Source organism: Pan paniscus, chromosome 3 (assembly GCF_029289425.2).
Source record: "Pan paniscus chromosome 3, NHGRI_mPanPan1-v2.0_pri, whole genome shotgun sequence".
Lineage (NCBI taxonomy): Eukaryota > Metazoa > Chordata > Mammalia > Primates > Hominidae > Pan > Pan paniscus.
This window is the reverse complement of record NC_073252.2, coordinates 150,199,181-150,487,538: the sequence shown is the minus strand read 5'-3', so window position 1 is coordinate 150,487,538 and position 288,358 is coordinate 150,199,181. Positions and strand designations below refer to the sequence as shown.

At 36.8% G+C, this 288,358-nt stretch overlaps 2 protein-coding genes and 1 pseudogene across 4 annotated transcripts; 2 read left to right on the top strand and 1 right to left on the bottom strand.

The window, feature by feature from the left end:
- The first annotated feature begins 46,162 nt into the window (after window positions 1-46,162).
- Window positions 46,163-63,531, top strand: LOC134730195 (small ribosomal subunit protein eS1-like; annotated as a pseudogene).
- A 2,603-nt stretch (window positions 63,532-66,134) lies between these two features.
- LOC134730323 (uncharacterized) lies at window positions 66,135-66,690 on the bottom strand. Its single transcript, XM_063604066.1, has 2 exons — window positions 66,682-66,690; window positions 66,135-66,554 (listed from the first exon to the last, which is right to left on the bottom strand). The coding sequence occupies exons 1-2, from the start codon at window positions 66,688-66,690 to the stop codon at window positions 66,135-66,137; spliced, it is 429 nt and encodes a 142-aa protein (XP_063460136.1).
- Window positions 66,691-67,311: 621 nt separating this feature from the next.
- Window positions 67,312-281,320, top strand: FBXW7 (F-box and WD repeat domain containing 7). 3 transcript variants are annotated; one of them, XM_014344754.6, is made up of 14 exons: window positions 67,312-67,720; window positions 67,814-67,906; window positions 190,465-190,514; window positions 191,123-191,692; window positions 252,805-252,887; window positions 255,867-256,008; window positions 264,992-265,126; window positions 270,199-270,322; window positions 272,048-272,184; window positions 273,131-273,244; window positions 274,527-274,708; window positions 276,677-276,902; window positions 278,175-278,385; window positions 279,420-281,320. In XM_014344754.6, the coding sequence occupies exons 4-14, from the start codon at window positions 191,192-191,194 to the stop codon at window positions 279,686-279,688; spliced, it is 2,124 nt and encodes a 707-aa protein (XP_014200240.1). In that variant the 5' UTR covers window positions 67,312-67,720; window positions 67,814-67,906; window positions 190,465-190,514; window positions 191,123-191,191; the 3' UTR covers window positions 279,689-281,320. The 3 variants fall into 3 exon arrangements, with proteins under 3 accessions (XP_014200240.1, XP_034815161.1, XP_003815938.1); XM_034959270.3 differs by lacking the exon at window positions 190,465-190,514; XM_003815890.3 differs by lacking the exons at window positions 67,312-67,720; window positions 67,814-67,906; window positions 190,465-190,514; window positions 191,123-191,692 and adding an exon at window positions 250,033-250,461.
- Window positions 281,321-288,358: the final 7,038 nt, after the last annotated feature.

The following is a 288,358-nucleotide window of genomic DNA, read 5'->3' as shown; positions in this document are numbered from 1 at the left end:
AGGTTATCAACAGAGGGAAAAGCCAGATGCCTCCCCTCTGCTCCCTGACGTTCACCATCCCTTGAGACGGTCCCACTTGAGACTGAAGCTCACCCTCGTAACACACTGAACCTGGTGAAGACACACAACTCTACCTTTAATTCTTCACAGCACAACCGTAACTGAGCTGAAATCCTTAAAGCAAGACTGAATAGAAACTCAGAGTAACAACAGGTCACCACCTCCTCTGGCTCTCAGAGAGAGGTTCCCTGACATCTTGCTCCTGGGCTGCCTCTGCAATGGAGTCTGTCTTATTCCCTTCCCCAGAGGGATGGGGTCAAAAAAATTACTTCTAAATCCTGGCCTGAAGAGTAAGGGAAGGGTATGAGAAGAAGGGCTGCTGGTGCTGTTCGCCTGCCTGCCCTTGAATTTCTGGTCCTCTACTGAAGGCCAGCCTTTTCCCTGGGATGATCCCCCCAATACACACACACACACACACACACACACACACACACACACACACACACACACACCATTGAGAAAATTCCTCTCTCTGACCTCAAGAGTGTAGTCTCACCACATGCTCTCAACAGGAGCCCACATCGTGATCCAACACAATAAACCTGGCATCACCCCTGAGACCCTCAGGCCCATCCTTCCTATCTACCATGGAGGAAGCAGTCTCTTACCATCTCATCAGCAAGGTGGTGCTCATCACCTTTCATCCTGTTTTTTGTTTGTTTGTTTGTTTTTTGAGACAGAGTCTTGCTCTGTCACCCAGGCTGGAATGCAGTGGCATGATCTCGGCTCACTATAACCTCCACCTCCTGGGTTCAAGCCATTCTCCTGCCTCAGCCTCCTGAGTAGCTGGGATTACAGGCATGCTAATTACGCACCTGGCTAATTTTTGTATTTTTAGTAGAGACAAGGTTTCAACATGTTGTCCAGGCTGGTCTCAAACTCCTGACCTCTAGTGATCTGCCAACCTCAGCTTCCCAAAGTGCTGGGATTTACCAGGTTCAGTGTGTTAAGAGGCACGAGCCGCTGTGCCTGGCCCCGTTCATCCTCTTGTAGGGATTTGTCAGCGTAGGCTTGTTCATATCTCAATGAGCCATTTCCTCACTGCTATAATGAAAAAGATGTTTCTTTAAAAAGGTGACTAGAGAACAAAAGGAACTAAAATTATTGAGGAGTATTAGGAATGTCCAATTCTTTTTTCATGTATTCATTGCGGTGTGAAGACATAAGGCGTCAGTGGGCTCACGGTGCTATCCAATTAGCCCAAAACACTCAGAAAGTGAACTTGACAATGACACTGGCAGGAAAAAGCTAACACCTGGCTTCCAGGAAGCTGTCCTGAGCATACATGCTTTATTTTATCTTGTCTTCACAGCCAAAAATGTTAGGGCTTGGCGGCACTGCCTTCTAGTTCCTGCCAGTGCCAGTGGCTCCAACGGTTAATGCTAGGGTGTTGCGTGTCAAAATTATTTCAAATTTAGTTACATATCAGTGCTGGTCAAAGGCTGCACAAGCTGCAGAAGTGAAAGTATGTTTTTGTATTTGGGACAACCTGCAATTCACCTTCTTAAACCAGCGCCTATGAGCAACAGAAGTTTTCTGGGGTTTTTTATCCCCCCAGTAGAAACGTATTTCTAATTTTTATTTTCTTTATTTTTAATTTTAATTTTTATTTTTTTGGGGGGTCAGTCTTGCTCTGTTGCCCAAGCTGGAGCACAGTGATGCAATCTCAGCTGACTGCAGCCTCTGCCCCCAGGGTTCAAGTGATTCTTTTGCTTCAGCCTCCCAAGTTGCTGGGGCTACAGGCACACGCCACGACACCTGACTAATTTTTTAATTTTTAGTAGAGATGGAGTTTCACTATCTTGGCCAGGCTGTTCTCCAACTCCTGACTTCAAGTAATCCACCTGACTTAGCCTCCCATAGTGCTGGGATTACAGGTGTGAGCCACCTTGCTGGCCCTATTTCTGATTTTTAAAGTAAACACAAGTTATATGTTATGTGCTGAAAATAATTTTTTTTTTTTTTTTGAGACAGGGTCTTGTTCTGTCACTCAGGCTGGAGTGCGGTGGCACAAAAATGGCTCACTGCAGCCTCCACCTCCTGGGCTCAAGTGATCCTCCTGCCTCAGCCTCTCCAGTAGCTGGGACCACAGGAATACACCACCATACCTGGCTAATTTTTAAAACAATTTTTTGTTGAGATGGGGTCTCACCATGCTGTCCAGGCTGGCCTCAAACTCCTGGGCTCAAGCCATCCTCCCACCTTGGCCTCCAAAAAGTGCTGGGATTACAGATGTGAGCCACTGCACCTGGCACATTTATCTCTCTTAACCACTTCTGGTTAAAAACAGCAACTTGCTATAGTGATTATGATAGTGTTTTAGGATCGAGTTCTTCAAATGATAAATATGATATTCCCAAATATGATTACATTTAAATATTACATTAAAAACTCAATTTACCAACAGTTCATAGTCTGAGTTATTATGAAAGCAATTTTGTTAACTGTAAGGCAGCCTCTTGCAGACTCAAAAAAGATGCTTAGAAAATGAAGGTTATTGATCTTTTAAGTTAAGAAGCAGCAAGGAAACTTAGTGATTCTGGGCCATGCACTGGTGGCTCACACCTGTAATCCCAGCACTTTGGGAAACTGAGACAGGAGAAGCACTTGAGCCCAGGAGTTCGAGACCAGCCTGGGCAACATAATGAGACCCCCCCCACCACCACAACTCCATCTCATTTTTTAAAAAAAAAGGAAAAGAAACTTAGTAATTCAACTTCTTATATTATAAATGAGAGGACAAAAGAGGTTTGTTAAGTTTGGAACGATTCATCAAGCCACAGAAGGGACACTTTTTAGCCCTGTGAATAATTTACATCTGGCCTTGGAGCAACTCAGATTGCATCTAGAGCCATGGCTTATTTCTCGTGGCTGTTCTGAACTGAATGAATGACACAGTGAATCAGACAAGGGCCTCTTGGCCGTTTTTAACACCTCCCATCCAGTTCACTTAAGGTTAGAGATATTTAACGTTTTTTGCTTTTTTTTTTTTTTTGGAGGCAGAGTCTCTTACCCTGTCACTCTGTCCGGAGTGCAGTGGCATGATCTCAGCTCAGTGCAACCTCTGCCTCCCGGGTTCAAGTGATTCTCGTGCCTCAGCCTCCCTAGTAGCTGGAACTACAGGCATGTACCACCATGCCCGGTTAATTTTTGTATTTTTTGTGGAGACAGTTTTGTCATGTTGCCCAGGCTGGTCTTGAACTCCTGAACTCAGGCAATCTGTCCACCTTGGTCTCCCAAAGTGCTGGGATTACAGGCATGAGCCACTGCACCTGATCTGCAATATTTTTTAAAAACCTCAAGACTCAGTGGTTGCATTAACCATGGCAACCACACTCCTGCTCTGTCTAGCCAGTGATGCGGCAAGGCCAGTATTTACAGCATCAGTTCTTGTTTACTTGCTTCCTCTCCCTTTTTGCTGTTGATGTATTTTATTGCCAATTAAATTCCCCTTAACCTTCTGACTGGCTTTGTTTTGGCCTACGTACTATGCTAGGAACCAGGAGGCTTCGATTTGAGCTTAATCCTGCTGTAATATCACTTTTTGAACTTGGAGTTGGCATTTAAACGCCTTTGCACCTCATTTCCTCATTTGCAATATAGAAATCATGACCCAAGAATTTTTAATTTGGTAAGATCTTGGATGCTTTTTTGTACAGCAAAATATTTTCTGTCTGTCTCTCTTTTTTGAAGATGAAGAAATTGAAGATCAGTGAAGTTAAATGAATTACTCAAATCTACCACCTCCCAGGGTTGATAATGAAAATGAAGTAATAGGCAAACAATTATGTAATACTCTGAATTAAGTTGCCTTTGGCAAAATATTGAGGTAAATAAGGCCTGTTTTTTTATATCGCCTTTCAGCTCCCCACTCACCTCTGAATACTATTCAAATTTGCAGCCAGTTTGCCAGAAAGGAATGGAAATGCTATCTAGTGTGGCTTTTGACATTCTACTTCAGGACAGCTGTATTTGTACACCTTGGGAGATATGCACAAGAAGTATTGTTAGTTAAGCAACCTTTAGAAGTATGTAGGTTGCATGCTGGTATCTCCTCAGACTTAGTACTTTACTGCTACCATAGAATCGTAATCATAAAAAATCTGGTACACAGTAAGACGGTGCCTACAGAACAATGGACAAGATTTTGGCAGCTTAGAAGACAATCTCCAGGTGTGAAAGTAATTCTCTGTTCTTCCTAACAGCTTGATCATTTTGAAGACAACCCCATATGAAACAAAGTGAATTTAGAACGTGCATGTGAATAAAGTGCGATTAATTTTCAAATACTTTCACCTTGACTATTTTAGTTCAGAAATGCTGGCCTAAATTCTTCTTTTATATTTTAATTAATTAATTAATTTTGTATTTTTAGTAGAGATGAAGTTCCACCACGTTGGCCAGGCTGGTCTTGAACTCCTGACCTCAAGTGATCTGCTTGCCTCGGCCTCCCAAAGTGCTGGGATTACAGGCGTGAGCCACTGCAGCCGGGCATTTTCATTTTTTAATTTTAGATTCAGGAGGCACATGTGCAGGTTTGTTACATGGGGATGCTGAAGTTTGGGCTTCTAATGATCCCATTGCTCAAGTAGTGAATGTGGTAACCGATAGGTGGTTTTTTAACTCTTATGCCTCTCACTCCCTCCTGGCTTTTGGAATCTCCAGTGTTTATTGTTTCCATCTTCGTGTCCATGTTTAGCTCCCACTTATAAGCAAAAACATGGGGTATTTGGTTTTCTGTTTCTGCATTAATTCACTTAGGATAATTGGCCTAAGTTCTTAAAATAGACCTAGAACTACGTCTCAGGTCAGCGCTGCAACAAGAGTTGAAATGGCTGGGACTCATGTTAGACCTTCCCAGCATTAGAATCGCTGAGAAACATCTTTATAATGAAAATTTTCCAAGTCGTAGCACTAGATATTTTGAATCAATGGCAGTGGAAAGAGGCCTGAGCATCGGTATTATTTTGAAGTTCCAGATGTTTGTCAGGATCTACTGATGGGATGCATTGGCCATATACTCAGGTATATCTTGAGAGGTCTAAAGTGAAGACAGTTTACAGCAAAATTTCTGTGAAAGTCAGAATCCTGGCAGAGAATAGATGGCATACTCAAACTGGGTAATTTGAAGAAATTAATAGAGAAGACGTACAAAGTCATGGATAGGGTGTAGAGAAACCCACAAGGGATGATGCCATCTTCCAGGATTAGAAACAGTAGGGGGCCACCACCGCTTTAGGCCCAAAGGGCCAAGGAAAAGGAGCAGTTATTGGAACAAACACAGGGTAGCTGAATGGACAGGGCCACCTGGCAGGATTTCTGGCCTCGTAAAAGGATGCAGGCATTGTACATCAACATTTATAGCAGCATCATTCACAATAGCCAAAAGGTGGAAACAACCCAAATCCATCAATAGATGAATGGAGACACAAAATGTGGCATATATACATACAATAATATATTATTCGGCCTTAAAAAGGAAGGAAATCCTCCTGTATACGACAACATGGTTAAACCTTGAAAACATTATGCTAAATGAAATAAGCCAGATGTAAAAGGACAAATGTTATATGATTCCCCACTTATATGAGGTACACAGAAAACTCAAATTCATCGACACAGAAAATAGAATAAAGGTTACCGGGAGCTGGGAGGAGGATGGATAACGGGCAGTTATTGTTTGGTGGGTATGGATTTCTGTTGGGGATGATGAAAGGTTTGGGAAATGGGTAGTAGTGATGGTTGCTTGACATTGTGATTTGTACATCTAAAAACGGTTAAGATGTTAAATATCATGTATATTTCACGACACCAAAAAAATGCAGATAAGAAAAGCAAAAGATGCAGACAAGCCACAACAATTCTTCAGGGAGCACCTGAGGAATAGAGTCCCTTTTTCTTCATCCTCCCACCCTCCAATCCACAGCCAGAGTCTCCCGTTGGTTGAACCTGACTGAGATGCATCAGCAAAGGGAGCCCGTTAATGTATTTCACAAAGATCAGCATCCAGGGCACAGAACAGGGTAGAGATGAGAGGAAGAAGATCAGAAGGAACAAGAGGAAGCGGGACAGCATGGGTCCCTTCATCCCATCATCTCCCCTCTAGAGAAAGCATCAAACCAGCTACCTTAGTGTTAAGAAGAGTTGGTATGAGGAAAGCTGATGGCAGTGTTTTTTCTTACCCAGAAACAGCGGTATACAACCAGTAAGCCCAGCAGTGTGTTTTCCAATGAACCCAGAAAATCTTTGTTTAAATGCTACACTGTTTATTTATTTATTTACGTCTTTTGATCTAGAAATCCTACCTCCTGAAATATGCCTTAAAGAAATAATCAGAGATATAGACTAAACATTGCATAGAAGAATATTCACTGGAACATTATTTATAATCACAAAAAGGAGCAACTAAATGTCCAGCATGTACAAGATAATTTTACATAAGAAAGCAGAAGGGCAAACTGATTTCATGTTATAATGCCAATAGTGTAAAAAAAAATGGTACAAAGTACACTACAATGTTAGAATGGTTATCTGAATGACTGAATTAAGAATGATTTTTTTCAAGATTTCTTATTTTTCAGCATTTCTTTCTTGAACATGATTTACTTCAATAGTCAAGAAAAACCAACACATATGTTTTAAAATCTTATGGCTGCCTCACGTGATAAATATTCCTAATATAGAGATCTCCAGAATCTACTCTGCCGTCCTGTGTAAAATGCATTGATTTACCTGCTGGCTGCCTATTAATTAGAAGGGAAGCAGCCAGGGGAAGGGCAGCCAACTCCCCTGAAATAGACAGCGTGTGTGGCTGAGGGTGCAGCTTCCTTTGATGGAATATTGCTAAACGATGAAATTCTATCTCCCACAAGAAATTATTTCTGCTGGCTGTGCAAACGTCAGGCTGCAGCCTGCCCTTGGAGAGGCGGCTGCATTACTATGTATTTGTAAAATCAGCAAAGCCTATGCATGAACGGTCACAGTGGCTGACTTTACAAGCTACTCACGACAGGCATCTGCACATAGAAAACCACAGCTCAGAGTATATTCAACCTATTGTGATTCCTTCTTATTTCGTGTTTTTCCATTTTGAAAGGGTGTTGATTTACATAAGGGAGAATGATCTTTTTGTGTAAAATGGCTTTGTGGACATATGAAAATATCTGTTAACCTAAGCTTGGTACAGTCTTGCCTAGCTTTTGTGCCTTGTTTAACCATTTCTCACCCTTGCACAGCTCACACTCTAGGACAGTAACCTATCTCATCAGCAATGCTGGGTGTGTATGGAAATGTGCCTCCAGAAGGAATTGAGCACTGGTTGGGAATGACAGCTCTGGAAGGCCCTCTCCATTGATACTCAGTCCAATTCTTCCCAAGGCTTGGAGGTCCCACCCAGGAAAGGGAACATCTGCATGGCTCAGAGGCCATGCTGGGTCTCAGTGCTGGGCCACTGTGCTTAAAACTGCCTGTTAATGACAATGGCCAAGTCAATACATGGTGGCACAGAGGCACCTGTCTGCTGCTGGCTTGACACCAAGTCATTTCATCAAGTCAGCAGATGGTAAGAGGTTTTAACCCGCACACACTGTACTTCTTTCAAATTGAAACTTGGCGAAGTCCCCAAACTTTCTATCTTTTTCCCCAAGGATCATTTGCTGTCAATTTTACCCTTCAAATCATCTTCTGGAGTTATTATTGTTATTATTTTTTGAGACAGAGTCTCGATTTTTTGCCCAGGCTGGAGTGCAATGGCGGGATCTCGGCTCACTGCAACCTCTGCCTCCCAGGTTCAAGTGATTCTCCCGCCTCAGCCTCCCAAGTAGCTAGGACTACAGGTGCACACCACCATGCCCAGCTAATTTTTGTATTTTTAGTACAGACAGGGTTTCACCATGTTGGCCAGGATGGTCTTGATCTCTTGATGTCGTTATCTACCCGCCTTGGCTTCCCAAAGTGCTGGGATTACCGGCATGAGCCACCGTGCCTAGCCTGAAGTTGTGATGTTTTAACCAGGAAAATTAATTTTGGCATCAGTGGAATCAAGAAAACTTTACAAAAAGTTACAAAAATGCTTTAGGGTTTTTTTTTTTTTTTTAACTAGCATATCAAAGAATGAACCATTGAGAGCAGTTGTTCTTAGCCAATTAGGGTAGGCACAGCAGAAAACCTTTACACACACTGCTTGGTACACATCCCAATAGATTCTGACCTAGGTGGTCTTGGGTGGAGACTGAACATCTGTGTATTGAAAGTATTCCATTTACGGCAATTATATTAGAAAACTGCTGGAAGAAATGAGGCAATTCTAATAGCATTTATGGTCCATAGACTAAATTTTAAGGGACAGTATATATTTTCTTTTATACTTGGCTGCATCTACTTAAGAAGGCGTTTACTTGCTGCTCATTCCTGCCCCAGACTATGACATCAAGATTTGAGTGAGATCCAAGAAAATAGCCATCTGAACATAAAGCAGAATTCTCTTCCTTTGTTAATAATGTCTTTCATAAATGAGCAGCTCACTTTCCCCACAATAATGCCATACCTGTGAATTCTCTCTCGAGAATTCCTATTTCTTAATGACTGGAATGGCATTATTTCTAGAGAGAAATTAAGTGTAAGCATAAATAACTTGGCCAAGTTTACAAAAGACAAAGGCAGACATATCTGATGATGGCCAGAGATGTGAACATAATACTGTGGTTGCCATTTGACTGTCAATATAATGCATCTATTCACGCAGAGGAAGGGAGGATTTTTTAAAAATCAGTAATGGGCAAAAAATGTGATTATTTCCTTTTTTCCTTCTATCCTGCATAAATGTATCACACTATCAAAGTTATCAAAACACCATCAGACAAGGTCAGAAAGGGAGGCAAGTCTATGTCAATTTTCTCTTTTTTTTTTTTTTTTTGACGTGGAGTCTCGCTCTGTCCCCCAGGCTGGAGTTCAGTGGCACAATCTCAGCTCACTGCAAGCTCCGCCTCCCGAGTTCTCGCCATTCTCCTGCCTCAGCCTCCCGAGTAGCTGGGACTACAGGCGCCCACCACCACACTCAGCTAATTTTTTGTATTTATAGTAGAGACGGGGTTTCACCGTGTTAGCCAGGATGGCCTCAATCTCCTGACCTCGTGATCCGCCCGCCTCGGCCTCTCAAAGTGCTGGGATTACAGGCGTGAGCCACCGCAACCGGCCAATGTCGATTTGTTTATGCATGTGACTGAAGTTATAAAAAAGTTATTAAATGAGTAATATCTTCCTAGGATATTAGGAGATATTACTGCTAATATCACAATGGGTGTACACCTTGTAACATTATTCATAATATCCTAGGGAGATATTACCCCTACTATCACAGTGGGTGTACACTCTGTGTTATTATTCATAGTATCCCAGGGAGATGATATTACTCCTAATATCACAGTGAATGTACACCCTGTGATATTATTCGTAATATCCTAGGGAGATGATATTACTCCTAGGGAGATAATATCACAGTGGGTGTAGACCAGGTAAGTACACCCACTGTGATATTATTCGTTATATCTTAGGGAGATGATATTACTTCTAATATCACAGTTTGTGTGCACCCTGTGATATTATTTGTAATATCCTAGGGAGATGATATTACTACTACTATCACAGTGGGTATATACCATATGATATTATTCATAGTATCCTAGGGAGATATTACTCCTCATATCACAGTGGGTGTATACCCTGTGATATTATACGTAATATCCTAGGGAGATATTATTCATAATATCCTAGGAATATACTACTCCTAATATCACAGTGGGTGTATACCTTGTGATATCATTCATAATATACTAGGAATATATTACTCCTAATATCACAGTGGGTGTACACTCTGTGTTATTATTCATAATATTCTAGGGAGATATTCCTCCTAATATCACAGTGGCTGTACACCCCGTGATACAAGGAGTAATATCCTAGGGAGATAGTACTCGTAATATCATAGAGAGTGTACATCCTGTGATATTATTTATACTGTCCTAGGGAGGTATTACTCCTAATATCACAGTGGGTATACACCCTGTGATATTATTCTTACTATCCTAGGGAGATATTACTGCTAATATCACAGTTGGCGTACACCTCGTGATATTATTTGTAATATCCTAGGGAGATATTACTTCTAATATCACAGTGGGTGTACACCATGTGTGTATCACAGGTGTACACCCACTGTGATATTATCTATAATATTGTAGGGAGATATTATTCCTGATATCACAGTGGGTGTATACCATGTGTGTACACCCTGTGATATAATTCATAAAACTTTAGGAAGATATAACTCCTAATATCACAGTGGCTGTACACCCTGTGATACTATTTGTAATATCCTAGGGAGATAGTACCCCTAATATCACAGTGGGTGTACACCCTGTGATATTATTTGTAATATCCTAAGGAGATATTACTTCTAATATCACAGTGAGTGTATGATATCATAATATACTAGGGAGATATTACTCCTAATATTACAGTGGATGTACAGCCTGTGGTATTATTCATAATATCTTAGGGAGATATTACTCCTAATATCACCGTGGGTGTACGCCATGTGTAAGAGTTCAGTTAACACAAAGGAAAGTGTTGCAGTTGAAGAATTATTTATTTATTAACTTAAAAATACAGAGCAGTAATTGTAAGTTAGTATTACTTCATGGCCACTTACTCCATCTGTCTGGTTTGAGCCCTCAGAAAAGGTCTTGGTAGCGCCTGCTGCCAGGGAAAGGACACAGATTTATTTTCAAGAGGCAATGCTTTCAAAAACAATGACGCTTTGTGGGCTCTCTGCAAATACAAAGTGATCCATACAGAAGAAGTTGGAGATTTATACTCCAGAAAAAAAGAGATATTACCAACTTGCATGAGCCCTTCCAAATTTCTCAGGTGGTTTAAGTGTCCTATCCTCTGTCTTACTAGGGATTGATTAGAAGGACAGGCTTCCAAACAATATCCAGGGATGAAATAATAGTGATAGCGAAAACTCCCTTGAAGATGAGACTAACTGAGATTAATCGGAACTGCTGCAGCTCTGATTTTGAGGGCTTCCCAGTAAACCCACCTCTGCTCTCTGGAAGTCGATGTTTAAAGCTCTGCGGTGTCTGCCCTAGATCTTTCCAGAGAAAGGATTGCTAAGCAGGAGCAGAAAGATCACATCATTCGCACTTGAACTCAATGCGATGAGCACATTTGTTTGTCCTCATTAAGTGCGGTGTTGCAGGCGCTAACTGACGTGCAAAGGCAGCATGCTGGGGCGGGGCCAGGGAGCCAGAATCTGGTGGAGCGTCAGGGGAGCTGGACTTTGCCGGCAGCTCTGCCCCTGCTGAGCTCTGCAGCCTTGGGAACTCCTCGGGTAACTCATCAATAAGAAGAGACATTCAGGTGGAGGTTTCCCAGTTGTGATTTCCAGAAGCCTCTGGTGTCCGAGGAAATGCCCAAGGCCACCGCAGGGGTTCAGCAGGAAGGCCATACAGGCGCAATGCCTGCAGGTCCTTACCCCCATTTCAAACAAGACATCTCTGATCGGATCCTTTATATATACTGAGTTCCAAGTAAGACTGATTAAAGTTGTGAACGCCACAGGACCATCTAACTTTCACATCTTTACTTAGTAAAAGGCAAAGTAAAATGTCTGACCATCTTTCTTCATTGTGGAGCACGTAGAGTGGTTACAAGCATGGACTCTGGAGCCAGATTGCCTGGGTTCAACCCTCATCTCGTCTTCCTGGAGCTGTGTGACCCTGGGCAAATTTCTTAACTTCTCTGTGCCTCAGTTTCCTTATCTGTAACGTGGGATAATAACAGTACTGATCTCAAAGGATTGTCATGAGGATGAAATGAGTTAATATATATGAAACCCTTAGAACAGTACCTGGCACATAAACAAGTGTTTCTTATTATTATTGGCCCAAGCTAGCAGTGAGCTTCTGGGCCAGCAGGGTTTAATAAAGCCACAAAAGGCAAGGCAGAAGAGCTCACTCATTCTGTGTAAAGGTGCTTGGGGGCATAATTGGATTTGCTGAAAGTGCCTTTTTAAACAGTGCTGTTGGTTTCTGATTCACATTTGGGAAGAAAAGCAGAACAGAAGGTGATAAATTCCTTTATGGGAGAGCTTGGCAGGAAAGGCAGATGCAACTGTAAAGTTAATTGGTGAATGGGAGGTGGAACTCCTGGGCAAAGGCAGACTGACGGCATGAGCATGTTCTCCTGCTCCCGAGCTGGTTTATGATGATTAATTCATTAGGGATTCTTTAAGGCCATTCCTGGGTGGCTGCTGGTCCTGTCTATGCCCAGACAGGGATGATGTCAGCATATGGTTTATGGAGTTCTGCAGTCCTCTGGAGGATTCCAGGAGCTTATAGAGCTGTTTCCAGGCTGTTTGCCAGCACTCTGAAAACTGAATCCCACTTGAATCTTGTGTAACCCAACTTGTTTTTCTCTGGCATGATTTTTTTGTTGTTGTCTTCTGTACAAGCACCAGGGCATGAGAAGTAACCTCAAAAGTTTCTAAAGCAAAGCTCCCTTTTTCAGCTCCCCTTACTTGAGTCAGAATTCTGCTTCATTTCACAACGCTTCTCTGATGCATGAAGAGCATAGACTGAGATAACACACCAGGGATATACTGAGTTTAAGATACAGAATGGAAGATCGTAAAATATATCATTATTTTTTGTATCACTAAGAAAGGGAACAGATACCTGCTAATTAAACTCTAACATAAGCTTTTTTTCTTTATAATCAGTTTGAAAATGCTCCTTCAGACTTCTTTAAACAGATTATTTTTAGATTGCATATCACTCTTGTGCATACATTAACAGGAAAATATAAGGCCAGGGTATTCCTGAAATTCCTACACTTTGACATTGTGTAGAAAGTCAATGTCAAATCGTAGTATACAGTTTCTGAAGACATTGCCAGCGGCCTAGGAGCTCACATGGGTGGTAACAACCAGGCACACATCTCAATTAAAATGCCCTATGAAGAGCTACAATAGGCTCGTGCTCCTGTGAGCAATGGCAGCTCCTTGACTATCACCAGGCCAGCAGCAACTGCAAGATGCATCCCAATTTGAGGAACATTTATGTGTGAAAAACTGTGCATCTTAGAATGCATGAAATTGGTGATAAAGATTTATAGTTGTTTCTTAAAGAGGATGGGTTTACCTCTCGGGAAACTTTTCAAGAGTTATTTTTTTAAAAAACTCGCCCTCATCCTATTAGCGAGAAGGTACATAGTGAACTTTGGCCTTTTCCAAGAGCTTGACAATTTCTCCAAGCAGGGTATGCCGGAGGATTGGGAGGAGCAGAAGATGCCAGAAGCAAGAGTCAGCCTTAGGAGGGAACAACTGGTCCCATGATGTATTTCACATTTGCCCAAAGTGTCTTCCTATTAAATAAGAATCATTTATTTGTGTGATGTTGTTGTTATTCTCTGATAAATACAAATATCCTTTAAAAGGTCATTCAGTGTTCCTCCTCCCTGATTAATGATTTCTCCCTTCTGGGAAGGATTTTGCCAGAGGTTTATTTAAAGGACCCAACCTTTCAAAAAGAAAAATTTCTGAATGTTTCAATAGCTTAAAACTTAGATCATAAAAGACCACATCTTGTATGATTCTATTTATATGTCCAGTATAGGCAAATCTATAGAGACAGAAAGTAGATGAGTGGTTGTCAGGAGCTGGGTGATAGGTGGAAATGGAGAGTGACTACTAATGGGTACGGGGTTTCTTTTTGGAGAGACAAAGAGATTCTAAAATTGGATTGTGGTAATGGTTGCGCAACCCTGTGAATATACTAAAAACATTGAATTGTACACTTTACGTAGTGAATTCTTTGGTACGTAAATTATATCTCAGTAAAGGCATTTAAAAAACACTTAGAATATGTCGTGTGTGTATTCAATAACCTAACAGAAATTTTCTACACATATCCCAATGATATTTATTTAATAAAAACTTAGAATTATTTTGTTTGTCCAACAGATTCAACAAAGCAAAATGCTAGGGGCTGTGGCAAAGGAGATTTGACCCCTCCTTTGAGGAATCCATAATCAAGCAGGAGCAGGAGAAAGAGACATTGACATAAATCACCCTGGAGGACAGAGGAAAGATTCTGAGAGACTCTGGGGATGTTTCTTGGGGAAATCAGGATTTGACTTGGCCTGGAAGGCATTGGAATGATAGATAAGTAAGGGGGATTGGGAGAAGGGATGGAAGTAGAGAAATGTCTTAGATCCTTTGCAAGCTGACAGAGGCTTTCTTGGAAAGAGGCCCCAGCCCAGGTGAGCTTATGGGTCCCGCCCATGGAGAGCTTCTCCAGGCAGAGTTAAATAGAGTGGGAGTAGGCAGAGCCAAGCAAGAGAGGGCCCTGGGACTGATGAGGGGAGAGTGCTGTCAGCAGAACTAGACTATGAAATGACATGGAAAAAATCAGAAGACTTGAATAGGGTCATTCCAGCTAGTTGCTAGTACAGATCATGAACTCATATCTGTTTTTCTAAATCTCAGCTCACTCATCACTGCCTTGGAGTGAAGGTGATAACGCATTGCACACTATCCCCAGCAAGGGCTGCCAGTGGTCTTGGTAGATCGCAGCCTGGCTTTTAGGGACACATACAGGTGTTCCTTGATTTATGTATGATGGGGTTATATCCTGATAAACCCATCCTAAATTGAAAATATCTTGTCTGTTGACAGGATATGCATTGTTATGCATGTAATACACCTAACCTACTGAACAACATAGCTTAGTCTAACCTACCTTAAATGCACTCAGAACACTTACATTAGTCTGCAGTTGGGCAAAATAATCTAACAAAAAGTCTGTATCTTTCTTACCAGTGTAAACTAAAAAAAAAAAAAAAGTACGGTTTCTACTAAACACAGTTCCCTTTCACACCATCATAAAGCCAGAATATCGTACATCAAACCACTGTAAATTGAGGACCATCTATACTTTGAAAAGGTGAAAGACAAAAGTCAAAAAGATGACGTGTTAGTGCATTTTGCATTGCCATAAAGGAATACCTGAGGCTGGGCAATTGATAAAGAAAAAAGTATTTGGCTTACAGTTCTGCAGGCTGTAAAAGCATGGAGCCAGTATTGCTTGTGGCAAGAGCCTCATGGCAGAAGGCAAAGGGGGAGCAGGTGCATCATATGGCAAAAAGGAGCAACAGGAAGTAGAGTCTCTCTGGGAGGCTCTGCCTCTATGACAGGCTTCTGCTTGGGCACTCAGGCTTTCCCATATATGCTCTGAAATCTAGGTAGAAACTGCCGAGCCTCCTTCACTGTTACATTCTGTGCACCTGCTGGCTTAACACTGCATGGAAGTTGCCAAGTCTTACAGTGACTTGCGCTCTTCAAAGTAACAGCCCAAGCTGTGCCTGGGATCGTTTGAGCCCCAGTGGGGATGGGGGGAGCAGTGTCCCAAGGTTGCACAGGGCAAGGGACCATGGACCTGGCCCCTGGAGCCATTCTTTCCTCCTAGGCCTCCAGGTCTGTGATGGGAGGGACTACCTCAGAGATTTCCGAAATGCCTTCTAGGCCTCTTGGCTATAAGCACTTGACTCCCTTTTAATCATGCAAATCTCTCTAGCAAGTGGTTGCTCCTTACCCTACTTGTATTTCTGTCCTGAAATGCTTTTTCCTTCTCCACTATATGGCCAGGTTGTGATTTTTCCAAACATTATGCTCTGCTTCCCTTTTAAACATAAATTCCAACTTTAAGTCATTTCTTTGCTCCCATATCTGATGGTAGGTTGTTAGAAGCAGCCACTCAGCATGTTCAATGTTTTGCTGCTGAGAAATTTCCTGCACCAGATACCCTAGGTCATCACTCTCAAGTTCAACCTTCCACAGAGCCCTAGAACATAGGCACAATGCAGCCAAGTTCTTTGCTAGGGTGTAACAAGGGTGACCTTTGCTCCATTTCCCAATAACTTCCTCATTTCCATCTGAGACCTGCTCAGCCTGGCTTTCATTATCCGTGTTTCTATCAGTATTTTGGTCACAATCATTTAACTAGTCTCTAAGAAGTTCCAAACTTTCCTGTCTTCTTCTGAGCCCTCAAAAGTTTTCCAACCTCTGCCCATTACCCAGTTTCAAAGCTGCTTCCACATCTTCATATGTCTTTACAGCAACACCCCATTCCTCAGTACAAATGTTCTGTTAGTCCATTTTGCATTGCTATAAACGTATACCTGAGGCTGGGTAATTTGTAAAGAAAAGAGTTTTATTTGGCTATGGTTCAGCAGTCTGTACAAGCATGGTACCAGCATTGCTTCTGGTGAGGGCCTCAGGAAGCTTCCACTCATGGTGGAAGGTGAAGGGGGAGCAGGTGTGTCACATGGCAAAAGAAGGTAAGAAGTAGGAGGGACCCCAGACTCTTTAACAACATCACATGGCAAAAGGAGGCAAAAAGTAGGAGGGACCCCAGACTCTTTAACAATGTCACATGGCAAAAGGAGGCCAGAAGTAGGAGGGACCCCAGACTCTTTAACAATATCACATGGCAAAAGGAGGCAATAAGTAGGAGGGACCCTAGACTCTTTAACAATCAGATCTTGCAGGAACTCACTTATTACTGTGAGGAGGACACCAAGACATTCATGAGGGATCCTCCCCCATGCTCCAAAAACTTCCCTCTAGGCCCACCTTCAGCACTGGGGATCACATTTCAACTTGAGATCCAGAGCGGACAAACATCCAAACTATGGCAGATGGTAAAGTAAGAACCTTCTATTAGTCCTTTTCCTTATTTCTTCAACCTCTCACTGTACAATCAGAAGCTGTCACGTTCATTAACCTCAATTCTTATAAGTATGAAGTAAAACAAGTATGAGCAGGCAGGAATAAACCTCCTCACATCCCTGTTCCTGAAGAGGTGCTGCTTACCTGGTTTTACCACTCTCTAGGGTGGTCTGTCCACTCTGGAGTCTGGATTGCAGTTGGCAGTGGGGTTCATGAAGGACAGCTTTCTTTCTTTAACAAAGCCTCTAAATTTTTTTTAACTCAGAGCTTTATATACAGCTCAAAAATAAGTTCAGACTGATGGAATCCATACTCTGACAACTAACAATATAGAGTTAACCAAATAGTTAACCCAATCAAAATGTATATCTACTAAAAATATAAAAAATGTATAGAGCAGTTCTGGTGTTAACCTTTAATCTCTCCTCACTGAGGATTTAATTTGATTCTTAGCCAGATTTCACAGGGGTCACTGTGTCTGTGCTGGGCTCTCAGGGTCTACTTTCCCTAGACATTTTTCATTCAGAATCCTCTTCTAGGCTCCATGCTGTTCTTCATCCATGCCTGTCACCACCAAAATGGTCATTTCCTTGCATGAAGGCTCTTCATTAATTTTCTTTCCCCATCTGCAGTTGCCCAAAGCACTCCCTTTAAGAACAGAAACTTTGTCAACTGTGTTTCTGTCGTAAGCCAGATATGTATGAGTGTGGAGCAGAAGGCAAGTGTTCCCTCTGTCAATACACATGCAGCAAGTGCCTGCAGCGGCCACCTGTTACCCAGGAAATTCTTTCTCTCTCTCTCAGTTGATCCTTTGCTCTGTGTTGAGCTGTCCCCACAAGCTCTCATAGAAGTAGAGAGGATGTTTATAACATCTAGTTTTAGTACAATCTTAAAAAAAAATCTCCTATCTTGCCCGGAAGTCATGGCTGATATAAACACCCTGGTTTTGCTATTCAACCCTTCTCAGTGTCGGCTCTCCTCAGTTTCTGTTTCTAATACGGGCGTATTTGCTCCCTTGGGTTGGTAACTTTGCATCTTAACAAGTCCCTGTCTCCCCACCACCCCACACACTCAGGCAAAAATGCCACTTCTGATGTGGGGATTATTCCATTTAAAAGAAAAACTGAGGGCCTCTGGGAGGGCCTGCCTGGTCACTCAGCCCAGCTCTCCTTAGACCTGATTATATATTTGAGCTATTTCCTTTTTGATCAATTGAAACATGCTGATACAATGTGTGATGGTTAATACTAAGTGTCACCTTGATCGGATTGAGGATGCAAAGTATTGTTCCTGGTTATGTCTGTGAGGGTGTTGCCAAAGGAGATTAACATTTGAGTCAGTAGACTGGGAGAGGCAGACCCACCCTCAATGTGGGTGGGCACCATCCAATTAGCTGCCAGCACGGCTAGAATAAAGCAGGCAGAAGAAGGTGGGAGAGGTTGACTTACTGAGTCTTCCGGCTTTCATCTTTCTTCTGTACTGGGTGCTTCCTGCCCTTGAACATCAGACTCCAAGTTCTTCAGCTTTTGGACTCTTGGACTTAGACCAGTGGTTTGCCGGGGCTTTCTGAAGGCTGCACTGTTGGTATCCCTACAGTGAGGTTTTGGGATTCAGACTGGCTTCCTTACTCCTCAGCTTGCAGATGGTCTATTGTGGGACTTCACCTTGTGATCGTGTGAGTCAATACTCCTTAATAAACTCCCCTTCATATATACATCTATTCTATTAATTCTGTCCCTCTAGAGAACCCTTATACATAATGCTGCAGCCAAAGATACACATGTAATTACTTAAATCAATACATATTTCTAGGCCAGGCACAGTGGCTCACGCCTGTAATCCCAGCACTTTGGGAGGCCCAGGTGGGTGGATCACCTGAGGCCAGGAGTTCAAGACCAGCCTGGCCAACATGGTGGAATCCCATCTCTACTACAAATACAAAAATTAGCCAGGCATGGTGGCACACACCTGTAATCCCAGCTACTCAGGAGGCTGAGGCAGGAGAATTGCTGGAACCTGAGAGGTGGAAGTTGCAGTGAGCTGAGATTGTGCCACTGAACTTAAGCCTGGGCGACAGAGTGAGATTTTGGCTCAAAAAAAAAAAAAAGTCTGTTCATCTTTGCCATTAAGGTAGATAATAAAGAATTTGCATACGTTTTGTATAGTTAAATAAAGTAATAAATATCTAAAGGAATATTATAAAATTATCTTGCTTTCTAGTTCTATAATGTCACTCACTGCACACTCCTTCCCTTCTGAAACATTTGAATAGACTGGCTAATTCACACTATTTGATATTTTGAACCACCTACCAAATTAACAAAATGGAAGGAATTCAAGCCAGGTATTTTCTAAAAATGCATTTTTCATAAACCAGGAAGGGATATCCAACTCTGAGAGAATCCCAGATGTTTGAACATTTTATCAGAACCCGTTTCATGATGATAAATCCCTTTTGTCACTCATTTTGTCAGATCAAATGACTTCTTTATTTTTGCTGATAATTCAACAAGAGCAGCCTTGTTTAACACAGTTATTGACATTATCTCTTCCCATAAATACTGGCAGAGGAAAGTTCTGAATTCTTAAAGATGGCCTTGCTCTATGATGCTTCTGTGATTATTTCCACCAGCATCTTCCACCTTCAGTAAAACAAGGGAAATGGCAGGTAGGCAGTTTGATAAGTAGGGGTAGTGTGAATATGTGGGGTATATGAGCCTAGAGAGGAGGGTGGGGAAGTAATTAAAATGAGGAGAATAGATGAACTGCCCTAGGGAGAGGATATTGTGAGAGAATAAATGAGGGCCCTGGATTGGAGCCTGGAAAATCCCAACTTTTAAAGACCATGTTGCAGAGGAGAAGCCGGAAAAGAGCCTGAGAAGGAATGGCTGAAGAAGCAGGAAGGGCGCCAGGGGAACGTGAGGTCAGGAAAGCAGGCAGGAGAGTGTCTGGAGAAGGTGGAGAGGGATCGTCCCTCATCGCAAGAGGAGAAACTGTAATGGAGTGGTCAAAGCTGATGCCATATGAAAGCCAGGGAGAAACTGAAAGGCACTGTGGTTTTATTTATTATGTTTGTTTGTTCTTTCCAACTTTTGTTTACATTCGGGGTACATGTACAGGTTTGTTATATAGGTAACTTTGGTGTCACAGGGGTTTGGTGTACAGATTTTTTCATCTCCCAGGTCATAAGCATAGCACCCAACAGGTAGTTGTTCGATCCTCACCCTCCTCTCACCCTCCATCCTCAAGTAGATTCCAGTGTCTATTGTTCCTTTCTTTGTGTCCATGTGCACTCAGTGTTTAACTTCCACTGGCAGGTGAGAACATGTAGTATTTGGTTTTCTCTTCCCGCGTTAATTCACTTAGGTTAATGATCTCCAGCTCCATCCATGTTGCTGCAAAGGATATGATTTTGTTCTCTTTTCTGGCTGCGTAGTATTCCATGGTGTATATGTACCAAATTTTCTTTATCTACTCCACCCTTGATGGGCATTTAGCTTGATTCCATATCTTTGCTATTGTGAATTCACTGTGGTTGTAAATGCTCTGTTTGGTTCAATTGTGTATAAAGTTTAGTTTACAAGTAAAATCTCCCTGACAGCACAAGTCTGAAAGTTAAGCAAAATGTCTAATATCCTGTAGGAGCCTTCATTCCTGGAAAGAATAAGAATAAATGAACTTATGGAGAATTTGTAAATTAAAGGATCTGGCAATGTATATAGTAAATTTTAATAAACAGAAGTACAGATTTTTGTTCAAGTGGGTGGATTTATTTACTGTTAAATATTTCTGCACAAAATGTATGTACACTACAAATAAAACTATATTTGAACCATGCATGTGGGAGGTAACAAGCAAAAATGAAGAAATTTTGTTAGTTACACTATTTACATGTTTTTTTTTTAAATCATGATGTTTATGTTGCCACTGTATTATCTTTTTTGAAAAAGAATGCAAAGAAAAATTTATTTTACATGACATGGAAAAAAAGGAACTCGGGTTTTTGTAGTTTCTGCTTAACATATGTATATATATATTTTTGCCTATGTGAAATCACCAGACCAGATAGATAAGAAATGACCCCGGGTCAGAGTGAGTCAGTGTGGGAAGACCAGTAACAGGTCTCCCTCATTATGTTGTTTAATCCTTTTCCCACCATTCCTTAGCATTGCAAAATAATAAATTCCAGTAGCCCTAAAATCTATTTCTCACCTCGTTTCCCAACTGCTTCTTCATAGAAGATCAGAGTTGGCCACCAAAGGATCAATCACTATCTGCATAATTTCCCTCTTTGATTTTTACACCTAAACATGATTCCACGGGTTTGCTCCTCCTGGTGGCTGGACCACCATGTCATCCTCAACAGCTGTCCAAGCCCTAGTTGTGCTAGCTGGGAGAGGAAATTAAGGGGACCATTGCTTTAATGCTATCAGCTAATTCTTCATTAGTTATTGGCACCTTTCCATTGTGAACAAGCAGATAGAATGTCAGTATAGTTCCTAAGGTCAGAAGTGGGGTTGGACAGGGGAAGAGAAGGAGTGGAAGGGAAGTGGAAGAACCAACAGCCGACCTTCACTGATATTTAGGTATTGGCAAAGGCAGCTTTAGCCTGGTCCTTAAAGGTCTGTCTCAATATCCGATCTTTTTTTTTTTTTTAGATGGAGCCTCACTCTGTCACCCAGGCTGGAGTGCAGTGGTGTGATCTCAGCTCACTGCAATCTCAACCTCCCAGGTACAAGTGATTCTCCTGCCTCAGCCTCACGAGTGCTGGGACTACAGGCATGCGTCACCACACCTGGCTAATTTTTGCATTTTTAGTAGAGACAGGGTTTCACCATGTTGGCCAGGCTGGTCTCAAACTCCTGACCTCAAGTGATCCGCCTGCCTCGGCCTCCCAAAGTGCTGGGATTACAGGCGTGAGCCACTGCGCCAGAATAACTTGATTTTAAAGTCATTCCTCTCCATGCCATTTCTTAATGCTCCCTTTGCACAAAAATTCTCAGTAGAATAGGGAGAATTTTTTTTTTTTTTTTTTTTTAGGATAACAAGATATTTCAAAAAGGGCAGTATAAAGTCAAAATGGCATTGCCTTTAGAGATAGAGATTAAACCTTTCTGGGCCTCAATTTCCTCTTCTGCGAAATGGAGGATAATAATAGGACCCACTTCCTGGAGTTATTGTGAGGTTTGCAATAGATGGCAGCTATCATAATTAGAAAGTGACAATTGAAGCTTGGGTCCAATTGGGATTCTAAAGATAACCCAAACTTGTAGGCCCCTACATGCATTTTTAGATACAATGTCAAATCCACATTCATTATTCTAGCTTATAAGGCATGAAAGTTTAAAGCCTTTGTGGGGAAAAAAAATAGCTTACAGATGTCTTCTTAAAGGGAATTCTTTCTTCATTCCACAAATAATTATTGAAAACTACTGTGTACCAAGCAGTGTGCTAGTTGATGGGGAGTGAATGAAATAATCTCTGTTCTCATTGAACTCCTCTAGCAGAGGACACTGTGACTAATCAAATACCACAAATAAATAACACAATCTATCATAAAAGCTATGAAGACAAATTCTGACTTGGTTTTAATCTCAGATAATAGAATAGACATTGAAAAATATTATACTAGGGAAGTGTAATTTTGCCATTTCTCAATCTCAATCTTTTTCATAATTGATATGGTGTTAGTACTTGGGTCCCCTTGTTGTTTGTGGTGTTATTGGTTAAGATAAACTGTGCCAAATACATCTTGAATGTTCAAAATTGGATTAAAACATGGACTCATTAAAATGGCAAACTGTTGAGTCTCTGAAGCTACAATTTCATATCACAGCACACATACATTTCCACAGGGCAAGAAAGCCTGGGGTAAAGCCGGGGAGCAGAGGCCTAAGGACGGCAAGGATAAGGTTGGAAAGCCAGCATCCAGCCCCCTCTGTCACAGAACGCTTTGTCAAGTCATGGTCCTGACAAAAGGAGTGAGATAAGACCAGAGGACCAGGTCATGGCATGCAGGAAAGCGAGCTCACTTTAATAAAGCAGCTCACTTTAATAAGTTTTCATTTGTACAAATAATTTATCTCGTTCTTCTACATTTTCCCCATGGAGCAGTAATTTTCAAGCTGTAGGTCATGGCCCATCCACAGATCATGACATAAATTTAGTGAGTACCCACATGCATTTAAAAAGTAAAATAAAATAGAAAAAAAATAAACTAGAAAATGTCAGTGTGGCCAGGCACGGTGGCTCACACCTGTAATCCCGGCACTTTGGGAGGCTGAGGCAGGCAGATCACCTGAGATCAGGAGTTTGAGACCAGCCTGGCCAACATGGTGAAAATTCATCTCTACTAAAAATATAAAAATTAGCCTGGTGTGGTGGCACATGCCTGTAATCTTAGCTACTTACGAGGCTGAGGCAGGAAAATCGTTTGAGCCTGGGAGGCAGAGGTTGCAGTGACAGATTGCACCACCGCACTCCAGCCTGGGTGACAGAGACAGACTCTGTCTCCAAAAAGAAAAGAAAAGAAAATGTCAGTGTGCAGTATATAATAGGGGTGAGGGCATCTGCGCTTTGGTGTGTATATGTATACTAAGTGACCCTCTGGGCCCTGTTCAGTGCTGGGAATTCCCTAAAGAACATCCTGTCCCTACTTTTATCTGGATAGGATCCTTCTAAAGTTAAAACTCTCTCCCAAGCAGATTGCACAAGGACAGGGGCCAAAGAGCGGAGTATCTGCACAGGCTGAAGCTCAGGGGTCAATCTGAGCTAAGATGATGTCTGGATGTGGGGGTTGGCACTGCAAAGGGACAATCCACATGCAGACATGCAGTGTGCAGTGTGAATGAGGCAAAGCGACGGAGGCGGAGACCTAGTAAAATACAAAAGTGCACATCCCACCTCCTATCATGGGGAGGAAAGGTACAGATTGGTGTTCCTGATATTCAGCCGTTTTTGAGCTATAAAAATGTCAATCCATATATTGGGTTGGGGGGGGCCTTGAAGAGGCTGGATGCAGCCTCCTTCAGGGCTTCACCTATGAGTGAGAAAGGAGCTGATAAGAGATAATTGATAGTGAGATTAAGCCAAGGGTTTGCATCCATATTTTCTTTGCTGGGCTCTTTGCCCTTGAGCAACTGCTCTCAGCACCTGTCAGCTGTCTGTAACTGAAACCATTGTGTTTTAAAGAAGGTATGCTTGCAGGTAGCTTCCTTCTCAGCTTAGCATCCTGATGATTACGACTGCTTTCCAAATACCAGAGATGTTTTCACTTTTATTTCCTCACTTGATAAGATACTTCTTTTGGTCTAGTTATTTAAACAAACAAACAAACAACAACAACAACAAACACTTAGTGTATGTAAAAACTTCTTTTCTTGCAAGGATCGGAGGGTCAGTCATTTTATTTTCAGAAATAATTTCTAACTTCAGATCTCCCACATTGTTTTGGGATGACACAGAGATTTATCAAAGAAAAGGAAGGAATAGCTGGTTTTCCTCTGAGTTCTTAAGAGCATCCTAAAGGGGACTCCTTGATGATAAAAAGGGAGGGAAGATTGGGGGTGATGTTTTACCTTGACAAATAGCGTGGTCACTATCTGTTGAAAGTTAACAGTTGGTGGAGAGGGCAGTGAGAGGGCAGGCTCCTAGCTAGGTACATGAACAGATAAGTTGTCGGGGAGGAAAAAGCCACTTCAGGAAGGAAAGAAGCCAGCTTTTGCCCTGGCAGGAGTGGTGATCTGCAGAGGCGAGGAAGAGCCTCAATCCAGAGACCCTGGGAGCTGGCATCAGCTGTTAAGATGAGATGACAGATATCTAGGGCAGCCACTTATTTCTTTGAAATGACCCGCCCTGTAGTTACTTCTCCAGCCTAAGTCTCTGACTGACTCCTCAAGAATTTGAGTTCCTCCAAAAGCTTTTCTTGGTCAAGTCCAAAGGGCTCTTTATTTCCTATGTAGAGAGAGGGATGTTTCTTTAAAACTCTTACATAAAACTTTTATGTTGTAGAAAAAGCATGTGCTTAGAAAAGAGACAGACCTCCGTAGCGTTTTTTTAAATGCTCATCACAGTCTAGCTGTGAGCCCTTGAGTAATAGCAAGTTAGGAAACTCAAAGAACTGCAGTTTCTTAACCTGCAAATAGGGGACCTAATACATCTGTAGGGTTGTTGTGAGGATTACATAAGGTAAAGTTTATGAAGTGCAAGGCTATTGCCGGGCACTTAAGAAACAAAATTAGTATGTGTATTATTACCTTTCCTATAAGTGCCACCATTCCAATAAGCAGCTAAAGGGCAACCACAATGGACTTTACAACTCTTTTAGAACACCAGTGATGATCATAATATAAACATTTGGGACATATTTACAGAATTTATAATTCAAGATGGGGATTTTTTTAAAGGCTTTTATGAAAGTGTTCCATGAAGTTGCTTAGACAATTGCATGAAAATCCTATGTAAGGAAAAAGGTATTCAGTTTTAATTCTTTTTTCTTTTCTTTTTTTTTTTTTGAGATGGAATATTGCTCTGTCGCCCAGTCCACAGTGCAGTGGTGCGATCTTGGCTCACTGCAACCTCCGCCTCCTGGGCTCAAGTGATTCTCCCACCTCAGCCTCCTGAGTAGCTGGGACTACAGGCACACGCCACCATGCCTGGCTAATTTTTGTATTTTTAGTAGAGACCGTATTTCACTATGTTGCCCAGGTTGGGCTCAAACTCCTGACCTCAGGTGACCTGCCCAACTCGGCCTCCCAAAGTGCTGGGATTATAGGTGTGAGCTGCCATGCCTGGCCCAGTTTTAATTCTTGAGTGATTTTCAAGTCTAAGAATTTTCCAAGCACTTGGCTTTTCTTTCTTTCTACTTCTACTGTTTAACACTCATCTGTTTTATTTGATTATGGCTTCTCTAGTGAGATTAATTGAGTAAAGTTTGGAAGAAAGGCGTTAAAAATTATAGACACTTTAGACTTAAAGCTAAAATATACTTTAGGGATTAGCTTATCTAGTGTCTCCCAAATATCACTCATTAGAAAATAATGTGTCACTTTTTGTCATCCTTATATCATTTATTTAAAATTTTCCCTTAAAAACTAAATACCCACTTTACTACTAAACAATAATATTCAGAAATGTTGGGCCGGGCACAGTGGTGCATGCCTGTAATCCCAGCACTTTGGGAGGCCGAGGCAGGTGGGTCACCTGAGGTTGGGAGTTCGATACCAGCCTGGCCAACATGGTGAAACCCCGTGTCTACTAAAAATACAAAATTAGCCGGGCATGGTGACATATGCCTGTAATCCCAGCTACTCAGGAGGCTGAGGCAGGAGAATTGCTTGAACCTGGGAGGAGGAGGTTGTGGTGAGTGGAGATCACACCATTTCATTCCAGCCTGGGCAACAAGAGCAAAACTCCATCTCAAAAAAAAAAAACAAAACAAAACATATATATATGTGTGTGTGTGTGTATATATATATATATATACAAAAATTAGCCAGTGGGCTCCTGTAATCCTAGCTACTTGGGAGGCTGAGGCTGGAGAATCACTCGGAAGGTGGAGGTTGCAGTGAGCTGAGATTGGGCCACTGCACTCCAGTCTGGGAGACAGAGCAAGATTCTGGCTCAAAAAACCAAACAAAACAAACTGGAAATGTCACAGGTTTAATAGTAGTAAAATAAATACATAACTTAAAGCAATTGTCCATTATCACCTACAGTCATCTTCTATACTACCAGTGGCATGGTAACAGACTGGGATAGCACTGATCACATATACCCCTCATCATGTAAGTGAGGACACTGAGACCCAGGCAAGTGAAGTAATTAGCCCTGGTGGAGTCTATGTTTGCAACTCCAGTAAAAGGCTTGATGTATTGAAGAATTTGATAATTAAAAACCATCTAGGTATTTCAGTTGTACTAATCCTTCCTTTTCATATTAGCCATATACTCCCTAAGATACAAGGGAGTAATCAAAATAAGGACTGGCCTTAGAGAAAGAGAAGAAAGCACTGCTTATTATATACATAGGCCCCTAAAAAAAAAAACAAAAAATAAATAAAAAAAAACAAAAAAGCATTGAGATGGGTCAAAGGACAAAGAACTAGATTTGATAATTTGTTCTCTCTTTAAATAATTTTTATAATCATATGAACACATCTAAAAGCTAAAGCACATTTACTTTTACTTGTTTGCTTATCCAGTTTCTTGAGTTTGTTCATGCTGACCTGACTAAGGTCAGCAGTATTGGCCGTCTCCTGACCCTGAGTGCCTTGTGCATTGAAACCTGAGTGTTAGTTCCTGTTTGCACCATTGTACCTTGTTAGAGAAGGTATTTCTATTCTCCAGAGAGTGAACAATAAGCTACTGTATGTTTGGTCTCTAGAGTTCATTTCTTCATGTTTTCATTAGTTTTATTCATAAGATTCTATTAGAGTCAATTGTTAAATTGCTGGAAATGTCCCCAACAAAGGACAAAAAGGTTCTTCTATAAAACAACAGCCCATCCCCTGCCCAGACTTGAAGGACCATAAATTAGTGTAATAAATTGCAGAATGTAAGTGAGTAACTTTTCTTCCTACTCTCCTAGGGACCTGGAGTTTGCAAGTCCATGTCTGAAAGTAGGTCAGAAACATAGTAAAAAAAAAATCCTACTAAATACAAGTTGGAGTTCACTGCTTTGAAAAATCATAGTCTCATCTAGTTAATTCAGAGCCCAATTCATTCCTTTTAATAGATTCAAGTTACCATGCATAACCCGGGATAATTGAAATAATTGTTAAAATTGCTAATAACATCTCATTTGAGATATTCCTCTTTTAAAAGAATTCTTCCAATTCTGGAGTTTATGGTAAGAAGAACATTCTTGAGTTGGTCCTGGAGATTTCATTAGACACAATTCCATTACAGAGTCACATTTCCCTAGTGCTTTCAAGATCCTGGAATTCCTTTCTCTCTACTTTGAATTGAAGAAAGCATTTGACAATAAATCTATTTTGATTCATTATTACAAAAAGTGCATTAGCCATAATGGTACAAAATTTCAGAGTATGGCCAGTCATGCAGTTTCTAGCCAAGGACATGAAAGCAAATACATAACTTAGTATTTATTAAGAGCTAAGTACCCAGAGGGGGCTAGTCACTAACAAAGACAGAAGCACAGACAATTCTGCGTCAAATGAGAAATTTGACCATATTTATTAGAGTAATTCCTAATCTGTTATGAACTGTACAATTTTAAATAGAGCAACATGGAGGGACTTGCAATACAGTGAAGAAAAAAGCAATTTTTTAGAATTATAATGCATTGAAAACACATGCCAAATACTTCCCTCAATACTAACAAATGGGATAAAACCATAATCTATCTGAGTTTCACATCGTTTTTCAATACTACACTCTAATAAAGTCTGAAAACACCAATGTAAGGAGGTTGGAATGAAAATGCTGCAAAAAATGTTTGTTTGTTTGTTTGTTTACAGCACAATGAATGTTTATCTTATTTTAAATTAAATGTTCCTTAACAGACAGCTGCTTAATAGCCCTCATACATTTCCCCTCCCCCTCTTCTCTAATGTTTGCCCACAGCTATTCCCCTGAAACTGCTAGGGTGGCTTTTGTGTTTCTTTTAATTCTTTAAAATAAACGGCCAACCATCTCTAACACACTGGAATAGTGTTCCCAGAACAGTTATAAACCTCTCTATTACACAGTAATGCCTCGTTCATTCCATAAATGTCAAGACAATTTCCCGACTACTTATTTGCTCTTAGTACTTTTTCCTGCAAACTCAGAAACCAGCTGCCATTCCCTCTGTACCCTTAAAATTAGGTTGGGGTGTGTAAAACAGTGAATGATATAAGGAAAGGACTTCTTCATTGCCCATTATAACTGTGGAAATACTCAAATTTTAAGGGCCGTGTGACCCTCCAGAGGACATTGCAGTCCCAGACAATGGTACATGACAAGTTCTGTCTTGCTGTGGACAAAACCATGCCTGCCAGACTATGTCAGCCCTCTTCATTTGCATTTAAAAACAAGACAAAAGGATGAGACTTTGAACCAAGAGTCAGGCTCTTGGTGAATTGTCAATTACACAATTTTAGTAAAGCAACATGGAGACATTACAATAGAGTGAAGAAAAAGGTCAATTTTTTGGCACTGTAATGTATTGAAAACACTGTCAAATACTTCCCACAATATATGGGATCAAATCTTTTTGGCTATCTGTCTGGTCCATTGGCTGGACCAGGTTTATTTACCCTTTTGACCCCCCATTTGGACACCTGGACTCCATGCCTACTTTTGCCTCCTTGCCCAGTCAGGACCCTTAGTTTCAGTAGCTAGTTATCCTGCTCAGAGGCCATACTTTGTCATTTCCTCTAGGTTAGTTGGATGCCGCCCATCTTTTCAACTGGCTGTCATCTCACTTCCTATCTGCCTTCACGTGGCCTCTTTCAGGGTCTCCAACCCATGTCATCCTGGACAGCATTGACCTGGGAAATCATTGGACTTGCTTCTCTCTACTCTTCCTCCCACTTCCTGTGATCTTGTACTGACTCCTGTCCAATTCCCAAATTCATGAGCTAGGGAATCCCAGGGTAGATTAAAATTCTGGACCTGACTGAAAAAGAGCCATGTACTTTTGTGAAAAAAACGTAAAGTACTTAGGTGATCAATATTCTTGAAAGTTATCATTTACTCAGAGAAATTAATAGCTCATGCTGATGAGTATTTCTTAGTATTGTACTCTGAAGGGGACATTTTCAGATCCTCAGTCTGAGGGGAGAAATTAGAAAGAGGATGGCAAAGACCAGAAAAGTGCTTACAAGGATTGAAAAATGGGACCAATAAGAAAATGAGAGGATGTGGGTTATTTATTTGCGAGAAGAAATTAATCTGTGACTTATAATTCCCTTAAAGATGTGATGCTACTACATGAGCATTGGATTGGATTGCCCTCTCATTTCCTCTGTTCAACAAACATAACTGAGGGAACCAAAAAAAAAAAAAAATTTGAAGAACGCATATTCATTCTAGTACTTACTGAGACTGGAAGAGGCAGTGATTTAAAAGGTGAATCATGGAGATAAGGAAGAGTTTTCTGAGTTGCCAGACCAGTATTTCCTAACTTCCTTATTTCCTCTCATGTCATCAACACAGCCCGGCTGGCCTAGGGAGTAAGTCATGAAACTGTTCCAATTCTGAGACCCTGTAATTCCACCTCGATGAATGTACTCCAAGGACAAAGAAAAAAAGGTAGGTTTTGCAAATTCGTTTATAGTAACATAATTCAAAATATAGAGATATCTTTTAGGGGTCAGCCCAGCCCATTAGCCATCCTCTCTTCCCTAGAACTCCTCCCACTCCCATTCGAGAGGGTGAGTCCCTAGCAGCCATGTTTGTCTTGGGTAATCCCATCTCCTGATCTACAATTCAACCAGAAATCAGTCTAACACGAGCTGGAATGTGGAACTAGAACAGAGAATTGCAGGTTAGTCTTTGCATGTGGTCAGGGTGGTAAAATAATCTCAGGCTATGAGGTAACCCTACTGCCCTACAAAGAGGTAATTAGGGTAAAGGAAAGAAGAACAAAACAGATTTACCAAGAGAAACAAGTAAGAAACAAAGAAAAGGCCGACACCTTTCTGTCTCCTTCCAGATGCCCAACTGCTTTCCTATTCTTTGACCCCATGGCATACCCTTCTACCTTTACAATAAATCACCTTTTTCAAGTTAAAATAACTTAAATCACATGTTGTTGCTTATAACTGAGTCTTAACTAAGATATAATAATTAAAAATTGGAAGCAACTCAAATACCCCCAAATAATTAAATTATTGTACAGTGAATATTTTTATTGTATATTGAGTACTCTTTAAAGCAATATTTTAAATTGTCTACATGGAAAAATGCAGACCATTAGACTGCGTGAACATATTGCTTGCAACTGCTAAATTGCAGATTTAGTTAACAAAGACTGCAAGAGTAGACAAAGTAATATAAACAGTTACAAAGTATGTGGGATTTTTGGAAACAGTATTTGTACAATATATTTAAAATAAAATTAAGCCACTAGGATTTTGAAATAGGGATTTAATATTCCACTTCACATCTATCCCAGAAGAGTCATTATTCTGATAATGATAGGCTCCATCTGTCTTCCCCCAAAAACTTGAAAGTTGTCCTCAAGTTTTTCTATTCTTTCATTTCCCCACATCTAACCCAATAGCAAGTTCATTGGCCATGGCATGAATACATATTTCAAATCAGCCCATTTCACTCTAATTCCTTTGACAATAACTCAGTCCAGATTGCCATTGTCTCTCACTGGGGGTAACACACACTGCCTTCTAACCAGTTTCTCCAATTCCACTCAGTTCTCTTTTATCCCATTCTTCACATAAAAGCAAGGATTATTTTAAAATAACATCCAGAATTGTGACTTCTAAATACAATTTTCCAATAAAAGAAATTAGGGCAACTTGGAGAATAAGCTGACTACAGGTCTGGGGCAAGAAATGTGAAAGACTAGCCTGGAATATCTTGTCATACCAGTTAGCAGTGAAGCAATTCAAGGCTACTGAGGTCATGTCAAAAGGACTCAGGAGGCCACTTAAAGAGAATCCCACTGGCCCAAGAAAGGGTAATTTAAGTATTGATAAAAACAATAATTGTAAGAGATTGAACCAGATCAAAATGTTTAAATTCATGAGTTAATAATGATGTACTAAAAAAAAACTTTGAAGGATATTAAATGACTGTCTTGTAGAAAACCCCAAAGAATCATTAAAAAAGAAACTCATTAGTGATTACTGCAAAGTTGGACTTTGTTAGTGATTATAGCAAGGTTGCACGATAAGCAAAACTAAAAAACTCTGATAAAAGATATCAAGGATACAACTAAATGGAGAGGTAGAGATATTCAATATTCATAGATAGGAATATGCAACATTGTCAAGATGTCAGCTTTTCCCAACTTGATCTATAGATTCTGTAAAATTCCAATCAAAATCCCACCCAGTTATTTTATGGATATTCACAAACTCATTATAAAGTTTATATGGAAATGATCCTTAGGAACCCATTCATTTATTTTGAGAACTGATAAATAAAGGAAAAGAGTAAAACAAAACTAAAAGTAAATTATATATATTGTTTTTCAGATTAAAGCTTTTCCATTGCTTCAAATTGCACTTTAAATAAAAGCCAACCTCCTTACCAGGACCTATAAGGCCATGCTTGATCTGGCATCTTCCAACTACACTCATCTTTTTTCATGCTACTTAGCTCCTTGCTTATGATACTCCAGCTATATAAGCCTTCAAATAAGCTGTGGTTTTTCCTGCCCCAGGCTGTCCCTCCTCATGCTTCAGATCTCAGCTTACCTTTTCAGAGGAACTTCCCTAATCATCCTCACAGGCAATCCTATTTGTTTCCTTCCTGCAACTTGCCAAAATGTGTATTTCTTTGGTTTGTTCACTTGGTTTTCTTGGTTCTTCTAGTAAAACTACAGGCTCTAAGAAAAGAGGCATCCCTTGTTAATGGCTAGAATCTATGATACATAGGCACTCAGTAACTGTTTATAGAAAAAGTAAATGATGTTATCCATCAAGGTGAGACTAGGTAGTTGAAAAACATGTGAAACTCAAATAAGCCAGAGAGGGTGATTTTGGGATCTCTGAGAGGCTCAAGGTCCATGTGTATGACAGGGTTAGAAGAGGGCCTGGAAAGAGAGAAATGTGATTTCCAGGAAGTAGAAGATAACTATGGAGTTGAAGAAACAGATGTGAGCACCTTAGGCTGGGAAAACTTTTATGGACTGTCTTAGTTCATTCTTGATGCTATAACAAAGTAGCACAGACTGGGTAATGCATAAATAGTAGAAATTTATTTCTCACAGTTACGGAGGCTAAGTCCCAGAACAAGGCGCTGACAGATTCAGTGTCTGGTAAGCACTTGCTTTCCACCTCCAAGATGGCGCCTTGTTGCTGTGTCCTCAGGAGCAGATGAATGCTGTGTCTTCACATGGCAGACGAATGAGTAGAGATGAATTTACTCCCACAAGACCTTTTATATGGGCATGAATTCCATCCATGATGGTAGAGCCCTCATGGCCTAATCACTTTTCAAAGAACTCATCGCTTAATACTGCTACATTGGGGATTCAGATTCAACATAAATTTTTGAGACACACAAACCTTCAATCCATAGCATGGAGTGTTAAATTAAAAAAGTGAATACCACTGAAATTATAAAAATTGCAGAACATGTAGACCCTAGGCCTTTTATGCTCAATTAACTACTGGGCTGCAGACTCTGTTCATCATGCACTTGGCTGTGGCATTGGGCCAGATAATTCTTTTTTTTTTTTTTAAGACAGAGTCTCGCTCTATCGCTCAGGCTGGAGTGCAGTGGCCTGATCTCGGCTCACTGTAAACTCCGCCTCCCGGGTTCACGCCATTCTCCTGCCTCAGCCTCCCGAGTAGCTGGGACTACAGGCCCCCGCCACCACGCCTGGCTAATTTTTTTTTCTGTGTTTTTAGTAGAGACGGGGTTTCACCGTGTTAGCCAGGATGGTCTCGATCTCCTGACCTCAAGATCCGCCCACCTTGGCCTCCCAAAGTGCTGGGATTACAGGCGTGAGCCACCGCGCCCGGCCTGGGCCAGATAATTCTAAGAACTTTTATTGTTGTAGCTGATCTTTGATAGGTCTTGATGTGCGCTGATGTTTATGTATAGAAGCCCACCACAGTTACATTTTGTGCTTCGGGAGCTTTAACAAATGATCCAATGCGAATGTTATCCTTAGTGATTAGGAGCACTCTAATGAACCACCATACCAATGTTCCTTTTCAGTTCTTTTTTGCTTTATTCTGTTTTTTCCCCCTTCTTTTTTAACCAAGAGATTTTTGTGAGGGTGGTTGTTGGCAAAACCTGTTGCTACAGTTTCTGAAAATTAAGACTGAAATTCTTTACTAAAATGCCAGGAAGTTTAGTGGATTCTGAAAAGCATATGATTTTTTTCTATCTGTGTTTTAATTAATCACCAAGCAGTATAAACACATCACAGGAAATTTGGATAATAAAAAAAAAGATGAAGGGAATTAAGACACAATCCATCTGCATCACCCCAATGTTATAAATATATGTATTTTCTTTTAATCTTTTCTCAAATGCTTATTGTTCCCTTGCTATATTCTTCGTGTACATAGGAGTTTTTAATCCTAAATGTTTCCTTCATTCTAAAACAGAAGGCAGATAATAAACAAGCAAATAAGTAAGATAATTTATGATAGAAATAAGTAAGGGGAAATAAATAAAGGAGTGTAATGTGGAATGAGTAGTCAGGGGAGGCCTCACAGAAAGGTCATTTGAGAGGAGACCTGCTGGACAAGAAAGAATCTGTTGGGTGCAGTGGCTCACACCTGTAATCCCAGCACTTTGGGAGGCTGAGGCAGGAGGATCACCTGAGGTCAGGAGTTCAAGACCAGCCTGGCCCAACATGGCAAAACCCCATCTCTATAAAAATACAAAAATTAGCTGGGTATAGTGGCGGGCGCCTGTAGTCCCAGCTACTCAGGAGGCTGAGGCACAAGAATCGCTTGAACCTGGGAGGTGGAGGTTGCAGTGAGCCAAGATCACGTCACTGCACTCCAGCCTGGGTGAAAGAGTGATACTTCATCTAAAAAAAAAAAAAGTTAGCCAGGTGTGGTGGCACACACCTGTAGTCCCAGCTACTCAGGAGGCTGAGGCAGGAGAATTGCTGTACTCTAGCCTAGGCGACAGAGCAAGACTCCATTTCCACAAAAGAAAGAAAGAAAGGAAGAAAGAAAGAAAGAAAGAAAGAAAGAAAGAAAGAAAGAAAGAAAGAAAGAAAGAAAGAATGAATCAGACTTATGAAGGTTTGGGCCAGCATTTTTCACACTTGGGACAGCAAGTGCAGAGACCCAGGATAGGAATAAACTTTGTTTGAGGAACAGAAAAGTGGCCAATATAGACAGAGCAAATGAGCCAGAGGAGCGTGGAAGGAAAAGAGGGAGGGAGAGGGCTGTGTATGTGGGTGTGTGTTGGTGTGTGTGTGTGAGAGAGAGAGAGAGACAGTGAGAGAGAGAGAGAGAAGGGGACATCACTGGACACATTAAGGAGATTATCTCTTGGTCTAAGAGCAATGTGAAGCTATTGTAAGATTTTTAAACATGGCTATGACATGTCTGATCTAAATGTTTACGTGTACTCTGGTCACCAAAAATAGTGTACAGAAATTGTTTCTGCATGATTGTGTACACAAATATTAAAGACTGAATTCTAACTCATATCTGCTTACACATGTCAAGCCATGTGTCAGAAATGCTCATGTAAGTGGGAAATATACAGGCTTTAGGTAGGGCTATATCCAGAAGTCCAGAGAATGTCCTCAGATCTGTCTTTTTTCTTCATTAATTCTGCTTCTTTTTCTATGTTGCCTCCATCCTCTCCTCCAGCACTTCTGAACCTAACAAGCAGGGGGTACAGCCACCAATAGCCCGAGGTCATCCAAAAGGAAGAGAGAGCTTCTGTCTACCTTAGTTTGGAGAATTCTGGGAAAAGACTCAAATTGGTCAGTCACAGACAATGTATCCCTCCTTTGGCCAATTACCATGTACAGGGCAGCACTGTATTGTCACTAGTCAACCTGGGCCATAAGCTCACCTGTTGGGAGAGATGAGGGTAGGCCACAATGACCTACATCCCCACCAGGATTACACAAAATTGGAAATAAATTCTCCAACACAAGGGATGATGTTATCAGAAGGAGATTGGTAAGCATGCTGTGCAGTGGAGGAACCCCCCGACTTACCAAACAATAGCTACACTGTTTGGTCATTCAATGTACATACTAAATTCTTTTTCATGGAATAATATTCTATGATATGTCGGTTTCAATCATTCATTCTTTTGTTGTTGTTGTTCCAAATGACCATTTGTCTAGTTCTATGCTTTACTGAATTAATTCTCAATTGTTACGTAATTTTTTTTTCTTTTTATAAGGAGTCTCACTCTATTGCCCAGACTGGAGTGCAGTGACACAATCTCGGTTCACTGCAACCTCTGCCTCCTGGGTTCAAGCGATTCTCCTTCCTCAGCCTCCCAAGTGGCTAGGATTACGCACGAACCACAACACCCAGCTCATAATTTGATTGTTTCATAGTCATAAATAATATTCAATGACCGTCTTAGAGCATGTGGCTTTTTACATACCTTTTATTTTCTTCATTTCCAGAAAAAGAACCCCTGGATTGAAGGTATACCATTTATTTTTCTTTATTGACATATTTTGTCAAATTTATTGCTTTCTAAAATGTTGTTTACCTGTGAAATGCCACTAGAAACGCATAATATATCAATTTCTCCATACCTGCTATATTATTATCATCACTTTTTAATTCAGTCAATTTAATAGGTAAAAATGATGCATCTTTGTTTTATTTGTTGCTTTTTAAAATCACAGCTTCAGGTAATTTTTTTTTAAACTAGGGCACACGCCCTTTGCTCACTCATCTGTTAGAGTCTTAATCATTTTTTATCTATTTATCTGATTCATTTAGATTTCTTAGTCCCTTCCCATAAGTGACTGTATTTTCTAGTTTACTGTTTGCCTTTTTATTTTATTTATTTTTGTTGTTGTTATTTATTTATTTATTTTAAAAATTTTTTTAGAGGCAGGGTTTCGCTTTGTTGCCCAGGCTGGTCTCAAACTCCTGGCCTTAAGCGATCCTCCCGCCTGGGCTTCCCAAAGTGCTGGGATCACAGGCGACCTTTTCACTTTACCTTTGAAAATTATGTTGCTCTTACGTTGTCAAGTTTTTATATCTTCTATTGTTTCCAAACTTGGAAATTCATACTTTTCCAGAGGCTTGAAAAATATTTAATTATATTTTCTTTCAGTTCATCTAAAGCTTTTTTTCTTTTTCGTCTCTTTAAATATTCTAAAATTTAGTTTCTATTTATGGTGTGAAGTGAAGATATGAGTTGATTTTTTTTCCAATTGTTGGCTATTCAGCTCATTACAATTTATGGGATGATCTTTTCTTTCCAATTGATTTGTGATACAACTTTTAACTGTATTTTATACATACTAGAATTCATGTATAGGTTATTATGTTTCATTGAGAGCTTTGTCAACTCAATTCATATACCAGTGCCACCAAGTTTTAATTAGTATTGCTTTATATACAGGGGTGTCCAATCTTTTGGCTTCCCTGGGCCACATTGGAAGAAGAATTGTCTTGGGCCACACATAAAATATACTAACAATAGCTGATGAGCTAAAAGAAAAAAATGGCAAGAAAAACCTCATAATGTTTTAAGAAAGTTTACAAATTTGTGCTGGGCTGCATTCAAAGCCATCCTGAGCCACATGTGGCCCGCAGGCCATGGGTTAGACAAGCTTGCTTTATAATATGTTTTAGTGCCTGGTAGAGCTAGCTCCCTACTTTATTTCGCTCTTGAATGTTCGTGTTATTTTAATGTGTTTACTCTTCCAGATAAAGATTGGGATAACTTTCAAGTTAAAAAAAAATCCCTTTGAGTTGTTGATTGGAACTGCATATACTTTAGGAGCGAAAACTTCTGGAAAATGTCCAAATTTGTCTAGGCTCAAAGTTGCCCGCCCTCAAGTAGATGAGGCTCTGGTATCACAGTCTCCTCTTTTTGAGGGCAAAATTCATTTGCATGAGGAAGAAACTTTGTGTTATTTTCTCTTAGAACATTATTTAAAAATTGCATTTTAGGAGACACTTTCTGTTGTGGCTGATATCAGAATTGGAGGTAGGACTTAATATATTTTTAGCACTTTCTTTGCAGTAAAATAAGATTGGATACCTTTCCAAATAAGTGGGATTTTTTTTTTAGCTAAAATTCCTCCACTTTTTGTTGTCTTTTTAGTTTTAGTATTTGTATATATCTTTTATCACTTTAAAAAAAGGCTCAGTTGGCTGGGCGCGGTGGCTCATGCCTGTAATCCCAGCACTTTGGGAGACCGAGGCGGGTGGATCACCTGAGGTCAGGAGTTTGAAACCAGCCTGACCAACATGGTGAAACCTCGTCTCCACTAAAAATACAAAAATTAGCTGGGCATGGTGGTGGGCGCCTGTAATCCTAGCTACTCGGGAGGCTGAGGCACAAGAATTGCTTGAACCCGGGAGGCAGGGGTTGCAGTGAGCTGAGATTGCGCCACTGCACTCTAGCCTGGGTGACAGAGTGAGATTTTGTCTCAAATAAATAAATAAATAAATAAATAATAACAAGGGCTTAGTTTAATCTCCAGAATAGAGATCCTTTTTGTTCACTGAATTTTCTATACGTCTCAAGTTTATTTGAGGGCCATGTGCCAATTGTTTGGATAGCTAGCTATCTGGTTTGCTTAACCACTTATGCGTTTATTACAGAAAGCGGGATCTGAAATCTTCACCTACTAAACCTTAGTTTTCAGCTATGGGTCCTGAATTACATGAATGGTGTCCCCTGGAGCTGTGCAGTGCATAACCAGCATGTCGAAATGCTGCAGCTTTGGTGATAACAATCTGCTGCAATTGAAAGCAAACCTACATATTTCCAGTTTTTCAAGGTTTCACCAAGGGTTGAATTATACCCTAAAAATATGTAGGCACTTTCCTGGGTATCTCTTGGGGAATCTGTATTTTTCCAGGGAGAGAAGGAATAATGATCACAGTGATGATGATGATGATGATAGATACTTTTGCTTTATTTATCTCATTTTATCTTTGTTATAACTGTCTGTTGTAAAGCATAAGTGTTATTAAAACCCTTATATTAGAGATGATGGCAATGAGATTCAGACACTCTGTGTGACTTTCCTGGCTGGTAAGTAGCAGAACTGAGCCTTCAACTATAAAGCATTAACTCTATATTACTTCCTCATTAGGGATATTCAAAAAATGCCCCGAATCTATTATAATTCAACTCTTGAAGAAGGTTTTCCCAATGCTTGGAATCTTGGGGATTGTGTGTGGGTTGTTGGGTTTTGTGGGTTTTTTGTTATTGTTGTTGTTGTTTTGTTTTGTTTTAATCTATCTTGAGGGCTGGGTGTGTTGGTTCACACCTATAGTACCAGCACTTTGGGAGGTCAAAGCAGGAGGATCACCTGAGACAAGGTGTTTGGGACCAGCCTGGCCAACACAGCAAGACTTCTTTTCTAAAAAAAAATTTTTTTTTTAATTGGCTGGGCACGGTGGCTCGCACCTGTAATCCCAACACTTTGGGAGGCTGAGGCAGGTGGATCACTTGAGGCCAGGAGTTCGAGACTAGCCTGGCCAACATGGCTAAACCCCATCTCTACTAAAAATACAAAAAATTAGCCAGGCATGGTGGTGCACATCTGTAGTCTCAGCTACTCAGAGGCTAAGGTGGGAGGATTGCTTGAACCCGGGAGGTAGAGATCGCAGTGAGCCGAGATCACGCCACTGGACTCCAGCCTGGGTGACAGAGCGAGACTCTGTCAAAAACAAAAACAAAAACAAAACACCTCAGTTCAAGTTTGGCCTGTCCTTGTGTGGGGTGGGATTTAGGGAAATTGTATTGTTTTCATTTTGTCACCTTCTTTACCACTTGATGTATTGCAATTGGTGTAGAGATAAAACCAGCTTACATTATACACCCAGCCAGATTTGAAGAATAAAGGAAGTTACAAAAGGTCAGCCAAAGGAGTGGGTGTGGAACTAGGAAGAAACAGAACTACCTGTGCCTTTTATATGATGAGAAAGATGTCTTAATTGTATACACCTGTGTTTTGCTTTGTTTCATTTTAAACACCAGATGGGACATCTCCTTTTCCCATGCCAGTTTCCTCTGGTGGCTGCGTTGAACTGTCTATAACTTAGAGATCCTTAAAAACAATACAGTTTGTGTGTGTTTGTGTGTGCACATGTGTATGCATGCATGTATGTGTGCATGTGTATGTTGGAGGTGGGCCCAAGGCAAGCAGGCAAAGGGGTTGATTTTGTTCCATCCTTTGTCCAATTCCAGGTGATTATAGTGTGTCACAGATGACTTACAAAATCATACATACATAAACTTTCTGACTGTTTTAAGAGATCCTAATTCTGATATTCATTTATATGCACCTTCAGTTTTATTGAGATGCTTTCCCTGTCTTCTTACATTTAATCTTGAGCCTTTGTTTTTGACCCAATCACTTTTACTTAAATTCATACTAGTCATACTCCCTAAAGTGTTTATTTCTTCTTTGGCAGTAAATATTTTCCATCTTGAAGAATCTTGTGGTCAAGAGAATAAAACAGCTCTTTTATTTGTTTGAGAAAACAAATAAATAAATCTGAGAACAATTAGAAGTTCTCAGATAAGGAGCAGTTTATTTTCTTTCTATACCACACATTGACTAGCAGTCCTGTAGTTGGCACTCAATAGTTACTTACTCAAAAGAAAATAGATGCTAACGAGGGCCAGGCGTGGTGGCTCACGCCTGTAATCCCAGCACTTTGGGAAGCCGAGGCGGGCAGATCACGAGGTCAGGAGATTGAGACCATCCTGGATAATATGGTGAAATCCCGTTTCTACTAAAAACACAAAAAATTAGCTGGCGTGGCACGCGCCTGTAATCCCAGCTACTCGGGAGGCTGAGGCAGGAGAATCGCTTGAACCCAAGAGGCGGAGGTTGCAGTGAGCCAAGATCACAAGACTGCACTCCAGCCTGGGTGACAGAGCGAGATTCCATCTCAAAACAAAACACAACAAAAAACAAAATCGATGCTAATGAATATTACCTTGGATATTACATTCATTTGTTCACCCAGTTTCTGATAGCTCCTTTTATATCATCCTAGAATGAAAGTCAGGGGCACAAGGCCGGGCGCGGTGGCTCACGCCTGTAATCCCAGCACTTTGGGAGGCCAAGGTGGGCGGATCTCGAGGTCAGGAGCTTGAGACCATCCTGGCTAACACGGTGAAACCCCGTCTCTATTAAAAATACAAAAAAAATTAGCCAGGCGTGGTTATTTGCTAGGAAGGAAGATCTAATTATTCTTTAGGTTAAAAAACAAAACAAAACACAACATAACTAGAGACCACCTTTTTGGGGGCAGTTGGCTGTAGTCCCAGCTACTCGGGAGGCTGAGGCAGGAGAATGGCGTGAACCCAGGAGGCGGAGCTTGCAGTGAGCCGAAATCACACCACTGCACTCCAGCCTGGGCGACAGAGCGAGACTCCATCTCAAAAAAAAAAAAAAAAAAAAAAAAAAAGTCAGGGGCACAATAAAGCTTCATAGACTTTTTAAAAAAAATTAATAGGCTTTACTTTTTAGAACAGTTTTAGGTTTACAGAAAAATGAACAGGAAAGTACGGGGAGTTCCCATATACCTTCTTCCCCTACCACAGCTGCCCTTATTATTAATATCTTGCATTAGTGCAGTACATATGTTATTTATAACTGATGAGCCAATATTGATATATTATTATTAACTAAGTCCATAGTTTAGGACTCAAATTTGAACCTCATTAGGGTTCAATTTTGGTATTGTACATTTTATGGATTTTGACATATATATAATGACATGTATCTAATATTACAGATTATACAGAATTGTTTCATTGCCCTAAAAATCCCTTGCCCTGCTCTCCACCGATTTATCCTTCTTTCCCTCCCTGTGAACCCCTGGCAATCATTGATCTCTGTAGTTTTGCCTTTTCCAGAATGTATGTAGTTAGAATCATATGTATCTATTGCAAACTGGCTTCTTTCACTCAGTTATATGCTGTTGTTTCCTCCACATATCTTCATGATTATAGACTTTAAACACTTCGTCATCTCTATTAAACACCTACTATGTGCCATACATGGTGATGGGTGCTGAGTAGACAAGACAAACAAGATTACTGTTCTTGATCTAAGCTTTGAAATTGTCCAATATTCAGTGTCCAGCAACAATGAATTTTCCAAGGCAACAAGCACTGTTCCCGGTATGCTGAAGCTCTTCTCTTCATTCCCTGAGGAAATCACTTGCTTACATCATCATCTATGAGGAGATCAATGTTACCCATAATCCCATAACTGATTTACCATTTTCCAGACTAACTAGTACCAGCTCCTTCATGTAACAGGAATGAGCCCTCCTGGTTTAGTTTACAATGCAGATCCTCTTCTAATTTTTTTTTTTTTAAGAGACAGTGCCTTGCTCTGTCACCCAGGCTGGACTATAGTGGTATAATCATGACTCCCTGCAGCCTTGAACTCCTGGGCTCAAACCATCCTCCCACCTCAGCCTCCCAAGTAGCTGGGAGCACAGCTGCATGCCACCATGCCCAGCTAATTTTATTTATTTGTTTATTTTTTTGTGGAGACAGGGCCTTGCTATGTTGCCCAGGCTGGTCTTGAACTCCTGGCCTCAAGTGACCCTCCTGCCTCAGACTCCCAAAGCGTTGGGATTCGACACTGAGTCACGGCACCTGGCCCTATTCTAATTCTTGACTACAAAACTTGATGAAGGAAGAGAAAGGCAACTGCCCCCAAAAAGGTGGTCTCTAGCTGTGCTGTTGTTTTGTTTTTGTTTTTTAACCTAAAGAATAATTAGATCTTCCTCCCTAGCAAATAACTAACATACATCAATTCATTTCTGCCTATTGTCAGCAATAAAATCTAAAATTATAATTAAACTTTCAAAAGACAATTTATGAATCACCAATAATATTGATGAAAAAATACATAAGGCATCCTCCAAGTCTTTGGCTGGTTTTTCCCCCCAAGATAGGCAAGATACTCTTATATATGGTAGGTTTCATTGGATTAACAAATGGAGGAATCTAGTCCTAGGTTCTAATCAGTTTTGTTTCATTTAAAAACATTTCATGTTTCATGCTTCTTATCCTTGTTCATTACTGTTCACTCTTAAGATGGAACTAAATTGATGGATCTCCATGAGAGTTAATGGCAGTTTTAAGTTTTCAGTGAATGTGGGGCATAGTTTACCGTAATTTAAGGAGCAAGAATTTATCCTTTTACACGGAGAGTACTTAAGCCATTTGAATTCTGCTGTGTTTATCTCCTGATAAGACTAGATAATGTTAAAAATTGAATATATTACCAAACAAAGCAGTCTAATTGTACATATAATATTAGAAACAATAGTTCTAAGAACATGAAAATATACAGCAGACCAGTAAGTTATTTTAGTTTTGTTTCCCCTTTAAGCACTGAGGTTTTCTGTACTACCCGTGTATTACAGTTATGAGAACCAAACCGGTTTTAGCCAGATTAGAAAATAGACTACATAGGATGATATCATGATGCTCGAAGAGATGAATTAAATAATTAAATCTCTGATTAATACAGGAACACAATGGTGATACTGAGATACCCTATTTGTCATTGAATCTTTTCCTAGATTTTAAAGTCTTAGGCCTACAAAAGAGGACTGTCAAAATGGTTATTAAATCACAAAGAATGTGAACGCCCACAAACAGACAATTCTTTTCATCCCTGCTGCAAGAAAGAAATCTATAACTGAAAGATAAGAAAATCTGGAAATGGGGCTATATGTAATATATTAAATTTTATATCAAGAATTGTGCATCTGTTTATGACCAAAAAAAAATTTCTATACCAAAGATAAGAAGGGGATGTGATGATTTCAGTTATTCAGGATGATTACTATTGGTAATAAAAAAGAACATTTTAAAATGAAAAATATTTAGAATAATAGCTTTTTTCCCCTTGTGGTCTATCTTCACTTGTAGGATGTAGCTGAAATTCTTTGCCTTAGAGATAATTCTTATTTTCTTTGAATACAAGCCTGTTACATATTTTTTCCTTCATGAATCTGTCCTTAGATGACTTAATCACTGCTGCTGTTTTATTTGCTTCTTTTAATGAGGGAAGTAATATATGGAAGGAGCAGAAAATTGTTGTCAGACGAATGGGTGCCTGTGACTTGCCAGGCCCTAGGACAGGTGTGGCAGGGCATACAAGATGAGTGAGTCCTTGTATCCCAGTAGTTTGTAAAGGAGCCAATGCTGGCTGGAGCCATGTTGGAGCCCAAGGCTCAGGAAGAGTCAGTAATACTGATCCTGTCTTTATTTTAAATTCTGATATTTTGTTCAACATCAATTTCTTGCATTATTTTGATTTGCTAAAACATTTATTTAAAATACTATATTATACACAATTAGAAAATGGAGTTATTCAATATGTACTGAATATGGTACATTCTGCAAGATACATTTTATAAAGATGGGGGAATGTTCTAGATGAAAAGGGTCTAAAGAGACATAACTAAATGTAATGAGTGAAACTTGATTAGATACTAATTTGAAAATACTGGGTTACTGAGTTACTTGGCATCCCCTTAAAATTTGCAACTCAAGTAACTGCCTCACTTTGCCTCCCCCTGGTCCCAGCCCTGGAAAGAACACCAGGGGCAGGATGAACCGTGGGTGGAGGTGCCTGTGGGAATGAACACACATCTGGTTAGGGTGAGAGTAATCAGCAAAGCTTCCAGAAGAAGCTTTACAGGATGAGTAGGATTTCTGCCTGTCAGAGATAGCTGAAGGGAGAAGGAGGCCCATGTGGAAAGAGGGCCTCTCAAGCAGAAAGAACATGGATAAAGGCATCAGCAGCACAGGCTTCAGTCAATCTGGGATGGGATGTACATAAGGTAGTAATGGGAGAAAAGGCAGAAAAGAAAGTTTAGACCCTTCTGTGAGCTCCCTCTTTAATTCAGTGGGCAATTAATGAGCAGCCACTGAATTTTTTTTCTTTTGATTTTAAATGAAAGTGCATTTTAAAATGTTTTCTGAAATTGTTTTCAGGCACTTTCATAAAATGTAGTTTAAAACTTAAAGTGTATTGTTGCTATTGTTTAAGATAGATGCCTCTTCAAATCCCTTGTAAAGTGCGGTAAGTGGAAGTAGGATATCAGAAATTTAGAAGCAAGTACATTCTGTCCCCTCCAGCTTTTTAGAGTATTGAATTATAATTGATATGCAGTAAATTGCACATATTAAAAATGTACAACTTGGTAGTTTTGATGTATGTACAGAACTGTGGACCATCATCACAATCAAATAACGTACATATCACCCCAAAAATTTCCTCAGAGCAATCCACTTTTCCTTCCTTTCCCCACTCTACCTCTTCCCCAGATAACCATTGATCTGCTTTCTGTCACTATAGATTAATTTGCATTTTCCAAAGTGTTATATATATGGAATTATGCAATATGTACTGTCTATGCTACAGTCTAGAAGATGCTTATTTTTTCAAAAGGTGGAGGAATGTTCCAGATTAAAAGACTAAAGAAATAAAAGAAAAAAAAATACAATGGGCGCAACTTGATTGAATGCTGGTTTGAAAACACTGTAGATACCACTAGGGAAAATTTGAATAGGATTGAATACAAAATGACAATAAGGAATCATTGTTAATTTCCTTGCCTAATGTTGCATTTTGAAGCATTTAGGGGTAAAGTGTCACAGTTGCTATAATTTATGTTTAAATGGTTCTGGAAAATATCTAAATAAAGCAATATAGAAACACTTTAACAACTGTTGAATCTATATAGTAGGAATATGGGTTTCCTACATAGTAGGACTATTTCAACTTCTCTGTATGTTTGAACTATTTAATAATAAAAGTTGGGAGGAAAATAGGACAGAAAATTAAAAATTGGGACTGTCCTGGAAAATGTAGGCTGTAATCAATCACCAAGTCCTTTTCCTATCAGTGTCTAACTTCTCACTGGTATCTTCTCTACATTCAATCTCAGCACTTCACACCTGATTTAGAGTAAGCATATACCCTAAACAAAAGTAATAAACTTTGACTTTCACCTCACATCATATACAAAACGTAACTTAAATTTGATGATAGGGCCTACATGCAAAAGCTAAAAATACAAAAAATTAGCTGGGTATGGTGGCTCATGCCTGTAATCCCAGCTACTCATGAGGCTGAGGCGGGAGAATCCCTTGAACTTGAGAGGCAGAGGTTGCAGTGAGCTGACATCGCGCCTCTGCACTCCAGCGTGGGCAACAGAGCAAGACTCTGTCTCAAAACAAACACACAAACAAACAAAAAAACCTATAAAATTTCTAGAAGAAAACAGAGGGAAAAATCTCAGTGACTGTGGGTTTGGCAAAGATTTCTTAAATATAACACAAAAAGCTTGGACTATAAAAGAAAGAAAATCAATCAATTGGGCTTCATAAAATTAAAATGCAAATTAAAACCACAGGGAGATACCATCACACACCTGATAGAATGGATAATAGTAAAAAGACTGACCAAACTAAGCATTGATGAGAATGTGGAATTCTCATGTACTGCTGGTGGGCATGTAAAATGATACTCTGAAGAACGGTTGAACCATTTCTTTACAAATTACATACATACCTGCCAAATGTAAATGTATATGAATACTTATGCAGCCATTCAACCCTTAGGTTTTTCTCTCAAGAAAAACGAAAGCAAAAGTCGAAACAAACATGAGTCCACAAATGTTCCTAGTAGCTTTATTTGTAATAGCCCCAAACTGGAAACAACTCAAATATCCATCAACAGGTGAACAGAAAAACAAATTGTGATATACCCATACAATGGAACTCAGCAATTTAAAAAAAAAAACAATCGTTGATACAGGAGGGAAAGAAACCAACTCAAAATAATTATGCTAAGTGAAAAAATCCAGACCAAAAAGATTTGTCTAATTATTTCCTTGTGATGGTGTTTAACTTACACCTCTATGTTTTGGAAGTTAGGCCTAAAGGCTTGATTTATTTTTGGCAAGAATACTTCCTAGATCATGCTGGGTCCTTCATATTGTATCACATGAGGAGGTAAATAGGCTGTTTCACTGTGTGATGCTAAATTTGATCGTGTGTTTAAGGTGGTGATTGCTAGATCTCTTTTCTATGAAGGTATATTTTTTCCTTAGCAATTAGCAAGCAATCTGTGTGCTGTACTTTAACCACAAGTGAATATCTTGTTTGGCATTTACTTTTTCCTAACAGTTTTAGTGTCCATTGGTAATCCTTGCCTAAATTGATTATTCCATTGTTTGTTTGTTTGTTTGTTTTAAAAAAGGATTGATTTTAAACATTCTGTTATTTCTTCTCGATGCATTAGCTGTTTTCTTCTTAGGCAATTGAAACCGAAAAGTTTTTGAATGGAACAACTTTTTCATGTTTGATTCCCTTGACAAATTCATATTCGCTTCTTATGGCTCCACTCAATTAACCTCTCTTCTCAAACTCTAATAGTTTCCTTCTCCTTCCTAGTCACAGAGGCTGTTTTCAAACTATATTGCAAATATCACTTTTTTTCATTCACTCATTCGTTCTAAATTTTTTTTGTGTCCATACTATGTCTTAGGCACTGTTCTGGGTATAAGGATGTATTATAGTGGCAAATAAATCAGATGAAGTCCCTGGCCTATATTCTAGTGGAAGTGGAGAGACAGATAAGAAAATAAATATAAATATTGGCTAGGTGCGGTGGCTCATGCCTATAATCCCAGCTCTTTGGGAGGCTAAGGCAAGTGGATTACTTGAGGTCAGGAGTTTGAGACCAGCCTGGGCAACATGGTGAAACCTTGTCTCTACCAAAAATACAAAAAATTAGCCAGGCATGGTGGTGCGCACCTGTGGTTCCAGCTACTCAGGAGGCTGAGGTGGGAGGATTGCTTGAGCTCAGGAAGCAGAGGGTGCAGTGAGCCAAGATCACACCACTGCACTGCGCTCCAGCCTGGGCAACAGCGCCAGACCCTGTCTCAGAAAAAAAAAAAAAAAAAAAAAAAGAGAGAAAGAAAGACAAAGAAAAGAAATAGAAATATAATAGAATGTCAGGTAGAAGTAAAAGAAAGCAGCTGAAGAGGAAGGGCAATGATGAGGAAAGGTGATGAAGCTATTTTAGGCAGGAAGTCATTGGAACATGTATAGCTGACAGCCATCAGTGCCCTGCCCACATCCCCCAGGTCCTTTGGGATGATCTAGTATAAGCCAGTGTTACTGGAAGCATCTGTGACTCTCTGCCTGTGGCCCAAGGGCTTCTCTCTGTCTCTGTGGCAGGTCCATGCTGGGGGAACAGCTCTTACCCAAGGGCAAATGGGAGTTGAAAGACAAACACCCCAGCTTTCCTGCCCCCGCTGGGTGGGAAAATTTTGATGTGTATTCCACATCTCCCAGAGGTTTTTGGTGGGATTGAGCCCCAGTTGTTCTCAGTGGGTAACTTGGCGATTAAATATTCTGCTGGCCTCTTTCCTTTGCTGGCTCAAGTCTTCACTACTCTACTAGTTCTTCCTGGTACATTTTACACTTCAAACATACCACTTGTACTCAAATCCTTAGTTTTGGAGGAACCTAGCTTAAGTCAGGAAGTCTTAGGAATGGCCCAAGGCAGAAGACCCTCAGAATGAGATTCTAGCATTGGATCACTTGCTGGCCAACAAAGAGCAGGTCAACAAAAACCCCATCACTGTTAGTAAGTGGGGCAGTGATGATCTCTGGAGTGCTATAGCATCACTATTACTAAGAGTCTTGCCTGTGATTAACTGCGGTAGTGTGTAGGTGGCGGGGAAATGCACTGGCTGATAGAGTAGCTCTTGAACTGAAAGATACAGGGACAATGATAATTATGAGAACTGTGGAGCTGGTTGCTTGTTGTTAACTGCTAGAGAAGCCACAAAGGAAGGAAATAGCAGGCTCAGGTGAGGTAATCATTGACTTAGAGCACGGGTTAAAAGCCAGAAATCTTTCATGGCATCATTTAAAGGGAGTCTCATCTGTAGACAGAGGGTAGAATGAGCTGAAGAATAAGACCCCAGGTTTGATCTTAAATACAACAGAGCTAAAAAGGAGGCTGAGTTCACAGCCCACCAACTTTCTTTCTTTCTTTCTCTTTCTTTTCTTCTTTCTTTCTTTCTTTCTTTCTTCCTTCCTTTCTTTCTTTCTTTCTTTCTCTCTCTCTCTCTTTCTTTCTTTCTCTCTCTCTCTTTCTTTCTTTCTCTTTCTTTCTTTCTTTCTTTCTTTCTTTTCTTTCAGGGTCTCACTTTGCCACCTAGGCTGGAGAGCAGTGGTGCGAACATGCCTCACTGCAGCCTCAACCTCCTGGGCTCAAGTGATCTATCTACTCTCACCTCAGGCCTCCAAGTAGCTGGGACTATAGGCATGCACCACCATGCTCAGCTAATTTTTTTTTTTTTTTTTTTCATAGAGACGAGGTTTCACCATGTTTCCCAAGCTAGTCTCCAACTCCTGGCTCAAGCAGTCCACCCACCTCAGCCTCCTAAAGTGTTTGGATTATAGGTATGAGCCACTGTGCCCAGCCCCCAAATTTCTAATGCTAAAGCAAGGGACCTGAAAAAGGAGAGGGGCCCTGAGAGTTCCGATGGAGATATTTGGGTAGATGGGCTCAAGGACCTTAAAACCCCAGATTCCTCTTAAAACTGAGAGTGAGAATACTCTGGAGCCTTTCTCCTTGCTAGGAGAAATCAGACTTCTGGTGCTCGGAGACTATGCCAAGGCCTCACGTAGCAAGGGCAAATGCCTTGCAGGATGATGCTTGTCTCTAAGATCTATCCCTACCTCTCTTCATTTCTTCTAGACCAATAATGAGAAATCTTATTATGAGCCAAGCGAGGAAATACTGTTATGTGAAGAAAGGGGTTATTCACCAAAAGCACTGCAAAACCTGGCAAATAGGTACTAGCAGGAAGTGGGAGAACTCTCCTGGAAATGAATCTTAAAGTTGCCAAATCAGGGAGGGCAGAATATAAGACTGAATAGCGGACAGTTTGTTAATACAGGTGTATTATTCAGTGACACGGGACTCACTATCCTGGTAGAATGCCCAGAACTGTACCTAATACATTGCAGAAACAGCTCCTTGAAACTGAAAATAATGATCAGATGGAGATGCTGGAACTTCTTAGAAGAGAGATGAAGAAGAGGTCAGCAAGTTCAAAGAGATTAGAAGTAAGAATGCATTTTTTTTTTTTTTTGAGACAGGGTTTCACTCTGTCACCCAGGCTGGAGTGCAGTGGCACAATCTCAGCTCACTGCAGTCTTGACTTCCTGGGCTCAAGCGATCCTCCCACCTCAGCCCTCTGAGTAGTTGGGACTACAGGCATGCACTACCGTGCCCAGCTAAGTTTTGTATTTTTTGTAGAAATGGGGTTTTGCCATGTTGCTCAGACTGGTCTTGAACTTCTGGGCTCAAGCGATCTACCCACCTCACCCTCCCAAAGTGCTGGGATTACAGGTGTGAGCCACGGCACCTGGCCAAGAATGCATTTACTATGTAATACCAGAGAACCCACCAGCCAAAAATGTTCCCTGGGAGGTCCTAGAGGACACTCCCTTACTAAAGTGATAAGCAATATGCGAGTATATTCTGAGAAGCTCAGAACTGCTTGTCCTCTAGATCAAGATTGATGGTAAGAAATGCCCCAGAGTAAATGGGAATAACAGAATTCTAGCGGCCAGGTTGGTGGTACTAGACCATCAGAGGCCCTGGCGATATAATTATGGTTATGTGTATCAGCCTGAATAAGTTAGGAACCTAATATTGAGTAGGAAACAAGTGAATCCCAGCAGAACACATGAGTCATTCAGATTTTGAAAATATGCAAAATGCCTTTTGGCTCTCTGAGCAGAAAGAACAAGTGCCTCACGAAAGGCAGCAAAAGGGGAACCAAGAAGAAAGTGGTTGATCTATTTTCTTTTTTTTTATTTTTGAGACGCAGTCTTGCTCTGTCACCAGGCTGGAGTACAGTGGCGTGATCTTGGCACACTGCAACCTCTGCCCTCCGGGTTCAAGCGATTCTCCTGCCTCAGCCTCCCGAGTAGCTGAGACTACAGGTGAGCACCACCATGCGCAGCTAATTTTTGTATTTTTAGTAGAGACGGGGTTTCACCATGTTGGCCTAGATGGTCTCGATCTCTTGACCTCGTGATCCACCCACCTTGGCCTCCCAAAGTGCTGGGATTACAGGCATGAGCCACCGTGCCCGGCCTAGTTGATCTATTTTCTAAGAAAGACTGGTAGGATGTGAAAGCACCTGCTATGTTCAACATAAGAAATATTGGAAAGACACTAGTCACCAGCAATGAAGGAACCAAAATTGCATCAGATGGCCTCAAGGGTCATGTGTTTGAAATGAGTCTTGCTTATCTGCAAAATTATGAAGTTGCATTTTGAAAATTCAAGCTGATTACTTAAGGTGTCCAGGAAAAACTGCCTAACTTCCATAGCATGGATCTTACCTGTGGCAGAATGTGTTCCATGGTCAAAAAATGGCAGACATGATTGAAGCTCATGTTGATGTCAAGACTACTGACGGTTACTTGCTTTGTCTATTCTGTACTGCTTTTACTAAAAAACATAACAATCAGATATGGAAGACCTCTTACGCTCAGCACAAACAGGTCTGCCAAATCTGGAAGAAGATGATGGAAATCATGACCCGAGAGGTACAGAGAAATGACTTGAAAGAAGTGGTCAATAAATTGATTCCAGACAGCATTGGAAAAGACATAGATAAGGCTTACCAATCTATTTATTCTCTCAATGATGTCTTCATTAGAAAATAAAAATGCTGAAGAAGACCAAGTTTGAATTGGGAAATCTCATGGAGCTTCATGGCGAAGGTAGCAGTTCTGGAAAAGCTACTGGAGAAGAGACAGGTTCTAAAGTTGAATGAGCTGATGGATATGAACCACCAGTCCAAGAGTGTGTTTAACACTCAGACATTTAAAATGGCAAATAAAAAGTCCTATTTGTGAAAAAAAACATGGAAAATGAAAATTTGTGTGTGTGTGTGTGTGTGTGTGTGTGTATCACAGGTGGGTGAGCACAAAACTAGAATAATGGTTACTTCTGGGAAAAAAGGGAAGAAAATGGGGCTAGAGAGATGTATGCAGGGACTGCTACGGTAGTGGCAATATTCTCTTTCTCAAGCCAGCTGGTGAGTACACAGGTGTTCAGTTTATTATTATTCTCCATACACATGAATAATGGTTTTTTGAACATACTTAATATTTAACAAAAAATAATGTAAGAAATAGAGCCTAACCATAGTTCTCTATGTTTTTGACTCACAGTAGAGGGTAGTAAAAGGAACATGAGTTCCTTTGGCATTAAGTAGATCCAAATTCAAGCCACAAAGCTGTATAACTTCCGGGATGTTACAGTCTCTTAGTAATAGGTTTCTCACCAGTAAAATGGTTTTGGTAATAGTTACCCAGCAGGGTCATAGTAAGGATTAAATAAGACAATTTACATAAGTTTTATAGTCAGTGCCTGGCACCTATCAGGCGCTTAAAAATAATAGTTGCTATTCTATAACTTTGTCCATGCTTCCCATTTTTTCCCCCTTTTAGAAAGCTTTCATTTTCGTCATTTAACTTCGTTCAATTTAATGATTTCCTGCAAGCAAAGCATTATGTGGGTGGGCTATACTTTAATGTGTGGGGGTTTTTTTTGTTTTTTTTTTGGTATTTTAAGTCAGTTTTCAAAATGTCATTATCTCATCTGATTCTCAAGTTCAATCCTCAGTGCCTAGCACGGGTTGGAACATGGAAGGAGACCAATAAATCTAAGCAAATTAGTGAATGTAATAGGTAGGTGTTAGGGGCTGAATTGAATTCTCCTAAAATTAATATGTTGAAGTGCTAACCCCCAGTTGTTCGAAATGTAACTGTATATAGTGATAAGGTCTGTAAAGAGGTGATTAAGTTAAAATGAGGCCGTGGGGTGGGGCTAATCCAAGATGACTGATACCTTTATAAGGGGAAGAAACAGGAATGCACACACATATACACTAGGGGCCATTTCAAGACAGGGAGAAGGTGGACATCTGCAAGCCAAGGAGAGAGACCTCAGAGAAACCAAACCTGCCAGCACCTTGATCTTGGACTTCCAGCCTCCAGAACTGTAAGACAATAAATTTCTGTTGTTTTAAACCACTTAGCCCATGGTATTTTGTTACAGCAGCCCTGGGAAGCTAATATAGTAGGGCAAGTATAATTATCCCCAATTTACAAATGTCTAAACTGAATCTCAAGGGTTGTTGTACAGTTACATGAACAGTAAATGGGCAGAATTGGTATTTGAATCTAGGTGCCAAATTCTCGTTGTTTCCACTACAGCCTCCTTCTTGTCAAACTGTGCTATATCAAGATGCATCAATCTGTATGAACTTGATTTTTTAAATTATTTTTATCAAAGTAATACAGGGGAAAATAAGAGTTTCTTACAGTAAAGAAAACCAAGTATCACCTGTCTTTCCCCTCATGTGCCATGGCTTCCTTAAAGCAACCATTTTCCACTCTTTTAGGTGTTTTTTCCTTTAGTATTTGCATCTAACTAACATGCTTATACATATGTGTCATAATTTTCGAAATCAAGACATCACTTATTAATTTCCTAAAATTAAAGATGAGTCTTTAATGATCTTAAAACTCATGCATACCCCCATCGTCCCCCTCCCTTCATTTTAATATACTTTTATCACAATATTGATAACTTTTACTTCCATTTTGTCTTAGTTTTCTCCAGGTTAATTTTCTTTTTAACTTTTATGTTAGACTTTCCTCAAACATGTGGTGATCCTTAGTTGCTCATTCATGCTTAAGAGAAAGCCTGCTTTCTGCTTTACCCTGTGTCTTGAGAGGCAATTAGTGACTTCAATTTCTGACATTTTCTGGGGTTCTGCATCAAGGATCAGCCTGTTAGTGCTGGACACTGGTGCAGGAACACAGGTTTTAGCTTTTTTTTCTCTAAGTCAGTCATTCCTTGTCCAAGTACTTTCTATCTTCTAGAATTTCCTGACAATTCTTTTCTGCTGCCATCACCTCTTCTGTTCTCTTTGTATTTTTTTGTACCATTTTCATTCCTTTACTGTTATCTTAGGGGGTTTTAGGAAGAAGTGGAAATACAGGTTTATAGCCAAGAGTTTACATTTAAAATTTTGACTTCTCTTTTTATTATTAGTCAATAAATAATGGTTAGTATCAACTCAATTTAAATGAATAAAAATATCATTGGATAACTATTTTTCCAGTTGCCTCTGCCAAACTTTCTTTTACACTGAAAACCTCAGTTTGTATTATTAGTAATAAGAGTAATATAATAGTTCAAATGTAAGTGTGACTTAAATAAAATTTTTGTGCTTAAAGCGAGGTAAGGAGGGTGTCCATGGCATCACTTTAGTGATGTTCCTGCTAAATACAAACATACTGATATTGAGGGATATCCCACTGGGGAAGGATCTGGGTGGTGTGAGTTCCATAGCAGGACAAGGAGGGCTTATGAGTGGAGGACAGACTGCTGTGTGGTGGCAGAGCCTGAGCAGGGGAGTAGAGATCCATGCAGTAGGGTGACCTGACCCAGGGTACCAGATCTCAAGCAAGGTAAAGAGGACATCCACACTGTGGGGTGTCCTGGGTGAGCTACCAGAGCACAAGTCTAGTGAAGGGGGTGTCTACATGTGGGGATGGCCTGGCACAAGGGTCAGGGCACAGACTGAGGAGGACAGCGACACTGGGGAGGGAGCAGTGGCAGTAATGCGAGTTTGGTTAATGTACCAGGGGATGGATCAAACAAATAAATATATTAAGGCTCATGGGAGTCCAGTTTCTTACTTTGAAAGGAGTCATAAATATGGAAAGGGAGAAAGTTGGAATAATCCCTGAGGTATTGAATTAGAATTAGAATATCAGTGTGAACTCATAGAATGCAATGTTTCTGTATCCATATTACATCAACGTCAATGTTGTCATGTGTAGAGGTAAATGTGTATGTGAGTGTGTGTGTGTTCCCTAGTGCTGTCCACTGAGAGAGCCTGAGACCTGTCCACTGAGAGAGTCTGAGAGTCCACTGAGAGAGCCTGAGATACAAAAGTGGAATCAACAGACCTGCTCTGGTTGTGGTTTTTTTTTTTTGAGATAGAGTCTCACTCCCATCACCTAGGCTGGAGTGCAGTGACACGATCACGGCTCACTGCAGCCTCCATCTTCCGGGCTTAGGTGTTCTACCAACCTCAGCCTTCTGAGTAGCTGGGAATACAGGCACATGCCACCATGCCCAGCTGATCACTGTATTTTTTTGTAGAGATGGGGGTTTTGCCATGTTGTTCAGGCTGGTCTCGAACTCCTGGGCTCAAGCAATCCATCTGCCTTGGCCTCCCAAAGTGTTGGGATTACAGGCGTGAGCCATCACTCCTGGCCAGATTGTGGCATCTAAGTACCATTTACCACTTAAAGGAATCAGGGCTCCTTGGTAGGGTGCCAGATTTGGCAAATGAAAATACAGTAAATATTTAGCAAAGAAGATATTATTGCATGGGACATACATGCAATATATATTTGCCTGAAATTCAAATTTAACTGACTACCCTGTATTTTATTTAGCAACTTTACCCCTTGGAGAAATAACTGATTCCAATACTGGGTCAGGAAAGGTATAAGATGAGCCAGAACACTTTTTTGTGCAAGAAAAAAAGGAAATAATCAAGGAATGATGGGACAAAATGACACAGACACCAATTTAAAGGGACTCCCATTAGCCAAATATGGGAACAATTTAAGCATCAAAATAAATAAATAATAATAGTAAGAGGTTATAATCCATTTAACAAAATAGGAAGCCATGAGCCTAATAGAAATAAAACAATAAAATGGAAGTTTGATGAGGAATTGAATATTTATCTAGATCTTATCTCCACACAAAATACTTATTAATTCCATATGGACAAAATAGTAACTTCATTGTGGAGAAGCCTGGCAGATACCATTTTAATCAAGCGATTAAAGTGAATGTCATGAGTAACAGAAGGAATTAAAATTGAGCATCATCTGATGAGACGCAGTAAGAACATAAAGTGATGAATATCATCAATTTAGTGATGCTCCTGCTAAAAGCAAACATGTTGAAACTGAGTGATATTCCACAATAATTAGCTGTAATCTTCAAAAGTACTGAGGTCATGGAAATAAAAGAAAAGCTGAGGAAATGTTTCAGAGAAAGGACACCAAAGACATGTGACAATTAAATGCAACACATATTCTAAACTGGATCCATTATTTGCTATAAGGAATGTTACCAGGATAATTGATCAAATGATGGGATTTCAGGATTAGACATTATTAATTATCAAGGTGAACTGATAATTAAAAATGGATTAAAATTTAAATCAATTTAAATGGATTACAAAATCAATTTTTACTTTTTTTTTTTTTTTGAGACAGACTGTAGCTCTGTCTCCCAGGCTACAGTGCAGTGGCGTGATCTCAGCTCACTGCAACCTCTGCCTCCCAGGTTCAAGCGATTCTCCTGCCTCAGCCTCCTGAGTAGCTGGGATTATAGGCGTTTACCACCATGCCTGGCTAATTTTTGTATTTTTAGTAGGGATGGGGTTTTGTCATATTGGCAAGGCTGGTCTTGAACTCCTCGCATCAAATGGTCCTCCACCTTTGTCTCCCAAAGTGCTGGGATTACAGGCATGAGACACCATTCCCGGCCTAAAAAATCAATTTTAATTGTTGTACTGTGTTTCTGTTGGAGAATGTCCCACATACAGGGCATCAGGTTAGCAACTGACTCCCAAATGGCTCAATATAAAAGAGTGATTTGTAGTGGACTTGCAACTTTTCTGTAGGTTTCAGATTGTTTTAAAATAAATAAACATAATGTTTAGTTTTGGTTTTAAAAGGAAATGATAATCATTCTTAAATATGGGCCTAAAAAAGAGTTGAAAATACCACTAATAAAATGTGTTTTGGCCAGGCGCAGTGGTTCATGCCTGTAATCCCAGCACTTTGGGAGGCCGAGGCAGGCGGATCACCCATCAGGAATTCGACGCTAGCCTGGCCAACATGGTGAAACCCCATTTTTACTGAAAATACAAAAATTAGCCAGGCGTGGTGGCATGTGCCTGTAGTCCCAGCTACTTGGGAGGCTGAGGCAGGAGAATCGCTTGAACTTGGGAGGTGAAGGTTGCAGTGAGCTGAGGTAGCGCCACTGTACTCCAGCCTGGGTGACAGAGTGAGACTACATCACACACACACACACACACACACACACACACACACACACACACACATGCACGCACAACAAAATGTGTTTTGCAATTATGATGTACAGGACACAAAGCCAACTATCTGGAGACCACAAACTCATACATTAAAGAATGCTCCTGAAATTAAATTGCTAGAATTTTTAAACTATAAGAAGCCAAAAAGGAGACTCAACATATTGCTGATACTTGTATGCAAAGCATTGGGGGGGAAATTGCCATTTAAAAGAAAAACCAATGGCAGTTACTTCTGGGGTTTAGAAAGTGGCATTTCATCTCTGGGATAGATGGTCCTTTTGTTTAATAAAAACATCTTTAAGAGTGTGTCAGACACTGGTAATTTTCTACCCTATAACTATTCTTTCTGCTTTCCTTATTAACAGACCTCAAACCTCACTTTGGGCAACAATGCTCGGGGCCTTCTCAGCCTTCTTTAGAGCTGGGTATGGCCTTAAGACACCACTCTATCAAGGAGAGCTAAACAGAATTGTGCTGGGAATATTGGGAAAATAATCAGTGTGGATGTGACTCCGGAGGATCTGCAGCTTATTTGTGAGTCATCAGGTAACGGGTTTTATGATAAAACTCAACATGACGTAGAAGGCAATAAAGATGGCAAAGGAAGAGAAATAGCCTGGGCATATGATGGTATTATGAGCATTATGGTGTATTATATATTGCAATGTTCAATGTTTCTGTATTTTTTTTTTTTTGAGACAGGATCTCACTCTGTTGCCCAGGCTGGAGTGCAGTGGCACGATCACAGCTCACTGCAGCCTCAACCTCCCTGGGTCAGGTAATCCTCCTACCTCAGCCTCTTGAGTGGCTGGGACTACAGGTGTGTGCCACCACACCCAGCTAATTTTTGTATTTTTTGTAGAGATGGGGTTTCACCAATTTGCCCAGGCTGGTCTCGAATTCCTGGGCTCAATCAATCCACCTGCCTTGGCCTCCCAAAGTGCTGGGATTACAGGCGTGAGTCGCCATGCCAGGCCATGTTTCTGTATTTTTAAAAACTGCCATAATGAAAATTTGAAAAATGACAAATAGGATTGAAGGTTTCTAGAATACCATTTGTTTATCCTGAGAATGCAAGCAGTGACTCATTTATTTGTAGACCACATCCTCAGGAAATATAGATCAAATAATTTTATTTTAATTTTTTTGAGATGGAGTTTTGCTCTTGTTGCCCAGAGTGCAATGGCGTGATCTTGGCTCATTGCAACTTCCGCCTTCTGGGTTCAAGTGATTCTCCTCCATCAGCCTCCTGAGTAGCTGGGATTACAGGAATGCGCCACCACACCCAGCTAATTTTTGTATTTTTAGTAGAGAGGGGGTTTCGCTATGTTGGCCAGGCTGGTCTCGAACTCCTGAGGTCAAGTGATCCACCTGCCTTGCCTCCCAAAGTGCTGGGATTACAGGCGTGAGTCACCGTGGCCGGCCTAGATCAAATAATTTTAGATGGTAGTGGCTGGGGTCAAGCACTGAGTCTGGCACGTTCTAGGTATCAGACTGTACGCTCCATGAAGGGAGGGACAAGGTCTTTTTTTTCCTCTTCTCATCACTGTATGTTCAGCACTTTGCTCTAGTGCTAGAAAATAGTAAGTGACAGTAAAATTTTATTGACTCAATACTGCCTTTTGGAAGTTAAAACAAAAAAATACTAATAATATTTATAAAGCTGGTCCCTTTGGGAACTCCCTATTGTTAATTCAATAATTTAACTTTGAATTTCAAGCCAGAACATTTTAAAGCCTTTGCTCTACAAGTTTAGTTACATTTAAGCCTACCTTAATATTTTTATAAAGTTATTTTTAATCCTGTTTTACTCAATTTTTAATTTTAAAAATAGCTGGATTTTATTGATAAAATATTTCATGACTATTTATGACAAAACCAACTGGTTTGTATCCTGAAGGATTCCTCTAAAGCTAAAGGTTACATTTTCAATGATTATAAATGATTCATAGTTATTTTATTTTCTATTAAAACCAGTAGTCATCTATCATTAATCTTCAGAATTAATCTTTTTGCAAACCCAGATGATCAGAAAGGTAACGCAGGGGAAATCTCATCATTTGTCTGTAAGTTTTCCAGGTTGATTTGTATTTTAATTATTTTATTTTATTTATTTTATTATTTTATGACAAAGTCTCACTCTGTCACCCAGGCTGGAGTGCCCTGGCACCATCTTGGATCACTGCAAACTCTGCCTCCTGGGTTCAAGCAATTCTCATACCTTAGCCTCCCGAGTAGCTGGGATTACAGGCGCAAGCCACCACACCCACCTAATTTTTGTATTTTTAGTAGAGACAGGGTTTCACAATTTTGGCCAGGCTGGTTTCAAACTCCTGACCTCAAGTGATCTGCCTGCCTCGGCCTCCCAAAGTGCTGGGATTACAGGCATAAGCCACTGTGCCTGGCTTGTTCTTGTATTTTAAAATATCATTAAATTCTGAGCGCCTCCAACATTTTTACAGTACTATGAAATTATTAAGAAACTCATTACCAAATCCAATGGCATTCCTGCAACATTTGACACTTTTATTTGGTAAAACTCTTTTCTCAGTTATTAAGGAAGTATGGCGATTCTTTGAAGAAGCAATAGGGACCAGTGACAGATTGGCCATAAGGGATGAAGGGGAGAGTGGAGAAACTTTATTTTTTTTAAAGCAAGTTTTCTTCCATTTAATCCATTTTTAGTGCTACTATTTATATTAATCTTTATTTTATTTATTTATTTTTTTTGAGACAGAGTTTCGCTCTTGTTGCCCAGGCTGCAGTACAATGGCATGATCTCGGCTCACCGTAACCTCTGCCTTCCGGGTTCAAGCGATTCTCTTGCCTCCGCCTCTCGAGTAGCTAGGATTACAGGCATGCGCCACCATGCCCGGCAAATTTTGTATTTTTAGTAGAGAGAGGGTTTCTCCATTTTGGTCAGGCTGGTCTCGAACTCCTGACCTCAGGTGATCTACCTGCCTTGGCCTCCCAAAGTGCTGGGATTACAGACTTGAGCCACTGCGTCCAGCCTAATCTTTAATTTTTTAAAAAATTATTTCTATTAGTATCAATATTAATCTGATCCTAAAGCTGTTAGGCTTAAAATAAACCTTATTCAATTGTAGAATAAGAGGTCTGCCATGTGGAAATGAACAATATTCTACAGACCTTGGGAATTAATTTACCTTATTGTTCCAGAAGACAGAGTCAGTGTGATATAATGGCAAGCGTACTGTTATTTGAAGACTTGGGGTGGAGTCCAGGCTTCCCATTTACTTGCCCTCCTGACTCTGGCTAAGTCAATTTCTCTGGGTCTCACCTTCCTCCAGTTTTAAAATATCACTGATTCTAAACAAAGAACTGAGAGATAAGAAATTAATGAAAATAATAAAATGTAGTATGTTGGGAAAATATGCCAGGCAGTGACACCAATGTTGTGTATTTGATGTTTATGAGTGAAATTAAAAAAAAATCCATAAATTGTAGCAGGAATGTTAGGAGGAAAGAAAAAGCCACTGTGACTTTTAAAAACATCAATGAACCTGGGAAATGAAAAAAATATGTGCAGGGAAAACCACTTTTTACACGATTGTCTTGAGAAAAATACAAAGCAACAAAAACCAAGTTTAGTTACACAGATTCAAGAGAATTAAAATTGCCTTTATATTCTCAGAGGAAACTAAAATACAACAAAAATAAAAACCACCATGAGGGATTGCTGGCAATAGCCCAATAGTTGAAAAATTGCATGATTTTGGATAGTAAAGAAAAAAAAGCCCTATAGGCCTACTTTTAAGAAGTTTATTAGCTGGGTGTGGTGGTGCATCCCTGTGGCCTCAGGAAGCTGAGGCGGGAGAATCCACTGAGCCCAGGTTGAGGCTGCAGTGGGCTGTGTTCACATCAATGCACTCCACCCTGGGTGATAGAGTGAGACTTTGTCTCAAAAAAAAAAAAAAAAAAAAAAAAAAGAAAAAGAAAAAGAAAAAGAAAAAAGTAAAGAAAAAAAAGTTTATAGGGTGGGCATGGTGGCTCACACCTGAGGCTGAGGCTGGAGGATTGCTTGAGTCCTGGCGTTTGAGACCAGCCTGGGCAACACAGTGAGACCCCGTCTCTATAAACAATAAAAAAATTAGCCGGGTGGTGGCAAGTGCCTATAGTCCTAGCTGCTTGAGAAGCGGAGGCAAGAGGAACGCTTGAGTCCAGGAGTTCAAGACTTCAATGAGCTATGATTTAACCGCTGTACTCTAGCCTTTGTGACACAGTGAAACCCTGTCTAAAAAAAAAGTTTATAATCAAATTAATAAAAAAAAAAACTAGGTAACTTATAATTATTCTTATTTTGGAAGGAACTTGTCCCAAATATAACTCAAGTGGTGGCATTACTGATGGCAGTGGCAGGCTGTCCGGAGCAGCCACTGCCATCATGCTGGCTGCAGCGTGGATGTGTGAGCGGTGGTGGCAGGAGTGGCTGTGGGAGTGGCAGTGGCAGTTGTGGGACCTTTGTGCCCCGCATTCCCGAGGTGGACAACTGTGCTGCCTCCCGTACCCATCCTCATATGGCCAGGCAGGACCCGTTCCCAGTACTGGAGCCTCCACTGCTCCAGACCCTGACCCTGAATCACTGCGATCACCCACTGCCACTGTGGGGAGCACGTGGGGAGGAGGCGGACAGTCCCCAGAGCCCACTGCCCTGGGGGCTGCTGTGATGGGGCAGCGCTGAGCTGCTTGCCAGCAGGGGAGCAGCATGGTCGGGCACGGAGAGGTGGGCAGAGGAGGGCCCAGCAAGGACCTGGAGTCCCCGCGCTGGGTTGCAAACAGGCGCAGCTGGGGCTGCCTGCACACTCCATGCAGCAGGCGGCAGCCCTACCCTCCCAGGTGCAGGACCAGGGCATCTCCGCACTCTGCACCCTCTGGGGGACAGGAAGGCCCCCTTGCCCTTGCAGGCCCTGGGTGTCTGTTCCCACTGCTTGGCCTCTCCCTGCTCCTAGCACCTGCTCTGATCTCAGAATGGGGTTGGGGTCAAGCCCGGGCACTGTCACAGCCCGGCTGGGTATGTGCAGGCTTGGGGCAGTACTGACATGCTAGCCCACTGCTGCTTCCGCCCCCTCTAGATGTTGGGCGCTGACAAGCATGGGAGGGAGGCAAGGGTTGGCAGGGCTGAGGGCAGCTCTGTGCTGGCCCCACAGGCGCCCCTCTGCAGAAATAGCCTGGGTGCCATGAAAAGTGGTAGGAGGCAGACAGGCTTCAGTGTGGAAAGGAGCGGGTTCCCAGTGAAGTCCCACCTTTAGGCCGGGGAAGGCCTGAAGCCTGGGGATTGGACTGCCCATCCTGCACACCAGAGGGGGAACTTATGGTGCTTTTTCCTAGGCCTGCCCAAGGACCAATCAGCATGCACTTCCTCCCCTCTGAGGCCCGGGGCTCAGTCAGAACTGAGCAGGCGATGGATGACCAGCTGCAGAGAGGAGCTACCTTCTCTGCCGCTAGCTGAATACTTGTTAGGATGACCAAGTGCAGAGAGTAGCTACCCTCCCTGCTGAGAACTGAACACTTGTTGGGACAACCTTCCTGCATAGAGGAGCTCTCCTCTCTGCTGAGAGCTGAAAACTCATCAGGACAACCTGCCTAGCAGAAAGGAGCTGCCCTCTCTGCTAGCAGCCGAACACTCACTGGGACACCCTGGCTGCAGAAAGGAGCTATCCACTGTGGGTCTTCTCTCAGCTGTTCCATTACTCAATAACATCTTGCTCACCCTCCACTTGTCTGTGTACCTCATTCTTCCTGGTCACAGGACAAGAACTTGGGACCTGCCAAATGGCGAGGCTAAACGAGATATAACACAAATGGGGCTGAGACATCCCCATTGCTTGCCACGTTGCGGGTGAAGAAGAGAGAAGGGCTGTGGCCTTTTGGGGAGCCCAGACCTGGGAGCTCCCCAAGCCAACACTGTGACTCCCTCTTTGGGTCCCTGCAGTTCCTGGCGTCTCCAAGCTTCTGGGTGCCAATGTGTTCCCTGGTGCCAGCTGTGGAAGCTGCTTGCAGTATGCCTGGTCCAGCCACAGCCTTGCAGAGAGCTGGTGCATCTGGAGCTGCCCGCCCCACTGCAGCAGCTGGTGTGTCTGACTGCGCAGTAGCCAGACCTCACGCTCGCTCACACATGCCTTGCCACTCCACGCCGTACTTGCCCTTGGCAGGTGTGGGATCCAGGCCGGTAGCATAAGCTGAGCACAGCCTGCCAGGCCAAGTAGGTGGAATGAGCCCAGTGGGCCTGAGCAAGACTTGTGCAAAGGCGCCACAGGCCACAGAGGTTTCTGGCCAGAAAAGCGACACCCTAAACATCCCATAACATTACTTTACCTGTTCAAATGTGGACTATGAAAGGATATTGAAAAGTTGGGCATCTCAGAGACTTAGACATTGAAAAGATACTAACGCGCCACAAAAATGTAAATCCAAATAGCTAGTTGTATACAAGAAGGTCCTCAACAGCATCAGTAATCAGAGAAATGACAGTTAAAACCACAATGATATATTACCACACACCCACCAGACTGGCAAAACCGAAAAGACCAATAATGTCAAGTGTTGTGAAGGTGTGGAGCAATGGGACTCATATATACCTAGTGTGACTGTGTAACCCTCTAGAAAAGAACTTGGCATTATTTATTCAAGTTTATGATACATATTACACTCCCAGGTATATGTTATACAGAAACTGACGTAGATGTGATGGAATACATATATGAAGAATGTTCACATTAGCATTTATAACAATCCTAAACTGGAAACAACCCAGATGTCCATCAGCAATAGAATGGCTAAACATATTGTCACATACTGTTACAATGGGACACTGTAATATGCAGCAATGAAAATGCACAAATTACAGCTATAGGAACAACCTGAACAACATATGAATTAAAAACAATGTTGAGCAAAAGCAGCAAGAACAACAGATTACATATTATATTGTTCCAGTTACATAAAGTTCAAAAGAAAGAGTGAGACTAAACAATATATTGTTTAGGGATGCATGCTTGCGACAAAGCGACAAAGAAAAGCAGGGAAATGATTATCGCAAATGTTAGAATAATGACTACACTTAGGAGGGAGGGAAAGAGTTGTGTTCGGGAAGGTCATGGCAGGGAAGGGAACTTCTGAGTTGCTGGAAATATTCCATTTCTTGACCTGGTTGATTGGTTACATGGTGGTTTCCTTTATAATCACTTATACTATATAATTGCTTTATGTATTTAAACTATATTTCACAATAAAAATGTTAAAATTAATATAGATAGTATTTCTGGAAAGCAAAATTTTGCCAGATAATTTAGCTTACACAATCTTTGACAGTAAAAGCTACTGATGTGGAATAACAAAACACTGATTAGTTTCTTGTAAGAGCTCACTTTCAAGTGTAGAGGTCAAAAACCTTATAAGAGTCTCCGTTTTTCTATATTTTAACACAGTATTTAGATCCTTATCTTAAATTGATGAACCAGGGAAGTAACTATTAGCTAAAACTTCAGATTTTTTGGAATTTTTAATTAACTAGCTGTTTTCTCCTCTGGATTAATAAGCAATACAAGGAACTAAAGAGATGCAGACCAAGTTGGAAATGTATGAACTTCCTTCTCTCCAGTCTCCAGTTCCAGCTGTTTCCTCCTGTTATCAAGCTGGGTGCTGAGGTGGGTATCTAGCCCAGTAAGCTTAGTGTGCTGTTATTAAATACTTTCTAAGTAAGTGGCTCAGGCTCTCCTGAGTGCCCTTCTGTTCCTCAGCACTGAGGTTGTAAGGTGGAGCCACTGACAATGAAAACCAGAAGATCACGCTGCTGAAAAACCCTATGTGGTACACACTTAACTGGAGGTGTTCTCTGCTGGGCTGCAGAACTCTGATGTTTGCACTCTTTTCCTTCAAAGCCTACAAAGGTTAAACTCTCTGAGGTGTTTAGCTTCACAAAATCCCCTAAATCTGTGTGTTTTACTCCTTTAATTTCCACCATTCCCCTGTTGTAAGATAGGAAGAGGGGGAAAAACAAAAAATATTTATTTTGTAGCCATGTGAGACCATCACTTGTTGGTCTGATTAACTGTAAGTCTTATTTGGAAGGCTGTAGCAGGGGATTGGTCACGTAAAGACAGAAAAATCCAGGGTAATTTAAGCAGGATATTTAACCTGGCTCTTGGAACTTCAGGTCAAGGGCAGTAGGGTCAGGTGCTAGTCTGTGAGTCTCTCCTTGGTTTTGCCACATCCTCCTTTGCCCCTCTCACCACCTTTCCCGCAGCATTTTAATGAACACGAGCCCTTGGATTTACCCAGTTAAAAGTTTCCTTAGTTTACTGTTTGCAGATGGTAGTGGCAGTAGTGGGAGAAACCCAGAGCTTCCCACATTTGTCTATAATACACTTGCTCCTACCTTACCCCCTCCTCCAGGTGGAAAGACTTGTAAAATCCATTACTACTGCTTCCCAAGGAGGTAGAGTGTACTAGGGTCCAGGGACAGAATTGTGGAATCTGCTTTCATCATTGCTGCTGCTTTAATCTTTTTCTCATACTATTCACTGAAGACAGATTTCTGAGGATTCTGGTCCTTTTATCTTAAATTTGTTTTCCTAGAGAACTACACTTTAAACTTCATGAGTTTCTACTTATCTTTCCTTTCCAGGATAACATCTGTAGGAAAAGCTGCATAATAGTAATAACATTTATTTTAGAAAGAAAATCACCTTTGAGTCAGACCTGAAACAGGCCAACATTTCTTGATGACAACGTACACTGATGAACCAAGACCAGAAGCTCTCGAAAGCTCCAAACCATAAGAAAGAACCATTCGTAAAAGTGAGGGACTATTAAATTCTTCCCCTGACAGTCAAAAATCCTTCAGCAATCTCCCAGAGGATGGCTCCCTTCCAATCCTCCCTTCCCGCTGCCCTAACAATCTGCGCGAGGATGGGTCCCTTCCCTTGCTCGGCATTTCGTCTCCTTTTCCACTAAAGACTCAGGTTGTGACTCTGTACTCAAGCCGCACCCCTGTTTCCTTTCATGGCTAGGGGGAGGGGAGGAATGTATTACAACTCATTTTTACAATGCACTGCAGTTTACAAAGCGCTTGCACTTCAACCATATCCTCTGAGCTTCACGAGTGCCACGTGAGAGGCATTCATTCATTCATTCATTCATCAAACATTTGCTCGGCCCGACCACACGTTATCCAACGCTGGGTCTCACCCCACGCCACGGGAAGGGTGGGGCGCTCTCTCCCTGGAGCAGGTGCAGATCAGGCTGTAGGGTAACTCCTCGATCAGTCCGGCTTTTCGAGGGTCTGTTTGGGGCCAAATGCCTCACCTTCGGGTGGTGCGCGCAGCTGCCTGAAGACGCGGCCTGGGCCTCCTCCTTCCTCCCAAAGGAGCAGTCCCCACCTGCCCCGAAGGAAACCGCTACAGACCAAGCTCTCCAGGCCGCCCTCGGGTCAGGGGTAAGATCGGGCGGCAGCTTAGGCTCGACTCGGCTCCTCCCCTTCCTCTCTTCAGTTCTGACGCGGCCGTAGAGGCGGCAGCGGCGGCGGCGGCTGCGAGTCCCGCGGCCCGAGGCGCACCCACCCGCTCGCCGATCCCCACTTCCTCTTCCCTTGGAGCGTCATCAGAGCGCGCCAGAGGCGCCCAGGGCGGGGTGGCTGGAAGGGGGAAAAAGGCCAGCGGAGGAAGCCTCAGAGCGGAAAGAAGAGGGAGGGGGAAGAGAGCGGTTGCTAGGTGACTTGCGTCATCGGCAGGCGCCGCTCTCCTCCCGCCCCTCTCTCTGGAGTGAGGCGAGAGCCCCGCACAGAGCGAGGGAGACAGCGAGCTGAGCTCCGGGCGCTGCCGCTGCCGCTGCCGCTGCCGCCGCCGCTGAGAGTGAGAGCGAAGGAGCATCCGAGAGATCCAGTCCCCCTGCACTGGCCGCCGCCGAGACCTTCGCTCTCCCCTGGGCCAGCGGGAGCCGCGGCCGCACTCCTTTCCCCCCCTCACCTTCCCGGCCGGCAGCGGCGGCTGCACACGCCGGAGCCGGAGCCCGAGCCGGAGCCCGAGCCCGAGCCGGAGCCCGAGCCCGAGCCGGAGCCCGAGCCGGAGCCGGAGCCGGCGGCTTGGGGGGCAGGGAGGCGGCTACCACGGGCCGGGAGTGGGTAGCTGCTCCGCGGTGAGAGAACGCTGAGGAGGCGCCGGAGCTTCTGCCTCGTCCCGTGGGGCGTGGGGCGAGACCCCCAAGGTGTAGGGAGGGGGGTCCCAGCCGCAGCGACACATGCGGGAGCCGGGAGCGGGGGCGGCGCCGAGCGGAGCCGGCCGGGTCCCTCGCCTTGCCGCCGACTCGGCCACCCGCCCGGGGCCGTAGCATCTTGCCCCGGAGTGTATGAACCGGGGCCCCAACCAAGCTCGGCAACCACCCCCCGGCCGGGGGGGCGGGGACCCCGATGTGAAGCGGCGGCTGGGGCGGCGGAGAGAGCAGGACCGACGCCGCCGTCCTTTCCTCACCTTCCCCCTCCCCTCAGCCCCCTCCGGGGGTCTTCTCCCTTGGCCAGTCGCCGGCCCCCCGGCTCCTTGGCTGGACTCCGGGAGGAGTTCCTAGAGCCCCCCTCCCCCGCCCCAGTCCCGAGGGCGGCGGGGCCGGGGGGGACCCGGGGGGCCGGCCGCAGCCTCCACCCAGAGGAAACTTTATAAAAACAAAATCCGGAGTCTCCCAAACCTGACTGTCCCGGGAGAAGTGGCCCTGGACGGGCAGAAGCCGCAACCTGAAAAGACCCAGGAAGAGGAAAAGAGGAGGTAAGCGGGGCCGCCGCCTCCCCTCCCCTGGCAGCGCGGAAGAGACCCGGGTGGCCGCCTGGTTTAGCGATACGAGCACCGCTTCTTCCTCAGTACCGCGCCGGAGCCTTCCGCAGCTGCCGCCTCAGTCCGAAGGAGGAAGGGAACCAACCCACTTTCTCGGCGCCGCGGCTCTTCTCTAAAAGTGTGAGTGGCCCCGGGAGAGGGAATTGAGGGGGAGAAAGTGGGAGGATGCCGGCGCTTCCTCCTGGAGTTTTGCTGATGTTCTCCGGTAGTGTTGGGAGTCTATCAATGAGGGAGTCTAGCTTTATTCACGGAGGGGGGAAGGTGTTAGGGAGGCCTGTATTTTGTAACTTTTTAGCTCTTTGTACGAGTAATGCAAGTATGCAGGTTTCTGTCGGAGGAGTCTTTTCTCCAAAGTGAATACTCGCACCTTTCTGGCCAGCAATTGGCAAAGGGAAATTGAGGAAGCCAGAGCATATGTGCGCACAGAGGCCATCTGTATCTGTAACCTTTTCCTGGTACTGTGGGTGTGTGCGGTGTACTTTTTGTTTCGGGGGTACTCTCATATAGGTTTCCGAATGAGAACTACTTAACCTACGGACCCCTGAAAGTAAAATTCCTTTTTTAAAAAACAACAACAAACCTGTCTTGAGAGAGGTTTATTTCAGTACCTATTGGTACAGGAGTTAACCTTCTCAGTTAGTGGGTCCAATTCATGTGTGTCAGGAGGACACTGTAACAGATGTCAGTTACTCAGGAACTTGAGTTGTTAGGAATCACAACTTACTTGGGGAAGAGCATTTATCACATAAATCATTTTATAAAAGTTGTGATTTTTTTCCCTTCACCTCCCCCCCCCTTTTTTTTTAGAGTAACAAATTACAGCACTTTTTTATTGGGTTTGAGGCTTTGCTTTTTTGAATTATCTTTATTTCTGTATCAATTTAGGATACATCTTTGATATTTAAGTCAGGAATGATTTTTTCCTTCCATTATTTTAAAGCTGAAGTTTATAAAACCTTTGACTTGTATTTTAGGTATCTTGTCAGAGTACCAAATTAAAGGTTCATGCAAGTAATTAATATTTCATATACAGACCTTAAGGGTTAAACATAGAGCAGAATTTTATGTAAGAAGTCATAGACAGTACTATACTGAGAATTGTGGTCCATCTAGACAACTGTGGGCTCGTTCTGTCTGAAGCCACTGCTGAGAGATACTTTGTGGGAATGAATGTAAGCCTGGGGTTATCTCTCTTTTCGAAGTTCTCCATTCAGGATCTTGATTAGATTAATTTAAAACTTTCTCAAACTTAACAATGTTTGGTCCTTTTTTTTTAAAGTAATGAGTTCTGCAAGTTTATTAGCCTGTGTATTATGTGACAATTCATTTACATATTCCATACCTGTGTCCCTAAACTTTCAGGACACAGTCAGAGTTTGTGTTTCAAGAATTATCAGGACAAGCCTCAGTTCATCTTTTCTTAATTTTATAGACTTTCATTATTTCTACCATCAGTTTCTCCAACTGTTGTCTTAGAATAATGTCTTTCATTTGACCACTTTTCCCTTCTCTGGAACTTCTCCCACTGAATTGTTTTTCTTTAGTTGCCTTGTTATGCTTTGGTAAGGAACTTTAAATTCTGTCCTTTAAATGTGTACTGACATGAAAATACTGAATAGTGGATGTAATGTTAGAATCAGAGTCACGTATTCTGTTTTTCACTAAGATATTGCAAAGAGAAATGTAGTCATTTTCTAAAATACTGTACCCAAAATACAGTAGAAGCTGTATTTTGGGAAGGAGGGGAGGACAAACTAAGAAACAAACTATAGTTTGAATGTAGGTTGCACTCTGTCAAAGTTGCTTACTAACTTTAGGACCTACTTTTATTGCTTATGGATTGGTTAAAAATTACGGTATTTTTTTTTTTTTTTGAGACAGAGTCTTGCTCTGTCACCCAGGCTGGAGTGCAATGGAGCGATCTTGGCTCACTGCAACCTCCGCCTCCCAGGTTCAAGCGATTCTCATGCCTCAGCCTCCCGAATAGCTGGGACTACAGGCATGTGCTACCACGCCTGGCTAATTTTTTTTTGTATTTTTAGTAGAGATGGGGTTTCACCATGTGGGTCAGGCTGGTCTAGAACTCCTGACCTCAAATGATCTGCCCACCTCGGCCTCCCAAAGTGCTGGGATTACAGGCGTTGAGCCACCGCGTCCAGCCAAAAAATTATGGTAATGTTTTATTGCACGTTTGGGTAGAAATGACAAAGTTTTTGGGGTCCCTGCCTTTGAGATGCTTTTACTTGTAGGTGGTGGAGACAATCAAACACAAATTGCACAAAGCTATAGGAGAGGGGGGATAGACCAATATTTATCTAAGACCGCACTGGATGTTAGATATTGTCAACTTATAGATGTGAATATATTTTTACATTTTTCACTAGGGAAATGTTGCTTTTGGACGTGTACATATAGAACTAATTGAAGTATTGAAGCCAAATCTGGGAAGGTTTCTTTTAGGAAGAAAAGAGCAAGTGGAGACACAATATTTAAGACTTTTGGAATTGAAAGGCATAAGGGACAGATAAAATTACGAAGCTGGTTTGAAGGGAGTACAGATAGAGGTTGTTGAGTAGTGTTAGGGTCAGTTGTGTTTGTGTAGACACATGATTACACAAAGTTCAAAGAAGCAACTGAGAAGAGTGTTCCTGAGAGTAATTTCAGATGACTGGGGAGAAATTACATTTTAGGTAAAAGCTGTATGCCTGGATTAGGATTTTGTTTTTCTAGGGAACCAACATTTTTATTATATCGTGGCTATCCAGGGCTATACAGAAGGAGGAGTGAAAAAGAAGATGCTTAGTGTGTTGAAAGTGGCTTCTTACAAAAAAGAGTTTAGAAATGGGACAGTAGACTTTGCTTTGGATGTGAAATTTTAGGGCAACAATTGGATACTGGTGCAGTTTCAAAACAGCAAAATAGTTTAGCAGGTAATATACTGAAAATGTAAAGTTGGAATTATTTTCAAAGTATTTAGGTTTCCCAGAGTACTGATGGAAAGTGAAGAGCTGAAAAGTGGGTATTTTTAGTTAGGGGGAAAATCTGAATGAATGAGACACTACCTAAAATAGATGTTTTAGAAGTGGATAAGAGTTGAAGTTAAAAAGGAATGAGCAGGCTTTAAACATGGCCACCAGTTTAGTCCCAGGGTATATTATTCTGTATTTTTGAAACAAGCTAAAATTTTTTTTTTTTTAAATGGGGTATATAGGTCCCTTGAGATTAAGTTCAGAAGAGTATACTTAATAATAATTTCATTGTTAAGGAATTTATAAATAGAAGGACAGATTTGTTTCCCCAAATTCATGTTTTAAAGTTCGCTGTGCATTATTATCCTACGTTTGGTCTTGATATGACGAAGTGAGGCCAAAAATAGCTGACAGAGAAGGCTGCTTCCCTTGTTCACAGTTGGTGTGTGTCTTTGTGTCCCATACAATGGAGGGGATATCCCTGTGTAGGCACAGTAGTGCTGAACATGCTTTTTTTTTTTTTTTCCTTTTAAACTTTTTATTAAAAAAAAGCAACTTGGCATTTAAAAAAATGTAGACATTTTTGCGGCTTGCATTTAGTATTGACTTTAACAGGATTAAGGATTATGAGGAAGGAAATATATATTCACACTTTTTTGTGTTCCTTAGTTGGAATTCTGCACCTTCCTAGTAGCTTCTCTGACTTCTTAACAGTGATTATTCAAATGGCAGAAACTCTGGGGAAGAGATGTTTCAACAAGGAGATAGGTCTAAGGTGATTCTAGGGTGAAAATATAGGGATTGGATTATATGCCATATGGAGGCCTTCTCTTGTCATCCTCCACTTTCCACAACATTTTTTGTGCAGTCGAAGCCATGTTCAGATGAATTTTAGAAGGCAGCCACTTATAGTTAATGTTATTTACTAGTGAGGACGGTGGGAAGAGTGGTAACTTCATGTACTTCGCCTTGGCAACTTTTGGATTGATAGGGAATTAGAGAGCCTTGAGGGTATATGTTTGTGTGTGTGTGTGTTTTAGCACCCACCAGATGACCCCAAAGGCCATGCATAGGCTCATTTCATTGTACTTTGGAGATGGTTCTTGGAGAAGTCTTCTGGTGCTTCTGACATCTCATTGTGTAGAGAAAGAGTTGGCAAACTATTTTTGTAAAGGGCCAGTTAGTAAATATTTTAGGTTTTACAGGCCACATGATCTGTCACAACTTTCAATTCTGTTCTTATAGCGTGAAAGCAGCTGTAGACAACAAGGAAGTGAATGAATGTTGCCGTGCTCCAATTGGCCCATAGGCCGAAGTTTTTGGACTCCTGGTATAGACAACTGCCAAATCCACCAACAAACAGTATGAGCTTTATTACACTACAAAGCCAGGACTGGCTATTTTTGGTGGTCTTTGTTTTCTAGATGAGATGTTTTTCTCTGAGTTCATTTAAAATGATTCTGCATAAAGCACATACTCTACTGTACAAAATACTTTTGCCTTCATGGTGATGAAAACTATGGATTGAGGGTGGGGGTGATACCATCTTTAAAGGGATGCAGCTAAAAAGTAGGGACTACCTGCATTTCTTATCTAAAGATAACCACAGTTGGCATTTAGTGATATACTGGCTTTGTATCATGGTCAAAAGTATCTGTAAAGAAGCTTGTGGGCATACTTTTGAAACCTTCTGAAAATAAATGTAAAGCATTTACTTCGTGTGTAAAATTAGAAGTGTCTATGGTTGGTTTGAATAATATGAGTCAAATTATAAGAGCATTAAAGTTTGATACTGCTATCTATTAAAGTCTTAATCTCTTGCAGTGGCTAATTCAGTGTGTAGAATTACACACCGCAATTTTTGTTTTGTTAATTTCAAGTACTAGTGTATCTTAACAAATCACTTAAATCATTTAAATGTGTACTTTAAAAAGCTTTGATGTGTATACATATATATACGTATATATATGTACACGTATATATATACACGTGTGTGTGTGTGTATATATATTTTTTTTTGTGATGGGGTCTCATTCTGTCACCCAGGCTGGAGTGTTGTGGTGTGATCTCAGCTCACTGCAACCTCCACCTCCTGGGCTCAAGTCATCCTCCTACCTCAGCCTCTCGAGTAGCTGGGATCACAGGCATGCGCCACCATGCCCGACTAATTTTTTTGTATTTTTGATAGAGATGGGTAACAACTTTTGGATTGATAGGGAATTAGAGAGCCTCGAGGGTATATGTGTGTGTGTGTTTTAGCACCCACCAGGTAACCCCAAAGGCCATGCATCATGTTGCCCAGGCTGGTCTCTTAACTCCTGAGCTCAGGTAATCCATCCACCTCGACCTCCCTCAGTGCTGGGATTGCAGGCGTGAGCCACCACACCTGGCCAGCATTGCTATATTTTTAAGAGTGAATCTTTCTCACATGTGTTGTTCAGAAAGTGTAATTCACTTTGTGCAATTTTACATTACAGTTAATATTAAAATATTTGTTTCATATGTCAGCAGATATACCAACATTGGATGATGGTATATTTAGTTTCATAAATCCTATTTATTTTAGGATTCCCTTGTTTATGGCAGGGGTGGAGATTACTCTTGCAATAATGATCACTTTTTAGTTAGTTTGAAACCTGCTTTTAGTTTATATATAGTATTTCTACATATTGTTACTTAAATTGAACTAACAATTTACTTTTTAATTTTTCTTCTTCCTTTTAAAAAAAGAGTATATAATCTGACAATGTTAGTACATCTTTTAGAAGGTCATTATAAAGTTGCTTTCCCTATTTGTTTGGAAAGGATTATTTCCTTATTATTTTAAAAAATCTTTTAATTTTTGTCTTTTCAAGTAATTTTATCATTGTCCCAAGCCTAAGGATGAGTGGCAATTTAAAAGACACAAGGTGTGCATCTTCTATCTGCAAATACTCCAAACAGAAATATTCTAGTTTGTTGATACTTTGAGTGGACCAGGGAAAAATGTGTATGTTTTTAGTGTAACTGAATTGTCATTACAAAAAGATGAGTAAAGTTGCTATTAAATAATGAATTCTTGCTGTTAATTTGTCCTGTTTTTAGACTTTCCCCCATTAAGTATAATGGGGAAAATGTACACACACACACACACAAAGTATGTATGTGTAGATGTACCTAGCGTATTGTGCTAGATGTTCATTTCTGCATGACTGCTCTGGAATTTAGGCAATATTAAAAGACCTTCCAAAATATTTTTAATATCACTTAATATCCTGTTTTATGTCTTAATGTACTTTTATGTTTTGCTGCTCCTTGGTACTTCCTCATGATACCTTTCACAGTATATTTAAATGGAATGTATTTTCTCAAAGTACGTGACATTTTCTGAACACTATGGGATATATATCTTCTAGTAATTATATTTTTACATGCAAGTATCTTTAAAAATTTCTTCCTATTACAACTTAAGAATTGTGAAACATTTGAGGGAGCATCTGCAGTTTTCACTGAGCACTTGATCTGGATATTGGAATGACAAACTTAACATTTAACTAAATTTTTCTGAGGTGTTCCTTTACAATTTTTGAGTTAACACTTGATTTCTGTAAAGCAGAAGGCTTATAAGAAGAAAATATGAGAGCCAGTGTTCGTCTTGTATTATCCTGCCATGCACGTAGTTGAAAATCAGAAACAAACAGAAATGCACAAGAGACCTTATTGCTTGAGTATCTTCTGCTCTTCCCCCATCAGACCTAAGGGACAGCTAGTGGATCCGTCAGATACTGTGCAGTTTCTCTTGCTATGCTGTGTCACCTTTGCCCTTTCTTTCTATCTGGAAGGTAGCTACTGGAAATCTGGCTGTAAGAAAGAGATAGCATGTTTTTTTCCTCTCTCTCTGTGTGTGTGTGTGTCTGTCTGTGTACCTGTACCTAGTGTATTGTGTTAGATGTTTATTTCTGCATGACTGCTCTGGAATTTAGGAAATATTAAAAGACTACAAAATATTTTTAATATTATTTAGCCTTTTCTCTGAGAGGATCACATCCTCTGGCTTTGGCGTTTTCATCTCACAGCATCTTAAACGAACCCGTCAATGTTTATTATCAGTTCCAAATGTGAAGTCTCAAGGCAAATTGCTGGTTTGTTTTTGGAAGAATGTATGTGTGTGTGTATATATATATGTGTGTGTGTGTGTGTGTATATATATATAATTTTTAAATTTTTAACAAAAATTCCTGATCTAGTCAATGCTTATGAGAGTGTGTGTGGTTTGTATAAAATTATTTTTTTTAGAGACAGGGTTGCTTGTTGTCACCAGGCTGGAGGGCAGTGGTGTGATCCTTGCTCACTGCAGCCGCGACCCCCTGGGCTCAAGTGATCTTCCCACCTTAGCCTCCTGAGTAGCTGAGTAGCTGGGACTATAGGTGTGTACTGCCACACCCTGCAAATTAAAAAAAAAATTTCTGTAAAGACAGGGTCTCACTATATTGCCCAGGCTGGTTCTCAAACTCCAGGACTCAAGCAGTCCTCCTGAAATGGCCTCCCAAAGTGTTGGGATTACAGGCTGGGGCCACAGTGCCCGGTCAGAGTGTGTGTATTTTTTAACAGCCTTTTAGGATTGCATGCTTTTTAGGGGGGTGAATGAGGGGTAATATACCTTTGCATGACATTCTCCAGGTCTAAGAAGGAGTTGCTTCACTAAAAGTGTAATTTATAATTACCAAATGGTTGAAAACAGGTCTACCTGGAGTCAGCAACAGGCAGCTAGTTTACTTCTCATTTACGTAATAAAATACATTCATAATATGCATTCAGTAATTCATAATTCAATAATTTCTTGGCTTCATGGCCTTGGACAAGCTATTTATTATCCTTTTAATTTGGGTGGCATCACCTGTTGATGGAGGAAAACGTGTCCTTTACATGGTGGTTGTTAGGATTAAATGAGATAATATAAAGCATGCAAAGCTCTTAATCCAGTGCCTGGCATATAGCATTTGACCCATCAGTGTTAATTTATTAAGTTAAAGTTGTTTTAAAGTGTGTTGTAGATAGAAGATTTAAATCAGGCCTTATATTAAGCCCAACATTTAAATTCAACACTTGAGTTTGACAAATAATACTGAAGTAATTCTGTGTTTTCAGAAACATCTAAAACTTCATTAACATTTTATTAAAAACTGAAGAAATGACAGAACTGTTGGGCTTTTTTTTAATAGAAAAGAAAGACTGATTTGAACATAACTGGAATTTGAATTTAGTTTCAAAGATCTCAGTAGTGCATGGACCAGAAAAGAATCCTTTTTTGAATAGTTAGTGATTATGATAGTGACTGTGGTTTAAATTGCCCATTTAGAAATAGCAGGATCTAATTCAGTTATCAGCCTTTTTAATTGCCCATCCCTTTAACCCCTGGAAATAAAAAGCTTTAAAAAATCATTAAGAAGTTGAACGGAAATTTTATCTGTGTCATTTACATCTCAAATTCAGATCGAAATAATTTTGTTTACATGATTCTATTTTAACTACTTAATTTTAGTTTTTGTTTTTTCCTGAAATTATTAGTATGTGGGTTTTAAAAATTTCTTTTTTTGTGTGCTTAATATTTGTTAAATACAAGATTGGTTTTCAGAAATACCTTTTCTTCGAGTAGGGCATAATCAGTGTTTTATTGGCCAATACAATAAATAAATGCTTCTTGATTGTTTTTGTATTTGGAAAGAAATTCTGTGTTGAGAACAGTTTTGGTATGCTTTCCTTCATTGGCTGTTTATTGAATAGAACTGTGTATTTAAGGTATATGAAAAAAATCTAAGCTAGAAAAAAAGACTGAGATACATTCTTGGGAGAAAATACTTGCAAACTATGCATCTGACAAAGGTCTATTGTCCAACGTCTATAAGAACTTAAATTTACAAGAGAAAAACGACCCCATTAAAAAGTGGACAAAGGACGTGAATAGACACTTCTCAGAAGAAGACTTACATGTGGCCAACAAGCAAAGAAAGCTCAATATTACTCATTAGAGAAACGCAAATCAAAACCACAATGAGATACCATCTCAGACTATTCAGAGTGGCTACTATAAAAAGTCAAAAAATAACAGATGCTAGTGAAGTTGTGGAGAAAAGGGAACACTTATATACTGTTGGTGGGAGTGTAAATTAGTTCAACCATTGTGGAAATCAGTATCGCGATTCCTTAAAGAGCTAACAGCAGAACTACCATTCCACCCAGCAATCCCATTACTAATGGGTATATACCCAGAAGAATATAATTCATTCTACCGTAAAGACACATGCACACGCGTGTTCCTTACAGCACTAATCACAATAGCAAATATGTGGAATCAATCTAAATGCCCATCAGTGACAGATCGGATAAAGAAAATGTGGTACATACACACCATGGGATACTGTGCAGCCATAAAAAAGAAGGAGATCATGTCTTTTGTGGGAGTATGGATGAAGCTGGAGGCTATTATCCATAGCACACTAATGCAGGAACAGAAAACCAAGTACCGCGTGTTCTCACTTATAAGTGGGAGCTAAATGGTAAGAACTTATGAACAAAATGAATAGACACTGGGGTCTACTTGAGGGGGAGGGTTGGAGGAGGGAGAAGAGCAGAAAAGATAACTATTGGGTACTGGGTTTAATACCTGGTTGTTGAAATAATAAGTACAGCACACCCTCGTGATATGTGTTTACCTATGAAACCTTTACATGTACCCCGAAACCTAAAATAAAAGTTAAAAAAATATATTCTTTAGCACTGATTATCTTGCTAGCTGTGACTTCTCCTTTTAAGGAAAGTTTGCTTTAGATTTTGGTGTAAATGTAGAAATTAGATGGGTTTATCTGCTAGTGGCTCTCTAGTTAGATGATTAATGAATATTCTAGTTTAAAAAATTTCAGCATTTTAAATACTTTTCTTTGTTGGTAACGATTTGGATTATGCTTCTAGGGATCTTTACATTTCATAGTTTTTCAAAAAAGACTTTATAATGAGTTCCTGGATGGGAAGAAGAGCATGTTCTCTCTAGTTTATTTGATTTCTTCCTGATTATTATGTATGTAATACTGGAAGGTTGTGTAAATAAATATTTGGGTTGTAAGTTTTCTTTTGCATGATTGGTCTCTTAATTGACTGCTGTGTGAATTTGATAGTATAAACTAGAATGCTTATACAGTGAGTGGGGAAACCTTTTTCTACTGAGGGTTATGCAGGTGGATTTTTTCCCCCCTGCGGATAAATACTAAACTTTTATATTACCAGATTTAGACATTTAGACAGGAAACAAAATTTCCTTTTTTTTTAAATAAATGAGCGGGAGAAGAGAGTGGGGTTGTACAGAGGTGGGGAGAGAGGCAGTAAAGGAGGGAGGAAAGAAGAGGCAGATATCAGGGAGAGTGGCTCCGGAAGTTTTGAGTTCAGTCTTAGTCAGAGGTCACACCCTGTTATTTCTTTGGGTTGTGGACATGAGGTGTTACCACTTGTTATCTGTCACCCTTTGAAATGATGATTAGATTATTGGTTTTTATTCATAGCTTTTCAACATTTGGGTTCTTTAAACCATTGAAGGTTTAGTTTGTATGGGATAATCAGTGTTATTTTAGGGTGGGAAAATTTCCACCATACCTGCTAGGAGAAGGGGATGGCCAAAGAGTTTTTGACTTACAGAGGAGTTTTTTTTGTTCTGTTGTTTTTTCCTCATTGACTCTATTTCGCTAGCTTTGTCTGAGAGGGGTGCTTATAATTCTATATGTGACATAGCAGCTGAGAGGCAAGCTTTGGAGTTGATAGACCCAGGTTCCAGCTCTGCTGCTTTGTGATTTCAGGCAAGTTATTTATTCCATGTGTGTTTCTTTTAAAACTGGGATGATAATAATAGTACCTGTTTCCCTTATAGAGTAATTAAGAGGATTGAGTGAGATAATGCATGTAAGCCTTTAGCACAGTGTCTGCCTAAGTTAGCATCCAGTAAATGTTAGCTGCTGCAATAATAAGAAATATTATAGTATTAAGTTATTGTTATTTCTGTGAGGGTGCTGGTTTTCTGAATGCTGAGACATTGGTGATCTTTGCTCCTGAACGTGTTACTATTTGGAATACTGCCTTTATTCAGCAGCAGATTCAGTTCAGATTTACTGAACACCTACTATGCCAGGAATTGATCTAAATAAGCAAAACAAAAATTCTGCTCTCTTGAAACGTACTTTCTGGTTAGGAGAGACAAAATACACAAAACAAAATAGATGATGTGTCACTCAGGAAATTTGGTTGTTGGACTTTGTCTAAGCTTTCATTAACCAACCCTAGCAGTCTTAACCTTTACATACTTTTTGATTGTTCCTGTTCCTGTGCTTGAGAGTGTTTGGAGGTAGGGGCACCCTAAAAGCGTATCATAGACTAGCTTTATTGTCTCCAGCTTCAGCTTGATCCTAATTTTAAGGCAGCCTTAAATGATAGTTTTCATGATTTCCTTGACTTACTACTTAAATTGGCTATCTCAAAACTTTCAGTCCCCAAAACTTGTATTTCACATCATTCAGAGAGATGTTGCTCCTCCCCAGCTGCTCCTCTTTTGCTCTTCTATGCCATTTTCTTAAGAGGAGGGGATACTAGAAACATCTTTTTACATTTATTTTCTGACTAGTCTAACTGTATACTTTTCTTTCTCATATTTTGTGTTTTCTACCCTTTATTTATTGTTAACTGATATATTTAATTTGCTTATTTTCTTTAAAATGTGTGTTTTTTTTGGTCTCTCCAATTAAATTGTGAAAGTTTTTAGGTCAGGGACCACTTTTCTATTTTGACCTTGAGCTTACTCTCTTGAAAAAAAGATAATACCACCCAGGGATGTTGTGAGATCTCAAAGAGATAATGTGTGAAAGGGGTCCTGGAGCCAGATCCTTAATAAATGGTAGTTTCTTCTTTGAACCACTCTAGTTTCTAAAACTGCTGTGCATATAATCAATGCTTAAAAAATGCTTGTTAATTTATCTTGAATTGAGTTTGTGAACTTTCAATTGTCACTTGGTGGTAGTTTTAGTTTTTAGTGCTAGATAAGATTCAAAATACTACTTTTCAAGTGTCAGATGATAAATGCTGGGTCATTAGTGGTAGAGCTCAACAGTGATTAGGAGCAGGAACTTGAGCCATCATTGTTTGGGTTCAAGTACAGGCTACCACACTTACTGGTTGTATGACCTTTGGCAAGTTGTTTAACCTCCCTCGGTTTCTTTATCTGTAAGGAGGGGAAAATGATATCTACCCACCTCATGGTTACTTCTTTGTTAGTATTAAACGAAGTAAATGAGAAGCTCGAAACAGTGCTTAGTATATAACAATCTATAACAGGGTCCCCGGGGGACATTTGGCACTATTTGGTGATGTTTCTGATGGTCATTTGGGGGAGTGGGGAGAGGGAAGGGTGCTACTGGTATCTCGTGGGTAGAGGTTAGGTATAAACAAGGTATAGGACAGCATCCACAATAAAAAATTACCTGGTCCAGAATGCCAGCCCTGCCAAGCAACATTGGGAAACCCAGCTTAGTTCCTTTGTATAAGGTACTTTGCCAGTTAGATTCTGTATACATGCTGATTATTGATAAAGATGAGTCACTGACATGGATAGGCTTCATTTAACATTCATTTTAAAAGACAGACATGTAAGAAGGTTAGTAGGTTTCATTTTTTTTTAAGGTTACAGGGAAAGTACTCCAAAATTAATCTAAAAGTGCTTACACTTTTTTCAGAAACTGAGAAAAGGTTCCAGATGAATTTTACTAATTTAATTTTTTTATGACGAGCTATTCATGTAAAAGTGTACTATGAATAGAGGGCTTATGAGATATGAGTGCCATAGTGTGTATTCATAAAGTCAAACGTACACTTAAAAAACAAGTATCAAGGTAAATGGAATGATCTATTGGGGGAAACCTTGGAGCTCTCTCTCTTTCCATATGTTTTATTACTCACCAAGTCAAGGGCTCTTTAACTTAGGATCTTGTTTTTCTGTGTACACTTTTCCTCTTTACTGTTTAAAATTGGACCCTTACTAAAAATACAGAAAATTAGCTGGGCATGGTGGTGTGCACCTGTAATTTCAGCTACTGGGGAGGCTGAGGTAGGGAGAATCGCTTGAACCAGGGAGACGGAGGTTGCAGTGAGCTGAGATCACGCCATTGCACTCCAGCCTGGGTGACAGGGCGAGACTCAGTCTCAAAAAAAAAAAAAAAAAAAAAAAAAAAAAAAAAATTGGACCCTTACCATTCCTTGTCCATTTCAGGAGCCTCTTAATTGCCTTGCTTCTGTTCTTTCTCTGTATTCCCACTTGAATTGACTCTTCTTTGCTGGGATCCCTTCTAGTCCAGATCCATTCTACCCTTCAGAGCTGCTTCCACTGTCCCCTTATTTCTGGGAGAGAATTCAGCCTTAATACCCTGAGGCTGGAATTTGAATGTACTGACTTTTCTGCTATTTATAGGGTTGTGTATTATCTTTGGAAGAATTGGGAAGTCATATCATTTTCTGTGTGTTGTGGTTCAGGTGACTTGTTTCACTTGTATCCAAACACTGGTTGTGTGTCCATGTATATACAGCATGTATGTACTTTAATGTCTATTTGTATGTATGTGTACATGTATATTCTTTCATGTATATTTGTCTCTACACCTTGCTGTTTCCTCTGCTTGGAATATTCTTTTCTTTTCATCTGGGAAACATTTGTCTCTTCAGACCCTACTTAAATATTGGTCTCCTAGGAAGTGTGTCCTGATTAATATAGCTAGAGTTAGTTATTTTTTTCCACTGGTTACCCACAGTATCTCTGTGGCTTTTATAGCACTTAACATCCTTATTTGTATTTTTCTCTTCTACTGATCTCTCAGTTCTTTGAGGGCAAGAGTCTTGTCTTAGTCAACACCTGCTCCCCCAAGTACCTAACATTCCTGCCACATTGTAGACATATAGTATGTTAACAAATGAATGGGAGAGACAAAAAACTGGAAAGCTTTTAAATAAGTTCTATGGGGGTTGGCAGGAGGGGAGATCACACATTATCTTGTCACCTTTGTTTCCAAGTGCTTAGTGTTGTGCTTGCCCGTAGGTGTTCAGCAAATATTTGTTGAATGAATTAGAAGCAAATCCCAGGAGCTGATAAAATTTTCATGTGAACTTTTTTCTTCTGCATTTCTAGAAAGCATATCCTAGAAGTAAAGCAGCTTAGATATTTTGGAACATCTTATTCTTAAAGTCGACCTTCCTATTTTTGACTCAGTAGTGAAACTTTGATCCAATGGATACTTCCTGAATAGTGCTTTTGGCTGATTCCTTTTTCACAACATAGGTCCGTTCCGGTGTTGAGTTTGTTGGAAAGATGAATATGTAGTATCATTTTTACATCATGGAGGAGCCATCATTAAGTAAAAGTGTTAAATAAGGACTGATCCCCTTTGCACATTTGGGCCCAAATTAAGTGAGTATGTACTCTTAAGTATGGGTAATGATTGAGGCAATTGAGGTGTAGGAAAGAAAGAGGACAACTGGAGGTGAAGAAGTGACCTACTAGATCTCTTTTTCTTTTGGTAGTGATTGATTTTTTCCCCCAGTTATTTTTAAAGAATTGGCAAGGAAGGAGAGGGGTATGAATCTAGAAGATAAGAATGTAGATTTTGTAATTCATGATCATTATTATTACCATGTATTGAATGTTTACTGTATGTCAGGAACTGTCCTAAGGATTTTTACAACCGTTATTTAACTTACTCCTCACAGCGGTTCATATGAAATAGCTACTGATGTTTTATGGCAAAGGAAACAAATTCAGAGAAATTTCCAAGAACACATAGGAATTTTGACTTGCAGAACTGGGATTCAAATCTAGATCTGTCATACTCCATGGTCTATGCTTTTAATCATGCATGCTGTCTCTTAAGTTTTTATTGAAAATGGAAAGTTGTACTGACATAGGAGGGGAAAATGATAGAAAATCATCCTATTGGAAGGCAGATTAACAGACTCGTGAAGAAGCAATTCCCAGTTTTATGTCATTATACAAAATAATTGTGAAATTGAAGTCCATCATTTGAATTGATTTGCATTAACCCTCATTTTTTAGTCTTGCTCTTGGAATCATCATCAGGACAGGTGTCCCAGATATGTTAGCAGTAGAATAAATTTATCTAGGCAAAATCTGTCTAAGATTATGGAGAAAACTGATTTTATATGTGAAATGTGTTGTTGAGTGAGAGTTAAATCTTTTGAAGGAGATTATTCTTGGGTAGAGGATGAGCCTCAAATACATTATTTAGGATTTGAAAACCTATGGTTTAGCAGAAAATCTGAGAATCAACATTTGTTAGTCTCTTGGGTATAAATTGCTTAAGTCAGTGGGTATCTGATTATTCTTTCTTTCTTTCTTTCTTTCTTTCTTTCTTTCTTTCTTTCTTTTCTTTCTTTCTTTCTTTTCTTTCTTTCTTTCTTTCTTTCTTTTCTTTCTTTCTTTCTTTTCTTTCTTTCTTTTCTTTCTTTCTTTCTTTTCTTTCTTTCTTTCATTTATTTTTGAGACAGAGTCTCACTCTGTAGCCCAGGCTGGAGTGCACTGGTGTGATCTTGGCTCACTGCAAGCTCTGCCTCCCGGATTCACGCCATTCTCCTCCCTCAGCCTCCTGAGTAGCTGGGACTACAGGCGCCCACCACTACGCCCAGCTAATTTTTTGTATTTTTACTAGAGACGGGGTTTCACCGTGTTAGCCAGGATGGTCTCGATTTCCTGACCTCGTGATCCACCCGCCTTCGCCTCTCAAAGTGCTGGGATTACAGACGTGAGCCACCACGCCTGGCTTCCCTTATGTAATTTCTTAAACTATTTTTGTTTGCTGATTTGGTGTTTGTAATTTAAAAAAAATTTATTTTTTCTTCTTTTACATACTTTGTAGAACTATTCCCTACCCAGTGAGTTTATTTATAGATATTTCATATTTAATTAATACTGTGAGAACATAGTTTTTATGTCTGTATTTTTGTTTTTTCATTAGGATATTTAAAATAATTTTTGTAATTCTGTTACCTTAAAAAGAGCTAAACTTAGATGTTGGCCTTTAAAAATGTTTTGTGAAAGATTTTCTCTTGGTTCCATTTAAAATACTGTATTTGTAACTATAGTTAAATACATTTGAACTTTGCCCTTTCCAGAAATTTTAATTATATGCTTTTATAAAATTTTATCAAAAGTTACATGCAAATACTAAGTATAGAGTGCTGAAGCTGAGCGTGATGGCTTATGCCTATAATCCCAGTTACTCGAGAGGCTGAGGCAAAAGGATTGCTTTAGGCCGGGAGTTGGAGACCAGCCTGGGCATCATAGCAAAACCTTGTCTCTACAAAAATAAAATAAATTAGCTGGGTGTGGTGGTGTGCACCTGTAGTCCTAGTTACTTGGGAGGCTGAGGTGGGAGGATGGTTTTGAGCGTAGTAGTTCAAGACTGTAGTGAGCCAAGATCCTGCCACTATACTTTAGCCTGGGTGAGAGAGCAAGACCTTGTTTCAAATATATAAATAAATAAAATAGTAGGCTGGGTGCAGTGGCTCATGGCTGTAATCCCAGCACATTGGGAGTCCAAGGCGGGTGGATCACTTGAGGGCAGGAGTTCCAGACCAGCCTGGCTGGCATGGTGAAACCCTGTCTCTACTAAAAATAGAAAAATTAGCTGGGTGTGGTGGTGCGTGCCTGTAATCCCAGCTACTCTGGAGGCTGAGGCAGGAGAATTGCTTGAACCCGGGTGGTGGAGGTTGCATTGAGCTGAGATTGCACCATTGCACTCCAGCCTGGGTGACACAGCGAGACTTTGTCTTAAAGAAAAAAAGAAAAAAATAAGTATTGAGTGCTGAATGATGTTCTATAAAAGATTAAAAATGCCTAAGTGGAACTAAATTCTGGTAAATAGAATTTAGGGGTTGGGGTAGAAAGAATCAGATAAGTACTTCAAGATTTTCAGACTTTAAGTCTTAGGCTCATTAGTATCCTCTGACATAATCTACTACAGGTTTCCTTTCTTAGAAGTGAATGTTAATATGGCACCACTATACAAATAATATCGATATCGGTATTTGAGTGTTTATTATGTGACAAGCACTGTTCTGTGTCCTTCGTGTGTATTACCTCATCCAGTCCTCACGATAGCTCTATGAGGTAATTGTTGTTAATATCCCTATTTTATAGCTGAAAATTTGGCATAGAGAAGTTAAACATGGTCAAGGTCCCACCTTTAGTTAGTAGTGGAGCTGGGATTGTTTCCAGGCAGTCTGGCTCTAGAGCCTGGGACCTTAATCTTTATTCTATACTGTCTGTATCATCTGTAAATTTATTTCTTATATATTATTTATAGAACAGTGCCTGGCACACAATAAGAGCTATAGAAGTACTGGCTATTTTCATTGGCATTTAATTATATACTCTATGAGGTTGGCAGAACATGCATTATTATTCCATTTGTTTATTTATACTATTAATTAGATAGTAGACTTTATTCAGATTTCTGTGTTTCCTTTTTTTAAATAGTCAAGTTTACCGAAGTTCTTAGAAACTGGATGATTGCCTCCAATAATGTGGCCATGCTAGATCTCAAAATTAACTTTTTTAAAAAAACCACCCCTCCAACTTTATTTACACTTCCTTAGAAATGGATAAAGACCAAGATTGGGCTTCTGTTTTGATATGTCATTGGTTTAGAAAGGCAGAAACAGCCTGGCACGGTAGCTCACGCGTATAATCCTAGCACTTTGGGAGGCTGAGGCAAGTGGATCGCTTGAGCTCAGGAGTTCGAGACCAGCTGGACAACATGGCGAAACCATCTCTACTGAACATACAAAAATTAGCTGGGTGTAGTGGCACTTGCCTGTAGTCTCAGCTACTTGGGAGGCTGAGGCAGGAGGATTGCTTGAACCCAGGAGGTCGAGGCTGCAGTGAGCCAAGATGGTGCTACTGCAGTCCAGCCTGGGTGACAAAATAAGACCCTGTCTCAAAAACAAACAAACAAACAAAACGGAAACAACCATACTAAGTTTACAGTATTGTTTGTGTGCCTACTTGGTGGAAGAAATAAATTCTTAGAAGTTACAATTTTTTAAAAAAATTAAAAATTAAAAACTGTGCAGTGTTGAGATTAGTATTACCGCTTATCTTGCTGACTTGTGAAATTGAATTACATCACTTATAATAATGTGAAGTTTTAGAAATTGTTTTGATGATAAAGAGTAGCAGCCTTTAAGAGAAATAATGTAAACCATGTTTCCTCAAATCTAAACGGTCATCTGTATGGTATTAGTTTTCCATCGCTCTACAGAAGCAGTCCCCAGCCTTTTTGGCACCAGGGACCATTTTTGTGGAAGACAGTTTTTCCACGGATGCGGGGAAGGAGAGGCAGCGGGGAATGGTTTGGGATGAATCATCAGGCATTAGGTTCTCTTAAGGAGCACCTAACCTAGATGCCTTGCATGCACAGTTCACAATAGTGTTTGTGCTCCTATGAGACTCTAATGCCACAGCTGATCTGACAGGAGGCGGAGCTCAGGCGATAATACTCCACCTGCAGCTCACCTCCTGCTGTGCGGCCGGGTTTCTAACAGGCCACGGACCAGTACCAGTTGTGGACCCCTGCTCTACAGCAAATTAACACAAATTTAGCAGCTTATCTTACGGTTTCTATTGGTCAGGAATTTGGGTATGGTTTAGCTGGGTCTTTCCTCAGGTTCTCACTAGGCTGAAATTAAGGAATCAGCCGGGGCTCCTATCTCTTCTGAGGCTCTGGGTTCTCCTCCAGGCTCACCGGTTGTGGGAAGAGTTCAATTCCTTGTGCTTGTAGATCTGATGTCCCTGTTTGCTTGCTGGCTGTCAGCCAGGGACCACTTTGAGCTCCTTAGAGGCCCGCCCCCGCCACCATGTTCTTGCCATGTGGCCAAGTTATTATGTTGTGTATGACTAAGGAAGAAAAATGCTGGATTAAAATATAAGACAAAGTCTTACTTTATGTATGACTAAGGAAGAAAAAATGTTGAATTAAAACATGATACAACGCATTATTGCTTGGACAGTGCCTTGCAAAAAAAAAAAAAGAGTTGTGGTTATTCTTCCAGCCACAATATCTGCTTCAGAAATGTCAAATTTATTTTCTACTGTTGTGTTTGTGTTCTTTTTTGTAAACAACTTTTTTTGTTTCAATGCTGAATCATAGTATTTTACAGGACATTTAAAATTAAGAAGTAAGCGTGACTTCTTATTGTACTACTAAATGTACAGAATTTAGTAAGAATTATGGTGATATAAACTGCCATTACCAAATTTGCAAGTGTACAGGGAATGACAGCTATGTTGTGACTGCCACGGGCAAATGGTGATTTGTAAAGCATTGTTGCTTTTTTCCCCCCATTTTAAGTTGATTTTATTGAGATATAATTTATATACAGTAAACTACAAGACATTTCTATCACCCTCATAAGATTCCTCATGCCCCCTCACAGTTAAATCCTTCCCTGCACCCTCGCTCCAGGCAATCAATGATCTGCTTTTTTATTACTACAAATTAGTTTGCATTTTTTAGTATTTTAAACAGTGAGGAAAAAAGAGGAGATGGAGACAGGCTATTTTTAATTTTTATATTTTCTTCTTTGTTCTTAGAGAAATCCTAGTTTCTTTATTAGGCATTAGGTTTATTCCTTCAGTGTGGGGGTAAAGTGATTCTTCTTGAAGCTTTCTAAGTATGTTTCCTAGATGTTCTTGACCTCTGTTTTGCCTAAGATAACTTTTCTCCAGCATACCCAGAGTTGGCTCTCTTAAACCATACGTGCTTGTGTAGCTCCCTCATCCATATTTCTACTTACTGTCTTTTCAGGACCGTAAACAGAGGTATTTTTGACTTGACATTCTCAGCTCCTAAATAATCTTATAGTGTTACTGAGGCTTTTCACCTGTCACATACCCCCTGTCCTAGTCTGTTTTTGTGTTGCTGTAAATACCCGAGGCTGGGTAATTTATGAAGAGAAGAGGTTTATTTGGTTCATGGTTCCTGCAGGTTGTATAAGAAGCATGATGTCAGAACATCTGCTTTCTGGTGAGGGCTTCAGGAAGCTTCCACTCATGGCAGAGAGTGAAGGGGAGCAGGTATCACATGGTGAGGCAGGAAAGGAGAGAAAGAGGAGAGGGGGTGCCAAGCTCTTTTTATCAGTTCTCATGAGAATTTACAGAGGGGAAACTCATTCATTACCTTGAGGATAGCACAAGCTGTTTATGTGGAATCTGCTCCTATGACCCAAGCACCTCCCAGTGTGCCCCACCCTCAACATTGGGGATCAGATTTCAACCTGAGATTTGGAGGTGTCAAATATTCAAATTATATCATCCCCTAGAGAACATACCTCCCCACCCCTGAGAATCTCAAAATTTCTTGTTGAGAATTCATATTACAGTATGAGTTGTAGGAAACATGAAGGAAAGATTTCCCTTCTAGTCAGTTCTTATATTTATCGCTTGTTTCATGCTCCTTGGTGTGTATAGTGTTTTCAGGTGCAGGAAATGCTCTGGGAAGAATGTTGCTTCTTAGAAAGTAAGAGAAAGGGAACCCCAAGGGAAGACTCAAATGAAGTCCTTAAAAAGCCCACTTAGCTTCTTCTGAGACAGCATTGTCCAATGGAATGCAAGCAAGATAGTTAAATTTAAATTTTCTGGTAGCTATGTTAATAAAGCAAAAAAAGAACCAGCCAACATTCATTTTAATAATATATTTTATTTAACACAATATATCCCAAATGTTATTTTAACATGTAATCAATATGAAAAACATGAAGACTTCGATATTTAAAATTCTTATTTTAATACTAAATCTTTGAAATCAGTGTATATTTTATACTTACAAGACATCTGAATTTGGACTTAGTCACATTTCAAGTAAGTGCTCATTAGTTAGTGACTACCTTAGTGGACAGTGTAGATGTAGATTATGAACTTTTTAGGAAAAGACAATAGCATGTGGACTCCACAAGAAATTGTCTTTAACAACTGTTTGACTCTCATAGGTTAGGGCTTTAGTGTTTCAGAATGGTTTCTATGGTTGAGATGCAGTTTTTTATTTTTATAAAGGTAAGTACATTTTTATACATTTTCATTATACAAGTAATGTCATTGTTGAAGAGTTGGAAAAGTCTGGGTAAAAGACAACAAATTGTCCTCACTTCCTCAGTCCAGAGATAACCAATGGTAAACTTTATTGAATTTCCTCTTTGGGAATGTTGCTTTTTAAAATCAAAGAGAAAATAGATTTCTTTTTTGTCATAATTCCTTCCTGTTCACATTCAGACATACATTATTACTGACAATTCTTTTACCTCTTTGTTTAAATTTATGTATTCTTTTTCTGGGACTGTATCCTCCAATAGGGTCTCTGTGAGTGGAGTACTCTGGAGCACAGTAACCTGAATGGTGCTTCCCTAGATTAGGGTTAACAATAGAAACTTCAATGGCTTTTGTGTACTCATTGCTAAACCAGTGTAGTTGCTTTCTATTTTAACTATCTGCGATCTCTTTGCATATCCTGCAGCTTTTTTAGTTATTGAGGCATAATTTGCATACCAGAAAATTCACTCTATTAAATACTCAATCCAGGCCGGCATAATTTGCATACCAGAAAATTCACTCTATTAAATACTCAATTCAGGCCGGGCGCAATGGCTCATGCCTGTAATTCCAGTTTGGGAGGCTGAGGCGAGCGGATCACCTGAGGTCAAGGGTTCGAGACCAGCCTGGCCAATATGGTGAAACCCCGTCTCTACTAAAAATACAAAAATTAGCCGAGCATGGTGGTGTGTGCCTGTAGTCCCAGCTATTTGGGAGGCCGAGGCAGGAGAATTGCTGGAACCTGGGAGGTGGAGGTTGCGGTGAGCCGAGATGGTGCCATTTGCACTCCAGCCTGGGCAACAGGAGCAAAACTCCGTCTCAAATAAATAAATAAATAAATATTCAGTTGTTTTCATTGTATTCACACAGTTGTGCAGTAATTATCACTATTAATCCAGAACGTTTTCATTACCTCAAAAGAACCCTGATGCTCATTAAGGAGTCACTTCCCATTTCCTCTTTGCGCAGTCTCCTGGCAACCACTAATCTACTTCCTATCTCTATGGATTTGCCTATTTTAGACATTTCTTATAAATGGAGTCATACAGTACATGGCCTTTTGTGTTTGGCTTCTTTCACGTAACACGATGTTTTCAGTGTTCTTCTGTGTTGTAGCATGCATGAGAACTTCGTTCTTTTTAGGACTGAATAGTATTCAGTTGTATGGAGGGTACCACATTTTATTCATCAGTTGATGGACTTTGGGGTTGTTTCTGCTTTTTGAGATCACATTCATTCTTCAAGAACATTAATTTCTTAATATCATCCTCCATTCGTGTCAAAGCTTTCAGTGGTTTCCTGTGGTCTATAAACATAATAGAAAAATATTTAGTTTGCATTCAGTCTTACAAAGTGTAACTTCAAGTTACTTTGTTTTCCACTCTTATTTTCCATCTTGGTGTTGTTTACTGTGTCTAAAATATGTGCTACATATGAATTATAAAATTATGTAGACAATATAGATAACCTTGTCATCTGATCTAATTTTTAAAAAGTGAATTTGAATACTGACAAACTAAGGAGTATGTGTAGTATGGAGAATTTGAGAAAGACAAGTATCAGTAAAGAAGAAACAGTATAGTAAAACGAAATTTTTTTCTGCCTTGGTCCATTGAAAGAAATATTTAGTTTCATATAATGTGAACAAAAACCTTAATTTTGAATGAACATTTGATACATAGGAACTCATTCAAATCATTGATTTTCTGGTTAACTTTGTTAGTAGTTTGTTTTTTTCTGAGTCTTTTGTTTTGTTTTGTTTTAATCCAGATAGTCAGTCTTTTTCTCCTTTTTACATGCTTGAAATAGTAAAAATGAAATATTTTTACTTATTCTTAAAAATATTTCCAGAATGTCTTACACACACATACACTTAGAAACAAATACAAATATATAGTGATATTCTCTCACATTTTACAGAGAAAAGCATAGTATACATACTTTGTTTTTTAATTTCATAGTAGATCTTAGAGATCTTTTAATATTAGCATACTGAGAACTTTCTCATTTTTTCATAATAGTATTGTTTATTCCATTGTGATGAATATGCTATTGTTTTTGAAACTAGTCCCATATTGGTGGACATTTAGGTTGTTTCCAGGTCCACTATTACAGATAATACTACAGTGAATAAGTTTGTACATGTATCATTTCATATGTATGCCAATATTTCTGCAGGATAATTTCCCAAAAGTGAAATTGCTGAATCAAAAGATATATCCACCTGAAATTTGATTACCCATATTTTTAAGCATAAAGGAAGAGATAAAGGGAAATAAATAGAAAAAAAGAAACTATAGATTTTCAAAAACTTTGTTTATAGATGAAAAAATGGAGGATTAGAACTTTTAAGTAATTGTCCATGGTCATGCACTCCACAGAGGACTGGGCATGGTGGGGTTCGGTGGGGGGGCTGTGTCAGGATGCTAACCCAGGTGTTCCTGATTTTAAATAAGCTCCTATCCTTCCTGTTATATTCATACTGCATGTTATGAGCAAAAGGGGAGAGAAGTCGCCAACTTTTTGGAGAAAAAGAATAAAATCCCAGACTTTATTTTTGGGATCATCTGAGGTGGGAAGATGGCTTGGGCCCAGGAGTTTGAGACCAGCCTGGGCAACATGAAGAGACCCCCTGTCTCTACAAAAAAAAAAAAAAAAAAAAAAATTAACCGTGGTGTTTGAGGCTTCAGTGAGCTATGATCACTGCACTCTAGCCTGGGTGACAGAATGAGATTCTAGTATACGTAGGTATTTAATGTATATCGAAGGCAGCATTTCAGATTGGTGGGGGAGAAGATGGATTATTTGGTAATTTATATTGCAGCAACTTTCTTTTCATTTGGGGAAAAAGCCCTGTCCCTTGCTCTTACTCTTTACATAAAAAATAATTTAAAAATGAAAGCAAAAGGTAATATAGAAGGATGTCGTGAGGTTAGCCTTATTAAATAGACTGACCTCAGTGAGTACTGAACTCATGAAAGTTTCATTTTTTTCCCAGTCACTGTCTTTTGCATTTTCCTTAATTGATTTTTAACATCACCTTGGATTAATCTCATAGCTTTCCCAATATGTTTTTAGTTATGAAAAGTCTATTTCTGCTCTTGCCCCGTATTAGGCTTGACCTGTGGCTGGAGAGATCTGTGGTACTGTTTCATATGTACCGCCCTCCTCTTTCTCTCCTCCCTTTTTTACTTGTTCTGAAAACAATGAATAAGGTTAAAAATTATTTTTCACAAACATGAAAAAGGTTGATAATACGTAAGTTTTGAATATGGGGGAGAGTTACTCTCATACTGTTGTTGGGAGTATACATTTTTGTGGCCTTTTTGGAGAGCAGTTTGACAGTATTTATGAAAATAAAGTACACAGGCATCTTGAATCAGCAGTTGTTCTTCCAAAATTTAGTAGTACAGATATACTGACATAACTTTACTTGAAAGAAGAATCATTTTTATAACTTAGTGTTTATTGACAAGAGAATTAGCATTTATTTGAGTCATTTATTATTCTAACTTCTACCAAAATGGTGAGATGTGTTGTAATTTACTGGACGTTTAGGTTGTTCCCAATTTTTTTGTAAGTATGAAAAATGCTGCAGTGAACATCTTTGTCTGTGTGCTACCCATTCATCACTGTTGAGAATGTTTCTTAATGGCTATATTTAGGTAAGTGTTATTTCCCTTTATTTCCTCTCTTATACTTTAAGGAGCACAGGAGATCTCAGTTTTAATCACAGCTCAATTGCCTAAATGGGTGTGTGACTTAAAACAAGCTCTTTAACCTTACTGAGCAGGAGGTTCTGCAGATATGGGCCTCTCAGACTATTTTATAGCAGTAACAAATGGACTACCTATTGTCACATTCTTCATAATCCTGTAGGGAGTATGTGTCAATAGGACAACCCATTGGGTGACAGTCCTAACTTTCTTGGTTCCTCTCCCTCATTGTGAGGTCATTGTTTCACAATTGTATATACTTACTGATTCAAAAAACAACTCCAACACTTATTGAGGGGTAGTACTGTTCCCAGTTGAGAATTACTGTTGTAAAAATTTTGGCAGGAATTATATAAGATTATTCATGATTGTTATCAACTTATCTTTATTCCTTCATTTTTTTTAAAGCAGGAAGCAATAATAGTTTACGTTCGTTAACCTCAATATCTACTCTAAAACATGTTGTTTTTCTTGTTATCACCATGAAAGTCTGGGTTAACAGGAGACGAGACTAGCTTCTTCACAGATACATACATTAATTTGACATTATAGAAAAACGAGACTGTATCCTGACTTGCCAGTTTGGTTTTGATTGGTGGTTTCACCTTTTTTTTTTAGACTCAGGAAAATGGTGGCAAAAATAGTATAAAGGGTAAATTCTCATATGCCCTTCATTCAAGTTCCCAAAATTTAACATCTTATGCAGTGACAGAACAATTATCAAAATCAGGAAATTAACATTCATGTAATACTGATATATAGTCTACAGACTTTATTCAGATTTCACCCATTTTCTCACCAATGGCCTTTCTCTGGTCCAGGATCACAATATGAAATTATTCACGTGTTGTATTTTAATCATGTTTTCTTAGTTTTCTTTAACCTGAAACAATTCCAGTCTTTCTTTGCCTTTTGTGACTGTTATACTTTGGAAGAGTACTGGTCAGTAATTTTGTGGAATATTGCACAATTTGTGTTTGTATGTTTTCCTATGATTCAATTAATTTTAAGCATTTTTGATTAAGAATACTGCAAAAATGATTTTATGAATCTTATTTAGAGGCACATGATGCTGATTTCTCCAATTATCAGTGATACTAATTTTCAGTTCCTTTGGTTAAAGTGGTATCAGTCAGGTTTGTCCACTCCAGTTGCTTTTTTTCCTTTGTGATTCATAAGTAGTGTTGATTCAGATTCTAGGTTAAGAAAAGGAAAAAAAAAGTATCCTATAGGAAGGTACTTAAAAATAAGTACTTTGGGACCAGGTAATTAACATTTCTCATCATACTCTACCAATTTTTAACTTCCTTGCCTTTTTTTTTTCTTTTTTTTTTGCAGTGGCACGATCATGAGTCACTGCAAGCCTCGATCTCCTGGGCTCAGGTGATCCTCCTACCTCAGCCTGTTAAGTAGCTGGGACTGCAGGTGCACACCACCATGCCTGGCTAATTTTTCATATTTTTTGTAGAGGCGAGGTTTCATCATGTTGTCCAGGCTAGTCTTGAACTCCTGGACTCAAGCAATCCTGTGTTGGCCTCCCAAGGTGTTGGGATTACAAGCGTGAGCCACTGCCTGGCCCCAGACTTTAACTTTTATTGATGATTTTGTCATGGTGATTTTCTGTTTCCATCATTTCTTCTGTATTTACGTTAGTGGTTTTTGGTAAGGAAGAACTTTCCCTTGTTATGTATTTATTTAATGTTTTATGTATATCAGAATGGACTCGCGGATTTTTTTCCCCCTCTTATATCAGATGGACTTACAGATTCTTCTATGGATTTCATCTATTATCATCATTATTTATTTTGGTGCTCTAATTATCCCAGGTTTGGCCCCATGAAGCCTCTTCAGGGAGGTTCCTGGTCCTTTTGACATGTCTCCATCATTTTGTGAGGGCTTAACTTTCTGTTTTTTTTTTTTTTTTTTTGAGTCAGGGTCCTGCTGTGTCACTCAGGCTGGAGTGCGCAGTGATATGATCATAGCTCACTGCAACCTTGATTTCCTGGGCTCAAGTGATCCCCCTGCCTTAGCCTCCGGAGTAGCTAGGACTACAGGCCAGGTATGTGCCACCACACCCAGCTAGTTTTCGCCTTTTTTTTTTTCTCCAATAGAGACAGTGTCTTGCTGTGTTGCCCAAGCTAGTCTTAAACTCCTGGCCTCAAGCAATCCTCCCACCTTGGTCTCCCAAAGTGCTGGGATTATAGGCATGGACCACCACACCTGGTCAGGAGGCTTAACTTTCTAGTAGCACAAAATGTTCTAGTCTCTTCTTGTACTTTTCTCTGCCCCAGCCATGAAATCAGCCATTTCACCAAGGAATATTGATTCCTTTTACTGGAAATCGGAATTCTTCCATCCCCCCTGCCCCCAGTACTTGTATCTTACCATCTTTTTAAAAGTCTTTGTGTCTTAGAACCGTGTTAGATGATCTGGACACATTACCCTGATGTACAGAAATTAGTTTATACACGGTAATTCTTTTTGTAGCAGACTCTGTTTAGTTTGTAGCAGATTCATTTTGCACTGATTAATCCTGGATGATTTCTTCACAAGTTACATTGTGTCAAATATGTTATTTCATGGGAACACAATTGAATTTTTTCCTTAGTTTTGTTGGGTATTTGATAATTACAATTTTTAAAACTTTTCTAAGAGCTTCCTTCTAATATTATATGGTATAGGAATGTTTACATTTCTCATTTATTTATTTGGTGTAGTGATCTCAGAAGTTTTTTTAAAAGAAAAATCTTGACTTTGTCTCAGGTACTCTCAGTTCACTTCCATGTGAGAGGGTCATTTGCCATCCATCCAGAGTACCTTTTTGATTAGGCTTTTCAGTGTCTATAAATATTTCAGGCTTTTCTGATCATTTAATTTCTAATACATGCATATGCTCCTATGTATAATAAATAGACAACTTCAAATTTGCAGTTTCTAGATGGTTGGAAAAGGGAAACATTGTGGTGTGTAATTTACCAGCCATCAGATCCTAGATATTTGAGATTTTAACTAAGCAAGGTATTAGATAGACCATGTTGTTTTGGCTTCACAGAATTCATTCATATTGTGCATTACACAATCGGTGTGCATATTGCACATTGATTTTATCTGTAAGTTGTCTTTATCAGTGGTTCTCAAAGTGTGGTCCCCTGCTAGTATAGTATCAGCCTCACATTGGAACTGGTTAGAAATGCAGACTTCTCAGGATCCACCTAATTGCAGTAGTTAATTTTAACAAGCCCTTCGGTGATCCTGAAACATGTTACAGTTTGAGAAACACTGCTATAATACGTTTCGTTTAAATTGTTTCAGGTTGTGGGGGTAGGGAATAAGTCTACCAATTTATTTATCTTCTGTGCAATATTACCTGTTTACCTAAACTCTTAGAGATATTAAGATATTTTGAAGAAATGTGTCCCATGAGATTATAATGGAACTGACAAATTCCTATTGCTTAGTGATATCATAGCTGTCATGAAGTCTTAGTGCTATACCTTACTCATGTGTTTGTGGTGGTGATGGTGTACACAAATCTTCTGCACTGCCAGTCGTCTGAAAGTATAGCACATGGCCGGGCGCGGTGGCTCACGCCTATAATCCCAACACTTTGGGAGGCTGAGGCGGGCGGATCACAAGGTCAGGAGATTGAGACCATCCTGGCTAACACGGTGAAGCCCCGTCTCTACTAAAAATACAAAAAATTAGCTGGGTGTGGTTGCGGGCACCTGTAGTCCCAGCTACTCGGGAGGCTGAGGCAGGAGAATGACGGGAACCTGGGAGGCAGAGCTTGCAGTGAGCCGAGATCGCGCCACCGTACTCCAGCCTGGGTGACAGAGCAAGACTCCGTCTCAAAAAAAAAGTATAACACATACAATTATGTACAGTACCTAATACTTGATAATAAAGGACTGTGTTACTGGTTGATATATTTACAATACTGCACTTTCTGTTGTTATTTTAGAATGCACTCTTTGAACTTTAAAAAAATAAATTCACTTTGGGAGGCCGGGGCGGACGAATTGCTTGAAGCCAGGAATTCGAGAATAGCCTGGCCAACATGGCAAAACCCTGTCTCTACTAAAAATAGAAAAATTAGCTGGGTGTGGTGGTGCACGTCTGTAATCCCGGCTACTTGGAGGCTGAGGCACGAGAATTGCTTGAACCTGGGAGGCACAGGTAGCAGTGAGCCAGTATAGCGCCACCACACTCCAGTCTTGGTGACAGAGTGAGACTCTACCTCAAAAAAAAATAAAAATAAAAAAAAAAATTGCAAAACAGCCTCAAGAAGGCCCTTCAGGAGGTGTTCCAGAAGGCAGCACTGTTGTTGTAGGCGATTACAGTTCCATGTGTGTGATTGCCTCTGAAGACCTTCCAGTGGGACATTATGTGGAGATGGAAGACAGTGATATTGATGATCCTAATCCTTTGTAGGCTTAGGTTATTGTGTATATTTGTGTCTTAAAACAGTTTTGAAAGTTAAAAAAAATTTTTTTAAAACAGGAAAAAGGCTTATAAAATAAGGATATAAGGAAAGAAAATATTTTTATATAGCTTTACTATGTGTTTTAAGCTAAGTGTTATTACAAAACAGCCAAAAAATTAAAACGTTCATAAAGTAAAAACGTTATAGTAAGCTGAGGTTATTACGGAAGAAAGAAAAAATTTTAAAATAAACTTAGTACAGCCTAAGTGCACACTGTTTATAAAGTGTATGGTAGTATACAATAATGTCCTAGGCCTTCATATGCATCCACCCCTAACTGACTCATCCAGAGCACCTTCCAGTCCTGCTAGCTTAATTTATGATACAGATGCACCATTTTACATTTTATATACCTTATTTTTAATATACCTTTTATATATTTAGATGTGTTAATATCATTGTGCTACAGTTGCATACAGTATTCAGTACAGTAACATGCTGTACAGGTTTGTAACCTGGGAGCAATAGTTTATACCATGGAGATTTGTGTAAAAGCACTGTATAATATTCACACAAAGAAGAAATTGCCTGACACATTTCTCTGAATGTATCTTTGTCATGAGGCGATGCGTGACTGTATAATTTGAGCCACACATGTTATTTTAAAAATTGCAATACCCTTATTAATGTAGAAAGCAGTTGAATTAATTTTAAGATATTTAACCTGATGGAGCCACGATTTTACCATTTCAACATAATTTATAAAAAAAAATTGTTATTTTAGATTCTCTTTGTACCAAGTTTTTGAAATCTGGTAGATATTTTATATCTCAATTTCAACACTAACTTTTTACCAGAAGTAATTGATCTTCCTTTAGATTTCATAAAGTTTATGGTTGGAAAAGTAGATTCACATATCTAAATCGTTTCAGACACACTTAAGTATTTCGGTACCTGAATTAAGTACCAAAAAATAATTTTTCTGTAATATTTGCATCTAAATTGGTAAAACTGGTTCATGTTTTTTAGTAGAATGTAGTAGACTTTGAAGCAAAACTGTATCCATTTCAAAATTGAGCTACTGAAGTTAAGCAGATTCATGAACTCTTGTGTCAACTCCGTATTACTGACATTATATTCAAAAGGAGATTGGATGTTAGGCAAATCTATATTAAATAAAGTGTTTTTCAATGATTTTTTTGTAATTTTTGCAGCCACTTTGCAAAACACTGTCAATTAAAATTTATACATGTTGATTTATGTTAGAACAAAGTGTAAAATCTTTTTTATTGATTTGTGTTATGAAAACTTTAAATTTCAATGTAAATTTATAAGAAAGTTCTTATAAAATTTCTGGCATACCTTCTTTCAGTTTCTTTTTATTTTACTTTTTCTTGTGTTAGCCTGGTCATAAATAAACTCCACCTTTCTTTGGTGCTTCAAGTTAAGCTTGTTCATAAGCATTGAGATATAAGTGAGGAAACAAAGGAATACTGCCATTTTTGTCTTTTATTACTTAATAGTGAAAAGCATCTCTTTCTAAAATCAGAGTTGACGTTAGAGTAGATCTTTGTGAAGTTATTCCACTATACCCAGTGAGCAAAGAACACAGATGTTTTAAATGTATTTTTTTAATTTTTTCAACATTTCCATGAACTGGCTAGGATTCATATTTTTGGCATGTACATACTGAACAATTCAACTCTTTACATAGGGCTTTTCATAGTCTGTTTCAGAAAGCTGAACACAAATATTTTCAATGTGTATCATACAGTGGAATAAAGGAATAGGAGAAACATCAATTTTTGCTTTTAAAATTCCTAACATAGCTGGAGCTGTCTGTTGTGATAGAAACTAATTGTTTAATACCTAGCTGAAATTCTTTGACAGAGGTAAAGGATTAAAAAATATCTATGCCACTCTTGATTTTTTTTTTTTTTTTTTACAGCTACATAGTGACAACTTTTCTTAAGTTTAGAAGTTCTTTCAAATAAATTTCACCTAAAAGATTTAACTGGGGCCAGGCACGGTAGCTCATGCCTGTAATTCCAGCACTTTGGGAGGCCAAGGCAAGTGGATCACTTGAGGCCAGGAGTTCGAGACCAGCCTGGCCAACATGACAAAACCCCATCTCTACTAAAAAATGCAAAAAATTAGCCGGGCGTGGTGGTGTGCATCTGTAATGACAGCTACTTGGAGGCTGAGGCAGGAGAATCACTTGAACCTGGGAGGTGGAGGTTGCAGTGAGCCGAGATTGCACCACTGCACTCCAGCCAGGGCAACAGAGTGAGACTGTCTCAAAAAAAAAAAAAAAAGATTTAATAAGATAGTGTCTCTTATATCACATGGCTCATCTAAAGCTAAAGGGAAATAGTAATTTTTCACATTTTGAATCTGTTGATTTTTCGTATTATTAGAAAGGTCTTCCATATGATGGATGGTGTCTTAATTGAATATCTTCCACGTGTTGTAAAGTATCTATTTTAGTATTCCTCATAATTTTCTAATAAAATTTCTATAATTGAAATAATTTCTTTACCATCTCTTTATGTAAATGTGATTTTCTTTCTTTTGGCGCAAGAATTTAAGCCAGTTTATAGCTGACCAGAGTTACAAGCCCAGATTTGTTAAAAAGCTTTTAAACACGTTTGTTGTACATTTACTTCTGACATTGTTTGGCTAATTTTGTTGCTTTTCTTCTGACTGTAGAGCAGAAAGTTCTTATAAAATTCACTATGTATTTGTTGAAAATGTCTCCTAATATTGTCTACTTTACTTGTAAAACTTTAAAACCCAAGAAATAGCTTTTAATTTTGCTCTGTCACAGCTAATTGTAATTGTCATTCATTAGAAAATTTCTGGCATACCTTCTTCCAGTTTCTTTTTACTTTACTGTTCTGGTGGTAGCATTAGCTTCTGTATCTCTACTTGATTGTGTATTGCTGTAATGCCTTCTTTTTACTTTTAAAAATGTGTCCTCCTCTTGTCCATTCATTTTTAAAGTAAGAAAATTAATTATATTCAAAATATATTAAAATTAAAAAATAAAAATAAAAAGTATTGCGATTGAGTTACCAGTTGTGATTTACATAGGCATCACTGCAACTTGTGTTATTTGTGAAAAACATATTTAAGTAAACGCAGTACGGTGTTAGATTGATGAGCAGAAAAATACTCATTCTAACTGAATTAATTTTTACTGACTAGATCAGTATTTTTATGTGTAATACTAGAAATGACTCACTGTATCCTGAGATGTGGAGTATAATATGCAGTACAGTGGTCACAGTGAAATGTAGTACTGCCAAAAGAATAAAACTTTCTTTAGTAGAAGGACATTTTACACAGCTTCAGCTTTTAAATTTAAATTAAGTACAACTAAATAAAGCTAAAAACTCAATTCCCTGGTAACACTAGCCACATTTCAAGTGCTTAGTAGTCACATGTGGCTAATAGCTAATGTATTAGAAATTAAACCTTTGAGAGTTGGTTATGTATGTGATTAAAGTATTTTGGTTACTTGGGACTAGAGATTACAGTCATTTTTGATAAGGCTGATGTCATAGGAACAGTACCAAGGGGACTTCTGAATCAAGCACCCTAGAAAGAGCTACTTAGAACTACTTGCATTTTCTTTGTGGCATCTCTTATAGGCATGAAGAATTAGTAGAAAAAATTTCAAACATTTTTCATGGATAAAAGGATTTAATCAGGAAAGCATTTGGATACACATATTTGAAATCATAGCTTACCTGTATGTTACTAGAGTAGTTGGAGAGTGGAAAAGTATCTGTATTCTAAAGACTTTCATCATTTGGGTGAAAAACCAAAAAAAGAGAGTAATTTTGTTTAATAGCTCTTTCACAAATAAAAAAAAGAATGTTCATCTGTAGAGACCTATCGAGATCTCATCAGGTTTACAACAAACTTTAGATTAGCAAGCTCAATTTCAGTTGACATGGATTGTGGAAAGATTTTCAGTGGAGCTCAGATATTTAATATCCTGAGTTTGGATGAATATACAATTTCTAAAATTAAGTACTTCAACTCCTCTGTGGTTTTAAAACCAGTAGTGGCCATATCTTGACTAGTTATTAAAGCACCAACCTTTTTTTCTTTATTACTTTGCTTTTATCCTTTGAGCAAGTTAGGCAATAAGTTCTCCATGTTTTTGATTTCTACAGAAGTAAATGAATGTTATTGCTGATGTTTATTTCATTCTGTCTTGATCTCGTGATATGAGAATATAAGGAGATGTCTGAAAACTTGTTTTAAGAATCCTATGAAGCATAAGTTCATGAATAAAGAAGGAAGCGGAACTTGTCTTGAGAGAATTTGCCTATTTAGATGGTTTCCAATGTGCATTCTGCTAGTCACTAGAGATGGTCCTTGAAAGAGTTCTGTAATTAAGTTTGAAGAAACACTGTGTACCATAATAATGGCCTATTGAGTATTTTACCATGCACATTAATATATCAAAGGCTTTGAGATATCTTACAAGAAAGAAACTTGCTAAAGCTTGTCTTCCTGCATTTCTTAAGCTTCTTCCACAGTGACTTTAAGTCGGACTTGTCTATCCTGTGAGAAATGCTGCCCTCTAGAGGCACAAATTCAATTGCTCTTAAATTTGAGTACCATAATGCTGCCTGATCTTAGTGTGAAGTTGTAATAATTAATATTAATCAGATGCATGGTAACAAAACCAAATAGAAGAAATCTTATGTTGCTTAATTTTAAGAAAATATGAGGAAACAGAATTGAAATTTATAAATACCCACTTTTTAAATTGTACATGAGATATTTTTGGCTGCTAATAATCTTTTGAATACATTTCTGTATATGGGGAATTGCGGACACATAATACTTCAAGTCTGCAAACTCTGAGTCTCTCCTGCTAGCAGAAGCCATCCTTCCCTGTGTTAACAACCTTGCTTAAGACAGTTACCATCCATGGGGAAGCTAGTTTCCTCATACCCCTTCCCATGATACTCATGTTTCCATACCTGTAACTGGAGTCAGACTATATCATGCTGCACCTTTGCAGTCACAATGGGAAGAAAAGGGATTATATGTAATTTTTTTAAAGTTTTTTTTTTTTTTTTTTTTTTTTTTTTTTGCTGACAAAGCAGCAAAACCTTCAGGAATATGTACAGAAATGGGTGATGATGATGATGTGAGAGAGAAAGAAACATGCTTTTGCATTTGGCTGAATGTATTGGTATGGTGCAGTTATCAGAGATTCTGAATTCATTGTTCTCGTTCAAGTAGCCAGGAGTGGTTCTAATTGTTTGCTCCTTTGGTCTCAGCATTGATTTATACTAAAAGAAGTTGAATGCCTAAAAACTCATAGCATAATATAGAGGAAGAAGTCAAAAGATTAAAGGAAATAGAACTGATGGAGTGGATTTATCACTGTGACCATTCACTTACCTCCCCTATTCCCTCTCCAGTATTCTCTACTAAGAGGTCTGGAAGACACTTTATTCACCAACCTAATGAGAAATACTTTGAGGGCAGTGCCAGCATATATGAAAAGTAATTCAATTGCTTTTGTCTGTAGGCTGGAGGAGATACTTTCATTGAAATTGTCTTTTTTACTTCAGGGGGTGTGGCCAGATTCTAGCTAAGGCCCAGGCATCATTTTCATAAGGTAGCTTGACAGGCATGATGATCAGAGATGCACTGACTTGAATTCTTTTTGGCTGTGGCTAAATGATCATGGATCCCTAGGTCTAAAATAGAGAGGCAGCCTATTAAGATCCTACTTTATCTGTATGAGCAAAAAATTTTAGGTCTCATAGCAGAAGGCCTTACTTGAACTACCATAAGAGTGAGTTGGCCAGCCTGGGCAACGTGGTGAAACCCTCTCTCTACAAAAAACACAAAAGTTAGCTTTTGTGTTTTGGGCATGGCTGCGTGAGCCTGTGGTCCCGGCTGCTCAGGAGGCTGCCCCCTTTTTGCAGTTTACTTCATGGGTTATATGAGAAAACAGGAAGGAGGGGGATATCACCGAGAGATTCTGATATTGGAGCTGTGTGCAATAACTGATAAGTCTCTGGTTCTTACCTCCATATGAGGAACAGAGAGAGTCTTGTTTGTACAAGGCTTAGTTATAATCTGTCAGGTTTGAGGATCTTGATTGGAAGCATAGACTTGATCTCTGTTTGTGGTTTCTCATTTCAAATAGCCTCTCAGTGTTGGATAAATTTGCATGTTCATGTTTTATAGAGTCAGAACTCAATTTCCTAGTATTCCTTGCAGCTAGGGCACAAGCATATGACCTAGGCTTTATCGATCAGATGCATCTGTGTAAGACATGAATTCAGGGTCAGAGAAATGCAGGGTAACAGCTCTTGCCTGGAATTGCTTTCTAATGTGGATGTTGAGTGACGAGACATTGAGCTGTTTAGAGGTAGCAGTGACAGAGATACTAGTGAGCCTTGTTGTCCTAGGCTCAGCTTTCATGGTACTAGGGCTGAAGGGTGGGAACAATTTGGTGGGGAGACTTAGGTATTTTTCCTGGCATCATATCTCCAAGTGGATTCTTCAGTTCTCTGATAATTCTTGGAATCCCCTAATATATTAATAAATTTATTTTCTCTTGAAACCACCTCAAATAGATTCTGTTTATAGCTTAGAGCCCTGATTGATTGTCTAACTTTAAAGATTTTATTTATCGTCAAAATATTTTATTTTTCTAATTGAGATCTAAAAATTGTCAAGCACTTATACTCCATTTTTTCCCTTCCTAGAGCTCTGCAATCCTTTGCTGTCATTTTTTCTTACCAGGAATGCCAATTTTTGTACCTTTTGAATTGCTTTTTCTTCTTTGCCACTTGGCTTGAGCTCCACTATTGTTATGAAACCTTTCTTATACCATCCCAGCAGCCTGATGGATTTTTTTCTTCCTCTGAATTCCAGTAGCACTTGTTTAGACATTAAGTGCAAGGTGTTTTTTTGTTTTGTTTTGTTTTTCTGTATGCATCTTAGCTTCCACACTAAATGATAAGCTCCCTGAAAACTAGTACTATGCCTCTTTATATCGCTTGCATTGTCCAACAGAATGTCTTGCACCTATTAGATTCAAGGTTCAGCACAGTCACCCTCATAATATATAGTGATGAGAGTTGCTGAGAATCACAGTGATACCAGGCTGAATGAGCTGAGATAATAAACTAGTTAGATGCATAGTCTGGCCATGAGGCCCAATTTCCGTCTTCCTCAAGGAGTCTGAGACTTGCCTCTCAGTAGTTTTCATTAATAGGTGATCATATCTTCTGAATTACTGTCTTCTTAATGTTTTATGAGTTTTTTTTTTGCCTTGACAAAAGCCTTCTATTTCTCTCATGCTTCCTAGTTCCTTCCATTGTGCCCTCTGCAATTTCTTTTCACCAAGCTTACTATTTGCAGTCTCTTAAATTTTTGTGTAAATTATGAAATCAAATATACAAAAAAAGGAATAGTGTAGTATAACAAACACCTGTGTACCTAACCTCAGGGTCAAGCAGATATTAACCTTTTGCCTCATTTGATTTCCTTTTAAAGTTCTTCCCTCCCCATACTTTTCTCCCTTCTCTGGAGGTACTCATTATCCTAAAGTCCTTGCGATTATTCCCCTGCTGTTTTTGTACATATAAAACATTTACACAAAAGATGACCTGTGTTTTTTTCTAGATATGTTCATATTGACATGTGTAGATTTAGTTCATTGATTTTAACTACTGTTTAGTTTTCCAGGTTGAATAATGCTAAGTTTTATAGAGATAATGCAGTTCTACCTTTTGGCAAATAATATTGTAATGCTCGTACATAAGTACTTAGTGTAATTTTATCTAGGATAGACACCTGAAAGTAGAATTGCTGAATCACAGGGTTCAGGTGCCACTTTATCAAGTGTTGCCGAGTCCAGTCCAAAATGGAGCTACCATTTTATACCCATTAACATGTTTCCACACTTTTTTAAATCAACATTTAATTTTATCTAGCTATGATTTTTTTGCCTATTTGAAAGATGAGAAATGGAGTTTGATGATTTTCATTTTCATTACTTTGATTTATAGTAAAGTTGAATGTCTTTGCATAGATTTTGATCATTCTAGTTTCCTATTCTGTGAATCTTTTATGTTCTTTGCTGATTTTTTTCCTATTGGGTATTGAACCTTAAATTGATTTGTGGTGATTCTTTTTATAATCTGGATATTAATGGTTTTGGTAATATGCATTGCAAGTATCTTATAGTCTGTGTGTGTGTGTGTGTGTGTGTGTGGTTTTTTTTTTTTTTTTTTTTTTTTTGAGATGGAGTCTCACTCTGACTCCCAGGCTGGAGTGCAGTGGTGTGATCTTGGCTCACACAAATTCTGCCTCCCGGGTTCAAGTGATTCTCCTGTCTCAGCCTCCTGAGTAGCTGGGATTATAGGTGCCCGCCATCACACCTGGCTAATTTTTGTATTTTTAGTAGAGACGGGATTTCACTGTGTTGTCCAGGCTGGTCTCCAACTCCTGACCTCAGGTGATCTGCCCGCCTTGGCCTACCAGAGTGTTGGGATGACAGGCGTGAGCCACTGTGCCTGGCCTTCGTGTCGGTTTTTAACATTGTTTAAAAGTTTCAGATTTACTACATGAGTTCATTTGTAGAATCTCTCTTCTGTATCATAGCTTCTTTGGTCTGCTTTCATGTCTTTACAATATTGTGTTAATTTTAATAGTTTTGATATAAATCTTGATATCTGATAAGGTGAATCTTCTCTCTTAATGAAAATTTTGGGTCAGCTAATCATATTTCACCCTGACCCTAATGAAAATTTAACAGAAAACAAACCCTGTTGGAAATGTGATTGGAATCTCATTGAATTTACAGATTACAGTGGGGATAGTTGTCACCTTTACATTGGTTGACTGTCATTGATATTTCTGTTCAATACAGTTCTATTTTTTTCTTTTTTCTTTTTCTTTTTTTTTGAGATGGAGTCTTGCTTTTGTTGTGATCTTGGCTCACTGCAACCTCCGCCTCCCTGTTTCGAGTGATTTTGCTGCGTCAGCCTCCCCAGTAGCTGGGATTACAGGCGCCTGCCACCATGCCCAGCTGATTTTTGTATTTTTAGTAGAGACAGGGTTTCGCCATGTTGGCCATCCTGACCTTAGGTGATCTACCCACCTCAGCTTCTCGAAGTGCTGGGATTATAGGCGTGAGCCACTGCACCTGGCCCAGTTCCATTTTTTTCTTGATAGAAGTCTTCATTAGATTTTTTTTTTTAGGTTTTTATGATTTTTGTTACCATCGTGAATGGCAAATTTTTATAAAAATACTTTTTGTTACTGGTAGTTACAAACCAATTAGTATAAGAGACAAATTGCCAAGAAGCAAGTTGCTGTTTGTATCTTGATTTTGTATCTCTCAATCTTGCTGAATTCTTAGTTGTTTTTGTTTGTTTGTTTGAGGCGGTGTGTCTTACTCTGACACCTAGGCTGGAGTGCAGTGGCGTGGTCACTGCTCACCACAGCCTTGACTGCCTGGGTTCAAGCAATTCTCCCACCTCAGCTTCCCAAGTAGCTGGGACCACAGGTGCATGTCACCACACCCAACCAATTTTAAAATTATTTGTAGAGATGAGGTCTTGCTATGTTGCCCAGGCTGCTCTCGAACTCCTGGGGTTAAGCGATCCTCTTGCCTTGGCTTCCCAGAGTGCTGAGATTACAGGCATGAGCCATTGTACCTGGCCTAAACTCTTACTTCTAATGATAGATTCTCTTGGATACCTCATGCAGATAATCATATAATTAGTGAATAAAGATGGTTTTTGTTGCTTTCTAAGCCTATGTGTTTATATTTTTCTTCTGTTATTGACCTATGTAGGACCACTTTACTAAAATTGCAGCTTTTCCTGGGCCTTGGCTTTATGTCTGTGTTAATGTATGGAGTAGAAAGGGGTATCTGAGAACTAAAGTCTCCCACTAAGGGCCAAAAGTCTCATTTCTAGTCCCTACATATGAGTCAAAGGATAAATATAGGTTAAGACTAGCAACTCATTGTAGGGAAGAAACATTGCCAACTTGTAGCCTAATATATATTTTTTTAATATGTTACTGTTTTTTCCATGTTACTGGCACACATTTAAAGATTTCTGTTTCATGGTGGCTAAAGGATTAATTTAAAATAATTTTTTTTTTCCTTTTTGAGTTGAGTTTCACTCTGTTGCCCAGGCTGAAGTGGAGTGGGGTGATCTCGGCTCACTGCAACCTCTGTCTCCCGGTTTCAAGCGATTCCTCTGCCTCAGCCTCCTGAGTGGTTGGGACTACAGGTGTGTGCCACCATACCCAGCTAATTTGTTTTTTTTTAAATTTTTAGTAGAGATGGGGTTTCACCATGTAGGACAGGGTGATCTCGAACTCCTGACCTCAGGTGATCTGCCTGTCTTGGCCTCCCAAAGTGCTAGGATTACAGACGTGAGTCACCACACCCAGCCTAAAAGAATTATTATGATATATCCTTTCTGCATGAAATTTCTGTGGGAAGGCTTTTCAGGTGATCTGATCTGATACAGTGTTAGGACTGGAAGTATAGCTTATACTATATAAATTTCCTTAATTGAAATTTCACATTATTTAGGAACTCTGTACCCTGAAGCTGTCTCACTCTGGTATTTAATGTCCTACAATTAGTTTAAGAGAGGAAGCTTGGGTAAGTTTCTTAAAACTTCCTTATATTTGTTTCTTCATCAATATTAGTAGTATAGTATCATCTCCTATCTTATAGATTATTATAAGAAATAAGTTAATAATGTAAAGCATTTAGAACAGTATTAGTTATTGGTCTCAACCTCCTTTTAGCTGTTATCTACAGCCTTTCTGGTAGATTTTACTTATTCTGGGAAGATAGTGGTGTATTCCTTGTATTCCTCATAATCTCCTTGTACATTCCAGGTCCTACAATAATTCTCAAACATTTTAGCATCCTTACATAGACTCTCCAATATCCTGGTCTTATTTCTCTGATCTCCTCAAATCTACTGATTTTTCTCTTCCTCAGACAAGTGATTTTTCACTTATTTGGTAAAATCCTAATTCTGGATTAACTCGGTTATCAGATTCTTTCATTCCTATACCACCTGAATGCTGCAGTAGAAAGTTACCTCAAAGGACATTTTAAAAAATTATAAATTCATGATTGTTGATCACAGACCCTAATACTGCATGGGAATCCATTGCATTATCCTTGTCAGCTAGTTTCCTCATCTTTACCATGACTGTTTCAATCATCTGTTCTTGTCAGACCTCCAACATGCCCTTTCTCTTTCTACAGAAAACTTTTCCTGTTACTTTCCAGTGAAAACCGGAGTACTTGGTGCAACCCTTAGTTGCCCACTGTCTTTTCTATATTTTCTTCCTTCTTAATGTTAAAATAGAGGTAGTCTTGCTTTCTATCTAAGGCTCTCTCCCTTTCTCTGCAGTACCTTATGCTGTTGATGATTTCCCTTTTTTTTGTATGTTTAACTTTTCTTTACACTTGATTCTTCTCATCAGTATTTAAACACGCTTAATTCCTGCTATTAAAAAAATAAAAACAATAAGCATTCATGGGTACCACATTACTGACCTTTCTGTTCTCTTTCCTAGCCAAATGCTAGAAATTATTGTTTCCATTTCTCACCTTTGACTCACCTGTTTAGTTTATTCATTCCACTGTAATAGTATTTGCTTATGATACCAGTGACCTCTCTGTTAGTAAATTAAGTGAATATTTTTAAACTTGGTCTTATTTGATCTCTCACTTGGTGTGCTAGGGCTTCTATAAAATACCACAGACTGGGTGGCTTAAACAACAGAAATTAATTTTCTCACTATGTGGAGGCTGGATGTCAAAGATCAAGGTGTTGGCAGGTTTGTTTTCTTCTGAGGCCTCTCTCCTTGGCTTGCAGAGGATGCCTTCTTGCTGTGTCCTCACTTGGTTTTTCCTCTGTATGCATGCATTTCTGGTGTCTGTGTCCAGATTGGATTAGGGCCTGGAAGATGAATTTACTCACCTCTCTAAAGGCCCTATATCCAAATACAGTCGTGTTCTGACGTACTGGGGGTTAGGGCTTCAACACGTGAATTTTGGGGGAGACAGTTTGGCACATAATCTCCTAGCAGGTTTAAACAGTTTTGAAAAACTATGCTTGGCTGGACGCATTGGCTCACACCTGTAATGCCAACACTTTGGGAGGCCGAGGCGGGTGGATCACCTGAGGTCAGGAGTTCGAGACCAGCCTGGCCAACATGGTGAAACCCTGTCTCTGCTAAAGATACAAAAATAAGCCAGGCTTGGTGGCACATGTCTGTAATCACAGCTACTCGGGAGGCTGAGGCACGAGAATCGCTTGAACCTGGGAGGCAGAGTTTGCAGTGAGCCAAGATTGCGCCACCGCACTCCAGCCTGGGCAACAAAGCGAGAGTCTGTCTCTGGAAAAAAACCAAAAAAAAAAACTATCCTTTAAACTCTTTGGTTTTCATTTTGCCTCTCTGATCTATTGCTCTACAGCCTTTTTTTTACAGGCTTCTCTTCTGCTTGGTCATTAAAAGTAGAAATTTCTTGAGTCTTGGTCCTTTGGTATTTTCTGCTTCTCTTACTTCTGTTATTTCTCCCCAGGCAGTCTTACCACTTTGATTTCCACTTATGAAGGAACTGCATACCTGTTGTTCCAGCACTTAATTTGCCTAAGTTTCAGACCTATTTAATAATGCCATTTAGCTTATCCCAGAGGTACCTTAAAAAAACGAGTTCAAATCTGAACTCATAATAATCCCCATCCATGTGATTTGACCCTAATCTACCTCCTTAACCTTACTATTCTTTGTTACTCTTTGCCATAGCTGCACTATAGCAAAGCATGGCCTCTTGGTCCAGGCGTAATATACCTTTTCCTCCAGAGTCTTTGCTCTTATTTCCTATGTTAATATGCTCCTCATTTTTCATTTACAACATTACCCAGTTTTCAATACATACAAAAGATACAAACATTAGTTATTAGGGAAATGCAAACTTAAACCATAAAATAATCACTAAAACCAACTAGAAGGGGTAAAATTAAAAAGACTGTCAACTACAAATATTCTAGGAAGCCATCCAGAACACTCATAAATTGCTGGTGTGAGTATAAAATGGGAGAGCCACTTTGGAATACCATTGGCAATTTCTTATAAATTTAAGCATACACCTTTGGATCCAGCAATTCTACTTCTAGGTGTTTTCGGAAAAGGAATGAAAACATGTCCACAAAAAACTTTTAAAAATTATATTTATAGTCGATTTATTCCTTACAGCTAACTAACTAGAAGCAGCCCAAATGTCAATAGGATTAATGACTAAAAATTTTTTGGTATATTCATACAATGGAATGCTACTCAGTAATAAAAGAACTACAGAATGGCAAATGTACACAACATGACATGGATGAATCTGACATACTTGGCAAAGGAAGCTGGACATGATACTGTATTATTCCATTTATATTAAGTTCTAGAAGAGGCAAAGCTACTCTGGAGTGAAAAAATAAAAACAGAACAAAGGTTGCCTTTTGCTTGTGGAAAATGGTGATATTCAACTGGGAAGGTGCATAAGGGGCCTTCTTGAAGTGATGAAAATGTTCCATATCTCATAGAGGTGTGTGTTACATGGGCTTATCTATTAAAGTTGTACAGCTAAGAAGTATGTATTTCAATGGCATACATGTATCTTAGATAAAATATACAAGTTTTATCTAAAAATTATAGAAATAATTGAGTTAGGTGACAGGGAGTGGGAGGTGTCGATGAAAGAAGAATTGCAGAACGTTGGTGGTTGCTGAAGTCGAGTAATGGATGTGGGGAAATTTAGTATACTATTTTGTTTGTTTTTTGTGTGTTCAAAGTTTTCCATATAAAGAGATCTTTTTAAATCAAAGTTACGAAGACACTTAAACAGCACCTGTGGTCTGACTGCCAGCTTAATAAAGAATGCTTACTAATGTAATTTTTTTCTCTGTGAATCGTACCCTGATTCAGCACTCCTTTCTCTCCACCAACCACTATCCTGAATTCCTCTTGACTTTTTAAGACATCTTCCAAATATCATTCTAAACGTCACGTCCATGGGGGAAAGCCTTTTCTGATTCAGAACACTCACTAGTTTTAAGTGCCCCTGTTAAGTCCTTTCATAGCTTTTATCTTAATTATGATTTATTTGCTTAACTATTATCAACCTCTACACTAGACTAAGCCTAAGTTTTTGGAGGGAAAGATATATCTATTCTTGCTGTTTTAGTGTCTAGAATAATAATACATTTATTGAATGATTATGTTGGTGTAGTTTTTTAAAAAAATTGAAGGATACCCAAATTGAAGAGCTATTCTATTACTGCTTACGTTGTAAGGTCAGTATGTTATAAAATGTATGAATGGGAGAGAATGACTGAGAAATGATAATGGTTTCTTTCTGATTTTATTGGCATCTGATAAAAACAAGGGGCAATAATACTGTGTTATTAGATCTGGAACTATGTCCGGAAAGTCCTGTCAGTTGGTTCTCAAATGCCCTTGAGCTTTATTGTGCTTCTTCCTTATTAATGTATTAAGCCATGTGAGTGAAAGACCCCTTTCCTCTTTACAAAGAATATTTGAAATCACCTCTTTTTTCTCTCTTCTCTAATGTGCTTCTTCCTTTGACTATTAGTTTTGGTATTTATCAGGGACAGCGATCTTTAAGCGCTTGTTGTTTTGTTATTTTTTGTACTGCTTGCTGTATATTTTAAATTTTGATATATCTTACTGCCAAATGAAGGTGTGAGCTCATAAGTAATAAAGATAGAAAAAATCTGCTTTGCTTATAATTATACCATTAAACATGTTGTCGTTAATGCAGATCACACTATTGGTATTGTAGGTGCAGGATTATGTTTTGATTTTTGCCAGTTCATATTTCCATGGAGTATTTAGGCAATTTTAACAACATAGATTTCTGTAATGAATGTTTTTTTAACTTATGCTGCTGCTTGAGAGACAGAGTCAAGACTGCCAGGGTTTGAGTCCTATGCCCAATATTTCCTAGCTCTGTGACTTTGAGTTATCTGCTTTTTGCCTGTTTCTTCCTCATTAAAACAGAGATACTAAGTGTACCTTATAGTGTTGCTGGGAGGGCTATGTGAGGTAGTATATGTAATGCCTGGTACTTATTAAATGTTAGATCTTTTTTATTTTTTTGGGTTCTAGGGAGTCCAATAAGTAACAAATTTTTCCTCTAAGGTTTTTTTCTTTATTGGTGGCAAAATATACATAGTATAAAATTTACATTTCAACCATTTTTAAATATACAATTCAGTGGCATCAAGTACATTCACAATATTTTGCAACCATCCATCTCTGTCCATTTCCAGAAGTTTTTCATCATCGCAAATAAAAACTTGATACCCATTAAACAATAACTCCCATCTTTCCTCCCCTGATTTCCTGGTAACGTATGTTATATTCTCTGTCTTTATGATTATGACTATTCTAGGTACCTCATAAATAGAATCATACAATGTTTGTCTTATTGTCCTCTCATTTCATTTGGCATAATATTTTCAAAGTTAATTCATGTTGTAGCGACTTCTAGTTCCATTTCTTGTGGTTGAAGAAAGTACTTCCCTAATAGAAATGAAAACATGTTTGCAAGGCTTTTTTAAAGAATGCTTATGGATTTAGTCATAATAGGTAACAACTGAAAACATTGGTATGGCTGGGTCAAGTTGGACTAATTCACTGTAGCCCAGGGTCATGTAAGAACATGGAGTTTTCAAGGTAGGCATGGGGGTGGTGTTGAGGGGAGGGTAGTAAGCATAAAAGACAGTGCTCAGAAGAAGATAAGGGTGCCAGGTTTCAGTTCCAGGGATGTTCACAGTAAGGATTACAGTGGGCTAAATTTTAAGATTAATTTTATAAATTCTAAACACATCCTGTTGACTTTAACTGCAACTCTTAAAATGTATCAATAACATGACTTTATAATTCCTGGAAACTGATATTTTCCCAATACTTTGAAGAGGTTTAAAAATAGTTGACTAATATTAGAACCAGTATTTCATGTATTGATTTTTCTCTTTAAGTGGCAGTTAGTTTAGAAAATGCTAAACTTAAGTTAGCAGTATAGAGTAGGTATATAGTTATACTGAGTATGAATGTCTTGGTAGGCTTGGAAGCCTACCATTTATGTCCTCTTGAGGTACCTGAATTACCAAAAGCTTTATGTATTCTGAAGTTATTGAAAATAAGAGCTTTTGGGAATTCAGGTAGTTCAGGAGTGAGTTTTCTAAAAAACAGACCTGAGCACCATACACTACTTCTTATAGCCTTTTAATTACTGCCAATTGCCTAGAATAAAGTTCAAATGCTAGGGCAACACAAACATGGCCCTTCGTGAACTGACAGACATTTCCTAATAATTCCTTACATACATGATACCCTTGAGCCTTACAGAATTAAGAATTTCTGAATTTACCTTGGTGTTTGATTCATCTGTGTTTCTATACATGCTGTTTATTTACCTAAAATAGACTATTCTCTATTTAGCCTCAAAAGTCTCATGGAAGGTTTTAAAAAATCCTGTCTAAGCTCAGTTAATTATATTCTTTATACTATTATATTTAGTAGTTAATATTATAAACTACCTTACAGTAATTTTTACAGATACCTGGCTTACTCCCTAAATTGAGTTGCTTGAGGGCAGAAATTGTGTATTAATCTTTGCTGTATTTTCTTTGCCTTGCTTACTGTAGTTGATTGGTGCTAATTGAATAAATGAACATTTATGCTTTTCTTTTTGAGAATATTATATGGGTAGTTCCTTTAGTTGTTTAATAGAAGATAGCACAGACTTCTATACAGATTGGTTTTTATGGGAAAACACAAGAGAATAATTAATTGAAACGTAATTTCATCTAGAAATAATTTTCTGCAGTTGGAGCGAATATTTTTTAAGTTATTAACTTACCTAGAGTGGAAGATTGAATTTTTGAATGATAGTGTTTTACTTATTAAAGTAAATGGCATGTAAGAGAACTTTTAAGTTCATGTGGCAAAACAGGGAAAAATTGCAAAGTTAGAGTCCGTAAGGTTTCTGATGTTTCATAGACTAACAAAAGGTTGCTTTATTAGCAGCATTAATGAACGAATCGCTTTATTGGCCTAGGCATACTGGTAGCATTGTTGTTCCAAAGAGCTGAGAGTTCTTATTTCAATTCATGATTATGTTAGACAAGTGAAGTGAAAGCCGTTGACCTTCTCTTAAGGAGAAAATAGAAAGTTTTTACAAATAGATTATAGATTAAAGCCTTTTAAGGAACATGATGAAGAACTAAATTACTGCTAAATCACTTGAAAAATTTATATTTTTTTATGCACCAGTCTTATAACAGTAGGTTTTTTATAGACCTATTAATTGATATTTAAAATAATAACTTTAATAGGATGATTTTGTAGAGTTGGTCAAAGTGATTGACAAAAGCAAATTATTAAAATAGGCAAACTTTCAATTCTCCAAAGAATGTTCAGTTTTAAAAGCAATATGAGATACAGGAAGTATTAAACTGGAGAAGATGTAATGCCACTTGGATGGCATACTTTTAACATTATTTTTTATTTGTTTAAATGGAATGCATTTTGCTTATTAGAATCATTTTGGAAGTGCCAATTTGCTTCTGTTAATTTACATTAAAGATTAAAATAGGAATCACTGGTGACCTTCTAAATCAAAGTTCTTCAAAACGGTTGTTTTAAACAGCAAGAATTACAGAACTAAGTATTGTATAGCTATTAAAACTAAAAATTATGTAGCAGCAGTCCATTTTAAATTTAACAATTTTAAATGATACTTCAAAATATAAAAAATACAAGGAAGAATATAAGATGCTTATGTATCTGTACTGCCAAAATTTAACAAATGTTAACTTTTTGCTATCACTGTTTCAGAACTTTTTAAAATAAATTAAAAATATAATTGAAGATTACTAATCTCATTCTTTTGCGTCTCTTCTCAGAGGTAATTACTTTTCTAAAGGTATCCTGTAAGTTTTCAATACTTTTTACCACATATTTGTATAAAAAGATAAACAGTACTGATTTCGTTTTAAAATGTGAATAATAATATATTGTTGGCATAACTTTTTAACTTGCTTTTTTCACTCAGTGTTTATTTACATCAAGATTTATTCATGTTGATATTTGTATGTACTTAAAATTTGTTTATTTTATCCTCTGAATTATTAGTTTGGTCCATTATTTATGATGTTTACTTTGATTACTTGGTTAAGGTGGTGTGACCTGATTTCTCTATTGTAAAAGTATCCTTTTCCCCTTGATAATTAATCATTAATCTGTGGGGTAATGCCTTGAGACTGAGTAAACATTGTTTCTCAACAGCCTTTCACCCAGTGTTTTTAACATCCATTATTGATTTATGCCTGAATTATTGGTTACATTGATGCTTGCAAAATGATTTTCTACATCTATTATTCTTTCCACATTTATTAGCTGGCATTCTTCTTTCTGTAAAGGAGTTTCTGTCCTTTCACTATGGGCTCATGGTTTCTTCATTAATTCGGTGAACTAAAATCCATTATTGTTACGTAGTCATGCACTGCATATACGACATTGATCCCATGAGATTATAATGGAGCTGAAAAATTTCTATCGCATAGTGACGTTGTAGCTGTTATAACATGTTAAGACTAACGTCACAACCAACATATTACATGTTTGTAGTGATGTTAGTGTAAGTCAAATCTACTGTACTGCCAGTCTAAAAGTATAGCACATATAATTGTGTACAGTACATAATACTTGATAATAATAATAAACAGCTATGTTAACGGTTTATGTATTTACTGTGCTATACTTTTTGTTTTTATTTTGAATGTACTTCTACTTATTAAAAAAAAAAGTTAACTGCAAAACAGCCTCAGGCAGTTCCTTCAGGAGGTACTCCAGAGACATTGTTATTATAGGAGATGACAGCTCTGTGCATGTTATTGTCCCTGAAGACCTTCCAGTGAGACAGTATGTGGAGGTGGAAGACAGTGATACTGATGATCCTGACCCTGTGTAGGGCTAGTCTAATGTGTGTGTTTGTGTCTTAGGTTTTAGCAAAACAGTTTTAAAAGTAAAACAGGAATTTTTTAAAATAGAAAAAGGCTTGTAAAATAAAGATAAAAGGAAAAAAAATATTTTTGTGCAGCTGTACAATATGTTAGTTTTACGCTAAATGTTATTACAAAAGTCAGAAAAGTTTAAAAACCAAAAAGTTTATATGAGCTAAGGTTTATTATTGAAGAAAGAAAATGTTTAAAAATAGATGTAGTGTGGTTTGAGTGTATATTTACAAAGCCTACAGCCGTGTACAGTAACGCCCTAGGCCTTCACATTCACTCTTCACTCAATCATTAACTCACCCAGAGCAGCTTCCAGTCCTGTAAGCTCCATTCATAGTAAGTGCCCCATATAGGCATATGATTTTAAAAAATCTTTTATACTGTATTTTTACTGTACCTTTTCTGTGTCTAGATATTCTCAGACGCACCATGTTACAGTTACCTGGCAGTATTCAGTACAGTAATATGGTATACAGGTTTGTAGCCTAGGAGCAATGGGCTATACCATGTAGGCTTGTGTAAATACACTCTGTGATGTTAGCACAGTGAGGGAATAGCCTAACAAACACATTTCTCAGAAGATATCCCTGTGGTTATGTGACGCATGACTGTGTATCCTTTGGTGACTCAAATTGTTAAAATTTAGCCAGCGAGAACTCAAATCAGTCTGGTTTCTGTTTCTTTGACATGCCCCCTCAGTTTTATAGCACCAGTTTGCTTTGTGGCACAACAAAACATTCTCTCCTTACCTTATGGTTTTCTTACCCCAGACCTGGACTTGGCTATTTTACCAAAAGTTCTTGTTTCTCTTAGTGGGGAATGGTATTTGGAAGCCAACATCATGGATGCATTACTGGGTGTCATTGCTTCTATTGGTTCTTTTCATTAGACAGAACAAGAAAATATACTTTTAAAAACTAGTGATATTTGAATTCCTAGTGACACCAAGGTTCTTTTCTTTCCTTGTTTCATATTCCTCTTCTTCCATAATGAAGATCCAGTTTACCAATAACATCAATATATGTTTATTCATTTGCTCTGTCTTATACATGATATAACATTGGAATTACTATAGCAATACCACTACTAATAATAATCTCAATAAAGTTTAAGATTTCTAAGCAGTTTTTTATTTATAGCGTGTAGCCCAGTGAAGGTATATAGTCAGATCGCTATGCTTATAGTTATTTTAATTATATTTTTCACATAGGCAATTTGAAACTTTTTCTAATAGGAAGGTTAAGCCTATTTACTTATCTTGATATAACCAGTATGTTTAATCTAATTGATATGTTGTATTTACTGTTGTTTTATGTTATATATGTTTTTCTTTTACTCTTGTTAAAAAGTTATTTTTACTAATACAAAAATCTTCCTTTCTCTAGATATTTAGAATGTTGGTCTTAGCTCTTATAGTTTCCCAGTCTTTTTGGTATTTTTGTTGTCATTACTATGTTTAATTTTGTTAACCAGAATTCATGTTTTCTTTTCTTCATCCATTTAATTGGGCTTTATACTTTTTTTTTTTTTTTTTGGGACAGAGTCTCACTCTGTCACCCACACTAGAGTGCAGTGGCGCGATCTCAGCTCACCGCAGCCTCTGTCTCCCAGGTTCAAGTGATTCTCCTGCCTCAGCTTCTCAAGTAGCTGGGATTACAGGCGCTTGCCACCATGGCTGGTTAATTTTTGTATTTTTAGTAGAGACAGGGTTTCGCCATGTTGGCCAGGCTGGTCTCGAACTCCTGACCTCAGGTGATCCACCCACCTTGGCCTCCCAAAGTGCTGGGATTACAGGCATGAGCCACCGTACCCATTCTATACATTCCTTTGCATAAATGTTGTGTTCTGAGGAAAATTTGTGTCTGAGCATTTAATAATTTAAAAAATTACCATGTGAGTGGATTTATTTTATATGAATAATGTGCCACATGTAAGTTGTTCTGCAGTTGATTTTCCCTTTTTGTGGAGCTTTTACAATATTGTTAGTATGTTTACTTGTCCCTTTTTCCCCTTGTATGTGTAGCCAAGTAATTACAAAAAATGGTGCACTTTGCCATATCTGAGCTTCTCTTTTTCCCCTCAAGTAGATACTGTGCATTTGAACTGCAAAAAGGGTCATATTCTTGCTTTATCTATAATCTCTTTTAAAGGCAAAGGCTGATGGTTACTTTTTCTTTAATAAGAATCTTGATTTTTCATTTTGTATCTTAAATATCTTAAAATGATATTTATCATTTTAAGAAAAAAAAATCCTCTATACATAGTTGTTAGAAATTTATGTAGAATGGATGTTGGAACCCAATCATAAGGCTGTAAAACCATAAAATAAGTAGTAATAAATTTTAAAAAATGAATAGGATTTGTATGAAGAAAATAACAACACTTCATTCTAGGATCAAACAAATGAAGAGAGAGCTATTTTTCAGAATGAAAAACCAAATAGTGTTGAATGTAGACTCTATTCAAAGTTCTAGTCTGTAAAATTAATAGCAATTCTAGTCAAAATAGCTGTTTTTTCTTTTGAGAAGTTCGGGAAGTTTGACAACCTGATTGTCAAATATATGTTGTAGAGTATGTTAATGAAACTATCCAGTGTAAAATTTAAAAATAAAGACCGGTATTGTTATATTGTACTGTATTGCTTGCTATACTGTAGTGGTGTAGTAATTAAAACACCATGCTAGTGATACAGGAATAGGGTCCAAATAAATAAAAACTGAGAAGGAAATTGTATACACATGCAGGTGTGTGTGCGCACACACACACACACAACACAGAAAGGGGTTTTTTTTGTTCTGTTTTTTGTTTTTTGGAGACAGGGTCTCACTTTGTTGCCCAGGCTGGAGTGCAGTGGCATGATCATGGCTCATTGCAGCCTTGACCTCCCAGGCTCAAGCAATCTTCCCACCTTAGCCTTGTGAGTAGCTGGGACTATGTCTGTGTGCCACTGTTTCCAACTAATTTTTGTACTTTTTGTAGAGACTGGGTTTTTCATGTTCCCTAGGCTGGTCTTGAACTCCTGGGCTCAAGTGATCCTTCACCTCAGCCTCCCAAAGAGCTGGGATTACAGGTGTTAGCCACCACGCCCAGCCTCAAAAAGCTTTTTTTTTCCCCCCTATAAAGAGCCATATATCTAAAAAGGGAAACAGATTTGACTCTATTACAATGGAATTCTGTGAGAGAAAACATTTTAACAAGATCAGACTATCTAGTAGAAAAATATTTGTAACATATAGCAAAGTTTTAACAAACATAATAAAGACCTTCTAAAAATTAATAAAATTGAAAAAATGGGTTATGAATAAGTACAAATAATTCAAAGAATGTACACAAATTAGTTTTCATAGAAATATGCATAAAGATATATGTACAAGTATGTTAATTTTAGCATTATTTGTAATACCAAATAATAATATTCCAACAAAATAGTTGGAATAATCTGAATGTTCACCAGTAGGGAAATGGCACATCTGTATTTTAGAATATTAGCAAGCTGATTAAAAAGAATAAGATCTTTGTGACCAGGTATGGCAAAATATCCCACATTATTCATGAAACTATAGAATGATCTGTGTAGTATGATCTCATTTACTTAGCTCAGTAGGTCTATTGTTTGTGGTAAACTTAAAATTATTTTATTTATCTTATAGGATAGGGACTTTTAAGTTAACCTATTAATATTATTAGGAACTAAAATATATCACTGTAAGAGAATAAAGACAAATATAGAATAAAAGGAACTAAGAAAAATATTTTACATCAGATTAATTGGAAATATTGGTATGAATCCATGAGTAAATAAAGAAATATCTCTCCCCCCACCCTGTTCTGTCTACCAGAAAATATAAGAAGCATGGACAATCTCAGTAGCAATGGTTACATGCATCTTGGTTGCTAAATATGGCTCCCCATTGAAAGAATTCAAGATGTCTTAGAAAAATAGATGATCCCAGTTCTTAGGAAAACACACAGCAAGCCAGAAAACAAGGAAGTGGTGAAAAACTGAGGAATTATGTAAAAAAGAACCAACTCAAAGGAGTTCTAGTGGCCACCTCCGAAATAATGATTGCAATCACAGGCATATCTTGGAGATGTTGTGGATTCGGTTCCAGACCATCACAATAAAACAAATATTACAATAAAGTGAGTCACACACATTTTTGTTTTCCTAGTGCATATAAGTTATGTTTATACAATATTGTAGTCTGCTATGTGTGTAATAACATGTTTAAAAAATGTACATGCCTTAGTTTAGAAATACTTTATTGCTAAAAATTGCTAATAATGATCAACTGAGTTTTTAGTGAGTTGTTCTAATCTTTTTCCTGCTGGAGGGTCTTGACGCGATGTTGATGACTGCTTGCCAGTCAGGGTGATAGTTGCTGAAGGTTGGGGTGGCTGTGGCAATTTTTAAAAATAAGACAGCAATGAAGTTTGTTACATCAATTGATTCTTTGATGAAATATTTCTCTGTAGAATGTGATGTTGTTTAATAGTGTTTTACCCACAGTAGAAATTCTTCAAAATTGGAGGGCAGTTCTCTCAAACCCTGCTGCTGCTTTGTCAACTAAGTATGTAATATTGTAAATCCTTTGTTATTATTTCGATGATGTTCACAGCATCTTCACCAAAAGTGGATTCCATCTAAAGAAATCACTTTCTTTGCTCTTTTTTATAAGAAGCAACACCTCAGCCATTAAAATTTTATTTTGAGATTTCAGCAATTCAATCACGTTATCAGGCTCTGCTTCTAGTTCTCTTGCTATTTCTATCACATCTGCAGTGATTTCCTCCACTGAAGTCTTTAGCTCCTCACATCCATGAGGGTTGGGATCAACTTCTTCCAGACTTCTGTTAATGCTGGTGTTTTGATCTCCACTCATGAATAATGAATGTTTTTGAAGGCGTCCAGATTGATGAATCCTTCCCAGAAGGCTTTCAATTTACTTTGCCCACATCTATCAGAGGAATTCCTATCTATGACAGCTATACCCTTATGAAATATATTTCTTAAATAATAAGATTTGAAAGTCAAAAGGGCTTCTCAATCCATGGCCTGCTGAATGGATGTGGTGGTAGCAGGCATGAAAACAACATGAGTCTTCTGGTATATCTCCATCAGAGCTCTTGGGTGACCAGGTGCAATGAGCAATGTCAGTGAGCAATGAGTAGTATTTTGAAAGGAATCTTTTATTCTGAGCTACAGTCTCAACAGTGGACTTAAAATATTCGGCAAACCATGGTGTTAAATAGATGTGCTTTCATCAAGGCTCTGTTCTGTTTGTACTGCACAAGCCAGAGTAGATTTAGCTTATTTCTTAAGGGCCCTACAATTTTTGGAATGATAAGTGATCATTGTTCCACTTGGAAGTCACCAGTAGCATTGGCTCCTAACATGCTGAGTCAGCCTATCCTTTGAAGTTTGGAAGCCAGGTATTGACTTATCCTTTCTAGCTAGGAAAGTACTACATGGCTTCTTCTTCCAGTAGAGAGTTATTTCATCTACATTGAAAATCTGTTGTTTAGTGTAGCCACCTTCATCAGTGATCTTAGTTAGATCTTCTAGATAACTTGCTGTTACTTCTCCATCAGCACTTGCTGCTTCATCTTGTACTTTTATGGAGACAGCTTCTTTCCTTAAACCTCATGAAATAACCTCTGCTAGCTTCAAACTTTTCTTCTGAAGCTTCCTCACCTCTCTCAGCCTTCATAGAATTGAAGAGAGGACTTTGCACTGAATTAGGCTTTGGCTTAAGGGAATATTGTGGCTGGTTTGATCTTCTGTGCAGAACACCAAACCTTTCTCCATATTAGCAGTAAGGCTCTTTCTTGTTCTTATTATTCATGTGTTCACTGGAGTAGCACATTTAATTTCCTTCAAGAACTTTTCTTTTCCTTTTTTAAGTTGGTTAACTGTTTGGCACAAGAATCCTAGCTTTCGGCCTATCTTGGCCTTCATCATTCCTTCCTCACTAAGCTTAATTATTTCCAACTTTTGATTTAAAGTGAGTAATGTGTGACTCTTCTTTTCACTCCAACACTTAGAGGCCATTGTGGGGTTATTAATTGGACAAATTTCAATGTTGTTTTGTCTTAGGGAATAGGGAGGTCTGAGGAGAGGGAGAGAGATAGGGATTGGCTGGTGGTTGGAGCAGTCAGAACACATGCAACATTTATCAGTTAAGCTTGCCATCTTCTGTGTTGGTGATTTGTGGTGGCCCAAAGCAGTTAAAATAGTAACATCAAAGATCACAGATCACCATAACAGATACAATAATAATGATAAAGTTTGAAATATTGTGAGAATTACTAAAATGTGATACTGAGACACAAAGCGAGCACATGCTATTTGAAAAATTGCACCAAATAGACTTGCCCAATGCAGGGTTGCACAAACCATTGTTTTGTAAAATCCACAATATGTTTGAAGTCCAATAAAATGAAATGCAGTACCAGGAGGTATACCTATAATTGTAAAACCTTTGATTGAAGAAAATAATCCATGAGTCCAGAGAGATAAGAAGAAAAGGAAGGCCCTCCTTTAGAGAATTGTAGTAGCAGTGTTAGAACTGGAAAACTGTACTGTAAACTCCAAAGAAACAATCTGTGCCAACAGCATCAATGGATGCCAAAACCTTTAGGTGTAAGAGTGCTGTGAACATGATACGTATGCAGTGGTGCCCAATTATTCTGTAAATCTTGTACGACTACAAAGGGAAAATGTGCCTTTGCAATAGATCTGTAGATTGCCACTTGAACTAAGTGGTCACACTTATAATGGGACAGCCTGATACCGTGTTCCTTTTGTTATGATATAATATGGAATGATGTAACCTTGGGTGTATTCTTGCCTAATGTTTATCTACAATCCAGTCAGGTTTCTAGACTTGACCTTGTTTCCAAGAAATACAGGAAGTTGTGGAGTAAGTCAGAATACATTCTGGGAAGCAGTCAGACAAATCTAGGATGTGGGACATTCTGTAAGAAAACTGGCCATGAGTCCTCACACATCATTGTCTTAAGAAAAAGATATGTGTGTGTGCGAGAGACTATTCTAGGACAGGCGAGACCAAAGAGATTTAACAAGCAAATGTTATACATAAATTTTCATTTGCCCTTGGATTGCTCTCTCAACCCTGAAGGCTTAAAAATAGATATCTTTGAGACACTTGAGAAAACATCAAGATACCAGCTTACCTTATTTTTACTTTATTTGACTGGATGTCTTAATGGTTTTATTACTTTGTAAGACTTGTTTTAAAAGATATGTTTCACTACTCAGTATAGTCTATGATAAAATCAGTAAATATAAAATATTTGTCATTTGCATCTTTTAGGAGGTTCGTCTCCATTGATGAAAGCTCAGCTTATGTGTAACTGTCTTCCAAAGTAGCTTGCTTGGAAGGACATTCACTGTCATCATATTCTGCCTTATTTCATAGCTGTGTAATCAGATCTACTACATCCTTGTTTATTGTTTATTAGATTACTGTTTTAAGCCTATTTTAGTTCTTTAATCTGAGAATAACAGTTGACTCAGTTAATTTCATTAAAGCAAGATTGCCTGTAATTTTTTTATAACCTTAGAAAAGTACTATGCCCAACAGCAAAACAAAAACCTAATTCAAATATGGGTAAAGGACTTGAACAGATATTTCTCCAAAGAAGATATAAAATGGCCAATAAACACATATGAAGAGTCTCAACACCATTAGTCATTAGAGAAATGCAAATCAAAACCACATTTAGATACAATTTGGCTATTAGCAAAGACACAGAAAATAGCAAGGATTGGGAAGGATGTGGAGAAAATTGGAACCATGCCCGCACTACTGGTGGGAATGTAAAATGGTTCAGCTGCTATGAAAGACAGTTTACCAGTTCTTCAGAAAGTTTGATGTAGAATGATTGTATCATCCAACAATTTCACTCTTAGGCTTATCTCCAAAAGAATTGAAAGAAGGGACACAAACTGGATAACTTATACATCAGTGTTCATAGCAGCATTACTCATACTAAATAAAAGATGAAAAAGGCCAAATGTCTGTGAACAGATGAATGGACAAATGTGTTTATACATATAGTAGAATATTGTTCAGCCATAAATACAAATGAAATTTTGGTACATGGTGCAACATAGATAAACCTTGAAAACATTGTGCTAAGTGAAATAAGCTAGACAGAAAATATTGTATGATTCTACTTAGATGAGATACCCCAAGCTGGCAAATATATAAAGCTGGCAAGTGTAATAGAAGTTACTAAGGCCTAGGGTGAGGGAGGAATGAGAAGTTTGCTTAATGAGTATAGAGTTTCTATTTGGAATGATGAAAAGTTCTGGAAATGAACAGTGGTGATAATTGTACAACATTCTGAATGTACTCAATGCTACTGAATTGTCCATTTAAAAATGGCTAAAATAGTACATTTTTTGTATATTTTATGATACAAAAATATTTTTAAAGTAAAAGTTTGTATTTTGATGTTACTTGTGAAAAATATTTTCACTAATAAAATTTTGTTTGTTGTTTCATTGCTGCCTCTTTGAAAATGTATTAAAAATTATATGCATTTTGAAATATTACAGCTATATAAATGAAAAAGAGTATCAGTAAAGAATTTTAGCTCAATACTCTCATATCATGTTATTTATTGTCCTTTCTGTTTCACATTAAGATATACAGAGTCAACAATTTAAATTTGCAGATTAAAAAACACTTTCTGCTTTTGGCCCTGTAGAAATAAACCAAACTGGAAAAGGTGTCATGTTTCCTAGATTGTGGACACAGAAAAAGAAGAGCTCAAAAGGACAAGTAACTCAGCACAGTAGATGGTTATTGACCTGATCATATTTAAGAATATCCTAAAAATGCAAAAATGTTACGAAGCAAAACTGGGAAATACTGGGATGATATATGAAAAATTCAAATGACAAATATGCAGTGGTTGAGTATTTATGGGTTTTTTTGGGGTTTACTATTTTTTTCCCCCAAATTTAATGTCTCCTCTTTTAAATACTTCTACCGGATTCTCTTTAGATGATGCTGCAATTGGATTGAGACATTTTCATTGTTTGGCTTTGTAAGATTTCCAAATGCGTATAGTTGTTAAAATACGTGTTCAATGAGGGTGGAAGGAAACACACAAAAATAGAAGTATGTCATTCTGGTAAGAGATGATAGGTCCGATGACTGCTAATACTTTTCCAAATGGCCTTATTTGGATCCTTCTTAGAACTTTTATATTTTTCTAATATTGACCTACCCCTTTGGAACTAGAGTCCCATTGTCAAGAACTGTGAAGAATCTTGACATTTTACCCTACTTGCAAGCTAGCAGTTACTCAGTTGTAGTTTTATGGATAGTGGTTAAAGATATGAGACTCCTGAGTTGGAGTTGAAGGACAGTTTATTAGTGCAGCAAGCAGTAGCAGTGACCAGAGTATTAGCTTCCTTTTTTTTTTTTGCCGCTTTTCCAAGCCCTGGTTCCCATATAGTAGTGTGAAGAGGAGGGCTACATGATGCTTGTACACACTGTGGATTGCATAACAGATGTGGAATCCTCAGCTTCTTACAGAACCTGAATAGTAGTGTATAACAGGAAGTAAGAACGCCTTTCTTTGCTTTGGAGCAAGATACTGTCTTTGTCTCCCAACACTATTGCTGTAAAAGTATCCTCAAAAGGATAGTGCAGACCAAAAGGGTAGTTGAGTGTCTTGCTCCTAAGAGGTGCAGAAACATGAGAGTCTCATAGAAAATTGTCTCCCAATAATATTTTCTGCTCATTTCTATACTATTTTGTCTTAAGGCAAATTTTTTTCATGAGTATACCACTCTGATTTATCTGACAGAAGATAGTGAAGTATCTGTTCAAATAGTTAGCTGGCTTTTAAAATCAGGTTATTTGCTTTCTTATTGTTGAGTTTGAGAGTTCTTTCTTGATTCTGGGTACAGTCCTTTGTCAGATGTGTGATTTGCAAGTATTTTCTCTGAGTCTGTGACCTGTCTTTTCATATTCTTCAATCTCTTTTACAGAACAGAAGTTTCTAATTTTGATTACTATCAAGTTTTTCTCTTATGAATTGTCTTAGGAACTTTTTGCCTAGTTGAAAATCACAGAGTTTTTTTCTTTGTTTTGTCCAGATGTTTTATTATTTTGTGTCTTACATTTAGATCTGTGATCTGTCTTGCATTACCTTTTGTTTGCATAAGTTATGAGGTAGAGTTCAGGTTCATTGTTTTTGCGTATGTATATTTACTTGTTCTAGCACTATTTGTTGAAGAGACGATCTTTTCCTTCAGTGAACTGCCTTTTTACCTTTGTCAAAAATCAATTGCCCTTATTTGTAAGTATATTTTGCTGGATTTATTATTCTGTTCTGTTGATTTCTGTGTGTGTCCTCTTGCTAATACATCATTGCCTTAAATAGTAACAGTTTTATGGTAGTTATTGAAATTAGTGTTCTCAAATTTTGTTCTTTTGCTGAATTGTTTTGGATATTATAGTACCTTTGCATTTTCTTTATAAATTAGGAATCAGCTTGTTGATAGCTACAAAGATACTTTGAGATTTTGATTGGTGTTATGTTTAATGTACATGTCAGTCTGAGGAGACTTGACATTTTGCCAATATTGAGCCTTCCAATCCATGAATATAGTTATTTTTCCATTTTTTAGGTCTTTGATTATTTTCATCAGTGCTTTATAGTTTTCAGCATGCAGATCCTGCACATATTTTGTGGAAGTGTATCTTTTCCAGATGCTAATGTGAGTGCTACTGCTTTAAAAATTTTTGATGTACTAACTTATTGCTGATATATAAAAATATGGTCGATTTTTACATATTGATTTTATATTCCACAACTTGTTAAAATCATAATCATAAAACCCTTTGGATTTTCTATATAGACAACATGCTTTTGAATAAAGGCAGTTTTACAAAATTTCATTTTAAATTTGTATACCTTTTATTTCATTTCCTTTCTTAATTGCACTTGCTAGAGCTTTCCAGGACAATGCTGAATAGAGGTGGTAAAAACACATCTTTGCTTTGTTCCTGGTGTTTTATTACTCTTTTATTATTACTGTTATGTTTAGAGATGGGGTCTTGCTCAGTTGCGAAGGCTGGAGTGCACCGGTATGATCAAAGCTCACTGCAACCTCAAACTGTTGGGCCCAAGTGGTCTTCCTGCCCCGCCTTCCTGAGTAGCTGAGATTACAGGCATGTGCCATCATGCCTGGCTAAGTTTTTTATTTTTTGTGGAGATGAGGTCTTGCTGTGTTCACAGGCTGGTCTTGAACTCCAGTCTCAAGTGATCCTCCCACTTGTACTGGGATTACAGGCATTAGCCACCACACTTGGCCTCTTATTATCATTATTATTATTTATATATATAAATAAATATATATATATTTATTTATTGAGACAGAGTCTTGCTCTGTCAGCCAGGATGGAGTGCAGTGCCACAATCTCTGCTCACTCAACCTCTGCTTCCTGAGTTCAAGTGATTCTCCCACTTCAGCCTCCTGAGTAGCTGGGATTACTGGCGTTTGCCACCATGCCGGGCGTGGTGGCTCACGCCTGTAATACCAGCACTTTGGGAGGCCAAGACGGGCGGATCATGAGGTCAGGAGATCAAGACCATCCTGGCTAACATGGTGAAACCCCGTCTCTACTAAAAATACAAAAATTAGCTGGGAGTGGTGGCGTGTGCCTGTAGTCCTAGCTACTTGAGAGGCTGAGGCAGGAGAATCACTTGAACCTGGGAGATGGAGGTTGCAGTGAGCCAAGATTGTACTATTGCACTCCAGCCTGGCAACAGTGAGACTCCATCTAAAAAAAATGTTATGGGATGAAATTTTAAAAAGACCTTTGAAAGATACAAGATAATAGGATTCAATTCTGTATAAGGTAGAGATAAACTGTTGATTTGTACTAGTTTGATTTGTGAAATATTACAATTAGGCTAAATCAAATAGGTGATGGGTAATTTGAGAATTGATTTCTAATGCTTTGTCCTAGATCATTCAAAATCTGATGTTCACATAACTACTTAGAACTCTTGACTAGTTGTCTGTGCTTTTTAAAAACCTTTACCTGGCTGGCTACAACTTTTCTACCGCCATAATTAAAATTGAAAACAAAATAATTAGTCTCTTAGGAAAATAATTTACGAACACTATCTAAACATGCTAGATTTAAAACTACCAGTATTTACATGGTTAGAATTCATGAACAGTCTTCATTAGACTTACTGCTGAATGACCAGCATACAGTCGCTGAATTCATTGTGCATCTTTTAAGGGAAGATTGTTTTGCTTGTATCTTTGCAGTCTTCTCTGAGATCTTTAATGTTACTAGAAGTTATAAAGTTTGGTTAATTTTCCTAATAAGCCTTTATCTGATTCTATGGGCTATTTAGGTTTGGGATGGGATCTGTTGTCTTAATTTGGTCACCATTGGCTCTTGGCTTCAAAGTGGACCCTAAACTATATTCCTAGTCTGTCTAGTATTTGTCTTTTTTTTGCTGAGATATGTGACCCCTGGGGAGGTTTCCCTTATTTTCAGTAAGTTAATCTTTCTCTTTTAGGAAGAAAAGACAAATTTCTCATAAGGGAGGGATTTTTTCCTTTCTTGTTCTAGAGTGCCTCTCAAATTAACAATTTTGTTCATATCAAAAGTTGCCCATAGTGATCACTGTAAGTCTCAAGTTATTCTTGGTGAAAATATGCCATTTAGAAAGATAAGTATCTGAATTGGAAGAAGCATGTTTCATGCTTGGAGAGGTTGTAGAGTTAGACTGACTTAAAAAGTCAGTTTTATGCAGCCTGGGCAACATAACAAGACCAGTTTCTATGGAAAATAAAAAAAAAAATTAGGCAGGCGTGGTGGTGCACACCTGTAGTCCTAGCTACTCCAGAAGCTGAGGTGGATTGCTTGAGCCCAGGAGTTTGAGGCTGTGGTGAGCTATGATAATGCCACTGCACTTCAGCCTGGGCAAAAGAGTAAGACCTCATCTTTTAAAATATATATACAGGTTTTTCTTCAAAAGATTCCAAAGGTACTGCTTTAAAAAATGTAAGATTTTCTAAGCAACAGGGACGAGTACTTTGCTTTAAAGTTTTTATGAATGCGTGGCTTGGCTATCTGGTTGCTTTTGAAATCAACATCTTACTAAGCTATTAATGCTTTTAAAATGTGTGCAGAATTACATATTTGTAAATTTAACTTGAGTCTGTCTAGGAAAGCATTAGCAAGACTTTTGTTTTTGTTTTTGGAGACAGTCTTGCTCTGTCGCCCAGCCTGGAGTGCAGTGCAGGTCACTGCTCACTGTAGCCTTCACCTCCTGGGCTCAAGCTATCTTCCCACCTCAGCCTCCTGAGTAGCTGGGACCACAGGTGTACATCACCACACCCAGCTAAGTAAAAAGATGTATTTTTCATAGAGACGGGGTCTCCCTATGTTGCCAGGCTGGGCATTAGCAAGATTTTACGGGAAATTTTTTATACCATTAGTAGAAAATAATAAGGAATCCTTTGCTGGTAAAATTTATATTGAAACTACTCTTAAATATATTTATATAAAATGACCAGAGATATTTAATTTACCTTTATATAATAAATATAAATTGAAATACATTATTAGGAGATTCAGATTTTTTAATTAGTAAATTACTTAGTGTGATGGCTTAAAGTTATTGAGAGGTAATTTTTCATCTTTGATTAGAAAAACTTAAAAATTGTATAATTTACATACACAAAGTATATATGAGCTTTTTATATTGATGAACTTTACAAAATGAACACACTTTTGTAACCACAACCCAGATCAAGATATCAGCTTCTCAGGAGCTTCCCTGTATCTGTCATATTCCTTTACATGAAAGGTAATTAATATTCTGACTTTGTAATTAGAGATTAGCTTGGCTTTTTTTTGAATTTTTATAAATCATAAAGTATATAAGACTATATGATTTATAAGTTTTTTCAAACTGGCTTCTTTCCCACAGCAGTATGTTTTTGAGATGGATATTTGGCTTACAGCATTTTTCATTTTCACTGAGGTTTAGGGTTTCATTGTGTTAATATCCTTAGTTTATTTCTCCCTTCTGCTGATGGACATTCAAATTATATCAATTTTGGGTTCTTACAAATAGTGCTGCTTTGATAATTCTTGTACATTTTTTTTGTGCATATATGTACACATTTCCATTGAGTGTATGCTCAGGGGTAGTATCACTTAGTCTTTGGGTTTATCTTCAGCTTAGTAGACACTTCCGAACAGTTTCCCATACTGTTTGTATTATATTATTATACATTTTTACCTGCAGTATTTTAGAATGTCAGTTGCTACAGATTTTTGCTTACACTTGGTATTGTCTTTTTTTAGATAAAAGTTAGTCATTTTGGAGGGTAGTAGTATGTCTTTGTGAAGTTTTGTTTGGTCTTTAGCCTATCTTAAAAATCGGTTTTTTTTTTTTGATGAGTTGAAGTATTTTTAAAGAATATATTTTGGGTATGAGTCTTTAGTGGAACATGTGCATTGCTGATATTTTCTCCTACACTGTAGCTTGCATTTTCATTTTTAATTTATTTAAATTTTATTTTATTTTTCAAGAGACAGGGTCTCACTCTGTCACCCAGGCTGGAGTGCAGTGGCCTTATCATAGCTTATTGCAGCCTTGAACTCTTGGGCTCAAGCAGTCCTCCTGCTTCAGCCTTCTGAGTAGCTGGGACTGCAGGTATGTGCCACCACACCTGGGTAATTTTTAAATTTTTTTGTAGAGACAGAATCTCACTATGTTGCCCACACTAATCTCAGACTCCTGGCCTCAAGCAGTCCTCCTGCCTGGGTCTCCCAAAATGCTGGGATTACAGGTGTGAGCCACTGCGCCAGTCATTTCCTTCTTTCCTTCTTTATCTCTTTCCCTCTTTCCCTCTCTCTTTCTCTCTTCCTTTCTCTCTCCTTCCTTCCTTCCTTCCATCCTTCCCTCCCTCCCTCTCCTCCCTCCCCCTTCCCTTCCCCTTCCCTCCCCCTTTCCCTCCCTGCTTCCCTCCTTCCTTCCCTTCTTCCTTCTCTCTTTCCTTCCCTCCTTCCTTCCCTTTTTCCTTCCTTCCTTCCCTCCTTCCCTCCTTCGCTCCTTCCTTCCCTCCTTCCCTCCTTCCTTCCCTCCTTCCCTCCCTCCTTCCCTCCCTCCCTGTAATTGTAATGAAATTGTTTGTTTGTAATGAAATTCAGTTTTTTTATGTGCTGTGTATTAAATCTATGCCTAAATATCATGACAGTATTTATCTTGTCACTATATAAGCTTTATTATTTAAAATTTTATATATATAGGTCTCTAATATATCTTATTTTTTTCCCCACCTTTTCTATGGCTTCTGGATAGATGTTATTCATTTTACTGATTTTGATTTTAACAGTAGTAGTCATAGAAAATCTATTGATGTGGCTTACTCATGAGAAAGCATTTTTATTTTTATATGTGATATTATAATTTCTAGTATGGCAACATTTTCTGCTAGTTATGATATGTGATTTTTACTCTGGCGATTCTTTAAGAGGAATTTAAAAACAGCTTTATTCCTGACTTTAGAGAAGGCAGTCAGTTTTACTTAATATGTCATTTTATGTCTTATTTGTTATGTTTTGTTTTTGAGGAGTCATACTGGTAGTTTAAAAATACTGAGTTTTATCATCAAATGCAGCTACAGTGTTTAAGCAGATGACTTAATCTCCGTGAGGCATGAGGTGATTAAAAAATGTATGTATATGCTTTTTCAAATACAGAGTAAATTGCCTGGCAGACAAGAAGAGCTTCATAAATATTATTTAGTGCTTTTTATTCTAGATTTTTGAAATAAATTGGACTCGACTTGATGCAAAGGATTTGTACTATAAGTTTATTATACAATTATTAACCGCTAGCTTTTGTAAATAGTAAAATTGATTTGCCCATTATACATTTCTTTTTGTTATGCATAAAATATTTTAATTTTTAAGTACCAACATAGGATGGATTTTTAAATGCTTTCTCATGTTAATTTTTAATAAACATAGAATGAATACTGTGTGAAATATTTTCCCACTTTATTGGCTCTGTTTTAACTCAGTAGACTCTATAGTTAGATTGTCTAGGTGCCACTTAAAAGATGGTAACTAGATACCAGAATGTGTTACATTATATGTTGATTGTCAGGAAGAACTGAATGCATGAATGCTTCCCTAAGACATTGTTAGCATGCCGTTGTCTTGATCTATAATTTTTTGTCTAAGTTGTGATAGACCTCATTCTTTACATGGTCTAGTAAATTCAGCCAATGTCTTTATAATTCATTAGCATCTCTATATATTACCTATAAAATTTAAATTATAAGGCTATGAAAAAATTGTTTCATATGTATAATATGCCAAAGTTTTAGCATATGATTTGGATTTTAAACTGTTTTACTGAAACAAATTACCGTCATTAAATGGAATTCTTAGGTAGACATTACAGAGTAGGTGTAACTCTGAAGTTGAAAATGGTTTCATCTTCTTTTTAAAAAAATTTTATTATATAGGGAATCTCAACCACCAGCAGGATTTTAAAAAGGCTATCTAAATATTCAGTAAGTAAATATTCTACATGTTAAATATTTTGCGTGTTACTTAAGTTTACACATATGCTACATGAATGACATTTACAATAGTAAGTGTAAATTATAGTTATAATTAATATTTTAAATTTTACTTGGTTACTAGAATTTTTGTCTCCTTAAACCTATTCCAATCCTTTTCTCTCTTGTTCTTTATGTTGTGTCCAGAGATTCTTTCAGTGTACAGCCTTATTATTAAGAGTTCAAGGAAAGAAATGGTTTTAGTGAGCAGGAATGCTAATACTTTATGAATAAAACAGGATTTCCCCTACTTGAGATTTTGTAGTATTTCTTTTTTGTGAAAACACTAATACAGATTTGTTCTTTAGCCATCCATTGCTTGACTCCTCCTTGTATTTAGGTCCTGTTTGCTGCAACATGCCAACATGAACCAAATACTGTGGTCAGGGTCTATGCATTTCCTATTTAGATTATTCTTTGTTCCAAGCTTAAAATATGAAAAATTTTGTAGGTGTCTGTAGTTAAGAATTTCATAAACTTATGATTTCATAGATAAAGCTTTTACTTTTTTATTTTTGAGTAAAGGTAGGTGAGTCAATCTCAGAATGTATTTTACTTCAACTACATAGTATTTTATACCTGTGTACTATGGTGATTATATAGATATAAAATGCTTTGGTTAATCATAATAGATTTTAAAGTTATTAAATATGCTTCAGAATGGGAAAGAAGTGCTGAGACATTGCATAATGAGGTGTCATAATATAGGCTTTTGGTTGTTTTTAATATAGTCAATAGCAGATTATTAAGGAGGAAATATTTAGTGATAAGCATTGGCTTCTTTTATTATACTTTTTAATGTGTTTGAAACAGCAAATATTTGACCAAATTATTTTTCTTAAATTTTATGGTAACTACAGTAGGTGCCTAAATGTTCAACAGTTATACTGTTCTGTTTACTGTAAATTTGTAATAAATATAAATACTTTTAGGAGCAAATGATGCCACAGAGATCTCTTAAACAGATTTTTACTACTTTAGAAGGTGGTAACTGATTTCTGAAGTTGTATTAAGTACAAAAGAGTAACTTATTGTCATTTTTTTCCCTATTGATGCATATATTTGAGTTAGAGGGAAGCAGTCGTCTTTGTGTTATATGCTTATGTATATTTCATCTTAGCAAATTTATTAATTTTAGTGACAGTTTTATTGAGATGAAATTTACATACCAGGAGATTTCATCTCTAAGTGTACAATTCAGTGATATTTTAATATATTCACCAAGTTGTGCAACTACCAGTACTTTGTAATCTTAGGTTACTTTCATCATCCTTCTTCTGGACACCCTCTATCACCCAGCCCTAGGCAACCACTAATACACTTTCTGTTTGTATAGGTTTGCCTATTCTGGGCATTTTATAAAAACAGAATCATACAATATTTGTCCTTTTGTGTCTGGCTTCTTTCATTTAGCATGATATTTAAAGCTTCACTCATGTTGTAGCGTGTATCAGTGTTTCATTCATTTTTGTGGCTGAATATTTCTTTGTATATCATTTGTGTATTCATCAGCTAATGAGTTGTATCCACTTCTTTTTTTGGCTATTAGGAGCGCTTTTCTGTGAACATTCTTATATAAGTTTTGTGTAGATACGTTTTTGAGTATATATGGATGGGGTGGGATTGCTCGATAATATAGTACCTGTGTGTAACTCTTTGAGGAACTGTCAAAATGGCTGTACCATTTTACAATACCACCAACAATGTATGAGGATTGTAATTTCTCCACGACCTCATAAACACTTATTGTCAGTCTTTTGTATTTCAGCCATTCTAGTAGGTATGAAGTTGTATCCCATTGTGATTTTGATTTGGATAATGACTAATGATAAGCATCATTTCACATGCTTATTGACCATATATCTTCTTTGGAGAAATATCTGTTCAACTCCTTTGCCCATTAAAAAAAAAAGGATTATCTTTTTAATGTTGAATATTGTAAACATTCTTTATATATTCTGGAAACTAGTCCCTTATCACATACATGATTTGCAAATATTTTCTCCTATGGATTATCTCTTTACTTTTATGATGGTGTCCTTTGAAGCAGAAAAGTTTTAATTTTGAAGTTCAGCTGATCTGTTTTTTGTTGCTTGTTGTTTTGGTGTTATATTGCAGATTTGTTTTTAAATAAATACTCACTGATAGCCTGGGTCTGTGAGAAAGTTTTAATTGTCGTAGGACTACGAAAAAGCATTGGCATTTCTTGTGTTTGACAGTCAAAGCCCAAAGGAGGCAATTATCCTTGTATTTGTGCTTCAGTTCCTCAGCTAATTGTTTTAAGCAAAACCTTATGTTTTGATCCCATGTGTTACTGTGAAAATATTAGCTGTGTGTGATATGTTTATTGATATTAGTCTTGTGAATTTATGTTTAGTTTTTTTTGGATTGAAGAAGGGAGGGGCCATCCTTAATAGATGTTATTAGTCCGTTCTCACGCTGCTGATAAAGACATATACCCAAGACTGGGTAGTTTATAAAGGAAAGAGGCTTAATTGACTCACAGTTCCTCAGGGCTGGAGAGGCCTCAGGAATCTTACAGTTGTGGCAGAAGGGGAAGCAAACACATGGTGACAGCAAGGAGAAGTGCAGAGTGAATCGGGGGAAAAGCCCCTTATAAAACCATCAGATCTTGTGTGAACTCAGTCACTATTATGAGAACAGCATGGAGGTCATCATCCCCATGATTCGATTACCTTGCACTGGGTCCCACCACAACACTTGGGGATTGTGAGAACTGCAGTTCAAGATGAGATTTGGGTTTGGACACAGCCAAACCATATCAATAGTTAATTATGACAATTACTGCGTATTTTATTTCATAGCTTAAGAAACCATTGCTTTTTAGACTAAGGATTAGCAGGTTCTTATCTTTCTTGTGAAGAAGGAATAGATTTTGATAATCTCACTGATTTTAATCTTGTACAGATTATTATTATTATTTTTTTGAGACGGAATCTCGCTCTTTCGCTCAGGCCAGAGTGCAGTGGCGCGATCTCAGCTCACTGCCAGCTCTGCCTCCTGGGTTCACGCCATTCTCCTGCCTCAGCCTCCCGAGTAGCTGGGACTACAGGTGCCCGCCACCGCGCCCAGCTAATTTTTTGTATTTTTAGTAGAGACGGCATGTCACCATGTTAGCCAGGATGGTCTCGATCTCCTGACCTCGTGATCTGCCCACCTCGGCCTCCCAAAGTGCTGGGATTGCAGGTGTGAGCCACCACGCCCGACCCAGATTATTTTTAAGCAATGATATTTTGGTGTTTTTGTAAACTTATGTATGGAATATGTAAGTTTTTCCTCTATTAAGTAAATGTCTTTAATTTTTTTTTTTTTTGAAATGGAGTCTCACTCTGTTGCCCAGGCTGGAGGGCAGTGGCACAATCTTGGCTCACTGCAACCTCTGCCTCCCGGGTTCAAGTGATTCTCGTGCCTGAGCCTCCCCAGTAGCTGCGATTACAGGCATGTGCCACCAAACCTGACTAATTTTTGTATTTTTAGAAGAGACGGGGTTTCACCATGTTGGTCAGGCTGGTCTCAAACTCCTGACCTCAGGTGACCACCCGCCTCTGCCTCCCAAAGTGCTGGGATTACAGGCATGAGCCACTGTGCCCAGCCAGTGTCTTTAATTTTTAAGGTACCAATTCAGTTCCTTATTTTTTATCGTTATGTGACGTTATGTGATCAGTTGAAGGTGTATTTCATGTATTTTGACCTATAATGTTGTCTAGTTTAGTTTCTGGAGAAATGGTGTGTAACAGTGGAATGTCACTTGTCTTCAAAGCATTAGCTTTCTGTGTAAGGTTGAGGTTGTAATATAAATGCGCTAGATGTGTTTTTATTAGGGGAATTGACTATTCTTACCTTTCATGTTATTTGACAGTATTCTTTGTCAACTTCAAATAACGGCCTATTTTGATGAGATTTTATAGTGCTAGGATCACTGATATTCTTGTTAGTTGATTTAAAATCATGGTGTTCATTGGCTAACAGTCACTTGAGTGGCTAATTAGATGGGTAATATTGTTCTCTTTTTTTTTTTTTTTTTTTTTTTTTGAGAAAGAGTCTCACTCTGTCGCCCAGGCTGGAGTGCAGTGGCATGATCTTGGCTCACTGCAACCTCTGCCTCCTGGGTTCAAGCGATTCTCCTGTGTCAGCCTCCTGAGTAGCTGGGATTATAGGCGCATGCCATCATGCCCAGCTAATTTTTGTATTTTTAGTAGAGATGGGGTCTCACCATGTTGGACAGGCTGGTCTCTAACTCCTGACCTCAGGTATCCACCCACTTTGGCCTCCCAAAGTGCTGGGATTGCAGGCATGAGCCACCGGGCCTGGCCAGATGGGTAATATTGTTCTATACATTGATATTCTTATGGTTTATGTTATAGTATTCATGGAAATTTAGCAATGGAAAAGGAAATGAAAAACTTATTAATGATGTTGTTAAATTTTCAATTGTGATGACAGTAAGGAAAAGACATAATTGAGAGCTACCTCCAACTGTTTATATCAAATGTGGTAATTAAGAGGATTTTGGTGACCTATTTATGGCTGAATTAAGGCAAAATAGCTTTTATATCTGATTCTTTCCTCTTCACTTCTCTTGTTCTGTGTGCTTACTATCATAATAATTGAGTATACATTAATTTTCTTTAAGTATTTATATTTTAAATAAGGTTTTGATGTCAGTAGAGACTTTTTTTTTCTTGAAGGTAAGTACCCTTTAAACCACTAATTTGTCACCAGAGTCTGTAGTGGCTTCCATATATAATAGGTAGCACAGCTTCTCAGGTCATGTCCTGCTTTGCTGCTCTGCTGATCCATAATACACCTTGGAGATACTGGTTCTGGTTATATGAATAGAACAATTAAATTGTTCTTCATTAGATGGATCTTTGATTACTAATCTTACTCAGAAAGGCTCAACTGGACTTGGATTATTCTAATTGCCAATACTGTTTTTGCACAAATGTCTGCAAATCATTGAACAGTAATACTGACCCCTTTTTCTTCCAATAAAGTTATTGCAGTAATCACATCATTGCAGAGAATATTTCTTGAAAGCTTTTTTTCAATATTTACTTCCTTAATGAAAAACTTAATCCAGATTAAGCCACATACATAGACGTCTTGACTTTATTATTTTGAATACCTGAGATTTCCAAACTCTCTTTAACTGTCTTCACACAATTTCTAGTCTGTCATTTTAATTAATTACAACTGTTCATTTCTTCTGCTTTTGTTTCCTCTTCATGTGCTGCCTAGCGTTGCTAGAGTTTCATCAGTTTACTGCCTTGAGAGGTTTCTAGTACAAATTCACATTTTCCCTTCCTAGTTTATCCAGGTTCCTTCCTGGTAATTTTTATCTTTTTGATCTGTTTCATTCTGCATGTTAGTTATTTGGAACCATTCTACTGTGCTCAAATGAACAGTCCTATCCCTAGTTCTCTTATTCCTTTTTCATTTCATATTTTATACCCTTTTTTCCTCAGTCTGTCTTAAAGAATAAAGTGTTTTCATTTCAAAAGCTTATTATCTCTGTTTTTAATCTTAGCCCTTCTTTCCTCTACTATTTTTCTTCCTCTTATGCTCCATGCTGGGTTCTCTGCCTTATCAGACTTAATCTTGAAAAGTACGTTACTTCCTTCCCATTATCTCCAAGGTTGTTATAGTCCATTCTAGGTGTCTCCAATTTCTCAACTCTTACTCAATTACTTTCTGAAGTTTGACTATTATTTCTACTAGTGTTCAGCTTTCTTAAGTGTAAGTAAACACATTTCTTACTTAACTAGGTAGATAAACATTAGCTGGACGGATCTGGCCGTAAACATGCTATTATTTCCAAGATAAAACTGAGTTCCAAATGGCTAAATCTTTGTCTTTTCACTTTTCATCCATTCCTGTCTTTTTTAGCATTTGTTTTTTTGCTGCTTAACATTCACTTCTCCGTTGTCTTCTGTAATAAACCTTAATGGTTTTTCTCCTTTCTCTGGCTAAATGTTTGTTTTCTTTGTTACTGCTTTCTTCTTTTATATACCACTTATATATAAATTGGGTTGAAGCTTTGCTCTTAGCTCTTTTTCATTACACATCATTTTGAGGAGATGGTCTCGTGTTCATTATGTAGATTATCACAAATTTGATGACTCAGAAATACCACATTTTTCTTAGTGACCTGTTTTACCACTTTCTCAGTCGCCATGTCCTTAGCACCCCAAAATTGTTATTTCCCAGTGGAAAGTTTGTCTTGTACAATGCTTGATATATGGTTGGAACTAAGTAAATGCTTTTTGAATCATGAACGAACTCCTTATCTGTCTTTTTTTTCTTAAGATAATGGTTTTAACTGTCCACCTATTCTCATGTCACAAGCCCTGTAATATCTCTGACCGCTTCTTGTCTACACTTGTTAATATTAGTTGTCATATTTTGGTCCTAAGTTTGACTAATGAGGAAGATGACATTTTTGTCTGCAGATGGTGGAAATAAAAATCACAGAGATTGTGATTTCCTTATGGTTTTGTGGGTAATGGTGGAGTTTAAACTTACAACGAAGTTTCTGGTGACATGTTTCCTAGTTTTCACAGAAAACATTCTTTTTTTTTTTTGAGACAGAAAGTCTCACTGTGTCGCCCAGGCTGGAGTGCAGTGGTGTGATGTGTCGGCTCACTGCAACCTCTGCCTCCTGGATTCAAGTGATTCTCGTGCGTCAGCCTCCAAGTAGCTGGAATTACAGGTGCCCACCACCACGCCCAGCTAATTTTTGTATTTTTAGTATAGACGGAGTTTCACCATGTTGACCAGGCTGGTTTTGAACTCCTGGCCTCAAGTGACCCACCTGTCTCAGCCTCCCAAAGTGCTGGGATTACAGGCATAAGCCACCACACCCAGCCAAAAACATTCTTTGTAATGATACAAGTAATATACCAGACAAGAAATTACTCAGTGTACTATGTGAGATTAAAAAAAAAAAAAAGACTGGAAGTGGAAGTGGGAGTACTTCAGATTCTTGTCTGATGAGGTAAAGATTTTAACTTGGTGGAAGGAATAGAAATCAAGGATGTGAGAAATTTTTCATTAATTAGAATTTCGAGATTCTTCTTTTAAGAATGCAGTGATGCTAGTGAAGTGGTTGAGTGAACCATCTTTCAGCTAACAATTATAAGATCTGGACAAAATATTGAAAGAAAAACTTTAACTGTTTTAAAAGCCATGGAAAGTAACCAAAAAAGCAAAACCAGATGAGAGCCTCCAACTGCAATGTGTAATTGTATGTTTGTGGCTTTCTTGCCTTATGGTGCATTTTCGCCTCCTATCTTTCAGTGGCATAGGAAAGAAGTTAGGGGTAGCCTGGCAGTTGGAAATTTACTCAGGGGAATCATGGAAGCAATAAGTAAGATCCAAAATCTGAGTGTAAACTCTGTCCAAATCATGGCTAATCACGAAACTATACATGCATAGGGGAGACCCCAGGGGACCCAGTGTAAAAACAGGCAGAAACAAGAGCGGAATCTGCTCCTGAAAGAATTGAACCCTGTGAGATTTGTGATTGCTTCTTTTTTTGACAGTACATTTCTCAACTTGCATGCAATTTGCGTGGCCAACAGCTGGCTTGAGGTATCAGAGCACAGAACATATTGTTGACAGAAGAGTTAAAATTTAGGGAACAAACACTGAAAGCAAGATAACATCAGAGGATGTAGGCCACACATCTCAGTATAATCTCTGCCTATTTCCTTCACTGACCACCAGACTACCCAGGTGCAGAGGGGATGCCCTGGGCATCAGGTTAGAAGAAGGAAGCAGCTGGAAGGTGAAAGAACTAAGCAAAATCGTTGTTGCTTACTACAAGGGAGACACACAGTAAGTCCTCACTTAACGTTATTGATAGGTTCTTGGAATCTGACTTTAACTGAAACAACGTATAACAGAACATTTTTTTCTCATCAGTTGTATAACAAAGCAGTGTTAAAGGAAACGACAGTATTCAAGGACCTTGCTGTTTGTTGTTTTGCTTCAAGTTGCTGTTTCCAAGACCTATCGATGGTATTAAGTGAGGACTTACTGAAGTTTGCAGTTTGAGTCCATACAAGCCCATTAGAATCATACAACATGAAAACCAAATGGTCCTTTGAAAGATTGCGACAAAATCCGGTTGCTATAACTTGCTATTTACAGTGTGTATTTTCAACTAAAAATTATTAGATATGCAAATAAAGTGGAAATATGACTCCTTTTCAGGTAAAGAAAATCATTCAATAGAAATTAACCCCAAGTATAGCCAGATATTGGATTTAGCAGGCAAAGACTTTAAAATAGCCCTAAATATAATCAGAAGAATTTAAGGAGTCCTATGTTCAAAGGATTAAAGAAAAATACAGTCACCCCTCTGTTTCCATGTTTCTGCATTTGCAGATTCAACCAACCGTGGATCAAAAATAGTTGGGAAAAAACATAATAAAATTTACAGTACAGCAATAAAAAATAATGCAAATAAAAAACAATAATGTCTTGTTGAGTGAATAGATAGGAGATCAAAACAGAGAAACAGATACTGTAAAGAAGAAGCAAAAGAGAATTTTAGGGTTGAGATCAGTAACTGGAATGAAATTTTTATATTATATTTTATTTTATTTTGTGGCGGAGTCTTGCTCCGTTGCCCAGGCTGGAGTGCAGTGGTGCAATCTCGGCTCACCACAACCTCCGCCTCCTGAGTAGCTGGGATTACAGACATGCACCACCATGTCTGGCTAATTTTTGTATTTTTAGTAGAGACAGGGTCTCACCATTTGGCCAGGCTGGTCTTGAACTCCCTCCCGACCTCAGGTGATCTGCCTACCTTGGCCTCCCAAAGTACTTTGATTACAGGCATGAGCCACTGTGCTTGGCCAAGCAAAACAGTTGTTTGGAGATGGCAAAAGAATCAGTTAAAGATAGATTAATAAAAGTCATCTATTTGAAAGAGAAAGAATGGAGAAAAATAAGCAGAGTTTGAGAGACCTTTGGGGTAATACAATGTTTGAACATGCATCTAAATGGAGTCTCAGATGGGGAATAAATAATGGCCGAAAACCCCCACAACTTTGGTGGAAAGTATCAATTTACATATCCAGGAAGCTCAGCAAACTTCAAGCAGGATAAACACACACAAAAAGCAGATGTTAGCACATAAGTGGTCAAATTGCTCAATACCAGAGAATTTCTTGAAAGTAGCCAGAAATGTCTTACCAGAAACAATGGCGACCTCTAGCCATGGATATGGTATATTCAGCTGAAAGGCAAAAAGCTATCAAATAAGAATTCTATGTTCAGCTAGAAGTGAAGGTAAAATAAATACATGTTCAGATAAACCAAAACTGGGAAATTTTCACCAGCCAGCCACCATTGCAAGCATTTCTAAAGGAATCAATTTCAAGGGAAATGGCACCAGATGGCAAGTATCATCTACAGGAGGAAATCAACATCAAAACTAGTAAATACATAATTTACTCTAATTTTTATAAACTATATTTTTCCTTATTTTAAAAACAAGTACCTATGACTTGAAGCAAAAATTATGATGCTGTATTGTTGGGTTTATAATGGAGTTTGGGAATTTACATATTGTACAATTTTTAATATGTAATGACATACAAATTAACGTGTTAATAGTCTTCTAACTTATGAACATGGTATATCTCATTAAGGTTATTGTTTAATTTTAGTAATGTATAATAGGTTTCTAAAAAACTTAAAAATGTAAAATATGTACAAAATAAAATTTGCCATTTTAGCTGTACAATTTGGTGGCACAGTTACATTCACAGTGTTGTTCGTTCATTACTACTTTTTCCAGAACTTTTCTATCATTCCAAACAGAAACTCTGTATCTACTAAGCAGTAATTTCCCATTTCCCTTCCCCGAGTCCCTGGCAGTGTCTAATCTACTTTCTGTCTTTATGAATTTGGCTATTCTGTATTTCATATATAGTAGTCCCCCTTATCCACAGTTTTGCTTTCCACAATTTCAGTTATCTGTGGTCATCCATGGTCTGAAAATAGGTGATTATAGCACAATAAGATGTTTTGAGAGACCACATTCATATAACTTTATTACAGTATAATTGTTCTTTTTTATTATTGTTGTTGTTAATCTTTTACTTTGCCCAATTTACAGATTAAACTAATAAGTATATATGTATAGGAAAAGACATAGTATATATAGAGTTTGGTTCTATCTGTGGTTTCAAGCATCCACTGGGGGGTCTTGGAACATATGCTCTGTGGATAAGTGGGGGACTAGTGTACTTCCTGCCCTACCCCTTGGTTTGGAATCGCTGCTCTATGAATATAAGGGCAGTCTGCCTGTGATGTGACTCTCCATTGATCAACTGGGTGTATGAATTAATTGCTGTCTATAAAGAGTCTTGGAATGACTATTGAGTTTGCTCTGTGTATGTATACATACAACAGTATGGCTACTGTTGTAGCTGATTTGGCTATGGTACTGTAGTATCTTATTTGCTCCAAAGAGATGGAGTAGTGATGAAATCTGGTTTACTAGGTGGAAGCTAGTATAAAAATGGGTACTCTTGTTTTATTGAATTAGCTTGATTGGAAAAAGTGAAGTGCTGATGGTTTTGAAAATATGATGATAATGATGTCATCCTTCTGGTTTAAATATTTTGTAGCACTTGTGGTAGATTGAATGCTGGTGTCGGTAGTAAAGTCATGCTGCAGTTATAGTCTGAACCAGCTGTACTGTTTTGGGTAGTAACTTAGACAGTAGAGAATACCACTTTTCTAGGCAGGGCTCCTCACCTCTCCTAGGGGGCCATTTCACTGCATCTTGGAGCGAATATACAGAGAGGAAGTAGCTAGATCCTAATTTCTACAAGTTATGTCAGTTGGGGAACAGTTGTGGTTGTCAACCTGTGTTAGGGCTGTATTGGTTTTGCTTTCAGTTGTGCTATAAAGTGGAAAAAATTGAATTGTTTATTTATCTCTTATTGTGAAACTTTCCTGTGGCCCATAGAAGTGGCATAGCAAGCTGAACATAGCTGGGTTTGTTCTTCATTGCAAGATCCTACCCCCACCTCCCTTTCTTTCCTGCCTGGTTTCTTGTGTCCATACTGCAAGCTCTTTTTCCCAGTTAGAAGTAAGTTAGTTCACTCTTAATAGAGCTGATTTACAAAGGAATTTTATGTGTGTCATACTGTTTGATTCTCTGAAAGGTAGATATGGGACTGTGGTAACAATCCAGCATGATGTTAACTGTGCTCTCATTTTTAAATGTGCAAATGGATGTGTGTGAAATGGTGGTTTGTCTGATACAATATTGGCTGCTAAGACATGTCTGACCTAGAGCCTAGATGTGTTGGCTTCTTAATAATGCTGGATGATGTATATCTGGATCATTCTTTTTAATTGACTGAGATGATGCGTATCTTCTACCTCTTGAGAGTTAGGAATGTAAAGGGCAAGTGAAAAATTTATTAGATGCTCTTAAAAGATGAAAATAGATGTGCTCCATCACTAGTATAGTTTCTTTTTGACCACTATGTCAACCTGTTTAGAAAGTATATTTTAGGCCGGGCGCGGTGGCTCACGCCTGTAATCCCAGCACTTTGGGGAGGCTGAGGCGGGCAGATCACGAGGTCGGGAGTTCAAGACCAGCCTGGCCAACATGGTGAAACCCCATCTCTACTAAAATTACAAAAATTAGCTGCGCGTGGTGGTGTGTGCCTGTAATCCCAGCTACTTGGGAGGCTGAGGCAGGAGAATCACTTGAACCCAGGAGGCGGAGGTTGCAGTGAGCTGAGATTGCACCACTGCACTGGCATGGCAACAGAGACTGGCAACAGAGCGAGACTCCATCTCAAAAACAAAACAAAACAAAAAACAAAGAAAGTATATTGTAAACATCAAATTAAAAGAATTTCCTGAAGTAACTTTTTTTTTTTTTTAGTAGGGGTGGGGAAGATATGAGTTAGAAGAGAAATGAATTGGAAACTGAGTACCACTACCCTTTTTCTTACCTTCTATCCAGAAATCTTTCTTAAATTCCACAGTATCAGTGTAACATCTTTTATCTTTTGAGCTGTCTTTGAGATTCTTTACTTTGTCTCCAGACTGTTTGTTAGGATTCTACTAGAGAAGTTGTTTTCAGATTTTAATTTCTCTGCTCCATTTTAATCTTCTAATTTTTTAATGAAAAAAATCCAGTTTTATTGAGTTCTTTTTTTTTTTTTTTTTTTTTTTTGAGACGGAGTCTTGCTCTGTCACCCAGGCTGGAGTGCAGTGGCACGATCTCAGCTCACTGCAAGCTCCACCTCCTGGGTTCACGCCATTCTCCTGCCTCAGCCTCCCGAGTAGCTGGGACTACAGGCGCCTGCCACCATGCCCAGCTAATTTTTTTTGTATTTTTAGCAGAGATGGGGTTTCACCGTGTTAGCCAGGATGGTCTCGATCTCCTGACCTCATGATCCGCCCGCCTTGGCCTCCCAGAGTGCTGGGATTACAGGCGTGAGCCACCGCACCCGGCCTATTGAGTTCTAATTAATGCATAATTTGTTGAGTTTTGACATATATGTGCACTCATGAAACCATCACCACAATGTATATATCCAGTGAATATATACATCACCCTCAAAAGCCTCTTTGTAATCTCTTCCCTCCCCACTTCGCAGGCAACCACTGATTTGCTTTCTGTTACTGTAGGTCAGTTTGTATATTCTTGAATGTTATATAGGTAGAATCATATAATGTGTCTCCTCTTTTGTCTGACTTCTTTCAACCCTAGCTCAATATATTTGAGATTTGTCTATATTGTTGGATGAATGATCAAAACTTTGTTTTTGTTTTTTTAACTGGGGAATAGTATTTCATTTTTAGTATATAGTACAATTTATTTTTTGCCCGTTTCCATTTAGCTATTATTGCTGGATTGGGTTATTAACAGTTATTGACTATTATGAATAAAGTGGTCACAAATGTTGGTGCATGGTTTTTTATGTGGACTTGTGCTCTTATTTCTGCTGTGAGTGGAATGGCTGATTCATATAGTAGGTGTATGTTTACCTGTATAAGACACTGCCAAACTTTTCCAGTTTGTATCAGTTTATATTACCACTTGCAGTGTATGAGCATTCCAGTTGCTTCACATCCTCAGAATTCTTGGTATGGACAGTATTTTAATTTGATTTGTTTTAGTAGCTGTATAATAATGTCTTATTGTGGCATTCATTAATCATTAGGAAAATGCGAATTATGTTGAACATCTTTACCTATGCTTGTTTGCCATTCACATCTTTTTCTGTTGAAGTATTTTCTCAAATCTTTGCTTATTGATTTATTGATTTATTTATTTTGAGTAAGAGTCTTGCTCTGTCTCCTAGGCTGGAGTGCAGTGGTGTGATCATAGCTCACTGCAGCCTTGAACTCCTGAGTTCAAGTGATCCCGCTGCCTCAGCCTCCTGAGTAGTTTGGACTACAGATGTGTACTACAACACTTGGCTGTTTTTTTTTTTTTTTTTTTTTTTAAGGATTTTTTAAAAGAGATAGGGCCTGACTGTTGCCCAGGCTGGTCTCAAACTTCTGGCCTCAAGCCATCCTTCCACTTCAGCCTCCAGAAGTGCAGGGATTACAGGCTTGAGCCACAGTGCCTAAATTTTTTCATTGTATTGTTTGTCTTATTATTGAATTATAAGAGTTCTTTCTATGTACTAAATACTAGTCCTTTGGATAATTACTTGCAGATTTTTTTCAGTTTGTGGTTTGCCTTTTTTTCTTTACCCATGTCTTCTCAAGTTCAAGTCTTTTATTTTGATGAATACACATTTATAGTTTTTCTTTTATATTTCATGCTTTTTGTGTTGTATTTTGGCAGGCCAGATAATGACCCCTGAAAGATGTCCATATCCTAATTTCCAAAAGCTGTATATATGTTACCTGATATGGCTCCACGAACTTTGCATATGTGATTAAGTTAAAGATTTTGAAATGAGGAGATTAGCCAGGATTGTCCAGGTGAGCCCAGTGTAATCAGAGAGTCCTTGTAAGAAGGAGGCAAAACCAATCAGGGCAGAAGAGATGAATGACTGCAGCAGAGGTTGGAATGATGTGCTTTGAAGATGAAGGGAAGGGGCCATGAGCTAAGGCCATGAGATAATAAATTTGTGTTGCTTTACACCAAGTTTATAGTAATTTCTTACCACAGCCCATATAGATTTTGCCTGTAAGTGGAATGCCGCTGTAACAAATACCTAAAAAGGTGAAAGTGGCTTTGAAATTGGGGTATTGGCAGAAGCTGGTAGAATTTTGAGGAACGTAGTGGAGAAAACCTAGATTATCTTGAATGTACAGATGGTAGAAATACAGATGTTAAAGGCTCTGCTGGTGAGGCCCCAGAAGGAAGTGAGGAGCACAGTAGAGAAAATGTGTATCGTCTTAGAGAATACCTAAATCATCATAAAGAGACTGTTGGTGGAAATGTGAACATTAAAGGTGCTGCTGCTTGTGAGGGCTTTGAAGGAAATGAGGAAGATGTTATTGGAAACTGAAGTGAAGGAGATCCTTGTTTAGATTGTAACAGAAAGCTTACCTGAATTCCGTCCTGTAGTTATGTGACTAACTCTCCTGTGTTGCCTGGGTATAGCAGCAATCATTTATACATACATTTGCAGTTCTATTCTGTACTTGTTATAAAGTAGTTTTAATTAAAGTGACAGATTTATGTTTTTATAAATTAAATTTATATTTAAAAAATCAGTATTTAGAACAAATATCTTAGTGGACTATATTTATTCTTGAGATATTATTATTAAAGTCTTTTTACAGCTTCCTTTCGAATAAATGGATATGTAATTTAAACCTTTAATTTCTGGATTTCCTGATGACTTTTCTTTAAAAAGAATAATTTTTAAAAACACATTTTAATTTATAACTAAAATGGTTATTTAAGGAAACATATATTAGTTTTATTTAGACATATGCTTTTTTATTATTAATTTGGAAAGTGGAGGTGCATTGTTTGGTAGAATAATTTTAAATGGTAGCTCTTGTTAATGGCTAATATTTATTAGTGGATACAACTTACAAATATCTGTACATTCAGTCTTTATCCTTATCTTCCATATCTTTTTCTTCTGCATTCTAGGTTTTTTTGTTTGTTTTTTGGAAGGAGGATATATAAAGTAATTATTACTACATTTTTAGCTATTGCCAAGTTGAAAGTCAGTGTTTAGTTTTTTTTAAAAAGGGCTATTTAGTGTGGAATTCCTAAATATTATAGTTCCCTCTTCTGTCCTTTCAGAGCTATTGCACCCTGTTAAATTTTTTTTGCATTCAGTTCAACCAGTGTTTGAAAATTACCAATAGACTTAAAGTACTTCTCTGGAGTTAGAAGAGCTCCTATGTCTGATGCTATATTGCTAGTATTTCTATTCAGGTTGGAATTTGGAATAGTCATCATCAAAAGTTATTTGTAGGCAAAAGAAAACAAAAAGAAGTTATCTGTAGGAAATATTGGAGATTGGGGTACAAGGTAAGTGACACAGTGAAGAAACACAGACAATTTCAGAATATGAGACACCTAACATGGTTTCTGCAAGGTATTGGCATGGAAAAAAAAAAAAAAGAAAAAAAAAAGGGGGCTTAGGTAGTTACTCTCCAGTAAAAGAGATATAAGAAGCAGTACTATAGTTATATACAAAGGGTAGTTCTTTGGATTCTGTTTAGATCAAATTAACTAGAAAATACATTTTTAAAATAAGATGGGGAATTTGAATATTGACTGGTATTACTTAATATCGTGGAAATATACTTATTTTGAATGTGTATAGTGACTTTGTGAGTATGAAAGGCAGTGGCCAAATTATTTAGTGATACATAATGATGTATATGGATGAGGGAAGTAATGACGTGATGTCTGGAATTTACTTTAAAATACCTTGGAAAAAATGAATAAAAGATAGATAAAGCAATATTGCTAATATTTCAGTACCTGTTAAATATAGGTGACAGTATATATATAGAGGTTCATTATACTCCTTTCTCCACGTTTTGAAAAATTTCATTTAAAAATTCAAAAAAATTCTAAAAAATATTTTTTCTTTTAGAAACTAACACATGCTGAAAAAATTCAAATTTTGTTCATTGACCACGTTTTTGCTGCCACCACTCTTTCAACATTTAAAAAATGTTCTTAAATCTTTAAAAATTCGATTTACATTTTCATTAAGAAAATGAGGCATTTCCTGGCCATTTCATCCTTCCTCTTGTATTTTTTTCTCCTTACCTGCTGCCACCGTTTACTAGAAAAATATTTCTCTTGTTTTTTCTGTACCTTCTCCTTGAAATATAAAAGTTCAGTGAAGGCAGGAGAGATTTTAGCCCGTTTTTGTATGGCTGCATCTTCCTTATCCATACCTGCATAGCATGTGGTAGGTGCTGAGTAAATATTTGAATGACTGAATGGGTGACTGAATAGACTGAATGAACCAGAGTTCTAGAAGACACGGGGTGACGTGGGGTTTGGTTAAGGACAGAACCAAGGAGAACCCCTTTGAAAATTAACTCTGTGGGATTTACAGGGGGAAAATGTGGGCTACTACATAAGAAATTAAGATAAGAAATCATCTTTCCTGTTTGACTGTAAAGCCTTAATATTTCAAGCATTTAACATATTCTCAGCATACATAATTAAGTTTTTTTTTTTCTTTTTTCTGAAACAGTCTCACTCTCTTGCCCAGGCTGGAGTGCAATGGTGCGATCTTGGCTCACTGCAACCTCCGCCTCCCAGGTTCAAGTGATTCTCCTGCCTCAGCCTCCCGAGTAGCTGGGATTACAGGCATGCGCCACCACGCCTGGCTAATTTTTTGTATTTTTAGTTGAGACGGGGGTTTCACCATGTTGGCCAGGCTGGTCTCAAACTCCTGACCTCAGGAACCCACCTGCCTCAGCCTCCCAGAGTGGTGGGATTACAGGCGTGATCCACTGCGCCTGGCCAGTAATTAAGTTTTTATACTGTAAGTTCTCTAATTGTCTTTAATGTATTCTTGAAAGTGTTTTTCCTCCTAATTTATTTATTACTGCAAGGCAATCCGTTCTTGAGGTTCTATTTAAAGTTTATGTATTTCTTCTCAGGAAAAAAAATTACTTAAAACTAGTGGTTTGTACAGGCAAGATGAGTTTTAGAAGCTGTTCTTATAATTTCTTTTTATGTTAAACATATATAATGTCACATTTCCCTTTTCCTAACAACTGATCTTCTTTCTTTTTCAATGTGTATTTATAAGCTAGATTTTTAAATTTTGCTCCATGGACTGCTGTAGTTGTTCTACTACTTAAAAAAAGAAAGATGTTAGTATTGAACACTATTATGAGACACAGCTGATAACAATTGTGCTCAACAATGAAGATGGCTAAAAATTGGGTTTTAAAAATGACAGTGAAAATTCAGAAGCATTTTATACTTGCTATTCTAAAGTGAGTATTTTTCTAATCTCTGCTTTAAAATTACTGAAGTCCTTTTAATGACCAACGCTGTATTTTAAGGAAAAAATGTGAGCAAAGATATTTAGTGATTCTAAATTTGTTTTGCTCTCTGGATCTCTTTAAACTTTTAAAAATTATTGAAGACCCCAAAAAGCTTTGACTTATGTGGGTTATCTCTCTTGATATTTACCCTGTTAGAAAATAAAGCTGAGAAGTTTAGTTTTCATTTATTAAATTTATTTTAAAATAACAGCTAATTACATGTTTACACAATTAACAAAGTCTGGCTTACAGGAAGACAGTTGGATGCTCATATCTGCTTTTGCATTCAGTTTGTTAGGATATTACATGCTCTATACTCTGACAAAAACTTTACTTTGTGTATACTCAAGAGACAGAGTAAAAAACATAAGTAACATCTTAGTATTATAGAAATAATTTTGATCTTAGAAACTCCATGTAAGTGTCTCAGGAACTCTCAGGGTTCATATTTTGAAAATTGCTGGAGTCATCTCTCAGAGGCTATGTGTGACAAATGGTGTTTTTAAATGAAACAATAATTTTTAAAATGTAGTGTCAATTGGCTAAGTTTTTATTTGATACTTTTTTTTCTTTTTTTTTTTTGAGACAGGTTCTTGCTCTGTTGTCCAGGCTGGAGTGCGGTCACAGCTTATTGCAGCCTCCACCTCCTGGGCTCAAGTGGTCTTCCCACTTTAGCTTCCCAAGTAGGAAGTAGGTGGGACTACAGGCAAGTGCCACCATGCCTCAGTAATTTTTATATGTTTTGTGGAGACAGGGTTTACCATGTTGCCCAGGCTGCTCTCATACTCCTGGGCTCAAGCAGTCTACTTGCACCCAACTCAGCATCCCAGAGTTCTAGGAGCCAGATTCTTATTTGATACATTTTTACCTTTAGGGGAACTATAAAAATTAGCTTATGCTTATTTATGCAAATAAATTTGAGCATTGAGGAAGGATGTCTCTTGTTCAGGGTTGTGTTTGTAGATTTCACATCTTTTAGACTACCATTTAAGAGAAGTGATCACCTTGTATCTTAAGGAAATGAAAATCATTTGATAGAAATGGATTGTTAAATATTTTTAAAACAAGTTTTGACAATTACTTGCAATTAAAGGGGAAAGCAACTTTAAAATGCATTAGTTAATTGAAGAAATACTCAAGATCCTTAATTGTTGTTAGTGAGCAAGTATTAATGTTCTTTCCTCTTTGAAAACGTATCTGTACCTAGACAAAGTTAATTATAAACTTTTTCATAAACAATATTATGCTTCTTTTTCTTCTAATTTTTAAACCTTATCTTTGTTGGTTTGCCTTCCAGCTCCATCTATCTGCAACCTAAGAATCAACAATACTGTACATCAAATTAGCTGATGTGGAAGGAAAATGATAAATAATGAAAATATGTCATATTGCTTATACTCTAAGTTATAATTAATATAAGATCCAAGGGATATTGGTGTGGGGGATGAGGAGGAAGGAACATTGCAAGTCAAGCTGTTTCACAAGTATTCTATACCTTTGAATCTTTTATTTCATAGTTTTCTTTAGAAACAATAGTGATGCAGACTGAATAGCTAGTAAGATAACTTTCATTAATAGCAGTATGGCAGGGATTTTTAATTGATGCTTGTTGGTAATATTAGACACATGATTTATTTATAGGCTTTTAATTAGAAAACTAATACAAATATCAAATTGTTATGGACAGGTTATACATTTTTTGGCAACACAAATCCTACCAGGTTTTAATGCCTGGTACTTGTTTTTACATTAGCATGAGGTATTAATTTTTTCATTACTACTCTTAGCTTCCCTAGCTTACCCATTTGCTAGGAGTACATAGCAGCACTAGGACATTTTTCGCTAACGTGGCTGGCATGCATCTGAAAGTGTGACAGAGCAGGGGTATAGCTAGATTTTAGAAGTTCTTTTGCTCATTTAAGAAACTTAAACTTCAGATTTGATAGTACTTCAGATTCTACATAATGTGCTCTTTCGATGAATAGCTGTGTAGCAGCAGCACAGGAAAAGCAGAGTTCTTGGCAATACCCAGCTCAATTGCATCTGCAGATGAGGATTTAAAATTCTATGCAGCAGACAGTACCTCCAGCAGGCGAGTAAAAGGTTACTGCATTATTTTTCTTGTTTGTTACCATAGCCTTTATCTACCAAAGGATTTTTTAAAAATTGAATGTGAAGTGCATGCCTGTTTTTAGATATTCTGGAAATTGATTTAAGTATAACATGAACATCAAAAGGGCAGTGCAAGGTGAAGGCAGAGGCAGTGCTGGATCTTTTTAGCTTTAAACCAGGGAAGAAATTGAGCATGTTACATACACAAAGAGGAAACCTTTCAGTGTCACAGACAATGGGAAGTTTTAAAATACGTATTTTAATTCAAGGTGTTTATTATTTAGTTTTAGACTATCTTCCCCAAAAAGGGTGCTCTTACATTAGCAATCATTGGTCTATGAATGTTCATTTAAGTTACAGTAATTTGAAGTATGATTATTTGTGAAGACTATAAAGTATTTGTATTAATGCGACCCTCCCTCGTCCTGGAAATTGTAATGTGGATTAATTACGTGATATAAACAAATATCTTTGTGCATTATTGGCAAAGGTAGAATGCTTAAGTATAAAAGGTATAGTATAGCTAGCATACTTAATATTGTTGCTTATGTTTTCAGGGTGGTTTGTGGTTTTTAAAATAATCTTTTAAATGAAATGCAGACAAGTAAGTGGGAGAAAATTCAGTATCAAAACAATGAGGTTTTTGATGGCTTTTTACTTGTGGTCAGTACCTACCTATATAGCCATATGTCCTTTTTTCTCATTAAAACTCTTCTAACATTTATGATAGCAGGAGCCTTCTTGGATTATCCAGCTTGTTTATTACATCATTATCTGCACCAGTATTTTTGCTATAGATTTTTATTGTTCATTACTTCTCAAGTCTACATAAAGTATCCAGAGGGAATTTTTGCTTGTATATCTTATTCAGTTACCCTCCTACCCTCTTCCATCAGTCCTCAAAGATTTGTATTAGCTACTGTCTACATTTTGTTTATTTAAAAAATACTTAGGCCTATATTTTTGTATTATAGATTGAATAATAAGATTGAAAACAATTCTGTAAATTAATCTATAGTATAGAAGTAAAATTTGTTGATTATTCTTACTGTGAGTATTTGGCAGGCTTCTTGAATTGTAGAGTCATAAAAGGTCAGCAGTTCTGATTGGTAAGTTAAAGAATCCATCCAGTAATTTGCTCCCTGTTGTTTCTCAAAGCAATGCAGCAGCAGTTCTTTTCCAGATATTAAACGGTTCTTGAACAGTGTGTATGGAGACGGGGAGGGGTGGAGCTCATTCCTGTTGGTTGTTGAAATCGTGTGCATTTACAGAGGGAACAGGTTGGATAGGCTGAGCTGAAGGAGTAGGCAAACAGATCTAAACTGATGGAAGACAGAAAGTGGTTAGTATAATTTTGGGGTGTCTTGAGTTTGCTCCTTTGTTAAGTACTTGGGCTTTAATATAAAACAATTTAAAATATTAAAGCACCTTACCTTCTTTCTAAAGAGTAGCTGGGAGACTTCTGTTTTTAATATCGAGTTTTTCTTGGCGATGAGTTTGTGGCTGGCATCTTCTGTAGCAAAGCTGTTGTTTTATTCTTTTTTAGTAGTGTTTCTTTCAGCCAGAGAGCTGCAGAATGAGGCAGTTTGACAATTTTGAGTATATATGTGACATCACCAGTTCTGATTTTTTAAGTCAAATTCTCATCTAATGAGCAAGTCAATGTGTGGCTGTGGCTGCAGCATTATTTCTTCTTTAATGAAGAGGTTGAGCCGTTCGACCTGCTGCTCTGATTTGTTCTCTTGTAGCCATACATCAGACCAGTTGCAGAGATTATCCATCGAATGTCCCAGGCAACCAAAGGTAACTACATAGATTTATTTCAAATAAAAATATGCAATGAAAATGGATGCATTATGACTAAGACCAAATGATTAAAAATAAAAGACCAATTAAAGATGTTCTTAGCAGTTTTCTTGACCTTGCAGTAGATATCCAATATCATTTTGTCATCATCAGATTGTGTAGCAATGGAAATGCACTGCAGTAATTGATTTTGTAATAGGATCAGGTGATTTACTAGCTGCACTGACAACCACTTGCTTGCTTGCTCTGAGCTGTGGAGCACTCTAATGGATGTTGTGATTTCAGCCTGGAGTTTATGTGAGACTGCCGGCCACTTAAAGCAGCAGCACTTATTTTAAAGATTAGATTAGTTTTTCTTTCTTGTTTTCTTTGTTTCAAGTTTTGTGAGTAGCCTCAGTAACTTTATGGTTAAGTTGTATGCCTTCATGAAATTTTAGAGATTATATATTATTTCATTCATCAATTCATAGTCTTTCTGCTCCATATTCCTAGCTCAATATCAACATATTCTGGTATTGACCATGAGAGCATATCTCTAAAATATGAGAGTTATTGGTAACTATGCTGTGTTATCTAAATGAAGTGGAATATTCCTCACATTCGTAGATTTCATTAGCTTCAGACTCTAGCTGTAATTAGAATGATGGTAAGGTTCTTGATCTCTTGAGTTGTACTGCAGTTGTTTTGCATCCTTTTTTGGTCTTTTACTTTCTTAGTGGTTTCATGGGTAAGGCACCATTTAGGAAATATGAGTTGTATTACTTCTAAGGGATACTGATGAGGATATATAAAGCTATTTTAAAGTAGTGTTTAAGGATATAGCAAATTAAAAATCTAATATCAAGTATTATAAATTTCAAAGTGATTATTTTAAAATAATTTTTGTTTTCCTTTTCTATGCCTTTTAAACAAATAATTGGTTCAAATATAGAAGTGTAGGAATATTGCTAACTGTAAAATAGAACTACTGTCATAGAAACTCAGATGCTGTCAAAGACTTTGATTACTTAAAAGTTTTGCTGATGGTGTTAGATTAGAAAAGAAACTCTCTTCCACTCCCTTCCTCACCAATACCTCTACCTCATGTAAAGTGTTTTATACAGACTCCACCACATAAAAATACTGAATTCTTTATCATTCCCTGTTTCTGTTCTTGCCATGATAGAGACACCATTTCTCTCAACCACATCTAAAAACATTTACAAAAATTAAATAAGATTAACAATTTACTGTAGTAGAAACGGGGCATAAAATTGTCATCACGTGGTATTCAAATCACCATGTTAAGAGAACTTTCCTTTTTGATGTACTCAAATAGTCACTCGTAGTGTTTGAAGCCTTAGTGTTTCTAGAAAGTTGAAAATATTATCTGTGCTAGTCTGCACATTTCCTTTAATTCAGATACTTTAAACATTAATTATGGAAAATTGAAAATAATTTAAACACTAGTATTTGTAATCTTTTATTATTCAACAGGTAAAAAGTTTATAGACTCTCTTGACTTCCAAGAAAAAAACTCTTCTATGAACACTAATGAACATAAGCACGTTAATATCATTTAGGATTCGGTCAAGGGTGTGTCTGAATTTCATATATACTGAAAATGTTTAGTGATGGGCCACCAGCAAATTAATCATGGATATGTTTTACTGGAGTGCCGTATATGACAGCTTCTTTTCATGATGGGTTCAGCAAATAGGAAACGAGGAAGTAAACACCAGAGTGTTGACTACTTTTTATAAAACTTAGAAAGATAACTATGATTGGTCTGTAATTGGACAGTATTTTATGTAAAATAAATGGGCAGTGTGAAGTTCTAGCCTCAGTGGAGCTGCCTTTTCTAAAGAGCCCTGGATCGAGCATTAAAAGAGTTGGATTTAATTTGGCTCTGCCATTAATCTATTTGATAACCTTGATCAAATTATGTATGAACATTTTAAAGTCCCTTAAACATGCTCTTAAAATGTCCATTAAAAAGATTTCAATTTACCCTTACCAGTGGGAAGTATTAGAATACTTGACCTTGAAGCTATAGAAGTTAGAGTTAGGAAGAAGGATGAAGTTTCTTAAAGAATCAAGTTGTAGGTGATGTTAAAACCTCTCCTTTCACTTTTTATGTCTTTTTTTGGGGGGGTGGGTGGGTAACATGTTTTTGCTAAGAATACTGTTTTATCTCTTTGATATCTAATATTTCCTGAGTAGGATAGTAATTCTGGAAATTATCCTAGTGGTTAATAGAATAGACCTGGGATTAAAATCTGGTGCTGCCAATTTTTTCTAGACTTTCTAACAAAGATAATGTCATTAGGGAGTTTATTCAGTACCTAGGATATTTTTTAGTAAACACGTTTTAAGAAGGGTGGCCATTATGTTATTGGTGCTTTCTTCCTATATGGCCTATTAGATAAGCTCTGTGCAGTCATCTTTGTTGCCTAGGCAAAATGGTTTGTAGGTTGATTGATTGAACTCTTACTTTGGACCAAGTGCTGTACTAAGCACTTTGGTTTTTTTTTGTTTTTTGTTTTTTTTAAAGACCGAGTCTTGCTGTGTCACCCAGGTTGGAGTACAGTGGCGCAATCTTGGCTCACTGCAACCTCTGCCTCCTAGGTTCAAGTGATTATCCTGCCTCAGCCTCCCAAGTAGCTGGGATTACAGGCACCTGCCACCACACCCAGCTAATTTTTTTGTATGTTTAATAGAGATGGGGTTCTGACATGTTGCCCAGGCTGATCTCTAACTCCTGGCCTCAAGTGATCTGCCCCCCTTGGCCTCCCAAGGTGTTGGGATTACAGGCGTGAGCCACTGTGCCTGGCCTGCACTAAGCACTTCTATGTTAATTATGTCATTTATGAGAAAGACTCTAATGATTATTTTTAAAGATGAGAGAACTGAGGCTCAGAGAGGTTCTACAACTCCTAAAAATCACACAACTGGGAAATAGCAGAACCAATGTCAAAACTTTAGGCATCAGCCTGATGCTCAAAGGAAGTGCTCATTGAAGCACTTTGGATTTTGAAATTTCTGATAAGTATAATGCAAATATTTTTTAAAAATCCCAAATCTGAAACATTTCTGGTTCCAAGCATTTCAGATAAGAGATACTCAGTTTGTATTTGTACTTTCAATTAAGCTGTGAGTGTAGAGATGAAGCCAAATTTCATCTGAAGATGTAATATAAATGATTACCTAATTTTTTTAGTCTTGAATAAGAAATGATTTGTTCACCTCTTACTCAGCAATAATTCGTAGGAAAAATTATTCATATAAAGCATATTTGTACTATTTGGAGTAATGTTTTCCAAAGTGTGGTTCAGGGCTGGGCATGGTGGCTCACATTGGTAATCCTAGCGCTTTGGGAGGTAGAGGCAGATGGGTCGCTTGAGTCGAGAAGTTTGAGACCAGCCTGGGACACGTGGCAAAACCTCATCTCTACAAAAAATACAAGAAAATTAGCCAGGTGTGGTGGCATGTGCCTGTAGTCACAGCCATGTAGGAGGATCATCTGAGCCTGGCAGGTCGAGACTGCAGTGAGCTGAACTATTATTGTGCCACTGCAGTCCAGCCTGGACAGCAGAGTGAGACCCTTTCTCAAACAAAGAAAGTATGGTTCAGGAATCACTTGTATCTATCACTTTGGATGGTGGTTAAAAGTACCAGTTTACATCAGGGCCCATTGAAAGAATCACCGGAATGGGATCCAGAGATCTTTGTTTTTAAATAAGCCTCTCACATGATTCTTGGTTATACCAAATTGTTACAACCAATGATATTGAGAATGTTTTCCTGTTTTACTTTGTTTCTATGCCTTGCAGCTTTTCCTTTAAGAATTTGTTTACAAACCATAGATGGTTTGTAAAATTATCCTTCTGACTTATGGTGAAATGTAAATTGGTTCTTTTGTGGTACTCATTTTAGGAACTTGTTTAGGATTAAAAGTATTCATAAACTTTGACTCAGAAAACCTACTTCTAGGAATTATAGAGATAATTCCTAAGGAGATAATCAGATTCGCAGGAAGACTTAGGCACAAGGATGTTCGTACCATTATCATCTATAATGGTGAAAAACTGGAAGCAACTCAATTTCAAACATCAGATAAATGGTTTGTTTTTTATATCCATTTGTTTGGACTACCATCCAGCCATAAAATGTTATATGGGGAAGATTTTGTAAGACATAGGAAAGTGCTCATGATTTAATGTAAAGTCTCAAAAGAAGAATATAAAATTATGGTCATACATATATGTACATATACTGCATATGATCTTAGGTTAAATCATATGAAATTACCAGTTTTGTAGGTCAAGAGTAGTAGAATATCAGCATTTTCATGTAGTGTAACCTAACATGGCACCCATTTTTAAAGCACATGTTTGTAGAGAAGCACATGTTTGTAGAGAAGCACATGTTTGTAGGGAACGCTTTGTAGAGAAGGAGACTGGAAGGAAATACAGCAAATTTATAAAGTGATTATCTCTGGATGATGATATTATGGATAATTTGAAATATTTCATCTTTACATGTCTTATGTTTTCAAATTTTCTTCTATATCTTAGACTCAACCTTTGAAATAGGACAAAGTAAATTAATAAAACAGGGAACAGTTGCAAACTTTCTCTGAAAAACATTAAAATTTTTTAGAAGATTGTAAATCCTTTAAGCTAGTATAAGGACCCCTTTATACTAATATTCTTAACTCTTGTATTAATTATTGAGTGTGTTTATGCAAATGGATCATATATGCCTTTACCTACCCACCCAGCAAATTTTGATTGGATTTTAATCTGCAGTAGAAAGTGTCTTTCAAAAGAAGAGAAAAAAATCAATTTTCAAATTTTTAAAAAGAATTGGGTTCTTAAAAGACCGCCAACTATATGCAGGAGTCAGTTGGGTAGCCACGTTAAGCACAAAGCCCTGTTTTAGGCTGTGTGGTTTTGATTTTTAATTGTAATTTAACTGATCGATAAAACTCTGTAGATTAAAATTAGTAATTTGTGTATTTATTTTAAAATATTACTGTATTTTTTTTGAAAGGAAAATGTTTCTCCCACTTTCATACACTTTAATTGTTTAATTTTAAAGAAATAGCTTAATTAAAGTAACAGCTACCATATTCTGGTTATCTGCCATACACCAGGTTTTGGGTGCTTTAATATGTTTTTTGTTTTGTTTTGTTTTTTTGAGAAGGAGTTTCACTCTTGTTGCCCAGGCTGGAGTGCAATGGTGCGATCTCGGCTCACCACAACCTCTGCCTCCCGGGTTCAAGTGATACTCCGGCGTCTGCCTCCCGAGTAGCTGGGATTACAGGCATGTACCACCACGCCCGGCTAATTTTGTATTTTTAGTAGAGACAGGGCTTCTCCGTGTTGGTCAAGCTGGTCTTGAACTCCCAACCTCAGGTTATCCGCCTGCCTCGGCCTCCCAAAGTGGTGGGATTACAGGCATGAGCCACCGCGCCTGGCCTTGGATGCTTTAATATGTTACTTCTTTCAATCTTCACCTAGAATGTATTAATTAGATATGAGCTTTGTTTTAGCGTTGAGGAGGCACTAAAACTATTATAAGCTTTCCTGAGATCATATTAAGTGGTGGATCTAGGTTTTTACCTCAGTAATGTCTAACTTAAAGACCCATGTTCTTATCCCTGATATTGTCCTTGTTGGTCTGTCTGAAACTTTTAAGTGTTCATAACTTGGGAAACAAAACTGTTGTATAAGCCTTCCTAATTCAGACTGTCAAAGTGTAGAGCAAAGTGTATAATGAGTCATTATTGCTGATTTTTATTCAACTATTTGTTACCTGTCCTTTAATATGGTCAGTACATGTGTACTGGCATTTAATGATTGCCTGCTAATAGCTAACCTCTTGTGTAAACCACTGGAAATACTAAAACAGAGAAGCCAAAAATTACTTCCTTGGAGTTTACAGTCCTAATGAGGGAGACAGACAACAAAATAGTTACAAGGTATTTCAGAACATAGGTATGGAATAGAACCTGTTGGAACAGAAAGTTTTTAAACTAATAATGTTTGGGAGTAGTGGTGAAGAGTTACTTGGGAAGCCATCTTGGAAGAGGTGAATTTAGAAGGAGCCATAGATTTTGTTTTTGCTACCAGCCTAGGAATTTACATTTTAACAAGAACCCCTGCCTCCAGAGTGATCTGTAATTCTACTGAAGTTTGAGAACCACCACTGTGGATTGTAGTTGATGCTACGAGAAAGGATATAATACTCTGAGGAAGCTGTGTGGAGTGGGAAATGAGAAGTTGGAAACCTCAGAGCAACAACATTGCTTTGATAAGTAGGGGAAGTTATGTGATAGTTACGATTAATATATTATAAGCAATATCTTTTAGTGCCTAGAAGTAAGATTGGAAATGTCTTGAATTTTGTATAAGATCACAAAACTTACAGGAAGAATATCAAAATTCCGATTGAGGTTACTTTTTTCTGGGAGGGATGGTGAAATGTTATTCTTTACCCTAAAATGTGTGATTAAGAGTGAATAAAAATCGTGTTAACCTTTTAAAGATAATGTTTAAGAAACAGGTTTAATTTTTTTTTTTTTTTTTTTTTTTTGAGACGGAGTCTCGCTCTGTCGCCCAGGCTGGAGTGCAGTGGCGCGATCTTGGCTCACTGCAAGCTCCGCCTCCCGGGTTCACGCCATTCTCCTGCCTCAGCCTCCCGAGTAGCTGGGACTACAGGCGCCCGCTACCACGCCCGGCTAATTTTTTGTATTTTTAGTAGAGACGGGGTTTCACCGTGTTAGCCAGGATGGTCTCGATCTCCTGACCTCGTGATCCGCCCGCCTCGGCCTCCCAAAGTGCTGGGATTACAGGCGTGAGCCACCGCGCCCGGCCCAGGTTTAATTTTTAAAGGAAAAGTGAGCATAGGGGCAAAGTTTTGTAACATATTCTGCTTCTATATAGGAAATTAATTCCTAAATTTTGGAATTGACTAGTTGAAAGTCATAGCAGTCTATCCTCCAAAGAGAGCTTTTTAAAATTTATTTTTTAGAATCAGACCTGGGTTAACTTTTAGATATAATTTGGCATAACCAGCAAGTCATTGGTTATTCAAAAATAAAGATTGGAAATAATTGCCATATAGTCTTGGCTCTTTGCGTATTTTGTGATACTGATTGTTGCTTCCTCCTTTACTTCCATTTTATTATTAGAGCTTTATTAAGAGTGAATTGAAAAGAAAACTGAATTTTATTATTTTAAAAATCTGAATAGTTGGATTGGGGCAACTCTCTTCCTATTTATGAGACTTCACTCATTTATATTGGTTTTATATTGACATTAAAGAATCAGTGTCATATACTGGTGAATATTAACAAAGAGACAAGATTAAAGAAATTGAACCTTTAAGCAGGAGGCGTGTGACTAATGGAGCAAATTTCTGAAAGGCTTAGGGGTAGAGAAAATCAAAGCTACTGATGGTATTAATAGTCTTAGAAATGATGGAGATTACATTTTTCCTCTCAGAGACAGGCGACAAAGAAGGGAGGAGTAAAGAAACAAAACCTTTGAGATTGAGATATCACAAGTTGATAGGTACACAGCTCTCTGAAAGCTTCAGTCATCTCAATAAGGAGAGGAACATATTTAGCGATATAAGTTCCAGTTGCTGAATATACATTCTATGTAGGTAGGTCTGTGTAATTTTGATACGTATTTTCTGTTTATCACAGTGGAAATTGTTCTTGATCAATGTTTTTATTTCAATAAGATATATTGCCGCTTCCATCTTAAAATTTCTACATAGAAGAGACATGACGCATAGTGAACGTTATTGAAAAAAAAAAACCGTATAAACTTAAGCAATGAAGAAAGAGAAACAGTGTTTCAGAATGTTACAGTATTGAACCTGAATTGGTAGAGAGAATAGAAAGTGGTGTGAACAGTCAGGGTCCAAATGACATTCTATATAAAGCATATAGGACATGATTTGGAGCAGGGAGTGGGATGGGGAATGCTTAGATTGCATCTCTTTACTAGATGGGTGTACTTGTTCTGTGCAAGGTACCATTTTCTCCCCTTTTTTGTTAGCTCCTATATCCCTTCCCAGTTTTGAAGAGTGCTCCACTGGTATTTATAACTTTAGTGATTTGACATTTCAGGATATACCTGTTTCAGAAAATCATAAGAAGTTTTAAAAATACCTTGATGTAAAACAAAATTTCAGGTAAACTTAAATACTTTAAGTTTTTAATAATTTGTGTTACCAAAATTAAATTTTGGTTAGAGTTTGGCATTCCTAAGTGATAGAATCATCTTAAACACATGTTGTCAACAGAAATTTGAATGCTGAAATCAATTTTTGTTATTGTTATTGTTCTGCTTAGTGAAGAAATGTATCCTCTCTAACCAGGGACAGTACGTACTACTTTCTCCTTAATACTTTGAGATTTTCATAAAGAAAATAATTTCAAAGGTGTTGTGCTGCAAGCTAAAGAGATTATTTCTAAAGGAAGAATTTGTCATTCTAATGGTTGTCATCTTCCTTGTGGCATTATTATAAAATTAAGAAACTGAAAAAAAATTTTTTTTGAAGACATAGTATATACCAGAATTTAAATTTAGTTTGGCATAAGAGGCCACATATTCTACCTATGCTATTACAGTCTGTATTTGTTATTGCCTAATTTTGACTCATTTTGAATATCTCACTCCAATCCTTTTTATTAGTATTTCTTAAAACAAAAATGGGCAATATGTTGGATTGACTGAAAATAATTTTTAAGTGTTTAGTAGCAATAAAATTTAATCTTTTAGTGCAGATTGGTTTACCCCATAACAGCACATATGGAAGAAGTAAAGCCAGGTCTGTATGAAGCAGGAGGTGACATTGGACTTTTTTTTTTTTTTTTTTTGTGACGGAGTCTCGCTCTGTCACCCAGGCTGGAGTGCAGTGGCACGATCTTGGCTCACTGCAAGCTCCACCTCCTGGGTTCACACCATTCTCCTGCCTCAGCCTCCTGAGTAGCTGGGACTACAGGTGCCTGCCACCACACCTGGCTAATTTTTTTGTATTTTTTAGTAGAGACGGGGTTTCACCGGGTTAGCCAGGATGTCTCAATCTCCTGACCTCGTGATCCGCCCGCCTCAGCCTCCCGAAGTGCTGGGATTACAGGCGTGAGCCACCGTGGACTTCTTTAAATAACCATAATTCAGGCAGTTACTTTTGTTATATAACAGTATAGTTGTCTCTGAACAAAACCTGAAGCTCTGCGAAATCGGGCCCTGAAAATCGGTTTCTGAGTGGCTTGTTCCTGTGTAAACTTGTATCTCTGTAGTAACGAAACCAGTACCCATTCTAATAAAAATATTATATAGCTAAATATTTACCCCAGTTAGTTCTAAGTTCTAGGATTTATGCTTTCTCCTTTGAAATGTAGGTCCTCGAGAACATTCATTTCTACTTATGATGAAATTGTGAAAACTAGTAAATCTGATCCAGGGTGTAGTTTTTATCAGTTGCCTCTCACCCCTTAAAAAAAAAATTAACGTGGGAAAAATATTGTCATGGATTTTCTATCTGTACTCACAGCTTGACCAGATGGTTTTAACATTGTGGAATGCCTGGCAGTTTAAAGCCATTAACTAGCCTCTGGTTACCCTCTTCTGGATTTCTAGTTTTTTTCTTAAGGTCATCATGTATTGCTTAAGCTCTGTCTTTGTGAGAAAGCTTGTCCCTGCTGGCTTTAAAACTTTGCTGGGGAAAATTTTGGACTAAAGTGACATTCACATTATACTGACCTCATCGCCCAAATGATGAATGAATGAACTAATGTACACTACAAGAACATGTCTTAATAGGAAAGTAGACTGTTGTCTGTAGTTGTCCCATTGTTTTGTCATTGCTGCTACTATATTGACATGAAGTAGCAATGGGTGTGCATGTTTGTATATTTTTTCTGTGCTGTTAAATAAGTCCACGCACATCTCCCATGTGGGTAGGGGAGTACTGGGTGATGGAGTAGGTTTACCAGTACCATTTGTCCCTTACTTTACTTGTATAGCTTTATGTTTTAAAATAGAGTGTTTTTGTTTTTTTGAGACAGAGTCTCAGTCTGTCACTCAGGCTCGAGTGCAGTGATGTAATCTCGGCTCACTGCAACTTTTGCCTCTGGGGTTCAAGTGATTCTCGTTCCTCAGCCTCCTGAGTAGCTGAGATTACAGGTGTGTGCCACTCCTGGCTAATTTTTATGTTTTTAGTAGAGACAGTGTTTCACCATGTTGGCCAAGTTGGTCTCGAACTCCTGACCTCAAGTGATCCACCTGGCTTGGCCTCCCAAAGTGCTGAGATTACAGGCATGAGCCACCGTGCCTGGCCACTTTTTGTTAGAATTAATACTTTGAAGATACCATGGATTTGGTTCTAGACCACTACAACTAAGCAAATATCATAATAAAGTTAGTCACAAGAATGTATTGTTTTCCCAGTGCATATAAAGTTATATTTACATGGCATTGTAGCCTATTAAGTATGCAATAGCATTCTGTCTAAAAAGTGTGCATACCTTAACTAAAAAATACTTTACTATTTATTTATTTATTGAGACAGTCTTGCTCTGTTGCCCAGGCTGGAGTGCAGTGGTATGGTATTGGCTCGCTGTAACCTCCGCCTCTCGGGTTCAAGCGATTCTCTTGCCTCTGCCTTCCAAGTAGCTGGGATTACAGGCGCCCGCCACCACACCCGGCTAATTTTATATTTTTAGTAGAGACCGGGTTTCACCATGTTGGCCAGGCTAGTCTTGAACTCCTGACCTCAAGTGATCTGCCCACCTCTGCCTCCCAAAGTGCTGAGATTACAAGCGTGAGCCACCGCGCCTGGCTAAAAAATACTTGATTGCTAAAAAATGCTAACAATCACCTGAGCCTTCAGGGAGTCACAATCATTTTACTGCTGTAGAGTCTTGCCTCAGTGTTGATGGCTGCTGACTGATAGAGTGATGTTGCTGAGGGTTGGAATGGCTGTGTCAGTTTCTTAAAATAACAATGAAGTTTGCTGCATTGATTGACTCTTCCTGTCATGAACAATTTCTCTGTAGCGTGTGATGCTGTTTGATAGCATTTTATGCAGAGTAGAACTTCTTTCAAAACTGGAGGCAATCCTTTCAAATCCTGCCGCTGGTTTATCAATTAAGTGTATGCAGTATTCTAAATTGTTTAACTTTGTCTCAGGAAACTACTTTCCTTGCTCATTCAGAAGAAACAACACCTTATCCATTCAAGTTTTATTATGAGATTGCAACAGTTTAGTCACATTGTCAAACTCCAGTTCTAATTCTAGTTCTCTTGCTATTTCTACACTCCTGCAGTGACTTCCACCACTGAATTTTTTTTTTTTTTTTTTTTTGAGATGGAGTCTGGCTCTGTCTCCTAGGCTGGAGTGCAGTGGCACGATCTCAGTCAGCTCACTGCAACTTGCGCCTGCTGGGTTCAAGTGATTCTTCTGCCTTAGCCTCCTGAGTAGCCCTCCACTGAAGTCTTGAACCCCTCAAAGTCATCCACGAGGGTTGGAATCAACTTCTTCCAAACTCCTGTTGATGTTGATATTTTGACCTCCTTCTGTGAAACACAAATATTCTTAATGGTATCTGGAGTGCAGTATCCTTCTCAAAAGGTTTTCAATTTACTTTGCCCAGATCCATCAGAGGATTCACTATGTATATATATAAAACAGCTAATGTATTTCTAAAACAAGACTGGAAAGTAGAAATGACCCTTGATTAATGGGCTGCAGAATGGGTATTGTATTATTAGGCATGAAAACAACATGAATCTCCATGTACATCTCCATCAGAGCTCTTGGGTGACCAGGTTCATTGTCATTGAGCAATGAGTAATATTTGAAAGGAATCTTTCATTCTGAGCAGTAGGTCTCAACAGTGGGCTTAAAATGTCTAGTAAAGTCTTGCAATAAATGGATGTGCTGCCATCTAGGCTCTGTTATTCCATTTGTAGAGCACAGGGAGAGTATATTTAGCCTAATTCTTAAGAGCTCTACAGTTTTTGGAATGGTAAATGAGCACTGTTCTACCTAAAGTCAACAGCAGCATCAGCCCCTAACAAGAGAGTCAGCCTGTCCTTTAGTTTGGAAGGCAGGTATTGACTTCCCCTGTCCAGCTAGAAGAGTCATGGATGGCATCTTCCAGCAGGGGGCTGTTTCATCTACAGTGAAAATCTGTTGTTTAGTGTAGCCACCTTCGTCAGTGATCTTAGTTAGCTAGACCTTTTAGGTAACTTGCTGCAGCTTCTGCATCAGCATTTGCTGCTTTACCTTGTACTTATATGTTATCAAGACAGCTTCTTTTTTTAAGCCCGTGAAGCAACCTCTGCTAGCTTCCAGCTTTTCTTCTGAAGCTTCCTTACCTCTCTCAGCCTTCATAGAATTGAAGTGAGTTAGGGCCTTGCTCTGGATAAAGCTTTGGTCTAAGGAAATGTTATGGTTGATTTGACCTTTTATTCAGATCACTCAAACTTTTTCCATATCAACAATAAGGCTATTTCACTTTCTTATCATTTATGTGTTCACTGGAGTAGCACTTTTAATTTCCTTCAAGAACTTTTCTTTTGCATTTCTAGCTTTTGATTTAAAGTGAGACTCTTCCTTTTTGCCTGAATGCTTAGAGGCCATTTTAGGATTATTAATTGGCCTAATTTTAATATTGTTTTGTCTTAGGGGATAGGGAGGCCTAAGGAGAGGGACAAAGATGGGGGAATGGCTGGTTGGTGTAGTAGTCAGAATACACAACATTTTTGCCGTCTTCCATGGGTGCGGTTTGTGGCACCCCAAAACAATTACAGTAGTAACATGAAAGATCACTGATCATTGATCATCATAATAGATACAATAATAATGAAAAAGTTTGAAATACTGCAAGAATTACCAAAATGTGATACAGAGACATGAAATTACCACATGCTTATGTGCTGATAGACTTGCTCAACATAGGATTGCCACAAACTTCCAATTTTTAAAAAAATATACTATTTGTGAAGTGCAGTAAACTGCAGTCCAGTAAAATGAGGTATGCCTGTAAAACAAACCCGCAGAAAAAAAATCGTCTACTCAGAAGAGCACTGACAAGTATCATTGAATTATTATATCTACAACTTACTAATCAAGCTAATGTAGTGTGAGTTGTAGATACAACCATTTTAATGCAGGGGTTCCTGAGATCTGAAAATTATTTTAAGTGTTCCTCCAGTGTAGAAAGATTGAGAAAGGTTGAAAGTGAAGATCAATAATGGGATGAACTGGAAATATGCCTACCTGATAATACAAAGCAATGAGAGAAACATAGTATCACTTCCGTCATATTCCTGCCTGTGATGCATAATGTGAATCCAAAATTAGACAAACCAAAATTAAGGGCCGTTATACAAAATGAATGGCTTATAATCTTTCAAAGTTGTTAAAGGAATGAAAATAAAGAAAGGATCAAGGAAGTATTTCAGATACAAAACTCAAAATGGGTTCTGAGGAATAGACAGTCTGATATGTCAGTGCCATTTTCCTTACTTTAACGTTTATATTGTGATTATGAAGAAGAATGTCCTTTTTATAAGAAATGCATACTTACGTGTTTGGTAGGGGATGGTGCATCATGTTGGAAACCCCTCCCCTCCCCTCCCCTCCCCAGGCCTCTCATTAGTAGTTTCCAAACCTTTTGCATGCTGAACCCATTGCTCAAATGAAGGCAGAATATTAAACATGTAAAGGAAGAGCTTGTGTGTGGGGGGGGCGGGGGGGCGGGGGGAAGGAGGTTGGGGGAACAGAGAATTAGGAACCCCTGAGTGACTACAGAACTTCTGAAAACCACTGTTCTGTAGGATAAAATCTAAACTCTGAAGCACATTATACAAACCTCTATCTATACACATCAGTTTGTCTGAAATTGTATATTTCTCAACAATATTGATCTATTTGTATTTCAATATGTTGTATGCTCTCATATGTCTGTATCTTTGCAAATGATATTTTCTTCTCTTTAACGATTTTTGTCTTACCCTGCTGGTGAGGAAGTCACCTTCCCTCTCCCTTCTATATATCCTTGTCAAGGAACTATGGAAATTGAATGGCATAGGTCTTGATACAAGAACCTCTCTTTTCTCTTTATAAAAAAGTCAGTAAATAGTGGTGGAACATTCAGGAGAAAGTTGGGGACATAGACACTAAGAAGGCAATGCAGTATTATTAGGACGGGGTAAACTAAGGCATAGAGGACAGATTTGATGAACATATTATCTTTTTTATATACATTATAAGAAGTAGAAGGCTAGAAAAGTGAACATGCTTGCTATTGCACGTCTCACTTTCCAATTTCATGAAGAAAGCGAAAACTACTTCTACTTTATTACTTCTTTTTGATGTTAATTGGTACCACATAGCAAGTTTGCATTATAGTACTGAGCTTTAAAATGCAAGGATATACTCATGTATATACACAGACAATAAATAATAGGTTCTTTTCCACATTCAGGAAGTGAAACTCAGCTGTCCATACGGCACTTACTGTCCATATATGGGCATCCCTCAGTATCTGCAGGGGATTGGTTCCGGGACCCTCACACCAAAATCTAGGTATACTAGTCCTGCAGAACCAACATATATGCAAAGGTGGTCCTCTGTATACTTGGGTTTCTATATCCCATTAATGTGGAGAATACTTTTGATATGTGGATATGGAGAGCTGACTGTATTTATTGAAAAAAAATCCACGTACAAGTGCGCCTGCGCTGTTCAAACTCATGTTGTTTGAGGGACAACTGTATTCTGTTACTTCCTATAATTTCTAAAAGCATTAACCAACAAATACATGTAAGATGCGTGGAATAATTTTTCCATTTCCTAGAAAATAGTCAATAATTTTTTTTTCAGATTGTGAACTAGAAAGCATAGTGAATATAGATTTTTAAACATGAAAATGTAAGTGTCCATTTTAAATTGTTATGGATATTTCTGTTTGCTGAAGTTCAAGACTGAAGACTACTGGAAAAAACCCTGTGACTAAGAGCACATAGATTCCTTCTTTTTAGGTAGAGTGCAACAGTCACCATGACTTCAGTGTTTGCATATGGAAGCTAAAATCTCTCTGAGAAAGGGCAAACAATCACAGGAGTCATTGATTTATTTGTTCATTTTTAATGCAAATTTTAATTGAGTGAAAAAGTGGTGGAAAAAACAGTTGACTAAAGAAGATATGAGAAGGGTTAATACATGAAGAAGTCCTCAATAATATTAGCCACCATGGAGATGCAGATTAAAACCACAATGCCGTACTACTTTCCATCCACAAGAATAGCTAAAATTAAAAGAAGTCAGTCACCACTGAATGTTGGTGAAAATAGGAAGCAGCTGAAACTCTCGTACATGGCTGGTGGAAGTGTAAAATGGTACCATTCCTGTGGAAAACTAATTGACAGTTTCTTAGAAAAAACACTCACCGTATGAGGAAGCACTCCTAGTTATTTACCCAGGAGAAATGTCCACAAATAGGCTGGCACAAGAATGCTTATAGCAGCTTTATTCAGAATGACCGAAAACTGAAAACAACTCCCCAACATTCATCAAGAGAAGTGATAAATAAATTGAGGTATATTCATACAATAGAAAGTACACAGGGACAGAAAAGAATGGATTTCTGATACATGCGACAACACGAATATCAAAAACAGTATGCTGAATTAAGGAAAAAGACAACAAAAGTAATGCAGCATGAGTCATATAAACATCATATAAAAATGATGTTTCAAAATCCACAAAACTAATCTGCACTGATGGAACAGTAGTTATCTAAATGTGCTAAGGAGTGATTAGAATGGGAATGGGACATGAGAAAAGAGGAAACTTTATGGAGTGATGAAAATATTCAATATCTTTTTCTTTTTGAGACAGAGTCTTGCTCTGTTTCCCAGGCTGGAGTGCAGTGTCGCGATCTCGTCTCACTGCAACCTGTGCCTCCCAGGTTCAAGTGATTCTCCTGCCTCAGCCTCTTTAGTAGCTGGGACTGCAGGCTTGTGCCGCCATACCCGGCTAATTTTTTTTGTGTGTTTTTAGTAGAGATGGGGGTTCACTATGTTGGTCAGGCTGGTCTTGAACTCCTGACCTCAAATGATCCACCTGCCTTGGCCCCCCAAAGTGCTGGGATTGCAGGCATGAGCCACCGCACCTGGCTGAAATATTCTATGTCTTGATTAAGGTGTTGTATACATAGATATATATGTTTTTCAAAACTCACTGCACTTTGTACTTTATATAAAAAGTACCTCAATTAAATTACATATTAATTGAAGGCAAATTAAAAACATCTCTGTCTGTAACTCTCCTACTGTGAGTCTGTTCCATGTTGAAGAATGCTCTTGTCTTCTTTTCTTTGCTCTTCTTGGTTGGGACTTCCCTGTTCTAATATCAGGTATGCTCACGTTAGAAAGCTAGGACAGAGGCCTAGAATACTGTTTTTTTTCATTTCAACAGGCAAGGTGACAGTTTTCCTAGAGTTCACAACTCTTGGTATTCCAAGTCAGCACATAGTTCACGGTGAAACATTCTCTAGGAGGTAGAGAGAATTGTGACCGAAGAATATGATAGGACCAAATAAGTAGCTATACTAGAAGGAAGCACATTTGAAACCACTACCCTAAACAGCCAATGACTACAGAACCAGAGAAAACCAGAATCTGCTAAATTTCAGAAATAACTCAGCATCTTTACAGGGAGCCTCTACACAATCACAATGAGACTCTGAAGAGTAGCAAGTACTGATTCAAATCCTTTTAGCTGTGGACTCCACTCTGCCTCACAATCATTTTAGAAGAGGGTTTTGAGCTTTAGAATAAGCCCACCACTGTATAAAACTAGTGAGTCTGTTTTTTAAGATAAGATTCCCATCTTAGTAATCATAATTTTGGCATGGCAATTATTAAATATGAACCACAAGGAGAAAAAAATGTCCTCTTGTTATTACTTTTTAAATTAGGCATTTTAATTTCATTTACTACTGCTTGATACTCTCTTCTCTGGGTTCCTGGGAGGTTTCGTTTGGTAAGTATTGTTCAATAAAAATTATGGGACACCATTGTTTTGGACTGTGCTCCTGCCCTAGGCCCCAGTGGACCAGATCAAACTAAAATGTAGTCATTCATGTTAACTGCCACATAATCAAATAGAAACTTCCAGGAAGCAGACAGATCCCAAAGCAGACCATTTTTTCCCTGAGAACAGGAGATTCCAGTCTAGCTGAATCCCCTGTGCTTTAAACCCTTAGAAAAAGTAAACTGAAGTAACCTGATATTAACCAATCAGCTTTTTTTTCCTGTTCTGTTTCCTTGTTCCCACCTTACAAAACCCACTGTTGTGCTGTTGCTCAGTAGGACCTCTCATTCTACCTTGCAGAATGGGGGCTGCCCTGATTCATGAAATGCAAATAAATGCCAGTTAGATCTGTAACTAAACTGTTGTAATTTTGTCTTTTGACAGAATGCAGTTAAAACTCAGGTATATCCACACTGCTTTTATTTCGTCTCCTTCCCATTTCAGAAACTCCTGTCTAGATTTCTTTTCTTGCTCTCTAAGGCAAACAATTACCACAGTTAGATGAATATGCCTGGCAATCGCTATTGACAGATAGACTCTCAGAAACACTCATTCCATTTTCCTCTTCAAATTCTTGGCAGGAAGACTGGGTGGATATATTGAAGGAGGTACTGTTTGATTGTACTGCACACAGTGTGGTTTCAAAAATGTGTATTTGAATTGGAAAAGAGAAATATATGTCAGGCACTGGGGATACAATACTGACCAAAGGTATATACCCTGAATCCAAAAATAAATATAATGTAGTTGCTGTAAACATATTAATTTTAAAGATTGTCAGAAGAATATCCATCCTAGTTAGACCTTTGCAAGATATATAGATAAGAAAATTTCTGAAAGTTACATAACTAAAATAGAAACCAGTCAAAATGAACTTCATTCTACCCTGGTTTCTTCCCTCTAATGTTCTTATCTGTCAATACTGTGACTGAAAAAGCCAAACCTACCACCACCACCGACAAAATCCAAAAAACTACAGATATCTACAACATTAATTCTAACACCAAGTAACATTATAACCCACTTAAAACTGTTCTTGTTTCTTTCTTTTTTTAGTATAGACAGAACTTTTTTTTTTTAATGGTAAGAAATATCATGATTTTCTTATAAAGATCTTCTGTATGTACAAATAAAGCTATACTATCATAGTGGATAAATCAGTAAACAATATCTTATGTAATCTGTAATTTTTCACACAAGAAATTTAAAAAGTTTTTCAGGTTATAGAACAGTATTTCTGGACACACCTAACAAGGCAGTAGTTGACATTCTCAAACTTCAGAACACCCTCACTTTCAATACAAATAATGCTGTGTTGTACATTGAACCTAAAACTAAGAGAAAGCATTGTCGGTTGGCCACAACTTGAATTTCTTATTACAATGAGGACTGCTTCAGGATTTTACCACTAAACTCAGCCGTTCAGAGAACTAGGAAGATAGTAACCATGGTCACTGTTCTCCAAAAGCACTGATTTCAGATTTGTTGAAGGGATATTTCTTAGATCTTCAAGTTTCTGAAAAGGTTTCCTTCATTCTGGTTTTCTGGATTTCCTTGTCATTCTGAAGTTATTCCTCTTGCACAGGCAAAATTAGAGTACTCATTCAATAACAACAACAACAACAAAGCCATAAAATATGCCTTCTTTTTTCTACAACACCAATTTAGCTACTCAAGATACAGAACTAAAATATTAGCAGAAAATCTTGTAGGTATGAAGCCAGTTATGTATTCACATTAGTAACGATGATTCCACTGCATTCATTTAATCAGCAAACATTTACAGAATGCCTACTACATACTAACAATATATTAGTGACTGCATATTCATTTAATCCCGAACTCTGAAATCATTATTCCTGGTTTACAAAATAGGAAACAGGCTTGGATTAAGGTTGCTTGCCCAAAGATTTATAGTTAGTAAGATTTACTACCAAGTTTGAAACTCAGATATGTCTGAGCCAAAATTTCTGCTCCTTCCACTAAGCCAAGCTGTCTTCCAGCATACTTAGTATCTTGCTGTATCAAGAGAAAACAAGGTACAGGTGACAGTGACATGATGCCATTATGACTATCTCTTTTTATATAAAAAGACCCTTGTTGAGATAACTACAACTCTCTCTTTCTCAGACCTCCTACACATTGCTTTTCCTTCAATTGTCAGGGTCATGAGCCTTCTCCCCTCTCCTCCCCCGCCGCCCCCCACCACCCAACTTCCCCCTAACAAAGTAAAAGAAATCAAATGAGATTTGATTAAAGTGTTTTGTCTAGACTGCTTCAGGACTAAAGGGTCTTGGTAATTTGTACCAGCACCTCACTTCTTCCCCACACCCAAAAACTCACGTACACAGTTGGATTGTTCTTGCTTTCTAAAGTGTTCTTTTTTTTTGAGATGGAGTTTCACTCTTGTTGCCCATGCTGGAGTGCAATGACCCGATCTCGGCTCAACACAACCTCCGCCTCCCAGGTTCAAGTGATTCTCCTGCCTCGGCCTCGCAAGTAGCTGGGATTATAGGCATGTGTCACCATGCCCAGCTAATTTTTGTATTTTTAGTAGAGACGGGGTTTCTCCATGTTGGTTAGGCTGGTCTCAAACTCCCTACCTCAGGTGATCCACCCGCCTTGGCCTACCAAAGTGCTGGGATTACAGGCATGAGCCCGGCCAAAGTGTTCTGAAAGCTATGTGTGAATCTGTTAAGTACAATCTATACTTACATTTGATTATAAGTATTTTGACAATCTGAATTGATAAGATTTTAGGCAAAACAACAAAATCAAATTCCGTGGACTCTGACCCAAAGAATATATTCAGCTTTGTTTGAATATATTTCATCCTGCTTCCTTACCAATTCTCAGCACAACTCCAGAATAACTGTTATTAACTCTTATTGAATCTTATTTTGTACTAAGCCTTGTTAAATGTTTTACCTATGAATTGTGATTTCATTGTTACAGCAAACCTATGATATAGATGCTATATTACAGATGAAGAAATGAGGTTCAGAACCTGTGCTACACTGCCTCGCAGGCACAATCCATCTGATAAAAGTAGTCCCTTGAATCTCTCTTTCTGAATTCCAGTCCCAGGACAGTGGAAATACACAGTATTGTGGTCAAAGATAAACCATTCTTGACTCCAGGTGAGCTAATGGTTTTAGATAAGAATAAAGAATATTTATTAGAAATAAAAAACTTTGTAAGTATAAAATTAGACTAGGAAAAAGCTCCCGGTTGAATTTTATATTTATAAAATTCTTCCTTTACTGAAGTTGAAATCTTCTCCTTGAAATTTCTGCTTGGTATGGCCTCTCTGTTTGCCTCACAAGTGAAATTTAATCCTAATATTACCTTATTTTCCAAGCATAACCACACCAGTAGGCTGCTTTGTCATGAGTTTAGTATGGTGTCAGTAGAAACGAGACCAGCAGTCATTAGGGTTACCTAATTCAAATCTTGACTCATTTTGGGTACTTCCTACAAGATTAGAATAATTATCTTCCAAACCAAAAACATACCCAAGGTTCCATGGGAAAGGGTGTAGCTTCAACTCTTTTTAGGTGGCAAGAAAATCATTCTCTAACCTCTCAAAGGTCAGGAATAGGGTCGATGGTCCTTAAAATTTGGTCTGGGGACCACTGGTTGCTGAACCTTTTGCAGGAGGTCTGAAAGGTCAGACCTGTTTTCACAATACATGTTAAGAAGTTAATGGCTTTTTTGTTGTCATTCTTTTCCAAGTGTATTTGACTATACAACTTGTGATGATGTTCCTCTGATAGTTAATGCAATTATACTTATGTTTTACAAGTTTGTTAGTTTTGATTTCTAATACAGTAAGTCTCAACAGATAGGACTCACATAACAAAACACTTTTGGGAGTCCTTCATAATTTTTAAGAGTGTAAAGGAGGTTCTAAGACCAAAAGGTCTGGAAACTGCTCTTCTAGGTTTCAGAATTTTGAGGCATACAAAGACTCTTCATCTGGAAGGGTTTAGAGGTAATTTTATCTAATCCCCTTATTTTACAGGTTTAGAAACTGATTCTAGACATTTAAGTTCCCAGACTAATGTCACAGAAGCTAATGAATTGCAGAGGTTAATTGGAAGCCTGGTCTTAACACTCCCAGGTTATCTTAATGAGTTCATGAGGATGGCATATGGGTAATGCACTTCAAAGGGTGTTGTAAGTATTAACTAAGTTAATACAGGTCAAATGCATATATTAGCACTCAATGCACGGCCGTTGATCAATAAATGCTAGTGGTTCTGATCAATGAGAATCTAACCTCTGCTTAAATACCTTTAGTGATCAGCAGCTTCCACTCCCTGAGTAACATGTTGCATTTCTTGATCAATTATATTTTTACAGAATTCTTCCTTTACTGAAGTTGAAATCTTCTCCTTGAAATTTCTACTTGGTATGGCCTCTCTGTTTGCTACACAAATAAATTTAATCCTAATTTTATCTAGCTTATTTTCCAGGCATAACCACACCAGTTTCATTAAATGATTCCTCATGTGGCATGACTTTAAACTCCGTCACCATCCTATTTGTTTTTCTCAAAGAGCTCCAGTTGACTGCTCCTGTGAAATTGTCCATCTCTTAATGTAAATGTTTTTTCTAATTTTACAGAGCTCCCCGTTGTATTGTGTACAGTGTTAAAATAGTTTTCTGAGATTTCTTGACTCTGTTTTCCCAAGTTTCTTGTGGCCCTTCTCTTTCCTTTGTCTCTATTCTGTGCGGTTTTTATTTCACTCCCACAGTTTCTCATTACTGTGAGGCCCTGTTATGGAATGAGAGCCCTGGTTTTGAAAGTTCACAGAGGCTAGACTTCTCTTGTCCCTGTAGTCCTGGCTGAGGGCCCACTACACTTGTCTGTTATCCGAGTGGGCAAACGACCTACCTGTTTTCATCTGCTGAGTGGCCAGTTATTTGGGGGGATCCCCCTGTTACAGGTCTGATCTCTGTTGCTTCCTTTGGGAGGCCGAGGCGGGCGGATCACCAGGTCAGGAGTTTGAGACCAGCCTGACCAATATGGTGACACTCCTGTCTCTACTAAAAATGCAAAAACTAGCTGGGCATGGTGATGTGCGCCTGTAGTCCCAGCTACTCTGGAGGCTGAGGCAGAAGAATCGCTTGAACCCGGAAGGCGGAGGCTACAGTGAGTCAAGATTGTGCCACTGCACTCCAGCCTGGGCAACAGAGCGAGACTGTTTAAAAAAAAAAAAAAAAAAAAGTTCGTAGCCATTATCTCTGGAAATATTTACTCTTCCTCATTCTTCTGCTTATCTCTTTCTGGAACTCCAACTAGATACATACTAGACCTTTGATTCTATTTTTCCACACCTCTTAACCTGTCTAGCTTATTTAGTCATACATCTCTCAAGCTGCATTCTTCCTTGGAGCTTTATCTGTAGGAATTCTTTGAGCCTTGATTGAGTTTATATTGCTTCAGAGAAAACTAAGGTTTGCTTCAGCTAGTTGCCCAGGAACATTACCACCTGGTTACCACTTTTAATTAAGGTCACTGCTTGAGGATTTCAGAGCGACACAGAGCCCTGTATGAGGGCCTGTTTGTGGTTATAAATTCTTGGGGTGTAGGCAGGGGTGGGGATCCTGCTTCTTTACCTGGAACTAAAACTGAGACAGAAAAATCCCTGACTGTCCATTTTTGTGTGGTGGGTTTATTTTCTGTTCACCCTGAACAATGATAGGTGTTCACCTTGTAGAGCTCCCAGCTTTATGTGGGGGTTTCCTATTAGAGAACTATCATATGTGGCCTGTTGGCTTATTTTCTTGCCTTCAGCACCTGTGCCAGTACATAAGTTAGAAACCCAAGGTTTCCAAGTTTTGAAAAACTCTCAGGGCAAAAGTTCGTTTTAGCCTATGCTTAGCTCCCAGGGTCCTTTGTACTTGGCCATATGGATTTCTTTTTTTTTTTTCTTCATGTCAACACTGTGGTTATATTTATCTGTCTAACCTACTCTTTTAATTTTTGTTTTATCTGGTATTTTAATTGTTTCATTTGAGAAAGTTTTTCATAGTATCTGTTTGGTAGTTGGCCATTCTACTAGGAGTTTAGGAGTTATACATAACTCCTTCCAGGGAGATGTTGGAAGATTTTTACTAAAAATACAATATTTAAGGTGGGTATTGAAGTACTATCAGAGGGGACCTGGGGTGGAGTATGAAAACAAAACAAAACCTTACAAACGGGAATAATTAAGAGTTAGGATATGTGAGATGTTTGGTTTTGCTGGGCTTAAAATAGAATTCTGGGGTATGGAATTGCTGCAAATGAGGAAGATGGACTCAGAGATGAGGCTCAAGAGAGGCCACATGCAACTTTTGAGAGTCTTTGTGTGTCACAGTAAGGAAGATGAACTTGTGAAATCACCAAAGGGTGGAATATATAAGGAGGAAGCTGACACTGTCATATCTATGCCTTAGGATGTTTATTTTGGCAGCAGTGAAAACAAATCAGGTAGACAAGAGTGGAGCATTGCTCTTCAAAATTTAGTCATTGACTGGCAGTAATGGCATCATCTGGGAGCTTGTTAGAAATGCAGAATCTCAGGTCCTATTTCAGATTTACCAACTCAGAATCTGCATTTTAACAAGACTCCTAAGTGTTTCATATGCATAGTCAGTTGATGTCTCAACCAGTGACCTGCAGAGCCAGTGATCTGCAAAGCAAGTGAACATTAGCTTTATTTTAAATTTCAAGAAAGAAGTCTTAATTTGCCTAGAGTACATATCATTTGATGTTCACAGTGTCACTTTATTTGCCTAATAACTAGCTGACTCTAGATCCTTAGCAGCATTAGATTTAGTACTTGAGGTTTTGACCCTACGTACCTTTGATATGTAGTGATTTGTAACTTATGAATTAAATTTGAATTCCTTAACATGTTGCTAGTTACAAAACTCTAGTGTCTCTAGCAGACTATTAAGAAATTGAGCAGGTTTCGTTCTCCATTCACTGTTAACACATGCGGTAACTCACCAGGCGCTTAAAACAAGTGGGCTGTGGTGCAGGGTACTTCTTGTTTAGTGACAGAAATGAAAAGATCTAAGAATATGATGGTTTGAAATAAATATGATAAGAGATGGAGAGAGTTTTAAGTAATAGAACTATTCTAAGTTTTGGATGTTTGGTTTATTGTCTCTAGCTATATTTCTATTTAATGTCAAGGCATAATATATTCGAACCATTTTATTTATTAAATTTAATAAACATTGATTGTCCTATTAGTCAAAGTTTCAGAAAAATGCAAAAAGTCTTGTTCTCAAAGGAATGCTCCCTGGACCATGCACATCAAAGTCGTGGGTGGCTGCTTGTTGGGGTAGAAAATATTAAAAATGCAGAAACTGGGCCCTACTACCGAATCCCAATGTACATTTTAAAATAAGCAGCTTCCTGGCCAGGTACGGTGGCTTTCACCTGTAATCCCAGTATTTTGGAAGGCCGAGGCAGGAGGATCACTTGAACTCAGGAGTTCAAGCCTGGGCAACATAGTGGGACCCCCATCTCTGCAAAAAATGGAAAAAAAGTAAAAGCATCTCCCAAGGAATTCTGCCAGCAGGAAAGTTGTGTTTTTCCCCCTCAAATCTGGAAACTATAATTGTTCACTTTTTGACCTTTTACTGGAATACAGCATACCCTGAGAAAAGTAACAACACTCAAATAAAAAAATAGAACATTACTTCTATTCCAGAACCTCCTCTAGTGACTCCTTCTAGAAAGCAGTCTAGCACCCCACCCCTCCAAACACAAACGTAACCACCATAGTGACTTTTAACACCATAGATTAGTTTTTCCTTTTTTGAACTCTTTAAAGTGGAATAATACAATTTATACTCTGTTTTGTGTTGTTTTTGCTTAGCATTATGTCTGTAAAATTTGTCTATATTGTTAGCTGTAGTTTGTCACTCTCATTCTCATTGCTGTGTGGTTCTCTGTTGTTTAAAAGTACCAGTGGTAAAGTTATCATTTATGTGGTTTATTTCTGATGGACATTAGAGGTATGGTGGTACCACTGATAGGCACCAAAATCAAGTTTAATAACCACTGTTGTATATTATTTGGGAAAATGTGTACTCTTGACATGTTTGGCAAATTTTTATTTCTCCAATCTAAAATTTAGAAAATTATAATTTTAAAATTATCAATAAAAATTTACAAAGTTTTTACTGTCAAATATTATCTAATAGCTCAACTAGCTCATGCTAGAGTAATACAGCCATGTAATACAGCATTACCAACTTTTCTAAGTGGACTATAGCACTGAGGAATTAAATAGCAAATAAGGGAAGCATTTCTTCATGAAATCATTTCTTTTAATAAATTAAAAAGAAATGAGAGTATTAGAATACCACCATTTTGCCACCTTCAGTGTATTAATGGATGGAGGCAATGAATATCAACAGCTGCTAAAATCATAAGAAGGAAACCAGATGCTAGATGACACATAATGAAGTAACACATTATTAGACAAAGGAACAAACCAAGTTCAATAAAGCCTCTGGATCCAGCTTCCAATTTGCCACAAATAAAGAGACCAGATGAATATGCTGAATTGCATTATGTGTAAATAATCAGTCAAATCTACACTACAAAAAGTCAGATCAAACATAAATTTTAAGAAAAAGAAAAGAATGGAAAATAAACCTGTAGATTAAAAGAGACTGAATAGAAGTAGCAACTCTTCTTAAAAATGGTCAAGATTAAATAATATTTATCTAGGGAGGCTTACTTAGCTGATAAAGTGATAAATACAGGATGTAATTAAGAATAATTTAAAAGAAGTGAGTTACTTAGAGGAAGGGAAGGGGCTATGACTGAATCAGCACTTGGAGGAGCTTCTGGGCTCGCTGGCAAATTGCTTTGTGGTGGTCACAAGAATGTATTCTCTTAATATGCTAAGGTATAAAGTTTTTGTATAGTTTTCTGTATCTGTATTTTATTTTACTCTAAAGGAAGTAGTTTTTTAAAAAAGATTATAGATTTGCTAATCTAATATAAACTCCCCTAGAGCTTCATCAGTAATAGTCTAGTGTCATCTGGATTATCTTCAGCAATCATTTTCATTCTAAATTGTCATAGTAAGTGTCATCTCAAAGCAGAAAGAGACAGAGAGTTTGACAAAGTGTCTTAAAATGCCTGATGTCTGTCTTAATGATTCTAATAGAAACTCTTCAGTACAATACTCAGACTTACTGCGCTTACAACTACATAATGGCTTATAAATTTGGGAAACTCAACAGATTTGGGAATACAACACATATCTTGAAGCCAGTTAATTTACTTTTTACATACCTCTTCACTATTCCACTACCAGTGTGCAACTGGTAATTCAGTTGAATTCATAAAGAATTCACTGAGTTTTTCTGAATTTCTTCTGATTTCAAGAGGCTAGAAGAACTCAGATTATAAAGCATCAGGTTATCACTTTTACTATATAGGCACACTGTGGTTTATTGCACTTTGCTTATGATTTTTTTTTTAAACAAATTGAAGGGTTGGAGCAATCCTGTGTTGAGCAAGTCTCTTGGTGCCATTTTCCAGCAGCTCACTGTGTGTCTCTGTGTCCCATTTTGGTAATTCTGGCAATATTTCAATCTTTTTCATTATTATTATACCTATTATGGTTATCTATGATCAGCGATCTCTTTTATGTTACTATCATAATTGTTTGGGGATGCCATGAACCACACCCATAGAAGAATAAAAGATGGCAAACTTAATAAATGTTGTATGTATTCTGACCACTCCACCAACCAGCTGTTCCCATCTCTCTTTTCTCAGGCCTTTTTATTCCCTGAGACACAACATTGAAATTTTGCCAATTAATAACCCTACAGTGGCTTCTAAGTGTTCAAGTGAAAAGAAGAGTTGCAGGTCTCTCATTTTAAATCAAAAGCTAGAAATGATTAGTGAAGAAGGCATGTTGAAAGCAGAGACAGGGCAAAAGCTAGGCCTTTTGTGCCAAACATCCAAGTTGTGAGTACAGAGGAAAAATTCCTTTCTTTTTTTCACTTTTTTGTATGTTTAAAAAGTAGAGACAGGGTCTCGCTATGTTGATCAGGCTGGTCTTGAACTCCTGACCTCAAGCAGTCCTCCCACCTCGGCTTCCTTAAGTGCTGGGATTATAAGCATGAGCCACTACACCCAGCTGAAAAGTTCTTGAAGGAAATTAAAAGTGCTACTCTGGTGAACACATGAATTATAAGCAAAACAGCCTTATTGCTGATATGGAGAAAGTTTTAGTGTCTGGATAGAAGATCAAATCAACCATAACATTCCCTTAAACAAAAGCCTAATCCAGTGTAAGGCCCGAACTTACTTCAATTCTATGAAGGGTAAGAGGGGAGGAAGCTTCAGAAGAAAAGTTGGAAGCTAGCAGTTTGGTTCCTGAGGTTTAAGGAAATAAGCTCTCTCAATAACATGTAAGTACAAGGTAAAGTAGCAAGTGCTGATGGAGAAGCTGCTGCAGCATGTTCTCTAGAATGTCTAGCTAAGATCACTGATGAAGGTGGCTACCCTAAATAACAGATTTTCAATGTAGATGAAACAGCACTCTATTGGAAGATGCCATCTAAGACTTTTCTAGCTGGATAGGGGAAGTCAGTACCTGGCTTCAAAACATCAAAGGACAGGCTGACTCTCTTGTTAGGGGCTAATGCTGCTGGTGACCTCAAGTGGAAGCCAGTGCTCATTGGTCATTCCGAAAATCACAGGGTCCTAAGAATTATGCTAAATCTACTCTGCCCATGCTCTATAAATGGAACAGAGCCTGGATGACAGCACGGTTTGCTAGATATGTTAAGCCCACTCTTGAGTCCTACTGCTCTCAGTGAAAGATTCCTTTCAAAATATTACTGCTCATTGACAATGCACCTGGTAACCCAAGAACTCTGATGGAGATGTACAAGGAGATTCCTATTTTTTTCATGGTTGATAAACATAATAACATCTATTGTGTAGCCCGTGGATCAAGGAGTCATTTCTACTTTCAAGTTTTATTATTTAAAAAATATATTTCTTAAGGCTGTAGCTGCTGCAGTGATTCCTGTGATGAATCTGGGCAAAGTAAACCAAAAACCTGGGAAGGATTCACCATTCTAAGTACCATTGAGAACATTCGTGATTTATGGGAGGGGGTCAAAATATCAGCATTAATAAGAGTTGGGAAGAAATTGATTCTACCCCCATGGGCAACTTTGAAGGGCTCAAGACTACAGTGGAGGAAGTCACTGCAGTTGTGGTAGAAATAGCAAGAGAAGTAGAAGTAGAACTTGACACAACGTGACAATTGCTGAAATCTCAAGATAAAATTTGAATGGCTGAGGTGTTGCTTTTTATTGATGAGCAAAGAAAGCTGTTTCTTGAGATGGAACCTACTCCTAGTGAAGAGGCTTTGAAAATTGTTGAAATATCAACAAAGGACTTAGAATATTACATAAAATTAGTTGACAAATTGATAAAGCAGCGGTGGTTTGGGAGGATTGCCTCCAATCTTGAAAGAAGATCTACAGTTAGGTAAAATGCTGTCACATAGCCTAGTGTCTTTCATGAAAGGAAGAGTCAATTGATGTGGCTAACTTTATTGTTGTCTTATTTTAAGAAATTGCCACAGCCATACTGATTAGTCAGCAGCCATCAATATCAAGATAAGACCCCCCATCAGCAAAAAAATTGGACTCACTGAAGTCTCAGTTGATCATTAGCGTTTTTTTTTTAGCAGTATAGTCCTTTTAAATTAAGGTATGTACATTTTTTACACATAATGCTATTACACACTTAATAGTAGTGTAAATATAACTTTTATTGCACTGGGAAACCAAAACATTTTTTGTGACCTGCTGTATTGCAATATTACCTTTATTGCAGTGGTCTGGAATTGAACCTGCAGTTTTCTGAGGTGTAAGTATTGGTGAAATCATTAACCTCCTCCTCTTTGTGTGTGGTTTCTTCAACTCACAAAGGATAGCAGCCCCAATGAAAGTCATTACAGAAGGCAGAGAAACTCCATTTTTTTCCTTTTTTTTTTTTTTTTAAGACTTTGCCACTCTGTGTGTGTGTGTGTGTGTGTGTGTGTGTGTGTGTGTGTGTGTTTACCTTATCCTAGTGGGCCTTACCACACATTTCTATTATGTGAGATCCAAATGTGATGTGGTATACACAAGAGTAATTTTCACCCCATTCTTAAAACTGAAAATGATGTTTAAATCACTTTTTCTTGGGGGAAAATTCAACCCCGTGGTAATTAAGCTTCACTTTTCTTGAAATTAATCTTTTTATAAATTTTATAAACATAAGAAACGTAATACATTTTGCTTAAGTAACTAGCATAAGCCAAAATGGCACTTCATTTTTCTTAGGTTCAGCAGATTTAATTTAATAAAGATTATAAATTGATTTTAATTAGTGATGTTTACGAAATGAAAATTAATTGACAGTGTTGAACAGTAAAGCTGCTAAAACCATAAGCCAAAGCAATATGAATAAAAGTATAATTTAGACACAATTTTAAACCAGATTTTGAAAAACTTTACTCGGTGATATGGTCAGGCTCAATTGTATGCCTACTAGTTAGATTACTTCTTGTATAGGCTGATATATGCATAAAATTATTATTTTTGAATTTTAAATAAAATTATATTTATCTCTTTAATGTGAATTTACCTCTTTAATGTAAAAATTATATTTGTTTTTTGTCCTTGTTTCTTACTGCACATATCAATTCCAGGTCAAGCATGAGATAAGTAAATCATGTTAATTTCATTTTCAACTGAAATAAGACTATTTCTGAGCTTATTCTTGTTTGTTGAATAAAAAAAGATTGTTCATATGTGCGAGAAATTGCTGCAGCATAATGTTCACTGTTTTTCTGTGAGTAGCAGGATAATCTTTTCTTCATAGAAATCTACATCTTGTCTGGGAAAGATTAGTAAAACTCATCTTTAATGTATGATAAAACTGCAGATCTTTTTCCTTTTTTCTCAAGTCAAATTTTCACAGTCAGAACATTCAGAAACAGGATCCCTTTTCCAGTTCTACACTTGTGTTCAAGTGAAGGAAAATCTGTTCAGTTTTTTTTCTGCAGCTCCTCCAGGTGATTTCCAGTAAGACTTGAGACTTGCTGATATCCTTCCTCACTCTCAAGCCCAAACAGCAATAGAAACATTTCAAGATTTTCTTTTGTAACATGTTTTTCAAAAGCTCATTTTCCTTTTACATCCAAGAATGTTGTCCTTTGAAATAAAGAAAACCCAACCATTTTCTTCACACCTTACAGAGACTGAAAAATAAGTACTACATAGGCTAGTTTCTACAGCCATTAATGTTTAAGTATTCAACAGACTGTAGCCTACTGTTTTCTTTAAAGGACCCATTTCAGTTCAAATACCCTATTGAGAAGGTTTCCACTACTAAGTGGATTTTGTGTGTGTGTGTGTGTGTGTGTGTGTGTGTGTGTGTGTGTGGTAAGAGCTGTTCTTTAAATGAGTGAAATGACCTTTGTTTAATGAAGTTAACCATTTTATAACATCTTTCAGATGTTAAAACATTTTGCCCCAAGAGCTTTTGATATCAGTACTCCTAACACAGTTGTTTTTTGTGTTAGTTTGGGTCTTCTGAGACACAGATGTCAAGACAAGATTTGATGTGCAGGGAATCTCCCACCCCACCCTACTACCCTCGTATTGTCTTTTGGAGCAATCCCCATTCTAGTACTTCTACCCTGCTTGGTAGCTTGCTGGGAGAAGCCCAGAGGCAGCAAGGCCAGGGGTGGTTGCCATGGATTCCAAGGTGTGATAGATGGAGGCTGTCAAGCAGTTCTGTTCCTCATAGCAGGTTAGGTTGAAGGGATATCTGAGTAGGGTACCACTGTGGCCACTGCACCCTCCTCTTCAGCCTTTGACATCTTTCCCTCATGTGGACACTCTTTACTGTGTTACCCACCCACAGGGATGTTGTCACTGTGTTCTGCCTTTGACCTACGGGGGCTTCTTTACTATATGGATTATTCCTCATGCTTCTTAGAGTCAAGCTTTGCCACCTTGCCCCCTTGTTGGTCTGCCTCTGTTCCTCCCCGCCGCCATCCCTCACTACAGAAAGGCTCTTTTCATTCTGCTTCGACTCCCAAATTTTGGACTACCTGCCTGCCACATACATACCTAACTTGCTTGGCTCCATCTAATAGCTTTTTGACTAAATTTTTGAGGAAAAGAAGGAAGAAGAGCCATCTGGGTTTCTTACATCTGCAACTAGCTAGAATATGATTCCATTCACTGAAATAGAGAAAATAATCGGAGGCTCTAAGAACAAATTTGGGCCTTACGTATGTGTGCATGTTGTGGGGAAATAGAAGTTTGGATGTTAAAATAATGAATTTGGTGTGACTTTGGGACACCTTCTTGAAATTAATAGGCTCAGTAGAGGAGTCTGACTGGAGATAATAGTATGGGGAGTCATTAGCTTCTGTGTGATAGTTGGAACCCTGACTTTCAACGAAACAACAAAGGAGGGAGGAGCTAGCGATGGAGCACAGTAACAGTGCTGCCTGAGGGATGCACTGAGGAATGTACCAAGGAAAATTAAGGGACAGGAGAGAGTTGTAAAGAGAGCTAGTGACCAACAGAATATAAAGATACAAAAATGGCAAAAGAGTCTTTGAGATTTAACAACCAGTTTAAAATTTAGTTATTATGGAGTAAGCCCATATCACACAGGTGGTGGCGTATCACACAGGGATTAAATTTAGCCAAAACAAAATATGTATTATAATTCAAATAACAAAAAATATATATTGTCATGTGGACTGAGGAATAGTCTTTTGCATCCTTTCCAGTAAAGATAAATATGATTAACTAGTGAAGTCGATTTAAATATTCAGTGTACATCCATAAAACTTTATCAATTACTTTCTGTGTATATGATGACACTTGCCAGTATTGCCCATTTTGTGCTGATTTTGTTAATGTACATTACTAAGGAGCTTTTCATCAAATTTTGCAGTCCCTGAAAGATTTTCATCTTTAAAGTTACAAATGTGATTTCTCAGCTGCAGTATAGAATATATGGAACCAGAAATACTCAAAAAATAATTGTTTTCGAAGTATTAATTTTTTTAGTCACATAGTTGTTTTTTTACATCCTGTGCTGAAAATAACAAGAAATTTGATACAGAGGGAAAAATGATTTATTATGACTTAGTAGACAATTTACAAATGTGTGTTAAGATATTAGGATATATGTCCTACCAGTTTCAAAAGTACTACAAGTGACTTGTTCAATACAGAGTACAACTTTAAAAAATGTATTTAAAGTAATTGACGTTGTGTTTGTGACCTGGCTCGAAGTTCTTTTTTGGTGAAGAGCATGCTTAGTACATGATTGTCTTTAAAAAGATCTGATAATTATTTACTCAGTAAATGTTTTGAGTGCCTTATGAGTCAGGCATTTTTGTGGGTGCTGGAGATAATAGTGATGAAAAACAAAAGTCCCTTTTCCTTATAGAACTTAAATTCTAGTGTGGGAAGGCAGATAGTACAGAAATAAATTGATGGATGGATAGATGGATAGGTAGGTATTTGCTATATAGCAGGTACTATTTCTGCTTTTATATAGTGCTGTGGAAATGAGTAAAGCCAGGACAAAGGAAAAGAAAAGGTGATGCTGGGGGGTATTATTTTAAGTTGGATGGTTAGGGAAAGTATCATTGAATAGGGGACATTTGAACAGAGTCCTCTATGAAGGAAGTAAAAGAAATAAAAAGAGGAATAGCTAGCACAAAGACTCTGAGGTTGCAGCACACTTTACCCCTCAAGAAAGAACGGTGACAGAAAGGGTGGAACAAAGTGAGAGAGTAGTAAAATATGAGTTCACAGTGGTGGGGATGTATGTAGATGATAGAAGGACCCAACAGGCAACCATAAAAGACATTGGCTTTTACTCTGAGTGAAATGGGAAGCTCTTAGTGGGTGTTGAGCAGTGGAGTAATAAGATAAAACTTATTTCATCATGCATTTCAGGTACTTACTCCTAATCATAGTAATTAATAAATTATTAATTTGGGGTATAGAAAGTTCATATATGAAGTGGAGGGTGTTGGCTCTTTTAAGAATTCAGTGAAAATCCTAAACTTCTTGCAGAAAGTGATTCCAAGCTTTGAGTTATTCTTCCTGATGATCAGTACAGTTGGTTTACTTTCTTGTTATCTTTGTCCTAAAGCTTCTTAAATCACTTTGTAGCTCAAGCCTAATGGATTATACCTGCCCATGTAAATTCTGAAAATGTTAATGTTGCCTAGTGATTCAGAGGCTTTAGTAATTTACTTAAACTACTTCTTATTTTATTGGTATAAACTGTATTCCTCAGTGTCTACTATGATTTCAAAGTTAGTATTTGCCTTGGAATTTTTCTTTGAAGCTGGCAACTCTAGTTCAATATAAGACAGGCTCTCAGAGCTCCACTTATTTAACAACTGTATCTATGCCCACTTTTATTCCTTTAAGCATTCCTAGAATAAGCATTTCAAATGGTTTTGAATTATCAAAGGTCTTTTTGAAAAACAAGGTTATTGAGAAAATGTTTAAAAAGTTCATGAGAAAGTTGTCTAAAATACACCCCCCTCCCTCAAGGTAGGCCTGAAATGCCACTAAATCAACAAAGGATAGTCACTAAAAGTTACCCTGTATTTTCTAGGACTTGGGGAAAGTCATGGAGTAGCTCTGCTTTCTCTAAGTAACCTATTTTAAATTTTTTTGAAGAGCAAAATTATTATACCTCTTTTTCATTCAGAATGGAGCTGACTGTAGGCATCTTTTTAAAGTACCCATAGGTCAGGACCTCTCTGGACTTTCCACTACCTTGAAAGACACTGCCAGAAGAATGTTGTTCCCCACACTTAAAAAAGGAAAAGTAATGTTCTTTTCTCCAGCCATTATTTTATGCAAAGTCCAACTTTATTTTATCTGAGCTATCTGAACTTTCAATTTATTTGAAACATTTATTGATTAATATCTATAATGGAGCTTTTAATTTCTCTGATCATTTATCCTTTGTTAGGTTAGCAGAACTGTAACAACACAGTCACTTTCACAGCCACGAATGATACTTTTGTAGTCATTTGTGGACATATACTGTGCAGAGTATCACAAAGTTTGAGCCACCTGACAAACCTATTTCCAGTTGAGATCTGCAGGGTGATGCTCTGCCTTCTTGTTGCAGCTCTCATACCATGAACAAGTGTCATTTTCATGGTCCATGAGGAAAAAGCATTTTCCTCATTTTGGTGCTTTTTGTTAGTGATTGTGCAGTTTAGAATGGTCCCCAAACATAGTCCTGAAGTTCTGTTTAATGTTCCGAAGTGCAGGAAGGCTGTAATTTGCCTTAAAGATAAACTAATGTGTATTAAAGAAACTTAATTCAGGCATTAGTTATAATGCTGTTGACCATGAGTTCAATGCTAATGAATCAATGTATATTAAAGATATATTTAGGCAGAAACACGCATAAAAAAGGTTATGCATTGATCAGTTGGCAACAATGTTGTGACCAGAGGCTTGTGAGAACTGTATTTCCCCTAGGAGCAATGGCTCAGTATTTGTTAATTCAGTGGTTGCAGCAATTTTATAGAACACAATTACTGTGAATGCGAATCAACTGTATTTGATTAACGGTGGTGATTTATAGGGACTTTAGATACCAGAAATGTTTCATAATTCCCTTTCTCTGAAATCACTGTTTTAATATGTTTAAATGCATGCATGCAGAGTTGTGATGTTAAACATAATTTTACTGTGGGTTCTGGTCAAAAAAGATGAAATGTCATTGGTTAACTTGAAAGAGACATTATTCTAAACATTATCCTCCAGAAAATTGACATGTACAGGAAGCATATTGAATGCTCAGCAAATAATTTGTTTTAGAGTAATAATCTTTGAGTATTGTAGTGATTCTAGTTTTGGAAAAGAAGGCAGTATCAGTGTTAGAGAATAATATTCTTTCAGGATTTTATGTAGTTACTTTAAGGTGCATGGAAGAAGACTCAGTTGGGTGTTAAATTCTTGTCCCTGCTTTACTTGAAGCTAGTAATCTTGAGAAATTTACTAAATCATTTTGAGCCTTGATTACCTTGCCTGCAAAGTGAGGAACATTTTCAATTTAAAATTCTATTTCTTTTATTAGTATTCTTCCTGACCTTGAATCATTTCTATTCCCATCATGTCCAGTTGCCAAGAAAACCATGCAACTTAATGTTGTTTGTTAGCCATCAGATTTTATTTTACTGAACTCAAGTTCAGTCACATCAGTTACCGATAAAATAATAAGTTATATATTAATATTTGATATATCTTGACATTTTGTATTATGGTAGGAAGAAATAAAAGACCTTCCTCAAATTTTAGGATATGGGCTTCTGTTTGTTGATGTTTGTGTTTTATGATACACTGTTGTAAATCATACTAAAGGTTTTCTCTGAAAAAGACTAGAATTGACAATACTTCATTTGTTAGCAGTTTCAAGTTTTAGATCACGGGTGCATAATTTCTTGTGTGTGCACAATATGTTGGCATTTTATCTGACTTCAAAGATGTCCATATAGATACCAGCAAAGGATAAAATGTAAGAATGAATATCATGAAAAGATGCTGTATCAGATAAAATTCTAGAGCCTAGGTTAAAAAACATAAATGCAAACATGCTTGATATATAAAAATTGAGAAATATGATAAAAAGAAGTAAGTTTAAAGCATCAGTAATACCACTGCCTAAGATGCAGTTTATTTTGAAATGTTGTCTTCTAGTCTTCATACAGTTTAAAAATCATACTATAATCATAATTTCCAGCATTTTCCCCTTAGCATAATATAACATCCATGTTTTTAAAAATATTTTATGAACATCATGTTTAGGGATTACACCATATATATCCCATCTCATAGATTCCTTTATATTGAACATTTGGATTTTTATTTTCATTTTTATTTACATTTATTTTTATCTTTATTTTTTGCTTTCGTGGATAAACTGCAGTGAGCATCCTCTGTATAAATTTTTTTTTCTGTTTTAGGATTACTTCCTTAGGATAGATTGCCAGAAGTGGAGTTACTGGGTCAGAGGGTATGAACTTATGAACTTTTTTTTAAAATAAATTTTTTGTTCATTTTCTGTCCAGTCATTTGTAAAAAAATTAAAATAATAATGATTATAATTGTTACCTGCTAGAAAACTGTGTTTGAAGGCAAGATTCTGTGATCAGAAAAGTTTGGGAAATACCCAGGGTAAAAAGCCTTTTAATCCGATTTACCTCAGCATTTCCCAAATTTAACTGAACACTGAAAATTTTTTTTGATACACTTCTTAAAATTTTGTGGAAGTTTTATATAGGATATAGTCTATGAACTACTGATGTAAAATTAAAATTGTTTTATTTGCTTGAAATATTATGTTTTATTGGTCAAAGGAATTAAACTATAAATCTTTATGCTAAAAATTATTAAAAGGGATTAATGTTGTTTACTATGGTTTTTGTGCATGTCTTTATAAAGTCTTATAACTTTTAAAATTGAAATGTTCTATATTGTTTACTAAAGAACATTTTAATGCCTTGGTGGCATCAATACTTTTTTGCAATCATTAATGATATTTAGAATGTAGACATATAACATGAAAGTAGAACATAATATAGATTGTACAAATCTTGTTTTTTCCCCTATTTTCCCCTGCAGAATGTGAAAACCTTTGCATCTTCTGATAGTCTAGCCAAGGTCCAAGAGGTAGCAAGCTGGCTTTTGGAAATGAATCAGGAACTGCTCTCTGTGGGCAGCAAAAGACGACGAACTGGAGGCTCTCTGAGAGGTAACCCTTCCTCAAGCCAGGTAGATGAAGAACAGATGAATCGTGTGGTAGAAGAGGAACAGCAACAGCAACTCAGACAACAAGAGGAGGAGCACACTGCAAGGAATGGTGAAGTTGTTGGAGTAGAACCTAGACCTGGAGGCCAAAATGATTCCCAGCAAGGACAGTTGGAAGAAAACAATAATAGATTTATTTCGGTAGATGAGGACTCCTCAGGAAACCAAGAAGAACAAGAGGAAGATGAAGAACATGCTGGTGAACAAGATGAGGAGGATGAGGAGGAGGAGGAGATGGACCAGGAGAGTGACGATTTTGATCAGTCTGATGATAGTAGCAGAGAAGATGAACATACACATACTAACAGTGTCACGAACTCCAGTAGTATTGTGGACCTGCCTGTTCACCAACTCTCCTCCCCATTCTATACAAAAACAACAAAAGTGAGTATATTCAATGTATTGTTAACCTGAGAAACTTTACATATCTATTTTAATTGTAATGAAACTTTCCTCACAGTCTTTGTATTACTAAAAATTAATCTTATGTAATAATAAAGTGAACTAGTTTTTTGTCTTACAGAAGGTAATGGAAAGTGTTACAAGTAGAAATACTGATAATGGGACAATCTGAGTACAAATGGAGGGAAAGTAATTGAGCCTATTACTATGAAAAATTATTAACATCAAATTTTCGTCTAAACCTTGCGTCCCGGGCAGGGATTAGTAGCTTGTGTGGGGTGTAGAGGTTTCGGGTGAAACATGATTTGTGTAAATCAAGTAATGAAGAAACTTTTTATTTACAAAATGCAGCTGCTAGAGTGGGCTATTCACAAGTGTCACTCTAAGGCATAAATTACTCAGAAGTTGCCTCAAATTAGTTCTAGTTATTTATCATTTGAGAATTAGAAATAATGAATATTCATGTAGAGTAGACTTACAAGTTAAACTATATTTTGGAAAGGAACATTTTAACTTGAATATACTTGTTTTATAGACATTAACATAATGTCTGTGGTAGTTCATCCTCTTACTCCTACTTGCTTATTTCTTACATTTTACAGTGATTTTAGGCCATAAACAATATACAAACTGATTTAACATCATATCGTTTAACCTAACTTGACTTGGAATGAAGTATCTTACACACTTGGATTAATAATAATTGAAATGCTAAATCATGTTTTACATCTGCTTGTAAAACCTTAACTTTCTAAAATGTGTTTGGCCCTAATTTACCTAGCCTATCTGCAAGTCAGATTTTATTTAGCTGGCATGATCTAAGAAGGACGTGACATCAAGTAGTGATTTTTCATCCATTGTACCATCCCTGTCTCAAGATGTTGAAGCAGTAGCTTTGGATCTCAGCCAGATGGCTCTACCGCTAACAACTATAGCACCGCTTTGTTAAGGCTCAGACCTTTTATAGTGTCATTCCTCCCTTTTGCCCCCCTAGTCTTGATCCTCTTCTTCAAGGTTGCTATATCAAAAGGGAGTTTTAACATCTCTTTTTTTCCTGAGGGTTCAGTTAGAGGAATAGGGGTTTAATACTTAAGGTCCAATTGCACTAACTTATTTCAGAAAGAGGTTCAATCAAAACTAAGCCTTGCGGAACAATGCAGAGTTATTGCTGATTTCTGCTGCACTTTAAATTAAAAGCAAAAAAAGCTAGTTAGACAAAACATCATCTTATTCCAAAAGGAAAAGTCATCCTTATATTCTGTAGGAAACCTTCCAGTTCACAAGTTTGACAGGTGCTTTATCTTTTCTTTACCTTCAAGATGTAAAATTTTGTGTATGATGATTACCTCTTTAAAAACAAAGTATACTGAATTTGTTAGTTTTTTTCTAGCGATTCTGAATCATGAATAACAATTATTGTCCTGTACATATAAGATAACAAGAATGGACTGGGCTCTAACCATAGCAGGAATAGATGTGTGTATGCATTTATGTATATACACATGTACAGTATAGATGTGTGTATGCATTTATTATATAAGTGTGTATGTATAGTTTTTGATATATTGTTGATCATGAGATGATCTGCCTTCATAAGTATGGCATGAAAAATACAAAGCTATTTGATTGCCAGGACAGTGATACCCTTCTACAAGTAAGATTTCAGTCTGAAATTTTTCTAAATGTTTTCCTTTTTGTGCATTCCTGAAACCCTTCTGCCAGAGTATTCCCAGAGCACTTTCAACAGCATTAAAAAAAGTCACTTAGTACTGCTTCGCCTAAAAAGAAAATGTCAGTATTCTCCGTGTATACATGTTTTAATACAATAAATAGAAGCTCTCACTAGTTCAAGTACTTTATTTTGGAAGAGCTTTAAATTCTTGATCATTATAAAGTTAAGACACTTCTACAGATGTTACCCTAGACCATAGTTTCATTCAAGTCTTCTTAAACTTTGACTTTTGAGAGTAGAGGCATAAGAAATGAAACCCCATTTTAAATGTTAACATAGGATTAGCTTTCTACAAATTTTACTCAGGATACCTTTCAAGTTTTATTTTTTGGCATTCTCATAAACAAACCCTGTAGACAGCTAGACTGAATTTTACCCATCATCCCTAAATATGCTGCATAAGCAAATATATTAATGAGAAAAAAAGATTTTTAATTCTTCCTTGCATTGCTTTATTCTTTGAAAGCATTCTGAAAACTGTCAACACTCTGAGGACAGTTTTTCCCCCCTTGTCACTAAAGGTTTGTTCTTTTGGGAGCCTTATGGCAAGCAATATATGTTTAAAATTCCATATTGTCTTAATGTTAAAAGTCAAGGGAAGTGGTAGTCAAGAATTGCTATTTATTAAGCTCACACTGTTTGAAAGATCCTACAACAGATACATAAACAAAAGTTGCAGAGAGGCCGAATGATCCACCCCAGATTACACTACGTGATGAGAGATTTTAATCCTGATTTGCCTAATAGCAAAAAACCCCTTTCTCTTTCCACGTGCTATGCTGCCCCCTATGGTTGAATTTGACAAACATCACTGAACAAGATTTCCAACATAGTCAGAGACTCTGCCATGTGATGATTTTCTGATACTATGTCCCATTTGAAGTGATCAGAGCTACCCTATAGAAAGGACAGAGGGCTCAGTTAACTACTTTTCTTTGTGGCACTTAACAAAACATTATTGAAGATTTTACAGCTCAAGGCTAAAGTAATCAGGAACAAATGACGCTGTTAAAAATTTTTATAGAGGTCATACTCTCTTGAATCCATAAAACATGCTTTTAAAGCAGAGGTTGTGTGCTGGCTATTCCTCTAAATCTTGCTTCTCCAGATACAAATGTCTGTCTCTTCAGTTTTAACTCTCGTTCTCAACATCCTTATCATATTTTTTTTTAAAACTTGTTTTCTGAAGATATGCCCAGCTCATATTGAAGAATCTTTGACATATTTTATGCAGAATATCAACTAATTTTCTACTAACATGAAAAACAAATGAGATGATTATTAGGCCAGATCTGGTATCCTGATCTTTTGATGAAGAGAAGTGTGTTTGAGCACTAATTTCTGATGCTTCCATATCTATCTTAGTGGCTTCCACCTGTTCTCTTCTCACATAACTTCCTTACCTCAAATTAGTCTATTTTTTTCCCATCTTGATTGTTAGATTCCTCCTAGTAATTAAATCGTTTTTATCCATTTGCCTCAAATAAGAAATAAATGTTTATCAAAAAATAAATACATATAAAAGATAGCCAGGTGTGGTGGCTCACACCTGTGATCCCAGCACTTTGGGAGGCTGAGGTGGGCAGATTGCTTGAGACCAGCCTGGGCAACATGGCAAAACCCTGTCTCTACAAAAAATACAAAAATTAGCTGAGTGTGATGGCATGCGCCTGTGGTTCCAGCTACTTTGGGGGCTGAGGTTGGAGGATCATTTGGGCCCAGGAGGTTGAGGCTGCAGTGATCTGGGCCACAGAGCAAGACCCTGTTTCAGAATAAATAAATAGAGGGTGGGGGGAGGTGTGGAGAAGCATCTAGTGTATTGGAGTTCAGAGGCATAAGACCCTTTCTTGTCTATAAATTCTGAACAATAGAGGAATCAGGTAATAGGATCATTAACCAATCAGGGTATCTAGTCCGCCATTCTCCAACCACCTCCTAGGACCAGAGCTGCTGAGCAGCTTTGTAGGATAATGTGGCTAACACTGGAAATATAACAGGGCTCTAAGTTACACTCTGTTGTAGAGTTCTAGAGAATGGTAGCTTCTTCAGAAAGTCCCTGGCCTAGTCTACCTGCAAGACAAGCAACTTAAGTTCAAAGTCTGTTTGGTATAGACATGTCCAGAGAGCAAAAAATGCTATTTAAGGCAGTCATCTTGAATAACATCCACTAGTAAACATGGCCCAATGAATAGCCATGTCCCCTACCTTTGTGAAGGAGGAAAAATGAAACATTGACTCAGCCTGGTTTAGCCCAATTTTAAACATGTGGGGAGGATAATGGAAATGGGAGAAATGGGGACAATGGGTGAGATGGGTTTTCCCCTAACATATTAGAGTGATAAGAACTTTTCACATCTGAGTTTGAATTCTGATTATACCACTTACTGTATAACCATGAGTATATAATCTCAGTGAACCTATTACTTTATCTGTAAAATAAAGACTCATGCCTACCTCTCAAGGTTTTTGTAAGGATTAAGTGAAATAATTTATGTAAAACAAGTAGCATAGTGCCTGGGACACTCAGATATTTTACAGATATAGGCCTTGTGACCTCATTTTTTCCGTCTCCTGTGCCTTACCCCAAATCCCACAAAATAAACTTCATTCCCCTCAGCGGTTGTCAATCTCTATATATATGTTTTACGACCTTCAGCATTCAGTCATCATATCACCCTCTAGTGTAAAAAGTAGAGAAATAAATTCTTTTAAAAAGGTATATAGGAGGATTAGAAGAGTACTGTAATAAGCTAGGCCCATCTTCAATAAAAATAGACATAAATTTTGAAGCCGATGCTACCCACAGATCTCCCTAGTTGATAAAATATGTACCCTTTCCTTTCATTAGAATTTAAGTCAATTTCTCTAGACTTTCTTCTAATCTTTAACTAAAGCTTCTGTATATTTAAATGCTTTAATGAATCTTCCATATGGATGCCAAAATGAATTTTAGCTCATGGTTAATTTCTAATTAATGCCTGTTAATATAGTTTTAAATGTATTTGTTAATATTATTTTAAACCATAATAGCTCTAAATGTTGGTGATAAACTGTATCTCATTCACTGCAGGTAATGACAGTTACTACTATTAATTATTTAAGAGATGGGGCCTTTCTGTGTTTCCCAGGCTGACCTTGAACCCCTGGGCATAAGAGATCCTCCTGTGTAGCTGGGATTACAGGCGTGGACCAGCGGCCCAGCTCAAAAAGTATTTTAATTATGAGGTTTCATTGTAGACTAAAGAATAATCTTCACACCAAATGGACCATTTTAAAATTGTTTTATAGCATTCCATTGATTAGTTCTTTATACAGATGATAAACTTCACTGAAGTATACACAAATATCACAAATAGTTATCTTCAAAATGCTTCCAAGAAAATTGTTTCATATGTGTATTATAATGATCTGATCCATTTTTAATGTTGTTTTTGTTGGTGGTAGGGAAGACAGTATGAAGAAAAAGGATATAGGAATAGATCATGATGAATATTGTTTTCACTTTGGTAGTTAACTCCAAAATTATTTCTCAAGCTCCGATCATTCACCCTAGCCATAGTTTTGCATTTCTAGCTGTCTGTTGGGCATCATCATCTGAGTGGTCCACTGAAAACTAAAAGTACTGTTTCTTTCTCCAAACCAAGTTTTTATTTGCCTCCCCAGGTTATCTTTTCCCTCTCAATAGTCCCATCTTCTGGTCAGTGGATAGAAAAGTGGCTTGACTTTTTCTTATCATCTGAGTCTGGGCCTGCTGAATAATTTAACAGACTTGATCACTTAGTCTCTCTTTTTCTTACCTGCCAGGCAATTGTAAGATAAAAATTGGAGGGTCAGTGTTTAAAAACGTTAAGAGCATTTTTGCTTGGGCTTCTGTTTGCATCAGGCTATAATGCCACGTCCTTGACAATGAGTTGGCAGTATGAATAATTGGATGAGTTTTTTAAAATGAATTTTTAGCTCTGTATAGATAATAACCTCAATACAGATATCTGGTGCCCCATTTCCCACTGATAAAGCCAAACCTAAATGAGAATGTTTGAAGTCTTCCAATATCTTACCATAGTTTTTACCTGGTTTCATCTCCTCTCCTCTCTACTTGTTTTGAATCATACTCCTTCCCACCAGCAATATCCTTCAAATCGAAGTCCAAATCCCCTATCTTAATACGTTCCTAGATTTAGAAAATCTAATTCCTTTCAACCTGTTCTTGCTTCTCTTCATGGTGCAGTTCATTTGGTATTACCTGGTGACATTTTTGGTAAGCTTTGTCTTAAGTTGACATATAATTCTTCACTTTTTTGAGCAGTAGAAATTTGGTAAATTTGTTTTCAGTCCTAATTCAGGTTGAGAATTGAAGACTGGCAAACTGTAATGTGAACAGTTGTCATTTCACCTCTTTTTTTTTTTTTTTTTTAAGACAAGGTCTTGCTTTGTTGCCCAGGCTGGATGGAGTGCAGTGGCATAATCATGGCTCACTGCAGCCTCCACCTCCCAGGCTTAAGCAATTCTCCCACCTCAGCCTCCCGAGTAACTGGGACCACCCGTGGCACCACCACGCTTGGCTAATTTTTGAATTATCTGTAAAGACAAGGTCTTACTATGTTGCCCACCCTGGTCTCAAACTCAGCTCTGGTGATCTTCCTGCCTGGGCCTCCCAAAGTGCTGGGATTACAGGTATGAGCCACCATGCCCCAGCCTCATTTCACCTCTTAAGATGTACCTAAGCTAGACTAGAAATTGTAAATGGGCACATCATTAAAATTGAGTTTAAGACTCAGGTATTCAGTATATGTACAGATCGTTAAATTGAGACTGCCCTGAGGAGAAGTTAAAAATCCCACTTTAGGAATCATTTTGCTAACATGCAGAAATCAGTTGAAGGCAATTCATACAGCCATTAAACATCGCATTTGAAAGAATATTTAATAACAGGAAATGCTTAAAAATATTTTATTTAAAATATAGGATTCAAAACTCTATACAGTGTGATCTTAATTATGAAGCAAACATACATTTTTATATATGTGTGTGTGTATGTATCTACATATATACATATGCAAAGAAAAAGATCAGAAGTTGTACCAAATGTTAGGAATTATCTCTGAATGTGGTTGAATAAAAGGTTATTTTTTCTTAAATACATTTTATAATTTCTCCATTTTGTTATAACAAGCATATATGCCTCTTTATTTGAAAAATAACTCTCTGCTGGAAACCAATTATTATTCTATGTAGTCTTTTTTGATGACTTACATGGTGTATAATGCTCCTAATGGAGGATTGGATAAAAAGATGTTCCTCACAAGAAATGTCATTATATCATGATCTCTGCATGAGAATGCAGCTGAATATAGTGGAAACCTTCCCCTATTCCCAACCCCCCATTTTATAGTGGAAAGAGCACAGAACTCTTTAAGTCCTAGTGTAACTGATTCTTCACATCTCTAGGGCTCAGGTGTTACCCTGGCAATTTTCTAAGATCAACTTAACACGTTATTAGGAGAGTAATAGCATAGTAGTATCCGTTCTTGTTTTGAAGATATTTATTTAATATTGTTTTCTTTGAAGAGTTCTTTAGCCTTGATAGCACTTTTGGCTCTCTCTAAACATGAATATTTTTCATATAAAAACCGTTCTCCGAGCAATTTCAGAGTCTGTTTTTGAAAATGGGTGTCCCCAACCCCTAGGCCATGGACCAGTACCAGTCTGTGGCCTGTTAGGAACTGGGCCTCACAGCAGGAGGCGGGCGGTAGGTGAGTGAGCATTACCGCCTGTGCTCCGCCTCCTGTCAGATCAGCTGTGGCATTAGATTCTAATAGGAGCACGAACCCTATTGTGAACTGTGCTTGCGAGAGATCTAGGTTGTATGCTCCTTCCAAGAGTCTAATGCGTGGTGAGCTGAGGTGGAACAGTTTCATCCCAAACCATCCCCCCACTTCCCCTGTCCATGGAAAAATTGTCTTTCATGAAACCTGTCTCTGGTGCCAAAAAGGTTGGTGACTACCGTTTTAAAACACAATTCTTTTTTTTTTTTTTTTTTTTTTGAGATGGTGTCTGGCTCTGTTGCCCAGGCTGGAGTGCAGTGGTGCAATCTCAGCTCACTGCAGCCTCCACCTCCCAGGTTCAAGTGATTATCCTGCCTCAGCCTCCTGAGTAGCTGAGATTACAGTGTTTGCCACCACGTCCAGCTAATTTTTGTATTTTTAGTAGAGACAGGGTTTCACCATGTTGGCCAGGCTGGCCTCGAACTCCTGACCTCAAGTGATCCACCTGCCTTGGCCTCTCAAAGTGCTGGGATTACAGGCATGAGCCATCGTGCCCGGCCTTAAAACAGAATTCTAAAGTGGCCACTGCTTTATGAGGAAATCATCAGTGCTTTCCCTTCCCTCCCTTCCCGTATTCCCAACTCCCCATTTCATCAAACTAATGATATATTTAACATGTTAAGGGTTTTTAGTCCTAATTTTAAGTCTCCTAAGACGGACCCCACATTGGAGTGGACCTTTGAGATCACCAAGGCCAAACCTGTGCCCAGTGGCTTTACCAACAGACTTGAACTTACAAATGAGGTCATTACAAAGGAATACTGCAATGTGAAGTATCTTCATAGTTTTAGACGTTATTTATGTTAGGGTTCTTTATTTTATGTTGACATCTCTGACTTTGCTTTGGTCCTTGTTCTTCTACCTAGAGCAGTGACAGCTCTTTTCATAGGAGAAGATTGCTGCCATATTCATCTGTGATCTTCTCCAGACTGAATGCCTTCAATGTGTTCCCAGAATGTGTATATATACTTATATTTTTTCTCATTTATCTTAACAGTCCTAATATGTCATTTCTAATCTTTAACCCCATAATGGAGATGAGAAATATGTGAAGAGAGGTTAAGTAATTAATCTTGTATCAGTCAGCTGGTAAATAGTGGAGTTGGGATTGGAACTCAGATCTTATGCTGGGTCCTGGTTGTACTTTTGTTAACGTTTGGAAATTCAGTTAAACAATATTAGTAATTTTGGGATGAGTGGGCTGTGATGAAATAACCTATAAAGCTACCACCCTAACATTTATTTTCATGTCCCCAAATGTTGCCTCAACTAAATCTCTGTTACTGTGGTATATTTATTGTGACTCATCGTATTAAGTTTTTTTTCTCCCTCTCTCTTATTTAAGCCCTTTGATTTCTTATTTTATTGCCTAATAATATTTATTGTGTTATCAGGTACCCTGATAACCTAATTATTAGTCAACAAAGAATTAGTGTATAAATTTTTACATAATACTTGTCAGTCATTGACCACATGGATATGTATTTTGTGTAGCTGGAGTCAGTGTGTATACTTCTTTTATATTCCTGATTCTTTCAGTTATTATGATAATAATAGTCTTATTATTATTTGGTAACCTGTTTGAACAATTGACTTGTTCAGCCCCTCAAAGGGAATTTCCCCCACTCCCCTCTGCTTCACTGAAACATGACCCATTAACATGAATTATTTCTACATTCCTTCACCTAGTATTTCATATCTATCTTTTTTTCTATCCCTCCAATCTGGTAAGAAGAAATACACTCGTCCTTTACAAGGAAACCTTGTCTTTGAATTATTGATCCTTGAGGTCTGCGAAATGTTTTTTGGAGACTTCCTGCATTAGCCATTCTGTCTTTTTAAATTAACAAGCTTTAATTTTTAGAATAGTTTTAGATTCACAGCAAAGTTGAATGAGAGACCTAGAGAGTTCCCATATGCCCCCTGGTGCACACATGTACAGCTTCACCCTTACCAGAGTAGTACATTTGTTATAGTCAGTGAATCTACCTTTGTCATATCATTATCCAGAATCCATAGTTTCCACCAAGGTCTCACTCTTGGTGTTGTGCACTCTGTGGGTGTGGGCAAATGTGTATTGACACACATCTACCAATGTAGTACCATAGAGAATGGTTTCACTACCTTAAAAGTCCTGTGTTCTGCCTATTCATCCCTTTCTTCCCCAGCCTCTCATCGCCACTGATCCTTTCACCGTCTCCATAGTTTTGCTTTTTCCAGAATGTCATATAGTTGGAATTATACAGTATGTAGCCTTTCAGATTGGCTTCTTTCACTTATGTAATATGCATTGACTTTTCCTTCGTGTATATTTATAGCTTGATAGCTCATTTCCTTCTAGCACTGAATAATATTCCATTGTTTGGATATACCACAGTTTATCCACTTCCCTAGTGAAAGACATCTTGGTTGCTTCCACATAATTTGCAATTATGAATATAGCTGCTTGTGAAAATCTGTGTGCAGGATTTTGCATGGACTAAGTTTTTAACTCCTTTGCGTAAATGCCAAGGAGTGTGATTCCAGGATTGCAAGTTAACAGTATGATTAATTTTGTAAGAAACTGCCAAATGGCTTCCAAAGTGTCTATATAATTTTGCATTCCCACCAACAGTGAATGAGAGTTCCTATGGCTCCACATCTTCAGTGGCATATAGTGTTGTCAGTGTTCTGGATTTTGACCATTCTGATAGGTGTGTATGGTATCTCTTTGTTACCATTTGAAGTTCCCTAGTGATATATGATGTTGACCATCTTTTCCTGTGCTTACTTCCCACCTGTAAATCTTCTTTGGTGAGGTGTCTGTCCAGATCTTTTGTCCATGTTTTAGTCAGGTTGTTCTGTTACTGTTGCATATTTTGGATAACAATCGTTTATCCCATGTGCATTTTGCAAATACTTTCTTCCAGTCTGTGGCTTATGTTCTTATTTTCCTGACAGTGTCTTTCAGAGAGCAGACATTCCTAGTTTAGTAGAGTCCAGCTTATGAATTATTTCTTTCATGTATCATGCTGTTAGTATTGTATTGTTGTATCTAAAATGTCATTTCCGGCTGGGTGCCATGGCTCACACCTATAATCCCAGCACTTTGGCAGGCTGAGGTGGGAGGATCGCTTGAGCCCAGGAGTTTGAGACCAGCCTGGGCAACATACTGAGACCTCCTCCTTAAAAAAAAAAAATGCACAAAATTAGCCAGGCATGGTGGTGCGTTCCTGTGATCTTAGCAACCCGAGAGGCTGAGGTTGGAGGATTGCTTGAGCCTGGGACATCAAGGATGTGGTGAGCCAAGATCATACCACTCTACCCCAGCAAAAAGTCATTTCTATACCCAAGGCCATTTAGGTTTTCTCTTATGTTATCTTCTAAGAGTTTTATAGTTCTGCACTTTACATTTATGTCTATGATCCATTTTGAGTTAATTTTGTGAAGGGTGTAAGGCCTTTGTTTAGATTCATTTATTTGCATGTGGATGTTCGGTGGTTCAGCACCATTTGCGGAAAAGACTAGCTTTTCTCCATTGTACTGCCTTTGTTCCATTGTCAAAGATCACTGTACCATATTCTGGTCTCTCTATTCTGTTCCATTCATCTACTTTTAATTCTTTCACCAATACCACACTGTCTTGGTTACTGTAGCTTTATAGTAAGCCTTGAAGTTGGAGAGTGTCTATCTCCCAGCTTCATTCCTCTCCTTCAGTATCGTTTTGGCTATTCTGGGTCTTTTGCCTCTCCATATAAGTTTTAGAATCAGTTCGTTGATATCTGTTACTTGCTGGGATTTTGATTGGTATTGCTTTGAAACTATAGATGAGATTGGCAAGGACTGACATCTTGACAATATTGAGTCTTCCTGTACAAGAACATGGAATATATCTCCATTTATTTAGTTCTTCTTTGATTTTTTTATCAGAGTTTTATAGTTTTCATTATGTAGATCTTATACATATTTTATTAGATTCATCCCTAAATATTTTATTTCAGGGGGCTGCTAATGTAAATGATACTGTATTTGTCATTTCAGATTTCACTTTTTCATTGCTGGTGTTTAGGAAAATAATTGACTTAATTATATATTAATCTTATATCTTGCAACCTTGCTATAATTGCTTTTTTTTGGTCAATTTTTTAGGATTTTCTATGTAGAGGGTCATGTCATGTGCCAAAAAAGACAGTGTTATTTCCTCTTTCTTAATCTCTTTATCTTTTACTTCCTTTTCTTGTCTTTGTGCTTTAACTAGGACTTCCCCTATGATGTTGAAAAGCAGTGGTTAAAGAGGACATTCTTGCCTTGTGTCTGATCTTAGTAGGACAGCTTTGAGTTTCCATCCTTAAGTGTGATGTTAGCTGTAGGCTATTTATAGGTAGTCTTTATCAAGTTGAGAAAGTTCCTCCCCTCTATTCCTAGTTTGCTAAGAGTCCTTCTATCCTATTTCTTAATGGTTTAGTAGATGACTCTGTGGTACTTTGCAGAATTTCCATGCCATAGGCAATTTACCTTTCCTTGACATTTGAAGGATTGATGTTGGTGCCAAGTATAGGATCTTCACAGAGTCCTCCTGTAGCTTCTAAAGGTTTAGCTTGAAAATGTTAATTGCTTAACGCTAGTAAGTGAGTGAAAAAGCTGGGGATAAGTTTTGTATCTTGCTTATATTTCAGTTCCCACCTCTGTCCTGACAAAACCCCAATATATAAACAGTAAATGTAAGATATATATATTTTAAACATAATAACAAATGTAAGTTCCTTTTGAAATTATTATTTCACCAACTTTAAACAGTATTATCAATTTTTCAAACATTTGGCCAGTGGTTACAATTTTATCAATCTTATTAGTGAGATTCTTTTCTGCTTGTGGGTCTACTTTTACTTTGACTCTTGTCCTGAAATCTCAATTCTATCTTTGGCCTCTCTTCTGAGAGACATAATTTTGTGTATTTAATTAATCTCTATTTTCTATAAATTAATATGATAAAAAGAATCAAGTTGGATGGATCAGAAGTAGAATACAGAGAAAAGAAAATATGGTTAGGGAATTGAGATTAGGTATGTTTAAATACTTAGTTTGTAGACACGACCCCATTCTTTTGTTTTTTCTTTGAAATTTGCCTTAGATTCAGTATTGTCTAGTTCTTAATTTGGAAATGCTATTTTTTTTCATTTAGCATTACAATTATTTGTGGGAAAAATTTTAAGAACATTTCAGAATTCTTTCACTGGATATTCTAATATGGATAGTAATTCAAAAGAAAGCACAAAGATGTAAAATCACAAAAGATATAAAATATTTAGGTTTTTGTAAAAATCATATATTAGTATGTTTAGCAAACATAGAAAATTTTATAAAGTATTAATTTTTTTTACTGTGAAACATCATATCAAAAGCACACAATTCCTTAAGAATTTATCTGTTTCTTCACTGAACACTAGAGGGCCATATAGCACCTTATAGATAGAGCAGCTTTCCATATATTTAAATATATTTAATATGTGCTTGTCTTTCTCTCCTACTTTGTGTTTTAGTATAGTATGTCTTGCTCAGAATTTGAAGTATACACTCAACAGTAATTATGTGCACTGTCAGATAATATGTGGGATACCTAGGGTTTTTGTTTTTGCTTTTTTTTAACAAACAACTAGCATTTTGCTACTTAGTAACAACAAAAAGTGATAAAGAGTGTATCTTGGGATAAATGTATGTGCAGACTTACTATGCTTTGGAAGTATAAGTATGCTTTTAGAAAATTTCTCAAGTATCTGAACATATACGTGTAAAAAGAATAGGCCTCTCATTGTTATTTGCTCTGGTACTTCTTGGCATGTATGTGAGAAAAGAATTATCTCTCCAAAGAAGCTACTTCCCTTGTCTAAATGTCATCTTGTATTAGCACAGACAGTAATATTGTGGGGTATAACCACCTAATCATCCTGGAGTAAAGAATATTTAAACAACTGATTTAATCTGCCTCAATTTTTTTTTTTTTTGGGCTGCTTAGGGTAAAGAAATGAGAAATACAACTTACAGGAACTTAAATAGGTAATGTCAATGTGTGAAGAGAGTCATGAACAGCCAGTAAGACTGTTCAGGCTCTTATGAACTACGTAAGATATGCCTTCCCCAAAAGGTGTTAATGTTCAGTTAAAAGAATAAAAATATGAGGCAAGAGGATGGTTTGAGCCCAGGAGTTTGAGGCTGCAGTGATAGTACTACAGTACTCTAGCCTCGGTGACAGAGTGAGACTCTGTCTTTAGAAATATCAAGAAAAGAAAAAGAAAAACATTGTGCTGGCCCCAAAAAACTGACTTTGAGCTACATATGACCTATGGGCTGTATACTGTTGGATCTTTAATAGCTTCTAGAGAAGAAGTTCAAGATCTAAGTAGGGCCTTGGCTAAATTTTAATTTCTTCCTTAGATATACTTTAGCACTTTTCATTATTAATTTCTGTGTTATGTTTCAGGGGGCAGAAATAAGGACATTTCTCGTTAACTACTATTTACACTGTCTTTTGGTGAAGGAAGATTAGTATGATGAACTTAGAGGAAACACACTGTTTACACCTAGAGGAGAAAATAAAAGAGGGTCATGTGAAAGAGAAAGAAGGAACAATAATTCACTCTTAAAGACTTAAAAGAATCTCATCTTTTAAGTCTCTCCTCCTTTGATTTGCCAATTTTAATACCTTAAATTATTTCTTCAAATTAGTTACTATAATGGAGTGACAAAACTTTGATCTTTAGTTCTAAATTTTACCGAGATGTTAGTCCTCTTGAATATTGATGAACTTACAATTATTTTAAAGTCACTGCTATGATAAACAGTATTCTCTAACTGATAATATTTCTTATGCCTTAGTGGTGTGTTTGCTAGTTTTCTGGATCACTGCCATTTTCTGAAAACCACATTTATTGGCAGATTGACATGAGCTTAGGTAATTGAAGGCTGAGCTTGAATTCTGATCCTTTTGCACAGGTAATGAAATGAGTTATTGTTAGCATAATATAGCTGGTGCATGTTGAACTCTTAAATGGTCAAGAAGGTAAATCAAATAAAAAGATCAGTATTTGGATATGTTGAAAAACACATGGACTCCTTCTTTGAGTGGCAGAGATAATAGATGCTATTGATGGATTGAAGACATCCATTATTGTGTCTTTAACACGTGTCTGGAGAAAACACTGGCTTGCTAGTTAAAACTTGATTCATTTAACAGTATTGCTGAGCACTCAAAGAATTGCCATTATTTTTCTAAGATATGCCGCAATTTAATAGTAGCTCTTGTAGGGAGGGGTTGGGGAAGGATGATGTTGGGAGTAGATTACTATGCTAAATGCATATATTCATTGTTAGTTGCATTACATTTTAAAAGGGTTAATGGGAGGGGGCAAGTGCAGAATTGAGGGTATGTATTATTTTATAAAGGGTAAGAGATCACTTTTATCCACCCAGAAGTCAGAGGTTTGGAAAAAGCAGGTTAGTATGAATATGAATACTAGAGATGTTTCTAGAATATCATACACCTGTATTGTAACTAATTTCCATCAATGATTTATTTACTAACCTGGAATGATTTTCAAGCAGAAAACCCTCTGGACCATAGGGTCCAGAAAGTTAATTGATATGAATGAAATGGACTAAATATAAGAGCCAGGGAGCTAAAACTTCTCTAAAAAGAGGGTCTTGATATTGCCATGTTTTTGAATTTTTCAAAATTCATTGGAATTTCAGATTTTCAGATGATATTTCTTAATCTTTAAAATATATTGGTGTCCAGATTTTGCAAAAGCACTTCCGTGGGTTGGTTTGACCATAGACCACCCATTTTTCACTAGACATCATGTAGGGAAGAAGAATGGACTATTATTCTTGAACTGAATAACTGAAACTGAAATAAATGCAAGGGAAGATGTTCTTTGGCACTTCTGTAGAAATGTTTATCACCCATTGCAAAATTGCGATAGTTTGCCTCCAGTGCTGATCCATTAATGGGAATTGGGTTGTTTGGAGTGGAAGTGCGGCATATGCATAGCACTTTTAAGTGCTTTAGCCAGTGACCTACAGACTTTTCCTTATGAGTTTGGTGTACTGATTTTAGTTATTAAACTGCCAAATGAATTGACCTCATTTTAAAGAAATGAGTATCCAACTTCCACAAGGAATTTGAGATTTGAAGTGGTCTATATGTAGGAAAAATACATATAATAAAGTGACAAAGTGTACATGAAAATCAGAACCAGGGACAATACTGGAGTGTAGAATATGAGGGCAAGGTCATGAGAAGAGGTAAGGATTGAGTTATGATGAGTTGGAGAAAGCTAGTAATAGGATATAGGTTGTCCACTCTTAAGTGTCTGCACCAGTATTTTTCAAAGTGTTACCTTGGACCAGCTGCATCAGAAGCATCTGGAGTGCTTTTTAAAAATAACAGATTTCTGGGTTACTCTCAAGAGCTTCTTAACTAAACTCCAGGGTCGGGATGTGCATTTTTAATAAGTTCTCAACTGATTTTCATGTAAACTGAAGTTTGCAAAACACTGGTGTGTAGTTTGTTGTCTCTGCTGCCCTGTGATAAAATTGACGATGTACTGAGTCCTCAGGGGAAGAGAAAATATGTCACACACACACACACTTATGCACACCCATGCATCTTTCCTAATATTACATAAAAGGAATTTCCCACATAGGACTTCCTGAGTGACTCAGTAGATCATGTCCTCAACAGTATATCTATAACAAATGCATTAATGCTCATGAATAGTGGTACAGTGTGATCTCTAAGGTCAAACTACGGGGGGATTTTCAAATGCTAGCTCTGTCACTTCATGGCAGTTTGACCTTGCACAAACCGTTAACCTTGTAGAGTTTCTTAGGGACGGCAGTAGCATCTACCACATAGTGTTATTGAGAGGATTCAGTGAGGTAATGTATGCAAAGTACTCAGGACAATGACTGGCATATAGCAAATCCTTAATGAGCATTTGCTATGGTATATTATAAGGTTAATTATTGTAATGTTACAAGTCTATGCTATAACTAACTTACTAGTTCAGGCTGGGAGGAATGCTATGCAAAATATTTTTAGTTCCAAAGATGCTCTTTTGGGTGGGTTGAAACTATTCCATTGACTTTTGCCTACATTATTAATGGCTTTTAGCATATAGTTCAGCTGTTTGATATTGCACATTTTGTTACTGCTAACTATGAAGCACTCTTGATCCCCGACAGATATTTTTTCCCTAATTGGTTGTTAATGCTGAACTTAGAAGGAATTTGTAAAAGAACCTACAAGTCAAGTTTGGTAATCTTAGAGCTTTGAGTACTCATATGAAAATGTTCAGAAGAGAGGAAAAGGCAAGTTTTATTCTTTAATGATATTTGGGTGTTCTTGAACTGAATAGCTGAAACTGGAATAAATGCAAGGGAAGATGTTCTTTGGCACGTCTGTAGAAATTCTAGAATTACTGCTTGATACTACAGAAAATATCTAAGTTTTTCACAGTGAAGAGATGATTATAAACAAATGAAGCAATCACTATGAATGGAACAATAGTTTTGGGTAGGTTAAAATTATCTTTAGGATACATTTTAGAGAACACTTCGTAAATTATTAGGGTAACTTCTAGCTGTATCTGACATAGGATATTAACTTCATTCCTTATAATAAGTATTGTCAGGGTAGCATCTTGCATATAAACTTTAACCTCTAATTATATGAAATGCAGGAAGAATGATGATTGTTTTCATAGATCAGGTTTAAAAATGATGTTTAAAAATTTTTTGTATCTTTCCCCCTCCCCAGAAAAGGGTCTGTTTTATTCAAACGTACCTTGTCCTTCTGTCAGTTGGTTTTTGCTGATGCAAAAGGTAGTTTCTCTGCTTTAGAAATAGCAGTTGCTTTTAGGAGATGCATTACTTGGTTGGTTTCCATGGCAGTTTTTGGTTATTGAAATCAGATGCAAATGAGGAATGGAAGTATGAAGAAGGTACTGGTGAATTTGAGGAGTAAGTGCCAACAGTTATTCATTTGCTTAGCTACAGATGTTGGTTCTATTAATATAAGACCACATTATAAGTTTAATTTTCTAGAATGAATTGTTTGTACTTTACCGATATGCTGCCATCTGTCTTAGGGTTTAATGAGTGAAAAACTTAAATATACTGAGGTACCTCTGTAGTGTTTATCACGTGTCTCAGTTTTGGGGTTTATTCATCATTATCATTTTACTCTGTTACTTGGTATAGAAAAGAAAATTAAAACTTTAAGACAGAATCATTATTCTCTATCAGTTAGATTATCACTAATCTTACATTTTAATTATATTTTTGTGCTTCTTTACTCAGAAGGGAACAGAATAGAGATTACAAAATGGTGCCTTGTAGGTATTTAAATCTTTTTCTTTTCATCATGACAGCTTACCATTGAATGTATTTTTAAAACACATTTAAATTTGTTGCCAACATTGGAAAATCTTGAGAGTTCACACAAAAATATTGATTTTTTTCACCTTCTTTTGAAAATATGGAACAAATGGCTTTGCTGGGCACATGTACTTACATGGCAACATCAACTGCACCTTCTAAAAGGGCTTTTCAGATCTTAAACCTAATTTGTTTTTCTCCTTTATTATACTTGCCTTATTTGTCATCTGAATTTGCTTGGAATATAGACAAAAGCATGATTTTAGGAAATCCAAAAGTGAGTTTGATTTTTCCTTTCTTGGTCATAACATCAAATGACTTTAGATGTAAATTCAAGCCAAAGTAACTCTTTAAAAAGTTTTATTATGAAAATAGAAACTTGCTAAGGCCTCATTTCCATTAAGTGTCAAGGTGGGAAATTGTCACCCAAAATTTTGCCATCCTCAAGATGATCACTTAACGTTTTCATTTTGAATCACCTGTTATCCTTTCCATTCCTGTTACATTGTAAAATTAACACTCCACTAGGATGACTATAAACCAACTTAGAGCTCCTTGTTTTATAAGATGTCTCGGTTATCCATTGTCACCTGACCAATCACCGTCAAAGCTTTGTGGATTATAACAAACGAGAATTTTATTATTTCTCATTGTTCTTATAGGTTTGTAATTTGAGGAGGGCTGATCTGGCCATTGTTAACTCTGGGTGGCAGTCAGATCATGGCTGGAGGTGCAAAAGTGGGGGTCTAGAACAGCTGAGGGCTGACCCAGAAATTCTTTTTCCGTATCATCTCCTAACATCTCTATATAATACAGTCTTTTTACCTGGGCTAGTTTGGGCTTCTTCAGAGCATGGTGGCCTGAAGGTACTACTTAGCCAGCACATCAGGACTACCAAGTGAGTGTTCCAGCAAGCAAGGTGGAAGCTGAATCTCCTTTTTATGACTCAGCCTGGGAAGTCACATGATACCATTTTTACTATCTCTAATGGTCCAAACAGTCACAAAGGTCTGGCCTGTTATTAAGGCAAGAGGACATGGCCTCTCCCTCTTAGTGAAAGGAGTCTCAGAGACACCTTGCAAGAAGAGCATGCAAGATGGGGGACAGCGTTGTGACTACCTTTGAGAATACAGTTTGCTATAAGAGTTCATAATATCTTTGATGTTATTCCTGTTTCTTTTTTTAAATTTGGGCTTAATAAAAATCAGGCACATTAAAACATTCCATATTTAATATGTAAATGTCTTATACAATACTTTATTTCAGTTATCTAGAACTCATTTATATCTGACAAACTTACATATCTGAAACACTGACAAAGAAGTGTCTCCGAACAACTAATTTAGGAAGTAACACAACTAAGTTAGGATGTAACAATCTGTGGAATTGGATAGATGTTCTGTTACAAAGCACAGGTTTAGGAATTAGCCAGGGTTAAAATCTCAACTCTACTACCTGGCAGCTGTGTTACCTTGGGCAAATTTGTAAGCCTTTCTGAGCCTTAGTTTTGTCTGTAACAAGTAGACAAGGATAATGATACCTCAGGGTTTCGGCGTGGTGATTAAGTGATACAAAGCATGATCTAGTAGAAACTCTTGTCAGTGTTTAATCTCTTCCCCTTATCATTGTTCCAGTCTGAAACAATGCGTACGTATTTTCTAAGCCCTATAGCTGCAGACTTCCTTTATATCTCTTACTGATCTCTGATAGTCTCCTTAGACTTATTTATCTTTCTATCCCAAGATCTTTGTATTACAGGCATACTAAAGAATAGTAGGAATTGAGTTTTGTTTCTTTGTTTTTAATTTTTCTTGATAGCCAGTTAGTGTTTTACTTATTGTAAAGAATGAAAACTTAGGCTCTCAGCTTAATTTAAACCTCAGCTACAAAAAATAACATTGATATTTTTCAGAAAAGTTATTTTTTTGAGTATGTAATATTGACAGCGTAAAAGTCCAGTGGTATCAACTGTCAGCCCGTCCAAGAATTAAGTTCTAAATATGTATTTTCTATTGCTTAATCTTATACTTGTTTTCTGTACTTTAATTCTATACTTAAATTCTGTGCTGAAGTACTTTCAGTTAATATTAATACATCTCACATACTTTCATAGCACATTACTGAAAATTATATAAATGAAGTATGGTACTATGTTTATCTTACTCAAAATATATTGATTTTTATTTATAATTGCATCAGAAACTCAACAGTATAGGAAATAATGTCCCCCTCCTATTTTACCTATTTAAAGCACCAGCACTCCTTCAGATTTTTTATGTTTCCATAAGTGTAGCTTTTTATTTTTCATAAGATAAATTTTTATAATTTGTCGAACTGTCAATTTGGTTGAGCCTTCTGCGTTATAGCTTAATTTTTTAAAGCTGCGTAGCAAAAAAACACACAATTACTTACTGTATTTTAAAAGAATATTAGTATTATTTCCTTAGTCCTAATTATTAGTATAATTAGTATTATGACTCCCTGGCCTGAAATACTCTTAAGAATTTTTATAAGAGAAAGATATTATTGGTAAGTAATGTTTAATTTATTTTAACTGAAAGTTTAAACTGTTATGTTTAAACTGTTTATGGACTTAAGTACTGATATTAAAGAAGTTATTGTCTTTCTTAGACTTAAATTTTATTTTGAGAATTATGGAAAATTAGATTACTTTAAATCACTTACTCTGTCATTACATGAGGCTTTTTGCATGACTGAAATACCTGTAATTACTGTGTCATTTTTGTCATAGTTGACTTAAAGGTGTAACTATAATAATCACGAACTAAATTCTTGGTGAGCAGCTGTGTAAGGCCATTTTAACAGCTGGGGTAACCCAGCTCAGCCTGTAAGAGTTAAGCTTAATCATGAGACAGGTTATGTTAAGTCATTGAAGACTTCATACTGGGCATTTCTGAAATACTTAGAAAATTCAGTGGGATAGTTGGATTTTTGTTTTATCTTAAGTACTTTTTAAAATGCTTAATGAAAGGATGAGGAAAAGTATTTTAACAACTAAAGTTCTTAGGCACAAATAATAGAAATAAAATCCAAAGTTTACTCATTAAAAAAAAAAAAGTCAAATATACTCTATATGCTAGTGTTTAGACCACTACAGTAGGTAGGAGAGGAAAAAAATATATAAACACACACACATATTATTATAGTATAATATGGAATCAGAAAAATCCTGAGGTTATTTTTCTTGAATTTCATCTTTTAAAAATTTCTTTAAAAATCATTATGCCTGTAGCTTCTTTCCAATAAAAATGTTTTCTTATTACTATACAAAAACATTTAGAGCACAGGCATACATGCCTTTTGTAAAAGAAGGCAGACACAAAAGAATTGAAACAATGCATTTTATTTCAATATATTTTATAAACTAGCTATATTGTTCACTAAACTATAATAAAGGAAAGCTCACCAAATTGAACCTTCTTACAAGAAGGCCATATATGTAATATTATTAGAGCTGTAATATACTTTTTTTTGGTATAAATTTAAGGGGTACTCTAGTTTTTTTTACATGGATATATCACATAGTGGTGAAATTTGGGCCTTTAGTGTACCTGTCACCCAAATAGTATACATTGTACCCGTTAAGTGATTTCTCATCTCTCAGCATCCTCCCTGCATGTCACCCTTCTGAGTCTCTTAATATCTATTACTACACACTCCATGTTCATGTGTACACTTTACTTAGCTTTCACTTGTAAGTGAAACGTGGTATTTGACTTTCTGTTTCTGTGTTGTTTCACTGAAGAATCACCTCCAATTCCATCCATGTTGCTGCAAAAGACATTTCATTCTTTTTTATAGCTGAATAGTATTCCATTTGTGTGTGTGTGTACACATATATATATGTGGGTTAGTTATCATAGTTGACTTAAAGTTATAACTATTATAATCACCAACTAAATTCTTGGGCATCTTTAAAATAATGATTTCTTTTCTTTTGGGTAGATGCCCAGTAGTGGGATTGCTGGATCAAATGATAGTTCTATTATTAGTTCTCTGAGAAATCTCCATACTGTTTTCCATAGAGATTGTACTAATTTGCATTCCCACCAACACCGTATAAGCATTTCTTTTTCTCCACATCCTCGCCAACATCTATTATTTTTTGTCTTTTTAATAATAGCCATTCTGAATGGTGTGAGATGAGATCTCATTGTGGTTTTACTTTGCATTTCTTTGATAATTAATGATGTTGAACATTTTTTCATGCTTGTAGGCATGAAAAAATATGTATGTCTTCTTTTGAGAAGTATTTATTCATGTTCTTTGCCCACTTTTTAATGAAGTTATTTGGTTTTTGTTGTTGAGTTGCCTGTCAATTCTGCGTATCAGCCCCCTGTTGGAAGCATAGTTTGCAAATATTTTCTCCCATTCTGTAGGTTGTCTTTTCATTCTGTTGATTTAGAGATGTAATATACTCTTAAACCTGCAAGGGACTTAATCTCAATCATCTGAAGAGAAGTCAGATAGTCTATATCTATTAAATATTTAGCCTCCTTTTTGTAGAAATCTGAAGTATAAACTCCAGGTAATTGTACTGCAAGACATTAAATAGTTAAGGTTCCTGAATCTTGGAGTTTCTGGTGTACCATGGGATGGTTTTGTCATCTGTCAACTTATAATTTATTAGCACTTGTTTTGGTTGGTTTTCTGTGTTTTACTTTTTAATTTATAATGTATTTTCAGCAAAATTTTTGGAAATAACTGGAATATAAAACAGCTTAAATGTCTAACATTGAGATGTTGATTCCATAAATCAGAGCAGTTACAATACCTTATATAATCTAGTATTCTGGCATTTTTATTTTGAGAATGCTACCTATCTGTGCATATAGGCATGTACATGCAATGCTTTTATTTTGCAAATGTCCAATTATCAGGTCACATTTTTATAACACTTGTGTATGTTGTATGTGCTGCTTCAGAACCCAAGCATATTTCTTTTAGTTAGGGGCCGCCCTTGTTGCCCAAATGAAGAAAATTAGCAGGGAAGTGCAGTATGTTGTCCATTGAATGTTTACATACATGTAATGTCTCAAATACATTATAATTGGAAGTTGTAATCTGAGTGAGCACTTTGAGCATGTAAATAAATATCTTTTAGAACATTTTTAGTAATCATTTTAAATGTGATTTTAATCTTATAAAAACATTTTAATTTATTTGACATACCTTTTGTGAATACTAAAGCTTAAAAAAAAATACTAAAACTTTAAAAGATATCCTGACCAGGCGCGGTGGCTCACGCCTGTAATCCCAGCACTTTGGGAGGCCGAGGTGGGCGGATCACAAGGTCAGGAGTTCGAGACCAGCCTGGCCAACATAGTAAAACCCTGTCTCTACTAAAAATAACAAAAATTAGCTGGGCGTGGTGGTGGGCACCTGTAATCCCAGCTACTCAGGAGACTGAGGCAGGAGAATTGCTTGAACCCGGGAGGCGGAGGTTGCAGTGAGCCGACATTGCACCACTGCACTCCAGCCTAGGCAACAGAGCAAGACTCAGTCTCAAAAAAAAAAAAAAAAAAAAAAAAAAAAAAAAAAAGGTATGCCATGTTTTTTTTCTTGGATGCCCAATCTAATTGTATTTATGTTTCTGCATTTAAAGTAATATGTTGCTTGCTGGATTTTTTTTTTTTTTTTTACAGTTTTTGCTAATACAAGCTTGATAATTTATCATTAAACAGAGGGTTTAATTTATTGATTTATGATTGTTTTCCTCTGTGTTTAAATTGTTCCATCTTCAACCATGAATTGCGTTCATTTGTGAATTGCTTGGTAGGGAAATACTTTAATACTCTGATATCTATGATGTTAGGAAGACTAAAAACTGATTTGGTAGATAAAATAATCTGCCTTACTCTGTATCTGTGAAATAAGTGAGTATGCTTGATAATACCATATTATCTGATCAGAAGGATTTTGATTCTGATTTATTGCACTTCAGTAATGGTATACTTTTTAGCATGTGGGACTTTCTGTTTCTACAACAGAGTAAGTCACTTGTTGCCTGAATTCACAGAAGCAGTGAATAATACTGAATTCAAATAACATACGTTGATATTATTCCTGTGAAAGTTTTTGAGGTAAGACTTTGAAAATTCTTGGTATAAAGTCAATTTGAATTTGCAGGGAGATTTACATCTTCTGAGTGATTTGTTTTAGCTGATTCAGGAATAATTTATGAAAAATGGAAAATCTTTGTGCTGCTCATATGCTGTGGCTTTGGTCAGGAGCAGTTAAATTTCTAGCCTTTTGTATAATACTGAATGAAAGAAAAGATGGAAATCCAGAGTAAATTGCTGTGATGGTATTTTTATTGTTGTTACAAGAGAATTGGAGTGCTTGGACTTGTAATGCATTTTACAGATACCGTATTGGTGATATTTTATTACATGTCACATTTATATATAATTGTTTTTATGGATGCAAATTTTTAGAAGAAAGAAAATCAGGGAGTGATAAGTGGGCAAAATAAGTTACCTTATATAAAGACCTTTTCTTTACTACAAGTTCCCTAATGTTTAGCCCATCTTGGATGATCAGTGGTATCTGGAATCTTAAAATGCCAAGACACTATGGCTAAGATACTACAGCTTCATATTTTGGCAAAAATTTTGACAGAATTATAGAAGTCTTTCTGAAACTTACAGATAATATGTTTTAAAATATTCTTTTCCAAAGTTATTATAGATGGATTTTAGAATCTGCTTTATTTCCTGGTGATTTTAAAATTGGAAATGTAATCTACAAAGCTCTATGTGATTTTTGATTCCATTAATAGTAGTGGTAATTATAATGACAGTTTAATTAACACTATCGAACACTTACTAGATGTGAGGCGTTACTCTGTATACTTATATCAACTAATTTTTAATCCTCACAACAGTCCTATGAGTACTGCCTAGGTGAAATTGAGACACAAATTAAATTAAGGTCATACCTGGTAAAGCCAGGATTTGGACTAAGTTAGTTTGGTTCTGGAGTCCATGCTCCTACCTATCATATTGCACTGCCTTATTATTTGTGGTATCATCTTTAAAAGAGCTTGTCTGTTTTTAAGAGTCTCAATTTGGGTAGTAATTAAAGAGTATCTTTAATGTTTTTAAGAGTAGAATTGAGACTCAGACTTTATCTTTTCTTGAACACATGGAATTAGCTACATTTTGAAGTATTAACAGTTGGGGTTCTTATATACCTTGTCTATGATTTCCCTCATTTATTAGGGTTTTTGTCTATATTTGAAGGTTTGGTTTTTGAGTGTTTCGTGTTGATTGGGAATATCGCATTAGAAATACTGTTACTTGAATCCTCCCAAAAAAATGAAACTTGTAGTATATACATTTGGAAATTAGTACTCACTTTGCCCAATCACTGATAATGTCTTCTTTTTCCAAAAATATATTATGACAAACACATGATTCTGTTACAGCGTTTGGTTTGCCACAGTTGCAATGCCCTGTATTATCCAGTTGAGGGCAGCTATTTACTGATTTTAAAAAATAATAATTAAATTAGAATGTTACCCCCTTGTGCTTACCAAAACTTGGTATCCACTAAAAAACTCCACATTTGAGGTACAAACAGCCTTAATTGTGTTCACTTATGTTTTGTTTCTGTTGTCATTGTAAATTATTTCATGAAAATGAAAAGCCTAGCTTTACTTCATAATAACTTTTGGTCTCTTAGAAACTAGAAACTGTTGATTTTAGTTTTAATTTTCCCAATCCAAGTTCTTTTCAATTCTAAATCTTTTTTCCCCCCGTTAGGATCAGACTCATTGAGATCAGGGATTTTTCTTATCTTTAAAATGTCTGCATGTAAATACATGTGACTTTAGAGTTCTTTGAGGGCTTTTAAATGTAAAAGTGAAAATTTGTAATATTGAATACATTATCTTTATTAACCAGTGGAATAACCACTGATTGTTAACTAGGTCTTTGATTCATTTTTCTAAATGCCAAATGAACATGTTAAACTCGTAGAATATATTACCCTCTTCTCATTTTTCTGCATTGGAGTATCACATTGTTAAAATTGTATCTTCTATGTAGTTCAGGAAAAGAAATTCAGGGGGGTTAATTATCCAATTGATTTCAAAGGTATCACTGAGACAGAATTTTTTTGAAAATAATCTCAGACTGCAGAAAACTGTTGTAATATTAACAGGTAGTGTTAGTAACTGAGATAAGGATATTCCATGGGACCTACTTTAGCAAAAGGGATTGTCTAATGAGAGAAGGACAAAATATGACATATGTTTCACAAACAAAACGATTAGTCTTATGTTGGAAAATAAAGTGAACATCTGAGGAGATGCTAAGACTAGCATGAACCTAGTATTCATTCTGCAGGATAGTAAGTTGTCTCATAGGGCTGTAGACATGGTATCTTGGATATCATTCTCACTTTTTTTCTACTACCAATTTATAGGTTTCCAACACTCTCATATTATCTCTTCTCTCTCCTAACCTTAGATCTCTCGAGGTTTTTTTGGTGATGATTGTTCCATTTTCAGTCATTTCCTTTTTTGTTTAAAAACATTTAAAATTTATGGTTAAATATCCATAACATGAAATTTAATATTTTAACCATGTTTAAGTATACAATTCAGTGGCACTAAATATATTTACATTGTTATACAACCATTACCACTATCCATCTTCAGAATATTTTCATATTCTCCTACTGAAACTCTGTGCCAACTAAACACTAACTCTCATTTCCCCCCTCCCTGTCTCAGACAACCATGATTCTGTTTTCTATCTATGCAAATTTAAGTATTCCAAGTACCTTATATAAGTGGATCATACACTATCCTTTTTTGACTGACTCATTTTACTTAGTATAGTATCTTCAAGGTTCATGCATGTTGTAGCATATGTCAGAATTTCCTTCTTTTTCAGAGCTGAATAATGTTCCCTTGTTTGTATATGTCACATTTTGTTTATTCATTCATTGATTGAGACTTGAGTTGCTTCTACCGTTTGGCTATTGTTAATAAGGCTGCTATAAGCATGTGTATACAGGTATCTGTTCAAGTCTCTGCTTTTAATTATAAGGTATATACTCAGAAGTGGAAATGCTGGATCATGTGCTGATTTTATGTTTAATTTGTTGAGGAACTGCCATACTATTTTCTACAGCAGCTACATTCATTTCACATTGCCGCCAAGGATGCACAAGGGTTCTGATTTCCCCACATCCTAGCCCATGCTTGTTGTTTACTGTTTTGTTTTGTTTTAAAACCATCCTAATGGATGTGAAGTGGTAGCGCATTGTGGCTTTGATTTGCATTTCCCTAATTAGTGATGTTGAGCATCTTTTCATGTGCCTATTGACCATTTACATATCTTTGGAGAAATCTGTTTTTGTGTAGCATTGCTGCCAGTGATTTTGCATTTTTAACTACATTTTAAATTGTGGTATAAGAGAAAGGTCTACTAATAGGAATGGGACTATTTCTTGTGCATAGATTGCCTTCCCAGCAGCCCACTTTAATATTTAGCAATGCTAATCTTTCCAAAGTCAAAAAGAAATCACCCATTTCTAACTTTCTCCTTTCAAATCCTTTCTTGTCTCCGTCAAAATTCCTGCTATAAAACTCCATAAAAGCTTGGAAGTTAAAAGTTGGAAGGAGAGATAAGTGGAGCTGACTGGCTGTTGGAAGAAGAAAATAGAATGGAAAGAGAGAATAGTTGATTGAGCACTGTGAATGGATAGTTCACAATCATTATCTACTATCTGTTAGGAATATGGATTATAGTATAAAGATTAATTAACACTTGCACAAATGGTTAATTTAGGGAAATATTTGAGATAATGCTGGAAAGTTTAGTTTGGGGCCACTTTGAAGAGAGTCTTCATCTCCAGACTTTATCTTAGGCCTTGGAGAACCATTGAAGGTTCTTGAGGAGTAAACGGCACACTGCATTCCCTCTCTGTGTTTTAGGAAGATTTATCTGACCATACTGTGAAGGAGAAATTAGGCACTAGGGATTTGCAATGGACTGGCTAGTTACTCTCCCATTTTACTATAATTGCTTCCCATCATAGATTACTTTATAAATAAATACACTTTTTACATGTCTTTAATCAGTTGGGTGACTGTTATGCTTTCAAGTATAATCAATAAGTTTTTCAGAATTGAAGATTGACAATTGAAAACTCTGGTACAAAGATTAATCTGAAGTGTGTATTAATAGCTATTAGAGAACCAGAGTATACAGTATTTAATGTCTAGTGAGTATGAGATAAAGAATGGTGTGTATGGAAAAGGGAAAGAGAGCACACACTTGAAAATAGTGCTCATTATAATATATCTAAGGTAGAACAAACATACATATGTGTGTGTGTTTTTTTTTAAACCATACGTAAACACAGTTCAAAAAATTCAAAACAAAATTTGTAACAGAATTCAAAACATTCCTAAAATATTAATGCTGACATTTGGATAAGGAAGACTTAATAGATACTCAAGATACAATGTTTGTTTTTTTTTATTTTATTTTTGTAAGTAAAAATTTACTTTCACTTTCTAGGAAACACTCTTAGATTAGTTAGTTGGAGAAATATTAAAAGGGACCTTACAGCACAGCCCTGCTTTGGTTGTGTTCACATTACTGACTTTGTATGAGAGGTTCACCAGCTGTTTGACTGGCAGGAGCAGGAGCTTTCACTTCAGTAGTTTATAATTCCTGGCTATTCTAGGATAGTTTGCACTTCACCAAGCCTCAGACAGGTCAGGACATTTGGTAGGGGAAGGTTGAAAGACAAAAGCAGCAGGCCTTGGGTTCTCAGCCTTTTAAAAACTATTATTAAATATATATTTTTAAAATTTAGTGGTTAGAGCTTTTAGTAATGTGCCTGTATTACATGTAGAGAGTATTCGTCAACCAAGAGGAGTTTTAAAATGTCAAAACCGGGAAAAGCTACTCTAAACCATGGCTTGGTTCCTGTTGATCTTAAAAGTGCAAAAGAGCCTCTACCACATCAAACTGTGATGAAGATATTTAGCATTAGCATCATTGCCCAAGGCCTCCCTTTTTGTCGAAGACGGGTAAGTCTCACACATTTGAAAAATATGAATGTTTATTTAAGTGAAGTACCTTGGCCTCTTTTAGTGAAAAGATGCCTCAAATTTCAGTTTTTATTTAAAATTAAAACTACCAATGCATTGTGTAGCCAGTAAACACTTATATAAGTGATAGTTTTATAATATGATATAGAGCCTAGAAGATAGGGTTACCCAGTTCACCTTTTTCTCTCATTTATTTTTCATGAAATTAGAATCCTGCAGATTTATCTAAAATTAGTAAATGTAAAAAGGTATGTTTTGAAATACGTTGACAAATATTAGCACTGTAAATTTGTAGTTTTTGCATGAAAGGCAAAAAGTTGATGGTATTCTCCTTATACATGGGAAATACAGCATTTCATTCGTTAAAAAGTATTCCAAATCCTTAGGCTTCTTTGGCCTCTTAAGCTGTATTATTTTTTTTAATTGCTATTCTTTACATTCAAACTTAATAGGAACACTACTTTTTGCTGTTATATAAAATAAAAAGAGCATGCTATTGTGTGGCAGTCACGATATGGTTTATATATAGACAATCCTGAACTAACAAACATTTTGTAGAACTTGTATGATCTATTGGATGTTTCTCAGGATTACGTACTCCTCTCCCTGGTCAACAAGTTTTAACCCTGTTAACATGAGCAATTTTTTGTATTTCCTGAGTTAATTTAAATTGCCAGTTTCAAATTATTTATTAGAGTGATATATTTTTAGATCTAACATAGGTTTATGAGCCTAAAACAAACAAACAAACCACTGCTTGGGATTAAATGAATGTATTTGTGTATATCAACACTGTTAGGGTTCTATCTTTTTGTGCGTTTCTTAAAGTTTTATTTTGTTTTTAATTGACACATAATTGTATTATACTTTTTCTTTTAGCTAAAGGGGAAATATTCTATTAAATAGAATAATCCATAACACTGGAAGAATATTTTTCCTCCTTAATAAAGAGAATCTTCTATTTGCTGGAACTTAACCTTCATAAAAACATGTTTTCTAGTTAGCTTAGTTCTTTTTGAGTAGTTTCCACTTCTACTCCAAACAAGTGGCAGCCATGTTGGAAAACTTTTACATGAGGTTAAAATGTAATACAGTTTAAACATCGAAAACAGAATACAAATATCCCCAGCACCCTCTTGTTACTTTTGTACTTTACTGTTTTAAGAAAGTGTTTGTTTTATTTTGTCTGCTTTCACCTTGTCATTTTAATAGCTTCTTCTGAATGAGGTCACTGCTCTGATTTGAGCATTTTATAGAGGCCTCTAATAGCTTTAAAGTCACTAATAAACTAATTTATTATCTTATACCTCTGTAAAAGAAGATACCAATACAAATAAAATTAAAAATTGAGAAAAAGAAGTGTAGGGCTTTTTAAAATTAAAGGGTTAAGATGTTAATAATCAAGTTAATTTTTTTATTGAATATTTTTAATAAACAAGTACATATGGGAGATTACCTCATTACGTTACAGTATATATTTCCTGTCTTTGTCTTCTAACATGGACATTAAGTTTAAAAGACATAGGAGAAGATTCTGTAAGATAAATTAATAGAGAACTGTAAGGCTTTCCTGAGGGCTTTCTGGGGTCACTATTTAATTTGACTTTTCTAGGTTACTGTGTTATGTTAAATTATAGCCTTGCAGTTGTAATAGCAGAATAAAACTAAATATTAAAAATGAAATTCATATTAAAAATTTTTAGAAGATATTTAAAAAACAAAATGAACACATTCAATTTTAGCCTGCCGGCCAATAATTTACTATTGCATAACTCATTGACTCTGACTACTAGAAATATTAGAGGGATTGTGAAATTATATCCTTTCTTTCCTTTTTGCAAATGGTTAGTTGATTTACATTTTCTGTGTTATTTATTAACTTTCCCATTTTTCTTTATTAGAAATTTTAAAGATATTTTAAATATGTTATAATTAATAATATTTTGTACCTGAAGTATTGTATGGCTTTTACATCGGGTATTTTTACTTTCTTTCAAGCAGATTGCTATACACCTTGACAGCAAAGCACACAAAGCAAACATTCTTCTGTATTTTACAGACCACTTTTTTCCTTCTAAGTCATGAGCTGAATGTAATGTATAGTTATTGCTTATGAGACTATATGCAGTCTTGATCTATTAAAATTTGAAAGCATGATATTTTCCTTCCAGTCATCATAGATACTGAATCAAGTTAATGTTTGCACAGTTAATATTTTGGACAGAATAAAAAAAGTTTGAAAATAGTGGAAAAAATTTTAAGGTAGCAGTAATAACTATAACTTCAATTTATATCTCTTCAAATATTTTCAGGAAATTAATTTACCTTACTATTAAGTGTAATAATAGTACTGGTAGTTAATGTATTATATAAATTATTCTAGCTGCTCATCTGAGATAATTTATAAGCATTGGATTTAATACTAACAACAGTAAATAAATAGCAACCTAGCTATTAATCATTTACCTTCAAATGAAAATGTTTTTAGGCCAGGCATGGTGGGTCACGCCTGTAATCCCAACACTTTGAGGGCCAAGGTAGGAGGATTTCTTGAACCCAGGAGTTAGAGGTTGCAGTGAGCTGTGATGGCACCACTGCACTCCAGCTTGGGTGACAGAGTGAGACCTTGCCTCTGAAAAAAACCTAAAATTAGAAGAGAGAAAGAAAAAAATGTTTTTAGTCTTGCAGTCCTCATAATTTGTTTGTGTTTTCTCAGATTTTCCTGGTCATAAATATCAGCTGGAATACTTACTAAAAATAAGTTCTGCAGGTATTTCTTAGTATCAGAAAAATTTGGGAATACAATTTTTAACTAAAAAAAGCCTTGGTTGTCTTTTAAGGGAAGACAAATTTTACAGGAAAAAATTATTTAACCTATAAAATAATTAGGTAAAGATATTTAAAATAACCAGTTATTTTATAGGTTATAGAAAAATAACTTTTTTATTTGAAATTGGAATGCCTAATTATGGTAATGTTATATTTCTTAAATCCTAAGATGCATTATTTTTTCACATTATAAGCATATATGAAATAAGGATACATCTTGATGGCACTAGATAGCTTACCTAGCAACATTTTTTTTCTTTCTAGTAATAAGAGAAATTATATTAAGATGCAGCTTACAACTAATAATTGCATGGTTTTTTGTTTTGCTTTTTTTGGGACAGTGTCTCACTCTGTCTCCCAGGCTGGAGTGTAGTGGCACCATCTTGGCTTACTGCAGCCTTCATCTCCTGGGTGCAAGAGATCCTCCCACCTCAGCCTCCCAAGTAGCTGGGACTACAGGTGCATGCCACCGCATCTGGCTAATTTTTGTATTTTTGTAGAGATGGGGTTTCACCATGTTGCCCAGGCTGGTCTCGAACTCCTGGACTCAAATGTTTTATCTGCTCGCCTCAGCCTCCAAAAGTGCTGGGACTACAGGCATGAGCCACCATGCCCGGCATAATAAGTGTATGTTGAAAGAAAATGGACTTTTAATGCATAAATTTCATCTCTTGACTCATTTTGTTTTTGTTTGGAGCACTTTTAAGCATTTAGAATATTCTCTTAAAATTATTCTTCAGTGTTACTATTTTAGTAGAAATTTCCAAATAACATGCAATTGTTGGTTTATTTGGGACTTAAATATATCTGGTTTGACAGCTGGTTTATAGACAAATATTGTATTTAGAGTGCCTCCTATATTCTTGAGTTTGTGTAGCATAGGCATCAGCAACACAGGAGAGAATGGAGTAGAGCTTTGGTGGAAAGGATGGAGCACAGATAAGGGACAAGGATTTATGCATCTGAGACCCAGGAACTCAGGAAATAGTGAAATATACAACTGACGTTTCCAGTAGTTGAAAACAATTTCATAGTGATTATATTCTATATCAAATTCTATTCCAAATACTGTACTTAAAATTATTTTTCTTTAAAATAAAAATAGAAATAAAAGTAGAATATTTGTGTGTCATTTGAAAAGGTGTTACTGTCACATCTTATGTATCGTCATCTTAAATCAGGAGTCCACATGCTTTTTCTGCAAAGGGCCAGTAAATATTTTAGGCTTTGTGGACCGTGTAGTTGGCCTCTGTTGCACTCAGCTCTCTCTGCCTTTCTATCATGAAAGCAGCCACAGACAGTACTTAAACAAATAGGCATGACTGTGTTTTAATAAAATGTTATTTATAAAAACAGTGAAAAACAGGTTTTTACTGTTACAACAGTACTGTAGTAAATTTTCTTTTGCATATAGCTTTTTGCTTGTGTAAGTTTCATTTTATGGTGAGTTTTTAGATTGGGGTTCTGGAGCTTTAAGCCTTTACTTTCCTTTATAAGACTCATTTTCTCTAGTTCTTTTGTGTTTGTGGGAGGAAGAATTTTATTTTTGCGTATCTAATCACTCTGATTTTTTTTTTTTTTTTTGAGACAGACTCTTCCTCTGTCACCTAGGCTGGTGCAATCTTAGCTTACTGCAACCTTCTCCTTCCAGGTTCAAGCGATTATCCTGCCGCAGCCTCCTGAGTAGCTGGGACTATAGGTGCCCACCACCATGCCCAGCTAATAACTGCTTTGTTTTTTTTTTTTTTGGTATTTTTAGTAGAGACAGGGCTTCACCATGTTGACCAGGCTGGTCTCGAACTCCTGACCGCAGTTGATCCGCCTGCCTCGGTCTCCCAGAGGGCTGGGATTACAGGCAGAGCCACCGTGCCGGGCCTAATCACTAGAATTTTAACATACTGCTTTTTATTATTTATCTTCTAAATGTATAATAATGGTATTGATGATTTCTATCATTTTAAAAGAGCCAACTATGTATTCTAGGTACTCCTCAGCTACTTTTTATATTTTAATCCATTTAATCCTTAAATAGTTTAAATGTTAATGAACAATGTAAGTTTTATCTCCATTCAGTAGATGAGAAAACTGAGGCTCAGACAAGTTAATAACTCCCAGTTTTCCAGGTAGTTCGTAACGCTGGTATTTAATCTCAGGACTCTCTAATGCTGCAGGTACTAGCTGTTCTTTTACTATGCTTTGTAACATATACATTTTTTTTCTTGTGAACTTAACACGTTTCAACTATTAGTATTTTGTAGGGTTAGTCTGGGGGCCTATTGCTGTTGACATTGTTTCTATGAGACAATACAAAGTTTCAAACAATTGACTTACAAATAATTTTTGTAGCACCGTCCCTTTATAAATTTAAAATTTTTTGTGTAATCCCTTTTAAGTTTTTTTTTTTTTAGTTATAAAGTTATCTCACAGATTATGTAACAATTTTAGTCATGAAAAAACTGGAAATATTCAGACCGTATGCATGTTTGTCCTGTGTCTTTTTGTAAACTGAGGGATGATACTTCAGGGTCTGGGGTCAGGCAACTGAGAACAGGGTGCCTAACAGGTGACTATCCTCAAAAGACAATGCAGTACCATTCTCATCAGTTAATCAATTAGTACTTTTGACAATTATGACCAAAAAAACACAGCACCTCTCATAGGACCTCTTAGCAATACTGTGTTAGGTTCAGGTTTTTCTTCATTGTTCAGTTATTCATGATAATAGACAAGCCTATATTCAAAATTTTAATCTTCTCATTCTTATAACAAATTAGTCCATAACCTAATTTGTTGTTTTTGTATGTATAAACTTCAGTTAGTTCAAGGGGTGTATAATTTTAATCTATTATACTCCTGTAGTAGACTGTTGGGTTTGTTAGAACTTTTCAGCAAGGTCTGCTAGGCTTATTAAACAGTCGTATTGCTTTTGTTTCAGAAAATAACATCTCTAATTATTTATTCTACAATAAAATTTTCATTAATATGAAGATTTTATACATACCCAAAACACCGACCATCATAAGCTCTGTTGGTAAAGCAAATTTGGGAATTATTACCCTTCCAAATTTAGTAATTTAATATCCTCCAAAGTCTGAGTTCAATGGCTATATAATGAATTTTTATTTCCCTCCAATATTTAATATCTTTTATTTCTCTTTATAAAACTATTAGACATGTGAAATATGTAATGTAGAAAAGGCACTTGTCTTTACAGTTTCCTAAATTATTAGTAATCTCACGGGTCAGAAATAACCACAATAAGGATTTTAAGCATATAATTTTTTGAACAAAAGTGCCACTTTAATTCATTTTTAATATACTGCTAGTATTTTCCCATGGCTGTAGGTATTCAAAAGTATATAATCTGCCATATAAATATATCGTAATTTCTCACTATTGTTGATTTAGATTGTGACCTGCTTTGAACATCGTTATGCATAAATTTAACCACATCACTGTACACAGATTTCTACAAGTAGTTTTATTGGGTCAAGGAGTGTGAACTTCTTTAGATTCTTGATAAATATTATTAAATTTTTTCAGAAAAAATTGTATCAGTTCAAAAACAGCATGGGGTTTCTAATGTTACAAGACAAATTATATTTTAAAGCACATTTATTCTTATGGCAAAGCTTTGTGGACTTTACTTAGCTGATACTGTATCATTGTACTTCCATGTTTATTATTCTAGGTTTTCTGTGAACTGAATTTTCATTTTGAGAAAATAACGATATATGTTTTTACTTAAGGCCTCATAAGGAAAATATATCAATTGATTAAAAAATTATTTGTCACTCATAGTGATTTTATTTTTTATTCTTATAGGAGATAATATTTGCCATAGACTTGTCACCTATATTATTTTCAACTGTAATTTTCTTCTATTCTTTTCATGGTTTTAAAACTGTGATCTGTGTTTTTATCTAAATAGATGACCCACATGTATGATTTGATAATTTATTATTGATTCAACATATTTTTTATATGGAGAGTCTTCTTATGGTTGTCTCATTTTTTGTCACATTAGATTATACTTTTACATTTCTGAATTTTAGCATGGTATCTTTACAGTATAAGTGACAACCTCTCCCAAAGTATATAGCTATTAATAATCTCTACTGTAAGAGTACTTCTCATGCTAGCAGGAGCAGCTGCCAGAAATACTTGCCTGTTTCCTATAGCACTGTTACTTAGCATTACATTTCTGTCATAGCTTTGTCATTTAGCCCCAATCCTGGTTTGCCTTAAAAAAAAAAAAAATTCTAGTCTAGCTATGATTAATTCTCATTTAAAGTAGTTGTAGCAAGTCTCCTCTTCTAAAATGTCTTGATGACTAAAAGGGATTTCACGAAACTCAACATCACTTTCATAGAACTCTTAGCCAAGTAAAAATATATTGATACCTCCTTAACATACGGAAATATAAAACGTTTTAAAAGCCAGCATCATCCCCTCCTCTCCTGTAACTAGTCTATTTGGTATCCACTGGTTACATTTGTGCCTGTTTTTCTACATCTTTCCATGACCTCATGGTCCAGCTTACCTCTCTCTTGAAACCTCCCTTCTGGCACTGATTTCATCCACTGTTGTCCTCAATTATTGCTGTTATCTTTGGTCCTTAGGCATACTATATGGGCTGCTCAATGATGTTATATGACAACTTTGTATAGATATCTCCTTGGTTAGGTTATAAACTCTTACAATTCAGAGGTTATTTTTAATACCTTTTTATGCTTCCAGAGATATGCAGGAGAAAGTTAGTATAAATATTTCTATGGCTGATTCATTGAAGTGTCTGTTAAACTTGGAAAAATCCTTAAGGAATTTTTGTGCTGTAAGAATGTGGCTTGTTTTTGTTTACTAAATGTTTTTAAATGACTGTGCAGCTGTGATTTTGAATATTTCATTTTCTAAATTTAATGAAACTCAGATACAGTTTGACACTTAATTTTAAAAGTAATTACTACGTACTAATTTTGAAAATGAAAAAGAAACACACATGGTATAGTCATTTAGGTGGTACTTTTGGGAGTCTAGAGTAGCTCCTAAATATCAGAAAATGCTGAAATAGAGAAAAAAATACAGTACTTTGAAGAGAAGAAAGAATAGGGTGGTGGTATGAGCAAATTTAGAGAGGGAATTTAATAGGGTACCTGTTTTGTGGTGGGGTTTTTTTGGTTTGTTTTGTTTTTGTTTGTTTGTTTTTGAGTGAGGAAACTAAAATGTGGCTTTCTAAGCTTCTCTTACTTGCATATATCTTCCATTGGTACTTGGAAAATATAAGCATTTCCAGATCCTTTGGTGTTTTTTATGGTCACTACTTACTTTATCAATAAAGGCATTAATTACTGTCAGTTACCACATATCAGACCATTCTATTTTAGATCCTTTGGTCTTTTTCTCTTTAAGAATGTTTCACACATCATGCATCAACATGAGTAAGCAATGTAATTGTCGGTTTTCTTTGCATTCTCTGTGCTGTGCAAGCCACCGGCTATAAATAAGATGATGATCCCCCATGCCCATGCACAAATGAAAAGTCACAGTGATAAAACTACAAACAAACCATTATAGTACAAAATAATAACTGCTTAAATGGACCTACGTACAAAGTACTGTCGGAGTATGAGGAGGCACTCAGAGCTCAATATGAGTGGTTCAGGAAGGGCTTCACAGTAACCCTGAATTAAAACATGAAGATGTTTGCTAAGTAGGTGATCAGAGGAGTGATAGAGGGAACTTGTATCATTGCTTGGGATCGTGTCTTATGTTTTTTCATATTAAGTATACTGCTGCAAATTACATCTTGCCGTCAATTTATTAATGTTGAAAAAATACGTATTGAGCACCTAGAGTAGAGAACTTTCCTAGAAACTGTAGATATAACAGTGAACTTGATAGACAAAGGCCATGCCCTCATGGAGCTTAGATTGTAGTTTGGGGAGACAGAAAATAAATACTACTGTTAATATTTTGATGACAATAAAATAGGGTAATAGAATAGGGTATGATTTGGGATGTAGAAGAGGCACTACTCTAGTTACTTTCTATACATAAACTCATTTAATCCTTAAAATCACCTTGTGAAGTACGTTGTATTGTATTTTACCTGTTTTACACATGAGGAATCTCAGGCATAGGAAGGTTCTTGCCCCTTAGCTAGTAAGTAATGTAGCTAGGACACTAACTCAAGCAGTCTTATTCCAGCATCACAGCCACTGCAGTAAACGGATCTGGAGTAGGCATTTGTTGAACAGACCCTTAGTGTCCAAATGTTTTAAGGGTTAACTTTTGCCATATAATCTTGGAATTTTAAATGTGTAATTCTCACCTTTCCCAACAATTTATGATGGTCTCAATATCTAATTACTGATAATACTGCCTTCTATATGTTTTCGTCATCAGATGATGTTTTAGTATTGGGTTGTGCCCAAGTTGTCAGATAGAAGTACAAAGCGACTTAGCACATGATTTATAAATCTGTAACTACACTATGGAAACAACTTGTATGATTTTGTCTTTTATGTAACAAATTTTTAATTAGGTAACAATTTGTATAATTTTGACATCAAAGGGCAAGGCTATTTAAATTTGTAAATATAAACTAAGTTAGGTTTTACAGAAACTAACTTAATGTTGAGGCTTGTAATATAGAAGACAGATGAAAAATATGCTAAAAATAAACTTGGAACTAAGCTCCTGGCAAGGTAAACAAGTGTGAAATAAGTCCACAGTCCCTTGTCTGCAAAGCAGAAATCCATCATGCTCTGAAAACTGAAAATTTAAAAATAAAGGTAGCAAAACCTAACCCAAACTAACATAAAACAGTCATCTTTATTATTTATCTGAATATTCATATATTTTGCTGGAGAAACACTAATGTGTGATATACTGGAAGTGTTCTGTAATAAATAGTATATGCACTCTTGTTACCTTTCTACAATTCAAAATATTCTGAATTTAGGAACACAGCTGTCTCCAAGAGCATGGAACTAAATCCAGAGACCTTAGAGTTTTACAACTGTCACCCACTCATAAAAAACTGAACACACTTTGAAATGTCAGAGTAGTCTAAGCTTTATCTTAAGTCTCTGAGTACATGCATATTAAATACTTTAAAACATACATATATAGATGAGTACCTAAAGTTTATTAACCTAATTATAGGCTATTATAACCATATAATACATTGATAGTTTGGAGCTTTTATATTACTTTTCTTCAGTGATTAAAATACAGCTCATGCTAATAGACTTATTCTTTAAATGAGTGTAGAGAACCTCAACCACATTTTTTTTTTAATTGTCCCAGTATTTCCATGGGAAATTAACACCACAAAATTAATTTTAATCTGCTGATATATAGTATGCATACTCTGTGTGTGTTGCTACTGTTACAAAGATGAATAAGACAGCACACCTTTCCCTTAAGGAATCCACAAATGCCTTCATGTCTCTGAGAGACTTGTCTCATCATCCACATTTCATGGTCACATATCAAAATTAGATGAACATGGCTTAATTAATTTATTCAACAAATAAGCATCTGCTAATAGCCAGGCCCAGTTCTAGGCACTTGGGATACATTAGTGAACAAAACAGGAAAAAAAGTCCTTTCAACATTTTAGTGGTCCTGAGAAGTCCTCCAAGGCATGAGGCAGTTTGTGCCAACATACAGTGTGTCATCAGACTCCTTTATTAAATTATACACTTTTCATTTCTAAATCATTTGGTGATAATTTGTATTATAGTTTTTTCATATGTATACATAACTACATACATGTACATACAATTTACCTGATTTGATAGAATTAAGTTAGTGGCCTTATTGAAATGTATAATCTGCCGGTTTTCAAATACTGTTAGATAGTATCTATTACAAACAAAATATTATTTTGATGCTCTGAAAGGATAAATAGGATTCCATTTAACTCCTTTTTAAAATATTTTTGCGAAACAACTTTCTTTTGGTGTTTTTAATAATTCTATCAGGCACAGCTTAGTGATTTCTTTCTGAATTATTCCTGGATCAGAATTAGACTTCTTGTCTTTTTCCATGCCACTATGGAAGGTTGCATAAACTAGCATGTATCTCACATATACATTAGTTATATAATGGTAGATAAAATTTATGGTAGATATATTTGTGTTATATTTTGGTATAAATAACAGTAGATATAATTTAAGATTTTTAAATATGATATTAATTTTACTATAGAAATAATAGTGGAAAGGCCCAGCATTTTTGGTAAAGTTGATGACATTCTAAATGTTAGCAGTTTCAATTCAGTCATTTCCTTTCACAAGTACCTGCTGATGCAGCACGTCTCTTTATTTGTATATATAGTGTTTTACTCCTAAAATATGAAGGGTAAAATTATTAAAGTAGGGTTTTTTTAAGTCATTATCTTAGATTAATAAAGTTTTCTTTTGTGACTTTGATAGTGTCTTGTGTTTATATATTTATAAACTTCATTGCAATTTAGGAATGGGGGAAGCAGTGAGTCTTTCTCAAATATTAATACTGTTTTTGTAATTCTGTTTTTCTATACTGAATATTTTTCAGAGCTATTGAACCATAAAATAGCAGGCTTTTCTTCTTAGGAGAGCCATCATTTCTCAAACGTACATCTTACTACATTGGCATTATTTGCATATTTGTTTTTCTTTGAGAGAGAGAATAGTTGAAAGTGGCCATTGAAAGTAGCACCTCCAAATGTAGATAATGCTAAAAACATTGCAGTGATCCACTATACATGTAATATTTTGATATAATTAACTTGAAACATTAATTTTATAGTGGAATTCCATGTTTGCATTCATTAGGAATTTACTCACAACTAAATCAAGACTTTTAATTTGAACTTTCTTCCTCAAGTAAAGGTAGCACTCCCCACCCCACACATAAAAGAGACAGAAAAGATTAAATATTTATCCCAAAAGCACATGGCTAATTAGCCATTTGTTTATGATTATTTTGTGGTATCCTCATATAATGATGGGAAAATCCGTTTTGAGGATTTGAGAAAATTTATGGTAATGTTGAATGGAATTTTCTTAAATTTCTTCTCCTTTGCTAGTCTTGAACATGAAAATTGAAACTTATGAGCTATTTAATTACATTTTTATGTGTGGGTGATTTCATATAGTTCACTTGGGAACAATTTCAGCTTAAACAGCTTTTCAATAATCCATAGAAATCTCTGCATTATCACTTTAGATTTTAAAATGTCACTGTTGCTACTAATATGAACATGTAGGGGCAGTATAGTACTGTTTTTGTAAATCTTGTCTGAATTTGTGAGTTTTAAAAATCTGTGTTACTGTTAGAAGTTTGTTCTTCTCTAAGATAACATAACTATATCTTGCTTTTTTAAAGGATGGTTGGTACTACTTCATTAAGTTGGAACTATTCTTTCAGTTCATGCTCTTACATGTGTTATACAAAATCTCTTATATTATGAAAGCTCTTGGCCCTGATTTATATTTGAAGTCAAGGAATATGTTTAGTTAAAAGGAAAAATGCATTTTTATTGTCTGACAATAAAAATGAGAATAAATGGATTCATAAAAACCGGAAAATACCAAGATCAGTGCAGTTTTGCCCTTACTCTGTGTCATCCTTTCAAAATGAATGTTTATGAGAATTTTTAGTCTTAATTTTTCAATATGACAAGTGAACAAAACTGAGATTACCGAACAGTCTTATTTTTAAGATTCTTTAATTGGTACATCTTTTTTTCGTGTCAAAATGGTTAAGGTTATTACAAACTTTATTACAAAATATAGTAACTTTTCCCCCGACTTAATATTTAAAAGAAGACAACTGAGCAGTTATCTCTTCCATCTATGTATTCACTTTATTCAACACCTCCTATGAGCCACAGACTGCTTTAGGCATTTAGAGTACAACAGTGAACAAAACATCCCAGCCATCACCCTCGTGGAGTTCATATCAGAAAAGCAGAGTGCCTAAGAGCGCAGATTATAGGGTCAGTTGGACCTGGGTTTAAGTTCTTTGCTCTACCACTTACTAAGCCTTATCTGTGAAGAGCTAATAGTAGTACCTTTTACAGAGGGTTGTTGTAAGGATAAAATGAAATAACCCATGGAAAGCATGGTTATGTACAAGAGTTCTGTAACTATTATGAAGCCCTCATAAGACATTTTTAGATGTGTTGGTAAAATTTATAATTAATTCTCCTGATGTAGTAGTACTTATGATAGAGATTTTGAGTATTTTTTTCATTTTTAGTTTCTTCAAGTGGTGAAAGAAGATGCACAGCATAAATTTTGAATAATTTTTCTTAAACAGTTTCCTGAGTGACTTTTAATCTTCTCTGAGTGGAAAGATACCATGCATAAAAAGTTAATGTGATTTGGTTCTACTTACATTATGTAGATTCATTCAGTGCGACTATCATATATGTAAAAATTAACCCCATTATGTCTCCCTACATGAAGAAAAGCATATGTGACATCTTGGTAGTTTGTTTGGAGATTCTCAGATGTTCAGAATAAATGTGTTGGTTTCAAATGTCATTAAATTGGAATTTTTAAAATTGCTATATAAGAAAAATACATGTTATTGATTTACATATTATGTTAGCTGCTAAAATGTCTAGTATATAGTTTCCATTATAATTTTAAGTTCTGACACCATTTTCCTACTGAAGCCCCCAAAATTTGGTAATTAAGAAATGTAACATACTTTTTAACAAATTTGAAAACTGTCTTGTCAAAATGGTACCTGATATATCATTACTACATAAGAATTGAGACTTAAAACATTTAAAGAACTGATTCACAAATTTTAACAAAAGTACTTAGAAAATTAGACCTTTCTTTAGTACCCTGTGCTTCTCTTGGTTCTTGTTATTTCTGTGTTATTCAGAAATTCCATATTTAACACACACATGCATGCATCCCCACACACGGGCATCCCACACACATAGAAGTAAAATTCTAACCACCCCCTACGTCTATTTAATAGCTTATCAGCTATGTTCATGCTACAACTGCTTCATTGAAGGGAAGTGCTACTCTGCTGTTTTCATATTAGCTTTGTTATCGTGCAGTATTTTTCAGCTGCTCATGCTCATTACCATACAGCTGGTATGTAGAGAAGAGAAGGAAACAGGCAGAAGTTGTACTGTCTACAAGAATAAGAAGCTCTTGCAGATGGGGTGCTGGCAGATGGGGCATGTGTTTGAACAGGTTTTACTAATAACAGAGTGCGTTAAAAATCATTCTGAGAAAGTCTAAGGTCAGTGCCATGGATTCAGAGCTTGAGAGGTTGTTCAGCTTTTTCGTAGACCTTTTTAGAATATTAATCGACTCTTACAAAAAAAAAGTAATAAATGGCAAACCATACCTCCTCCAAAAAAAACTTACCAGTTTTTTTCTTCTTTATATTAGTATGTTTTTTCTTTAGTATAATTTTAAAAGCATTAATACTGTCACCTAGTATCATCAACTTGTGTTGTCGTAGTCTTAAATATATTTACTTAAAATGTCTACATCTATATACAAAAGTGTAGATGCTTTGTGAAAATGGTAATAACATTCTTCAGTTTCTGTATATTAGAATATTTATTAGAAAGTGAAAACTAAAGATTTAGATATCAGTATGTATAGTGTTGACTACGTTGAAGATTAAGTCGAGGAATGTTTTATCTGCATTCAAAGTTAGAAGTGAATGGTATGCCCAGAAATGTATCTATTGTTAAAAATATTTCTTGCATATTTTGCATATTCACAAAACCAAAGTGAATGAAGTATAATTAAAATAACCATCATTTTTATTAGAGTATTTTAGTGGGATCTTAGTCTTTTTGGCCCTTTTTTATTAACTAGTGTTTCTTGATATATCCTCTCTCAATGGGAGATGCTGATGAAAAGCAACTGAAGCAAAATAAAGCTAGGCAATTTTGTGTAACATATGTAGTATTCAATTTAATTTTAAAGGAAATAGAACTTGTTCTTTTCATAGAGATTAAAATATGTGAATATATATGATATATATGAAATGTATACAAGTATAGCTAGTTTTTTTTTATACTTTAAGTTCTAGGGTACATGTGCACAACGTGCAGGTTTGTTACATATGTATACATGTGCCATGTTGGTTTGCTGTACCCATTAACTTGTCATTTACATTAGATATTGCTCCTAATGCTATCCTTTCCCCATCCCCCCACCCCATGACAGGCCCCAGTGTGTGATGTTCCCAGCCCTGTGTCCAAATGTTCTCATTGTTCAATTCCCACCTATGAGTGAGAACATGCGGTGTTTGGTTTTCTGTCCTTGTGATAGTTTGCTCAGAGTGATGGTTTCCATCTTCATCCATGTCCCTACAAAGGACATGAACTCATCCTTTTTTATGGCTGCATAGTATTCCATGATGTATATTTGCCACATTTTCTTAATCCAGTCTATCATTGATGGACATTTGGGTTGGTTGCAAGTCTTTGCTATTGTGAATAGTGCCACAATAAACATACGTGTGCATGTGTCTTTATTGTAGCATGATTTATAATCCTTTGGGTATATACCCAGTAATGGGATTGCTGGGTCAAATAGTATCTAGATCCTTGAAGAATCGCCACACTGTCTTCCACAGTGGTTGAACTAGTTTATAGTCCCACCAAGAGTGTAAAAGAGTTCCTATTTCTTCTCCACATCGTCTCCAGCACCTATTGTTTCCTGACTTTTTAATGATCGCCATTCTAACTGGTGTGAGATGGTATCTCATTGTGGTTTTGATTTGCATTTAGTTTTTAAAGCTAGTATAAGTTACAACACTTTTGGCAACTCAGAAACTCATGTTTCAGATTTCTTGTCAGTAAAATGGAGGTACAAAATATTGTCTGTGAAGTTAATAACTATGAAGAAATAAAATGATTTAAATGAGACCTGTGAGAAGTGGTGTACTTTAACAAGCATTGCTAAAACTGTGTATTCTTTTTAATAGTGAAAGTTTAGATTCTGTTGGGCATTTTAAAGGTACAGAAGTCCTAAACTGTGAAGTTGCATTTTTATTGCTCATCAAACTTATTTTCTTCCAATTTAATTTGTATTTGGACTGTATGACTGATAAATATGTAGAAATGCTTTTATGACTTTTCCCTGAGGGGGAAATATATTAAGTATTATAAACAATAGACAGTATAATTATAAAATGATAAACCTGTAAAATGTATTGTTCACCTACATCATCATTTCTTATTTAGAAAATTATGAGTTTTTAAAATTGTGTTCAAAATTAATGGTTTTCTGTTGTTATTTCTGTAGCTCTACCATTGTTGATTAGGGTATGTCTTATGTGGCTAATTATCTCATATAAATATTTTTTATTGGTACCCTACTATATGCAGGAACTATGTGAGGAGCTGAGATACAACAAAAATCAAAACAGAATAAAAATACTGCCCTCATGGAACTTACAGTCTATTGGAGAAGACAGACAAATATTTAATGTGCTCACACTGTAACAAGGTGTTGGCTTCAAGCACTGGGAAATCAGAGATAGCCTGTATACAGATAATTCACATATTTTCATCTCCAACCCAGACCTTTCTTCTGGGCCAGAACCAGTTGGAGCATGAGATTTGGATACCCAGTTATCTCCAAGATATCTCAAGATCCTCCTCACCCCTGGCCCCCAGAAAACAAAAAACAACCAACTAACCCAGTCCTTGTTATCCAATTGCACAAGTGAGAAAACAGGTGTTATCTTTGATACCTTCCTCTTTTTTACTTGCCATGCATGACCCATCTGTTACTATCCTATCAGTTTGATGTCCTAAATGTCTCTTAACTGCCCATTCTTATGCATCTCTGTTTCTACCTAGCTAATCGAAGCCATCATTATCTCTTGCCTGGTCTAGTGGAATAACTTCCTCACACAGTCTCTCCACATCTACTGTCAATCACTGCCATTCTACTTTCAGCATTACACTCTGAATGATTTTTTCAAGAAATACATCTGATTATATCTTTTTCTTAACTACTATGCAGCATTAGCTTTTCATTACTCTTATGGTAAAACCCAAAATCCTTTGAGGTCTTGGGTAATCTATCCCTTGTCTACTTCTTCAGCCTCATCTTACACCTGCCATCCTACCTCTGTTCAGTGTCCTCTAGCTATAGGTGGTTACCCCTCCCTGCTCCGAACCTAGCTCAGTCATTCATTCAGCGAGAAGATGCCTTCTGTGAACCCACAGACTAGGTGGAAACCTCACCATTCTTAACACTCTTCGAACACTCTGCAGCGTTTACCACAGTTGCAGTTTTGCTTTGTTTTGTCTCATTATCTTGCCCACTATGCTGTGAACTCCAGCCATGAAACAGACACAAGACCTAGTTTAGCTTATGTTAGGCAACTAAGTAACTATTATATTGAATGAATGAGAGTATCTGTGGCAGACTGAAATAACCATGTAAATCTGCATGTGTTTTAATTATGTATATTAGGTAGAATATAATTATGGAGATACTTGAGACAAAGTGTAGGGTAGAATCACAGAGATACATATGTATCAATACAGATGTTCACTGTTAGGAATGATAACCATACATGGATCAAATGGACAATTATTGAAGATGGATTGGCTCTTTAAAAAAGGCCTTATGTAATGAAGTTAAGAAACAGGGCCCAAATGATAGCCACATATTGAAAAGCATGTGCTCTATGTATTCAGATGGAAAATCCTGTGTATTTGTTACTACTTGGTTAGTAAGTCAAGTATTTTTAGGCTGTGTACTAAAAAAATTTTCAATGAAGAAGTCATAGTCCCTTATTAAGTGTATTTGGGTTTGAGTAATCAACAAAGAACATTTGAAGCAGTTTCTTTCATAAATATTATGATTCATAACTTTTCCCAGTTTTCCATAGGGTTCAAATCATTTTGGTAAGGAGGAAAAAACCTAGTAGCTTCGTTGAAAGGACACTCCAATGGAGATCCTTTGATGTTTGTGTTTTCAGCTCTCTTTTATTTCATATTTTAGGGAAATAAAGCATAGGACATGAAGGAAGGAGAGTAAGACATAGAAGTCCTGAGGGTTTGGGAAAAGGAAGCAAAACCCATTTGTTGTTGTGTTTCTTCCAGTATGCCCACTGATGACTGCCTGGCCTCAATATAATGTCACAGATTATAAGAGCAGTTCTTAACCAAGCGGAGCCACTGGCAGTAGTGTATTAACTTGTTGTCAAGCTGCTCCTGGTTAATTCCCAGAAATAAAGTGTATCACAGTACACAATTAGCTGCATAGTCCGTCTCTTCTTTCTGCAAGTCTGCAGTGGCTCTAGTGTGGATTTCATACTCACATCACACATTTGCATACTGAAATAACTAAGAAAACATCTTAGAGATATTTAAACTGCCAATATTTCTTGCTTTGTATATAGAGAACCCTATTTTTATTTTTTTGTAAACTGAAGACCAGGACTTCCTTAGGTTCAAATCCCATCTACCTTAAGTGACCTTGGGGTCGCTTAAAACTCTCTGTGCCTCTTTCCTCATCTGTAAAATAGAGATAATAATAGTACTTTCTGCAGAAAGTTGTTAAACCGTTTCATTGAATTAATATAAGAAAAACACCTAGGAAGAGTGCCTGACATATAGTGAGTTTCCTTCCCTGTATACATTGTATTCTTAAGAAAACATCTTTTTGAAAAGGAGTTGCTTATTCAAACTGGAATAAAGTTTGCAGCATCTTTGATAGTGGGCGCTGAAAGAGCATTCAGGTCAGTTTAAAATCTAGTGTTTATTTTTCTTTTATACATTTGGTTTAAAATATTGCCATGTGCATTTCTTGAAAATATTATCTCTTCCTCTTTCTAGTTGTATATATTGTCATACAAATTAAGCAGTTTCACTTATTAGTCAAATGGATTTGTCATTTTTTATTGACTTGCCTGTCCTTCCCTCCTGAGTTGGGAGTGCTTCCAGGATAGATATTACATCTTGCTCAATTTTGCATCTTTTTTGCTTAGTGCTTGGCTTTTAGTAACCCTGGACAAATATTTCTAAAATGTGGTAGATCTAGATCTAAAAATATAACATTTGAATAACTGCTTAATTTTTTCTCCCTCTTGTTTTATTGTTTAGAAAATGGAGAATCATTATATGACTCAGGATTCATTTGGATGAGACTGATAATATTATAATGGAATTTGAAGTTAGAGGCTCACATGAATTGCTCTCAGTCACTAGCTTTTTCTGTGCTACCTATATATGATAAACAAATATTGCGAATCTCACAAAGTTAAAGTCTTTGAAATAAATGGATTGGTAGGGGGTAAATTACATCTTAGTCTAACAAAATCTGTTTATTGCAATGGTTTAATAAAAGGCAGGTGACTAAAAATATCTTAGAAAATACCACTTAATTTTAATCTTTGCTGTTTATGTTGTGATCATGATGATTAACATATCTTCATTTATCTTCTCTTGAAAACTATTCCAAGTTCTTGTTGTTGTTGTTGTTGTTGTTTTTGAGAGAGAGAGTTTCACTCTGTTGCCCAGGCTGCAGTGCAGTGGTGCAATCTTGGCTCACTGCATCCTCTGCCTTCCGGGTTTGAGCAATTCTCTGCCTCAGCCTCCCAAGTAGCTGAGATTACAGGTGCCCACCACCATGCCTGGCTAATTTGTTTTATATTTTCAGTGGAGACGGGGTTTCACCATCTTGGCCAGGTGGTGGCCTGGTGAACTTGATCTTGAACTCCTGACCTTGTGATCCACCTGCCTCAGCCTCCCAAAGTGCTGGGATTACAGGCATGAGCCCATGCGCCCGGCCCTAAGTTCTTTTTTAATATGCTGTGTTGTCTGTTGTTGGAATAACTTTAAAGGAAAGGTTTAAAATGAAGAAAGGAATATGTGTGTGTCTTCTTTATCATCTCATGAACTAAAAAATACTGGAATTTTAAGATTACACTAAAGTTCAGCATCCTTTTGCTAGCTTTGAATTGATATTCTTTTGGGTAGATTTAGACTATTCCTCATAGGATTTTTTCATATTGTATAATTATGAACATACATTGACTCATAAACTTAGATTTTAAGAAATCTAAGATTCAGCTTTAAAAAGTGGTCCAATTTACCATGTAGCAGTTCGTAACAGACCACAGCTATATGCACTTGTTCATATCAGGAGCAGTTCTTAATTTTAGTTATAATTCATATTTGTTTAGTAGTCATCATTCCATCATTCCATACCATGCCTTCATGCAACTGGTGGGAAACTTATGATATTCATTCCACATAAAGGAGTTTTTAGGATCATGTATTAAATGTGATAAGCTTTCTTTTTTCTTTTCTTTTTTCTGTTCTGTTCTGTTCTTTTTTTTTTTTTTTTGAGATGGAGTCTAACTCTGTCTCCCAGGCCTGGAGTGCAGTGTTGCAATCTCGGCTCACTGCACCCTCCACCTCCCGAGTTCAAGCAATTCTCCTGCCTTAGCCTCCCAAGTAGCTGGGATTACAGGTGCACACCACCATACCCAGCTAATTTTTGTATTTTTAGTAGAGTCGGGGTTTCACTCTTGGCCAGGCTGGTCTCGACCTCAAGTGATCTACCCGCCTTGGTCTCCCAAAATGCTGGGATTACAGGTGTGAGCCACCATGCCTGGCAAAAGTTAGTTTTCAAACATTTGGAGGTCTCAAGTGTTTACAGGTAAATATTTTTTAAATCATGTGCTAAAATAAATTTTAAGAAAGTGAATCTGTAAATAAAATATTTCTATGAGAATGTTGAGAAGATAGCAAAGTGCTTCTAACTATCAGTCTTACAGTTCACTGCACATAAAAGACAAATATACATTTAGATACCTTTTCAAGTTAAGTTGTCTTGAAAATATTTATTGACCTTCAGAGTCTTTTGGAATCTCCTAAACAGGTAGGGAATCATGTAAGTATTTGCTAGTCATAGAATTCTTGATTTTTTTTTAAAGCAAATAATGTAATTTGTTAAAGTATATATATGTATATAGGAACTACTTTAAAATTTAAATTAACGTTTTAAAAATGAATAGAATCCTCTTTTTAAAATGTAGTGGGGGCCTGATTACTATGTTCTTCCCTACTCACTTGACAGCTATGTCAAACACTTGAATACTTAAAGAACAAGCAAGCTACATAAAAACAAAGAATTGATTAAAGATCACCATGAGGCACACTTTCTAGAGCAAGAACCCAGTGTTATTTTTGTTTCTCACTGGCCTAGCACCAAAACAAAATAGGTACTCAATAAATATTTTTGAATTAGTGAAATCAGTTTGAATTCACAGACTTTGATTCATAACTAGAGTTTTAAAAGATTGGTTCAAGTTATGCCTTGTCATTTTGAATTCTTCTGGAAAATTAGTAAGATGCTTGATGAGAAGAGATGCCTATATTTTAAAAAGTGCAGTAAGTATGAATCTGGACTTTCTGTATCTGCCAGCCAAATGTTGGCTGGCATTTTAATATATTTTTTATATGTATATATATTTAATATATTTTAATATATTTTTCTAGGCTTTTCTCTATGCATACACAGTGCGCACACACATAAAATATATGCTTTTTTTTTCAAAAGGACCGTACCTTATATTGTGTTACCGAATCTCACATACCTTCTAGTTTTACAGTCACCCTTCTATAGTCACCTAGCTCTGTACCTGATGAACGGTTTCTGAGACTTCAAAATGCTCTATAGTGAAGTCTGTTCTTTAGAAAAGAGGCTTTGAGTCTGGGGGCCAGACAGTAGAGGTGTGGGGAGAAAGGGCTGGGGTAGAACAAGATGAAAATTTTCTTAGTGAGCTATACCTTTTTGAATAGGACAGGTTCTTTCAGTCACATGTTGGCAAGAATCGATGAATTGTGTACTCACCTGTTGCCCCAAGTAACTTTTCGGATTGTTTTTTCATTAACTTTTTCTGGGAATATACAATTTCAATGAATGTTTTCTACACCATTTCCCTACGCCGTGTATTCAGGAGTACAACTTGCTTGTATGTATGATTTCTAGTGTGAATGCCTGTTCAAACAGAAAGTCCCCTTGTTTGTCAGTGTTTGTAACTAAAATAAAAAGTCAACAGTCTTCACACCCACACAGTAAAGTTCTCCTAGTACAGAAAGACACATAATGCCCTAAGATGGAATGATGAGTCATGACAGGAGGTATTTTGAAGAAATTTAACAATATGTTAAATAACATTTTAACTCTAGTATTAAATGTTTCAATTAGGAGAAATAATTGTTATCACATGGGTTATCCCCTAATGAACCTTGTAAGACCAGTGACTAGAAGTCTAATAGATGCTGTTAATCCTGCAAGTTAATAATAGTCATATTTCCATTTACATCTCAGGTCCACAGGTGGTAATTTCCTTCTTCCCTCTCAACACTTATCAAACTTCTGTTTTTTAAACACAGAAGCAAGACCATGTCATTTATGAACTCTCAGACTATTAAAATAACTTCTCCATTTTCTGACTCACTGCACCCAATTTGGCAATTGATATATAGTCCAGTATTGCTTTCTATTTGTTTCTTGTCTTTGTGGGGTTTTTTTGTTTTTTGAGACTGAGTTTTGCTCTTTTTGCCCAGACTGGAGTGCAACGGCACGATCTCAGCTCACTGCAACCTCTGCATTCCGGGTTCAAGTGATTCTCCTGCCTCACCTGTCTTCGTGGTTTTTGTTGTTGTTTTGTTTTGTTTTGTTTTGTTTTTGGTAGTTTTTGTTTGTTTGTTTTTGAGACAGAGTCTTGCCTTATCACCCAGGCTGGAGTAGAGTGCTGTGATCATAGCTAACTGCAACCTCAAACGATCCTCCTGCCCCAGCCTCTCAAGTAGCTAGGGCTACAGGTGCGCACTACCATGCCCAGGTAATTTTTTTTTTCATTATTTATAGAAATGGGGTCTTGCTATATTGCCCAGGCTGGTCTTGAACTCGTAGCCTCAAATGATCCTCCTGCCTCGGCCTCCCAAAGCTCTGGGATTATGGGTGTGAGCCACCACACCCAGCCTCATTTCTTATCTTGTCACCTGGATTTTAAGTATCTTGTGGGAGGAAGATAATTGCAATGTTTTTGTTTGCCCTTGGTAGCATTTCACAGATATTGGGACATAGGAGGTGACTTATTTCTCAATTGATTGTTTTTTTAACCTAAAATTTTCTCAGTTTCTGTCACCTTTCCCCCATCACCAGGCCTTTGCCTCAGATTTCCCAGATGTAGTAGAAGCATAGTTAATATGGACCTAAAATAATGATTCAATAAACTGAATAATCAAGATTTACTTGTAATTTACATACATACTTTTTGCAAAATATAACACTTTTTTCTTCTTTAACAATGTCTCGTGTTTTAGCTTAACTTGAGCTACCACATATCTAATGGAAATCAGTAAGAATTATTGATCTTGGGACCAGAGACCAAGGTTCTAAATATAGCTAGCTATTTAAGCATGAGCAAGACACTTAATTCTGTACCTACTTTTCTCACCTGTTAAATACAGCTACCATTTCTAGGGTATCTGTTATGTGCTAGGCATTTTCTGTGTCCTCACAGTGACTCTGTAGTTTAGGTGGTAAGGTAGGTGTATATCATTACTGTTTTATAAAAAGAGAAAACAAACTCGTAAAGGTCAAGTAACCACCTAACATTACACTCTGGTAATGGCAGAACTTGCGCTTAAATCCAGGTTTTTCTGGTTCCATTGCTTGTGTTCATTCCACAAACAAAGAGGAATTAGATGACATCCAAAATCACTCTGTGGCTTCCTGCTGTTAATGTTTTTTGCTGATTTAGTTTTTTTTTTTTAGTCTTTAGCTCTCTTCTCAAAACTTTTTTATCATGACTAATCACTAATTTAGGAAATTAATCCCAGAATTTTAAACAGTTCTTGAAATGAATACAAGATTAATATATCACACCTATGGGAAATTCTTCTCAAGTCAGGCAAATATATTTGAAAATCACAAACAGCAGCAATAAATATGGATTTGTGTAAAGAAAGCAGAAGAGTGAATAGGGTTTAGGCCTTATATTGAGGGAAATTTGATTTCATTCTTTCTCCATGTTAAATTCTTTCCTGGGTCATATTTGTGGTTTCATTTTTCTTGAAGTCAAACTTACATTTTATACTTTTTTTCCATGATATCTGTCTTACTTTACTGAAGGTATTACTATAAGAAATTCACAATAAAATTTTGAGAGGAAACTTATGAATTCCAAATGCTTATTGGTAGTTTATTTTGGATTTTAAGCATGAAAGATTCATTGCTTTCTGGATAAATCAGTAAACTCCAGGGTGACTTGCTAACTTTGTTGTCAAATTATTGCACTGATGCCGGCTGTCTGTGAAAAAGTAGAGGATGTTGACTTAATATTAGTCTGACAGCTCTGTAACAATATAAATTTTAGAGGAACGAATAAAACCCCCATATTATTTTATTCTGTGGCTGGCATAAATAGAACTCTTAACTTGCACTATTGGGTATGAATTATGTATGTATGTATATTTATATATTTGTAGATAAATACATTTGTGCATGTGTCCATCAGATGACTAATTTGGCCCAATCTGAAGGAATGAAAAAACTTACACTGTTGGAACTACTACTGCAGTTGATTTGTGTCAAATCATCAGAGGCTGTGTCTTTGTAAGGAGAGTTTTAAATAGCTTAAACTTCAAGAATTAAAACTTCTGGCCAGGCACGGTGGCTTACCCCTGTAATCCCAGCACCTTGGGAGGCTGAGGCGGGCGGATTACTTGAGGCCAGGAGTTCGAGACTAGCCTGGCCAACATGGTGAAACCCCATCTCTACTAAAAATAGAAAAATTAGTGGGGTGTGGTGGCACACGACTGTAATCCCAGCTACTTGGGAGGCTGAGTCATGAGAACCTCTTGAACCCAGGAAGTGGAGGTTGCAATGAGCCGAGATTGCGCCACTGCACTCTAGCGTGGGCAACAGAGTATGACTATGTCTTTAAAAAAAAAAAAAAAAACTACTACTTCTGTAATTATATTAAAATTTATTTAAAAGCAGTCAGCTATAACATTTTGATTTGCAGCTTGATTTACAAAGGTTTGGATTATATATATTATAAACATCCCCTTCCCCCAAAAAAATAAGTTTAAGTAAAGTAAGATTATCTATTACAGTGTTTAGTGTTTGGAATTTTTTTCTAAGGCACTAGTGTCACAGTATTTGTTTACTTAGATGGTAGTTTTGAACTAAAGCTGGCTCATCTTGTTTTATTTTACATGTTCTCAAAAATTTTTTAGAACTAATCTCAGTATGAGTTCTAACAGTCAGATGTTTGTGTATATTATGTTACACTATGCTCTTGTGTTAATTGACTGTATTTCCAATGGAGAAAGAACAGAGTTTCAATTGATGTATATAATATTCTGTGCCCAACACAAAGTAGGTGCTAAACAAATGCTTACTGAATGAATAAATATGGAAAATTGCTTATTGGCCAATACTGCCACCTATTTGTGTTAGTGAAAATGTAAATGCTGGGCATATATACTATTCCAGTTGATATCTGTAATAGAACAGGTTTATTAGTTTGCCAGTTTTAATAAGCAAACCTTTTAATAAGCACTCACATCCCAGAAAGTTAATGACAGTGAGTTAGTGAAATTTCAAAAAGTATTTCAGTCTCAACATGCTTGGCATTCCTTTCATTGATGTTGAAATTTTGAACTGTCTGTAATTTTGAACTGTCTGTAATCTAAATTCTGTGCTCAGGGCAAGACAGCTAACTGTGGTGGTTTCCTAGTCCTTTCTAGAGTACAAAGTGTTGTCATGATAATAATAAAATCACTGACATAGGAATATAAACACATTCTCCTACTATTATAAAATGGAAGTGTATTTTTAAATGTTAGCAAGGTAAAGAAAAGAACTAATAGTATTCATAGTATTTTCCACTAATTATAAACTTTTTAGTTGAGTGAAACTTTTTAGTACTGATTGTAATATATGTTTAAGCTTTAGAAAAATAATGCTGTGGTTTCTGATATTTGCTTGTATGGCCAATTCAAAAATATTAATTATTTGTTTTGTATCATTTTCTGGATGCCCTAGAAATAAATTTGAGTAAGATGTGAATCTTTAGGGAGGAGATAGGGGAGAAAGATGTATAAAAATAATGACAATGAACTATGATAACTGCAGTAATAGAACTATATATAAGACGGAAATAATGAACTCTTGAGAGTCAAGGTGAGGTAAAGTACTCTATTAACTACATCCTTTATGTTGACATTATATATAAAGATAAGTATTTCTCTGAAGATACATGATTCGCTTAAGACCATTTGTGTATATTTTTCTCACTGTGTGTACACTATTTTTTCTTTCTGCTCACAACCACAACTTGCCCTTCTAAAAACTTAAGTCGTCCCAATTATTTGTTCAGAGAGAGCCATTTCTCTGGTAGGAGCTCACGGGTTAATGATTCTATGGCATCATTCCCCAGAGGCAAACATATCATCATATATTTGTGTTGTTTTTTTTTCCTCGTTACTTCTAACTTCTATGCTAGCACACTAGTTCCACTTCTACACCTAGCACAGTGGAGTTGTGATGAGATGAGCATTGGGTCTGAGTTAGCAGATGGATTTTATTCCAGGACCTTATTCTTGGTCATTCCCTTTGCTAATGGAATTTCAATAATGCTTCTAGGTTGTCAGTCAACACAAGAATTAATTTTTTATAGAATGGGAGAAATGATTGCCGAGCTGAAATTCCATGAAAATTATTGTAATGAAAATATATTTAATATAGTGAAATAGTAATTCTAAAAATATAGATGACAAACATAAGCATTTTCTTAGCTGTTTGGTTGACTAACTTAGCTATTTGGTTTCTTAGCTATTTGGTTGACCTTCTTTCCTGTGAACTTACTACTTAATATTTTAGTGTAAGGCATAAAATACTTTAAAAAAACTTATTTAACATAGATAATAGACTGATCTAAAGTTTAAAATGTTTCTTGTCACAGAGATAAGATAGATAAATACAGACACAAACCCATAAAAATTTTTAAATATTATATTACTAAAAACTTAAATCTGAATAAAGTTTCAAACTATATTTTAGCCGAGTGGTATAAATAGAAATGCGAGTGATTTTATTTGCTTTGTTCATATTAAGATTATGATGACAGTAATATAATAGATCACAGTTTTCATTGATAGTACATCAGAGAATGTTGAAAATCATTTTTATTCTGTTAATTTGAAACTCAGAAGCTTAGTTGACTAGTTTTGCTTGACAGATTCTTCACAGTTCAAATTAACATCATAAGATATTAGGGAGAATTGTTTAAATACTTGGGAAGACAAGGTCTTCATTAGTACTTACAAACATTCGCATTTCTCACTTAAAGGATAAACAATAAAAATCATTCCCAAGTGGGAACCATGGTAGATGGAGGATATGTGGTAGTAGAAAGACTTCTCAGTGTAGACTTTTTTGTATATCATTTTGATGTTTGAAGCATACAAACCTGGTAATAAAACATGGATCTACAGGACAGTACCCACATACAAACAATATTTGTAGGGAACAGGTTTTCCTGTAACTCACAGCCCTAAGTAGGAGCCATATAACCATGGGAGCAGTCCTTTGAATATACAAAGTTAAGAGATATTTTCTTTAGGTTTTGAGACAGTATCCCCTACTTCATTAAAGTTGGTCTCTTCTTAACTGAGTAGATTTAATTTGAAAAGGTTAGTTCAATTAGAAATAGGACATGATTTCAGTTGAAGCCAAAGTATATACTATTATAGCACTAGTATTACACGTGTCTTATGGAAAACTTATTACCACTGACAAATTCTGGATGAAATTTCAGGTGTTCTCATAGCCCAGAACATTGAGGAAAATCACCTTTTTTCCCCCTTTCCTAAATCTTGAGTCCTCAGAACTTCTGACAAAAGAGTTTATGGGTCCATTCCTAACAATTAGATTTTTTTGTTTTTTTGCTTCCCTTCGAAGTGAGATTATTTAGATAACTAACTTCTGCTGAGTACATATACATATTGTTCCTGAGGGTAAGAATTAATTTAAGAGCCAGGTAGGAGATTTTTTTTAAAGATAAGTAGACAGTAGAATATAATTTCTAGAAGACTCAAGACGTACATCTTCATAAAATTTTACGTTATCTTAATTTCATTTATGTTTAAAAGTAAAAGATGTTGCATTGACATAATGTCTTAGTTATAAAGGTAAACATTTTTATTTTTAAAATTATGATACTACTTTATGCAGTATTTAGAACCATTTTACTAAAGAAAGCCATTTACCACCATAGCAGAGAGTATTAAAATGTTAGTAAGTCCAAATGGTTGTTTTGTTTTGTTTTTCTGGAGAAACTTACTTCGAATAGTGGTAACTATAGGCACACAATTTACTTGTAATAAAGAACACTAATGGGGAGGGTAGGAGTAAATTAACTAGAACCTTAATAATGGGCTTTTCTAGTTCAAGGAATCTTATAATTGTCCCTGAAGCTAGTTGTGAAGGAAGTTGCAAGATGAAATATCTAGATTTGTGTAGTAGTCATTCCAGGAAAAATGTTGCCTTCTGGCAAACTTTGGCATCTTTATTATGTAAAATGCCTTTTTAATGATAAGCAATATAGATTGTCAAAATAATTTTGGAGATAGAAGTCTAGTGCCTCCTGTTTACTCCAGATTAAATTAGCAAATAAAAGTAAGCCTCTCCAGCCAGCACAGTGTTTGCTCTTTTGGGGATAAAATAGCCTTTTGGCCAAACTTTACACACTTAGGTAGTACTAGTTTGTTAATCTTACAAAGATATTCTTATGATTAGTAAGAATTGATGAAGTGTATGGCAATTTTCCTGAAAATTACTATGTTTTAAAGGATTGAAATGGAAAAGCATAGGCAATGTTTTTATTAAATCAATACCAAAATATGCAGTTTGAAATATAACTTAGATTACATAATTTCTGCAAATGCTGTCGGCTCCAAACCAGTTTACTTTATTGTCAGTCAACCCCAGAGAATATTAATTTCTGTTTTCGGGATTGCCTGTTTTGTACCATCCAAGCTACTTGAAAAATCTGATTAGTCTGTGCCAGGACTACGGTAGGATGACAGTGAAAATAGCATGCTTTGCCTCAGTTCAGGGGGACCGTATGAAAATATATCCTATTTTCAAAATGTTTCTGAAAAGACTTATTTGTGGAAATGTTCCTTGCTATTTAAAACTCTTCAAAAATGCAGGTTTTACAAAATACAAAAATAACCTCTTGAAAGTTTGAAAGGGGAGAGGGGGCTGTCGTGTGGGGGCGGTCTCTGCTGCCCACATCCTCCCTCTGTTCAGTGCGTTGTGTGCTTACGGGTTCCCTGGAGCGGATCACCATATAATTGATGTGCAGTCTGCATTGCTGAATCCTGGACTGCACCATTCTGTGTTCAAGGGAAGATGTAATCTGATCCCTCTGCTGCTGAGGGAGGAATCTGTTCAGTCAAGGCTTTGACAGGGCATAGTCTCCTCCAATAATCTTCTCCGTTCTCTCTCATTATTCCCTCGAGTTCTTCTCAGTCAAGCTGCATGTATGTATGTGTGTCCCGAGAAGCGGTTTGATACTGAGCTGCATTTGCCTTTACTGTGGAGTTTTGTTGCCGGTTCTGCTCCCTAATCTTCCTTTTCTGACGTGCCTGAGCATGTCCACATTAGAATCTGTGACATACCTACCTGAAAAAGGTTTATATTGTCAGAGACTGCCAAGCAGCCGGACACACGGGGGCACAGAATCACTGAAGGGGAAAAATACAGAAAATATGGGTTTCTACGGCACATTAAAAATGATTTTTTACAAAGTAAGTAAGCTGTTTTCTTCCTATGCTATGTGATTGTGTGTGTATGCCTGCCTGAGAAGGAAAATCTGTATCATCAGAGATGGCTGCAGTATCCTCTAATTTTGGTGGGTGGCTGGATGTCTGGTATTCTGTTTTATATCATGAATGTAAGCAAATAACGGAAAGACTGTGAGCTGGAAAAAGCTTTAAATTTAAGATAAAATGTATATTTTAATCTGAGAATTTTTCACTAAAAATACATTCAGACTTTAGAAATGTGGCTCTGTTAAATGCTGACCTGGAAATACTCTATCCTTAGTTGGCTTTTAGTGAACCTTTTGCCTTCAATTTTTCTATACCTTGTATACAGTTTTTCTTTTTTCATTAGTTGACTCTTTAAAAGTATAGAATCATGAGACTATTTGGGATTTATATTTAAAGAGATCATGTTTACTTTCTGTACCCCTCAAAAATTGCAGAATTAATTTTTGGTTCTGAAGTCAGTATTTTCAGTAAACAGTACAGTATTTAAAAGACTTCTATAGTCATACAGAAGGTGCTTTCCTTTATAAAATATTTTTAAAATAAAATCCTTTCTCAGTGGTTTCCTTGATACACATTTTGGGGCATGTTTATTCATTGAAGGATTTCTAAGATGGAAATAAAGTTTGCTTTTAGTGGCAAATGGTATTTGCACCAATGTTTTTTACAAGGTATCCTGGGAAGTTCTGAAAGCCAGTATTACAAACTTAATTAGAATAAATATCAAAGTTTCTCCTAATTATGAAGATAAGAATTTGTGGAAGTTATCAAAAAACTAGATTTTAACATAGTCTGTACTGACTGACCTTCCTGATGGATTCATTTGCATGTATGTTTATATATATATGTGTGTATCTATAAATTATATACACGGAAACACGTGGCTACCTATATACTTCACCTTTTATATTTATATTTGCTTTTTAATAAAATTATTTGGAGAAAGAAAATAATGGTTTCTGAGAGGAATCACTTTAAAAGAATGTAATGAGTATATAAACTTCTAAAGGGAAGAAACCAGCCAGATCAATTCCATTTCTTTCCAGTAGGTATGTCATGAACTAAGGTATAAATTGTAGATGAGCTTGTTGTACCCTCACCTCTAGCCCCTAATGTCGTAAGATCATCCCGGTATTTTAGAAAACTCTTCGTGATGACAAAAACATGGTCTTTATTATTCAGTGTGGCTCTAAAACATTTTTACTCTTTAGTATTTATATTGTATCATGCTATGTTATGATGTTCCCATGTAAGGCAAGAGGTAGGAAAATAAGGCTGCTGCAAAGCAAGGATTTTTACCTACTTATAAACATGAGGATAGCTCTCTATCACTTTGGAGTGTTTTTCCTTCTATAACTTGCAGTAATACAGTGATTAATTAGTGGACACAAATCTTAAAAAGGGGTTGTTGAAATGGAAAAAGTCAAATCTTACCAGATTTTATTTTCTAGTTTTAAAATATACATATAGTCACATAAGAATATTTCAATATTGATGTTGACAAGAAACAATTCTGAATATATTTATAGTATAACATGGCATAATGAAACACCTTAAAATGTAGATTTTGGATACACCTTATAGCGAGGCATAACTGATTCTTTTAAAACCTTTCTGTTGTTGCTTTTCAAATTAGAATATTTTGTCCTGAGTATCTGTCAATAGAGCTATATTCTGTATATATATCAATTGACAACTTTTCCCCTCAGCGTTATTATACTATCTCCAGATTTCTCTTATTATTGATTTACTTTTTAAAACTGTCCTTATTGCCCATATTAATTGCTTTATGCCTTATCACTATTCAAGATTATTTATACTGCTCTTTACCCTCTTATAATGGTATGAGTGTTTAAAATTGAGTTTGTTACTTTCATAATTATTTCTGATTTTACAATTTTGAATTTTATCTTTATTAAAAACATGTTTTTAAAGAAAAATGATTCACGAGGAAGGCACGTTAAATATGATTATTTTCTGTGTGGATTAACTTGAGATTTTTCCCTATGTTGGTTATTAAATTGGAAAACATGAAAGATATATTATCTCAAGGAATATATATATATAATGAATATCAGTTTTCAAATCATCACACACTGTTCTTCTGGATAAAATATTAGGGGGGAAAATTCACCTTTCCATTCCATTCAGAGTAAAACAAAGTAGAACAAATAGAAGAAACTATGAAACATTTATTTTATATATTTAATTAACATTGTAGGCATATGAAAATTTAAGAATTTAAAATATTAACCATCCTGACTCAAGATTTGATAGTTAGATGATTTTTTAAAAACATATCTTGTTTGTTTTACCTTATAGATGAAAAGAAAGTTGGACCATGGTTCTGAGGTCCGCTCTTTTTCTTTGGGAAAGAAACCATGCAAAGTCTCAGAATATACAAGGTAATATTAAATATAATGATTATCTCATGATTCTCAGTTTTTTAGAGTTGATTCTGAAAGTGTTTTAGTTTATTCTTGTAGAATAATAATGTTACTAGTACGGTTGACTGTTTAACACATTTTGAGATTACCGGAAATTGAGAACTATATCATTTTAAATAAGAGGAATGCCACCTTAGTTTATGTTTTGTTACTAATACATTTTGAAGTAGGACACAAGCAGAAATTATCTTGTGAACAAAAATTTAAAATTACAATTTTTAAGGAATTCTAAAAAGTAAACCATAAAATATGAATATGAGCCCCTGTGTCTTGTTACTATAGCAACAGCTGTTCTAGGGTAGACATTTATGTATGGAAATTTGAAGATACATTTATTAGCAGTGAAGTAAAACAATTACTAACTCAATCTTATTTCATGAAATTAATGTGTTGGAAATTTTCTTTTATGGGCTTGGTAGGTCTTAAGTTTTTAACACATACATTTCTTTTCTATACCAGTAGAATAGTTTCCATAACAACGAAATATAATTGTAATCTTTTTCTACGTCAGTCCCCATTATTTTTGGATTTTACATCAGTATAAAACTTTTCCCACTCTCACAGTTATTAGGCTAACTTAAGCACAATGTCTATTGCCCAGCCAATTAAAAGTGGCTTTGAATGTCACTTGGAATGTCGTATTTTAAAATTTAAATGACAGAAGTATCTTAGAGCTTTTTTTTTTGGTCTTTAAAACAGAATTTTTTGTATAATTGCCAGTTTTTAAAATAAGTGATTGAAAGTTAACAGTAGAAACCATAAGAACTTCATGGTTATGACATTTCTTCCTTTCTCTCAAAATATGTCAATTTAGTTATTTTTATTCTATAAGATGCACTAAAATTAACATTGCTCAGATGTAATTTTTTTATTGAACATTGTTGCAGATTGTGCCTCTTACAGAGAAATAGCTTGTTTTTATTTCAGTTGTAAAAAATATTTCTTTCAAATGCTGCTTTATGAAATTTGAAAATCATCATAATTGGAATAGTCTTACATTCAAAAAGTGAAGAGATAACACAGAAGAGAAAAATAAAGCTATCTCTTATTCAGGAGCTGCTTTTCTGTGTGATTTTTCTTATGTTAACTGTCCCCCTTCCTGTTACTCTTTGCCTTTTGACAGTTTTACTGTGTTTTGGCACTTCCACCAGAGGGTGTGGAGGGATAGAGAGACAAGTGAAACTATTCACTTCATTGTGCTTTTCCCTTCTAGTCATGATAAAGTATTTCTTGGATGAGAAATTTGCATTTAATGTTAAACTAACTGTTAATGCTATTTTTTAAATGTATCAGTCTTCTATTAATATGGCTGATACCAGGACAAAGGTATTACATTGTTCACTTGTTTTTAAGGCAGCTTAGAATAAATGAGTGCTGAATTTTTATTACAGAACACATTTTAGTAAAATTTGTCTTTAGTTGCTCACTTTTTATATTGACAAAGCAACTGAAAAGGCAGAAGTTTTGTTTTTAGCCTGTTAATATATTATTTTATTAAAGCAAAATTAGACCAAACAGCATATTTATTTCCATGTTTTTCTGGAGACTCTCTGTTAGGAAGGTATATATTTGGTATTTTGTGATATTTTTGACAGATTTGCTAATAAGATAAAACTATGATTTTTCCATCAAAAATTTGTTATAAACATATCCTATTTTATTTTGGAGAAAAAGAAAACAGAACTTACCTTTGAATTTGAAAGAAGAAAAGATAGATTTAATTGCTGAATGTTAAAGATTGTCTTCGATTTATACTATTAGAGGATTTAAAGGGAGTAGATAAGAAGACCTTTCTGTAAAATCTGGTGACTGAGATACATTTTTTAACAAAATAATGCTGGATAGAAAAAAACAGCTGGAGGAGTTGTTTCATTAGTAATTTATCAGAGTTTGATTGTTAACTATTATGATGCAATTTGTAAGTGTTCTTTGAATTTAAAATAATTAATCAACATAGCTCAATGAATTGAGTGAGAATTTCTTTTCAAATATAATTTTGTTAAACCAGACCTTCCTGCTGCTTTTTTTCCAAGGTCTTTAAAATGGATACCCAATATTTACCTTGAGTTTAGTTTAATTACATGCAGAAATTAGAAAGGAAAGTTTAATACGTTAGTAATATAGTTATATATTCTTTCTGCTATTAATTGGTCATTTTTAGGGTAGTTAGACAGTTTCAGAGAGATCATCTAGTCGTCCTCATTTTACTAGTGGCAGAATTGAATTTCAAGTTTGTTTGAGACAGTTAAATCTCAAAATTTAAATTATTGTATAAAAATGTTTAGATGATCTTATTTAGTTTTGCATATAAGTTCTTAATAGTTACCTGTTTTGAATAAATGTATTTCTAATCAAGACTGAGTCCTGTCAACTATTCAGACCAAGCTTTATAAATAGCAGTAAAAAATTAGAAATATTATAGACAATTTTGAAGGCATCTGAGGCAAACTTAAGGAATAATGTGATTCTTGAAATTCAAAACATTTGAACATAGTGTTTCTATGTCTGAGTTTTTTAAAGCTTTAATAAAGTATCACAACCCTTTTTATAAAGAAAATTTAAACTTTACTTATGTCACCGAAGACCAGTCATAGGAGAAGTGGGACTTGTATGTTCTAAGGAAATATTTTAACATTATTTGTATATATTAACAACTGGCAGTTTTGTCATGGAGATTCTGTTATTTGGTTGCAATTAGCATTTCTGGGATAATAACAGGCGTTATGTAGGAGGGAGGAAACTTACTGTAAGAATAGCAAATAGGTTTTGTGTACCTGTGATCTCTGGGAAGAAAGGTAATTAATTGATGTTTGAAATATGCCAGATCATCATTCTTTGTACTAGAATCTATTATTAATAAGTATCTATCTTTGCTTTCACTTTTGTTTTTTTCCTTTTATCCTTTCTCTCTTTTTTTTTTTTTTTTTTTTTTTGTAGTACCACTGGGCTTGTACCATGTTCAGCAACACCAACAACTTTTGGGGACCTCAGAGCAGCCAATGGCCAAGGGCAACAACGACGCCGAATTACATCTGTCCAGCCACCTACAGGCCTCCAGGAATGGCTAAAAATGTTTCAGGTGACATATCTAAACATAGTACTTGAAATGCCTCACTTAATTGCTGCAAAATAAGGGATTATTCATCCGTAAAAAAAGAAGGAAACACTTTTACATAGTATACTGTGGATGAACTTTGAAATCATTCTGCCAAGTGAAAGAAGCCAGACACAAAAGGCCACATGTTGATTCTCTTTATATAAAATGTCCAGAATAGGCAAATCCATAGAGACAGAAAGTAGATTAATGGTTGCCTGACAATGAGGGGAGGAGAAGGACTAACTGCCAGTAGGTACAGATTGTCCTTTTGGGGTGATGGAAGTGTTCTGGAATTGGATAGTAGCGATGGTTGCACAGCAAGGTGAACATACTGGGAAGCACTGAAGTATACACTTGAAAATGGTGAATGTTATGTGCTGTTTATTTCAATTTAAAAATGCTATTAAAAACAAGGGAACTCAATTTTTGAGTGTCATAATTGAGAAAGTCCAATACTTATTTGTGTAACTGTGCACTGACATTTTTTTATTGCTTTTTAAATAATAAGACCTTCCTTCATCTTCTCCTTTGTTTGAATTTCTGGGTTGTCTAGTTTTCTAAACTGCATCGCTTGTAAGTTAGGCATTTAAGAGTAATTTAAGAACCATTCTAGCTAGAGTTAATACAGCTTCTTTTCTTCAGTGCCATGCTTGTATATGGCTTACCATGCTTGAATCCTGATTACTATATTTTAATAGTATTTATATTCTTTGGATGTGTACAGGGAAGATTGGTTACAACCAAACCCTGAATATTATGAACTTTATAACCTAAGATAGTGATATTACATTGATTTATCTCTTCTTCCAGTAAGATAATGCATATAAATCAAGTGTTTAGCAAAATACATGGTAAGGAGTAAGTACTTACTCAATTATTTGTTGCAAATAATAAATAATATAAATTATGTAAAGTAAAAATATCTGATATTAGCCTCCATAGTAATGTAAAAAGAATATACTACCCTACCTCTGGCTGCTTGAATGGTTAGGTATTTAATCAATGCATAAGGCAATAATCGTTGGTAAAGATGATACTTTACTTGACTTTTAGTTTTTCAGATTTTTAAGGTGTTCACTTTGTAAACCCTAATATTTTAAATACCTAGATGAATATGAGATAAATGTGTCTATTTTTTTCTTCTGTAGGTAGAAAACTAACTTGGAGCAGTATTGCTTTTAAATGGATTTTTAAAATTGTTTTCTACCCTTCAGGTGATTTCTGCAAAACTAGGATAACCTTTTTTTGGTTGGTAACTGAAAGATTTAAGCCTTGCTCTCAACAGGGATTAGTTTTTCCCCTGGTTGAGACAAAAGTGTCTCAAGACATTTTTCATTTTTATAACTGAGGGGATGGGGCGCAGGACACTGCTGGCATCTAGTAAGTAGAGGCAATAAAAAGGACGATCTCCATGCCAAAGAATTATCCAGCCCAAAATGTCAGTGGTACTAAAGAATCTGGGTTAGAGGAATGAAAGTTAGATTTTATTGTTATTAAAATGTTATAAGCCACTGTAATTACAAAGAATTTTTTTAAGTTTTCATTTTCATAGTCATTTGTTGATTAAACTTACCTTTTCCCCAGGGATTATTCCTACCCTTCCTCCTGAGTTATTTTGCCTCTGGTTCATGATGGTTTGTAAAATGTTAATTAATTTTTATTTTTTCCTATGCACACCCTCAGAATTCTAAATTTTTAATTTTGTCCCATTCTTTTAAAAGGAAATTTATCCGTCAATAAGAGGCGAAAATAAAACTCGGACACTTGTATAGCCTTAAAAAATAATTTAAAGATTTTTATCATCTCTGATTAAGCCAAAGAGGTAGGAATATGGTTGTGTGTTGCCATGCTAACACATGCATGTAGTGTGAACAGCATATATCATTCTGATTTCATATCACATGATTTCACTGATTTCATATCATTTTTATAAGAAAATACCAACATGATTGAAAATTATGCTATTAGCAATAGTTTTATCATCATTGTAGATAACCTCCAAAATGCTTATTTTATATGAAAAGGCTTATTTCTTTTCAGAAGGTAGTTCAGAGGAAGATTTACTTTTTCTGTGGTAGGGCTCATTTTTCCAACGTTCTGGAATACCTGAATATTCTTTGCTTGCTATCTAGGATATTTCTCAATTTTAAAGGGACTCTGTAGTATTGATCTATAGGAAGAGGCATTTCAGCTTTATTTTAGTCAGGATATTTTAGAGAGTTCATTGTACACCGTTTGCTTGTTTAGCTAGCTCATGCTTTTTAAATAAAATGTCCAAATGTTACCGCATGCTGTATTTCATCAAATCTGAGACAACATAGTTTTTTTAGATGCATTCCAATTTTGGAAATGTTAATGTGAAAACAAAAAACTGTATTCAATAAGCTAAAGAATGTTAGAATAGCTTTTGGTCCTGTAAAAGGAGTAGGTGCAGTGAAGAAAACATGTTCTTAGTTAACAGGAATAGCATGTGGAATTACCCCTGCAGGTATAGTATTATATATATTTTTTTCAGATAAATATTCTGTAGCAAAGAAATCTGTAGCAACAAAAGGTCAACTGGACAGGTAGATCAGGACCTTCATCTTTTGAGTACCATGTCTGTCTCTGACACACCCAAGGCCTCATTGTTGTACACTGCCCTTTATTTTCAGGGCTGGTCCCAGAGTAACTAGAAATGATTCACTTGCCTAAAGGCTTACCGTGCTTTAATGTCTAACTTGTAGAGACATAATTTCATAATAAAGTGGGGAATCATGAGTTGACCTATGTGAGAGAGTTGAGGGATAATTAAACTGGCATGATTTCTACAAATATACTGTGGGGGCATTTCATGATGACTTTTCTGTTGCATAATAAGCAGTATGGGAGAGCTTGTCCCCTTACTGTTCTGCTATTGCTCCTAAGGCAGTGATACAGCATTGCTTTGGTCCAGTTCCATCTATTCTGACAAAGTACTCTGTATTCTGTTTATAAATTGAGTATGAACAAATGATATTCCATTTTGCATAAAAGAGGACTGAAACAGAATGCCACTAGAAAATAGAAGTGCAAATTAAAGACAAAAACCAAAAAAAAAATAGAAAGTTTATACCATTTGAATTGTCAGTAGCCATTGATCCACTTTGTATGGCAGTCAGATTGATGCTTCAGATTAATTTAGGGAAGCGAGTTGGTCATTTTTTTGGCTTGTTTATATCATTCAGGTGCTAATAAATGGTTTTTCACTTAAACTTTTCAGACTAGGTAAAGACATTAATTACATGAACATTATCTTATATTGAAATTTGTATTCAGAAGCTTCTTGAGAATAGCACAAATGACATAGAAGGACAAGTTCTTAGTTCAAATTTTGACATTGTCTCTTAAAAACAATAATTTCATTAATATATAACCAGTCTTGCCTTTATTTTCACGCTCTATAAAACACATAACATTAAAAAGTTGTCAAAGGGGAAAAAACATGTACATCTGCTTAAAGTTATACTTGGAAATATATTGGAGACTCAATAAATGTTAGTTTCTTCCCTTGGTCAAGAAATAATCTTAGTGGACCTCAGAAATTTTCTCAGATCTAAAAAGGGACCGTTAACACTAGATTCACAGTATTGCTATGAGGATCAAAGATAAAGTGATATGGAAGAACTTTAGCCTTACACAGATGCCATTAGCTTTACATTATTTTAATTAAAGCATATTGGAATTAAGCTATTTATGTACTTTGAAAAGATGTTATACTAAAAATATTTTAAAATGATAAGTATAAAATACATGTGTTTTGATATTAAAAATGGAGAAAAAACTTCTCCATTGGAAGATTTAATTAGGTTTCATGGGAAAACTTAGAAATTGTACATGTTCTCAAATCTACTTTATTTACATCTTATTTGCTAATCAACAAAAGATTAAAACCTACAGGATAGTGCCAAAATTGAATTTATTATTACTTTGAAATTGTATTTGGGACACAGTGATTTAAAAACCTTGTTTTGTGTGAAAGACTTGAAGAAAGTCATGTATTTAGCTAGAGAAGACCAGGAGAAAATGTGATGTCTGTTTTTAACATTTTAGCGACTTTTGTATAAAAGTAGGAAAAGACTCATTCTTGGTTTCGTCAGAAAGTAAAACCTGAATTATGTTCTTTGAGTCAGATTTTGGCATTAAGTTAAACTTAGCAATTAGAACTGGCCCACAGTAGAATGGGAGATAATAAGTTACTCGAATCCTGGAACTGTTCAAACAGACTGGATAACCATGTGCTAGAGATGCTAGAGAAGTGAGTTCTTTACCACATGAAATTCAGGTGCAGTACTACCCAAGGTCATAAAACAGTCTATCTAATTGGGACACTAAAGATCATCCAGACCAGTGGTTCCCAAATGCTGCTTTGTGAGTCATCTACATCAACACTGGATGAGTTGCTTGTTTAAAAAATAAAATGTCTTCAGCCACTGAATCAGACTATCTGCTGGCGGGTTTTAGAACTCAGTAATTCTTGCTGTCCTTGATCGGCATTTGGGAACCACTGGCCTGGACCAAGCCTCTCACTGTGTAGGTGGGTTCTCTGAGACTCAGACTCATTAAGAGACTTCCATGTTGTTCTACAGTGAGTTTCCTGGTGAAGCCCAGGCTCTTGATTGCAGTTTAGTGCTCCTTCTACTCTTCTCTACTACCTCTGTGCCCTAATTTACCTGAAATAAAACACCACTTCCATGGGGAATTTTCAAATTTGCATTTGCAATTTTGTCCTTAAATTAAAATTTGCTTCTGAACCTGGAATGTTTTTCCTCTCCCTTTCAATGTGTTCCAACATGGCTACCATGAAAGGCCAAAGGAAGTACTTTTTTTTTCTCTTTTCTGAGACAACCACTTTTCAAGTAGCAGTAAAATAATAATTAAAAGAATTATCCAACACTCTGCTTTTGCAGATAAACTAAGGCCTGAAGAGGTTAAATTGTAACCTAATTACAATGACAGTATCTCCTAAAATTATTTCCTGATCCCCAATTCAGTTATCTCTCAACTATTCTTCGTTAATTGTTGTTGTAGGTTGTTATTTCATATACACATGCATGCGCGCGCGCACACACACATACACACGTAGATAGTCATTAGCTGCAAGGTTTTCATGTTAATGTATATGTCCCTTGCTGCTAAATTGTATATATACAAAATTTGAAACCACTCTTGGAGCCAGAATAAGCAAGCAAGTCCTAGTGATACCATCAAATATAAAGAATAGAAACACTCTCTAGAGATAGAGTTGAGATGATAGCATTAATCTAGAGAGAGTATTTCCTGATTCTTTTGGGATTCATTTATTTATTCAGTAAATATTTATTAAGCACCTTTTCTGTGCTAGGCCCTACTTGGGTGTGGTATGCAATAGTGAATAAAACAGACAAAAAACCCTTTTTCATGAAACCTACATTCTAGTCAGAAGGGGATGAGGTGGATGAGTTTGGAACTGGTTGCAATTTTAGAGAGGTTGCTCAGGGAAGGAAGTAAGGAAGCAAGGCATGTGGGTATCTAGGGAAACAATATTCCAAGGAACAGCAAGGAAAGATGCTGTGAAGCTGAGTGTGCCTGGAGTGTTTACAGCACAGAAAGAGTGTGTATGGCAGAGCAGAGTAAATAAAAGGGAAAGTAATGGGAAAGTAGTGTGTTGTAGGCCAACCTAAGGACTGATTTCTACTTTGGGTGAAATGGAAAGCCATTAGAAGGTTTTAAGAAGGTTTAAGACTTTCTGACAGTAGCACTGAGTACAGTGTGGAGAATAGAACGAAGAGCCGAAGGTAGAAAGCTGGAAGACCACTTAGGGAGTTACAGGAATAATCTAGGTGATGCATACTGGTAGCTCAATCCAGTGTAGTAATAGTCAGATTGTGGATATATTTTAAAGTTTAAGGCTGTGAGTTCATTTGGATCAAAAGCATCCGATGGTGAAAGAGAGGGAGGGTTCAGGAATGACCAAAGACTTCTTGGCCTGAGTAACTAGTAAAATAGAGTTTATTTTACTGAAATGAGGAAGACTGTGGAAGTACAGATTTGGAGAGAAAGATCATAGACATGTTAAGTTTCAATTACATATCCAAAAATAGATGTTGAAAAAGCAACAACATAATACAGGTCTGGAGTTCAGGAAGGACTCCAGGCTGGAGAGAGGAAAGCTGTTTTTATGGTCCAGATCTTTGTTTAGAATCACCAAAGAGATGTGATTTTAAACGATAGGACAGTTGAATATGTGTGGTCAGTGGAAACAGTCTCATTTTCTGTTGCTACTCGTCATTATCAGTGGTATCCTTTTTTTTTTTTTTTTTTTTTTTTTTTTGAGATGGAGTTTCGCTCTGTCGCCCAAGCTGGAGTGCAGTGGTACAATCTCGGCTCACTGCAAGCTCCTCCCGGGTTCACGCCATTCTCCTACATCAGCCTCCCAAGTCGCCGGGACTACAGGCGCCCGCCATGATGCCCAGCTAATTGTTTTTATATTTTTAGTAGAGATGGGGTTTCACCATGTTAGCCAGGATGGTCTCGATCTCCTGACCTCATGATCTGCCTGCCTTGGCCTCCCAGAGTGGTGGGATTACAGGCATGAGCCACTGCACCGGGCCTATCAGTGGTATACTTTTTAATAAGATAACACGAAGTAACATCTGCTGAGTATATAGATAATTTAAATTGAGACGTTTTAAATTGTCTCTGATTCTTATTAAAGATTCTTTAAAACAAAATAAAAATACATTGTTTCAAATATTGTTTAAAGTCTTAGGTATGTTTTGTTATACAGGCATAATTTTTTTCCATGTACTTTTTCTTAAATATATGGAAATTTCTAACAGTTTCAAATATTTAGCTCAGGTCTGAATTAGTTGTTTATCATCTGTTCATCTGTTCTGTCTTCTTTAATTTCTACACCCTATCCTCCAAAAGCCTTGATAAAAGATATGTCTCATATATTAGCTTTTTTTTTTTTTTTTTGAGACAAAGCCTCGCTCTGTCACCTAGGCTGGAGTGCAGTGGCATGATCATAGCTCATTGCAGACTTGACCTCCTGCCACAGCCCCCTGAGTAGCTGGGACTACAGGCGCATTCCACCATGCCTGGCTGATTTCTAATTTTTTTGTAGAGATGGGGTCTCGTTATGTTGCCAGGCTGATCTCAAATTCCTGAGCTCCAGTCATCCTCTTGGCTCTGCCTCCCAAAACTGCTGAGATTACAGGCATGAGCCAACACACCTGGCCTAAGCTACATTTTAATCAAGTCAGCATAGTTATCCATCGCTCCAAATGAGCATGTCCTTATATTAGTGTCCATGCATTGTCTATGATGTAGATGGAGAGGTATAGCATATTATCAAAACCCACCTCAAATCCTGTGAGGGATGTGAATCAATAAATTAATGAGTTTGTTCTATTGATACCAAATAGAGAGAGATGAGTGGAGATTGATCACTATCAGTTATGTCAAAGAGGTAAGTTTTAAACCAGTGTTTGAAGTTATGTGAGAGAAACCAAACCAAACAAGGTAATTAAACTTCAAATTAACTGCTTTTAATTGGTCACGTGTGTACATATACATGTTTATGAGTATTTTACATTTCTTTGTATAATAAATCCCCTGACCAAAAAAGATACAATGTAAGACTCAAGGTGAATGTTGTGGATACATGTATTTGTAGAAGCAAAAGGAAGGGACACAACTGGTTGGAACCTGTATTTCTTTAACATTAGGTGGTAAAATGGAATATACTATGGAAATAAATACCATTGAAATGTTTTATGGTGTTGCCAATTTAATACATATTTTATGATAAGAAAGAAGAGAAGAAGTTCATTGTAGATTCCACACGGGTAAATACTTTAAAAAGTATTCCAAATACAGCTCCTCATATCCTTAATATATCTGTTGTCAATTATTGTATATTTCATGTCTTGGATCAAGTTTTCTTGTTTGGACAAGAAATGGAATGGCAAAATCCAGATCTTTTTAGCTGAAAACCTCACCTATTCTCTATTCACCCACTTCTAAAGTGGACACAATAATTCTTAAAATGGTACTTAAATCAGTATAGATTTGCAGAAACAAAGGCCTGCTTAAGAATGTTCTTTCATTTAAGTATTATGAGGTTAATTAAATGTGTGAAATTGTAACATTTTGAATTATTCACATGGCATTTTAGTTTTTCCTTTTAAGAACCATGGCTTTTCTGTGCAGGTGTTCTTCACTGGGATAATGTTTTAAGATAATCCCCTGATGTCATTTAAAGGAACTCTTATTTCTGAAGCATGATTGTGTGTTTTTGTGTTTTTATAGTGTATCTCTTTCTTATCCTCTTTTGGCCTTTGTTTATATTCTAATTTTACCACTATCAGCTACTATTTTCTATTGTTGATTGTTTTTATTGTTTATTCTATTTTCTATTGTGTATTTGTTTTCACATAACAAATCAAAGCCTGTTTAATTTGTGGAAGACAGTTGTCAAATGTGTAATATATCCAGTTACTAATTTTTCTCTGAATGATGCTGCTCGTCTCCTTTCAGATGAGTGCCTTATTAAAACCATCTAATTTTATGGTGCTTACTAGAAAGAATGTAGAGAAATTGTCAAAATTTTCTATTATTTACTCAGTAACCCAAAATGATGTTTCTGGAATAAAATTTTGGCTTCTCAGTTAGTGACTTGGTGGTAGATGAACATATAACTATTATAATAATGTAATGAAAAAATATTTTTCTGTCAAACATGATTTTTTTTAAACCTTTTACGAAATAAAAGTTGTTGGTAAGTGATGAAATTAAATGCCTTCTTCAATGCCTTGTGGAAAAAATGTCACTATAAGGAGCCACTTTTTATACAGTTCTACCCTGTTCAACTATGGTTGTGTGTAGATACGAGTTTTCCTTTATAAGCCTGTAATTTGGGACATCTGTTAAAACAATAAAAATTTCTAATTCTCTTTGATAGAGCTGGAGTGGACCAGAGAAATTGCTTGCTTTAGATGAACTCATTGATAGTTGTGAACCAACACAAGTAAAACATATGATGCAAGTGATAGAACCCCAGTTTCAACGAGACTTCATTTCATTGCTCCCTAAAGAGGTAAAGATTATCAATTACATTCTTCATTGGGTGTTATTTGAATATATAACTCAACAGCTACCACCTTTAAACATTGTCATGCTAATTATGGTATTCGGTATTGTCAGTTTGACACTCTTAATTAGTGGTAAAGAGGGCTGTAAATTGATAAATTGCCATGACTTAATAATGTAATTGTCAGATTAAAGAATGCATGTGAACTAAGTAACTCCTTTCCACTATTTGAATAAGTCATATATGTGAGAGTAACTATTGAGTTTCACTAATTTGGTTATTTATTTACCAAGATTTTTTTGCCAAGTTATTTGAAGCCCAACCTTTAGTTATCTTGGTATATTCATGATAGTAGATTTTTAAAAATTCTGACCATATTAAAATAGCAATATTTTTTCTCTTATTTTATTATATATCTTAAGTCCCTTCAAGACCAATAGGTTTATGATTCTATTGAATTCTAGTTCTCTGGTACTTAACATTGTGTAATTATTTTAAATACAAATATTATAATTTCACATGTGTATATTTTTCTAATCATTCTCCTCCCCATCTCCATTACACAAATACAGATTTCCCATACTAATTACATGCTAACAGCACTTCTTTGGGAATTATTTGTGCCTATTTCTTTTTAGATTTTTATGTAAGCTGAAACTATCATAGACTGATTATATGGGCATTCATAACTATAAGGCATAGTTTAGATATAGTTCCTTTATTGATATTATAGACCTAGTAATTTTGACAGTGAACAGAAATAATATAACATTAAATAATCAGCATCACCATGATTTATATTTTCATAAGTAATATGTATATGCCCCTAGTTATATGTCAGCTAAGAAGACAATATAAAATACTAATATACCATTTCAAATGATCCTGAAACTTCAAATTTGAACAGAAAAAAGTCATTTTTTTAAGATTATCATTCTAAATATCCTAATGGTGTTAAAGATAGTCCCAATTAGAATTGCACGTTGGATACGAATAAAATAGTTTTATCATATTTAATGCATGGAACTAAGCATAACTCCAGAGAAAAGCAAAGTGGAGAAAATCTTTTCTTCCTAAAATGTGTTTTCTACTGAGTGCTTTTTAAAAATGACTTTGGCCCAGAAGAAAATTTTTATTTTTGCTGGCTCATTCTAAAACTGAATCCTTTGAATAGATTTGGCTTATGAAAGTGACGTCAGCTCTCTTTGCTTCCAGAAGGGCATTAATAATGGGAAACACTTACATAAGTATTTGACTGAAAGTGATTTTATTCACCTTTGATATATTCTCTGTAGTTTACTTAGTGATATCCTCCGTATTTTAGAGGTTATCATTTTTGTTAAAATGCAGGCTTTCTCATAGTCTCATTTTTTCTCTTATTTATAATAATGGTGAGGTTTTTGGTTTGTTTTGCTTTATTTGAATTTCCATAAGTTCTTAACAGACAAAATGTTGTTTAAGATCAGAATATGAAAGTATTTTGAAAAATCTAAGAATTAAAAACAAATAATCAATAACCAGGGTAAATCCAGTAAAGATTCTCTCAGTTTAAGTGTTCTTTTAAAGACTGCCTGGGGAAAAATAAGTGAAATTAGTTATATAGGAGACTAAGGGAGAGTCTTGGTTTAGCATATCATCTGTGTTTCCCTCTTGTTTTCAACTACCAGAAAAAAAAATTCCTATTTTGAAAAATGCTTTATTGTCTAAGTGGATAAATAATGATATAGAAAACATTATCTTCTCGGAAACAAAGTATTATTATTTAAAACATTATTACCTTCTTGTCAGGAAATGGACTTATTTTTCTTATAATTCCTTTGGCCATATCTCAAAACTATTTACAAACATTTACTTTATTAATCTCAAAAAGCTTGACAGAAGTCTCACTAATTTCACACTAGAGGCTTGTGATGAATAGCATTGTCTTTATAAGTGAATACCAAGAAAATCATAATCATATAATAGATGATCTAGAGCAAAACCTGAAATTCTTAATAGAGGATTAGCCAACATTTAAAAATAATTTTTTTTCCTTGACTAGTTTAATCCACTGAAATACAGCAAGTCTGGGAAAATATTGGCTACCTTTTAGTTACAATGTGGTTGTCTTTTATATAGGTTATAGAGAAAAATAAAAAAAAGCAATTCTTACAGAGTTGGACAAGGAAAAGGTAATTATCTGAAATACGTTTCAATTCAAGAGCTTTTCTCTGGCAGAAGTGATCTTTAGGAAGAAATACTAATCTGGGTTTTACCTTTAAAACAAATGAATAGAAAACTGCATTAACTGGACCATTTGACTTGGCTGTAAGAAACCCATAACTCCCTACCATAGCGGTTGGACAGACAAAGAGTCTCACTCTGTTGCCCAGGCTGGGATGCAGTGGAATGATCATAGCTCACTGCAGCCTCAAACTCCTAGGCTCAAACGATTCTCCTGTTAGCCTCTTGAGTAGCTAGGACTACAGGCATGTGCCACCACACTTGGGTAATTTTTTTGCGGAGTGGGGATGGTGGTAGGGGGGGATGTCCCTTTTATGAGAGTACTAATTCCATTCATGAGGACTCCAACCTCATGACCTAATTATTTTCCAAACACCTCACTTCCTAATACCATCACATTGAGGGTTAGGATTTCAACATGAATTTGAGGGAATATGGACATTCAGTTCATTTTAGAGCCCTACATGACAAAACCTTGCTTCCTTTGAGGGAACTGGTATACTTCCTCCTCATAATACGTAGTAAGAATCATGCAACTAATTGCTATTCTCTTTTTGGCTTGGCAGTTTAATTCAAAACCTTGTAAGACGTAACCTTGTTGACAGCATATTTGTGCTCTACTTTTTCTCTAGTTTAAACCTTCTTTTCTGATTTTTTAATTCATATTTTTTTGTTTTGCTTTGTGTATTTTCTGTATTGCTTAGATGTTTTGATGGAACTGGCTAGATGTAAATAGGCAAACATTTAATAAGTCGAAGTTCTTGGTTGAGTTAGTATCTTCACTACTTTTAAGGAAAGTGCGCCAGTAACCTGTAGAGTTAGCACTTCAACTTTCTTTAGCGCCTTAGTATTTCTTTATATTTCTCTTTAATGCACTGGACTAGATGATCTCATAATCACTATTAATGCTGGAAATTTTACCTGGTGATTTGGGGATGTACTTTTGAAATCTAAGCTGCTCTGGATTTGTTGTTTCCTAGTCTTTAAGATACATTGACTATTTCTGTAAATTACCTGATTTGTACTTCAGTTAGATAACGAAAGCAAAGAAAAGAATAGACTTTTTCTGTTTTTAGATAAATATCTTGGTCATTAATTAGCATCTCTTTTGCACAAATATTTTTATGCCTGATAGCTTCTATGTTAAATTACAATTCCACATAGATTAGTAATGGTAACATCACATTACTGCTATACTGACACAAAGAGAACTTGCCTAGGCTTTGATTGATTGGTAATTCCCAAATTAAGTAGCTTTTGGAGTATCTGTTAAGTACAATATTGAGACTATATATGTGTGAGTATTGTTGAATATAGTTACACCTTTTTATTTTAAATGACTCAGCTTCTCTACATAATACTGGTCTTCTCTGATATACCAAAAGTAATTATTTCACAAAAAGTTTTTCACTATCATTCATCAGTAGTAGTATTAAACTGAATATTGGCTGGTTGGAGTATTTTGTATATTGAATATACTCAATACATATGTAATTAATGATGAGTTGTTGTTGTTGTTGTTGAGACAGAATCTTGGTCTGTCGCCCGGGCTGGAGTGCAGCGACGTGATCTTGGCTCACTGCAACCTCCACATGCTGGGTTCAAGTGTTTCTTATGCCTCAGCCTCCTGAGTAGCTGGGATTATAAGCATGCACCACCACACCTGGCTAATTTTTGTATTTTTAGTAGAGATGGGGTTTCACCATGTTGACCAAGCTGGTGTCGAACTCCTGGCCTCAAGTGATCCACCCACCTCGGCCTCCCAAAGTGCTGGTATTACAGGAGTGAGCCACCACACCCAGCCCATGATGAATTCCTTATATATGCAAAGTCATTGGGAAAGCATAATTTATATTATATACTTTACATTTAGCATCAAAAAATAATTAAAATTGTGCTTTTACTCCCTGTGTGACCCTTGACCCTTTAACGGATAATTTATTTTAGTTCTTGTCATTTACTTCATATGTAAACTGAACTTAATTGCTCTATTTAAATTGTTTTCCCTAGTATCATAATTTAAAATTTTATGTGATATGTGAGGCTACTTGAATAATCAGTCAGAGGCTATAATTCCCCTTCTTTCTTTTTTTTCTCTTTATTTTTCCTTTTTATTTATTTGAACTGACACACTGAAAAAAAATCAATAGTTTATAAGTATTATAAACAAAGTTTTTAAATCAGTGGTATACCATAGATTTAGCTCAAATATACAACTCTTATGTGGCCCATCAAGAAGATCCTTATAAGTAATATAAGGTAATCAGAACTCAATTACTTTTATATGTCTATGGAATGGTTTAATAATTGTCCCCCTTTGTCATTTACAGTCAAGGATGTAAGTGTTTCAGAAGTTCATTACAATAATAAACACTTTGATTTGAAGACTGTTAATTATGATATATATCTATCAGAAATGATCTGGAGTCATACCACACAGAATATATACAAATCTCATTTCTTATCTGTCAGGCAAGCATTTAGGTCCTATCTTCAGTGAATTTACATTGTAGTAGGATAGAGAAAAAAGTTAAACAACTAATAACATTTTTTTTAAAAAATTGAGTTGAGGCTCACAGAGTAAAGGCAAGAGCAGAGACAGAGAGGTTTAATAAGTAGTCCTTGAAGAGGGTAAAGAGTTAGTAGAGTGAAGTTCATAAAAACCATAAGGTGTGTGTGTGTTTTTTATCTGGTATATATTTGTTAGGACTGAAGTTACTGCCTTTCATAATTTTAGAAATCAGAGTGCAGAATTATATTTATCAAGTATCTCATCCTGTGGAGAATAATTATTTTATTATATAATATATATATTTATTTAAATATGGGTATTATACTATGCATTTTTTTCTTAGTTGGCACTCTATGTGCTTTCATTCCTGGAACCCAAAGACCTGCTACAAGCGGCTCAGACATGTCGCTACTGGAGAATTTTGGCTGAAGACAACCTTCTCTGGAGAGAGAAATGCAAAGAAGAGGGTAAGGTTCAAAATTGCATAGAGAATATGTTTATACTTTGAAAAGCAGTGATTCTGAAAACAAGTAGAAAAAATAAAAATAATATTCAGCTACTTATGATAAAATCCACAGATTATTCTACACATTCAGATGAGCCGAATCTTAACAGCTAACCCCTTTAACAAGCAATATAACTAATAGCAAATATATCTGATTTGCTTCCTATCACTAGTAGAATTAATAAACAATGAAAAAGTCAAGATGAGGATGACTTAAAGGAAACCCCGAAATTATATTTCCAATTAAATATCCAAATATTTAGTATTAATTCATTCTTTTCATAAATGTTTATTGAACACCTCCTATGAGCCAGACATTTCTTCAAGGTGGGGGATATAGCAGTGAACTGAAGTTCTCTTTTGTCATGGAGCTTATGTTCTTGAAACCTGTTTTTTTCCTTAGTAGAGGAGTAGTTATCCTGTGTATTGGGAGAACTGTTTTTTTTGTTTTTGTTTTTTTTCCCAGCAGACATCCAGAAAAATATTTTTGAAAAAATATAAAAATACTATGTGCCTCAGAAGCAAAATATTTTAGAAAGAATCATAGAGCATGATGTAGGTACTCTATAGGTGATTATTCCCTTCATGGTAGTTATAGTCAAGTAGGAAGCATTGATGGTTAGTCCAGTTAATAAAGGTTTGAGGTAAAGATCCAGGGTACTTGGTTCGTCATCCTGCTTTTGACCTCTGTAGGGCTTGGATTAATCAGTGAAATCTTCATTCTTAAGTATTTGCATACATAAAGTGGAATTAATCTGTGCCTTCCCTTCTTCCATATAATCATTTTTAAATGATCTTTTAAAAATTGTGATAACATGTATGTAATTTATCAGTTTAACCATTTTTATATGTACAGTTCAGTGGCATTAAGTACATTCACATTGTTTTGCAACTACCATCTGTGTTCAGATTCACTACCATCTGTGTTCAGAACTTCATCATCTTCACATGAAACTCCATGCCCCCTGTTCTAACTCCCCATTATTCCTCTCCACAGCCTCTGGCAACCACCCTTTTACTTTCTGTCTCTATGAGTTTGAGTACTCTAGGTACCTCATATAAGTGAAGTCATTACAATATTTTTCCTTTTGTAATCAGCTTATTTCACTTAGCATAATGTCTTCAAGGTTCATCCATGTCATAGCGTGTGTCAGAATTTCCTTTATTCCATTGTGTATATGTATCTAATGCTACATTTTGTTTATCCATCTTTCGATGGACCCTTGGATTGCTTGCACGTTTTAGTTACTGTGAATAATCCTGCTATGAGCATGGGTGTACAGATGACTGTTTGAGACTCTGCTTTTAATTGTTTTGGTTATGTATCCAGAAGTGGAATTGCTAGATCATATGTTAATTCTGTGTGTGTTTTGGGGAACCACCAGACTATTTTCCACAGCAGCTGCACCATTTGCACAAGCATTCCAATTTCCTCACATCTTCACCAACATATTTTAGAATCATTTTGAGAAATGAAATAGTGAATACAAAAATATGCCATATAGAATGTAAACTTTACATTATTGCTACATACTGTGATAACAGTATTGGAAATTTGACAATGTCTTGCATTTCAGTGGTTTTGAGCAGAGAGATGGAATACTCTTTATAAAGATGGAATACTTTATAAAATGTATAACTGTTATTATTGGTGAAGGCAATTTACTCTTGAACTGTAACACTTTAGGGATTGATGAACCATTGCACATCAAGAGAAGAAAAGTAATAAAACCAGGTTTCATACACAGTCCATGGAAAAGTGCATACATCAGACAGCACAGAATTGATACTAACTGGAGGCGAGGAGAACTCAAATCTCCTAAGGTAACTGAACTCTGCACAATGTAACAGAAACCGTTAATCAGTGTTAGTACCTAGTGTACTATTTCCCTTGGCAAACTGTATAATATGACACTCCTCTTCTGTAGAAAGAAAACCGTATATTTTAAAATAACTGAAAGTATTAACTGACAATATTCTTTTATTGCTAATTTCTCTAATCTGACAACTAATTGTGCTTGAATAAAAGATAAGTTAAATTGAGTATCTTTTTATCTTACGTAAATGAAAATCTCTCAATATCCTATTGAATTTTACTGTGTCATACACATTCTACCTAAGAATTTGCTGCCTCCTCTGATCACATACTCCAAACATGATTTTTTGAGGAGTGTCTGTGTTTTGGATTTGGTGACTTTTGTGTGTCTTATTTTTATAAATTGAAGCATAATTCTGGTTTTCTGTCTAATAACATTTCAAATACATAAAGAATGGTAAAAACACTTGAAATTATTGGGCATATTTTTACAACTGGAAAAAACCAATTTGGGGAGACATTGTTATACTAATATGTATATATTATGATTTTTTTTGTTTTAAGAATGCTAATAATTGTTACTCTTTGTGGTTAATAGATGCTTATTTTGTTCTTGTGTGTCAAAGTTGTAAAAATTAGAGGCATATTCTTCTGGTTTGAACAGATGGAATAGATTATTGTCAAATACATTGGTGTTTGAACCATCTTTATGAGGTCTTGATGCAGTAAAACTTTAATAGTTGATGTTTTGAGTATAAATAATAGACTATGGAAACAATAAAATGTTTAATTCTGGATTCGTCAGCCAGGAAAAATAATGCTTTATATAAATTTTAATTCTAGAGATAGACTACAAATTACTGTTCCTGTTTATGCCTTCATTTTTCTCTTCACCAGTATTTTAAAGAACATAATTTAATTAACATATTTATAATCTGCACATCTTTCTTATAGGTGCTGAAAGGACATGATGATCATGTGATCACATGCTTACAGTTTTGTGGTAACCGAATAGTTAGTGGTTCTGATGACAACACTTTAAAAGTTTGGTCAGCAGTCACAGGCAAAGTAAGTTTACTCTTCCTCCACTTCACAAAGTCATAATTTTGTGTATATCATTGCATGTAGCAACTGGAAAAAACAAAACAATAATTCATTTTTGATTCTCAGTTATTTGGATAGCAAATATCAGAGCTCATAACTTAGCTTTTTTCCCCATATTTATGAAAGTCAATGGCATGAGGATAGTGATGCTTCTCATGATAGAGGTTTCATTAATTTTTTTTCATTTACATAGTTTGTCTATCTTTGTGACAGATATTTTAACATTTTCAAGGGTGCTTTATGTTTTTCTTGGCTCAATTTTTCCCCACTTTTATTTACTATCTAAGTTATACCTCATTACTTTGTAATGTTTTTCAAAAGTATGGTTGAGGGATATTTATTTTTCCTTATAAACTGCTTTGTTGATAACCTACCTGTAGTTTAGAACTTAATAAATCATGTTAATTTATACTTATCTCAAACCCTTGTGAGATGAGAGTGGACTAGGCATTTAAATGTTAAGTTTGAAGAAAAAGCCCAAGCAATCAGCTTGACTGTGTACCATATCATACCTTAATGATTCTCTAGTGAATATTTATTTTTATCTGTCCAGTAGAGAATATTTTCATGAATTAAGTAATTGCCACCTAAAAAATAACAGAAGAGAGTATGAAAACAAAAAAAAATCCATGTCTTTTAAAATGTCTTTTACCATGTTGCTTCTTGGCAAGTATCTTATAAATATTCCAAGTCAGATGTTAAAATTTTTTAAAGCAGCTTTATATTTCCATAGTGTAATATTAGTTTGGGATTTATTTCAGGGCTTTAATGTCTGTCTTTACTTGTCTAGAAGTAGCTTCACTGGCTCCTAACTACTGCCCTGGGGCAGATTCAGATGAAATGTGGTATGTAGCCACACCCAATACTGTTGGCATACTTTCATTGAATCTATTCCCATGGAAGAAACCCAGTTGCAATTTCAGTATTATTTCATCAAAGAGGCCAGGCCAGAGCTATCATAACTGCTTTCATATCGTGTTTCCTTTTTATTATATCATGTTTTATATCATATGTTTGCTTTCTACATACTTGTTCCTCAATTGCTTGTGCTTATATAAATTTATAATGCTATTGAATAAACAAAACAATAAATAGTGATGGGATCATTTTATACGGATGTAATATTTTCTGAAGAGCCAAACAAATTGAATAAGTAACTTTACTCCAAATTTTAATGAGCTATTAAATTTTATTTAAATCACTTTTCCTTTCTACCCAAAAGTAATCATCTTAAGTGTTTTTCCAGTGTCTGAGAACATTAGTGGGACATACAGGTGGAGTATGGTCATCACAAATGAGAGACAACATCATCATTAGTGGATCTACAGATCGGACACTCAAAGTGTGGAATGCAGAGACTGGAGAATGTATACACACCTTATATGGGCATACTTCCACTGTGCGTTGTATGCATCTTCATGAAAAAAGGTAAGGGAAAATCTTGTCATGGTTGGGACTTCTTCCTCTATTATTTGTGAATTTGGGCCCTTTCTGTGTAGAGTTACTGAAATAGTGACAGTGTGCTCTTAAATTAGATTTAATTATTACACTTCAGATGTTTCTATTCTAGGAAAGCCATAGCGTTTTGTCTTAAAATTGGTGATTGTCTGTAAATTTCCTTTCTCATTTGCTAGTGTTGTCGGCTTCCTCTTTGAAACTCTCTACTCTCTAATCCTTTTTGTTGTTCTGTATCTTTGATGACTCATCATATTCAAGCAGAAATCATGTTTTCTCTCTCTTTTTTTGATATTCTTATTTCCACAAGTGGGACAAATTCAGGCTTCAAGCGTCTGAGCCTTTTTAAATTACCTACCCACCTTACACCCACCCTATCTCTAAGTCTAGGCAAAAGCTGAGGCCTGTGGGTAATTTGTTCTCTCATTCTGAACTATTGTCACAGCTTTCTAACTTGGTTATCTTATGTTTTATACAGCTGACATATAGTCCTTTTATAATTATGATAGTGTCACTGCCCAGTTCTTAAGTCTTTTTGAGCCTACTGTTGACTAACGAATTAAGGAAGAAATCCTCGATCCAGTTTTCAAAACGGTTTCTGCCAAACTGGACTTTTTGACTTTTTCTTCTCAGTGCCTTTGCTGTTGCTTTTATCTCCTCCTGTAAAGCCCTCCTATTAAAATCCTATCTTTCTATTATCTTCATCATACCCCTGTTAAACAAGTGTGATTTCTACCTCATTTGTCAAAAAAGGTCTCTCTGAAAGGTCCTTACAGTGAATCCATGGCAGTCTTTACCTTTAATTCTGTCTATTGCATCTTCTTTATTAAGAACAATTACATTAAGCAGATTTCACACCAGATTTGTAATATGTGAAAAGGAGTACCTTTTCAATTGTCATTTACCTCTACTTTGAACAGTGTGCTATACTGTTAAAATTTGGGGGATGAATATCAAGAGACCTTGTATTCCAGTTTCCATTATGTTCTCTCAACATTAGGTTCTCAATTAAAGGGTTCTCTCAACCCTTTAATTATCTACTTTTTTAAAATATGGAAACTGGTATTTCTTTATCTCTTCAGAATGACATAAGGATACCTGAGTTTTCAGCTTTGTTTTGTAATCCAAAAGTGATTACAGTATTTGTATATTGCTCTGGTTTTCAGAAGAGTATAGCGCTAATGTTGAACCAAATGTTTAAGGGATAGCCATTGTTTTTAAAGATGTACATATCTTTTAAAATCTTTATCTCTTAATATTTTTATAGCCTATTGCATATTTATAAATCTAATCATTAAAAGCATAAGCAGCCTGTGTTTGAGGACATGTCTAAAACTGGTTAATTTTTACTGGAATGTATAGTGTAAACACAAATCTGCAGCTGTTTAAATTCCAAATTCTGACTTGTTTTGTTGTATAAACTTTATTGAATTTTTTACCTAATCACAAGGGAATATATGCATTCATAATTGAAATTTTGGAAAATGGCAAAGAACATAAAGAAAATTTAAATTCTTTAAACCACTACCACCTAGAGTTCTCCCATTAACATTTTATACATATGCCCACATTAACATTTTATTTCTAAAATCAAAATCTTACTGTATATATTTAGAGGGAGCTTCTGCTGCTTTTTAAAAAATACAGTACAGTGGTTTTCAAACTCAGTCCCACAGAACCTTAAGGTGCTGAATTAAGGTCCCCAGGTCAGGGAACCAAGCATGCAGCATTCTAGGCTTCCCAACTTCCCATTCCCTTATTATGTTTATATACCAAGGTTTTACATAGGATTTCTTTTGAAAACGGTTGTTGCTGTGTAAAAAAAAAAAAAAAAAAAAGCTTAAAAACCTTGACTAAATCTACCATGTTTTCTCATATTATTAAAAATTCTAAACGTGGGTTTTTTTGTTTTGTTTTGTTTTTCTGTTTCTCCCTCTGCAGAGTTGTTAGCGGTTCTCGAGATGCCACTCTTAGGGTTTGGGATATTGAGACAGGCCAGTGTTTACATGTTTTGATGGGTCATGTTGCAGCAGTCCGCTGTGTTCAATATGATGGCAGGAGGGTTGTTAGTGGAGCATATGATTTTATGGTAAAGGTGTGGGATCCAGAGACTGAAACCTGTCTACACACGTTGCAGGGGCATACTAATAGAGTCTATTCATTACAGGTAAGATCTCTTATCTCTCCCTTAAATGCTCTCCTGATGAATCATAAGGTTGTTTTACTCAGATAATCACTGTCAAATTGCTGATCCAGTACAGTCCAAAAAAGATTAATCAGATTATTCTGCTGTTTTTATATACGTTAAAATTGGCATGAAGAAAGTGTAAATTTCAAAATTATTTAAATGCTTTCAATTTTCTGTGATCTATTTCTCCTCTAAATAAAAATATTTGTTTTGCAACCTGACACTTTGGGTCTCTAAGTTTTGCTATGTTAATTAATGGTTAAATAGTCTCATAGGAGAGTAACCTGGATTTTAAGAAACTCCTTTGCAGAAGATTAATATGGCCAAAAGCTGCCCCTTTGCTTTGATAGCTGAAAGTTGATGGACCATGTAATTGTGATTCCATCCCCATTCAAAGTGGAAATAGATCCTTTCTGCATAAAGCACTCTACTGTCCCAGGCCCACTGATTTGTAGTCATAAAGAAGTAAAGTTGACTAAACCGATTTCTTTTTTTTGGTTTATATTTCAAGCCCATATCCTTGAAAACATTGCCATATTTTGAGATCATTAACTAGATGAATAGGAAGTTTAGAATATGAATCTTGTTTTATTTCCAGAAAGGCAACATTTTTAATGTAAAAATATTTCCTATAGCTTATATAGTTTATTTACCAGTTATTGCCCATTAATGTTCAGCAAATTAGTACATAATCTTATGTACTAATTTTGGCACATTTCCTAATTAGCATTAGGTTCTTATAAATGAAATTTTATTTTACACACAGTTTTTAGTGGAACTTACTTTTGAACATCACGAAAGTTATCTCTAGCCCTTTTCATGCCTTAGGTGCTGATAAGCATTCCGTTTATCATAAGCTATGTCATTAGTCTCAGCTTCCTAGTGGGAGGTAAAACTCATAGCAATTCTCTCAGTCATCCATGATATATAGCTAGGTGGGGCCAGATGATTTGAAAATTAACATATTGTTCATTTTAGGTGCTTTGGTTTCATTTTAAGTTGTTTCTGCATCTAGTTTGAAGCTGCTTGGCATAAAGATGAGCCTTTCTGATAGAAGTGTGTGAGAACATACATTGTAGAGTTGCTTGATGGCATGCAGTTTATCCTCATTGCCACTTTATCTTAGTACCTCATTTTGTTCCTGGCATTACCTGTTTCCCATCCTCTTCCCCCTTTCCTACTAGGATTAAGGTCAGTAATTGATAGGAAGAGTATCCATACTTCTATTCTAATAAACTGTGTCTTTTGTAGTTTGATGGTATCCATGTGGTGAGTGGATCTCTTGATACATCAATCCGTGTTTGGGATGTGGAGACAGGGAATTGCATTCACACGTTAACAGGGCACCAGTCGTTAACAAGTGGAATGGAACTCAAAGACAATATTCTTGTCTCTGGGAATGCAGATTCTACAGTTAAAATCTGGGATATCAAAACAGGACAGTGTTTACAAACATTGCAAGGTAAGTATTACTCACCTTTCGTTTTGTTCATTAAAAATGAGATCATTATTCAAGAGAAATATGGAGCCTTAGCATCACAAAAAGAGTCAATCTCATACAGAATGGTTACTTCAGAAAAGTTTATGAATATTTTCACCCTAACTTACAGAACTAGTCTACTCTTGAGGAAATGTTTTAAACTGTGTTTTTAATATGTAATATAAAATTGTTTAATCACTTCCTGCATGTTCAATTGACTCTACTTAACCTTTAAGAACAGTGAGAAGAAAGATCTTGGGTATATCATAGAAGCAACGTACTCATTATATTTTTTGATTGACCATTGCATTTTGAATTTGTAGTCCAATTTTAAAGGGCTACCTTATTGAAAAAAACAACAGCATCCTTGATAGAAAATTTATTTGGCCTCCACTTAGTCACGTGCTTAACTGGAATGGAGAGGAATAATAGTGCCTACTAAAGTAGAGAAAGAAACAAGTGAAAATCACTAATATTAGATGAGGTACAGCAGTGCCTCATGATTAACTTTTTCTATTTGTTATAGCCCTTAGAAAGTGGTTTTTTCAGTGGGGCTATCTGATAGGCAACATTGCAGCTTTTTACTCATTGGTTTTGTCTCTCCTCAGAGTTTTGGAATAGTGACTATTCAGCTTTGAGTGGTTCATGGTGGTGGGGTAATAGATCTCTTAGTGCTCATTTGTCCATCAGCAGAAGGTATGAAGTTGCACTATCTACATCCTCACCAAGGAATGCTGTCGTTCACACAGCCAGAAAATAAGATGTTTGTCTGGTAGCTAACCAAGCTTCTTGGAAGACAGACCTCTTGAAAGTTAATGTTTCAGTTACAAATCACTACCAGATTTTCTTACATCCATGCTGATCCTAAAATACTGAGGACATGGGTTTCTAAATATGTATCATTTCAAATGTTGCATTTATTGTATGTTCTAAAGTAGAAGTCTACAAATTATAATGTAACTAACCCATAGCCATTATTTCTAACCAGTAATTAAATTCTTTTGGTTTTTGTCTAGGTCCCAACAAGCATCAGAGTGCTGTGACCTGTTTACAGTTCAACAAGAACTTTGTAATTACCAGCTCAGATGATGGAACTGTAAAACTATGGGACTTGAAAACGGGTGAATTTATTCGAAACCTAGTCACATTGGAGAGTGGGGGGAGTGGGGGAGTTGTGTGGCGGATCAGAGCCTCAAACACAAAGCTGGTGTGTGCAGTTGGGAGTCGGAATGGGACTGAAGAAACCAAGCTGCTGGTGCTGGACTTTGATGTGGACATGAAGTGAAGAGCAGAAAAGATGAATTTGTCCAATTGTGTAGACGATATACTCCCTGCCCTTCCCCCTGCAAAAAGAAAAAAAGAAAAGAAAAAGAAAAAAATCCCTTGTTCTCAGTGGTGCAGGATGTTGGCTTGGGGCAACAGATTGAAAAGACCTACAGACTAAGAAGGAAAAGAAGAAGAGATGACAAACCATAACTGACAAGAGAGACGTCTGCTGTCTCATCACATAAAAGGCTTCACTTTTGACTGAGGGCAGCTTTGCAAAATGAGACTTTCTAAATCAAACCAGGTGCAATTATTTCTTTATTTTCTTCTCCAGTGGTCATTGGGCAGTGTTAATGCTGAAACATCATTACAGATTCTGCTAGCCTGTTCTTTTACCACTGACAGCTAGACACCTAGAAAGGAACTGCAATAACATCAAAACAAGTACTGGTTGACTTTCTAATTAGAGAGCATCTGCAACAAAAAGTCATTTTTCTGGAGTGGAAAAGCTTAAAAAAATTACTGTGAATTGTTTTTGTACAGTTATCATGAAAAGCTTTTTTTTTTTTTTTTTTTTTTTTTTGCCAACCATTGCCAATGTCAATCAATCACAGTATTAGCCTCTGTTAATCTATTTACTGTTGCTTCCATATACATTCTTCAATGCATATGTTGCTCAAAGGTGGCAAGTTGTCCTGGGTTCTGTGAGTCCTGAGATGGATTTAATTCTTGATGCTGGTGCTAGAAGTAGGTCTTCAAATATGGGATTGTTGTCCCACCCCTGTACTGTACTCCCAGTGGCCAAACTTATTTATGCTGCTAAATGAAAGAAAGAAAAAAGCAAATTATTTTTTTTTATTTTTTTTCTGCTGTGACGTTTTAGTCCCAGACTGAATTCCAAATTTGCTCTAGTTTGGTTATGGAAAAAAGACTTTTTGCCACTGAAACTTGAGCCATCTGTGCCTCTAAGAGGCTGAGAATGGAAGAGTTTCAGATAATAAAGAGTGAAGTTTGCCTGCAAGTAAAGAATTGAGAGTGTGTGCAAAGCTTATTTTCTTTTATCTGGGCAAAAATTAAAACACATTCCTTGGAACAGAGCTATTACTTGCCTGTTCTGTGGAGAAACTTTTCTTTTTGAGGGCTGTGGTGAATGGACGAACGTACATCGTAAAACTGACAAAATATTTTAAAAATATATAAAACACAAAATTAAAATAAAGTTGCTGGTCAGTCTTAGTGTTTTACAGTATTTGGGAAAACAACTGTTACAGTTTTATTGCTCTGAGTAACTGACAAAGCAGAAACTATTCAGTTTTTGTAGTAAAGGCGTCACATGCAAACAAACAAAATGAATGAAAAAGTCAAATGGTTTGCCTCATTCTCCAAGAGCCACAACTCAAGCTGAACTGTGAAAGTGGTTTAACACTGTATCCTAGGCGATCTTTTTTTCCTCCTCCTGTTTATTTTTTTGTTTGTTTTATTTATAGTCTGATTTAAAACAATCAGATTCAAGTTGGTTAATTTTAGTTATGTAACAACCTGACATGATGGAGGAAAACAACCTTTAAAGGGATTGTGTCTATGGTTTGATTCACTTAGAAATTTTATTTTCTTATAACTTAAGTGCAATAAAATGTGTTTTTTCATGTTAGTATGCCTGTTTCTTCCACTGAAGTAATAATCCTTCATTATAAGTATTTAGGATTTGTCTATAATATTTAAATAAGCAAAATCTTGGTTTCTTTGCATCCTGTTGTGTGACATAGAAATCAATACTTCAAGCCTGTTTTATACAGCGAAAGTAAGGATAATGTGCTGCAACTGCAAATTTTATTTCTCTCCTAGACTATGAAGGAGGACACTCCACTGTGCTCATCTCTGTAGATTGCATTGGGGTGTATAAGTATGAAATCTGGTTCCCTCAAAGAATCCACAAAACTTTTGTGATAATTACAACTAGAAGCCTTATAAATAACAAATTCATTTTGAAATTTTGACCACATATTAAGTGCTTACCCTCGATACTTTCTGTTCATTCTCTCTTAAGCTCCCACTATCCCTGAGAAGTAGGCACTATTATCTCCCATCTTAAAGACGAGCGAAAATCTGCAGCTGAGACTGGTTAGGCAATTTGTCAAATCATAGAACTAGCGGAATGCCAGAACTCAAACCCATATTTCCAAAGACTAAATACATGCTGCTCTTTAAGAAAGTTTGACAGACTAAAGCAAGGTTTGAGAGGGAAATAAGCCATTTTTCTGGTACTTTCTGACTCTTCTGTAGCCGTTTTGTTCAACAAATCTAAATTTTATAAAATCTAAATTTTATAATGTAAGGGGAAAAAATAAAGTTGTTTTTGAAACTGTGTAGTTCTAAATATATTTAGTATCTCAAATAGCAGGATATATATATATATATACACATCCAGTAATCTCAACTAACCAGGCCGTAGATGAAAATATAAAAGCTACTGAAAATGGACTCCCCTTTTTCTCATAGTCATAAAGTATGTGTTCTTTACTCATAGGGCAAATCCTGGGCCTCATTCTCCCAAAGCTACTAAATCAGAACACCTGGGAGTGTGACCCAAGAACCTGCATTTAAACTAGCTCACCAGGTGAGTTGTGGATACTAAAGTTTCAGAACCATTGCTTTAGATACCATTCCTGTACATTTGGTTATTTGGTTTATTAGTCCACAGCAAATTACAGACACAAAAATAACAAGGAAAAGTGACAGAGTAAAGGAAAAAAACAAAAAACTACCTGGTTGAATGCAAGGCAAAAATCCTACTAGGCCGTGAAGTGCAGGGTCTTTAGAGTAAACCACGTTACTGCCCAAACCGTGACTACTGTTCACATTGATGACTGTGAATTGTCAAGAAAAAGTTGTAATTCTATTTGATAGTTCTTGAAACTGCTTGATTTTTCATAAGAGCATATAAATGAGGCTTAACTAGAATATAATTGAAGAGAAACACCCATTTTTAGAACTTTAGAGAATAGAATGAGTTCACAGGCTTTGCAGACAAATAACCCTGAATTCATCTCAGTTCTAATATGGTCTAGTTACTGGGACCTTTATCATGTTTCTTGACCTCGTGTTTCCTCATTTAAGATGTAGAGGATACCCATCTCCTAAGGTTATTATAAAGATTAGGTGAAACGTAAAGCACATTGCATACCGATGGCATTTAGAGCTCAGTAAATGGTAGCTTCTATTAAAAATTTTAAGTAAATAGACCCAGATAACTTTCTATATTAGAGAATTGAATGTATTTGTTACTCACTCAGATTATGTAATAAAAATAGCATACACATACACACACGTGCACACACACACACAGCAGTCCATTCTTTTAAGTGGAGCCATCTAGATTCTCATTTGAGTCTTACAGAAACCTTGTGAGACAGACTGATATTGAGCACCTAACAGTGGTTTTGTATATACAGTCATCCTTCAGTATTTGGGGGGGATTGGTTTTAGGATCTCCCCAACCTCAGCCCCATGGATATCAAAATTCATGGATGCTCAAGTCACTGATATAAAATGGCATAGTATTTGCATGTAACATATACAAACCCTCCCGTATGCTTTAAATCATACCTAGATTACTTATAATACCTAAGACAATGTAAATGCTACGTAAATAGTTATTATACTGTATTGTTTAGGGAATCATGACAAGGGAAAAAGTCTGTACATGTTCGATACAGACATAGCCACCCTTTTTTTCAAATATTTTTGATTCTCGTTTGGTTAGATCTGTGGATGCAGAACCCACAAATAATGGAGGGATGACTGTGTTTAGGTGTTCATTAAACATCATTTTATGAATAAATGAATAATCTTTATTACAATAAATCTTTGCTTGAAGGGAAAATGTTAGCATCCTTCTACAGGAATCAAAGTATAATTGTTGTAAAAAGGTCACTAAGAAAACTCCATTTTGTGGCCTTTTTAATGAAAAACTTTACCACCTCATGTAACTGTACATTTTTGAATCTTCATAACAGATATAGGCACACTTCATATTTAGATGTTACAAGTTCCCAAATATCAAACATTGCCTGAAACTAAGGCTGAAATTAGGACACAAAAGTAACCCATAAAAGCCAGTAGCAGGTACTTAGTATACTTGTTGAATTGAGCAGAGTTGATTATCTCATTATTTTATATTAGAATTGTTTATAATTTTGACACTTTGAAACCCCCTTATTGAGATTCAGTTACCACAGCTATTTCATTAGGTTGCAAAAGCTAATGCCTACCAAATGGTAAGTAAATGTTTCAACCAGCCTTGTTTCATTTCAAAAAAGTAATTGACATTTAGTTATTTGTATTAACTGCTTTAAGCCATTTTCTCTACCAGCTTTGAGCTAGTCTGTTGTGTACTCTTCCATTTCCCTGAATTGATTAGAGGCTACAAAAGACCTCTTTGCTTTTCTCTTCCCTAAAGTGAAATGGGGATCAAGGGCAGCTTTCCCAGACCCAGCTGAGCCCTGGTTTTCTGTACACTTCTCCCTGAGATACACATTGCACACTGTGAAACAAAGGTACGGAGGTGAAGGAGAGAAGACATCTCAGAGGCGCCTACTCACCACTGTCCTTGCCCCTGTAACTCCCTCTATTCCATGTTGAAACCAGAAACATGAAGCTCCGTTGCTTTGCATAGCAGAAATAGATTCACATTACATTTTTTTCTGATTGGTTCCCTCCAGGAGAAGGAAAGTTTTTGAAATATTTCTCCCCAATGAATACCGCCCTCAGACACAAATTCGTTTTCATTCTTTTAGTCATCTCCGGCCCCAATAAAAATCAGAATTGTAACCTATACTCCTTCAGGTTCATCAGGCAATAAAGGATCCAGCCTTGTCCCTTATAGCAACTGGAAGAGAACCTCCTATTTTGCAGTGCCATTTGTAATTCTAATAGTAGCAGTGGCTTAGGTTTGCTGATGAATGAATTTGAATAAATGCTTCTGACACAGATTGTTTTAATGTTCTCTGCCTCACTGCATTTTCAAGATGGCTTTTGTTTATGTGTGTTTGTGTATATGTTTACACATAGTTACACATACATACACAAGAATATTTTGGAAACTGAGAATAAGCCTCTTGTTCTTATTGAGTCATACCATCATTCCCTTAGGCCTCTTTTTTCATCTATCAAAAATAAGGAATGGGTCATAAAGGGAAGGGGTTGGTGGCCAAGAGGAGACTTCCTAATATTCCTTTCCATGATAGATTAGTGGTCTCTATGTCTGAAGAGAATGTGTGTGCATAATGTTCCTGGAGCCCTGCATCAAGCAACCATATGGTAATTTGAAAAGTTGATGCATAATTTTTGATTTGGGCATTTTCTGCTGCCCAGGAGATGGATATGAAGTTAGATCCAAAGTAGCTGCACCCAGCTCCTTTTTGGGGGAGTGCCTAGTCATTGCTTTGAATTGCAGACAACATAGCAAGATCTGGCATTGTTGACTAACCAACATGTCCTATCCATTCAGTTAATACTAGTGATGCCCAAATGAGTGAGGTTCTTGCCAACTTTGTACCCTGCCACCTTCTCTTTCTAGGTTGAATGAGACAAAAAATTTCAAGAGTTCTTCAGGGAAAGGAAAAGCATCAGAAGCTGAAAGGATTCAGAATGCACCTTTCACCAGAGCGTGAAGTATAAACAAATTCTAGATCCAGTTCCTAGGAAGACTCATTGCTGAGACAAAAAGCCTGGCAACTTCCCAATTTGCAATTGGGTATAAAAATAGCAGAGTTTCTATTTCAGATGATCTGTTTCTCCCCAGGATTCTTAAGGACAAGGAGCCACTGAGTGGACATTTTGATGTTTCATTCTTTCCTTTGGAATATCTATGATGGCAAAACCTGTGAAGGCTGTTTGGATTCTGTTTTGCTTCAGCGGCCGTGCTCTGCAAGTAAAATTATTTTGAAGCCACTTGCAAATCAAAGATTCAAATGTAATAGACCACAAAAGTATATTGCCAATTTACCCTTTTCCAGGAGGTTAATCGATTATAAAAGAGACATTAAACCCTGCTACTCACCTAGAGGGGAAGGTTATTTGCAAGGCTTTTTAAACTTAGTTACAGCCACTAAGGATTCATCAGACCCTTACTCCTTACTAAATGTAGTTGGAAAAACTAAGTCTTTCAATTTGAGTATGCTCTCCACTCCTTTAAAGGGAGTTTGGATAGCTTAAATACATCCAGCAAGAACACAGTATGGTATAAAGAGTAAAACTGCATACATCTCTGGTCAGGGTTGGATCTGGGTTTTGGGAGCCTAAAGCTTACAAACTTAAGGACTCTCTTAAAAAAAAAATACAATTAGATCCAAAAATAAACATTTAGAATGAGAAAGATGATAAATTACTGAAGCCTAGAAGCCTAGGAAATGCAGATCCTTCCGAGATTTTTTTTTTTTTTTTTTTTTTTTTTGAGACAAGAGTCTCCGTCTGTGGCCCAGGCTGGAGTGTAGTGATGCAATCTTGAATCTCGGCTAACTGCAACCCCCACCTCCTGGGTTCAAGCAATTCTCCTGCATCAGCCTCCCGAGTAGCTGGAATTACAAGCGTGCACCACTAAGTCCGGCTAATTTTTTGTATTTTAATAGAGGCAGGGCTTCACTATGTTGCCCCCATGGTGATCTCAAACTGAGCTCAGGCTCAGGTAATCCACCCGCCTTGGTCTTCCAAAGTGTTAGGATTACAGGCGTGAGCCACCGAATAAGATCTCTTTAGGCAATTATCAGAAATGCTTCAGATTGCAGCCTGGCTTCTCTTGCCCACCTGAAATACTACAACTCCCAGCAACCCCTAGCTCTCCCAGGGATCTGTTAAATGAGGGCCTCAAGATTAGCTTCATCAGTTTCCACATGAATCCATGTCCACCTGTCTCAACTTCTGTGTTTTACCCCATCTATAAATGAGGAAACATTATGAGGACTACGTAAGACCATGTATGGCATAGTGCCTGGCACATAGTATTTGTTAAAGAGTGGTTTGTTGTTATTTCCTGTAATAAACTATCATAGCTAACTGCCATTGTGCACTTAACACTTAGCATGGCTCTAAATATTTTTAAATTATTAATATTCTCAACTATCCCATGGCTTACTATTATTATTAATACAAAGTCTCATTTTACAGATAAGAAAACTGAGACACAAAGATACCAAGTAACTTGCTCAAGGACACAAGAGGAAAAAAAGGGGGGCTGGCATGTGCAGTGGCTCACACCTGTAATCCCAGCACTTTGGGAAGGCAAGGCAGGAGGACCATCCAGGAGTTCAAGACCAGCCTGGGCAATATGGTGAAACCCCATCTCTACAAAAAAATAGAAAAATTAGCCTGGTATGGTGGCATGCGTCTGTAGTCCCAGCCACTTGGGAGGCTGAGGTGGGAGAATATCTTGAGCATGGGAGGTTGAGGCTGCAGTGAGCTGTGGTTGTGCCACTGCACTACAGCCTGGGTGACAGGGCAAGACCGTGTGTCAACAAAACAAAACAAAACTTGGAGAAACTGGGATTTAAACCCGGGCATTGAGGTTCCAGAACCCAACCTCTTAACCACTATGTTATATATTGATTCACAACTGCCTTGAAAATACAGGAACACGTAATATCTCATAGGTCATGCCAGAAAATGATGTAGTCCTCAGCCTTGACCTGTCAAACTAGAAGCTGACATAAAGCTATTCAAGCCAGTGCCTGGTTTTCAACAGGGGAGGCCTGAAGAACAAATGCGTAGTAGATTCCTGGTATGGTTTGGCTGTGTGAATCCCCTCCTGCTTTTTTTCAACTGCAGAAACAAAAGAGAGTGAGTTGCCTAAGAAGAAAGAACCTACTCTAAGCCATCTCCTTAGTAATGAAATTTTAGGAAAAGTAGGTAAAATTGCATATTATTAAAAGAAAGACTACTACCAGATAATTCAGGAGGAAAGAAATGCTGTTTCTACAGAAGATGGATACTTTCGTTACATAAAAAACGTTAAAAATAAATAAATTCACCATTGATGTACTTGTGTTCTAAAGACAACTAGGCAAGTGAAGGAGCAAGCTTGTATGCTGTATTGTCAGGAAAGTCAGGACCATGTAGAACTTATACTGATACCTAGCAAATTCTCAATAAATGTTGCAGCTATTATTATTATTTTATTATGAATCAGGAATGAGGAAGACAGTTGAGTTCAAATTCCATCTCAGCCGCTCATGCAACTCCGAAAGGATTTTAAAATCTTTCTGAACCTCTTTCATCATCTGTAAAAAAGAAACTGTTGTGAATGTTACATGAAATAACATAAAGCATCTGGTACAGTACTGACCTAATTATGTGTTTAATGAATACTAGCCATCTTTGTTATTATTACTACCACTAACAAGATATCGGTAACTATGTTTCAGGTTACTATTTCAAAGTTTATCTGGAAGAGGAAATCTGTAAAATTTCCAGGACGCAATGCTTGAACTGCCTCCCAAAATGTGCCGGGAACCTAAGACAGTAGTCTCCCCTGTTAGAAGGCAATATGCAATCCCAGCTGGGTGCAGTGGCTCATGCCTGTAATCCAGCACTTTGGGAGGCCAAGGCAGGTAGAACACCTGAGGTCAGGAGTTCAAGACCAGCCTGGCCAATGTGGCGAAACCCCATCAATACTAAAAATACAAAAATTAGCAGG

What these genes read in the sequence shown, in the direction of transcription:
- FBXW7 (XM_034959270.3), top strand. Translation starts at nt 191,192, where the DNA reads ATGAATCAGGAACTGCTCTCTGTGGGCAGCAAAAGACGACGAACTGGA. An exon ending in AAAGTCTCAGAATATACAAG is followed by an intron (nt 252,888 to 255,866) that starts GTAATATTAAAT and finishes TTTTTTTTGTAG; the next exon opens with TACCACTGGGCTTGTACCAT. An exon ending in AATGGCTAAAAATGTTTCAG is followed by an intron (nt 256,009 to 264,991) that starts GTGACATATCTA and finishes TCTCTTTGATAG; the next exon opens with AGCTGGAGTGGACCAGAGAA.